This window comes from Tachypleus tridentatus, chromosome 13 (assembly GCF_004210375.1).
Source record: "Tachypleus tridentatus isolate NWPU-2018 chromosome 13, ASM421037v1, whole genome shotgun sequence".
Classification (NCBI taxonomy): domain Eukaryota; kingdom Metazoa; phylum Arthropoda; class Merostomata; order Xiphosura; family Limulidae; genus Tachypleus; species Tachypleus tridentatus.
This window is the reverse complement of record NC_134837.1, coordinates 138350384-138638741: the sequence shown is the minus strand read 5'-3', so window position 1 is coordinate 138638741 and position 288358 is coordinate 138350384. Positions and strand designations below refer to the sequence as shown.

General features: G+C 34.1%; 5 protein-coding genes and 2 long non-coding RNA genes across 10 annotated transcripts; 5 read left to right on the top strand and 2 right to left on the bottom strand.

Moving 5' to 3' along the window:
• Window positions 1–27266: 27266 nt before the first annotated feature.
• LOC143238635 (uncharacterized) lies at window positions 27267–45848 on the top strand. Its single transcript, XM_076479039.1, has 3 exons — window positions 27267–27364; window positions 38417–39282; window positions 41621–45848. Exons 2-3 carry the CDS (start codon window positions 38440–38442, stop codon window positions 41717–41719), a joined length of 942 nt encoding a protein of 313 aa, XP_076335154.1. The 5' UTR covers window positions 27267–27364; window positions 38417–38439; the 3' UTR covers window positions 41720–45848.
• Window positions 45849–53402: 7554 nt separating this feature from the next.
• On the top strand, window positions 53403–85219 carry 7B2 (Secretogranin_V domain-containing protein 7B2). Of its 4 annotated transcripts, none has more exons than XM_076476459.1 (7): window positions 53403–53553; window positions 64825–65177; window positions 66479–66607; window positions 67872–68077; window positions 71046–71096; window positions 80968–81018; window positions 84183–85219. In XM_076476459.1, exons 2-7 carry the CDS (start codon window positions 64829–64831, stop codon window positions 84237–84239), a joined length of 843 nt encoding a protein of 280 aa, XP_076332574.1. In that variant the 5' UTR covers window positions 53403–53553; window positions 64825–64828; the 3' UTR covers window positions 84240–85219. The 4 variants fall into 4 exon arrangements, with proteins under 4 accessions (XP_076332574.1, XP_076332573.1, XP_076332572.1 ...); XM_076476458.1 differs by lacking the exon at window positions 53403–53553 and adding an exon at window positions 56556–56593 and having other exon boundaries at window positions 80971–81018; XM_076476457.1 differs by lacking the exon at window positions 53403–53553 and adding an exon at window positions 56556–56593.
• Window positions 85220–110463: 25244 nt separating this feature from the next.
• On the bottom strand, window positions 110464–148702 carry LOC143238336 (uncharacterized). The gene is made up of 9 exons (XM_076478484.1): window positions 148571–148702; window positions 147975–148142; window positions 147087–147119; window positions 139831–139986; window positions 138870–139109; window positions 128412–128502; window positions 118544–118772; window positions 118383–118436; window positions 110464–110854 (listed from the first exon to the last, which is right to left on the bottom strand). The coding sequence occupies exons 2-7, from the start codon at window positions 148030–148032 to the stop codon at window positions 118769–118771; spliced, it is 582 nt and encodes a 193-aa protein (XP_076334599.1). The 5' UTR covers window positions 148033–148142; window positions 148571–148702; the 3' UTR covers window positions 110464–110854; window positions 118383–118436; window positions 118544–118768.
• Window positions 111895–142787, top strand: LOC143238338 (uncharacterized). Its single transcript, XR_013020538.1, has 3 exons — window positions 111895–112439; window positions 119807–119902; window positions 142163–142787. It is a non-coding gene; the product is annotated as an uncharacterized LOC143238338 (long non-coding RNA).
• A 352-nt stretch (window positions 148703–149054) lies between the features above and the next one.
• LOC143238337 (uncharacterized) lies at window positions 149055–155674 on the bottom strand. Its single transcript, XR_013020537.1, has 2 exons — window positions 155436–155674; window positions 149055–149564 (listed from the first exon to the last, which is right to left on the bottom strand). It is a non-coding gene; the product is annotated as an uncharacterized LOC143238337 (long non-coding RNA).
• An 18083-nt stretch (window positions 155675–173757) lies between these two features.
• Window positions 173758–249580, top strand: LOC143240472 (molybdenum cofactor biosynthesis protein 1-like). The gene is made up of 11 exons (XM_076482940.1): window positions 173758–174210; window positions 200268–200373; window positions 209814–209981; window positions 214248–214340; window positions 226219–226352; window positions 229821–229892; window positions 234121–234273; window positions 234553–234663; window positions 239131–239251; window positions 242980–243049; window positions 247726–249580. The coding sequence occupies exons 1-10, from the start codon at window positions 174040–174042 to the stop codon at window positions 243033–243035; spliced, it is 1185 nt and encodes a 394-aa protein (XP_076339055.1). The 5' UTR covers window positions 173758–174039; the 3' UTR covers window positions 243036–243049; window positions 247726–249580.
• On the top strand, window positions 247734–249580 carry LOC143240473 (cyclic pyranopterin monophosphate synthase-like). The gene has a single exon (XM_076482941.1). The coding sequence runs from the start codon at window positions 247734–247736 to the stop codon at window positions 248523–248525; it is 792 nt and encodes a 263-aa protein (XP_076339056.1). The 3' UTR covers window positions 248526–249580.
• Window positions 249581–288358: the final 38778 nt, after the last annotated feature.

Sequence of the window (288358 nt, the reverse complement as noted above, 5' to 3'; positions counted from 1 at the left end):
AATGAGGTGTTGTCGTTTCAAAGTCATTTTGATATGACATGCTCAACATCCGTATTCTTCAGCAATTTTTAATGAAATCTGATTTTATTTATTCTTATTTATTCGTGCGATGTATAACCGTTCCACTTGTGATGTAGTTTTGATAAATTACTTCAAAATTAAGTTTCGAACTGTATTTAAACAATGTAAATGTTTAATGATAGCACCAATATTTAGTTATACGTTTAATATGTTTTCAGGAATTAAAGAAATGAAACACCTTCATTATTATTATAAGTGAAAAGAAGCTTTGGTAATGAAGTTTATGTGTTGTGTGTTGTTTACTATTTAGTTTATGTGTTGTGTGTTGTTTACTATTTAGTTTATGTGTTGTGTGTTGTTTACTATTTAGTTTATGTGTTGTGTGTTGTTTACTATTTAGTTTATGTGTTGTGTGTTGTTTACTATTTAGTTTATGTGTTGTGTGTTGTTTACTATTTAGTTTATGTGTTGTGTGTTGTTTACTATTTAGTTTATGTGTTGTGTGTTGTTTACTATTTAGTTTATGTGTTGTGTGTTGTTTACTATTTAGTTTATGTGTTGTGTGTTGTTTACTATTTAGTTTATGTGTTGTGTGTTGTTTACTATTTAGTTTATGTGTTGTGTGTTGTTTACTATTTAGTTTATGTGTTGTGTGTTGTTTACTATTTAGTTTATGTGTTGTGTGTTGTTTACTATTTAGTTTATGTGTTGTGTGTTGTTTACTATTTCTAACCAGCTTTTAGCGAGTATTAAACTTGTATTCCTGGCATGATACAGTAGGGTATTAGCAAATGTGAAATTATATGAAACTTGCTCCAGAAGAACTCGGTAGTGGAAATAACATTTGACTTTATACTTAGTGATATGTTTTTATTAATGAACAGAATGTTAGATATATCACTTAGTATTTTGGTTTGTTTACCTGCTGAATTTCGTGCAAAGCTATACTCAAGGCTTAAATGTGCTAATCGTCCGTAATTTGGAAGTGATATTCAAGATTAGAGGGAAGGCAGTTTGTCAACATTACTCGCTACGAGCGCTTGGACTACTTTTTAGTAAAGAATAGTGGATTTGACCATTGCCACATTATGACGCCTCCACATATGAAAAAACGAATGCAATCCGCAACAAGTTTTGATTCAGTGCCGGGTTATGTCATGTCTAGTCTTTGTGTATCTCGTGATGGATTAAACTGTGATATGGAAAAATAAGTTAATTTTAAATAATCAAAACTTTTCCGTTACTAACATGTCCAAGCTGGTTATAGTTCAGGTTAAGTCAGCTTCTTTAATATCTCCTAAATACCGTTCCTTCCAATTGATGAAACTGTAATTCTACTCGTTAAAGTTTTATCTTTTAAATTTTAGTTGTAATTAGAAATTTATAAAATAAAACGTTTAACTGATGCCTCTCGTTCCCGCCGTCACTGTTGCTTCCATTTGAAGACGTAAAATTTAAAATCTAACTTGGGTGAGAAAATGAACAGATACTGACAAATAACAGTAAGGCAACAATTCCTGGATTATGATATAATATATCGGTGGGCGAACTTCTCTTTGAGGTTCTAATGCTTAGAATGTCTCATTTAGTAAGCCATATAAATAGACCCTGCTTTCCATAGTTTAGATAACAGAATTGTGTCATTTACACCCGAGATTAGATTATCAAATGAATCCGTAGCATGTAGTAAAGTTAAAAGAATTTGAACAATGAAGCGAGTTACGATTTACTTAAAACATGGTCCTCTATTGATAAGTTGGTGTTGTGACGAAGAAGGGTTAATTTATATTTCTCAATGAATTTATCTAAAACTTAATTTCATAAAGTAGCTGCATGGGACTTTTCAGTGATTAAAATTACATACATCACACTTCTTATATAATATGTTTAATTAATAGAAACTTGGTCACACTGTAACTGTCGTGTAACAAGATTATTTTGATTTTTCAGTAAAAAAAAATCTTTATATTTACTCTAAATTTTCTATGAATCAAGTTAATTGAACTAAAACTGGAAGAATATAACCGAACTTTGTCTATGCCTGTGTAACTCATCAAATTGTTCGAGAAGTTGTAATAGATACTGTTTAGCTGGATGAACCCTTAATAACAAGACATAATCCAAACTGTTGTAATTTCAGTAGATTAAATAAATTGGAAGATGGCAACACCTGGATTATGTTCTTTCAGCAGATATTTTTACATGTAAACGTAAATACAGCACTAATTTTACTTACGACGCGACATTTTACCAAGTTTACGTAGTTATCGTTCAATTATATGCCACAAGATTCAGTAGAAACGTGCTTAAGTTTGTTCATTTATTATCTAGTATTCTGTTTAAAAATCTGAATACCTCACGGCTTTGAATAACTGAGAAACATCACAATCAAGGTTCGGCTAGGGTTCAGTCCTTTTCGTAAAACTAAAACATAAGATTCAAATATGTTTTTCTTGAGAAAGCTTTTTTTTCCCTGTTCAGTCACTTGTACAATCAGAGAAAATACAGGTTGACTGAATGTGTCATAAGATAGGTGGATTTACAAAAGAAAAAGCAAATAAAAAGACGTCCTTTGCATCCACTCAATTGGATAATCATACTGGAAACATTCAAATAAGTTAGTTCACTGAATTCTTTGTGGGGATTCCTCCAGGTTTATTTTCTTATAGCAAAGCCACATTGGGCTATTTACTGAGTCCACCGAGGGGGATCGAACTCCTGATTTTATAGTTTTAAATCGATAGACTTACCGCTGTACCAGCGGGGTACTCCTCTAGGGAAATCGTAATAATTTCGGTCTTTCTATCAAGTAAGCACAGGTTTCATTCTCGGCCATTAACACCAGTACCTGTAGACAGCAGTAGATTAACACTCGAAATGTAGGATAAACATTAGTTAGTAAATAATAGAAAATAGCAACTAATTAGCAATTAATCTCAGGTGATCGTATAGGTCATTAATCACGACAAAGATTAACTTCCTATCGCCTTATCGATAATCTTACAGTAAATAATTTAATAGTATTTTAGTTACTTAAAAATATCGAAAACATGTTTTATAACTGAATGAACTTAATATAAACTACCAAACTTTCTAATGGAATGTAGTTACAGAATCAAGACTAGAGTTAAAAGTTATTCGTACTAGAAAATCGTTCACTATTGGAAAAATATCGCTTTATTAATTATCTCTGCTCTTGGGTTATCCTAAGATCAGATTGATTGTGCTTTTATACATGAAACACTTTAAAAGTTTATACTGGTAACTGTGTTTTTCCCTAAAAGACAAACACTTATGCTATCCTGATTTAATTCTTGTGTGGTTAAATTTTTAAAACCAAAACTAAAATATTTTGGTTCTGTTTAGCCCTATATATTCGATATCGAGGTTTTTATTATTCATTTCACTTCCATTTCGACAATACCCCATCACATGATTAAAAGGTATAATTTTACCTCTCATAATTTTTGTCGTCATCTAGTGAGTTAGTTTAACACTTAATAATTATGTAATTGTTTGTAATTTACGGTTTTATAATAAATTTTGCACAACTTATGATGTATGTAGGTGGCTTGTTTTCATCAAGAGTTAATACTAAATACATTTTGAATTCACATAGGTAATTAAACACAATACGTTTTAAGTTATAGATTTCTGTTTTAATAAATTATAAGACATGTTAAAAAACACAATGAAGATGACACTTTTTAAATACACAATACAACTGCTAAATCATTATTTCAGGTTTGTTTATCTACCAACAGGTGGTGCACAGAATCTGCCTACTACCAAATCTTTACGAATAATCGTCACATTTTACTGGTTTTTTGCTATAATCACAATGGCCGGATTTAGTGGAAGTCTGACGTCTTACATGAACTTTCCTGAGAAAGAGTCACCAATAGATACCATATCAGAATTGGTTAAACGAATGAACAGTGGCCAAATCAAAGTTGGTACACTCCACGGGGCCTTGCCTTACTCAAACTTTATGGTAAGATTTTAATCAGATATACTAAGAAGCCGAAACAACTAAGTTTAAGAAGATGAAACTATAAAAGATAGGAAACTTGGATGAAAGTATTGAATAGTACTTTCAAAGGTGGGAACCCTTGACGACTTAAATAGTAATCACTAGCAGAAGTGACCATTCCTTGATGATATATAGTACTGTGCATAAGTGTTACGACAAGAGAACATTTTCTCAATCTTTCCATTTTATAAAGCTAATTCTTCCATGCCACTAGAGAATGTTTATGTCAACACTATGGTAATGGTTCACTGATTAATGTTGACAACTAGATGAGCCAGGGTGAGAATACTTATCATTTTTTAGAATTTCCATACGTTTGGACCAAGGGTGTGTCATCAGGATTTGGCTTGAATGAATATACTAAACTAATTTATGGTCTGAAATAACTATCATGGTACCCCATGCAGTGTCTTAACTATATAGAAAGGAGTTAGCATCAGTATATGCTAGAAGAAATCAACTTAATAGCACTTCAGAAATAAATCTTTATAAAAACAGTGTTTAACACTATATATTAACTTTTGTTGCCATGCCTCGGCATAAAAAGCGTAGAGAACTGTCAGTAGGGCAGAGTGTTCGCATAAAATCTTTACATGATGCTGGTTGGACTCTCTGACAAATTGCTGCAGACTTTAAATGTTCCTTAAACACTTAACTGCACACTAGATTGTGAGACCAAGACAGATAAATTTGAATATGAGAAAGAAAGTGACAGAACACTTAAACTCAATGACACTGATGTTAAGTGTCTTCGTTTATGCGGCCTTCGGGACAGAAGGAAGACTGTCACTGATCTTAGGCATGAGATAAACAATCATGAACCAAACAACAGAAAAAATGTCCAGACCTACAGTATCAAGAAGATTCAACGAGAATCTTTAGTTATGTAGCAGTTAAAAAGCTTTTACTTTGATTAATCTCCAGATATTGTCAAGAATACTGAAATTTGCTTTGAAAACTACAAAAACTGGACTATTGATGATACGAAACGTGTTATGGACGAACGAGTCCAAGTTTGAAATAATTGGTTTAAAGCGTAGATTGTACGTCTGACGGAAGAAAGGTGAAATATAATTACCTCAAGGGGGAGGCACTGTGATAGTTTGGAGATATTTTTATATTGATACAGCAGAAGATATTTACATAATAAATTAAATAATGGACCAGTGCAAGCACCATGAGATACTCGTCCCTAATGGAATGTCCAGTGGTTTGTGTGTTATTGGTAAAGGATTCTACTACCAAGAAGATAATGATCCCAAACACTCATCCAACTTATGCAGAAATTACTTAGCTGAGAAAGAAGCTACTGAAGTAATTCAAATAATGGAATGGTTCCTAGAGAACTCTGATTTCAAATCAATTGAGTAGATTTGGGAATTCACATATCAAAATTCGACAAATCAAAAGTTACTTACAAAGAAACTTTATCGGAGTATGTTAGAAACATTTATAGTAAGATTTAAAAGGATGCTTTGATTAAATATGTCGCAACTATGCCTGAGTTTCTGTTGTACTAAATATAACGATTAATAATATTTTGATGTTTCACATGTGCTTTACCTCCCATTGTTTATTACAGTAACTTGAAATCTAATTTTTAACACTGTTTTAACACTTTTGCACAGTACTATACATAGTAATCACTATGTGGGAGTAATCAAGGTGCTGTTCACGAAAAAAAGATGGTCGTAGTGAAAAGTTTGTAATATTCTCTGAGAAAGCAAAAGGATCGGTGAAGCGATGTGGAATTCTTAGAAAATGTGAAAATTTTCACGCGAAGGGACGAGGGGACATTGAAAAAGAGAAAAATATTAACATAATCTTAAGAAAGGTTACTGTAACAAACATATTTTACCACACCCGCGGATGGCCAGGTGGTTAAAGCACTCGACTCGTAATCAGAACGTCGCGGGTTCGATTCGCCGTCGCACCAATCATACTTGCCTTTTCAGCCCTTTTATAATGTGACGGTTAATCCCACTCTTCATTGGTAAAAGAGTAGCCCAAGAGTTGGCGGTGGGTGGTGATGACTAGTTGCCTTCCCTCTAGTCTTACACTGCTAAATTAGGGACGGCTAGCACAGATAGCCCTCGTGTAGCTTTGTGCGAAATTCAAAACAAACCATATACTAACAACACTTTAACAGATAGACCACTGTAACAAAAAGGCCTCTGTAACACACAAATCTCTATGACGTACAGGCCACTGTAAATGACATATCGCTATAACATAGAAATCATTATAACCGACAGTTCGCTGTAATGTGCATATTGCTGTAAGAGACAGAGCTTTAAACCATAAATTTTAATTGTTATCTCCCTTTTTAGAATGAATGAATTATAAATACATTAGTCTTAACTGTCCTTTTATAACAGTTTAGTTATAAATGATTAAATTAACAAATTATAATCTATTAATTTCATTAGTGTTAAGCGTCATTCTTAGGACGATTTGATTAATTAATTAGTGATTAATTATAGACATCAAGAAACATGCACTGCTTTTGCCATTACTGCCTTGAAACAACTTCTCTAATTTATGGTACTATCACACAATCATCCATCGTGACCGCGTTCCTGGTGGGAGAACTTGGAACTATGAACTAGTCATCTTTGAAGACATCACACCTTTCTACCTTCCTCACTCACACATGTGGCACTATCTTGCAGTGCAGCTGAAGTTGGGTCTTACTATTAAAATTTCTAAGAACTGTTTTTTTTTAAGTTATTTAAAATTCTTTCTAGGGTCTTTCGTATAGTACGTCTTTTCCGTTAGATTTTCAGAAAGTGTCTCCTTCCTTATATTAATATTCACGTATTAAAATATCTTACATAAACAAATGGAGCCAATTTTACGTGGCCGGTCTAATAATTTACACTGCTGTGCTATATTAAAGCGATTATTTATGCTTATTTTTAAAACTCAATTCAACTTTATATCAACTCGCATAAGGTGAAATATTTTATTAGAATCATCATACTTACACATAACGCCAGAAGAAAAGACGTAACAACTTTGAATAATGCTTTAGTTGTGTTGACCATAAATTGATTTCTGAGACAGGTTAATAACGGGTAATAGAGTTATACAAATATATATAGAAAAACAAAATGAATGAATAGATATAGAAGTAACTAAACAAAAATATCAGGTTTTGCACACGTCACTTTTTGTTACTTATATTTGTCGTAATGATACGATATTCATTTGTCTGTTAACTAAGGAAGAGAAAGACTATTAATATTGGCATACGTTTTGCTCTCACAAACGTAATATTAAAATATCTGTTATCAACTTATTGGTTTCTTTACTTTAAGACCTCATATTTAAATTGCTCGTATCTTAACACTACTCTTAGGGAACTATGTTTTACCAAAGGCACATTAAGAATGAAAAGTTTTATTCAGAAACACGTGGACGTGGTACAGGTTATGTTACAGAATTGTCATAGTAAGTGTTAAATATGCTTTCTATCGTTTTCAGTCAGCATATCAGGCGTATCGTTAAAATAAGCTAATGCAAGCACCATCTGTTGTGAACAGTGTTTATTTATAATTAATATATCATGAGTAATGGCACACATTTGAATCAAATCTCTATTTCTACATTGTATTATAAACTTTTCATACATTATTAGTTTATTTGTTTTTTAATTTCGCGCAAAGTTGCATTCAAGCTCTTTCCGCTAACTGTCCCTAATTGCATTGATGAAAGAAAGACAGGAGGAAAAATAAATGCCAGTTGACTGTGCAATATAATATGGTTTTGAAACCTCTGTATTATGCATAAATATTTCTGAATAACGCTTATGATTATCAATGTGCCTTTGGTAAGGTTTTGTTCTCCTAGGGCAATAAATATTTAAGATAATAACCATTTTGAATATTATTTTACTATCTTTATAAATCCTATAAATTCAGAGATATAATTAAGTCTATTATAGTAGCATGTTACTTATTTGTGTTGCAACACGATGTGTACGTTTACTTAAATTATTAGATGAAAAAACAAAACAAATAAATATTTCAAATCCTGCCTCAAAACTTCTTTCTCACCGAGAGTACGTGCGTTTATGTTAATCTATATTCTACATTATATCTCTTGTTTATAATTGAAAGTCCATTTTGTGGTTTACTAAATGCTCGTAAAACCATTCTAATTCAGAAAGCCATGTAAGTGTTTTTAAATTGTACCACGTAAAAAAATGTAAAAAACTGATGTTTCAGAGCGCCACAGAAGGAGACATGTACAGAATTGGAAAAGAGATTAAAAGAGACGAAGAAAGGACCTTAGTCAAGGATATCGAAACTGGGGCTTTTCGTACAATGCAAGAGTCGTATGCTTTTGTCTTTCCTCGATCCTTTGTAGAAGGCACACTGGCGAGCGTGGGAATCAAAGACTACCATTTTGGAAAGGAACAGTTTTACATTAATTTCTTCGCTATTGCTGTTCCTAAGGGTTCTCCAATGAAAGACGCTTTTAGTGAAGTGTAAGTGGCAATTGACAACAAAGAACAAAAACGAGTCTTTAAGAACCTAAAGTCTCGCTCTAGAGTAAACTTAGATTAATGTTTAGTGAGGAGCCTATTGAACTGAATACATTAGCGTTTACAGTTCATAAATTCTCATTTTCAAAATTACAACGTTTCGATCCATAATATCGAGTAATGATCAGGCAGGAGCTACTTTCAAGAAGGTACTTGAATACCAGAGGACGTTACAGACTTGTGATGGTGAGAAGTTTGTAGATTACATTAAATCAACTCATTTAGCTTTGGATTTGATGACCTCAGCCGTTTTTTTTAAGTTAGTGTCTGATTCTCTTTATATGATTTCATCATTATTTTCGCTCACGATATGGCTTGTTTCTCACGTGTTTTTGACTCTAATATATGTTTGAACATTTCAAAGATATAAAACGTATTATTAGTAAAAATATCGTCGAAATCAACCAAGGAGAGTCAGATATAAACATAAGAACGCCATGTGAAGCACTGCTAATAAAGTTAATACAACCAAAATTAAAGAAGCTAATTTAACAACATCTACAAACTTTGTTTCACTAACATAAAACTGTAACGATCTCTGGAATTCACCTGTATTTTTTAACATAACTCTTACTGATGATGACTGGATATAACATCAAAATGTTTTGTAAGAGTTGCTGTTATGGTATATTTGTACTAACTTAACCAAAGTTAGCTTATCAAACTAATTTGTAGCCAGTATATATATATATATATTTATTTATTTATTTTCAACAAGCCATAAAATTGTTAAGTGTTTAAAACTGATCATACATGTAATTTTTTTAGGTTAAAGCGACTAAACGAAATGGGACTAATCAGCAAATGGTACAAGGACGTTTTAAGTCGGAGAGAAAGACAAAATATATTTTCGAAAGTAGCTAGTCATGGTAACACTACCACTCCTGTACGTCCCCTAAACAAAGAGGAACAAAATGCATCACATACTTTACAACTTGAAGATCTTCAGGGTGCTTATATTTTTTTCTTTGTTGGACTAGCTTTTGCTCTGTTGGTATTTTTATTAGAGTTAAGATTGGTTCTGTATAATTGTTGCAAATCGATTTTCTGTTGATTCTCCTGTTGGAACATATTTATTTATGTTTATTTTCAAATGTTTTCGTTCATTTTCTTTTACGAGTTGGAATTTTCTCAGAGCATGGTAAACAACTTTCTTCTTATGTAATTGAAATATCCCAGTGATAAACATAATTTAGTTATTTTGGGCTCCTTCTGGCTCAACAGTAAGTCCGAGGAGTTATAACACTAAAAAGAGGGTTTAGATACCTGTGATAGGCAGAGCAAGGACAGCCCAGTGTTATAACTCTATACTTAACAGCAAACAAGCAAACCATTGCATTAAACTACTATTTCTATTTGTTTTATGGGAAGAGCTCTTGTGCCATTTTAGGAGAGTATGAACGTGTTCTAATATCATTCACTGCTTAGTTTATAATTCTAATCATTTGCAGTGAAATAGGTACGTTTTAGCTCTTAATTTGTCATTTAGAGTTTTTGATGTTTCACATCACAAGTAAAATATATGCATCATTTGACATTTTATTTCAAGATGGATCCATTTCTGGCCAAGTCGAGTGTTCTCTAATTTTCTTGGTTATATAATTTAAGATGAAAGCTTCTCTACATGACATTTATGTAATCTCTCTCAGTTTTGCTTTCAGTAGAAAATCATCATTTACTTCTCTTGGTTTAACTGTTGAATATAGAATCACTTGTGAGCAACATGAAGGTGCTGAACTTTCTCTAGTTTTATTCTTGAAGATGGAATTATACCACGACCGTGTGGCCGATTTTATATCTGGGTTTTATTGCTGAACATGGAATAATACCTGGACAAAATGAATATTTTTAACTTTATTTGGATGTACTGTTGAAAATGGAATTATTTCTGAAGTGTATGGACTTTCGTCTGTTCTTTAAAATATATTCAACTAAAATTAGGTATTTAAGAATGGAATTTATTATTTCACTTTATTGGTAGATAATACTGAAAAGAAGTTAGATATTTTTATAACTTGCAATGTTTTCATTGGGTTATCTTGATATCGCCTACACATATTAGTTACAAAAATAACTTCTGCTCTGTACTTTTCCATCAATAAAATAAATGTACTTGTTTCACTGTTCTCTTGGCTTTCATGCCTGAGCTGTAGTAATTTTAGGAGAGTTTGTTTATGTCCTAGCGTTGTTAGTTTTTCTTAATGAAACTTGAATTAAAGACAACAGACGAACACTTATCTTAGTGTTATTTATTTTATTGTGTGATATGAATATTTTATCAGTGGGACATGGGGTTGTTTTATTATTTGATATGGATATGCTATAGGAGGTACACGAAGTTATTTTATTGTTTGGTATGAAGAGTATCGGTAAAACATGAGGGTGTTATATTGTTTTATCGATAGAACCTGGAGTTGTTTTATTGCTTGGCATGTATATCTTATAAATATAACATGGGATTATGTTATTGTTTGGTACGGATATTTTATCAGTGAAACATGGGATGGTTTTATTACTTTTATTTATATTCTATAAATGTAATGTGTAGCTATTTTAGTGTTTGGTACGGATATCGTATCGGTGAAACATAGGGTGATTTAATTGTTTGATATGAAAATAGGCTTATTTAATATTCAGTGAAATATAGGATTGTTTTAGATTTGGTATGGCTATCTTATCAATGGAACACGTCGTTTTGGAGTTGTTTTGTTAAAAGTTTCTTCAGATTATATTTATATTTCGATACACTTTCCATACGCATGCAAATGATACAACCCAAAACTTGAAATGTTGTTTTGAAAAAATGTCATACTTGAACTTATTAGTGTTAGCTTCACAGTGTAAGATTAGATAAACAGTTTAGAAAGTTAATGTGGTCTTTAAAGTTTTAAATTTGCAGTCAAACCTGTTGTGTGTTTATAGCGTGTAATAATAATAGCAACACTTATTAATTAATTTATAAGAATGTCAACTTAACGAAAAGCACTTACCTCCTGAACTGCTTACCGGCAGTGTTCGTGATCACTTGGGTAAAGGATTAGCAGTAGTTGTTTTCTCGAATAATAAATCTACCGTCAGGAACATATGGCAACCTGCTTTCGTTTTTTTTCTACTTGTTATCAAAACAACAGTTGAATTAACACAGCCACTTAAGACCATATGGTTGACAGACACCTCTCTCTAAGTTCCTCCTAATGACGAAAAACAAATCCACTGTCTACAGCAGATTCCTCCTAAGAGCATACATATGACTCGATTCCATATGAACATCAACAAATGCGTATTTCTCTTCTTTACTTTGTACCTGACATGGCCTGATGTTTAGGCAACTCGATTTCAATTTTTGGTCCGCAGATTCGACTCTTCACTGAAGATGCAAGCCCTTTCAGTCGTGGGAGAGTTACAATGTTACGGTTAATCTCATTATTCACTGGTAAATAATAGCTCGGTGAATGGCTTTGACTGTCTGTCTTTCCTCTAGTGTATTACTTCAAAATTATGGATGACTAGCACAAATAGCCCTCTAGAAGCTTTGCACGAAATTCAACAAACAGATGCACTTTTTTACTTCAGTTTAGAAAAGATTGCCTTGTATTGAAATAGTGTTTCTAATTCATGATAACGAGAAAGCCACTTGAAGTAAAAATGTATTAAAAGGCGGCTGGTATGGGTATTAAAATTGTAATTAAAATAAAGTACAGAACAACGTTTCGACCTTCTCAGGCGGACGCACCCTTTTCGCATATTAAGACTTGCTTAGTGTATGAAAATTAATAGTTACAGTGAACGTAATGGATGGTGGTTGGGAGTTATACCAATTAGTTTAAATAACTGGTTGGGTCCTTTCATGCTAGTATAATTCGTTTACTGGGCTACCAATTAGTGTCTTTTTACCATAATGGGGGCTGGAATGCTAACTTCAAGAGGTTAGTTTATTTAACTTACCCTCCAAATGGTAGTCCCTTATTCTTAATTTTCATGAAATTTTTCTTCTCTTTCTTCTTTACTTTCGAGAGCAGTCACCTTCCCACAACTGTTGCAAGTAGTGAAGGATAATATAGGTGTGGGGCGTTGTGGGTTTAAGCACCCACATCTCGCTCTCCTATTTCTAATTTCTATTATTTTTATTTTGCTTCATTCCTTTAATTTGTTTCTTTAAGTGAGACTGGCAAATTGAGGTTAAGACTGAAAGACGGTGTATTCCAACCGCAATGTGGGTCCTACCTTTTGCAGTCACCTCTAAAATCTAGGGTACAATCTATATCCGACATTATAACCTGTACCCTGAGATACTTTCAATTGGTGCAGCATTTTTATTTTGTTTCGGCTTGTTTTTGGTTATAACAAACTAACGTTAGTCAGAGGTTTGGATTTAATGTTTTTAATGCAGTCCTTCTTTTTGATTTTGTTTTATTTTACTTAACTCTCAGTATGCTCCCAGTAGCACAGCGTTATGTCTATGGACTTACAATACTAAAAACCTGATTTCGGTACCCATCGTGTAACTTTGTGCTTAGTGTAAATCAACAGCAACTCTTAGTATTAATATTCTGTTTAAATAAATATATATATGTATATACATATACATTCATACATACCTATATACGCATGCATATATGTATATACATACACAAACGCATATATGCACATACATACTTATTAAATATCATACATTTTGTTATAATTTCGAGGAAAATTACAAAAAAGTACACTTTATAATACAAGAAAGATCACAGCCCTACTGGCGCCTATTTATGCTAGAAATTAGTAATCTTAGTATCCATACATCACGATAGAAGTGGAGTAATGCACGGATAAAGTGTTCAGGTTGGTTGTTTGTTTTTGAATTTCGCGCAAAGCTACACGAAGGCTATCTGCGCTAGCTGTCCCATATTTAGCAGTAGAAGACTATTAGGAAAGCAAATAGTTATCACCATCCACCACCAACTCCTGAACTCCTCTTTTACCAACAAATAGTAGGATTTATCGTCACAAAATAATGCCCCCACGGCTGAAAGGGCGAGCATGTTTGGTATAAGGGGTAAAGATGGTACTCTTTAATCATACGTACTCAACTCAGTGCATCAAAATGATTCAATACACAGATTCAAAATCCTCATAAACTACAATGTTTTTATACAGTAAAAGCGTGCTACTCTTTAATAAAAAAATAATAATTTTTAATAACTCCAGTTTTTCATTACTACATTTAAAAATTACTTCAATGAAGATGTAATCAAATCTTCACGTACCGTCGTAGTAAAAGTCGTGTTCTTTTCGTAAAGAGGGTTTTTTTATTTGAATTTGTGTTCTGTTATAAAGAAAGAATTGTTGCACATACCATAGTTATTTTTCTAATTGTCTGAATTTTGAATAATAGAGTGTGAAAATGTTTTATGGATTTTTCTTTGTGGTGCCATTTACTAGATGACGCCAAATTCCATAAGTCTCTAACACCACATTGGGTATTAAGATCTTGTTGTACTTCAGCACAACAGATGCCACAATTATTATTTATTATTTCGGTCATATACACACATACATAGATAGATGGGCACGTCATTGTTTCATTGTAATAAGAATTTTAACTGACCAGAACAACACTCCAAACGTATTAGCTTCAGGGTGGCACTGTCCATGAACTTAAAAAATAAAGCTAGTTTTGCACTGTCAAATATTTATGCAACGATATTCGCAGGAACTAAAAAATGTTGCTTAGCAACTTTATACCCTAGTGCAAAGCAAGAAGGTGAGAACAGTTAGTTGTATCTCTGTAACTAAATAACATAATCTATAAAGATAGATTGTTGGAGAAGGAGAAGCTAAATATTGATCAACACTGAATGCTACAGTTTATAGTGACATTTCATAAGACAAGAATATTTAGTTGTTGCTCACAATTGGATTTATCCGTCTACAGCAACAAGCCGACAACATGAGCGCTGTTCGATGCGATCAACAGATCGATGTGATATTATATACTGAAGGTTGTTTCATGCTATTCATGAACTCGATGTGACGCTAAATATCGAAAGCTGCGAAGTTAAAAACTGTTAAATGTTGCTAAGCAACTCGATATTACGCTACATATCGAAAACTGCGTAATTGAGAACTGTTAGATGTTTCTCTACAATTCAATATGATTCTGCCGAAGTAAACATGATAAAAACCAATTTGAATTGAGGGGAGGGATAAAGGTTTCGATCTGTCAGGTTTTGTACGGCCGGAATGTTTACAGTAGGTGTCTGTAACATATTGGCGATGATATATATATGCAAAAACGGCTCGTTTCGGTTGAGAAAATATTTTACATAGAAGAGCGAACAACGACCGAAGAAGGTCGAAACGTTGTTCGCTCTTCTATGTAAAATATTTTCTCAACCCAAACGAGCCGTTTTTGCATATATATTTCTCTACAAGTGGTTTTTCTCGACATCACTGATATTGACGATGAATTTTCATTATAAACAAAGAGCAATACAGTTCAATTGTTTTCAAAGACAATATATTCAAAACAAACGTTTATACAAATGTTCTTTAGATTATTGATTACCACAGTTTTATCCAATTGTATTAAATAATTGTCTCCTTTCCGTCAAAGTCAAATTACTTTAGAACACAGTTGACAAGAGGAATTGTTCTTCTCCACTTTTTTATTACCATCACTCCATAATAATTTCACTTTAAAAATCGCTACTATACACTCTTATCGTTCAACTTATGCTCATTCATTCTACAACTAGAATTCAATAATCATTTTTCGACACGTATTTATACTTCAACAGAAGTGTAGAACATTACACACCATACTGGATATTCGGATACAAAATATTCAGTTAAATCAACAAGAAGCTCGAAAAGTTCTAGCAGCATGATGTAATAATCTCACTCTTGTAAACAATCACTAATCATAACAAATGAAATATACAACGTATGGTTCATAAACAATAAACAAGCTTACGATACAATATCGCTTCTAAAATAACTCTGTAATACTCACATTAAACTTAAACAGCCGTACATATTCTAACAACAAGTCGCCCTTTACAATATTTTTGTCATATACAAATACTATTCTGAGTTCATTCTTACAGCCTACTCATAAAACCTCCACCAACATTTGCAGACCTTTGATGGCTTCAGTGCAGAACCAGTAGTTCTCGTTTTTCAACTTCTGGAATACTATCTGTTGTAATTGTTTCCATTTGACCTTGTTGGGTTGGTCTTTCTTGGTTTAGGTACCTCAGTGATGCGAGGTTCATCATTGTTTGGGATGAACTTCCTGTGGAACCCTATTAACTGTATGAAGGATCTGACTTGCTGCTTTGTTTTTAGAGCTGGTGCATCTTTTATGGCTTTTCCATGGCTATTTGTTGGTCACCTGACTTGTGTCCAACAAAGTCCAGCACAGAGTAGCCAATATAGGAAGTAGATAGTCTGATGGTCAAACTCGCTACCCTCACTCACTCAAATAGCTCTCTTGATCTCCCAATTTAGCTCTGTGAGTCAGAATACTGCTGGTGGTTTTATGCAACATCTTTCTCATTATGCAACTGAAGGTTAGGGCTGAGTTGACAAATTCAAATGACATCCTCTTGAATTGATAGCATCTATCTGGTGTTACAAAATTTACCTTCTTTCTCAGATTCTGTCTCCATCAAGATATGATATAGGTCAGTCTTGGTGAATAGCTTAGCCATCTTTAGCTTTGCTCTGGCTTGCTCATAGGTTCTGAGTCGAACTTCATCAAAAGGTTCAACTCAAGAAAATCTATGCATAAGCAATTTGAGCTGTCCCTTGTCTTCATAATTACCACTGGTAAATAGTATGCTGAATTTGAAGACAAAGTTATTCTAGATTTTAACATTGCCTCGACTTCTGCCTTGTTACGATCTTTCATCACATAGGGCATCTTGTAAAGCTTCACTTTGATTGTATCTCTGGTTATGTCTCAATTGCGCAAGGTATGTCTTGCCTAATCAATTTATAAAATCATCTGCATACTGACACAGCAGTTCTTGTGGCTCTTTTTCTACTTTCTAGTCGGTTCTTCAGTGATACTGACACCTTTGTATGTCCCATCTCCCCATTGTGGTCTTAGATCTAGTACGTCTTCATTTTCTTTGACAAAGTCAGTGTCTTCTGGTCCTGGTGTCTATTGCAGCCACTCCTGTATTCTTCCATTTTTCCTCAATCACTGGACCAATTAAGTCTTCTTCCCTCTTTAAAGTGACTCCAACCAGTGGAAGCTGGTGGTGATTCTGTTGTCATCCTCTTTTCATCTAATTGTTCTCCCACAAACAACTCGTGAGCCAACTTCATCAAAGTTCATAATTCGTATTTATTGGTACTAAGATCTGTTTAACTACCCTATTAGAACCACTTTGATAGATCTGATAACAGTCCCTCGTCCTCTATTGTGTAGATTTCTTCTCCTTGTTCTTGTGCTCGATGTTATCTTGGGCAATGTTCCAGAGTTTCTGCAATGAGGGTCTTTTTTCTGTGTGTTTTTAACTTCCTGTAGACCTACATTTGGGATGTCACCCTTTGCGATTTGTAGGGTCTTGATGTCTTCCTTGCTTTTTTAGCTCTAGTGGTGACTTATGATGCCCATCTATTCTATCTGTCTTGTTATTTCATCTACTGCCTGGTGTATTGCTAACCACTAAATCATAGACGACTGTATTCATACACGTGGCCACAAGGTCTCCCACATAGTAGTAAGCATTTAACCTCATTACTGCTGTGAGAAACTGTTTCCCTGTCCCATCAATCAACACATGCGGATTTGGTCATCAGATATTAGACTGGTTACTACTGCTGTACCCAATATCTCGTAAGATTTTCACTTTCTTATCCCCAACACAGCCTTCACATGATATGATTTGTTGGCACCTCCTGAGTGTTTGTAACATGTTCCAGTTACTACCGGCACTGTTGACCCATTCAAGCTGATTATCAATCACGCACTGTTTAATTATGGTGATGGCACATGGTGGTGAATCTGAAAAGTTATCTTCATTCTGTTTCTTCTGGTAGCAGCATCCATAGTAACATTCAATTTTTTCTTGTTTTTTGTCAGCACCATCTTTGTGGGTAGCTCAAGCTGCTATATGTTGAAATTTCTGCTGCTTTTTTATTTATATCAGACTTGCACTCACTTGCAATGTGCTCCATTTTATAACACACATAGCATTATTCTCCTTTTTTTGTCTGTTGACTTTTTGTAACTTTTGGTGGTATTCTGTTTCAGGTTAGCCTCTTCTTGTTTCAACATTGACTGATTATTCTTGGACTTGCCAGTTACAATCCCTCCATGGGCTTCCTTATACAGTTATTACAGTTTGGTCATCTCATTCAAGTCGTTTGATTCTCTCTACTTGTCAGTGGAGCACGTGATCGTTAGCTGTTCACGAATTAGTAGATCTGCCAGTTCTTCCACATTATCTCCACACCTAGCCAAGTCAGTCCATCTTGCGAATTATCGCCACAGAAGTGCCACAAACTGAAATACGGTTTCTCCAGTGTCAGATTTGACTTATCTAGCCGTCTGGTGTAAACTTCATTGGTAAATTTGCAGCACTTCAAAAAGGCCACGTTCAACTTTTCTTAGTCCACGACATTTTCTGACGTTATGCCGTATACATTCGTAGGCATTTTCTTGTGACAAGGGAGCTGAGACAGATTTCCGTGTTGCCTTTGTCTCAGTTTTGACTTTGGACAAAGGTTTCATACCTCTCCAAGAAGGCATCTATGTCGTTTTTCTGTTCAAATTTGGGTAGTTTAGGTCGGATGATCCTGACCACATTGTCATCCTTCTTTCTGATTAATTTAATGAGCTTGTCAACCTCAATTTGCGCTCTTATTCTCTCCATTTCCAGACCCTTCGCTCTCTTTCCCCTTGTGTCTCACACTTATGTTTTTTTATTTCAGTCTTCCTTTCTATTCTGTTGATTTTTTCCCTCTTTCTAGGTTTTGTTGTTGTTTAACAAACTCTCATAGATTGCTATACTTCAGCCAAAGTTGCTTGACCCTCTCCATCAACGTATCAAGGTCAGTCATCACGGTTGTATAGTGTGGTTGTGACCTCTACAGTACTTTTGCCACCACTACAGCTGATAATACATAGGCCTCTTTGCTTCTGTTGTTTGCATCTTCTTCTATTGCCATTTACCAGTGTCGATCCTGGCTGGCTCACTATTACCAGGTTTTGCAAGGCCGAATTATTTACAGTAATTGTCTGCAAAGTTCAATTATAAAGAAACAGAAACACGGTGCTGCTTGTTCCAATATAATATATGAAAACAAATGAAGCAGTTATGTCTAGAGCTTTAAATAATTCGTTCTTTTCTTCAAAGTCTACACAGGATGGTTCAGTTACTTTAGAACACAATTGACAAGACTATTTTTATCTACTCTGTTCTTACAATACAGTCTGTAGAATTTTTATTCACTTGTTAGACCACGAGATTACAAATTATGTGATCATAATTTACATACTCTTGTACATGATATCTATACATAATTTACATATTCTTGTATAACATTAATGACATTTGTGCGCCACCGCTAGGAGAACTGACGTCTTTGTTTATTTTTGAATATCACGCAAAGCTACATGAGAGCTATCTGAGCTAAGCGACTACTATTTACCAGTGAAAAACTAGAGGAAAGGCAGCTAGTCATCACCATCTACCTCAAATTCTTGGGCTACTCTTTTACCAATGAATAATAGAATTTACTGTCATGTTATAACATCCCCGTAGCCGCAGGAGCGAGAATGTTTGGTACGACGGGGATTTAAGTCCGCGACCCTCGGATTACGAGTCGACGCCCTAATCACCTAGCCATGCCGTGCCAAACTGACGTCAGTCTTATAACACACACATATTTACTCATAAAAAAACGGGATTATTTAGAAATTGAGTTAACATTTTAAATATAACTAAATATTTATAGGTAAATTAAACGATAGATGGAAAAATACGTGAAGGATAAATAAAACTATAATAAATTAAAAACAGAATTCCATAACTTACAATATAATATGACTGTATATCACTGTTATAAAACCTTAATGTTACTGTTACACCATCTGGAGGACTTTTAATTTCGAATAAATTCGAGATAATATATATATATGTAATACACCGAATTACAGCAAATCAACTTAACATTATTTTAAATGTAAAATTTATAGTTAAATACATTTTAAACATTTTTTGTAACTCGAATATGATAAACGTTAATTTTATTCGAGAAATAAAGACTAAAGTTTATTTATTTATTTGTTATGGTTGTACGATTATAATTTTTTTTTTTGGAATTGACTTTGAATTCAAGGATTCGTGGCTTTTGAATCGTGTTTACAAAATTGGGCTGTTTTACTAGAAATGGCGGTGAAATCTTATTATTTGACCAGACAAGGGTAATCCAAGATTCTGCGGTTGGTACTTTGAGCGAAATTCCGAAAACAAAACTAGCAAATTTAAATAAAAGCATTTTATTTCTCTCTCTGACGTCTGTTTAATTTCAACAAAATTTGTTTTCGTTGAATTCGTTCACACCGAGCTAAAACAATTAAGAGTTACTTTATATTTGATATCTTAAAGGAGTGTGTTTTCGTTTTCAAAAAGTAAATAACCATAAATAATAAGTATTTAGACTGGACGAAAAACGTACAACATCAGTCACTTCCAACAGGAGATGTAGGTAGTTCAAATATCGCAGAGATCTGCAGACAAATCAGTTAATCAAGCTAATAGTTCTGAACAACATTTTGTGACTTGATGGGGTAAGAGGACATGTTGCGTGGTAATGGACTTAACATGTTTACAGAATTTCCGGTCTGCACTTATTAAATCAGATGATATATAACAACTTCCTACGTTCCACGTGTATTTACTTTCACATGGATGTCTGGTGAAAGTTCCTAGCTAAGAAGACTTCCTGTCAGAAACCTTTAATATATTCAGTTGACACGGATAACATATTCGATTGTTTGCGTAAGATAACCTACAACATGCAAGTCCGTACGCACAATATTTAAATCGGAGGTTTTAATTTTGCGATTTCAAAAGCTAACATAAATTGTGCAAAACATAATTAGTATGGATAGCATGCTAATATTACGGGGGTCTGGAGACACGCCCCTTGAAAATTTGTAAAAAAAATAGGTACTCAAAGCAATTTTACATGAAATATAGCTTAATAATTGTATACCTGTTTACATAAAATCCACAAACATTCAATGAAAAGTAAACAAATTATTATTCTATTGTAACACCGCATAGGGAGCTAGACCTAAGTTACCATGAATATGTATCTTATACAAAAGTAAAGTGCTGTAGTATCTACATATTGAGTAGTTGTTAACTGTCAAACTGTATTACTACTCTAACTGTACAAGAATAGTATATTAGTTATTTCAGTCATTGGCTATAGTATACGTGCATGTATGCGTTACTGAAATAACATGTTATAATGCCCCATTCTTCAAGGGTTTTTTTTTTGCCATAAATAACTTAAAAATAGTTTCAATAATGATTATGTATTAAAGCTAGAGCACTTGGCCTTTCTTCGGTTTGTGTAAACTCAAGTAATTATTCAACGAGCAGTGAACAGATGCTATTCATTCCTACAAACATGAACTAAGCGGAAGCATTTTTTTACATAATAAAAATAAGGAATATGAACGAATCCATTTGGACCCCTCTTGAGTACGTGCGTAATGTAGATTAGTGTTTTTTATTATTGCACTACAGAAATATAGTGTTAATTCTGAGAAAAGCAGAAGAGGATAGTAATAAAGATATATTTGTTCTAAGTACCTCTCATCGAACGTTCAGAGGACTGATTTTTGCTGCTAAAAATAAATATGTTTATTTGAACTCGTTACCTTACCCAGTTGCGATAAAAATTCATGATATCGTTATGACGTTTGTAATTTGGATTCATTATAAGATAAGATTTACACAAGCTTCGCTCTCGCCTTTAAATGATTCGTAATGACAAGCTAAACTTGATAAGCGTGCAACGTGGATGTTCACCTGAATCAAAACAGCTTCTGGTTCACCAGTTCTTCAGTGCTTAATTAATGCAAAATAATTAAATAAAATATAAATAATAAACGAATTTTATACTTAAAAAGATAAGTAAACTTTATAAACCTACTTCTGATCTGTGATGACTTAAGTAAAAGCGATAAAAATAACAATTATCTAACTGAATATAGTTAACACGGAAACGGTTGTTCAAGTAATTGATAGTATAAGTACAGTCTCCATCAATGGTGTTCATATTGTATTCTAGGCGGCTTGCTCATGTCTGTTATTGAGGGGATGACCCTGTCGGCACTGGATATAGCGGGTATAGTGTGATTGACGTATTCTTACACTCTTCTTTAATTTCACTCATGAGCTCTTTAAGTCTGATAAGAAAGGCTTGGTTAAACATCTTCTATGATGTTTTGGGTTATTATGAAGCTGTGATGAACAGTCTGACCTTTTTTTCAGTAACTATTGGCGATTTAGGAGGCAGTGTTTCTTGGCAAATAACGTGCTACTCTCCCTTTCTTTTAATCTGCAGGTGGTGCTCCTATTGTATTAACGATGTTTCTCATTTTTCAACTTCCTTATTAACATTCACAGTTAGTATCGAATCTCATAGTCGTGCCCAAGTGCTTTGGCCGTAAAATCCATTCAAGATGTATCTAAATGTGAGCGATAACTTTAGATTTATATAACAATAAGATGTAAGTATGACTATATATACAACAACGAGTCTTACACATAATGTTTAGGTTAAACATAAGATATAGGATCTCCGTATTCGTATGCAGTGACTAAATTTATTTATAATGTGGGCTTTATTATCCACTTTGCGGTAAATAATAATTTCTCACAATAAGGGCTAGCTCTTAATTAATAATATTTAGTAAAAGAAACAGATATTGAATTTTCAATCCGAATCGCATTTTACGCGCAAGTGAGATAAGCAACCAGTTCCTAGTTGCCAAGGTCCTTTTGACCTACTGATCGGAGAGAAGGCACACAACCAAAAACACTATTTGCGATAAGGGTTTTCTGACTCTCTCTGAGATATGGAATTGATTGTCACTTTTATAACGTACCATACTGCCCACTTTGTAGCTTTATGTTAAAAACTCCTTTTGTATGCTGGACTTTTTGATTGGCAGCTCGATACAGTGTCTCTTTTGTCACACCGATCCTTAGAAGCGACAGTTTTTCGCCAGTTGCCATCTGACATTACGCACCACCGAAAGAGCTTTTGCAGAAAATCTCAAAATAAAGAAATGTTACTTAATATATTTGATATATGAAAGTAAGCTCGTGGAAATTTTATAAAGTGTATATATTTGATTGTACCAGGGCATTCTTTCCTTTAGTAAATTTGAATATTTTGTAGTAAAAACGTATTTTCTTTACTTTTTGTGAGATCTAAATGTTAAACAAGAGATTAGGTTTTTCAACGAACTGGCACAACTGAGAAAAATGTTATTCACCTTAAACTTGCAGGTATTGTTTTGAGATGCTTCCTTGTGCTTTTTGAGCACTTTTCTGGTCACTGACTGTTACACAGCAAAGTATCAACTGCTGGATAATGAAATATGTTAAAAATACACTGATGGCCAAAATCTTAAGGCCAATGAACATAAAAAAAATATGCATTTGCGTGTTAGACTCAACCACTTATTTGAGTAGAGCTTCGAAAGACGAAAATAAGAAAAGGGAAGATAAAATTTAAAAAAAAACTTTTTTTAGCATTTAATAGGGAAAATGTGAACACTATGAAATTAGCCTAAATACTAGCTGGTCAAAGTTTAAGACCACACTGAAACGAAGCGTTAATCGGTAAACACGTAACGAAATTTAGTCATTTGTGTTCATGCATTAGTGTTGTCAACATCTCCCACTGACATCTCCTGTGTTACATTGGGTAAATCATGACAAAGGCTAAAAAGTTGACAGAGTTTGAACATGGCAGAATTGTTGAGCTGCAAAAGGAAGGTCTCTCTCAACGTGCCATCGCTGGTGAGATTAGGCATAGTAAAACTGCTGTTGCAAATTTCTTAAAAGACCTTGAGGGATACGAAACGAGAATTTCAAGTGGTTGGCCCAAGAAAATGTCGCCGGCGTTAAGCAGGATGATTCGACGGGTTGTCTGGCAAGACACCAGCCGATCGTCGAACCAGATTAAGGTCCTTACGGACGCAGAATGCAGTTCAAGAACAATAAGACGGCATCTACGAGAGAAATACTTTAAAAACCGTAAACGCCTTCAAAGGCCACGCCTGCTTCCACACCACGAAACAGCTCGGTTAAACTTTTCTGAGAAGCACCAAACATGGGACGTAGAAAAGTGGACAAAGGTTTTGTTCTCTGATGAGAAAAAATTTAACCTGGATGGTCCAGTTAGCTTTCAACGTTACTGGCACGATAAGGATATCCCACCAGAGACATTTTCTACACGACACAGTGGAGGAGGTTCCATCATGATCTAGGGTGCTTTCTCCTTCCATGGAACAATGGAGCTTCAGGTTATATAGGGGCGCCAAACAGCGGCTGGCTACATTGGCATGTTGGAGAGAGCATCCTTATTGACTGAAGGCCCTCGCTTGTGTGGAAATGACTGGAGCTTTTGGCAGGACAACGCTGCAATCCACAATGCCCGCATGACAAATGACTTTTTCATGGCGGATAACGTGATTCTTTTGGACTATCCAGCGTGTTCGCCCGAACTGAACCCCATTAAAAATGTTTGGGGGTGAATGGCAAGGGAAGTCTATAGAAATGGACTTCAATTCCAAGCAGTACGTGATCTTCGTGAATCCATCTTCACCACTTGGAATAACATTCCAGCCAGCCTTCTGCTAACGCTTATATCGACCATGCTGAAGCAAATGTTTGCAGTTATTCGCAATGACGGCCGTGCAACTCACTACTGAGAACTCTTGTTGGGTATTAGGACTTCTTTTTGGTATGGTCTTAAACTTTTGACCAGCTAGTATTTAGGCTAATTTCATAGTGTTCACATTTTGCCTATTAAATGCTAAAAAAAAGATTTTTATTTTTATTTTCCCTTTTATTTTTTTCATCTTTTGAAGCTCTACTCAAATTAGTGATTGAGTCTAACAACGCAAAATGCATATTTTTTTCTTTATGTTCATTGGCCTTAAGATTTTGGCCAGCAGTGCATGTTCATTGTTCAATCACTTTGTAAAGCTAACTACTACAGCTTTAAATTATAAATTATACCTCTTTTCATTCTGTTTTGTTAACATTTAAAAATTTTCTAGCAACGTATTTCGACATGTATGTTATTCACTTGATAATTAAATATCACACTTCAAATTTTTGCCTGTCTTACAAGACAGTTTCTTACAAATTTTAGTCAAACCAGGTATGAAAAACAAAACATTATGAAGTTCCTAATGAAAAAATAATTAAACAAACCTTTTTTTTTTACTAAATAACTAATTAACTAATTCACCAACTGTGTATAAACAAATTTTACAAGAGTAAGTTTAGCCAAAGCAACAATGAAAAAAATAAACTTTTAAAATTTTAATAACTTATGTGCCACATCGGTTTCTACACTGAGGCAGTAGTATTGGTTTTAAAGGCTGAGGCTGGTAAGAGTTCAATTGAATTGTCATAATAGTTGTTTATCTCTCATAATTAGTTTTATGTTGTACTACTTACAACTCTTTTTACACTTATATGAACCGTGACTTTTCACTTGGATAACACGCCACCATTCACGACTGTCTTGGTAATCGACTGTGGTACTAATCTCCAATAATTTGTTGTCAATCTAAATTATTTTGTCACAGTTGCTAACGTTTTGTCATTCATATGAGTCAAGTGTAAAACAAATAGATATAGCAATCCATAATAATGCTCCCCGCTAGTACAGCGATATGTCTACAGATTTACAACACTAAAATCAGGCTTTCGATTCCCCTCGGTGAACTCAGCAGATAACCCGATGTGGCTTTGCTATAAGAAAAACACACACCCATAATAATGAATTTGGAAAGATAATTATTTAGACTTTTGAAACAAAACGATTTAAATATTTCTTTATGTGATGAGGGCCGGGCTCACTTGGTGGTTAGCGTGACTGAGCTTTGAATCAGAAGATTCGTGACCAGTTACTCCAAAAATAAGCTCCGTAATTTGGAATTGTAAGATCAAAGCTATTATTCGGTCAACTAGGAGTAGCCTAAGAGTTGGCGGCAGGCATTGTTATTCTTTGTTTTTTCTCTAGTCTGTCACTTCAAAATTAGAGACTTATCGCAGACAGTCCTCGAGTAGACTTGCACTAACATACTAACTTTCTATAATTTTTTAATGTGTTGATGCTTATAATTTATTCTTTCCATTGCTTCCAAAGGCCCAGTTTACTGTTTTAACAACAATGTCGTTTTAAAGAAAACTTTATATTTCTCTTAATAGAGCAAAGAATGTAAAATTATTCCATAAAAATTGTACAGACCTCTCGATGTTTATTTTTTTCAAGAAACGTAGTAAAAATACTAATAAACGTTAAAGTAAAAAATTTTGAAAATAATTTGTCGGTCAAGTACTACTCCATGTGCATAGGTAGTATTGAAGCTATGTTTGCTACTTCATTTTCTACTTACTTTACCTTCATTTTTATCATATTATATGCGTTAGTTGACATAAGATTATAATACATATTTATGACCATTTTTCATTTTATTTTATCATACAATGACTTAAACTTCTGTAACTTTTATTAATTTTATACTTATTAATTCTATCAATTTTCCAATCAACAGCAGTTATAAAGTTTTGTTTTATAAAAAAGTAAAACGCATTTTTGATTTAGAAAATCTCACTTTAATATATAATGGGTAATATTTTTGCTCATTCTACTAGTTTTCAGTTTTAAAACGTTTTGTTTTAAGCAAATAATCATCCATAAAACATTTTACGGGGAATAAGTAACACTTGCTACAGCTTTTAAGGATCATTTGGCGAGGAAAAAGTAACATGGGTATTCTTTAACTTCTAACAATAACTCTTGCTACAATATTTATGAACGGGTTGTCAAGTAAAAAGTAACATGGGTATTTTTTACCTTCTAACAATAACTCTTGCTACAGTCTTTATGAACGAGTCGTCAAGTGAAAAGTATCATTCATGTTGTTTAACATAATCTGGTTGTCAAGTAAAAAGTAAGAAGCTTTGTTTTACTCCTTATAATGTAGAAACTGGGAGCTGAAATAGCTGACTATTGGTAGTAATGTGAATTAAGAAAAAGAAAACATTTTAACAAATAAAAGGCATACCCAAAAATATCATACAATACATAATAAACAAGGTGTAAAAGAAAGTTATAAATAATCAATCAATTAATTTACTGAAAAAGGTCTGTTGTTTTAATTGCGATTTATTATTATGAAAAATTTAGAAATATTTCAAAAAGAAAAGGGAACCATGTAACATATGGTGGAATCCACGAAGTATATTGTATAGTCATGAAGAGGAAGGATCCTGATTCGCTTGCCTATGCAGCAGTTTGCGTACGTGCGTACGCACGAGTGGACAGGATAGAACGTCAGCTGAAATACAGTCAATAGCTGGTAAACGCGTGGGTGGTAAATCGAAGCACGAGCCTTGAATATAAAAACTGGTGCTCTTCTTCAGACATAGCGGACTGGGAAGGATTTTCTTTCAGAAGTCAGATCTCTTATTCAACACTAACCAAGCGTAAGTGTTGCTTTCTGATAGTTTTAATTATGTATTAAATCCAATTGTATGTAATAAGAATAAATATAAAGCACTGAATCATAAAACAACAAAAACGAAATATTATATTATCAGAAGATATAATGTGTATTTTAAACAGCACCATAGAACCAGCTTCTTCGTTTGTGTTGCAGCGCTTATAGTGATTGATATTCGAGTTTGGAAGTCTTAAGATCTTAGTGAATTCTTGATTAGGAAAACCTATGTGGTATATGTAATTGTGCTAAAATCTGAGTTGTAAAGTAAGAAACACAACATTAACATCACTTCTTTATTGTTCAGTGGAGAGGTAGATGAGTCAGTCACTTTTAAAGCTATAAGTCTGTCGTATATGAAGAAGACTTTCTTTAGTAGCTCTTATGTTAATACGAAATATTATCTATTTGATATTATGTAACTGAAACTGAAGAAAAGTAACGAACCTCTTTATTGAAGGGCAAAACAGAAAGTCTGTGCTCTGAAATAGTTTTAAATTATAAGTAAATAAATTAAGTTGAATCACTCAAATCTGATAAACACGTTGCATGATAACGTATGTTCTTCATCTGCTTAAATGATTTAAAATAAACACAACTCAAACTAAAAATATCTCATCATTAGGATAAAACTTATTAAAAAGCTAACCAGAACAAAAATGGTTAAAACCGAATTTTTAACAGTTTGTTTTGAGTAATGAACTATTCTCACCGATATAGTTTAGAGACCACATTTCTACTAGTTAACATAAGTCAATGTGGTTGGTCATAGTGGAACGGAAGGCAGCTTATCTATGAGAGAGTGATTTTACTGAAGGATGTTCTCAGCCCTACCTAAACACTGAACTATGGTTATCTCAACACTGAACTGTGGCTATCTACTATTGTTGTTTCTAAACAAAACAACATAAAACTATGAAAAACTAAAAACATTTTGTTTTACAAACAATTAATAACGAAAATAAATCATATACAAATAAATTAATTAAATTCTTCTCTATATCATTTTAAGTTATTTGGTTACCTTATCTGCTTTAATTTATGAACTAATTTGTATCTTCAAATCTTTAGGATTTTATTTAAATAATATATTATACTTGAAATCTTTTCTTAATCAGTTTTAAATTTTGTGATGTTTTTTTAACCTTTTTATGTTTTCATAATAGTCGTTTGCTCTCAAATCAGTTATTTTAGTTTCTCTTTTTCATGCATTTTACGTTTGGAAAACATCGTTGCTCTAATCTTCCAAATTCAGCTTATTTTAATTAAATAACATATACCACTTTAGCCTGCTTTTGTTAAATCTTTAAAAGAGAACGTTTCATAATTTAATTATACTCTGTAATATATTGGTGATAGAAGTTATTTTCGGTGTTTTCTAAAAGTGATATAATGGTTTACCTTACTGGTTGGCATACAGGGCTGCAATTCAAAAATTCAATTTTCGAATCGTAGTGCCACCTCACATTATCAGTTTTGGACGCATTATAAACGTGACTATCAAGCCCGTTATTCAGTTCAGCAATCTGGCAGAATTCTTATAGCGGTTGAAACTGCTTTTTGACTACTCTTTATCCGATTAGTAATTCAAATTAGGGATGGCTATATCAGAACTCTAGAAATTACCGCTTAGCCTAAGTACGCAAAGATATCATTCAGGTTCAAAATACTAACACCAGTAACTATTTAGCTTCAAACAAGTGATAAAAATTAAGGTTGAAAAGGATATTAAAACACTTTTTATATTAAATAGCGTGACAAAAACCATAAGTATTCACAGATCTGATCAGCATCTTTTCCAGATAATGAGAGGAAAACAAATGTTAATGGAAAGATCGTGAAAATCAAGCTATTATAGAACATTCTAAAATTGATTAACTGTTACAACTGAATTTGATGGGGGAAACAATTATTGAAAAGATCGGTAAAATTAAGCTATTAAACAATATGAATACTCAGAAGTATTTCTTTGATATTAACGTAGTGGTAAAATGAAACCAATAAGAACTGTAGTTGTATTTATGTGGTACTAGTGGTGTGAAGAAGAAAAATAAAATAAATCCAGTAAAATGCCTAATTAGACCTCATATCTGAAATACTACGAACTTCGTTATTGTTACTACCAGAGATACTGAAGCTCCGATACTCAAGTTAGCAATCTGTCAGCCATAATGTAACGATTGAAGTGTCAGAACGTTTGATTGTTTCATCTCTTCTTTGTGATCATCTAAGAAGAGCTGTAGAATATCCTAAACATTTTGTCTTCAAAATTAAGTTCTTGAGAAAAAATAAAAGAGTCTTTATTTTGTGTAAATTACCAATTAAAGAACTACTAGACTAGAAGAAGCCAAAGAACAGTCACAAATTAGAGATTGTTTGATAATGTAACGTTTTGTTTAATAATGACAAACTCTCACCCAGCATAGTTTTCTCATTCATAGGTAACGTTAAGTTCAATAATGACAAATTCTCACTTAGAACAGTTTTCTTACTCATGGGTAACGTCATATTCAATAATGAAAAACTCACACTTAGAACAGTTTTCTTGCTCATGGGTTTAATAACAAAAACTCTCACTCAGAACAGTTTTCTTACTCATGGTAACGTTAGGTTTAATAATAAAAACGTATTGAAATAAAATTTCTTGCACATGGGCAACATTATGTTTAATAATGATAAACTCTCACTCAGAACAGTTTTCTTACTTATGGTAACGTTAGGTTTAATAATAAAAACGTATTGAAATAAGATTTCTTGCACATGGGCAACATTATGTTTAATAATGATAAACTCTCACTCAGAACAGTTTTCTTACTCATGGGTAACGTTAGGTTTAATATTGACAAACTTTCATTCAAAACAGTTTTATTACTGGTAGATAATGTTACGATCAACATTGACAAGTTCTCACTTAGAACAGTTTTCTTACTTATGGTTAACGTTAGGTTCAATAATGACAAACTCTCACTCAGAACAGGTTTCTTACCCATGGATAACGTCAGGTTTAATAATAAAACGATCACCCTGAACTGTTTTCTTACTCATGGGTATCGTTATGTTTAATAATGACAAACTCTTACTCAGAACAGTTTTCTTACTCATTGGTAACATTAGGTATAATAATAAAAACTCTCACTCAGAACAGTTTTCTTACTCATGGATGACGCTATGCTTGATAATGACAAACTCTCACTCAGAACAGTTTTATTATTTATGGGTAATATTATGTTTAATCATGACAAAATCTCACTGAAAACAGTTTTCCTACTCATGGGTAACGTTAGGTTCAGTAATGACAAATTCTCACTTGGAACAGTTTTCTTACTGATGGATAACCTTAAGTTTAATAATGACAAATTGTCACTAAGAACAGTTTTCTTACTCATGGGTAACATTAGATTTAATAATGACAAACTCTCATTCGCAACAGAATTCTTAATTATGGGCAAGGTTACCTTTAATAATGACAAACACTCACCCAAAACAGTTTTTTAACCATAGGTAACGTTAAGTTTATTAATGACAAACTCTCACTCACAACGGTTTTCTTAATCATGTGTAACGTTATGTTTAATAATAAAAAACTCTCACTCAGAACAGTTTTCATACTTATGGGTAACGTTAGGTTTAATAGTGAGAAACTCTCACTCGCAACAGATTTCTTAATCATGGGCAAGGTTACCTTTAATAATGACAAACACTCACCCAAAACAGTTTTTTACTGATGGGTAACGTTATCTTTAATAATGACAAACACTCACTCAGATCAGTTTTCTTAATTATGCGTAACTTTAAGTTTAATAACAAAAACTCTCACTCAGGAAAATTTTCTTACTCATGGGTTACATTAGGTATAATAATAAAAACTCTCACGCAGAACAGTTTTCTTGCTGATGGGTAACTTTAGGTATAATAATAAAAACTCTCACTCAGAACAGTTTTCTTGCTGATGGGTAACGTTAGGTTTAATAATGACAAATTCTCACATAGAACAGTTTACTTACTCATGGGTAACGTTATATTCGATAATGACAAACTCTCACTCAGAACAGTTTTCCTACTCATGGGTAACTTTAGGTATAATAATAAAAACTCTCACTCAGAACAGTTTTCTTGTTCATGTGTAGCGTTAGGTTCAGTAATGACAAATTCTCACTTAGAACAGTTTTCTTACTGATGGGTAACCTCAAGTTTAATAATGACAAACTGTCACTCAGAACAGTTATCTTACTTATGGATAACATTAGGTTTAATAAGGACAAACATATTTTTAATCATGGGCAAGGTTACCTTTAATAATGACAAACACTCACCCAAAACAGTTTTCTTATTCATTGGTAACGTTATGTTTAATACTGACAAACTCTCACTCAGAACAGGTTTTTTATTCATGGTTAACATTAGGTTAAATAATAAAACTCTCACACAGAACAGTTTTCTTACTTATGGGTAATGTTAGGTTTAATAATGACAAACTCTCACTCGAAACAGTTTTTTTTAATCATGGGTAACGTTAGGTTCAGTAATGACAAATTCTCACTTAGAACAGTTTTCTTACTGATGGGTAATCTTACGTTTAATAATGGCAAACTGTCACTCAGAACAGTTTTCTTACTCATCGGTAACGTTACGTTTAATGATGACAAACTGTCACCTAGAACAGTTTTATTACTCATGGGTAACGTTAGGTTTAATAATACAAAACTCTCACTTAGAACAGTTTTCTTACTCTTCTCTGTTTCTCTACCTCTTTCTTTCTTATCTTGCTACCCTTATCACTAGTTTTTGTTCTTTAACAAGCTGTTATAGTTCGTTATTTTTTAACTAAAGTCGTTTTATTTTTCTATCTATTGATCAAACTCTGTTGACATAGTTAAATAGCGTAATTGTAAACTTCAATATCTTCGCAACTGCTTCAACTGTGCGTATATAAGCATACTTATTTCCGCTGTTGTTCACATCTTCTTCTGCCGCCGTTTACCACTGTATAATCCTGACTGGGTCGCTAAATGCTAGTGTTTAAGAGGCTAGATTCTTTAAGGAGTAAAACTAGCATATGTTTATGAACTCAGTCGAAGACTTCTATTGTGTTAGATACACTTTGTTTATAATTATGTACACATACTGGAACATAAGGGTTTTTATCGCTGAAAATTAATTTGGCACGATCTTTTCAACAACATTCACACTTAGCTTGACTGATTTAACGAAATAAACCGCGTTGAAGTAAATACATAATAAGGTATGACTAACTGAAACCTTCAAATTTGGTTTGAGATTACTGTGTTGTTTCAGTGTTCCTTTGATAGTTTTAGTGAATTAGTGGAGAAATGGCGTTCCTTCTGAGACAAATGTTCAACTTTTATATTTTTTTCCTTAATTTTGTATCAATCGTGACATTTTTATAAAAAAACAAATACAAAAATCCATATTGAGCTATTTTTGTAGTAGACAACGTATCTGGACTGTTTTATTTAAGAAAAACGGGTGAAGAAAATCATCATTTAATAATGTGACTTCCTCTTATTAGTGTTTGTTTGTTTGTTTTGGAATTTCGCACAAAGCTACTCGAGGGCTATCAGTGCTAGCCGTCCCTAATTTAGTAGTGTAAGACTAGAGGGAAGGCAGCTAGTCATCACCAACCACCGCCAACTCTTGGGCTACTCTTTTACCAACGAATAGTGGGATTGACCGTCACATTATACACCCCCACAGCTGGGAGGGCGAGCATGTTTAGCGCGACGCGGGCCCGAACCCGCGACCCTCGGATTACGAGTCGCACGCCTTACGCGCTTGGCCATGCCAGGCCTCTTATTAGTGTTCTTTCCTCTATCCAGTAGAGTAAGATTTGTGACTGTAAACTAAAATTATTGTCAAGAAACAACACATGCGCATCTACATATATGTGTGTGTGTGTGTGTAACAATGTTCAAACCCATATAAGATTAAAATAAATATTTCCATATTTGTATATATATGTAAAAGAAATGCTATTTTAAAATACAATATTTTTTACTGTAGATGTACGTGCCAACAAATATTTGATCATCAGCAAATTGTAACAAAATGTAAATTTATATCATTTATACAAAAGTGTAAATGGTGTTAATTTATAATAAAAATGTTTGCAGCTAAAGCACCCAAAAGTACTAGTGATATTCCATATAGCAGATGTAAGTAAAACAACAGTTGCAAAACTAGAAAGCAAGTTACATATTCACTTAAGAGTTATGATTTGGGTGCTGGGGTCCACAGTGTCCCAGATCCCATTGCCACTTATAGTGTATGGGTGACTGTAGGCATGATGTTATCTCTAAATACATAAAAATAAAAACTAAAATCATTAACTACCTTAATTTCTTTATAAAAATACAATCGGCCAATGTTCATCCTTCAATACTGTAAAAATAGAAAACTGATATCATATACCGCCCTTAATTTCTATCATAGAACATCACTCAGTCTCCACCATAGTCTGATTACTATAGGAGTAATAAAATTATATAGATCAGTATATAGTTTATACCATCACTTATTGTTATATTACTAAAACTGTAGTTTATCATTGTATTATTAGGAATATGCCTGCTACAACTGTATTGGTTAGTTATTTGTACCATGCAGTTTTAAAATAATTAAGGAAGGAAGAAGAACGTATAAATATTACTATTTGAACTAAACTATATACAGGAAGATTATTTATCTATTAATTAAATACCGTGTATTAATATCGTACAAGTGAGTAGACAAGGTAAAAAGTTTGTATTTTTACGTACTTATCTCTTCAGGGCTTTGTAGAGCTGAGCAATTGTCCGTACGTCTTTGATGTAATAAATATAACTGTGAAACAAATGTGTCCTAATAATTATATTTCCAAACTCAATTGTATCAAAACAAAATAACAGAATGGCTAAGAATTTGTTCTTTTTGTTCTAAATTGTTCTAAAAATACTTCTTTAGCCACCTGTGACTTTCATTTTACTGTTCCGGCGCTTTGCTTTTTACTAATTGATTTATTTATAAAATCTCATATTTGAGTAATCTTATGACAATTAGAGACCCATAGTTATTATTAATACGGAATATATTTAACACCTCAGTTACAGTTTTTATTGAAGATAATTAGGGGTGTGATGAATATTCACCAAACGTTGAATTACATGTAGTTTTCAACTTACCTAACAGCCCTTGACCTATGTTTTCACCATTTGTAAGGACACTTATCTACCGATCATTTAACTTATGCCCCTCAGTGGCACAGCGGAATGTCTGTAGACTCACAACGCTAGAAATAGGGTTTCGATATCCGTTATGGGCAGAGCACAGATAGTCCATTGGGTAGTTTTGTGCTTAACTACATACAATTAACCTATGTTTTTACCGTTTATCAAAATACTAACATAACAAATCACAAACAATATCTTCAACACCAATTAATTTAATATACTCTTCAAAACAAGAAACACAAAAGGGATATTTTTGTTATTTTAAAGAGAAATATATGTAATAACGTTACAAGCTCAGAGTATGTGATGTTACATGTGTTAAGGCACTGATTGTCAGACCAAAATGACAATAAAAGTTGTGCACTTTGAAAACGGAGGAAAACATCGGATTTTTCACCAAAACACATGCGTGTCCAATAAATTTGTTTGAGAGATCTGCATGTTCTGCAAGTGCAACATGTGCAAAATCCCTATAAAAGTGACGGGTTCTAGGTTTCCATAGCTCAGTGTTAAGCCACCGACACGCAATACAGTTACGCCAAGACTGACTGAAGCACAACGCAACAACGCCATTGGTCGCTTGGAAGCAGGCGAATCTCGATCAGATGTTGCCAGAGCTGTGAATGTCCACCCAAGCACCATCACAAGGCTATGGAATCGTCACCAACAACATGGATCAACTCGTGACCGTCCACGATCTGGCAGACCTCTTGTGACCACGCCCGCACAAGATCGCAACATCCGGTTACGTCACCTTCGGGATAGGACCACCACTGCGACGTCTACTGCCTCAACCATACCAGGGCTGCGTAGGATTTCCGATCAGACCATACGCAACTGTCTACGAAATTCTTAGGCCCCATGTGGAACCCATCATGGTGAACGTCAACGACGTTTTTCAACATGACAACGCCCGTCCTCACACAGCCCGACTCATCACTGTCTTCTTGAGAAACCACAACATCAACGTTCTTCTCTGACTCTCCAGATCACCAGATTTATACCCCATCGAACATCTTTGGGACGAGTTGGACCCACGTCTGCGACGGCGACAACCTCAACCGCAGACTCTACCTCAGCTTGCAGCAGCTTTGCAGGCTGAATGGACAGCCATTCCACAGGATGTGATTCGTCATCTCATCGCTTCCATGGGCAGGAGATGCCAAGCAGTTATTGATGCTCACGGGGGGCATACTCGTTATTGACGTTGAGTGAGGTTAAACTTCACCTAGTGAGCATGGACTTCGCCTTTGCAGACTTTGGATGTTCAGCAGTGAATGTGCAAAGTTTCACACATGTCATACAGAACTACCCGGAATAAACTTGTTAACAATGTGTCCCATATTTTGTCTTTTGCGTTTCTTTTTTTTGAAGAGTATATTTTGTAAGTTTATTATACATATTCTTTTATCACTTTAAAGCTCCCCTTGCTTCTCACATGGCATTACTGTCAGGGAGCGTTCAGATGTTTTGACTGTTAAAAGACTCAACACCATCTACAGGCGTTATTGTGACCCAATACTTCCTAGCAGTTATTTTATTCTAAAGACATTGTGGATTTTACAATAAGAATGATAACTAGATCACACAACACGTTACTGTAAGTCTGTATTCGAGCAGAGAAAGTAAAGCATAAAGAGAATTGTCGTGAAATGTGTTTTGACAAACCCCACCTATTTGACAACATAAGAAGCATGAACCAGGCAGGTTGTTATAAGGTAAACTAAAAACGATATAATAAGCATGTGTGCATGCTTAAGTTTAAAATCTTCAGTAGTGTTTTATAAGTTGTAGATGAATTGGCAGCCAATAATGTAAAAGATTGCTATAAAAGGGAAGAAATCGAGCTCACATTCTTGCAACCTCCTACATGCATTATAAAGACGGCTGGTAGGGGAATTAAAACTTTAATTAAAATAAGATACAGAGCAACGTTTCCACCTTCTTATATCATCTTCAGGTTAATAAAGATGACCTAAGAAGGTCGAAACGTTGTTCAGTACTTTATTTTAATTAAAGTTTTAATACCAGCCTTCTTTAGAATACATTATTATTTCAGATGGGCTTCTGGTCATCGTAACCTGCGACTCGATTCTTGAATATCAGGATCTTTTATAAACATACCACATAATCTTATATTTAGAAAACGCTCACACATTAGTGTTTGTCTCTTTGCCAGGCCCGGCATGGCCAAGTGGTTAAGGCACTCGACTCGTAATCAGAGGGTGGCGGGTTCAAATCCCCGTCACACCAAACATGTTCGCCCTTTCAGCGGTCAATCCCACCATTCGTTGGTAAAAGAATAGCTCAAGAGTTAGCGGTGGGTGTTGATGACTAGCTGCCTTCCCTCTAGTCTTACACTGCTAAATTAGGGACGGCTAGCTTTGTGTAGCTTTGTACGAAATTCAAAACAAACAAACTTTCTGTCAGAAAGATGATATGAATGAATTACAGAAATGCAATATTAAATAAACTAAAGTAGCAATAAATCATACTAGGTCTGCTTGCACTCGATAATGCAGCTTTACATTACAACGCAGCAGTAGTTAATTAGTACGCGCTTGTGATTTTTGGTTATCGCTTTCATGGTGTGACTGTTGTGACTTGATGATCTGTCGAGTTATTTTATATCAAACTATATCGTTAGCCTATAAAAATATCTTCCATCCAGTCTTAATGCCTCATGAAATAACTGATAATAATTTCGAAATATTTTATTATGTTAATAAACAAAACGACATTTTACAGGTAAAGCAAATATTTCCTGAAACCTATTCAAATAACCTAGCATCTGAAGTTTACAAGTAATAGTCAAAACTACGATAAATATTACTAGATCATTAGGCCGATATAACCTACGAGTAGGCATCAATATATATAAAATACTTCTTTAATTTGCACCCCCATATTAGTATCTTGTGACCTAGCATAACTTAATGGTTTGGGTTCCGGGCTGTGAGTTGAATGTTGTAAGGCTATTAATATCGATGCTACTAAACTAGCTTTGCACTTTCAGCTGAGAACGCATTATAAGAGTAACAATCACACCTATCATTCACTTCAGAGCCAGGTAAATCTGGTGGATCTCTTGATGTTGCTAGTCCTTTTGAACAGTAGTTCAAAATTAGTTATACGTGAACCCAAGCGTGACTGACCCAGCTGTTTAGCTATAGAGCTCAAAATTAGTTATAAGTGAACCCTAGCGGGACTATGGTCCAGCTTTTAGTTATAAAAGTTCAAAATTAACTATACGTGAACCCTAGTGGGTCTCTAACCCAGCTGTTTAGTTATAAAGTACATAAGATATAAGATACGGTTCAAGTTGTAAGTAGTAATACTACCACTTCCAAGATTTTGCTTTGTTTCGTGTTTAATCAGTTGCTGTAGCCTGCTTTAATATTTGTGAAATAAGTCATTTTGTTAATTCTGAAATTTTTTTTTTTCAATTTTAATGATAAGTTTTCTCAAGAAACAATCAAAACAATTGATTCCATTTGAGAAGAGATTACCATTCTACCAATTCGTCTTTAGTTCCATTGTTTTATTTTCAAAAACACTGGAAAAATTATTCGAACACTGGTAAAAAGCGATTTAAAAAAAAACTTTTAATTTGCTTTAGCACTTACATCTGGATGTAGTGATAAAGTTTCAGATATGTTTGTCAAACCTTTTGCAGAATAATCCTTTTAGTTAGAAAAATAAAAGATTTTGCTTTTAGCTAGGGCCATCAGAAGTATTATATCGCATCTAGATAACCAACCATTCATTCCACGAAAACTGAATTATGAAGAGTTATTGTTTCTTTCTTTCAGATTTATCGACATAACGTGAAAGAATGATGGTAAAGATTATAAGAATGCTTTATTTCTCAATCAATGCTCTGTTGTTTATGGACGTGGGATTAAGGCTTACAGTCTCTTATCCTTTATATGACGACTACGTGTTCCCCGAAATCCCAAAAGAAAGCTCAAGTCGTGATGTGTACAGCCTCTTGAAGGACTATGAAGATACTCTTCCAGCTATAAATTATCCAGAGATGTACCCTCTCTACGATGTCTCACCCAGAGATCTCTATTTATTGCTCCCACACCCTGCTTTCCACGACTCGATTCAACATCTATCTGCTTCAGAGTGGGCAGCTCTCTTGCGAGAATTCAATCAGGAAGACTATTTAGACGATTATGAATATCCCTATGAGTATTCTTTTACTTGGGACCAAACACTCAATCCCATCAATAATAATATACCAGAAAATACAGATTATGAGTACAAAAATAATGTAAAGAAACCAAAATCGTTTACTGACCTGTTAAGGAATTATGTATCTTCCTCAAAAAACTTCAAAAGGCCTGTAAAGCATGAGCTTGATATAATACATAAAAAAAACTACCAGAATAACATCGCACAAAAAGCCCTGATATCAAGTACTGAAGATAATCCAGAAACACCTACAGAATCTTATCTCCCCGACACAGAGTTAATAACAGAAGTTTCTGATGATACTACGATGATGTCTCATGTTACAGCAGTTAAAACTCAACTACAGACCTTCCCGGGAAAGGGCCAGAAAGAATACCCAATGCTGCGACCTGCTTCAGAGAGCAGAAAAACTAGTAATGGTTGGTCAACATCCTTAGAAGAGCAATTATCTCAATACAAAATGAATAACGATATTCAAGTAAGAATAAACTAAACTCTTTTTTAAGTTAACTAGTTTATAAATGTTAAAGTTTAGTTTCATTTGTATTTTAATAATATTTTGTTTGCACAATTTTCTTAGTTTGAAAGTTAATTCTGGGCCCAGAATGGCCAGGGAGTTAGGGCGCTTGACTCGCAATCTGAGGTTCGTGGGTTCGAATCCCCGTTATACCAAACATGCTTGCTCTTTCAGCCTTGGTAATGTTATAATATTCGATCAATCCCATTATTCGTTGGTAAAAGAGTAGTAGGGTGGTGATGGTTAGTTGCTTTCCCTCTAATCTTACACTGCTCAATTAGGAACAAACGGCGCAGTTTGCTCTCGTGTCGCTTTACGCGAAGTTCAGCAAAACAAACAGGTTAGTTTTGCGCGAACAAAATGCGGAATACGTTAAAATTAGTAAACAGGTAAAACAGGCAGAAATGGAGAATCTTCTCCTTTTATTGTTTGTTCTATTCTTTTTGTCGTCCTATTTTAGCATTAGTATGTTTCTTACCAAATTATATCTGTAATACAGAAAGTCGCTTTTTTCACAGAAAACAGTACAATAATATGAGAATTAGGAAATAGTTTTTTGAATCTTACAAAACGTTTCACTCTCATTCAATTCAAAGTAAGCACATAATAAATTAGATGCAATGTGGACAATACATTGTATAAAATAACAAACTTCTTTTTAAAACTTATTATGTTTCTCATATTTTCCTTCTGATTTGGATTCACTGTCTTTTCCTAGTTAATAAATTACTAGAATGCTATTTGAGAATGCTGATTTTAGAGGTCTTATGTTTATACCTTTATAGATCTATTTACTTATCCTGTAAAACCACACTTCTTTCCTATTTAGAAAATCAATAAAGATCAGTGTCTACATTCTCTGTTGTCCTTTTAAATGCTCTTCAGATATACTCTTTAAACGTTAGGAACTACCGCTGATCCATTGAGAAAACAAGCTTCGGTACGTCAATGATGTGCCCATTGTGTTTACATATTGATTATCTGAACAGTTAATCTCCTTGACGTCATGCGGCGCTGCGATCAATATTCATTGACGTCAGAACGAATATATTGAATTCTATTTCTACCCACGTGATGACGCACGAGTGGTACACTTCTCATTGATTTTCCAACTTTTTCTTGGAAAAGGTGACAGATATTGTTGGTTTTCTGTGTTAGGCACTAAAAGAAGTTCGTACGAGCTATTTTTAGAAATTGCCTTAACCCGCTGCTGATAAAAATAGAAAGTCGCAGAACAAAAATCGATGACTGAGTCCACCTTCCCAGAGTTAGATTATTCATACAGAAAGTGCGCTGACAACTTACTTTGCGATATCATTTTCCAGAAACAGAAAATCAAAACCTAGTGCAGTAGATACCCACCTCATTTTAGTAACAATATGTCCAATGAAAAACTGTTTCAGTCGTTTCTATGACAACAACATAATAAGATTTTAAAACTCCACATCCACCAACGTACACAGTGTCACCGTCCTTCTACATACACCATTCACCAACTATGTAACATTATTGACAAACCAAGTACATAATATCTTATTCACTTGAATAGATAATGTTACCATCCATCAATGTAACATTATTAACTAATCAAGCACATGATATTACCATCTAATTAAGTACATAACACTCTTATTCTCCTTAAAATATAAACGAAGCACATAAAAAATAATATCCTTCCAATTATTATATCAGCGGTATTATCATTTATACAATACTATTCAACTAGATTAGTAAACTTGTAGGATATCTGTCGCTCCCGACGAAGAGGTAGTAGTGTAATACTGAGATAATAAAGTTAAATTCTGGAGATATAAGTCGTTATTATTTTGTTTCGTTTTTTCATGTTTACATAAATGCCTCGTAATAAACTCCAGTAGGCGTTAAATAAAGCTAAAAGTAATAATATCATTTATTCTAAAAATTTAAAAAATATTTTTATGTGTTGAAAAGGTTAAGGAGATCTTGGTCTAATTCACTGATTTCTTAACTTTTTTCTTTTTGAAAATGATGGCAGGTATTGGATTGATAAGTTTTCTATGTTAACTGAGAAAGAAATAGGAAGAATCACAACAATTACAAAACTGAAAAAACAAACTTAATGAATACTTTCTTTTATTTAAACGAATTTTGTTTTACTCTCTGGTAATATCGTATATATTTAATATTATATGTGATTATACATACGACAGAAGTATCTTTTTTCATTATTTGTTTTGAAGTAAAGATAATTTGTAATAAATACAATAACGAGTCTATGAATAAATATAATTCTACAAGAATATTCAACTTGTGTTTTCAGAAACAAGAAAAGGAAAGAAGTCAAGAGAATATGAACAATGATGACTTTCTCACACGACAGTTGGATAGCCTCAGAAGCCATGATAACTTATCTGTTTAAGCATCTCCCTAAATGGGCCAAAGAAATCCAGGCTCATAAAAAACGATAAGTTTCATTCATTGAATCCCTATCCGAAAGAAGCGTAACTTTCATGTGAAGAAGCTGAGAATTTGTTTATCTCCTCTGAAAGTTTGTGAATAGCCGCAAAAAATCCAGTTATGAATGTTGCTGCCTTCAGCGTTTGCAATTTATTGTTTATTGTAAAAAAAACAAAAAAAAACTTTAAACAATCAGAAACAGAAACATGCATGCAATGCTGCTCGAGAATACGTCACAAAAACCCATTCTTTTAAATGCATTTGGAGCAGCTTTGTATCCAAATTATTTTCCTTTCATCATAGTAGCTTGTTAAAAGTTAGTGATATAGATAAAGTTACGCACGTGAAATTTCATGGTAGCTTATACAGCTAGTAATATAGACAAAATATGTTGTGGAACATGTTCAAAGTAGATGTCTCTAAAGTAAAATATGGATTCTTTTTTGTCAATTACCGTTTGTATATAAATTTCAGCAAGTACACGCTATTTGTTGTTTCAAAAAACACCATATTTAACACCATAATTCAGATGTAAAGCTTTGAACTTCTCTAAGTATCTCAAAACGAAAACACAATAAGTATAAAACATCATTACTTATAGTCTTTGAGAATATGTCGTGCTTTAAAAAGGTAAAATAAAAAAGGATTATGAATTAAGCTAAATTAAAAGTTTTTATACCTTGAATTTTTCCTAACATTAGTTTGTTAAAGAAGTTGTGTTATGAAACATGTTTCTAAATGGCATCTGGCCTTTACTAGTTCCGATATAGTTCAATTCCTCTGACATCTATTACAAATAACGTAATTCCGAGCCCTTTCATTTTTTTATTTTTAAGATTGCATAATCTCTATCTCCACCGATTTTCATTATAAAAGTTATATGATGTGTGATCCATACGGATGCCCAATTCCATTAACTTCCATGTTTTATTATAAATAGCCAATATCTAACCATTTGTCCCGAAGTACAGGTTAGATAAGATTCGATCTTTACTAACTTTTAATGTAAGTCAGACAATGCTTTTGACTTTTGTTATAGACACGATACCCCAGTTTACTTCCATTATAAAAGCAGAACATAGAAACTGCCTAGAGAATTTGTTTGTTTGTTTTTGAATTTCGCGCAAAGCTACACGAAGGCTATCTGTGCTAGCCGTCCCTAATTTTGCAGTGTAAGACTATACGGAAGGCAGCTAGTCATCACCATCCACCACCAACTCTTGGGCTATTTTTTTACCAACACATAGTGGGATTGACAGTAACATTATAACGTCCCCACGGCTGAAAGGGCGAGCATGTTTGGTGCGACGGAGATTCGAACTCCTTACCCCACCTGGCTATGCCGGGCCTAGAGAGAGCTACTAGATTTCCAGAGTCAACAATATTAACCCAAACGTGCACCAATCTTAATTTCTTTCTATTGAAATATTTATGTATATATATTTTGAGTCACGTAAAACTATTAAATGTTAATTTTAGTCTTTCATTCAACAGTTTTTCTGAAAATAACTTCAGATATACCGCAAAAAATCATGTGATGTTTAAGCATATCAAATAGATTTTAATCAATAATACATAAGCAGGATCACGGTGTGTTTTATTTAATTTGAATATTTCAATTGAAATGAAATAACATTATCCAAAATAAACCTTCTATATACATGTAAGATTTGACAGTTTTTATGCTTTCTTCTTCATCCTTTTAATTTCAAGAAGGATTATTTTAAAAATTAGTTTAAGACTAGAAATAAGTATAATTTAGATATAGTTTACAATAAAAAAATAACATGCTGAAATAAAAAAATGTAAATCCTAAACTTTTACGCTTTTCACTTATAAGTTCGCGCTTGCAGATCTATTTCACAAACACATATAGGCGAAATAAGGTTGTGTACACGCTATATAACGTTAGACGCGAATAGGAGCACACACCTTGTTCCTAGCTATCAGTCATATCAAGCGTACTTTGAACTTCATCATAAGGAGCTCCTATAGACGTTACACCTTCAACTAAGTTCTTTTTTCGTGATTTTCTATGGGTATTATTCTGATCTCCTTACGAATTTGATATTAGAAAAGAGATTTCATTCTCCAACCTGGCTACAGATAGACCTGATAACAGAGATCAGCAAACATACAAGCATAAAAACCTGTGTTTAATGTTGTCAGGAGCACATCATGTCTACTAAATAGTACATTTCTCAAAGAGATCAGTCACAGGATCTGGCCTAAGAGTTTTAGGCAGATGTAATCATATTTACAAGCCTCTTCGGTTTAAGGTTTTCAGATATGATTTATTAAAGTGATCAATCGTAGGGTTTGACCTAAGAGTCTTAGTTTGGTGTCATCATGGTTACAAGCCACGTTAGTAGGTTTAAGGCTTTTAGATAAGATTTATCAAAGTAATCATTCATATTGCTAATTAAGAGTTATCAAGGTAAACAATCATAGATTAGGTCGGAGTTATCCATTTGATCAGTCATGGAGTTAGGTGTAAAATCTGTATTTGAATGTTTTCAAAGTATATAATTATAATATTAGGTAAGAGTTATCGTGGTGATCAGTTATTTTGTGAGCTGCAGAATTGTTTCTTAGATGAGAGATATCAATGTGTAAAATTACTGTATAGGATCTAAATTATTAAAATGCACAGCCTTAGGACTAAGTTTTAAACATTAAATGTTTGGGTTACTAAGGTGATCTCTCGTAACATAAAGCTTTACTTTTTTTTAAGTAAGCGTTAGGCTTAAATCTTTGAGTATTAAGACGAAAAGTCACAGCGCCACGTCTAAAATCTATAGGTAAATAAAATGTGTAGAATGTTGAAAAACATAGTATTAAGCTTACGGTCTGCGAAAGAGCCCAGTGATGTTTCTGAGTCAGAATCCTCATGTATAGAAAAGATAAAATTAACTAAATATTATAAACAAATAAATAAGAAGAAACCTATGCTGGTTCTGCAGAAACAGGATTGGTGCATTATTCATCCAGAGCGTATTCTAAAACAAACTTCAGCGTTAGCTTGTTGTAATGCAAACTACGTTCTGTCAAAAAAAGTAACAAGCAATTTATATCTTTCACATTTCATTGAAATATCTTGGAACAACCAAAAGGAATAATTTTTTTATCTTTAACGTTCTGTACCATATATTAAAACGTTAGGAAAATGGTGAAAACTGTTTCAAGATCTATAGCTATGAATGTGTAATACTAAGTATATTATAGAATATTCACATTGGATACACATTTTGTGTTCTGCCCAGTTCTGGTATACACGTATGTTATTATTTGTATTTTCACTGTGAAGTGACAATGCACTCTGTACTAAAGCATTCTTTCGTACTTAGTCATTTCTTTGTAAATATGTCTACGTAAGACGGAGTAGTTATACATTGTTAAATAGCCGCAAGGTATCTCATAAACGTTTGCCAACCGAAGAATGCAATATGAAGCCAAAATCTATTAGCAACTCCCTTTTCTTTTTTTACGTATTTATATAGTAAAGTGTTATCGCTTAAGCGAATTCAGAAATAATAAATTTATGATCATTTCGCTAACGATTCTTATAAGAAACCTAATCCAATTGCTTAATTAAAGTTTCTATATACAGACTAAGAATCTTTCAAGATCACTTACGCCGTCTACAGGTATTTCAGAACTAGTAGCAAACTTAAATTTGTTTTGAAAGCGTTACCATGATATTAGATTATGACAAGCTCGAACCTAAATATGTAGTTAAAGAAATGCACATACAATTTGCTTGTTGATATCTCTAATTCTGAGACAAATATATTCGCCTTAAAGTAAAAACAAGAGAAAGCGTGATATAAAGACAAACATTTGTGGGATACCGTGCAGTATATGCTGAGCCATTCACCAAAAAAGTGTTCAGTGATAATATATTCCAGTGTTATGGTTTCTAGTACTTTAAAGCTAGAAAGAGCAAAGGTCATAGCTAATTCCCTTTTTTAACCTTTGTTTCATGCTCATGTTTAGCTTTCAAATACATGTATGTTGAAAAATCTTCATTTTCTGATGTCGATGTTCTGTTTATATGTAAATAAAATTATTTTATATAATAAATTAATTGTGTGCACATGTCCAATGTTTTGGTGTTTCTCAATTAATTTTTATATACAAACAAAATATTTGTAAGAGAACAAGATTCAGAAGGGAAAATCTTCTCAGTAAGTAAATTTTGGTAAAATCGTTTATCACACAAGATTAGATTAAGTATTTGGACAATGTTAACAACTGAAGACGTGATGCCTAATTTGAGACTACTTTATTAATTAAAACCCTCAAGCTTTCAACTTCGAGTAGAAATTGAAAATTCAAGAGTATATATATAGTTAACAACTGACAAATGTCAATAAAACTTTTGTAACTATCTGTTTTTTATTCTTATTTTGACCAATCAGAAACTATTTCATTTGATGATATAAATACGTTTTCATTTCTATTTTGGTTAATTTGGAGCAACCATATTGACATTATCACTCAAAAGAAAAAGACCCCTTTAACTTGAAGTAAATGTGTAGAATTTATAAATTATAAGACGAAAAACAAATTCTGCAAAATTAGAGCATCCATTTTCACACTATGACTTAAATGAAAAAACCAAAAAAAAAAATGTGATCTTGAAGCAGCCATGAAAATTTGTTTTTACTTAAATGATAAAACAAATGACAGATCATATTTACCTAGAATAACTATGTAGATGCTATCACTTTATTGAAAAAAAACCCGACTAAATTTGTTAGTTTAAATAAACCAAGTGAGCTTTATTACTTGAATGAATGAAAAATACAAAACTGTTAAGTTGAAGCAACCGTTATTAGTTAACACTTAAATTAAAAAAGACAAAACATGTTACATGAAAGCTACTATATACATTTCATCACTTCAATAAAAAATAATAGAATCTATTAACTTAAAACAACTGTACAGATTTTATCGTTTAATTGAAGGTATTGCAGAGCTTCTTGAATTAAAAATACTTTGAATCATCTCAAGCTCAATAGTTTTGTGAAACTACAACACACTTATTATTAATTTGGGTATGTCTGATTGCTCTATTTTCAGTTATATAATCTGCATTTATTATGATATCATTACATAATGAAGTTGGCCAAGAATATGATAATTTTTTCAATGGTTTTGTTTGTTTGTTTTGGAATTTCGCACAAAGCTACTCGAGGGCTATCTGTGCTAGCCGTCCCTAATCTAGGAGTGTAAGACAAGAGGGAAGGCAGCTAGTCATCACCACCCATTGCCAACTCTTGGGATACTCTTTTATCAACGAATAGTGGGATTGACCGTCACATTATAACGTCCCAACGGCTGAAAGGGCGAGCATGTTTGGCGCGACAGGGATGCGAACCCGCGACCATCAAATTACGAGTCGCACGCCTTAACATGATTGGCCATGCCGGGCCTTTTTCAGTTGTATGGAACTGAAATATAATGCAACGACATTTGTACGCGTTTTTAAGAGTTTTAAGTTAGTGCATCATGAAACATGTTCAATTTAAAAATACTTCAAAAATACTTCAATGTTCAAAAAAAATTTTTAAAATTTAAAAAAGGTTTTGTGGGTTTCAATTTATATAAACCAAAGTGTTTGGATACAGAATATACTGTTACCATTGAAAACAAGAAATAAATAATTAATTAAAATGGATTTTGATCATCAGATAGAACTAGAAATAAAAATATTTAAAATAAGTAACTTCGCCCAAATATTTAAAAATTAGGAGCGGTTGAGTTTACTTGTATAATATCAGAAAAACAGTAAGCATGGTTTTGACTAGCAGGGAGAATATGTATGAAAAAATAAAATCTACTATCTAAAAATTAAAATTGGTTTCGTGTACATACGGTCAAAATTGGTGTTCTTATTTCTTTTAAAAATAATGTAAAAATAGATACATATAGTACGTGCATATTACTTGGACTACTTGAATTAATAACAGCTAATAAATAGATGAAGGATATGCATTCTAGTTAGAGTATATAAAGTGATTTTTATACATTTATATAAACGATGATAAAAACTTGTGTTATACTACTTCAGGTTAAAACATAGCTAACTTGGAATTATGAATGTTTCCAAGCCAAATCAGCTTTTTAAACTAATTTTCTAAATTATTTATCGGCAATATTGCTTATACAGAAAAATCTGTCTAAGGCGGAATCGCACGAGACAGAGTAAAATTCCCAGCTCAAGCAGGTTTTCTGGCTTAGACATGGAGAACATGCATTTTCTTAATCATATACAATTTTTGAGCGGAACGTTCTACTTGCATGACTCAAGGGAAGTAAAACGTTTGTGAATAAAGTTATTATGCTGTTTATGCTATATTTATTAGAATAACAACAAAAATAGACATTCAAAATATATATAAGTACACAAAATCTTTATCAAATTTATTTGAAGAAAGTGTCCAAATACAACAGTTTCGTTTTTTAATGCGGTTATAAGAAAACGCCGCTTCTACTGCTTTTTCATGAAGTTCATTTCCCCCCTTCATTTTTGGATACAATATGATAGCGTTAAAATAACTTAACACTTGCGATGAAGTAGGAATTTCCATATCCTCATCGTCTTTTCCATTTTGTTTATCTTCTGAATCCCTCACACTGTAACCATCTTGCGATTCTATTGTAGATGTTAACTCAATTTCATAAGTTTCTGTTAAAACATTCTTTTCAACGTTCACAAAACTTTCCGCGTTCACAGTATCCTCTCCACCAGTCTTCTTAATCAGAGTTTGGATTTCACTAGAATCGTAATAATAAACAACTCCACAATCTCTGCTAATATCAAGAATAAATCCATAGTTTTGAAAGCACTTTATTAAGCGTTCATCTTTTACGCATTTGATTAAATGACTTAAAAATGAAACTGCATCTAACACGTCAATTTTCATGGTCATTTCAGATGCTCTCTTACAATCGTTTATGTTTGCAATAATATGCTGAAGCATCAATTTTCTGTATTTCAATTTTATAGACTGTATAATTCCATTATCTAGTGGCTGTACAACTGATGTTGTACATGGAGGTAAAAAGACTAAACGAACATTTGAGAGTTGAACTTTAGGGTGACAAGTCGCATTATCTAGGAAAAGTAGAATATTCCTATTTTCTTGTTTCATTCTTTTGTTTAATTTGTTCAAAAACTCCTCGAATATAACACTTGTCATCCATGCTTTATTATTCGCTTTCCATTCCACAGGAAATTTATTCTTCCTTAAATTTTTTAAACAGCGCGGATTTTCACTTTTACCTATTACCCATAATAAATGTTCCCTAGATTTTAAAATTAGGGAAGATAGGAATTTATTTTTTCGTGAGAATTATTTAAAGAATAGAATTTTGCACTTAAAAGACAAATATATTTCTGCAAATAGTGAATCTAATTTAACTGCAAAAATAATGACGGCAGAAAAAAGAACAAAATGTCTGAAAATTTATTAATATTTAAACAAATTATTAATTAAACAAGAATTTATTATTATTTAAAGAAATTAATATTTAATCAAAAACATTTTTTCCGCCTTACGTGGCCTGGCATGGCCGAGCGCGTTAAGGCATGCGCTCGTAATCTGCGGGTCGCGGGTTCGCATCCGAGTCGCGCTAAACATGCTCGCCCTCTCAGGCGTGGGGGCGTTATAATGTGACGGTCAATCCCACTTTTCGTTGGTAAAAGAGTATCCCAAAAGTTGGCGTTGGGTGGTGATGACTAGCTGCCTTCCCTCTAGTCTTACACTGCAAACAGTGTTTGTTTGTTCAAAACAAACAAACTGCCTTACATAGGTTATAATTCTACCTTTTGATAGATGAGGTAGGTGAAAGTTTTTCGTCCGTGTTATGCAGGTTCCGCCATGTAGATGACCTTTAATAAGAAAAATCTTAAGATAATGCTGCAAAATTTTCATATTTCCGGCTTGTACAGGTTTCCACCCTACGCAGTTTCCGGCTCAGACAGGTTTTATTGAATAATACTGAAATATATTTTATTTAATGAAATTAGAAAATATTTTGCTAAATACCAAAAAAACAAGATGATGATGAAAATTATATACATCCACAAATGAAAGTTATCAAAAATTCTGGAGCTGGAGCACAACAAATGCCATTTTTTGAATATAAATCATTTTCTTTTACCCAAATAAAGCGAAATAAACTTATATATTTTGAAGATGAAATTGTTTAACACTAATAAACAAAAAATTCTGTTATATTTAACTGAAAAGGTTAAAACATATATATTTGTAGTGTTTACAATTTCCTAGGTATAATTTGTAAATATATTAAAATATGGCTACCATACTTCATAAATATTTTAGTAATAGTTAGAAATAAATAAAATAAAGTAAAAAACCTTTGTACTTTCTCCATTCATTATTTGTAAATAAAACAAAATGATGGTACCTGTTTATTTTAAAAGTTGAAGATCGGTTGATATGTTTTCGTAAGTAGACGCATAAAATATTTTTTAGAATTTTATATATGTATATTTAACTAAAATTATTTAGAACATTATATAATTCAAATTTCATACAGGTTTATGACATTAAAAATCGCTGTTATTTTAATCTGTAATATCTTCCGGAGATCTAGTAATAAGGTTAGGAACTTACAGCGGTAAAATCTGGGGTTCAATTAATCGTGGCGAATAGTGCGCAAATATAGACTGTTTAGTTTTGCACTAAAGCAAACAACAGAAAAAAAAAAAAAAATGTGTAATGCTTACACATATAGTATCTGCAAGTAACGCCATCTTTTGAAATATCTTGAATCGTAACTGCAAACTAATTTCAAAATATATATATCTGATTATTTTGATTTTGTCTAAGAGAGTAAAAATACTATGTTTGTGTATCGGACGTACAGATTTTTACATTAGACCAGTTCGCGTCAAATATACTTTTTTGTTTGTCAGTTTTTGTGAAAACTAAATGTATTTGTTATAACTATAAATTAATACAATCAGTCAAGGAATACGTATGAAGCACAGTTTAGATTTTTAAATTCTAAAAAAATTATTTCTTATTTCTTGTGTTATTACATATCGTTTTTTGAAAAATCATCTTTAACTAATCGATTATTCTATTTTTAAGAAAGTTAAATATTTCGTGTGTTTAAAAAAACAAATATGCTGGTGCTTAGCTCCAGTTTTCTGTTAATTGTTGAAACTGGTGAATGTTAATATTTGTTTCCTGTATTTAATCCTTCTGTTCATTTCTTTTCACTCATGTTTATTGCTGTTTGAAAATATAAAAAAACTAAAAATGAAGAAGATAAATGTTCATATTTCGTAAAATGTAAGGAACACACACACATCTTCATAAATAACGAACTGCTCTAGTGGATCAAAACTTTATCTCCCAACAAGCTTAATTATATTGAAATCTATAAAATAGTTGTATTAATTTATGGAATAAATAGCAATTTAATGAAAAATAATAACTTTGAAGTTCTATGGAACCATGATTATTTTATTAGCACTACTTCGAGTAACGAGGGTTCCTCGCTAGTACAGCGATATGTCTTCGGATTTACAACGCTAAAATCAGGCGTTCGATTCCCCTATTTCACCTAAACTGAATAGGTTGGTTTGAATTTTGCCTAAAGCTACACGAGAGTTATCTGCGGTAGCCGTCCCTAATTTTGCAGTGTAAGACTCGAAGGAAGGTAATCAGTCATCTCCACCCACTGCCAACTCTTGGGCTACTGTTTTACCAACAAATAGTGGGATTGACTGTCATATTACAACACCCTCATGGCTGAAAGGGCGAACATGTTTCAATAGTGGGATGGAATGACACATTGCAACGCCCCCACGGTTAAAAGGGCGAGCATGTCTAGTGTAATAGGTATTCGAACCTGCGACTCTCAGATAACGACTCTAGTGCCTAACCACTTGGCTATACCGGGGCGTATGGTGAATGTAAGTTGAAAAATATAAGTTTCAAGAGTAAAATACTGAATATTTATATGGAAACCTGCAACTCAGCTGCAACAAAGCATCAAAACCTAAAATGAGAAAACAGATTCTTAATTCTAACATTTAAAACTTTAGTTATATATTTGTTCATTTGGTGAAATATTACAGAAAGTAAATGGTATTAAATTATTTGTAAAAACTTATAGGAGAAGAATCGTAAAAAACATTTGTTCATCTGTCACTAAATCATATTGCATTCTCTCTGTAAACTTATAGGAGACAATAACCTTGTTGATGACAATTACCTTATTTTTCGTTTGGAGTTAAGTCGTATCACATTTTTCTTTGCAAACCTCATAGAAAAAATGTTGCATTTATTTATCTGAATCCAACTCGTATCATATTTTTTACGAAAAAATTTTAAGAGAGAGAATCTCCTTATTTATTTGTTTTTTGAAATACAATAACTGAATGGGAAAATGATAAGTTGCTTTCTTTAATAGTTTAATGGATTCAAGTACATATACCTGAAATTTCGAAGAATTATTATTTTTTGTTTTGTAAACTTGTACTGTTAATAAAGAATCGACATTTATGTTAATACAACACCTGCTGTGATATATACAAAGTTAGAATAATGACTTAATTAACTGTATTGATATTAATAACTGAAGAATAATTATCATCTATTGTTTGTTAACCAAAAGTGTGCAGAATAATTGAAAACCAATACTATGGGTAACAGATTGTTCAGGTTTTAGTAAAAATATGCAAAAAAGTTTTAATTTTTACGGAGATCATACATAAAATTCTAGAGTTATAAGTCCTAATATCATACCGCTAAACCACTAGGAGGCTTTTTAAAATCTTAAGAGGTACTAATTGAATAAGTGAAATTATACTTTATTTTATTTCAAAATCTTATACGAAATAAGCATTTTCGCTGTCTATCTTTCAATCTTTATGTTAGAATTACAAACTTATAAGAAAGAAAATATATTTATACATAATTAATAAATTAAATTGTTATACACAAATTTATTTACTGACTTATAAGCAAAGTAATGTTATTAATAACCAGAGACTACCGCCAATGTCCACATTTGAAATTCGAAAGATATTTACAGATTGAAAATATTAGAAAATAGTTTAGCAAATCATTACGTAACGTTTCAGAGTGGTTTTGTGAAAACTCTGAACATTCATCAAATGAGCATTTACACATGTTTCTAAATATTTTGCTTTGTTTTACAGTATTCAGAATGAGTTCTTGTGTTTTCACATACAGGTTTCTTAACGATTTAATGTGTTTTTACTTACAGATTTCTGATTAATTTCTTACGTTTTCATTTATATATTCTATTGAGTTTTCACTGTCAGTTTTCAGAATTTTTTGTTTCACGAACAGATGCCTAACAATTCTTATGTTTAAATGATTTTGATACTTGGAAATTAATTTGAAAGTACCTATATATGTTTAAAACAACTATTCTTTGGACTAAACTAGAGAGATAATACGATAGAAGCTAATAATTTCATGGACGAATAAAATTGAATCTACCAAATGTTAAATTCCTTTCAAGTTACGGTTGTAGTTGTTTCAGTATCAGAAGTGTTCCTTTAATTAACCCAGTACATCAGGAGAACTACGCACATTCAGAAAGCTTGTTGCTATGGGAAACTAACAGAAGCTTTGAAACGTTTATCCGCATACGTCTGACGTGTCTAGCGTCTACCATACTGCTGTTGAAATATCGATCCAAATCCCATCATTCCCTCTTGTTCTAATTGTACAAGGTCGTATTACTTACAGGTAGATACAGCAGTGCGGAAAAAGAGAGGTAAGAGTTTTTGTTTAGTAACAATTAATACTTTAGATACTAAAATACAGTAGATTATGAAATGTGTATTAGAACAGAACGCTTTATAATTTACAAGTATAGTGTCATGTGAAAAAGTTAGGACACCCTATGAAAGCCTGTGTATTTTTGTAACATTTTTAGATATATAGACATTTAATTTCAATTTCAACAATACTGAGAGATTATAGGAATATAACTAAACAATTAAAACTAACTGAAGAAAAGGCTTTTCAAGATCTTTTGTAAATGTAATTCTACAAAAATGCATATTCTAACTGAGGAAGAAGTTAGGACACCCTACTCCTTAATACCCTCTGATACACAGTAGAATGCATGGTGGATTCTATGATTGTGAGCTGTCCAGGTCCTGCTGCAGCAAAGCAGCCCCAAACCATGACACTTCCACCTCCATGCTTCACAGTTGGTATGAGGGAGGTTCTTTTCTGGAATGGTGTATTTGGTTTACGCCAAACATGTCCTCTGTTCTGGTGTCCAAATAATTCAATTGTGGACTAATCTGTCCAAAGAACATTATTCCAGAAATCCTGGTCTTTGTCTACATTCTCTCTGGCAAACTTCAGTCTGGCCTTGATGTTTCTCTTAGAGAGCAAAGGTTTCCTCCTTGCACACCTCCCATGCAAGTTACACTTGTTCAGCCTCTTTCTCACTTTCACATCAACAGTAGCCAGAGCCTGCTGTAGGTCCCATGATGACAAGTTAGGGTGTTTGGAGACCTCTTTTAGCATCTTACGGTCTGGTCTCGGGGTGAACTTGCTTGGACGATAAGACTTGGGCATATTGGCAGTTGTTTTGAAAGCCCTCCACTTGTTGACTATTTTCTGGACAGTGGAATGGCTGATTTCAAAATATTTTGGGATCTTTTTAAATCCCTTATCAGACTCATAAGCTGCTACAATTTTCTTTCTGAAGGCCTCAGACAGCTCTTTTGCTCTCACCATGGTGCTCACTCTCACTTCAACAGTCAGGAGCACACCAAACTAGATGTCTGAGGTTTAAATAGGGCAAGCCTTATTCAAAATGCTGAGTAACGATCTTCTAATCATGTGCACCTGGTGTGATACACCTTTGTGTGAGTTGAGCCATTTTAAGTTGGAATAAATGTGGGGGTGTCCTAACTTTTTCCTCAGTTAGAATATGCATTTTTGTAAAATTACATTTACAGAAGATCTTGAAAAGTGTTTTCTTCAGTTTTAATTGTTTAGTTATATTCCTATAATCTCTCAGTATTGTTAAAATTGAGATTAAATATCTAAATATACCAAAAATGTTACAAAAATACACAGGCTTTCATAGGGTGTCCTAACCTTTTTCACATGATTGTACATTTAGTAATTGTCTATTCTGAAAATATTAATACAATGCATAAAGTATGAAGTTATTTATATATTATTTTCCTTTCTCTGGTTTTAATTCAGTGGCAAATGTAAATAAATTTAATGATGACATTTATTGCGTATTTCGATTAAACGTCACGACATCTTATCTGATAAAATATCTTCACCTATAATAGGCAAAAATAGATAACTTACATCAAAAATGCATTTACATAATTTACTGCCTAAACATTTTGGTTAAATTTAATACTATTCTTACGAACAACTGATTGTTATAATGTAGCATTAGAACAGCTTATCATGGCGTTATAGAAATCTTTACCATGGACTAGAAATCCACCGATACAACTAACCGACCAATCTTCTTTTTGCATAGTATATCTGACGACTTCAGAATTGAAACGGAGCTTTGTTTCAAATGGTACTGATGAGATCTTAAAGCTTGTAGATGCAAAATATAAATATCCGTTTTTGTTAAAAGGCGCTAGTTATAAGCAAAGCTTGACTTTAATGTATAGACAACCAGTGCTAATTCTACTCTCAACATTCCCTTGTCAGAGAAAATATTCATAAGTCGTTAGCTGTTTATTTTTGTTTTCATGTCTGAAAATGTTATAGAAAGTATATAAGACAATAAAATCCATATAAAGTATTAGATCATATGCATTGTGCTGTTACATCCTCTCTTCTTCTACACAGGTTCTTATGTTTAACATTGTCTTCCTTTAAAATAATAATAATGTTAATAACAACTAAAAAGCTAGCACAACCTGGTGGTTAGAACAGTCTATATGTTTAGAATATCGAAACCCGGCGCCGAACAAGCCTGCCATTTCAGTTGTGGTGGCATTATGATGTGAAGTTCATTCCCAATATTTGTTGTTAAAAGTTGGTGATAGGAGCTGCTAGCATTGAAACTTAGGAATGACAGAATATAACGTTAGTAAATTTGACATAAACAAACAATTCCTCGGGCTTACAATACTAAAGTCAGAGGTTCGATTTCCTGTGATGGACAGAGTGAAGATAACCCATTGTGTAGCATTACACTACAAAAATATAAAATCACTATTATATTTAGTTATTAACATTGTAATTTAAGTTACGACTATTAGCATCATTTAAATGGTTGCAATGATTATTATTTTTTTAGTTATTACTTTACTTGACATTAGTTAGTACGATTAATGTTATAGTTATTATTATTATTATTATTACAATATTAGATGTTGTTAACATTATTGTTATTAATAGCTATTGATATTATGGTTATCATTAACTGTTATTATCATTATTATAATTTTTAGTAGCTACTGTCATGCACATTTAACAAAGCTAGTAGTGAAGTTGTACGATTTGTATGTAGAGTTTGTAGGAAAAAGTGAAGGCTGTTCTAAATAAAGTAGAGGCTATCGATAAAGGTAAGGCTAACTGCAGGAAATGGCAGCAAGATTTAAAGAGGAAATTAAGCTTTTGCATGCGCAGAATATTGTGGTAAATGAGTTAAAACAACACTAACAGTGCTATTAGTTGTGAATTTAATTATAATGAGTAGATTCTATTAAGTAACACATTTCAATTTTTAGTTTGTTCAGATGATGAACTTATGGAACAAAAGCGTAACAAAAAGAACAGATAGGAATGAGAACGGAAAGTGTAAGAAGGTAATTACTATAGGAGATACTTTAGTACGACATACATATAGGATAGTCTGAGGGGTAGATAGAGAGAAAAGAATTAGACTATGCTACTCGAGGGCACAGATGGATATAATGGAGCAAGTAACATAGTAAAGGGTTTGAGCACTGATAGTCTTTGTAATACACATAAGGGCTAATGATTCAGGAAAAGGTAAGTTAGAGGAACTAATTGTTAAATACAGTCTTGTACAAAATGTTTGCACACTCTTCTGTATTGATGTTATTCTCTACATGCATGGAGTAGTTATGAACAACAATGCAAGTAGTAATAGAAAAGGTAGCATATGATTGAATAAACAGGTAAGAGTTCTTATTCTGGTCTGTATAACTTCTTTTGAGCATTTATTTACTAAAACACACATACACAGTTGTTTTGTATAAAAAGTGTGCTTTTGGTACAATGTCTTTTGAAACATATCAACGCTTTATTAAGACAATTTCTCTATACTTGGCATACAGTCATGCCTGGCCACATGCAAAAATTATAGGACATCAAATTATTCTACAGTCCAAAAATTTTATGAAGCAAACGGACATTGCCAGAACAATCAGGTACCCACAGTGTAATGTATCAAGAAGACTGAAACGTCATCGGGCTAGAGAAAACGTTGTTACAGGAAAGTCTACTAGTAGATTCCGATAAACTACTGCCCGAAAAGACTATGTCTTGTTCAGGTTAACGCGTAATGGTCGAAAGAAATCTTAAGAAACATCTTACTATAGGAATGGCATAAACACATTTATTCCAGGGTATCCAGAATAACATTGAATAGGTGATTGACCAAACAAAATTAATTATCAAGAACAACTAACTGCAAGTTGATACTAACTAGAATTCACTGTGTAACTTGGGTAAGGATGCATACAAACGTACAGTTAAAACACTTGCAGTATGTCATCTTTCTAGATGAGTTCTGTTTCCGGTTTGTTAAAGTTGATGGTAGGACTTGTGTTCGTTGTTTGCTTGGAAAACAGATGAAGGAAGACTGTATCTCCCATAGGGAACACATAGGAGGTGATGCAGCACATGTTTAGCCACCATGGTGGAAAACCGCTCTTCATATCTTCTAGGGAAACGTCAATGGTGCCTCGTTTTAGCATCATATGGAGATGGTATTTCTGCAATATGCTAAGGCAATGTTTGGCAATAACTTTGTGTTCTAGGATAACAATGCCACAGCTCACAGTGCTTATACTGTACAAAATTATCTCAACCAGGAGGACATTACAAGACTGCATTGGCTAACAGAGTGTCCAGATTGTAGTCTCATTAAAAACTGTTGGGCAAACATGAGCCAGAAAACTGCTAGCCACGGCATTAAACCAGCTACTGTAGTTGAGTTGCGGCACTTGCTAGTGACAAACTGAATGATATCGTTGTGGATTACATCAACAACTTCATCGACAGCATGCCACGTCGCTTTGCAGAAGTTATTAGAACATGAGGAACAACCAAGTGCTAAATGTTTAATGTGAACTGATGTAAGGCTACAAATTCTATTTATAACACTTTGATGTTATATTTTGTCATCATTTATTTTGGTAAGGTTTTGTTGTTTGGTAAGGATAGTTGAAATGCTGAGTTGCACATCTTTCTACAGGTGTCTTAAAATTGTTTGTTATTCTAATAAACTATTCATGATGTCCATAGAACCTGTCTCATTATACAAATGTAGACGCTTAATGTAACATGCATTTCTCATTTTGACAGTCCTAAATGTATTTGTATTCCATCTTAAGAATAATCTCATTTGTTTCAAAATGTGCAAACATTTTGGCCAAGAGTGTACAAGACACTATTAAAAGAAAGGGGCCATAATGCTTAATTTATTTTCGGGGATACTACTAAGAACTGTAGGAATGAAATTATGAGTAGGTAACTTCGGCTGAATTGTAGATTTAGGTTAATAAGTAAGGAAGGTCAGATTAACTGGCTAGATTTGTGGGATATGTTCATCAGGAATGGAGTACACTTGTTTACGTGGACTATTAAACTAATTCTAAAGGCAATTTTAAACTTTAGAGAGTGAAGAAGGCTAGAATAGAGGATTTTGATATAATGGAAATAACTTAAAATGTGGAAACAGACATTTTTTATGATAGATATTTCTTTTAAATACATATAATAGGTTGTTTAATTGTTAACAGCAATGAAGTTGAATATATTTGGTTTTCTGTTAGTTGTTATAAATAAAGGAAGAATATTTTAAGTTGGAATTTATACAGATCATCAGATGAAACTGATAAAATCAATGAGCAGCTACAAAATATTCATATGTTAATTGTAATAATGTAGAGATTGGGGAATATATGGGTGCAAGTGATCATTGCTAAATTATATTTGATATTTTCCTGCCTGGGGAGATAAAGGATAATGAGATTTTCATTCTAAATTCCAAGAAAAAAAGGACAAATGAAGAGATGAGACGAGAATTCTCTGCTTTGAGCTGGACAAGCGAATTAGTTGGATATACTGATCAAACGTGGAAAATAATTCCTAAATATTCAAGATAGACATACTTCTTATAAAAGCAAGTGGCTACAAGCAAAACACTACGCTGGCTCACAAATGGCATAAAAGATAAAATTAAAGAAGAATAAATTAACTGAAGTGTTGGGAGATTTCGAAGATTAAAGAAAAGCCGTATAGTTGGTCGAATGGTAAATTAGGAAGTAAAAAGAATAAAACTGATTGGCAGAAAATGTAAAAATTAACAGTAACATTTCCTTTAAGCGCTATAAGGATTGGAGGTGGACATTTGAAGAATGATACAATACTATTGACATGGGATGCTTGAATTATCAAATTCTGCTTTTTATTCAGTTTTTATCTGTGATGATTTAGTCATTACTCCACATTTTGAAAAGATGTTAGACGGAAACAAGATTAAACAAAACGATCACATTAATTTCAACCTTGTTAGGAAAAAATTGGGAAATTTGAAAAATGATTACTCTCCTGGGCCAGAAAATATAAAAACCAAGGGGTTTTTAAAGTTAATTACTGGAGCTATGAATCATATGCTACTTGCCACTTGCCAGAAGATAAGTTGACTAATAATCATCATTTCAAGAGATGTTATAAAAATGTCCCAGTAATTATAGGCCTATTAGCCTTACACTAGTGTTGGAAAAATGTTTAGAAAGTCGGGTAAATGATGATTTGTAAAGCCATTTAATTAAAAAATAAATAAATTTTGTTGGAAAGTTAGCATGATTTTTACTAAGATAAAATCTTGTCTTACTAATCTTTTAATTTTCTTTGAAGAGATTACATTTTGTGAAGATGAAAATATGGTGAATATGTGGTGTATCTGAGTTTTCTGAAAGCATTTGACAAGGTGCACTTAAAAGGTTTGTTACAAATTTATTTCTGTAAGCGTGAAAGATAGGTTGTTTCATTGATTAGAAAACTGATTGGAGGGAAGAAAGAATATAGTTGTTATAAATGGTATTCAGTGAAATTGGATTATGTCACAAGTGGAGTACCTCTGAACTCAGTGTTAGAGCCTTTGCTTTTTTTATTTATATCTTTGATATGAATGAAAAACGTTTCAATACATTATTTAAAGTTGCTGATGACAGAAACGTTTTTAGTTGTTGGTTATGACAAAGATGCTGCTACTTTATAAAATATTTGAATAATTTGGTTAGATGGACAAATAAATGGCAGATAGTTTTTAATTGTAATGAATGCAAGGTACTTAGAATATCATAATTTGAATTAGTAGTATAATTTTTATGAGGACAGCCTCAACATTCATATGCAAAAAAAAACACACAACAATTGATGTTTGTGTACTGGTTGATCAGTCGTCGAAGTAAAGTACTATTACTAGTGGAAGAGCAAATCGAATTTCATATTGCATCTACAGAAATAGTGAATATAAGTCTATATACGCTATAATATCATTGTATAGGTCATGGTTAGTTCATATTTCGAGTACTGTGTTTAGTCATTGGCTTCTAATCTTAAAAAAATACTAAATTTTAGAAAATGGTTCACAAGAAGGCTACTGGAATAACACCTGGGATGGAAAAATTGTATTAGGAAGATAGGATAAGATCTTTTAACTTGTGTTCCTTTGAAAAAATGAAGTAACCTCAGATAAGATCTACTGGGTGTTTACAATTTTTGAGGTAACTAGTATATCATCTATTTTTTATAATTAATGGTGAAAATGAAAAGACTAGGAGTCGCTAATATAAATTTCGACAGGGTAGTAGTCATCTTCAGGAACAACAGGCTTATTTTAATAACAGAGTGGTTAGCCTTTATACAAGTCACCATCAGATTTGGTAGATGCAGTGAATTTAAGGTACCTCAAATGACAGCTTGATAAATATTTAAATTACAAAAACTGGCTTTGAATTTTTTGTGTTTCGTTTAAAATATTTGTAGGACGACCAGGCTGTACCAAAAAATGTTCCATGTTTTTTAATGTTATGATATATTAATTTTAGTTGCTGACATAACTATTAGTTTTGCCCTTCCCAGTGTCACAGCGGAATGTCTGCGGACTCACAATGCTAGAAACCGGGTTTCGATACCCGTCTTAGGCAAAGCACAGATAGCTCATTGTGTAGCTTTGTGCTTAATTGGAATCAATCATTATTATCTTATAAACTACTATCATTAGCTTTCTTTTTTAGTTTTAACTGAAATTATTATTATTTTAGTTGCTATTATCATATTATTAATTTCATTAATTACTATTATTATTATTTTCAGTTGTTGCAATGATTATTATCACTTTAATTTTGACTATCATCACTTTTAGTTTAATTGATACCATCATTTAGACAGGCCTGCGATGGTTTTATTGTTTTGAAATCTTTACATGTTTTATAGTAATTCCTATACTCTGATTCTGAAAATTATGTTCATGTATAGATTTTTACGTATAGATTTTTCACGGAACATTAAATGTAATTTCACATAAGTGAATCATTACCATTGAAATCGGGTCACATTTTTTATGCTTAAAATATTGACAACCACTGGCTATAGGTTTCTCTAGACCAATCGTGACATGACAGTCTTATCAAACATAAGCAAAATAATTCTTGATGACGAGAAACCCAATCAAAATAAAATTTTATCTCAGAACGGCTGTTATGGGTATTAACACTTTTACTGATAAGGAGAGAACAATGTTTCGACCTTCCTAGGTCATCTTCAGGTTGAGAAAGAAAGAGTTTGAATGTGACCGTTGACGGACACATATCTTAGTAACGAGAGTATAAACGGATACGGGATTGTACGGGGCGTTTCAGGAGTATGTTAGTTTATTAATTAGTATATGTATAAAGGTGTCTCTTTATATTGGTTTAATTTTGGTTTTAGTTGCTGTATAAGTAGGGCTTCTTTGATTTTACGTTTGTTTACATTTGTTTCTCTACTTAAAACTATGTGTTTATTTAATTTGCAGTGTTCAAAAAGGTGTGAAGGTGTTTGTTTTTGTTATTTGAATCTAGTTTCCATTTTTCTGCTTGTTTCTCCAATATAGAAGTCGTTGCAGTTGTTGCATTGTATTTTATAAATTATATTAGTGTTGTGTTTGTCAGTGTATTTTTTACATAGTATGGACTTTAGTTTTGTACCTGTTTTTTCAATAAATTTGATAAACATCCCCAGCAACTAATTAGCAATCCTTATAGAATTCACTATCACCAAAACTAACTTTATGTTCAATAACCAAACCTACCTACAAATAAATGGCCTAAGTATGTGGAATCCCGTATCACCAGTTTTAGCCAACATTTTTATGACACAGATTGAATCTCAAGTGATCAATTCAGCCTTACACCCACCACTATACTGGTACAGGTATGTTGATGATACAATTGCCAGATTCACATCTACACAACACACACTTTCAATCACTTTAACTCGATACACCCCAACATTAAGTTCACCTGTGAACAGGAAAAAAACTAACCAAACAGCATTTTTTATCCTCATAATCACTAGAACTGATACACAATTCAAAACAGAAATCCATAGAGAAATCACAGATACTGGGTTATACATTCATTTGGACTCAGCACATGAAACAAAAAAACTCAACATATAAAGAAACCAAATAAACAGCTACAAAACTATGTTCACCCGATAAAATTAACGATGTAATCAACAAAATAAAACAACACTTCATCGACATCAACAAATTTCCTCAAAAAACCGAAAAAAAATGATACGTACACACCTAGACCAACAACAAACAAACAACAATAAACCTCAAGATACAACAAACTGCAAAACCGTATACTACTACATACCATATGTTCCCGACATCAGCAAAAAAAAAAACACATCATTTGGAAAAAACCTTATAACAAAACACAACATTCCAGTAAACACCAAATTTATAAGCAAAATAATTTTTAAAACGTTCATTATGTAGACGAAATAATAATTTGATCTAAGTACTAGTTGTTTTTCCTTCGAGGTTTCTAAAAAATCTTTATACAATAGAAAAAAAGAACATTATTTTAGAAATATGTGTAGCTGAATTATGGAAAATCAATTATTAAATCCCCCAAAAAAACTTTTGTAATGCTTAATTCTGTGGATCTATGTAACTGTTAGTCGTTAGAACAATCAATATTATTATTTTAGTTGCTGCTACCATTATTAATATTTACTTGTTAATATTATTATTTAGTTTCTACTCTCATTATTATTACTTAATTTTAACTATAATTATGATTATTATTTAATTGTTAGTATCATTGTTATAATTTTGGTTTCTATTATTATTATTATATTAGTTGCAATTATTATTAGTTGTTAGTATCAATTCTAATTCTCGGTGATTCAGCAGTTTGTTTTGTTTTGAATTTCGCTCAAAGCTACACGAGGGCATTATTTTAATTGTTACTGGCATTGTTGTTGCTTTTAGATGTTGCTACTATTATTACTATTTTAAGCTGTAAATACAATTGTAATTATTTTTAATTGTTATCATCCTTATCTCTCGATAGTAGATTAATGTACTTTCAATGCTAAATTCCAGGGTTAGGTTATCTAAGTATGACCGAATGTAATTCTGTAGCTTTGCGCGGAAAAAGAGCAACAAGTATTTCCTTAATTATTTATCTACTCGCGACCTGGCATGGCCAGGTGGGTAAGGCACTCGACTCGTGATCTGACAGTCGCGGGTTCAAATCCATGTCACACCAAGCACGCTCACCCTTTCAGGCATCGGGGCGTTATAATGTAACGGTCAATCCCCCTATATGATGGTAAAAGAGTAACCCAAACGGGGGTGATGATTGGTTGTCTTTCTTTCAGCCTTACATTGATAACTTAGGGGCGGAGAACGATCATGTAGCTTTTGCGCGAAATTCAACACGAAAAAACTGTCATTATCTTTTTAGTTGTCACTATGATAATTAGTATTTTAGTTGCTGCCGTTATTATAATTATTTAGCGTAGTTATTACTATTATTCCAATTTTTACTATCATTATTATTATGTTAATTGCTTCCATTTTTGTTATTTTAGTTCTTGCTAATATTGTTATGTTTTTTGTTTGTTATTATCATTAATATTATTATTATTTGCTACTATCAACTATCGAAGTAGCTGCTAAATATATATATATACCCGTCAAGTGTGCTACATAATATGAATCTTGTTAGGTTTCACTGTTGTAAAATACACATCCATTGAAAATCCAGCGGCTGTTAAAATAAATTCACCAAAGAGCACAAAATATAAATTAATCAAGGATGTATCAAGCTGAGAGAACTTGACGTGAAACTTTTAAATGTTTCATGAGACATAGCAAAAACCTTGAATTTTCTTCTTAATAATCTTTATTAAATAAACATTTAAAATATCTTGGTATTAAAGTTTAGTGAGACAGATATATTCAGTGTATTGAACTAATTAAGACAAGAAAATAGCTTCTCTAACTGTGAATTAGTGTAAGCTGGTTGTCTATCTTTACAAGACTTTTATTTTAATATTTTCTCCGAACTTGTATTCCTTCTTATTAAAGCGAGGTTTTAATTCTTCATTTCAAGGACTTCAGATATTTCTCTTACACCAACCATCATAATCATTCACGTTTTGCTTAAATATATTAATTTATTCATATAGGAATCGAGTCGATACAGCTTAATCTTTGCATTAGTTTAAATCTTTTCGTCACCATCTTGAATCATATTTAATTTATTAATTTCAGAAATATGGAAATATCAACCTTTTCGCTGCTTCTTGTAATATGCGCATGCGCACCAAGTGGCTCTGATTCTCACGGAGCTTCTTTCGACGGCCTGAACACTTTAACAGACTCACTACTCCAGGAAGTAATGGCTCGTATGCAAGGATTTGACAACCCACCGCCAGAGGTGTTCATACCTGTGGACGATTCGGACACCTACATGACACCTAGCCGAGTAGCTAAACAGTACGAAGGGCACAAAAATGGTTTCCACACCCGTCAAGAGTTGCAGGGAATTCTAGGAAGAGAGCCATCCCTCCGTGATCAAGAAAAGCTGCAACACAGTTCTCTTTGGGGTCATCAGTACATGCAGGGTGGGAATATACACATGAAATGTTTGTTTTAACATTATTTCTTACCTGCTTATTCATGACATAAACCACATATTGTAAGTAAAATATACTGATGATACAGACAGTCATCGTGCATCATACCTTTTCAGTAAGATATCTTTATAAAGACAATATGAGTTCTTGGACATCACACCTTGTTACCGAAAGATAGTGTAATAACATTATTGGCGTAATACTAATTATACATGAAACTTTAGTTTTAATAGATTTTTGGTAGACGTTGGAATGATTTTAAGATACTGTTAGGAAACTATCAGTTATAGCGAATATGTGAGGAATTAGGTAAAAATCGCGTGAAATGTTATTAGCTAAATTATCGTATTAAAACCAATTGAGGAATACAGCCTTGGTCTGCAGGTCTGTAAAAGCAACAGTTGAACTAAGTATGACTAGCTAATGGCTCTCAATTTAGGATTATACAAGTAGTCATCAGGCAATAATTATATCATGACCAATTGAAGAACGACAGTTTCGCCTGTGGGTAATTAATCAGTGTATTTTGTTTTCCTTTTTTAAAAATTTTGGCCTGCATAGTGTTTCATCAGAAACTTATTGAAATTGTGATGATTTTGTACAATATAAAACTCACTAAGAAAACGATGTATGATTGATAGTTTCGGTTTGCTTAAGGACTAATCTGGTAGTTATTGGAAGACATACAGTACTGGAGTACGAGGACTCGTCATACTATCATTCATGGACACACAATTTCATCCAATATAAGAACATTTCAGTAGAACTGGTGATGGCTCAAATTTAAAAAATATATATAAATAAATGTATTTGCAGATTTTAAAATGTTTCATCTGGATTTAAATATGTTTGTCAGAACATTATCACTTTTATACATATATAAAGATTTAAGTAAAGGTTATTTAGAGATGCCAGATATTGTTCATGTTGTAACAAATGTTTCTACCTATTTTAAAATAATTGTTATGTTCAAAAAAAGGAATAGTTTTGAATCCTGTCAGGAAAAAATCGAATATTACATGATCATTGTGTGAAGTTGTTAAATGAAGCTTTTGTAAATTTAATGTATTTATTATGCCTCAGTATAGTGGTCTTCACTGAATATTAATGAAATCGAAATATTTTTACTAAAATAAAAAATATCTTCTTAAATCTATTCAACATACTATTATTTTTTCAAAAGAGTACTACTTTGTTTATTTTTATACATGAACCAATATGCTACAAATAATAAAAACGCAATTCTATTGCTCAACAACTTTAAAATAAATTCGTACATACACCTATAGGAGGCGCTGGAGAAGGTGCTCAACACCTGAAACCGGATGGTAGTGTCCAGAACAACCAAGAAGTGAAAACTGACGCAGTTCTTCCAGCATATTGTACTCCTCCTAACCCTTGCCCTATTGGTTACACGGGTAAGAATTTTGATCTGAAAAATTATCTAACTGGATGTGCAAGTAAGAATTTTTTTTTTTTTTTTGGTTGCCGTTTTCTACATTTTGTTCTGGCTGTATGAATAAGGTTTTTCATGGGCGATTTTTGAAACTTAACCTATTGGTCATATATAAAAGGATTTGTAATCCCTGAGAAACTTGTTCTCTGTGATTAAGAAATTTAAGTTTTGAGACTATATTTTTGGCTATATTAACAAAGAATTGTAAAATATCTTCACTTTTAAGCAAAGTAAAAATAACTTTTATTCGTTTATCTAAATACTTGATAGTACTCACTTGATCAAAAATTTTCAAGCTAACCTAATTATTACACCACTTTTGTGTCGCGTCCTCAAACATTTTCAACAGAAGGTATCAAGCATGTACATATCCTTTGGTACTTCTATACATTTCGTGATTGCTACATGCCAAATTTATTGTCACGGGAGGTGACAGATGACTCCTTCCTTTAACACTACAATTTTTAGTGAACAAGTTCATATTAAGAAAAGTGAGAAGATGATTTCACGTAACAACATGGTTATTACTGACCAGATTAGTAAGTAAAAAGAGAGGTATTAAGTGGCTCCTTTAACCCGCATGATTTTTAATGGTCAGACGTTGAGTCAGAGGTAGAAGATTATAACTCCTTCATCTAACCAGCATCACTGTTAATAATCAGAATTGTGATTACAGGATGAGGAACATGTTCCCTTCATTTAACCAGCATCACTGTTAATAATCAGAATTGTGATTAGAGGATGAGGAACATGTTCCCTTCATTTAACCAGCTTAATTATTAATGACAAGCTTTGTAGTGACAAAAAGGGGAATACGACCTCTTCATCTAACTCGTGAGGGTTAATGGTCAGATGTTTAGTCATAAGAAGGGAAACATCCATTACGCAAGCTAGAGTAATATTCATAAATGCCTTTACTTTTAGTTTAAATAAGGAGTTTCTGTGGGCCAATCCCACCTAATAATTACTGTATTATTGCAGAAGACCATTCAACTCCTGTATGCTCTCAACCATTACTGAATGCCTAACTACGATCTCTTGTTTAAAACATTGATCACGAACAATAAAAGAGAGAAATATGAACTATTTGAAGATTCTACTATTATAATTACTTTTCATTGAATGTTATACTTTTCTTATTGAATTTTAAGAAGGAATTTCTGTTATCGTAGAGATATCTCTAAATATGTTAGGCAACATAATTAATTACATTATTTGTTTTCTAGCGGAAGATGGCTGTTTGGAAAACTTTGTTAATACAGCTGCCTTCAGTCGCGAGTATCAGAGTTCTCAAGACTGCATGTGTGATGCTGAGCACATGTTTGGCTGTCCTACTTCCACACAAGATAACGAGCTAGACGCTCTAGCCCAGTCCATACAAAACCAAGGGTTAATGGACTCTACACTAAACAGGATCGTTCAAAACATGCAGGTAAACCACTATTGCTATGATGCAGTACCTGTATCAGACATGTTTAATGGAGGTAAACATTGTTGCTGTGATGCAGTGTCTGTATTAGACACGTTTTATACAAGTAAATACTGTAGTATTGTGATGCATTACTGTATTATTATGGTGCAGTATCTGTACAAGGCATGTTTTATGGAAATAAATACTGTATTACTGTGATGTTTTACATGTATAACACATGTTGCATGAAGGTAAACTGTATTGCTGTGATGTAATCCCTATATTAAACATGTTTTTTGGAGGTAAACACTGTATTGCTGTGATATAGTACCTATATTAAGCATGTTTTTTGGAAGTAAACACTGTATTACTGTAATGCAGTATATGTATCATATTTGTTGCATGAAGATAAATATTGTAATGCTGTGATGTAGTACCTACATTAAGCATGTTTTTTTTTTTTTGTTTTTTTTACCTTTATCAAGCATGTTTCCAGTAGAACTACTTGACGGTAGCTTCTAAGCTTCAAATTTTGTTGCATTACAAAAGTTACTGTATTGTAGAGAATGAGCTGAATACTTTATTACTATCAAAAGAACGTAACAGTATTTGGTTAAATGTATAGTTCAGTATTAATACATCTAAACCAAACAAATTCATTACGTTACACCACTGTGTGAGGCTTACTTTACTTGCAGCGCCGATGAATAGTGAAAACTAATTCGTTGCAGTAGAAGCAGTGAATCAAGGAATATGTTAGGTCTGTACATTACATTTTATTCACTGATTAAATTAAATTAAAACTTAATAATATTGTTGTCACCCCAGTTTTAAAAATAATGTAAAAAGTACCTGTGGGAAAGTAAAAAATTATATCCAGTTAAATGTATACGGAAACAATAATTTGATAAATGATATCTTTATTTCCTGTATACACCAGCTTAACTATGTTTTAAAGTAATACACGTGCAGTGTATTCAGTTGCCAATAATTTGTTTGTTTGTTTTGAATTTCGCACAAAGCTATACGAGGGCTATCTGCGCTAGACGTTCCTAATTTAGCAATGTAAGACTAGAAGGAGGGCAACTAGTCATCATCACCCACTGCCAACTCTTGGGGTTACTTTTTTACCAACTGTTTTGACCGTAACATTATGAAGCTCACACCGAGGAATCGAACCAGCGACCCTCAGATAACGAGCCAAGGACCCTAACCACCAGGCCATGCCGGGTCTGCTAAATAATTTATAGTTTATATCAACTCATTAAATATTTTGTTTCTAAACTGTATTTATCTGTTTGTTGTTAAGCGCAAAACAACACAACTGGCCATCTGTGTTCTGCCCACCAAAGGCACCGAAACGTATTTTCTAGCGTTGTAAGTCTATAGGCATTATCCTTGACCGCTAAGAAATTACTTGAATACTAATAAAAAGCTATTTGCAAACGATTATTTGTTTTTAATTTCTTACAATGTTAGTTTTCTAAAAAAACTCCGAATAAAAGAGTATTCATGTAATAAGAAGAACAACAGGTGACATATTTTATAATGAAAATTCTGATTGAGAGATATGTAAAAGTGGTTCATCGATGTTTAAATCTAATGCAATGTAAATGTATGAATTTCATGTTGCTTTGAAGAATTCTTATGTAACTAGCAGTTTAGAGATGTGTTTTGCATACTTAAAAATAAATTTTACATAAATTCTGTGAACCTATTATTGAAGTGTTTGTTTGTTTGTTTGTTTTTGAATTTCGCACAAAGCTACTCGAAAGCTATCTGTGCTAGCCGTCCCTAATTTAGCAGTGTAAGACTAGAAGGAAGGCAGCTAGTCATCACCACCCACTGCCAACTCTTGGGCTACTCTTTTACCAACGAATAGTGGGATTGACCGTCACATTATAACGTCTCCACAGCTGAAAGGGCGAGCATGTTTGGCGCGACGGGGATGCGAACTCGCGACCCTCATATTACGAGTCGCACGCCTTAACACGCTTGGCCATGCTGGGCTATTATTGAAGTGAAAATAAACCTAAGTTTTTAGCATATTCTCAACTGAAATTAGAAAGAGTTAATTGCACTTTATAAAAACGATTTTCTAGTACAGTGGCGTGTAACTACACATGCTATCTTATATCATGCTTAACAGTTATATATTCGATTCATGACGAATTCACGACAATTCGCTAGGATTGACTTGTGGCTGGAGATTTATATGTTCTTTCTTTTTAAAATAAAAACGTTCACACAGTGAATTGTTTGAAGGCTCTGTGCTAAAAAACACAAAATGTTAAAGAAACTGGACTTAATGTTCTTCATAGGAACAGAGCATTTAGGATAGAAATGAGATCCAGAACCATTCTTTAAGAACATCTGAAGTAATGTACAGATCCGCAATGGTTATGAAAGAGAATCCTCTGATCAAAAATGCCATAAAGTTGAATGTATTTTCCTCGTACCATTAATAAAATAATAAAGAAGGATTTGAAGTTTACGAATACCAATAAACTTTCAACCACAACTAAAAAGAACGTCCGTTTTAAGTTGGCGAAACAAGCTGAATCACAGTATTAAGCCATATGCGTGTTAAGTCTTTTATATGTAGTTGCAATGGATTTTTACGCTTTAAGCCTGTCTAGATTTTTGGTCTGAGATTGACTTTGCCATCCATGAATAAATATTGTGGTCTTTGGTAATATTTAATGGTTGTAGCCAACAGACTGGGCACAGCAGATGATGTAGAAGGTAATTTCAAAGGGACCATCATTGTTACATAGTGATATTAATCCTTGGCAGTACTGAACTTATTTTATTACTTGAATTGTTTATGTATAATCGAAACCATATATTATACAAAACGTTTTTTTTCAAAATAATTGCGATATTTTTATTGTACATTCGTGTAACATAATAGTTTGAAATAACTCACAAGTTTGCAATTAAATTATTCAGAACTATAATGGTAATGTTCTGTTTTATTCATATGCAGATTGAAGGAGAGCACAAAACCTTGGTTGCTAAAAAGTTTTTCAACACCAACGTAAGTATTTACATTACACAGTACAGAAAAGCTTGATTTTTTTACAGATATATTTATTACCATTTTATGTATCTGTACATAAAATACATAGATATTACAATTTTTTATGTATAAAATAAACATTTCACTTGGTGGTTCTATCTTAGGTCCAAAAGTTTATTAAAATATAATTTTCCGTGATGACAAGAAAACCCACTTGTAGAGAAAAATATATTTACAAACGGCTGGTATGGATAGAGAAAGCACTAGTAGAGGAGCGAACAACGTTTCGACCTTCTTCGGTCATCGTCAGGTTCACAAAGACGAAGGTCGAAACGTTGTTCGCTTCTCTGCTAGTGTTTTCTCTATCCATATCAGCCGTTTGTAAATAAATAAAATAAAACTTTATGTTTCATTTTATAAACATTATATACATTTATAAAAAATTGGTTTTTGTTCACGTATTTGATTTCCATGACATATGTAGTGTTTGTAATTTATAACAAACTTATCAACAATATGAATCTACTCCACTTTTTCAACTGTTCAATATTTACTAACTCCTACACCACTATTATGTCTGCTGTATTTCAGTTGACATGAAAAGCTCTGGTATTGGGTGAAAGGACTCTTTGGCAATGAATATGGCAAATGTAGTGTGTATGACATATGAAAAAACTACGGTAGTGGTTAATAATAGAGATCGCCCATTTGTTCTTTGTTTTATTGCTATTATTGTTCTGTCTGTCTTCAGCAAAAATAGGCGTGAGTATTACAGTCAAACCTGGACAATATTATCAAACCAATCATTGCGCATTGCATAGGGTACATTTTAAGTTAATCTTGTTTTCATAAACTAAAAAAAACATAATTATAGTGTAAACGATATTATTATAACACTTTAAAGTTGATTTTCCTAAGTACAGAGTGAAACAAAAATTACTAGCCAATAATAGATTTAAATTATATAACTGTAACATGTAGATTCTCAATGCTTTGTACACTATACAATCGTTATCTTTAGGAAGCCAACCTCTATATTATGTACGAAGTAATGGAGTGAAGAAATAAACAATATACATAATACTAAATAATATTCCGCACTTTTATAGAATAATATTTTAAAAAGAAAGAAGGCTTATTTGAAGTGCTGTTGTAGATGTGTATGTTTTACTTGGAAAAAAAACTGCTTCTCTACTGGTAAAATTGTATACGTGCCTCGGAGAATCGCGTTTTAACCTATATGCCCTTTGCTATGTATTATATATAAAGAATTTAATTCCACATAAACTATAAATGTCATTATATTTTCAAACAAATCTCCATGACATTCTCCAGTTGCAGCTTAAATTTTTACATTCTGAGCTATTTACTGTTTGATCGTATTAGTTCAGAATGTAAAAATTTAAGCTGCAACTGGAGATTGTCATCGTGAACTATATCATGTAACCACCCATAACAAATATCTTCTAGCCATAATTCAAGAGATAGAATAAATATAATGGTGGCTGGAATGTCAACTTCAGGAGGTAAGTTTATCTTACTTATCACCAAGTGGTGGTACCTTATTACAATTACTTCCTTTTTTTTCTTTACTTTGGAGAACAGTCACCTTCCTACAATTATCTGCAGGCAGTAAAGGGTGATACACATGTGGGACACTGTGGGCTTGAGCACCAACATCTCGTTCTCCTAATTTCTATTTATTTTATTATCATTATTTATGAACTTGTTCATGTGAGACTGGCGAATAGAGGTTAAGACTGATAGACGGTGTATCCCCACTGCAGTGAGGGTCCTACTTCCACAATCACGTCCAAGACCAAGGGTACATTGTTTATCCCCCATTATAGCTTGTATTCTGGTGGTCCTTGTGATTTTTGCAGCGTTTTTTATTTTTGTCTAGGCTTGTTCTTGTTTATTAGAACTAATCATTAGTCAGAGGTTTAGATTTGCAGTTTTTAATGGAGTTCCTCCCTTTGATTTTGTTTTGTTTTATTTGACTATTGAATACACTAGTCATTATGCATTGCATGTGAATGCATGTATAAATTTGTGTGGTTACAAAATCCAGTCCATGTACCATTCAAGTAGCTCATTAGTCCTTCCAATCCAGTGTTTACAGACTTCCAATATAGCTACAAAGTATAAATATACTATCAATATATATTTTACAAGATATAAATAATGACGTCATGATTCCACAAAGTGGCACCAGGAGGTGCATTGCTAAGTGTAATGATATAGTTCCGAAAAGTGAAACAATAGGCTGTGGCTCCCTTATGGAGGTGTGATATGATAGTTTGCTACCAGAGGGCCTGTTAGTATAGCGGGATTGTGTTTCTATGGTTTATAGATGGATAGTTTTATTTAGGTTCTGTAGGTGGACAGCATTACTAAGACTTAACATAGAGGACCTGATACAATAGACATGTGTTGTTACTAAGGTTTCTATACACAGATAATGTTACTAGGTGGATAATCGCATAGGGTTTCATACACATTTCAACTTTGCATTACTAGGCTGCTAAAATAATCTCATCAATGTCTAGATTAAATTTCATGTTACTTTATAAGTAAAAGATTAAATACAATTTAAAAAAACTGACAGTTTTGCAGGGCTGCATACATGTCTTAAGTTATGTTTATGTTTTATTTGTATTTATTTTAATACACCTGTTCTTTTGGCTTCACAAGTCAATGAAACAACATGTCAGCTCATACATATCTTTCATTATTTATGAGGCAACTGTTGTTACTAATAATTTACTTTACATACTTTTATCTTTAAATTTTAATTAAGACTTTTTAATTCTCTATATAAATTAATATACACTTTAATTTTATAAGTACATATTCACATGTAACGCATGTTAAAATGTTCGGCACAAAATATATTATTATGTTAATCCTATATGTATGCTTTCATTCACACCATTTATACAACTAAATATCATAATTGTATGACTTACAGTTTGACTTTATTATTATAGAACTTATTTGAAATAGCAACACTTGCTATTCACTTGGCGTTCTATACAGTTAAAATTCAGAAAATTTTGTGCGTTAACTTTCTTCTTCAACAGACATTGAGGTAAACCTCTGTCATATGTCAAGACCATTCTTTGTTATGAACTACAAACTTCTTCATGTGATTACACATACAAAATGTGTGAGCTATTTCAAAATACCAGTTGATGATAAGTTTCAACCTTATGTTTGCCTGAGTATACAAACAGAAATACTGTTTCTATATCTTTCTAAATTTTATTTAAACTTACTAGCTTTCCAAGTACACAAATGAACATAATTGTAAAAGAACCTTTAGTTATATATTCAGTGATTATTTCAATGAAGTTTTCCTCAAAAAGATTTTAAAATAATGTTTCAATAACATGAATTATATAACTCACTGTTCTTATATAAAAACATTTCATCATAACTCTGTATATTTTCTAAAGATATAGTTTATGAAACTGTTTAATGGTCTTGAATATTGAACATATTGACTCATGTCAGGAATAGACTGAAAGAGAGTCAGCAAATAAATAGACTACATGTAGTTAGCAACAAGCAATCTCTAAACAAAGAAGTGACAGTACTAATTGTTATTTACGTAGACCTTTAAACTCCAGTGACGTATAAAACTAAACATGAAAATAAGTGTTCTTTTCAGGACAAATGTATGTTAGTTATAGAAATGTAAAACTTCAGAAAATGCACAGTCTGGACTGTTACCACTCATTATATAGTGAAATATCATTCATTTCACATATCTAAGTAAATATTAAAAGTACAATTTAATGACTCTTTCATTCTGAAAAATAAATTCTAATTCGACCGACACAGCTTAATCTCACTAACTAGTGTATATAACATGTTCATTCATTTTCAAATAAAAGAGTTGTTCATTATTATCTATAAACAACATAAAGTCTTACATGCTGGATTGGAATGAACAAATATTGATATGGAAATAGCTTCTTTGAAATATAATTCAGTAAAATTATAAACTATGATGTTATAGGTTATTAGTGTACCTAAAGTTTTTTAACTGTGTATGATAGTTGTTAATTTTATTTACATGATAGCATGTTAAGCTATGATGAAACATGAATTTTATATAAGAACAATGAGTTCTATAGTTCATGTTAACGAAACATTATTTCAAATTCTTTGAGAGGAAAAATTTCACTGAAATAATAATTTAATTTATAACTAAAGGTCCTTTTACGATTATGTTCATTTGTGTATTTTGGAAACAAATAACTTTAAATGAAGTTTTGAAAGATATGAAAATAAAATTCATGGTTTAAACAAACAAAAGCTTCACTTGTTATTACTTGGTATGTTGAAATAGCTCATACAGTTTGTACGAGTAACTATGTAGCGACTTTTGTATTCTCTAACAAACGGTGACCTTGACATCTGACAGAGATGTATCTCAATGTCTATTAAAGAAGAAAGTAAAAACACAAAGTTTTATTAATTTTAATTGTCCAGAACATAAAATGAATGGTAACTGCTGCTATTTTAAATAGATTCTACAATAGGAAAATCTAACAGTAAGTCATTCATTATATTTAGTTGTAAGCAAAACGGAATGAATGAAATCATACAGAGGGTTAACATAAGAATATGTCTCGACATAACAACGTGTTATTTGTAAACATATTCTTATAAAGAGAAACATTATGTTAAATTATATAGAGTGTTAAAAGCGTCCTTTTCTGGATGCTAAAAGTATATAAAGTAAATTATTGGTTATAATAATTCCTTTATACGAATAATGGATAACACTGTGCAACAAATTTCAGGTTCAAAAAAAGTACAAGTTAAGTAAGACTTGTTTCTGGGTCAAAAAATTGTCCTGATTCTGAATTTGACCTTTATTCCTCCAGATTAGGCACCGTTTTCCTGTACCATGAACCATATGTTTTATAATATACTGCAAAATATCGCGTATTGAACACAACATTGCAAATACTGAAAGTTACAAAAAACAAAACAAAAATTTAGTTGGTATAACAAAACATTTATTGGTTATGAATTAAAACACACACCTGTCAGTTTAAACAATTTTTGTTCTTCTAATCCTCTTGTGTGGAGTGTGATCTTCTTTTTTTATACCCCAGCAGTAGTCTGCCAACATGCCAGGGTTCCATTTTCCTTTAAATCGTCGCTCCATCACTGAAATATCCTGATGGAATCTCTCGCCATGTTCATCACTCACATCACCAAGATTTTCCGCAAAAAAAATCCAAATGAGAGTGGAGCACATGAACTTTTAGAGACATGTTACATCCAATATCATGATAATGAGTCAGCAGATCATTCACAACTTGCACATAGTCTTCTGAACGATGGTTCCCCAGGAAGTTATCACAAACTTTCTTGAATGACTCAAAGGCAAGCTTCTCTTTTCTCTTGAGATGTGTGATGAAGGTTTCATCAAGTAAAATTTTTCGAATTTGGGGACCTATGAAGATACCTTCTTTAATTTTAGCTTGACTCAGGAAAGGGAACTTTTCTGCAAGATATGCAAATGTAGAGGATTCCTTGTCCAAGGCTTTCAAAAATTGCTTAAACAAACCAAGTTTAATATGCAAAGGTGGTAAAAGAATTCTATCACTTTTCACAAGTGGTTTGTGCATGATGTTGTGTTTTCCTTGCTCAGTTTCATCTCGGATCGGCCAATCCTTGCGTACATAATGTTCAGTTCTTGCTCTGGAGTTCAATAAGCACAGGAAGCAGCAAAATTTAGTATAGCCAAGCTGAAGGCCAGTAAGCATGGCCACAACCTTGAAATCTGCACAAACATGCCAGTTATGATCATCATACTGTATGCTTGTTAGAATTGCTTTCAGATTTTCATATGATTCTTTCATGGTTGTGTTATAAGCTATGGGAACAGAAGGCAGAGTGTTACCATTGTGTAGCAGAACAGCTTTGATGCTGTCCTCGGATGCATCTATGCAAAGTCGCCAGTTGGTGTTATCGTATGGTATTTCCAGTTGCTCAAAAAGTTCAGTGATGTCATTACAAAAGCATAAGTCATCCTTCATGGTGAATAATGCAAGCAGATCCTCTGTACGTTTCCTGTACAGTGTTATCTTCACTCCTTTCTTAAGAAGATTACGTTCTTGAAGCCTTGATGCCAGAAACTCACTTTTTTCTTTGGTTAAATAGAGATCCCTGCACAAGTCATTTAGAGCCTCTTGAGAAAATGGTATTGGTTTATTCTCGCTTTCTGGATGATTGGGCTCCACATATTCACCACTGGAATGTTCATCTGCACTGCTGGAACTCTGCATTTCTTGATCTGGAGGTTTGGGCACAGGTAAATTTTCTGAATGCTCTACTGGGCGCATTGCTGATTGCAAATTTGGGTAAACAATGTGTTTCTTTTTCTTTGCTGTAGTACAGCCTGTAAAGTCTTGCTGACAGAAATAGCAATCATTAGAGTAATCTTTCTGCTCACGCCAAATCATTGGCACACCAAACTTCATGTGAACATTTTTTCCTGCATACCAGGCAGTCAATGTCTTCACACATGTAAGGTAACACACATGAGGAGCCCATGACTTGTACATTTTCTTGATATGGCGTGTAATACTGCGCGTTTCTTTAGCAAAAGGTAATTCCCCACATATGTAACAGAATATGTTTGGATCATTTTTGCACTGTCTTGCACTCATTGTTGAAAACAAATAAGATCTGAAAGAAAAAAAAAAACATTAAATACAAGCTTTGAAGTATAAAGTATTAAGTGATAAACTCAATTAAATATAAGCACACAATAATAAACCAGAAAATATGATTTTAAACTGTATTCTGCTATTTATCATATCACATTGTAGGTGTTACTAAGATTGGTTTCTAGCCCTGGGTTGAAAACCATTTTACAATGCGGTAGAGAATTTTATTTAATAATAATGACAAAAAGGGTATACAGTGACAATTCTTCAAAAACCATGCCTAATTCAACAAAAAGAAGGCCAGAAATGGATTTCCCATGTCATTTTGCATATAAAAATGGCCACAGATATCTTGTACGTTTTTGAGTGTTGCACAGTGTATAATATGTATAAATTGATATACTATAATAATTGTCTCATTGAGTTATGAAAGCGAAACAGCAGGTGTGTTAAAATCCTACAGAACATTGTCTATCTAAAGTAACAGCATCCTTATGAAGACTTCATTCTGATAAATCTCAAACCCATACAAACACTGTAAAAAGTACGTAAGTGAGATGATATATTTTGCCAAAAACAATAAAAATCGTAGTTATATGGATAGAATAAATCCAAATAAGTGCAAGCTTGTATGTTATATTATTGTATGCTACTTAAATAAGCATCCCTTTTAGAACTGTAATTGTAAAAAGTATGCTTAAATATAGAAACTAAGATTACAATGAGTGCTTGTAAATCATATGTACTATATAAATGAAAAATATAAATATAATTTTGAATGCGCATACAGTCTTGTAGAATCAGTGATGTCGAAAAAACCCACTTGTAAAGAAAAATATATATGTAAAAACGGCTCGTTTGGGTTGAGAAATATTTTTACGTAGAGGAGCCAAACAACGCACTTCTAAGTAAAAAATGTTCTCGACCCAAACGAGCCGTTTTTACATATATAGTCTTGTAGAATGTTATCTGCCTTTGTACAATACATGAAAAGTGTATTATACAAAGAAATATATAAATGTGAAAAAATGTTAAGACCTGCATGATGTTCCATGGGACTGTTAGCCAAGTAACATAATCTGCCTATATTAACAGGCCCTCTGTATAAAACCTTAGTAACACCATCCGCCTATGAAATATTAATAACACCATCTGGCTATAAACCTTAATAACACAATCTGCCTATAATAATAGGCCCTTTAATATTGAACTATGATTCACTTCTCCCTTAGGTAAATGCATCCCCTGTTTCCATTCGTGGAACTATGACGAAACTTTTAGCAATTATCTCTCTGTTTGTTTGTTTTTTTGCCCGTCCTAGCACTGCGCCTTCGAGAAAGTATGACATCATCGTATACCCCATTGCACAGATTTTTTTCAGATTTTTAAATTTCTTATGTATTTTGTGTTTCAAACCTTAACCTTGTTTGTTTATGTTTTTGTGAATGCTTTTCAAATTAAGCTTGCTTTCTTGTTTCTGTTTTCCCCATTCCTTTTTTTAATTAACAGTTTTTACTGATCTCTTCATAACATGTTCTCTATTACTTTCTTTTATGAGTTCTTTGATATACAGTACTTACTCGAAATTCTAAACCGACTGCACTCAACTAACAGTTTGTAACTACTCTACTCACGCGGCATTTTTAATCTACCTCCCTCAACGGACATTTCTGAACTACTATGCAGCTCCTGCATGTATTGTAAGTAAAAAACAACTGCAAACCAAACTACAATCATTACAAAATACATTAATTACAACAGCATATAGAGTACCCAAAACCACTTCCTCAAAGTTCATGTACAAATACTCTAATACACAAACAATACCAGATAGAGTTCTAATACTAAAATAAAATATTTCGAAAAAAATTGGAGAAAAAATGAGCTGTTATGCGAACTAGATAGGTATTGCATATATTATGAAGAGAGACCTAAACACCTCTCCCCGATTAATTTATACATTAGATCATTAAGTTAAAATTAAGCATAAAAAATCAATAAAATAAATTATATATATATACATATATACTAGTGCTAAAATAAAACATGTCACTTGTGTTCTAGACTTAGATAATCTGAAAGTACAATATACATGAACATTACCCTGAAAAGGGCCTGAGTTATGTTCATCACTCTGGCCCTCATGTATTAACTTTAAATATACTAACAAGTCCACTCTAACAATGAAAATGAAGGTAAATTTAAATATACTAACAAGTTCACTCTAACAATGAAAAGGAAGAAGGAAGAGGTCTAGTGTATCTGACCCTCCCGAGTATACAAATTTATATACCCAAACAACTAGAGAGAGAGAGAGAGATTTATGAACTTAAAAGTTTGAGCCCACTGCATTCTTCCAATATTTTGATCGTTGGGCATTCACCAATATTCTGAATCTACTGCATTTTCCCAACATTCTAAAACTACTGCACTCACCAGTACTCTGAAGCTACTAAATTTACCCAAGATTTTGAGCCTACTTTACTCATCCAACAGTTTGACATTTTGAGCCTAATGCACTTGCTTGATAAATATAACCTACTGCAATTATTAAACAGTTAGAATCTACTGCACTCACCGACATTTTGAGCAACCTGCACCAGTCCGACAGTTTGAATCTACAACATTTAACCAACAATTTGAACCTACTGCACTCAACAATAGCTTGATTCTACTGAATTCTCCTTAACAGCTCGAACCTACTGTACTCATCCAAATATTTGAACATGATAGATTCACATGAGAATTTGATACTACTGAATTTGCCTCACATTCTGAATCTACTGTACTTACTGGCATTCTGAACAAACCTGCACTCGCCCAATATTTCACCTACTAAAATCATCTAACAGTTTGAACATATTCTGTAGAAAAATGAGTCAGCAAGTCAAATATTTCACTCAATTCTTTTTAAAGAAGTTCTTACAGTCTTGGTTATTGTGTAATATTCTACAGTGTTCCAGTTTTTAAATTTATTTTGTTATATTAATGTTATCATCATTATTGGCATTTTTATGCTTAACATTTTTGTTGAAGATGACAGGTGCATTATAAATTATTAATATGCAGAAACTGTTTAACTCATATAAATGTTCATTATAAACATGGATGTGTCAACGTTTCATTAGTCAACAGGTTAGCGTAAGAAACGAGTATGAGTGTTTTGTTCTAATATCAGAAAAAAAATTCTTCAGCAGTTGAAACAAAAAGACAAAAAGTTTAACCAAAATGGAACTACTCTCAATGTAAGTAAAAGTAATTCTTCTCTATTATTAGCTCAATCCAGGTTTTATTTAGCTATTGGTATAACTATGAATAGAATATTACCAATTTTTTAATTGCACCTCTTGATACTTTACTGTTATGAAACATTGTATCTAAATATCTACAGTCTCTATGATGCAACTACAATAGTTGTTGCATTGAATAAATCACTATGTAACACAAACTTTGTTCCTGGATAGTATGTGTTATTTCTTAATTGCTTATGTTGTAAAAGCACAGAAAATGACCATTATTTCCTTCAAACTTTGCTTTTGTGACCTGGATAATGAAATTTAGAAATTAACCTATTTTCTATGTAAAAACGGGCAAATTTTCACGTTTTCATTTACATAAGGTCTGATAAAACAACATAAGAATCAAGATTTACATGTATTTATACTAAAGTTATACAAAAATGTTTAAAAGTAGTAGTTTTTCGAGATTTGCAACTGTAATGTAAATCACTTTCACGTATCAGCCCCCAAATATAATTTCCCATCATGTTTTCGTTATACGCTCCTTGGTAGCGGCGTTCAAAGAACATTATATTTTGGTGGAAGCGCTCGCCTTACTCCTCTGAGTATGCTCCCATGTACTCCTTGAATTTATCAAGATGAGCATCAAGGATATGGACTTTCCGGGACATCCTGGAGCTCATTTTACCGTAGTTGTTACCAGAACCTCAACCAGTTCCACATGAAGTTCGACCTTGTAATTGCTCAAGAATACCTGAACCACTGCGACAAAGCTGCCCCAAGCTTTTTTCTTTCCTACTGAGCTTCTTGGGGAATTCTGTGCACTCCAGGATCTTCTTTATTTGTGGTCCATCGAAGACACCAGCTTTGACCTTTGCCTCAGACAGCTTAGAGAAGAAGTTTCGAAGGTAGTTGAAGGCTGCAGACTCCTTATCAAGAGCTGTGACAAATTGTTTTATAAGACCCAATTTTATGTGCAATGGTCAGAAGAACACCTTCTGGAGGCTCACTAGTGGCTCACACTTGACATTGTGCCTCCCCACAGAAAATTCGGTCCGTTGTGGCCAGTGCTTCCTGTTGTATTGCGCTGTGGTGTTCCTGCTGTACCAAAGACAAAGATAACAGGGAAACTTGGTAAAGCATCCTTGAAGACTCATCAGGAATGCCAACATTTTGAAGTCTTCGATAACCTCCCAGCCACACTCATCGTACTTCAAGGCTTGTAACAAGGTCTTGACGCTGTTTTATTCCTCTTTGAGGTGCACCGAATGAACCAGAGGAAGAGACGGATTCTTATTCCCGTTATGGAGCAGCACAGCTTTGAGGCTTCTGGATGAGCTATCAATGAAGAGGCGCCACTCGTTCGGGTTACAGGCAATTCGAATTGCCTCGCACAGACCGGATACATAGTGGCAGAAGCAGAGCCAATCTTGACGAGTGAATAAGCTTGGAAAATGTCAGTGACGTTTCTTCTGACATGCGACTTGCACACTTTCATCTAACAAATCCCACTCCTTGATCCTAGATGTCAAAAGCTCGGTATTCGACTTTGTTAGACCAAGATCTCTGATCAAGTCATTGAGGTCTCTTTGGTTGGGGTAGTATGGGTTTCTCTCACCAGCTGCGCCTCTGAATACATGATAGCAGATGCATTCTTGCCAGTCCGACCCTTGAAAGGGTCCACTATGCAGAAGTAGCAAGTGCTTAAATGGTCAGTAGGTTCATGCCAAATTCTTAGAATAGTGAACTTCATGGCTCTCTTTTCCCTTCTGTGCCATCCTGCAAAAGAAAAAAACAAAATTGTTATTATGAAGAATAAATTTATTTCATCCACAACTAATGTGTAAGAGGTTCATGCAAAATATTTTATGTGTGATATTTTTTCTATACTATTGGAATTTTTTTTAAAAATAAATTAATTAAAAGATATTTAAACTGTAAAAGATCTAAAATTTGTATAATATAAAATCTTACTATTCAAACATACAACAATTCTCCGTCTTACCTTCTAGAGTTTTTTGGCAGTGCTCGCAGGTAAAATAAGGTGCTCAGGGTTTGTCTTGTTTCCCCACAGGCATGCCAAAATATGCCTTGTAGGCTTCACACATTTTAGCAGATGCTGTCACAGAGTACTTTTTCACTCTTGTCTTGATAAATTGGCCATATACACAGCAGAATGCATCTGGAGAATGCTTGCAGCTTCTTGATGCTATCTCTGATAAAATCAGATAGGTCTATGTGTTCACTTAGGCAGCTAGAACTAAACTGAAGTGGTGAGTCTCTGTATATATATTACTATGGAAATTTCTAGAAAATTCTAAAAGGTTCTTGAAAATTCTCGTAAGTTCTACAACATTCTAGAAAGTTCTTGAAAATTCTTGTAAGTTCGAGAAAATTCTCTATCAGCTACTCAGCACTGAATATACCTGGAATGTTCTGTAAAATGGGTAAATTTGAAAATTTCATCACCCACGTCACAAAAGCAAAGTTTGAAGAGAAAAATAGGTATTTTCCATTTACTTTCGGCATAAGCAATTGGGAAATAACACTTTCTGCCCAGGAACAAGTTAAGTAAAAATTTTGTTACATAGTGTAAAGTATCATTTGAGAATTATTTTCCCTATATTTGTTATTGGTAACAATTTACACTTTTTGTTTTTGCTAAAAGTGAATAATCTGTAGGATGTCCATTAGTTTGTAGTTTCTAGAATTTTGATCTATTACTTGAACACAAGTAAAAGAGTTTTTAGACAAGGATGAACGTGATATCAAACATTTTTTAATTTAATTTATATTTATTAATAAAAGTATTTTGTTTTATTAAATGCGTCTATGTGACTTAATTTTCGTTTGATACATTAAATGTATTTTAGATATAACGTAAATCCATTACATATTAAGTGGGAGTTTCTTTCCTGATTACCAAGTAGTTTTATTCGCCACATGAAAAATAAATAAATATTTTGTACGCATACAAATTTTAATGATAAAGTTATTTGAATCTTAAGGAAAGCTTTCAATATGTTGTGGTTAGTGCATTATTAATAACAGCTGATAAAAAACAAATAATTACACAGATAAGAACTAAAAATAATAACATAGTTAATACTATGGGTAATTCTGTATATCATTTTCACTATGATTAATAGCATCACTGAATTTTCTTACAGTCCCGAAACCCCTATATGAAAGGAGAAAAACTGCCAGTTGTAGCAAAGAAAGGATAAGGATTTTATGGAAACATCTGTAGGAAGTGACACCTGGTATATATCGTTATCAGCAGCGATATGACAAAATATTATGTTTTATGGATATTTTATGAGCTTCTGGTATTAAGTTCATCAACCAATCAAAACGTTGGAATATGACAGGCTTAAGTAAATGAAAAACATTATATTAAATAATTATTGTTACTCTCATAAGCTATGTTGTGTCGCAAATAGTAATAATTGAATTAATTTTTGAAAGGTTTTTAATTCAAGTTATTTCTGTTTATTAAAGAAATTTTAATACTTTGAATCATCATTTTAAAGTGTATTAATTAGAATTCTCTTTATATATTTCAGAAGATCTTTAATTTTTAATGTTTGTATATTTTAATAGTTTAAATACTTTGAAAAAAAGTGTAAAATCCCATTCTTCTTGTTTACCTAAGATGATGTTTAGCTAATAGAAGAAATAGAAACGTATTTTTGGTGTTCTTATTATTAGCATGTTTTGTTTAAATGTGTTCCTATGTAACCGGCATAGTAAAAAAAAACGATAATATGTAATTGCCTAAGTAAAATTCATTTAAAACTGGAAAAACGTGAAAAACAACGCTTCTGTCTTCTTCTTCTCAAAACTTAGAACTTCATATAAGAATAATTTATTTATTGCCTAAATACCAAACGAAACGTTAGTCAATAACTATAAATACAATGTGGCGAGATAACAAAAATCAGGTTTTTAAACTTAAGAGTGAGTTTGTTAGTTCAAAAACAATGTGGAATCACAAAAAACCTTATATTTTCAAACCTGAAGGTGGTTTATTTTTTAGTTCTACAAAAATGTAGCGTAGCAACATGCATCAGTTTTTCAAACCTAAAAGTGAATCTGTTGTTATAAAACAATTTAGCACAACAAACAGAAGGTTTTCAACTCTGAATGAATGTCTGTTATATCTACAACAATGTGTCATGACAATAAATATCGAATTTTGAAAGTTTTCGATATTGAAAGAAAGTTTGTTGTACAACAATTACGTGACAACAAACATCAGGTCTAAAAACCCAAATGAATGTCTGTTAGTTTTATAACAATGCGCTTGACAACAGTATTAGGTTTTCAACCCTGATATAAAGTTAAAATTTTGGTTGTTCGTTTTTAACTACAAAGCTGCCCATCACAGGCATCGAATCCCAGTTTTTACCTTTATATGTTTTCAGGCTTACTGCTTGCCGGGTAACTTAGGGAGGTTAAAAAAAACAGAGAATGGAAAGTACGCTTCTTGAACTTAGTAAAAAATTGTATATAACAACATAAAATACAAAATCGGGAATTTAAAAACCTACTAATACGGATCATAACAAAATAAGCAAACAAGGTTGGAGATACAATAGACATTATATACTTAAACTACAAACCTCTATTTTAGCTCCGTGATGTTACTTAGGATTACATTTGGTGGAGGCAGAAGGCAGATTTATAGTTTAAGTAAACGATTTCTACGTGTTAATACCCCTACCAGCCGTTCTGAGATACATATTTACTTCAAGTGGTTTTTATCGTCATAACGAATCTCTATAGTATCTCCAGCCTTTTCACAATCCATATTTGCAGATTTTTAATATTCCCAATTTTTTATTCCTCTTGTTTGCTAGCTTTTTTTATGCTCAATTTTGGACAAAGAAATACTTTATATAGAAACTAACTTTGTATCTCAGAACGGCTGGTTAACTTGAAGATGACCCAGGAAGGTCGAAACGTTGTTCTCTGCTTTATTTGTAAAAGTGTTAATACCCATACCAGTCGTTCTGAGATACATTTTTATTTCAAATGGGTTTTTCGTCATCAAGAAAAACTACTTTATATATTGTTATGATAATAAACACAGCTAGTAGTTAGCTGATTAAATAGGGATTGGCTCCCTAAAGACACTGACTGTATAGCGTACAAAGCATTAAGTATTTACATATTATAGTTATCTAATGTTTACTTATTATTAGGTGGTAATTTCAATTTCTCCCTGGACTTAAGTTTTCTAAAGGAACAACAAATATTTATGAGAAAGCTAATTTCAAGGCGGGGTGACATCATCGTTTACACTAAAATTAGGGTATGTTTATTTTTAGGGTATGTAAAATATATAAAAAACAAATCGACTTTTCAATATCCCTACAACCTTCGCAGTAACTTATTTAGAATTCTACAAAAGATCTGGAGGCAATACACCAAGATGTTTGTTGAATAATATGAAGAAGAAGAGTTAAAAACGGGCCGCTTTGAGCAGATTTTCTTTTCTTCGTAAGCCTAACATACATACTATTTTGTGCATTTTTATATATGTATAACCATAGCAGTCAATGGTACAGATTTTAAAATTGTTTTAACTTAATCTTTACTGTTTAAGGTGCTTTTTTGCACAAACGTTCTGTTAGGAATTTTGAGAAATTCTTTGCTATCTCTATTATAAACCACTATCGTGATTCAAGACACGTTATTACTTTGATACACATGTTGTATTTTGATTTGTCGAAAAAGCGGTTTACTACGAAACACTTGTGGATTAATTCTTTATCTCAGTTGGAAGGGAACTTCGGTGAAGTGCACGAGGGATAACCACATAAACTCAAGTCTTTTCCTATCTCTGTGTCTTCGAAATGTCAATTTTTTTTCAGTCACAATAATTGTCAACATTACTTAAATGTATTCCTGACTTCATATTTTCCTTGCTGCGAGTTAGTTAAGTAGAAAGGAAGATTTCATCTTTAAAATGAAAGCACAAGAGTACTTTTTGGTTTACACAATAAAATTTAATTGTGAAGAATTCATTGTGTATATTTAGATTTTGAAAGTGTTTTGTAAAGTGCCCCTTTCTTTTGCAGCGAATTTACAACAACCAATAGCGTTTCTGATTGTGTTCTTCTTCAGATGGTATCGTTAAAAATGTATTGATGATTATAACGTTTCAGAAAGATTTATTAGTTCTAAAAAATGCGGCGAGATGACACCAATATGCAACCCTAAAGGAAAACTTAAAAAGGGAAATTGAAAGTACGAGAGGTAAAATGAAAGAAATAAATAATATGTGTTTGATATAAACCTCGCTAAAATTATAAAGAAATATTTTAATATTATAATATTACTTGGATATATTGAATGTTTTAAGTAGTGCCTCTAAACTTATGAAATCAGTTCTTTAAGAATACGGTCGGAAAAAATAAATTTGCAACCATAAAGAAAAGTTCAACAAAAGTGTGGTGTTATAACACTAAATTCCAAACTTTGAAAGAAAATTAATTTTACAATAATGTCATGAGACAAAAAGCACCGAGTTTCAATTTATTTTATATACATTTTGTTTTGAAGTATTGTTTCCAAAAAGCATTCTTAACATTATATTTTTAAAGCATTAAAGCATTGTTTTGAACAACCATGATAAATGTATATATTTTCCAATATTGAATCATGATAAGACTGACAACAAATTTTTACGAATCTTTCCTTACTGGACGTAAACCAGTGAGGTTGTTGTCGGTGTCATTGTAGGGCCTCATTCTGTCCAAACTTGTTCTACATATCGTTTATTTTTTATTTAAATATCGCGTTTGCTCACGTAAGTCGTTATTAATCCATCAAAATGCTGTTATGTTCTTACTAGTAGGCCATTAAAGAAAGATTTGTTAAAAGTTATAGTTATTTTTATAGTGATGTAATGTCACTCGCACAACACTGACTTAGGGAACACGCTTGCTGGCAGAAAGCGTTATATACCATAAATATTTTTGATTAATCCTAAAACTACTTCAATGTAAACCCTCCTACAACGCGAGTTCCTCCATCATGGTTTCGATTATACACGCAATTAATTATCTGTCGAACACGGAAAATTCGATTATACACGGTTCGTCCAACATGTAAACATATCGAGGCTGTATTTCGTTTTAACCATAAACTTAGAATGTATAATAATGTTTCACATTACTTTTTAAGTCAGTTTCATACTGGTCATGTAGACCACATTAGTTTTTAAACATATTTATTTAAACTATATCATCGTTAACTTGCTAATAGCTCAGTGAACTTCTTAATTGCAAAGCATTTAGTAACAAATCTGTCACATGCACAAAACAGTTGTAGATAAAAATATTAATAATATTGCAGTTATTCTCACCAATAAATGCTGGTGTCCATACGGATTCCATAATTTTGATGTTATTGTGTCATATTCTACTAACCGCCCTATTGTTCTAACTGTATAATAATCTAATCACAAATGAAGAACAATGTCTCAATGATTATAACAATGGTAAAAAAGATCTTCGTGTAATCATAGTTGCATGTACAAGTTCCACAGAGTTCTTGCAACCATACTATACCTCACCCTATGGCATTTGTGCTTCTCCTTACTGCAAACAACTCCTGAAGTATATTGCATGGAGCACATTCACTAATAGAATCATCACATGATTAGCCATCACAGCTGTTGTGAAAGCTTTCATTTTCACTTTGTTACAGGATCAGGACATTGAATAAGTGCAGATGCACCATATGACAAAATAATTCATTGACATTTCCATACTGCAGCCCCAGTCGATGTTGTAAACAAGGTTGTACTTTTATAATATAGTAATCCAATATGCAAGCATCCATTTTAGATCTTTAAAGTTCAGAAATCATTTCATAATCCAAATGTATGTCAGTTTTGAACAACCAGATAAATACTCTATACAAGTAGCGCAAATATTGTTTGAAATATGTTTAACTGCATAAAGTTCTCTCTCTCTTTACTGTGTAGTACATACATTCAGAATGACTTAGTATAGAAGTGTTGTACATGAATACTAGTTTAGTCCATCTTCCACCTGCAACAATACACACCAGTTTTACTTCAGCACTGAGTAGGAATGAATGCTCTTGTCTAGATATCTTAACACTATAGATTTTATGTAGCAAAATTTAGAGGATGGAGTGCGTGGTTACACTCTTTAACCGGTTTAAAATTTATTTTACCTTTAGTGAGGATAGATAAATGTATAATAATTATAGGAAACTCTACACAAATTATCACCCGTACGATTCAAATGTAGGAAACTGTATATCTCCTATTTGGTCACAGATGAGTCCAGTTGCTGATCACTGCAATTTTTTAAGGGTCTGTAGATACTCTGTCTCTTTCCATTATAGGACTGAGAAAATCTACTTGTGTACACATGAGAAAAATGCTTCTCTGGTTTAAATTTCAACCATGCTTTTCTTATCCACTGAGGTATCATCACATCTTGGTTTTGATCAGTAAATAACAAAACATCGTCAACATAGATCTGGTCCAACTGATCCAAAGTGACATGCATATTAAGCATGACGCAAAAATTGTAAAGACCACCTCGAATACTAAAAGTAGTTTTGTGTCATATTTAATCACACAGATCAACTTGCGAGTATCCAAAAGCCAAGTTTGATATTTTGAACAACGAATTACATTCTACTTTAGACATTCATCTGATCAGAGAAGACGAAAGACACTAACTTATTTACTTATTCAGAGTAACTATAAAACCTTTGCATATCCTCTTCCTTTCTATCAATAATTACTGGAGATGATTAACCTCTCTCTCTCTCAAAGCTGTCTTTTAACATCTACTATATATCAGTGCTGAATGCATCCCTATTGCTCCAGGAAAACATTTTTGACAGATATTTTATTGCACAAATATCACACGTATTAATGTTGTGGCGACTTTCTGTTGTCTGACCCAAACAGACATATGGTCCAATAAATACATCTTCATATTTAACTATCAGTTCACTATCTTTCTGTTACTGTGTTGAATTCGTTTTGTTTGAAAAATCATCAAACGAAGTATCTAAGAGATTTTGGTAGTCATTATCTTCAGCGTGTAGTGCGACAGAAACAACATTGACTGTATATCTAGGCCTATCCATGTCCATTTTAATGCCAATAACCATTTCAGAAGGAAGCTGTGCAGGTATATGTCTATAATTGTAGATCAACACCAGAACTGTACCATAACGTAGACAAAAAATATGTGAGTACAACTTTCTTTCTGGAAATGGAACATTATATTTCATGTATTAGTTCCATCATTCCAAAATATTGTAATAATATCCACACATACTAGAATTTGTCTGGTATAAACCATTCGTATATTCAGAAGTATTGGGACTCATCTTTTAAGTTACATTATTTAGTCAGATAAAGATGTGTCTCTTCATTCTCATCTAATCAATAATCAGTTGTCATAATGAATGGTCAGAATGATACCTTCATTTGGAGTGGCTGATACACAGCAAAGTTAACCAATCTCCTAATAAACCAGAAACTCTACTTCGTATGTCCATATCTTTATTGATACATACTACAAAGAGCTAGGTTCATCATGAAACTTTGACATAAGCTGATTACTATTTCTCCTAGAATGACTGCCAAATCCATCATGGGTTACATTAGTTTTATGTAGCCATAGCAGCAAGCAGTAATAGCATTACTACAACTCTGTTAAAACAGCTAAGCAGTCTAGAAAAGCTGAAAAGGATTATGATAACACTATGTAACAAAATTTTACTTTTTCTTGTTCCTGGGCAGAAAGTGTTACTTCCCAATTGCTTATGCCTTAAAATAAATGGAAAAGACCTATTTTTCTCTTCAAACTTTGCTTTTGTGACGTGGATAATGAAATTTTCAAATTTACCCATTTTACAGAACATTCCAGGTATATTCAGTGCTGAGTAGCTGATAGAGAATTTTCTCGAACTTACAAGAATTTTCGAGAACTTTCTAGAATGTTGTAGAACTTACGAGAATTTTCAAGAACCTTTTAGAATTTTCTGGAAATTTCCATAGTAATATATATACAGAGACTCACCACTTCAGTTTAGTTCTAGCTGCCTAAGTGAACACATAGACCTATCTGATTTTATCAGAGATAGCATCAAGAAGCTGCAAGCATTCTCCAGATGCATTCTGCTGTGTATATGGCCAATTTATCAAGACAAGAGTGAAAAAGTACTCTGTGACAGCATCTGCTAAAATGTGTGAAGCCTACAAGGCATATTTTGGCATGCCTGTGGGGAAACAAGACAAACCCTGAGCACCTTATTTTACCTGCGAGCACTGCGAAAAACTCTAGAAGGTAAGACGGAGAATTGTTGTATGTTTGAATAGTAAGATTTTATATTATACAAATTTTAGATCTTTTACAGTTTAAATATCTTTTAATTAATTTATTTTTTAAAAAATTCCAATAGTATAGAAAAAATATCACACATAAAATATTTTGCATGAACCTCTTACACATTAGTTGTGGATAAAATACATTTATTCTTCATAATAACAATTTTGTTTTTTTCTTTTGCAGGATGGTACAGAAGGGAAAAGAGAGCCATGAAGTTCACTATTCCAAGAATTTGGCATGAACCTACTGACCATTCAAGCAATTGCTACTTCTGCATGGCGGACCCTTCCAAGCGTCGGGCTGGTAAAAATGCATCTGTTATCATGTATCCGGACCTTCCATCATCCATCGTCCCAGTGCCACACTGCCCTGAGGTTCCTGTAGACACTCCGTCAGAGAAAAGCAGTCATCCTCAGAAGAGAGCAGCAAATCAGAAGACGAGGTAGACGTTGTTGATCCGGGTTACAATTTCAGAGGTGCAGCTGGTGAGAGAAACCCATACTACCCCAACCAAAGAGACCTCAATGACTTGATCAGAGATCTTGGTCTAACATAGTCGAATACCGAGCTTTTGACATCTAGGATCAAGGAGTGGGATTTGTTAGATGAAAGTGTGCAAGTCGCATGTCAGAAGAAACGTCACTGACATTTTCCAAGCTTATTCACTCGTCAAGATTGGCTCTGCTTCTGCCACTATGTATCCGGTCTGTGCGAGGCAATTCGAATTGCCTGTAACCCGAACGAGTGGCGCCTCTTCATTGATAGCTCATCCAGAAGCCTCAAAGCTGTGCTGCTCCATAACGGGAATAAGAATCCGTCTCTTCCTCTGGTTCATTCGGTGCACCTCAAAGAGGAATAAAACAGCGTCAAGACCTTGTTACAAGCCTTGAAGTACGATGGGTATGGCTGGGAGGTTATCGAAGACTTCAAAATGATGGCATTTCTGATGAGTCTTCAAGGATGCTTTACCAAGTTTCCCTGTTATCTTTCTCTTTGGTACAGCAGGGACACCACAGCGCAATACAACAGGAAGCACTGGCCACAACGGACCGAATTTTCTGTGGGGAGGCACAATGTCAAGTGTGAGCCACTAGTGAGCCTCCAGAAGGTGTTCTTCTGACCATTGCACATAAAATTGGGTCTTATAAAACAATTTGTCACAGCTCTTGATAAGGAGTCTGCAGCCTTCAACTACCTTCGAAACTTCTTCTCTAAGCTGTCTGAGGCAAAGGTCAAAGCTGGTGTCTTCGATGGACCACAAATAAAGAAGATCCTGGAGTGCACAGAATTCCCCAAGAAGCTCAGTAGGAAAGAAAAAAGCTTGGGGCAGCTTTGTCGCAGTGGTTCAGGTCTTCTTGAGCAATTACAAGGTCGAACTTCATGTGGAACTGGTTGAGGTTCTGGTAACAACTACGGTAAAATGAGCTCCAGGATGTCCCGGAAAGTCCATATCCTTGATGCTCATCTTGATAAATTCAAGGAGTACATGGGAGCATACTCAGAGGAGCAAGGCGAGCGCTTCCATCAAGATATACTGTTCTTTGAACGCCGCTACCAAGGAGCGTATAACGAAAACATGATGGAAAATTATATTTGGGGACTGATACGTGAAAGTGATTTACATTACAGTCGCAAATCTCGAAAAACCACTCACTTTTAAACATTTTTGTTCATTTTTGTATAACTTTAGTATAAATACATGTAAATATTGATTCATATGTTGTTTTATCATACCTTATGTAAATGAAAACGTGAAAATTTGCCCGTTTTTACATAGAAAATAGGTTAATTTCTAATTTTCATTATCCAAGTCACAAAAGCAAAGTTTGAAGGGAATATTGGCCATTTTCTGTACTTTTACAACATAGGCAATTAAGAAATAACACATACTATCCAGGAACAAAATTTGTGTTACATATTGTAATCAGTGACAATCTTGGTGTTCTATAAAGACCATTACACTCAAGTTCTAGCAACCACCAGCTTTTCGTAATAAGCTGAGAAAGTAATGCAACTGTTAAAACTGTTGTTAGCCATTCCACAAATATAAATAAGACGTGTCTCTCCTTTCTCCTTGTTTCTTCTTTCAATTTAGTTCTTACTCAACTGTGAATGTTATAACAACTGTTAACTTGTATTTACTAAATAACTGAACAGGGAGCTTAGCTGGATCTTATAAATTGTTGAATTATTTTTCTTTCTCAATGTTTTCGAGAACTGTATTTAGTTTAGTTTTGTTTTGTTTTTAGTGTGATAACTTATCTACTTTCAGTTTAGTTCTTACTTAACTGTAATAACTTACTTTGTTCGAGTTTTTGTTTCTGTATTGTAATAACTTATCAGTTTCCCGATCAGTTTTGATAGCTTTACTGTGACAACTTACCAGCATTAGTAGCTACCCCACTATTTCACCGCCCAAATGATGCTGTCTCAGTGAGGAGTCACCATGTGGGTGGAGTTCAAAAGATTCAGCATGTGTCTTGCATACTTGTTGTGTAATATACTGACACCTGAGGGTTATATAACTGTTGAGTAATATGGAAAAGATCTGCAGTTTGACTCCTACTAACAAAAGGGTGCATTGGTATGATGAGTGAACCGCTAACGGGTATGTCAATCAATAGATATCAACTTTATAGTAATAATCAGTCTTAAAATTAATGATATAACCAAATTTACATAACATTTTTTGTAATCATCACAATAATAGTTTTGCTTTTTCAAAAAAGCATTAAATCTGCTATTTTAATCTTATCAGCTTTATAGTTTTTTCTTATCTATTGCGTACATCCTACAAGGGCAGATGGTATTACTAAGGGTAATGTTTGAATAGATGGATGATGTTGTTATTACAATGTCTTACTAAGGTTAATGTTACCTTAGGCCAGGGGTCACCAAACTACGGCCCTCGAGGTCATTTTGTCCGGCCCGCCAGCAGCTAGCCGCTTGGAAATAAAAAGTGACATTTCATCAAATGTCCGACTGTCATAACAAATAAATCACACCGATGGTCGCTTTAAGCTGGCAATCACAAGACGTTATTATAAAAACAAACAAGGCTGTCACGCGCATTTTTAACCAATAGGAAAATTCTTCTTTCATCCTTGCTGCCTGTTTATTCATATCGAGGCACGTATCTATGAAAGCATTAGGATTTCGAAAACAAGTACAGACTTAACCCTCGTCCTATCGACTCGCCTTTTAAATTCAGCGGCCTAGGGTTACCGCTTCAGCAAGCTCATTTCTCTTATTAGTCGGGTTATGCGCTTTTCGTAACTCGTCTTAGGTAAGTGTCGTGGCAAACGTACGTTTCAATATATTTTGTTTGTGCGTTCTTGGACCAGTACAATACTTTTTTCATAGAGTTCTATGTTTTTCATTTTCAGATCCTGTTTTTTTTTTCATCCATCGTTATGGCTGCTTTTAAAAGAAGAAAAGTGGACTCTGAGTGTCGTGCTTTCAATGAAGAATGGGGAGAAAAGTACTTCTTTGTGGAAATAAAAACCAGAAAGCTGCTTGTGTGATATGCACCGAAAGTGTTGCCGTTTTGAAAGAGTACAATCTTCGGCGTCACTATGAAACAAAACATCTATCAACATATTTGAAATTTTCAGGAAAGTTCCGTTCTGAGAAATTTGAATCCATGAAACGTGTTTTTGAATCTCAAAAGAATCTCTTCACGAGTAAGTTTGCTGAAAATGAATCTGTCACTCGAACAAGTTACAAAATAGTGCATAGGAAGGCAGAGCGAGGAAAACCTTTTACTGACGGCAACTTCATCAAAGAGTGTATGATGGAAGCAACAAATGAGCTGTGTCCTGAAAAAGCCAATTTCTTTGAAAGTATCAGTTTTTCAGCAACTTCAGTTGTACGGAGAGCAGAAGAACTTGGAGAGAACATCGCATTACAGATACGCCAAAAAGCTAGAAACTTCCTAAAGTATTCTCTGGCACTAATGAGTGTACTGATCTCTCGAGTACGTCACAACTACTCGTGTTCATTCGTGGAGTTAATTTGGACTTTCAGATCACGGAAGAGTTGGCATCAGTTTGCAGCATGCACGGAAGAACAACTGGAAAAGACATTTTCGTGGAAGTGCATAAAACTTTGCAAGACCTTCAGTGGAATCAGCTTAGAGGTGAAACAGTTGATGGAGGAAAAAACATGGCTGGAGTAAAGAAGGGTCTGGTGGAGCTGATCAGGAAACAGTTGGAAGATCTTCAACTCCCATACATTGCATCATACATCAGCAAGCACTCTGTGGAAAAGACTTAGATGTTTCTTGCGTATTGAAAATAGTCATTTCTGCAGTGAACTTCATTCGGGGTCATGCAATTAATCATCGCCAGTTCAATGCGTTTCTTGAAAAAATTGATTCGGATTTCTGTGACTTGACTTATCACATGGCGGTGAGATGGCTCAGCTGCGGTAAAGTCTTATCGAGAAATATAGAGCCGATCCACTTCTGTCGGATCCAACCTGGTTGTTGTCATTTTTGGTTGACATCACATCCCACATGAATGAATTGAACTTGCAACTTCAGGGGAAAAATAACTTTGTCTGTGATCTCTATAGAATCATGAAAGGATTTCGGAGAAAGCTGTCATTGTTTGAAGCACATTTGGAAGGAGGAAACCTCTCTCATTTTCAGTGTTTAAATGAGTTTCATGCTGGTATCACAGAAGATGTCAACCTGGAGTTTCAAAAAAATATTATTGGTGATTTAAATAAGCATTTTTAGAGAGGTTTTCGGATCTCAACAGAATCGAAAGTGACATTCTCCTTTTTCAGAATCCTTTTGATTGTGTCATTGATGACGTGCCAGTGTAACTTCAGATAGAGGTCATCGATTTGCAAGGAAATGACTTGTTGAAAGCAAAACACAGAGAGGGGCAACTTATTGAATTTTTACAGCTGCATAACTGAAGATGATTTTCCAAAGCTGAAGCAGTACGCATCTGGTACGGCATCAGTGTTCGGAACAATTTATGTTTGTGAACAAGCATTTTCAAAAATGAAGTATGTGAAGTCGGTATATCGATCAAGGTTGACTGATGAACATTTGAAAGCAATTCTAATGATTGGATGCAGCAATTCAAAACCGAACATTGAAGATATTTTGAAAGCCAAACGCCAATTTCATAAATCTCACTAACGTTTTTGCGGCTTAGTGAAATTCAGATATGTACTATGTGCGATGTGCCAATTGTTTTTGCTAATGTCACCTTCTTTGATAACCTTTTGGTAAATAAAAATGTTGGTTGTATTTCTGTTTGTTTTTTATTTTATGTGTGTATTGCATGCTACTCCCACATGGCTAATGTGACATCCTAAACTTAGTGTTAAGTCTTTTACAGAGAGCTTTCGTTCTAGCTTATGAATATTGAACATAATGATCATGCAGCCCGCGCTTCTCATTCCCCAAGTAATCTGGCCCCCTGTGAAAAAAATTTGGTGACCTCTGCTTTAGGCGGATAGTGTAAATAAGACAGTGTTTGTGTAGTTCCATAGAATTTTAACACATCTGATATTTCGCTTTTAGAAGTTTGTTTGTTTGTTTGTTTTTTAATTGCGCGCAAAGCTACACAAGGGATATCTGTGCTAGCCGTCCCTAATTTAGCAGTGTAAGACTAGAGGGAAGGCAGCTAGTAATCACCACCCACCGCCAACTCTCGGGCTACTCTTTTACCAACGAATAGTGGGATTGGCCCTCACATTATAACGCCCCCACGGGTGAAAGGGCGAGCATGTTTGGTATGATGAGGATTCAAACCCAAGACCATCGGATTACGAGTCGAGTGCCTTAACCACTTGGCCATACTGAGCCCCTTTTAGAAGTAAAACCATTATTTTAATGAAACAACTATCATAACATTGTTCATTATTTGAGCGAGGTAAATACTGTATCCAATTATTTACCTTACATAGTTATAAAATTAACCATCGCTTTATGTATAAAACACATCATTAATTAATTAGTCCTGTAGTTCTACACCTATATCTAACTTGAAAAACATATCTGTTGCATTCACAGACGTTCTATACGTAAAACAGTTATCGCTAATTAAATCATATAACCAATATGTAACATATATCCATCCACAAAAGGACGGTTAATTACATTTAATTTAGCTTTATAAGTTGATTTGTCTCACTAAAGTTTAAGGGATCTTTGCAAAAAACTATGTTTAACCTTTGCTAGAAAATTATAATCTTATATTTCTGTTGAAGATTTTCACAAATCATGTTTCTTGACGTATTAGGCATAAGTCTGAATGATTTCTGCTACAATATATCAGTATAAGTACAAACGATCTTTCTTCTGCAATAGACGTTAAAGACAAGATATAAGATCAAAGTAATCGTCATATACTCGCCTAAATTCAAGACCACTAACATTCTAAAGGTTTATTACAAAAGCTTTGAAAGTAAAGATTTGGAATTATAAAGTTTGTAACACACATACACATATATTACTAGTGTGTAACGATTGGTACTAGAGTAAAATCATGACACTTTCAAATGTATATTTTTGACAGATCAAACATTCTATTTCCATATATTTTAAAACCAGTTTTTATAAGCAGTGACAATTAAACATGGGTAAAATAAAAATTAAATAACCAATAACAGAAATGAACTTAATTTTTCAACGTGTAACGGATTTACTGTTATACATTTATTTTAATATCTACGTTTGTTTCACTTTGATACATGTAACGTATATTGTTAAATGCATATTGCGCAAGTCCCCCTTATTCTCTAAATTTGTAGAAAATTCTCGAGTGTAAGAATGAACAATATTTGTTTTATAAAAACACTAGCGTATCTTCGAATATTTTTGAACATTTGAAAATCTCGTCTTCAGAAAATCAGAGAGACAGATACAGAACATTGTTCAGTCTAGTGTATTATAAGCCTCGGAAACTATAACTCATTCATCTTCAGTACTTCTATGAAATTATTAGATATTATCGTCGAGTAAAATTCACTTGTGAAGAATAGAGCTAGTTAGCATTCTTGTCAAGTGAAGTGTATTTGTGTATCAACATAAAAGAAATTTGCGCCACGTAGATCTAGACCATTGATAAGATATTCAGTTTCAGATGAGATAGATTTTTTTTGTTTGTTTGGAAATTTCGCACAAAGCTACTCGAGGGCTATCTGTGCTAGCCGTCCCTAATTTAGCAGTGTAAAACTAGAGGGAAGGCAGCTAGTCATCACCACCCACCGCCAACTCTTGGGCTACTCTTTTACCAACGAATAGTGGGATTGACCGTCACATTATACACCCCCACGGCTGGGAGGGTGAGCATGTTTAGCGCTACGCGGGCGCGAACCCGCGACCCTCGGATTACGAGTCGCACGCCTTACACGCTAGGCCATGCCGGGCCCAGATGAGATAGAAGATTGAATATTGTTTGTGAGTTTCTAAAATATTTGTAATAACCATTATTATGTAATGTATGTTTTGTATATTAAAATATATTTGTGTTAAGAAAGATAATTATGTGTATCCATCTTATTGGCAAATATCATAAATTTAATACACATCAAAATTCAATTAACTTTTAAATTAAAGTTAATATTTTCTGCTATTTGAAATCGTAATATGTAAAGTACGTAATATAATAAATCGAAGGCTCATCCGGGTTCAATAGTAATAAGTAACATAACAAATGTCTCGTATCCGAGAACTGAATCAAAGACCAAATTCGTTCTAAATTAAAATCCAAATCTTAATTAAATTTATATTTATCATTGCCAACAAGATTTGATCATATCTCATTATCAAGTGAATCGTAATATCTAACGTACGTAATACGAATTGGAGACTCGTCCGAGACTAATTATAATACGTAACAAACGGTATGGTGCAATCGTTGAATTTCAACTGCACTTTACAACAAAAACATTTAATGTTCTGTATTCAGCAAGGTTAAATTCTGCATGACGTGCAGAAATTAGTCAGAAGTTCAGACAGGGTCAGTCTACTACTATTCGGAAAATTTATCTTAGAATATGAGAGACAATTTAACTATGAACGATTTACTTCTATTTAATACTTTTAAAATTTATGATATCTACTTATACATAAAACTGCATGAAAGTTACAGACATGTGAAATGTATTAGATTTACGATTTCATTATACAATACAGCAAGTTATATTTGTATGTACTCGAATGGTAACAAAGTTAGTTCATTTTACGTAGAGTCGATAATTTCGGTTACAAGTTCTAACATAGTCTAATTTAAATATCAGTCTATAGCTTTTGTTTGTTTGTTTGTTTGGAAATTTCGCACAAAGCTACTCGAGGGCTATCTGTGCTAGCCGTCCCTAATTTAGCAGTGTAAGACTAGAGGGAAGGCAGCTAGTCATCACCACCCACCGCCAACTCTTGGGCTACTCTTTACCAACGAATAGTGGGATTGACCGTCACATTATACACCCCCACGGCTGGGAGGGCGAGCATGTTTAGCGCGACACGGGCGCGAACTCGCGACCCTCGGATTACGAGTCGCACGCCTTACGCGCTAGGCCATGCCGGGCCCAGTCTATAGCAAACATTCTAAAGTTCAATCAAATGTGGGTTACCTTTCAAAATTTAATATCCTTATTCTTTAAACAACAGAAAAAAAGACAGAGTTTATGTTTATTCTAATTACTTGGATAAATCAACAAGCACTTGTTTACAAAATAAAGAACTGTTTCTGCCCGATATTATCTTAATCGAGGATAAAAGAAAAAAGACATTCCATTGGATAATCTTTCAAAATCGATTTTTACCGTTAAGTGCAAAATGATAGCTGAAGATTTTCCCCCAACTGGAATAAAAACACGTTTCAAATGTTATAAGTCTGGGCACATACCATTGTGCCACTGGGTGTCTTTCATATCACCCTCACTTTATTAGAACCTGTAGGCCGATCCAATTATTACAAAATATCGAATGTTAGTCTTGATCGACTTAAAACAATCAGCTATTTCTATGTATAATAACAGTAACATTATCTGTGCCAAGGCTATAATAACAGTTTAAGCATCGCTCAGAAAATACCTGAATATAATATATTAGTGATCAGGGAAAGCTGCTACTTACATGCATGACTCAGAACTTATAAGTTTCAAAAGGACCAAGTGGAATAGAATAAACTTTCAAAATTGGAGCGTTGTTTATACCAGGAGTTCCCAAACTTTTCAGATCTGCGGAGCTTCACATCAGAAAGAAAAAAAGCAGGAGCCTTAATAAAAAAAATATACATTAAAAATAGAAACAACCGGTCACTAGCACCAGAAAAAAGCTTACTTCAAGCTTTTAGAATATAAATTTATTAAAAGTATCAATATTTAAAGAAATAAATTACTTTTACTGTTCAAAAATTTCTGCTTGCAAAATCCATATCAATTAAAGTACAGAGTACTTATTTGTTTATTAGTGGCTCGGATGGGCTTGCTTTTGTTCACAAAGTAATTCAAAAGTTGGAGTTATGGGTGTTACCTGTAAGCGCAAACCATCTTCAATATTTAGCCTGTTTCTAAATTTGGTCTTTGTAGCTATATATAGTAAAAATGTTTGCCCAAAAAGATATGCTGTTGGAAAACACATCAAAATTCTCAAAGCTCTGTTATTTATTTCATGGTATTCCATGGCCATTTGAATCCAAAATTGTGTAATTTCTTCCTGCTGAAATTTTGTTTTTAGAATGTAATCAGTTGAAATTTCTATAAGCTGTTCTTTCTCTTTCAAAGGCAAATCATTGGTGTTTGCAGAATTGACAAAGGAATTTTGAATCCACAGTAATTTTTCTGAGGAGGAAAGTATTCCCCAATAGTTATACACAAATCAGATATGTACTGAAATACTGAAACTTTTGCATTTTCACTAAAGGAAATTTAATTCATAAGTAAAAAACCATTGAGATTATCGAAGCAACCAAGTTCTTCCATAAGTACACAATCACCACAAAGTTTTAGCTTACGTTGATGCGATTCCATTTTACTTTGAGCTTACCCTGGTACCCTGCATTGTAGCATTCACTTCATTTAGATAGGCAAATACGTACAAAAGGTAAGCCACTTTCTGTATCCAGCATTTGTCCCTTAACTTGCATGCAAGTTCAAAATAGCATTCAGATAAAAAACATATCTCCTCATGCAGTTCGTAAAACCGAGCAAGCACTTTTCCCCTAGAAAGCCATCATACTTTAGTATGAAGAAGAAAATTTTTATGCAAATTTCCCATTTCCTCACAGAGTAAACTGAAGATCCTTGCATTGAGTGGTCTTGATTTTATAAAAGAAACTATTTTTATGACATCACCCAATACCTCTTTCAAGTCTTCTGGCATTCGTTTCACTGCAAGTGCATGACAATGAAGATAGCAGTGGATTCTCTCGATGTCCGGGTTTGTTTGTTTTTTATGTGTGCCACTGCGCCTGAAAATTTTCCAATCATAGCTGCAGCCCCATCAGTGCAAATACTTGAGCAAAGCTGCTATTGGATCTCACGTTCTTCTATAAATCAATCAGTTAGTTTAAATATTTCTACTGCTGTTTGAGTAGGCAAAGGTTTGCAAATTAGCATGTCTTCTTCAAAACTAGCTTCGTGAATATAGCGAACAAACACAAGTAATATCCCATAACCTGCGACATCTGTTGATTCATCCATCTGAAGCGAAAAAGTTGAACTCGCTTTTACTCGCCTCATTAACTCTGTTAAGCAATTTGCTGACCTATCTTTGATTCTTCGAGAAACCGAGTTGTCAGAAAGGGACACAGAGATAATGTTTTTATAAGAAATTTCTCATCAATCGTGCAATTTACCAAATCTTTTGCACATGGTTTTATCAAATCTTCTGCAATTGTATAAGTTTCACCTATTAGATGGCATTTTAACTTTACTGAATGCAAACTACCGTTATTTAACAATGTCAACATTCAACACTCAACCCACTAGGTCCATCTTCATTACCTGTCCATGTAAAACCATATTCAATAAAACGTTTTTTTCCTTCTTGTTTTGGTACTTCTTGAGTCCTCCTGCGTTGAAGTACTTCCACACGACAATAACACCGATGAATTCGTATTAGGCCTAGGCCTAGGAATATTTTTACTCATACCAGATTTATTACTGATATTCAGCCACTTATCCATTATAAGGGTGACAAATAATTACTAATTTGTCTAAAAAACGCATTCTTGTATCTTTGGCACATCAAAAGTATTTTCACAGACACAAAAATAGCTTCTTAATGAAAACTCGTTCAAGCCGCTAGAATAATATATTTTTGTGAAAGAAAAGGGCATCCTATTATTTTTACAATTTTCCTTTGTTTTTAAAAGAAATTGTTAAGTCAAATAACAAAATATTAAGCCAGATCTAACGTGCGTCTAAATCTTGAACAAAATGAAACATAACATCATAGAGCTCATTGGTACCAAGTTTGTCTAATTAAACTACAACGAATCGAGCCTAATCAAATGATTACCAATTATAATTGTTATAAATATAATTATTCTTAATATAAATATACTCTGAAATTAAAACAATTGATACTGCATCTAATTGCATCATAATGTTTCAAATTTGGATAAGATTCAGCTATGACGTCATGTTTCATTTCGTTCAAGATTTAGCCGCTAATTCACATCTGGCTTTTAAATGACAGTTGGCATCAGGGTTGACCGATGTTTCATACGAAAATTACTAGGCTATCTTGCATCTCCAATGACGCATGCAATCTTGAGATGGTACCATATCTACTAGCAACCAGTGGGGCCACTGTCAAAGTTAACCGAGATTGTATTAACACTTTCACCGCGAAAACTTCCTCTAAGCTAAATAAAATCGTTTGGCGTTAGGCAGAATAAAATATTAAAAGGCCCAACACGCGATAAAGGTGTTATATTAAAGATATATTTTACTTTATTTGTACAGCGTATTCTGATTCAATTTTATAGTTTTAGGAAAAAATATTAACATTCTAAAATTTCCTCAAGGAGCCCAATCGCTACGCGGCACATAGTTTTAAAACCCATGGTCTTATACATTCTAATATATACAGTGTCTTTAGGCAACTTCAACCGTTTATTACCATAACAAAAGGCCAACCCCTCTCTTGTCCTAATTGCAATAAATCTAGCAAATCGGCGAAATGTTACAACATGCACAAAATAAAAAAGGGAAAACAAATAATATCTGAATGTGAAAAGTTTTATCAATATAAAAATGTTTTGTTACTATTGACAGGAAAACCAAAAACCACATTTTCATCGAATTGGTGAAATAAAATTCGTAGGATGTAAATCATATGTTTTAAACAACCATTTATATTTTTTCTAGAATAAATACATCAAAGAATTAAGTGATAGTTTGTTTTTATTTTTATTTTGAGACTGACCAGGAAACCAGAATAACCAGATTTAAACGGTAATTAAACCATTTTCAAAGGTTACAAACCGTGTGCCGAATTTTTAAATTCTTGTTTTCGAAAGAGTATAAGAATTATACTGTGAGTATATGTTTCGATATTCTACCATCATAACAACATATTTCACTAATTTAAAAATTATTTTACTTTTATAAAATGTAAAATTTTAGCTCAGAGGAAACTCTACCATCCATCCCACTTTACCTGTTAAAAGTAATGGTAAATTAAATTTCCCTTTATGTGAACCATGTGTGAAATCAAGATCATCACCATCATTTAACCACTGTTACAATGAGAGAGGCTTTTATTAGTACCTGGGGCACTAAAACAGTGAAGAAAGGCATTCGAATGTGGTAATGAAAATGTACTAGATTTACCATTTTCCAGTTAAATCGATAAATCCTCTTGCTGTGTAACATCAAAGGCAAAATAGAGTTACGTTGCTCAGTATGCTGAAAAGAAAGGAATGCAGCTGACCCGAGAAAATATAACCTTTGATACCAATGAAAAAGGCCAATTGCAAAAAATATGTTTAAAATCTTTTTAGGGACGTTGAAAGTATGTGTGAAAACAAACAATGAGGTAAAACCAACATTTTTCTGGCGGCTTTTACCACTGATCACGCGCGTCTAAAATTTAACATATGCTAGACAATTTAGGTTCGTCTGTATTATAATACAATACAGATACTACTATTTACATTTCAGACAGATCTAACGATCCATTTCTGTGGAATTATCTTGGCAAGTTTACAGAGGAACGTTATCGTCATTATATAGCATCATTAATCAGTGGTGTTTCCTCCCCAAAAAATATATGTTATATCTAAATTGATGTACAAGTATACAATGTTTACATGTTGTACTTGAAATCTCTTTTCGTTTATTCATCATGACATTCAGAGTTAAACAACATCAACAGTTTCTGGTTATATTATCTAAAACAGTATATAAACAGATTAAAGGAATAATTACCAGAACTGAATTTATTGGGTGTCTTTGAAATGTGCTTTAAATGCTTTAAAGGTTAATATTCAAATGACGAACATACCGAAGTAGAAACTTATAGGATACAAGTTGTTAACTGAGAGTTAGCTGTCATAAAAACATCAGTTAAACAGGAAAGAAGCTTACTAATACAGAAAAGAGAGTTTCCATCACTACTCGTAGCAACAATACTTTTATTATTTGATGGTTTGACAAGACATGCAATTGATAAAACTATTGAAATTTCAAAAAAATGGAAAATATTAAACAAATGCTTCTCGTTCCTAAAGAACTAGTACACTCACTTTATTAACGTAACTTTTATAAAAGACTGGTGCATAGTGTATTAAACTACATAAATAACGAAATAAACTGTGTTATATAAAATGATACGTTACCCATAAACCTGTCTCCCCGCTGAGACAGCAGTAAGTCTACGGATGTATAACGCTAAAATCATAGGTTCGATTTCCCTCGGTCGATACAACAGATAGCCTGATATAGCTTTACTGTAAGGACAAATCAAAACATAAACAATAAAGCAAATAAAATCAATCAACTGCAACAACATCATCAGACATTTCATTTAAAAGCAATGGAACCCGTTAAAATTCGAATGGAATCACTGACTCATGAACATCTAAAGATCGTCGACTCGTTCCTATTAAATATAAAAACAAAATTGATGTTCTATTAAACTTGTTAGTGTGGAATAATGAAGGAAAATAAAGTATTATTGTATTATTCATTCGTCTCCTGGCTGTCGTCATGTGCTGTTGTAAGCCTTTTATGCTTAGCAGTATTTTCAGCAGTCTAATAATTAACAGTTTATTCTAAAGGTCAAATTATTACTACTTTTGTTGATAATGTTGATACTAAACTAAGTAAAACGAGATAGTGTAGTTGTAGAAAATGATGTCTAATAGAACTCTACAGCGTGTCTAATCTAGCCTTATACATTTTATTAGTTTCAGTGGAGAACAGCCTTCATTTAGATCAGTGAAAACACTAGGAAAAGTCAGAGAGTGCTTGGGTCGTCAGGATACATGCACTTTAAATAAACTAGTAATTTTATAAGTTTTTAGGAAACAAAGTGATCATTTCAAGAATCAATGGACAATGGAAGGCTGATTTAGTGGATATTTCTAACCTAAGTTAATATAATAATCAGTTTAAATATTTCCTCACTTTTATCGACGTGTTTCATAAACATGTATGGGCTGTTCCACTTAAGAATAAGAAAACTGAGACATTCATGAAAGCTTTCAAACAGATTTTTAAAACAGGGTAAAAAACGTTAGAACAGTATTTACTAATCGCCTATTTCAACACTATTTCAAGAAATGAAACACTTGATTCTTTACTACACATAATGAAACAAAAACGTGTATGGTATAAAACTTTAAGAACAATCTTAAAACTAGAATTTGGTACAATTTTCAATTTTACACATTATAGAACTTACAAATATATAGCTACCTTCAACAATCTGGTCAAATTCTATATGGATAGCATAAAGACAAATCAGTGAAACAGTGAGTTCTTGTATTAAATTATTTATGGTTTAAATGATCGTCCATTTCAGTACAATAAATGACTTACATGTAAAATGTCAAAGGCTTTTTTAAATTATGACTAATAAAGAACTAATAATTTAATGGTTTATGCATTAACCGACTATTTTAATTTAACCATTGATGACATACTGAGGTATGTATGATGATCTTATCATGTTCGTGGTTCATGTCAACGTTTCTGATGTCATATCCGTCTGTCATGGCAACAAGCAACGCACACTCTGGTGACACTTCGTGGGACTATTACGTCATTAACTCTTCCATTTCTTCCTCCCTGTTGCCTGGCGACATCTCACTAAGGCAGCATTCTTTGGGCGCAGGGGATATCCCCATAACTACTAGTCTTTGGTTTGGTTTGAATTTCGCTCAAAACTACACGAAGACGTCCTTAATTTATCAGTGTAAGACTAGAGGGAAAGCAGCTAGTCATCACCACCCACCGCCAACTTTTGGGTTAACTCTTTTATCAACGAACAGTGGGATTGACCGTCACATTATAATGCTTCCACGGCTGAAAAGGCGAACATATTTGGTGTGACGGAGATTCGAACCCGCGACCCTCAGATTACGAGTCGAGTGCCTTAACCACCTGGCCATGCCGGGCGCTACTAGAGTTTAATAATAATTTTGTTTCTTTGTAATTAAACACAAAGTTACTCTGTGTGCCGTGTTCTGCCCAACACGAGTATCGAAAACCGGATTCCAGCATTCTTAGCCCTCAGACATACCACTGTGCTACTAATTGACTCATGTAATATTAATAATAATAAACACATGGTTCGCAGAATTTTCCGATTTTATTTTTCCCTCAAAACGTCATTATGTTTCAACTAAAACAAAAAAATTAAGTTCATAAAATGGCAGGCGAAAATACATTAAAAAACTCATGTCTTCATAAAATTAAACTTATGATAATAAGTACAAGGTACTCCAGCGCGACTAAAGACAAAAAGAAAGAACTATTGTTTTTTTAAACAGATAAACAAAATAAAAATTACTAAATGGCTAAGATCTTATCTTATCCTTCAACAAATATCATCTGTGAGTAATTAAAACACCAATGTGTTTAATTGATGCCAACAAAGCATTCAGTAGAGACGGTACATGCTCTATGCGATTTTCAACTCTCTAATACTTCACTACGAGTATCTGATTGAAAAGAAGGCCTGCCATAAAGTTATCTTATTTTTTTATGTAGCTTTCAAGTACAGTCGATACCCTACCTGTAGTGCAGTCATCGAGCTTCGGAGAAATAAAAATAAGGGAGTCAACAATCTAGCTAAAACGATATCTTATTTCTTACAATCGTAAATACCCTATTTGTACGGATATTAAAGCATCGAAAAAGGTAAATACTCTTAGCTGAACGTACATTTAAGCTTCGAGGAGATTCGACATTGTATTTGTACTGACTTCTTAACTTGGACAATCAATACCCTAGTATTACAGGCATAAACTTCGTGAACAGTCAACACCCTTACTACACAGAACTTGAATTCGGAGAACACTGACTATACACGCATTTAAATTCGGTGAACAGTTAACACTCTAACTGTAGAAACATTTAAAATCCAAAAGTTGTGTATGTCCTATAGTTAATGGGCATATACAAACTGTGAACAGTTGATGCCTAGTTATACAGCCATTTATACTCCGATAGCAATCACTGCTCATATTATACAGAAGCTAAATTCTGAGAACAATCAACACAGCTGTACGTACAGTTAACTCCAAGGAAAGTAAATTCTCTAGCTGCATAAACACCTAAACTACAAGAACAGTCGTTACATATGTTAAATTTCAAGTACAATCAATACGCCAGTTGTCTGGACAGTTAAACTCGAGAAAAATTGATATCCTAGCTAGATGGACAGCTAAACTCGAGAACAGTTGATATCCTAGCTGAATGAACAGCTAAACTCGAGAACAATTGATATCTTAGCTGAATGGACAGCTAAACTCAGAGAACAGTTGATATCCTAGGTGAATTGACAGCTAAACTCGGCAGCATTTGATATCCTAGCTGAATGGACAGCTAAACTCAGAGAACAGTTGATATCCTTGCTGAATGGACAGCTAAACTCAGAGAACAGTTGATATCCAAGACGAGTGGACAACTAAACTCGAGAACAGTTGATATCCTAGCTGAATGGACAGCTAAGCTAAAACAAAACAGTCGATATCCGAGCTGAATTGACAGCTAAGCTCAGAGAACAGTTGATATCCTAGATGAATGAACAGTTTAATTCAGAGAACAGTTGATATCCTAGATGAATGGACAACTAAACTCGAGAACAGTTGATATCCTAACTGAATGGACAGCTAAACTCAGAAAATAGTTGATATCCTAGCTGAATGGACAGCTAAGCTCAGAGAACAGTTGATATCCCAGCTGAATGGACAACTGAACTCGAGAACAGTTGATATCCTAGCTGAATGGACAATTGAACTCGAGAACAGTTAATGCAGTAATTGTACAGTCTTCTACATTCGAGAATAATCTACGTCTTATAGTTGTACAGAAAAGATATTTTGGTAGAAAAAACAACTGTGCTTTATCCATACATAATGGAGCCTAAAGTGTCATGCTGATGGTAATAAGACTGACTTTCTCTCTGGCGAGTTTCAAGTTATGAATTTTAATTGATGATATTTTAATTTTAAAGACTAAAATTTATTAATATTTGGAAAATAAAATTTAACGAAAATGTTTAATAAGTAATCATTAAAATAATGTTTTTTTAAAATCTGTTTTGCTTTATATCATCTTTTAAAATATAAAGTTATGTTAAAAATTTCTTTTATACACAAGCTGCAATATGAGATATTTTAAAACTTCATGTTTTTGGTTGTTTTTCTTTAATTCCTAGAGGTGAATTATTGACGAATAGCAAACCCGTAGCAGTCTTTTTTTTTTTTTTTCAATCGTTGAATTTAATAGCTTCGTGGCGACCTCTTGTGAGAAAGCTATGCCATTTTCTATACCTCACAAAACTAACTTCCTCTTAGTTTGACCCGGTATGGCTAGTTAGTTAAGGCACGCGATTCGTAATCCGAGAATCGCGGGTTCGAATCTCCGTCACACCAAACATGCTTACCCTTTCACTCGTGGGGACGTTATAATGTGACGATCAATTCTACTATTCTAGTAACCCAAGAGTTGGCGGCGGCTGATGATGACTAGCTGCCTTCCCTCTAGTCTTACACTCCTAAATTAGGGACGACTAGCGCAGATAACCCTCGTATAGCTTTGCGCAAATTTCAAAAAACAAACATCTTAGTTTATCAATGTGAGAATATGGTGGCGCGGAATATCAGGCAAGCGTTAGCACTGCCAATGCGTTATCTTAACAGGTCATAGAACTTTACGACACTATTATTTACGTAATGGCTGAGCCACGTTCTACTTATGTCTGTAAATACCATAGCAACATGTTTGAGCTTCTTGTTTTTATTACATGATAACCCACAAACCAAAACAATGATGTCAACTAATTTCGCTGGGCTGAAATAGTTTCAAACAAAGTATCAACTTTTTTAAGAATTATAAACTAGTAGTAATAAAAAAAATCATAATTCTAGTGTAAACGATGTTTTCGTTACCTCTCGAAGTTAGCTATTTTTACAGAAAGCCGGTATTCCTTTGAAAAGGACCTGGCATGGCCAGGTGATTAGGGCACTCGACTCGTAATCTAAGGGTTGTGGGTTCAAATACCTATCACACCAAACATGCTCGCCCTTTCAGCCGTACGGGCGTTATAATGGGACGGTCAATACTACACGCATACATACTACACGCCCTGACATTTATAATTTTAAAATGATTTCTAATGATAGCTATATCAACTAGAAAAATGTGTTAAGCAAACTGTGAGATCAGCAACAGATAGAAAGATTTTTACTAACTTTTTCTTTTTTTTTTAACTGTAAGGGGGTACCAATTCATACGTCACATGTATTCCCTCGCCCAATAAAAAACAAGACAAAATGCTATAATTACATATAAGCTGCTCTTTTCAAAACTTTCGTATAACATGGACTAAAGAAAACTACATGTAAACTTCTTAAATACTTTATTTATAAGAAATGTTTGAAATACAGTGGGTAATTTATCACATACATCACAGAAATGTGCAAAACAAACATTAATGAAATACATTTCAAACTATTTAAATGATGACAAAGTTGTCTCAACCAGAAACAAGTTAACAAGAATAATTCATCACACACGTAATCTGGTAATTATACTTCCTTCACTCATTTGTCTGTGATGATATCTTTCGAAGGACAGTTGTAAGGCGGAGGTGCTTCGTACTTCTGGAAACTGCTCTTAACACTGCCATCTACTGTCGGGATTATAATTTCTTTACTGAACGGCAAATAATTGGAAACTGGTATCTTTTTCTGGGGATTTGTTTCAAGTATTCCATAAACGGGGCTTGAGAACGCCTAAAACAATGTGATAGAGATGATCACCAGAAATACGATTACCTTAGAGACAAATACACGTTAAGCTAGTAATAATCCTCCGCATCGTTAATTTCAATTCAATGCAGATATAAATTACGAACCGCCATTAAACGAATTAATACATAGAAAACAATTCACAAAAGTCAAGTTTAAAAACAGAGCAGTACTTCAGGACTTCGATATCGTGTTTAGGGAGGCGTTTGATAATTGTTAGCTGGTTTTCAAAGTGCCTGCTTTAAACAAGTTCAAAAGGATAAGATCATTAAAACACTTAATACTAAACATCTCGGTCATGCAAGAATATTCATACTAAATCAGTTTCATCTTCCATACAAGACAATGAAGTAGTTCGAGTTATTAACATACACTTTACCTGGAAGTGCTAAGACGTTAGCTAAATATGATGTTTTCCTTCTTTGTGTAATTTTCCTATATACATTGATTGCTCTATGTTGAACGTGAGTCCTCCTGTGGAGGACCCCTTAATTGACAAAGGAGAAAAGAAACACTCCCTTACAATGCGAGATCTTAGGTTAAAATCCAAAACAAGGAAATATATGCGAGGAAAAAAACAACAACTATAAAGAGTATTGGTGTATGTAACTTTTGAATTTTTGGGTTTGTTTTAGCGTAAAGGTACAAAAAATTGTATCTGCTATACGGCCACCGCATGGAATCAAATCCCAAATTCTGGCATTGTAAGTCAATAAATTTACTGTTAACACCAGAGCACACATTTATTGTACATCATAAAGCTGATGTTCCGCTTACTGTACTATACCGAGTGCTAAAAGTCACTTTGTTTTTCATTGATTCAAAGTTGAAAAACAAAATCTGTTTAAATTACTTCTAACTTTCAGCTTCATATTAATTATCCTGTTTCACGAATATTTAAAATAAGTTTTAAAAGTGATAATTACACTTACTTGAAGCTTTTCATTATTATAATTATTTGCTGTTGAATTTTGTAACATTTACTGTTCTTCATTTATTTTAATGCCTATGCTCGTTTCTGTATAATTTTTTTTTTTTTTTTTGCATGGGACGTATATTCTTGACTATATATTACGCAAGTCCCACCTGTTCTCAGAATTTGTAGAAGATACTTGAAAGTGAGAATGAACAACATTTGTTTCACGAAAACGCAATAGATCATTGTTGAAACGTTGATAAATTCGCGTATTTCTTATTGAAAAAGAACTGACGCCCCAAAACACTGATTGGTATTATTATTCGTCAGCTACAGTCAGTGTTCTATTAGCCTCGGAAGCCATAATTGTGATTAACGCCTATTAATCGGAAAATTAGAGAATCCGAGCAGGAACATTACACACCGTTCGACTTCAGTGAATTACTTCGAACGTTGGTGTTTCCAGGAGAACATTAAATATATTTGCCGAGAAAACTCGGTTTGTTAGAATGTGAGGTCAAACAAGAACAAATGTAGCAAAGCTTAAGTGAGATGTGGCAATTCCAACTCAGAATTAATTTGCTCGTCGTGGACGCGGATCGTTGATAAAATATTCAGATCTATACTGGATGTGAGACTCAGTATTGTCTCCAAGTTTGTAAAACTATTGTATATAAATCATTATTTGTAATAACTATTAGTAATAACCGTTATTATAAATTGTATTTTTTGTTATTATATTAAAATATAGTTGTGTTAAAAAAGAAAACTGTGTATCAATTTTGTTGGCAAATATATTTGATACATATTAATATTTAACTAACTTCTAAATTGAAATTCAGATTGAAATTTCCGGTTATTTGAAATAGTAATATCTAAGAATGGAACAAAATAAATTATAATACGTAATAATTTCTACTGTATAAAAAAGTCAATATGCTAATTGTAGCTTTTAAAGTTTTTGAAAAATATTATATATTTCACTTTATTTTGTATACATTTAGGAATTTTATGATCAATTATGATTTTCTCAAAGCATTTTCCATACAACTGTGTCAGAACTTTTTTTTTAAACAACTTACAATAAATAAACTCAAAGCATCACTAATTTGCTTTTTAACTATTTCTCCCTGAGAATACTAACTTTCGCACATTGTTTACCTTTGAATATTTCATACTTGAAAGCAAAAATAAAAAGAAATAATTTGTTAGGATCAGCTACAGCAGTTTCTGAAAGAGCCATCTACCTAGCTTTGGTATGTAGCATGTGAATACAATTTTTGTAAACTAAAATTTGCTCTTAAATTAAACAGTTTCTATATGCACTCTTGATAAGCCACTTCCAAAAAATACCAATAGAGGCATAAATTCAGCTGAAGTCCCTTCAAAGATTGTAGCTTAAATAAAGCATAAAACAAATCATTAATTAAGATGACAATGACAACAGCTATGAAAAGAGGCTAGTCTTGAAGTGTTGGCCTTTTAAACAATCAGAAGTAGTATTTGATACAAATTTGTTTGTTTTTTCTTTAGTCTTTCAACAGTGAATACTACAATTTTTTCTTTTGGCATCAAAGTTCAGTGTTTTATTTCCTGTTGTTTATTATTTGCCACCTCATTGCCTTCATTCTTACTTTTGCTACCTAAAGGAAATGCCTGCTTCATTCAGTTGTTTTTCAAAGCTCTTTTAGCTTCTTTAAAACAACTTTTCTAGTGATTTTAGTTTATTTTAAAATAGTTTGTCCTCTTCTGCCATACATTTTTCTTAGTAAGTTATTTCTTTTTCTTTTTACCAACTTTCTGCTAGTTTCTTTAAATTTGAATTGTTCATTACGTTTATTTTGTTATTGTATCTTTTTGGTCTTCCTCACTTCTTAAGTGTTTCTGAAAATTTACCCCAACCAATGTTCACTGCATCTTTTACTATTTTAATACATTGACAGCATTATAAGCCACAAGTCTCCTTTACTTTGTTAGCACTTTCAACTTCAGCATTGCTATATAAAAGACACAAAAACGTTTTCACAGGTTTTACCAGGTTTTACATTTACTCTGCCTTTTTCATCAGATTTTCAATTTTCAGGGATACTTTCAAAATCACTGATGCACAAAATTGTTTTATGACATCACCCCTTTCAAGAACATGTCTGTTCTTGTTCCTAATTCCTGCACCCCCTAAACCTATTTGTGTATATACTGTATCTGTCATTTTTCCATACTAATCATTTTTCCTATATTACTTAATGCTTGTAATATTTTATGACAGTTTTCTTGGGAGAGATGCCCCACATTTCCAACAAATAGAAATTTCCCACTCATTTGTAAGTAATGCTGTATCATGTTCATGAACCCCCTACGGCATTTTCAATGAAGTATTCCTGCATTTTTTGCACCATTTCTTCTTTCTACCTTAAAGGCAGAAAGCATGACATACTCCTCAGCAGATCATTGTCAAGACACAGGTTCTTCTGAAGATATTTAAGTCACAGTCTGTAAACATTTTCTTGTATTCACTAGGGCAAGGTTTTTTTAGTTAGTTTCTTTTGCAACAATAATAGAGAAAGGTTCTAAATTTCTGTGACAGAAATGACTGTCCAGTTTTTCAACATCAATCAACTGAAGTTTCTTTCAATGCTGTACTCAGACAACACTGGTATTCAAAAATTCTGACCATAAACAACTTGAGAACAGCCAACACTGTTGAATATATAACACGTGACCCTCTTATTGAAACATTTTCAGAAATCTATCAGAGATTGTAATTATAAAATAAAATGAATATGTGTTACTCCTGAGAGTCTTCAGTAGTTGAAAGGTGCAAAAAATACCGTTCAGTCTAGTCAATAAGTTTGGTTGTTATGCTGTTCTAAGCTGTCACTAGCAGAACTGTTAAGAAATATTAAAGTACAGATTTACACTTTTTAAAATCCCTTGAAATGCTGGTAGTAACATCAACCATCTACAATGTACTTGTATAATAAATAAATATTTATCAATTCTCAAGAGATGGAAGGGGAATTTAAAATCCTTTCTCTCACAAGGTGCTGATTTAGAGAAGTAGAACAAATTAGTTCCTAATTCCCCTGTATTTCAAGAATAAACTTTCATACCTTCATGAAAGAAACTGTGCTAGCATGAATGTTACAGAGAATAAATGGCATTAAACTTGGTAGGCATAATAATTTCCTCATTAATCTTGTTTCAGGCTGTTTTCTTTCATTAGGGACATGTGATCATATATTAAGCAGTTTACTAAGTGTTATCTGTAACTCACTCTCCTTTAATGTATACATGATTCCTTCTGAAACATCTGCACCCTTTAGAGTCCAAACGTCATTGCCATCAAGAATTAAACACCTCATCAAATCAGATACAAGGAGTAGTATCTAACAAAAAGATCACACTGTTCATGGACTTCTCTCTCTAATCTGATGAGTGTCTAATGCAGTGATTCTCAACCTGTGTGCCATGGTGTTTTTGAAACACATTCAACTTTCTTGGGATTTTACAAGCAAGTAAAACACATCAGTTAATAAAAGCTACTATAAAGACACTCTGAAATCTTCCAAAACAATCAATAGTTTTCATTGAACTCGAGCACTGAGAAGATCATACTTAAATTTCATTCTTGACTGCAATGGTTCGACTGTTAGTTTAATTGTAGCACAACAAGCGCTTCGTACATCATAAATGATACATCTAACAATCAAACTGTTTTCTGGAACACGTTCTCATTCTGAGGTAAGCTACAGCTACTATGCTGTAGGTAGGAATTTTATATCAACTGCAGAACTTCGTGCTTATCGTGTATGAATCAGCTTTATCATTTATCCATGGAAAAATACTTAAGTAAGTCTGGTGCTGCAAAGGAGAATGTGTTGAATCAAAAGCAAGGAACCAAACAAAAGTACAAAAACAAATACATCAAATACGGTTTTATTGCTTTGGAATTGAAATATTCTCAATTATCATTCTGCCTACTCTGCAATGCAGCTTTATCAAATGAGCCGCTTGTTTCTAGCAAACTGAAGAGACACTTGGAAACAAAACATTCAGCTAAGAAGGATAAACCAAAAGACTACTTTGAGTATCTCGTGGCTCAACAACATGAACAATCAAGGTAGCTTGTAAACTGCATGAAGCTGCCTGAAAAAGGATTCATTGCAAGTTATAAGGTTGCTCAATTGTTGGCAAAACGTAAGAAAGCGCATACAGAGGCCGAATCAGTCATTGTGCCAGTGTTAGCAATTATCGTTGAAACTATGCCGCCAAAAAGGTTAAGCAAGTTCCAGTGTCCAATGACACAATTTTGCGCAGTATTGTAGACTTGTCGTCAGATTTGAAAGATCAAGTTTGCAAACACTTCAAAACGCCTGAAGATGAATTGTCTCTGCTATGGTCTCATCAAGTTGATGAATCTACTGATGTTAGTGGAAAAGCTCAAATTCTGGCTTTTGTTTGATTCATAAAAGATGGAAAAATCGTAAATGAATACTTATTTTGCAAAGATTTAAAAAGTACAGCGAAAGGCCAAGACATTTTTGAGTTGGTGAATGAAAACATTTTGCTCTTCAAATTACATTGGAATAACTGTGTCAGCGTTTGCACTGATGGTTGTCCTTCAATGCAAGGAAAAAAGAAGGGATTCGTCACTCTGGTGCACCAACAAAATCCAAACATTAGGATTGTTCACTGCATGATTCACAGAGGCGCTTGCCTCCAAATCTTTGCCGAAAGATTTGCAGTCTGTTATGAATCAAGTTATTCAAGTGGTGAATTTCATCAAGTCTCGACTACTTCAATCTCGACTTTTCTCTCTTCTCTGTGAGGTGCTGGATTCAGACTACAAAAGGCTACTGTATCACACTGAAGTTCAATGGTTTTCAAAAGGAAAGGTGTTAAAAGTATCTTGTCCAACTAAAAACTGAAGTAATTTCTTTTTTGGAGGCTGAGGAAGCAGGTTTTGAATTTTCTTTTCATGATGAGATCTGGTGGCTGAAGGTTCAATTTCTCTCCGACTTGTTTGACAAATTAAATTCTCTGAACTTTAGTCTCCAAGGACCATCTGAAAACATTATTACTGCAACTTCCAAGCTGAAGGCCTTTGATGAAAAGGTGACACTGTGGATGAATAAGATCTCGAAAGGAGTCCTTGATTGTTTTCCTTCTGTTAACAAATGTCTGTCAAAGAAGAAAATTGTCCCTCAAATTTTGAACACATTAAGCAACCTACAATCGCACTAAAACATTACTTCCTGTCACTTGCTGTCAACAAATATAACTGGGTGACCTATCCATTCGAAATCAACGAGACAACAAATCTTACAACTGAGGAGGAAGAACAGCTCATTGATTTACGAAACGACAAATTTTATCAGTCATTGTTTCCCAAAAAGAGCTTGGATGAGTTTTGGATCTCCATTAAAAATTCACATCCTGCAATTAGTTCAAAAGCAGCAAGGTATCTAAGACAGCCCTCAGAAACTAGCCATTCTCTACAAATTGGACACTTTATCCCATGCTTTAGATGTATATTAACAACATTGGACACCTCTGTAATCCAATCAAAAATAAGCTTGTCCCTCAACAAGAGCAGTTTTGAAACATATACCATTAAACAGATAGCATACAATGCTACAGCATTCCTATTCATATCCAGGTATGAATGAAAGAAACACCACCATATACCCCAAGTTGTCTTTTCATTTGGAACATTACAAGAACATTTCTATTTGATCACAACTTATCACATTAAAAGTATGATAAGGAACTATCAATATTCATTTTTGAAGAAGCCCCTCAGTGGTACAGTGGTATGTCCGTGGACTTATTAATCTAAACACTGGATTTCAATTATTGAGGGGGCAGAGCACAGATGGCCCATTGTGTAGCTTTCTGCTTAATTCCAAACAAACACAAATTTTTGAAGTAAAGGGATGATGAAGCCAAAAATGAGAATTCACTGGAAAAAAATCTGCTTAAAACAGAACTTGTTTAATATATATATCTCAAAGACATCAATTAACTAAATATTTAAACAGCAACAAATGTTATGTAACTAAGTTTCTCAATAAGCATTATGCAAAATTTAAGAGTTTCGAGAAGTATTACTGCTTTTTAGACCAACCTTTTTTCTTTTTCTTTTTTTTGAGAATGTTTTAGTAATTTCAGCAAAATCATAAACATCAAGGAGTTTTAGGAATGTTTGAAAACCTAAGGATTTTAGCTAGCCACAAGATTATACATTACAAGATTTAACTAAACCACCTTGGCATTTTTTGGCACAAAAGATAACATGTTCAATCAAAAGGAAAGAGAAAACTTAAACTAAAATTCTCAATAATATCTGTTTTATAAAAAATATAAATTTGAGGCATCTAATCATAAACAGCAAAATACTCAACTTTTTGACCTAATTATTATATTTTACATTCTAGTTTTAAAGAAGGCATTTTAGTAGTTAACATATTTTAAAATCACTAATAACAATCAGTAAAGTTCCAATTGTTTAAGTTGTATTTTCTTTTCTCCAATGCTTTAAAATTAAGTATTAGCAATATCACATCCTAGGTAATAGTGAGAATTAAAATGTCTTACCAAATTTTCTTTACTTAACTTTGGAAAATGTCTTCTTTTAGAGCTCCCATATATCTTTAAAAAAATAAAATAAAAGGTCATTCCAAGTTGAATGTAGCTTTATAGAACTTTCTTAACAGCTAGTCTATTGTATGAATAGGGATGTTCAAGAACAAACATACCATAACAGCAACTAACAGCAAGAGAATAAGAACTCCAACCCCACCAGCTACAACTGTTAGAATAACCACAGATCTCAAGCGTTGAACACCATTATCTGGCTGAACATTAGGCAGCAAATGCTCCAGCATTCTGTTTTTGTGAGTTTTAGAGTTTCAAAGATGGTAAAAAGCAGGTGTACAAATCAGCTGACATCTTTACACCATTAATCTCTAATGACAGATTCTTCATCTGTAAAATAAAAAATAAGAAGTCAAATTAAAGAGTTTATAAGGTTGCATTCCTTGTATATTTACTTTCTTTATAGTTTTCTAGTGATGACATTAGTTTCATGTTGCTTTTGTCTTTTCTAGAGAGTAAAGGCACACGTATCAGTAAGATTTTCTTAAAATCATGTTGCACACATTTTACTTTAAAGAATCTAAGAACTAGAAGAACAGAGTAATTACAGACCCACCAGTGTTAAACTTTATTAAAATATTCAAGAATGCATTTGAATTTTGCAAGAAACAAAATGAAGTATTTGAATATAGTGGTTTTATTTATGATGAAGACAGTACTCTCTGTCCTTTTATTACATGTGTTGAAGGATTTGTAGAAAGTACATAATCAAAAGAAAGCACCTTCTCAATCAATACAAAATGGACATTGCAACTAGCAAAGTGTTGAGTAGAAAAAAGCAATTACATGAAGGGAAACAGCACAAAATCTTCAAATACAATAAAGTTTCCTCAACTTCTAACATTCAAGTTAAAATGCTTCACTTAGGACAGCTAACATTACAAAACAAACATTTTGCACTTAGTCAATTTTATCACATTTCATCCCCTTTTCAAAGTCTTTCATTCTTTACTTTTATGGCCCTATAATATTCACATTTGTATGAAGGTTCTACAACTTTCAAGATATGAAACAAACTTGTTCATACTAGAATTGCAGTTTGAAGCTATGCAAATTTTCACAAGCTCAGGCAAGTCAATAAATATTATATACAAGTTCTAAGTACTCCTCTGTACTAATTTCATTGGTTAAAACATTAAATCATGTATGGCTTTATTACTTTTTTAAATTACATGATCCTCAGATAGTTTATTTTTTGCAACCTGTGTAAAGTAGTGGCTGTCGCTAAATATTACTTTATTATCAAAAATGATGTTTGTTAAAAATCAGCAATTCTAATTTGTATTTGAAATTACCTATCAATTGGATTTATAACTGTTCATTGTTTTGGTTTTTTTTCACTAGACTTTGTCTTATTTTCTCAGGTGACAATTACTGAATCATACCAGTGAAGAACAACCACCATATACTGCTTTCCTTTAAAAAGGATCCATTAGAGGAGTCCCAAGCTAATAATACAGGTAAAATTTAATGATGAACATCAGAAAGACAGCAACAAAAACATTTGACATGTGTATGTAGGTAAAAACATTTAATTCTTGAATGGTTCAGAATGAACACATTCCATTTTGAGCAAGCTATACTGAACGTCATAACATATTAGGTACAAGAATTTCTAAGTTTATGAAGTTTCAACATTTTGCTCAGAGTAATTAAAATACAGAGTAAAAAAGATGAAGTTAATTAAAAAAGAAAGACAAGAGAGTGCAACAACTGTAACTTGTATAATACTGCCCCAATTATTGCACTATCCTTTCTTTCTTGTTTTTGCTATTTTACTTTGTTCAACACAGCTTGATGAAGATAGAATATGTACATTTTAAAACAATCAAGAACAAAATGTTTGCTACAGTGTCAAATGTTTGTCGTCATTCTAGTCATTTTACTGTTCCTCATTAAACTTCAATTCCCATTGAATGAATCTGTTATATGTAAAAATTATAATTTACCTGAGACTACATTTTACATTTACATACCTTACCTGGGAAATATTTAGTGTAGGTTTTCCTATGAAAATTAACATGGTTCATATCTGAAGCATTTTGATGTGTCATACTGTAACTTGGCTAATAAAGCACCCTTAAAAGTACTGTGTTGTTCCTCTTTAAATTAGAAGTTGAAATGGTCTTGTTACAACTTTGATGATGTTAAATAAACTTCATAAAAGTGCTCTCTGCAGTAGTATTTCAATAAAATATAAAATTTCATTACAAAAAAAAACAAACCACCACAAAAGTCAGTTGGTAATTTAAAGCTTAATCGTAAATGATACTACTGGCAGAAGACTTAAAAGTAAAAAAAAAAATGTTATCCTACTCACCTTATGTAGGAGACTTAAATGTCTATCCCCCCTCAATGTTTGAGAAGTTAAAATGTGGTATGTTACAAAACAAAACATAATAATTCAAATTTAATTGTGTTCCAGTTTCTATTCATATGATACAGTGAAGTGCAAGACAACACACAGCTTGGTGTTGTTAAGAAAGATATCAAACAATAAGTAATCTCAGAATGAAGAAGATTGTCAGTTAAATATTAACTGATATTTTATTAAGTATTAAATAATACTTATTTACAAAGTGGATTGTGCAAGGCTGAACAGTGAATACAACATTCCTTAGTTTACACCCTGCAACCTCCAAAATAAAATTAAATTCCAGACTTTGGGGTCAAAGGTTCATTATAAAAGTGACTATAAACTCCCACTATTCAATTAAATTAGCACACCAGTTAATACTGGGTGGTGGTGTTCAACTGCCTTCCCTCTAAACTACCATTTAAACATTAGGGACAGCTAACTCTAGTAGCTTTATGTGAAAATGAATATGTAACAACATAATTTACCCTTTATTTTCCATGTTTTGCAGTTTATTAGACTGCAAGTTTTTCTTTATTCAATAAGGATTCCTCCCGTGTACAATATCAATACAACTTTGCTGATGTGCACCAAATGTTATGTATAACAAAACAGACATCAAATTTTGTGCTTAACAAAATAAACAGATATCAAAATAATTTATGTTGAAGCTCAGTATTTTCTATGTATAAATTTTATACCTAGTAAATATTATTTGAAACATAATAAACATTGTTACAAGATTGCAACAGTTCTTCCTCTGTGAAATTATTATAATTTGTAGAAAAAAAACCATAAAACTTTTCTGCAATTTTAAAAAGTTCTGTATAATTTCTCAAAATCCTCTGAATATCATACATTGTCAGTGGTTATTGAACCTTAAGATTGATTGATTGATTTAGTGTTTTATGGCACAAAGCAGCGAGGCTATCTGCGCCAGACATTCGGTAAAAATGTAAAAAATAAATAAATAAATGTAGTAATAGACATAAATGGAAATGAAGGTAAAACAAAAAGTATAAAACCAATGTTGACACCTAGTCTACAATGCTAAGATAGAATGCAAAGTATAAGAAGTTGTAAGGTATTTACTCTAGCAAAAAGGTAATGATCATAACCCGCCAGGAAGACTAACAGGTAAGTTCAAGAACCACCGTCAGTCACCTGAAGTTGGTCTTTCCAGTCCTGGTTCCGGATTATGTGTCATAGCAACCAGTATCAAAATGTAAAAGAATAGAAGTTTTAAAAAATACATAGCAAACTTCTAACAACGAGCAGCCAAATGTCCAGTAAAAAGATAAAAGTCAAGTAAATGGAGTAAAATTTGTAAAAGTAATTGAAGATAAAAGCAAAACGGCAATCAAAACAGAAAATGGTGCAAAAACCAATGTTGACATCCAGTCAACAAAGTTGTAAAGGACTACCTGTAGCAGAATGGTAATGATCATAACCCGCCAGGAAGACTAACAGGTAAGTATAAAAACCACCGTCAGTCACCTGAAGTTGGTCTTTCCAGTCCTGGTTCCGGGTTATGAGTCAATATGGCCAGTACTAAAAAGTTAAGTAGTAAAAGTGTGAAATGATATGCAGCAAAAGTATAATAACAACTCGCCAGGATGACTAACGAGTAGTTCAAACGGATAGTTCAAACAGTAGCGTTAGTCACCTGAAGTTGGCCTTTCCAGTCCTGGTGTCGAGTTATTTAATGTTCTGGCCATTGTCCAATGTCAAATTGAATGGGAGAGATTAAAACTGTAAAAAAGAAACCACAATTAAAAAGGTGTAATGAATAAATATGCAACACTTAAATGAGATTAAAAAGATTAATGGCCATTAAAAAATTAAAAACATTATCAAGGTGGACAGAGTCACCATCACCAATAACTCTGTCCAATGTTACAGACTGACCCTGGGAAAAAATATGTTTAAAATATTGCAGTCATTGAGAATTGTAACGATGGCAAGAAAGTAAAACGTGGCTGATAGTGATTTGAGTGTTACACAAACTACACATTGGTGCATCAGTTCCAGATAAAAGAAAATGATGAGTTAAAATACTGTGACCAATGCGTAGCCTAGTGAGAACAACTTCCTCCTTCCAAACTTTACGGAAGCTAGATGGCCAAAGTCCAATTTTGGGTTTGATTTGAAAAAGTTTGTTGTCGCGTTGCTCAGTCCAAGTGGACTGCCAGCTGGCACGGAGCCAAGCCTTGAAGACAACACCATAGTCCATGTACGGAATAGGCATAGGAGTGATGGTGCTGAAGCAGACATATTTGGCTGCCATGTCTGCAAGCTCGTTCCCGCGAATACCAACATGGCCTGGTATCCAGAAAAACTGGATTGAAGTAGCTGCTAATGAGAAATGGGCCAGTCGGTTTCGAATATCAGCGAGTATAGGATGTGAGCTAACATGTAGCGATTCCAAGGCAAGTATAGAACTAAGCGAATCAGTATAAATAGTGCAGTTGGAGTACTGCTCAGCTGCAATATGATCCAGGGCAAGAGATATGGCATACAGTTCAGCAGTGAACACAGAAGCTGTAGAAGGGATTCCGCGCGCAACTACTGACCCATAGCAAACCACAGCAGAGCCCACTGAATTACCTGATTTGGAACCATCTGTATAAATGGGAACTGAATGATTGTTTGAAAGATATTCATTGAATAAAAGACGGAACATCCAATCTGGAGTATCTGCCTTTTTTAGGTGACTGAAAGAAAGGTCACATTTGGGGGCTGTAATAAGCCATGGTGGGATGAGCAGACCTGTGGAATCTGCAATGTTATCCAAGGACAGACCCAATTCATCCAATTGCGCCCGGATGCGAAGGCCAAACGGAGCAATGACAGATCGTCTGTTCTGAAAAAGTACTGCCCACCGAGGAAGGAAAACACAAGTATATACATTGAATCTCATGAACCTTCTCTACACCTTCGCCGTTTGCAACTATCTTTACAATATACTTCGAAACTTCATTCCTTACCAAAGCATCCCACCTGGAAATGTGTTTGGCTTTCCCTGGCTTAGAGAAAGGTAAAATAATAGCCTGGCGCCAGGCATCAGGAAAAACATTCTCCTGCCAGATCCGGTTGAAAACAATCAGAAGGACATCAAGAGAAGCAGGAGATAGATGGTGCAGCATGTCATAATGAATATTATCAGGTCCAACAGACGTACTGGCAGACCGATGAAGGGCCATTTTTAGTTCCACCAGGGTAAAGGGACAATGACAGTCAAAGAAACAGTCAGTTCGAAAGGAAAGAGGTGATCGCTCTGCCCGAGTCTTGATGGCCAGGAAGGTGGAGGAACAAGCAGAAGTGCTAGATACCCGGCAAAAGCTTTCACCTAGAGTTTTGTGATGTTCCGAACATCAGTCACCTCCTGACCATCAGAGAGTAAGATCGAGAGGGGGACAGAATTGTAGTGCCCATTAACCTTTCGAATCCTGTCCCATATGATCTTGGAACTGGTGGTAGAAGATATGCTGGTTGTGAACTTAATCCAAGATTCCTTCTGGCTTTGATGTCTTATCCACCTAGCATGTGCACGGGCCCGTTGGAAAGCAACCCGGTTTGAAAGTGTGGGATATCTACGAAAAGTATCCCAGGCCCGCTTTTGAGCCTTCCGTGCTAATTGGCAAGCAGGATTCCACCACGGACGAGGATATCGTGGAAAACGTGTCGAGGTTTTAGGAATACACTGAGCAGCTGCATGTGTAATACAGTCAGTTACCGCTGCTACACAGTCGTCTATTGATGGCTGATTTACGATGGCAGGATCAAGTTCTGCGAGAGCAGTGAAAGTGGACCAGTCTGCCTGATCCAGCTTCCACCGGGGCACGCGGGTAGGGTGGCATTGACCACGGCCAGTCTCTCTCAAAAGGATCGGAAAATGATCACTGCCTAGTGGATTACTGTCAACCCTCCATGAAAAATGGGAGAATAATGAAGGTGAGCAAACTGAGAGATCAATAGCGGTAAAGGACTGACTAGGTGCATGAAAGTAAGTGGAAGAACCAGTATTGAAAAGAGAAAGGTTGTGTTCAGAGAGCATCCGCTCTACAGATCGGCCCCTCCCATCAATAATAGCACTTCCCCAGAGGGGATGATGTCCATTAAAATCCCCTAGGATTAGAAATGGAGATGGCAACTGTTCAACAAGAGCATCAAGATCTGATTGATCGTATGTCTCTCCAGGGGACAGGTACAGAGAACAAACAGTGATGGTATGACCCAAGGAAACACGGATGGCTACAGCCTCCAAGGGTGTGTTGAGTGACAAAGACAGGGTGGGCACGTGTTGATCAACCAACAGTGCCACCCCTCCATGTACTCGACCATCACACAACCTGCCATTTCTGTACAGAGAAAACTGCCGAATGGAGACAGTATCAGCAGTTTTGTGAAATGTTTCTTGTAAAGAAAGACAAACAGGATGGTAGGAAGCAATCAGCGTTTTGATATCATCCAGATTAGAACATAAACCTCGACAGTTCCATTGTATCATGTTGGCCATTTTTAAGAACGGGTAGGTGAAATGGCTGGAGAACCCTTCGGTTTACGACCACGTCTTTTTTTCTTTACTGTCTTTAGTCGGAGGAGGTCTATCAACCTCCATGGATCCTGCTCTGGGTCGGGTGGGCAGGTTTTTGTTATTGGAAGGGGAATCCAGTGACTGAGGACGCGAACGAATAATTGTTTTGTCTCTTGTGGTGGGAGAAAAAGATGTATCGGAAGAAATGCCTGTATTTGAAACTGAAGGACGTGGATCTTGAGGTTTGTTGGAAGGTATGGGAGGAACAGAGATGGGTGTGGAAGTCGATTCATCAACCTTTTTAACCATGGAGGTCAAAAGGCTTTTCATTTGTTTTGAAAACGATTCTCTTGGAAGCACAGAGAGATCTGTCTGCACTCCCACTGTAGTTGTGGAATGAAGTGCAGCAGCATATGTCCGAAATAGAGTTGTGGATAGCAATTTCTGAGCCTCAGGATAACTAATGTTATGTGTTGTTTTCAAACGCTGCACCTCTTTTTCCTCCAACCATTTTGGGCAAGAATGAAAGTAAGAGGGGTGAGAACCATTGCAGTTTACGCAATGTGGGTTCATGTCACAGTCATAGGCATCGTGGTCCTTGCCTCCACAACGAGCACATGTCAGGGAACCACAACAAGATGTCTTTGAGTGGCCGAATCTCTGACATTGGAAACATCGAAGAGGGTTTGGTATGTATGGCCAAACCCTGCAAATGAGATAACCTGCCTTGATGGTGGCAGGTGCACGTGGTGAAGTAAATATTAAAACGAGGGTATTGGTTAGCAGTGTAACTCCATCTTTGCGAGTGGAGATGCGCCTCACTGCAGAAACTCCTTGAGTGGAGAGACCAGCGAGAATCTCTGACTCGGGAACATTCTTCAAATCCCTTTCAACAATAACTCCTCGTGAAGAATTCAAGGTAGCATGGGGTGTAACCTCAATAGGTATATCCCCAATTGCCTTTGAATTCAAGAGGAGTTCATTGTGTTGGGATGTGGATGTTTCAACCAATGTGTCACCAGATCGAAGTTTCTTTACTGACTTTGGAGAGCCAGCAAGTCCCTCTAGTCCCTTTTGAATAAAAAAAGGGGACATTTGCCCTAAAGGTTTTTCCAAAAGAGAATGTAATATAAGAAATTCAACTGATGTTGAAGATTGCTGTTCTGAGTATTCAAGACGTGGTCGCTTACCCATTGACTGTTTTTTTAAAATTTTATTTAAATTTTTTGGAGGATCCATAGGAAAAGGAAAAAATTTCGCTACCCACTGACCCCACCCACCATGGAGCCCTACAAGGGGACGCACTACAAAGTCATGCAAGGACAATGCAGCAACGCCAAGGTTTCATGAGCACTATACCCAAACACCAGCATCAGGCACAATGTCCACAACACCCGTTGAGAACTTCCAACACTGTTACTTGGTTGACTCTAGCCCAAGTGGACCAGCCGATTGACCCAAGGGGGGCCACCCAAAGGCCGCCCGTCTACAGGAATTCGAGGCCAAAGTGGTGTGTTAGGGTTGGACCCCTCAACCACCAGGATCCTCTCCTCCCCTTCACGGGTCGCCACGCACGGCAAACACGTGGGTGGATGTTTAGATCCCAGAGAAGGTAACCAGATAGAACAGAACCTTCCCTGGGAGGTCCCCTCACCACGTAGAGGAATCCACACCGAGGGGGTGGACCTTAAGATTATACTATTCATGAATGCCTTGCATTAATATTAATTAACATGACAAACTATGATGTATAGACTTTGAATGGGTTTGTTATTTTTCTCAGGAATCAACCTTCATATAACTGTTTTTTTATAAGAGGAGAAATAAATCAGCATTACACTCTAGTTTTGCTGCCATCTTTGTTTGAAAAATACAAATATCAACTTACAATTCAATCTATCATAAGTATGACTGGTATTTGGTATTTTAGACCTGAACAGCATAACTATCCCAAATCTAGATCTCAAATCCAGAGCAACCAGTCAGAAGCACCTCCTGAAATAGCAGGATTGATTGTCATAGGGGACAAGTGTTCAATTTAATCACAGATCAAGCTTTAATCCATGTGGTACAAAGCACTGCAAGTTAGCAACTAAAGTATATGAACAGTAAACATACAATTTCCTGGAGATGAAATTCTGCATCCACTTTGTTCTCACCAGTCAAGTTAAACTTCACATTTACACCTGATGATGAAATCTTCACTTGAACTGTATCTTCCTCAATCTCTGCATTTAGATCACTCAGAAGCCTTATCATCAACCTGATGATTAGCACAAACCATGTTACATATACAGTTTCTGCTAAATTACTGCAGTGATTTTAGAGACATCTTGTATGTAGAAATTAAAATGAAAAATGTAATGTCAGTGCTTGTAAACAGAACAACATTTCACCAAACACTTATCAAATTAACTTAAATATGCAACAACGCAACAACAATCAAGTAAACTAAGACTGGTAACAGAATATCCTGCTAAGCATTCATTATCATGAATAACTGAGGAGACTCATTAAAGAAACAAAATTTGTATGAAGGAAAATGTTAGATAATGTTTCCCTTTTTTCTTTTGTTATTAAATCCCTAATGACCTCATTAAATGCTAATTGCATATCCTTGTATTATGAAAGGTATTAATTGAATCATTTAACTAATTAACTATTTATGTCTTTAAAATTCAAAGCTATAAGTATACAAAAATGTAACATGTCTTATGTTAATATTTTGTCACGCCCCCTCATTCTTTAACATAAATCCTGAAACAAACTAGCTAATGTACACCTTTGAACAGTTTCCAGTTGCCTAACAAAACCTCAGTTATCTAACCAGCCAACCATTTGTAACAGATGCTAACACATATTTGATAATCCTTAGATATTTCACTAGTAATATATCTTCAAGCCTGTCCATTACAACTTATTTCTGTAATATCACACTGTACTTAATTATACGTTCTTCACCTTGAAATTTATAGTTTTATTGACCTATTTCAACTAAACTGAATAATAAAAACATTACTAAGAAATTTCTCATACATACATACGATCCTTTAATGTTGTATAAATTAATATATACCTCTCGATATCTTCTGATGCTAAGCTATTAAGAGCTGATGAATTGTATGAAAAGCCTAGTGCAACTTTTATCTTCTTCAACACAACAGTTTCTGCAAGAAAGAAATATTTACTATAAATTTATCAGAAAATCTTCACAAACACAGAGAATTAAGGAAAATAGATAAGTTCCTGGTGAACACATCTCTAAAAAAAAAATGCATAATTAACATGAAGAGTAATTTAAGAGATGAATGAGATAACATGAAATTAAAAAATCCATGAGAATACTGAGAAGCAAATTATGCTAAAATAATACAAAATTATCTATTCTAAGAAGTCATGACTACAGAGTATTTTTGCCATGTAAAGGGTTAAACAGACTATTCTACTAATAATTTAAAAACATAAAGTAAAAAAAGTTTGTTACTACACGTTTATGCTTCAATGTTAGTAGATTACCCAAAGTTTGTAGAAAAAGGGCACTCAAAGGCTAATTGATTTGTACTGTAATGTTCTATTGTTGGAAAATCCTTTTGAATTATATGGTGAAACTAATGCTTAGTTCAATCTAAATAACAATAATAAATTGTTTCTTCAATAACCTTTGTTTCAGGCTATATTCATCTTGAATCAAATTGTAGGCTTAAGTTCACCAACAAATCTTTCAACATAAACTCTGAAAATACTGTAATCCTAATTATATTAAGAATGTTTAACAGAAATTCACTCAATAGATAATAAATCGAGCTGACTTATTAATCTTATTCAATCAAACAACTTCTCATTCATTGATTACTTATATTTAAATACAACTACTTTAAGTTTCTCAATTTTAATGTCATGCACCTTCTAGCTAACATCCCAGATTGCAAAAGCACCTGAATAATCCTAATCCAAAAATAAAATATTAAACTGTCCATGCACTACATCTTTTTGGTGGTTTTCTTTATCTGAGTTTATTGTAAACCTATGATATTGCCTCTTGTCACTTGCTGTCTCACCACTGAGAAAGTTCTTACATACATGGCTGAGTAAGTCCATTGGTAATTCTAACCTTAGAAAGTGCTCTCAACAGAAAACTTGAAATCCTCAAGTTGACTCCCTTCCCTCGTCAAAGCAATTGGTCAGTAGTTTAAAGGAATCTTAGGATCCTTCCTGGGATTAGAAAAAGGGAGGAAAATAGTCCAGCACCATACATCAGAAAAAGAATTATCCTACCAGATCTAGTTAAACACAACCATACGAATAGCAAGAGAGGCAGGAGAAAGATAGCACAGCATCTAGTAGTAATATCATCAGGTCTGACTGATGTATTGCCAAACCAAAAAAGAACAAGCTTGAGTTCCGCCAATATAAAGAAGCAGTTATGGTTATGGAGATGATTGGCCTGAAAGGAAAGAGGCAATTATTCTGCTCAAGTTTTAATGGCTGAAGTGGGGGATAAAGCAGAAGCACTATATACATGAGAAAATATTTTACCAAGAGTATTGGCAATGCTCTGGACATCAGCAACTTCCTTGGCATCAGAGAACAAGAGCATATTGCCCATTAACCTTCTGAATCTTGTCCCAATTTACTTTGAAACTGGTGGTAAAAGGAGATGCTAGTTGTGTACTTAATCCAAGATTACTTCTGACTGACATCTTACCTACCAAGCACATGTATTGGCCTGCTGTGAAGCAATGCAGTTTGAAAGTACAGGATACTTACTAGAGGTGCCTCAGGCCCATTTTTGAGCCTTCTGTGCCATGTGGCCAGCAGAATTCCACCATGGATGAGGATACTGTGAAAAACACAAAGATTGTAGAAATACTTTAAACAGCTGTCTGGACAATTCAGTCAGTCATTGCTGTCACACAGTTGTCTGCTGACAGTTGATGGCAGGATCAAGTTCGAGAGAGCAGTAAAAGAGGGCCAATTGGCCTGGTCCAGCTTTCATCGATGCACACAGGTCAGATGGCATCAAACACAACCAGTCTCTCTCAAAATGATAGGAAAATGATCAATACCCTGTAGGTCACTATCAACCCTCAAAAAAATGTAAGAGGAAAGTGAAGGGGAGCAGATAGAGAGATCAATAGCAGTAACAGACTGAGTAGATGCATGAAAATAAGTATTTGAACCAGTATTAAAGAGAGAAAAGTTGTGATATAAGAGCATACACTCCATGTTACAATCCCTCCAATCAATATCAGCACTACCCCAGAGGATATTATCTCTATTAAAATCACCCAGGACTAAAAAAGGAGACAGCAACTCTTCAATGAGAGCATCAAGGTCTGACTGATCATAGATCTCTCCAGAAGAGAGGTAGTGACAGTCTAACCCCAGGAAACACGGATGGCTATGACCTCCAAAAGTGTATCGAGTGGCAAAGACAGGGTTGGAACACGTTGATCAACCAGCAGTGCCATCTCTTCATGCATTCATACATCACACAACCTGTTACTTCTTATACAAAGAAAACTATTGAAAGCTGAGTGCATCGGCAGGTTTCAGAAACGTTTCCTGTAATGAGAGACACAGAACAATAAGAATCAATCATATTCTAGATGTCATGTATATTCAAACGAAAACCCGACACTTCCAATGTATCATAGTGAGCCCTTCTGTTTTTGACCAAGTTTTTTTCTTTATAGAAAGGAGGTCTATCAACCTCCTTGCATCCTGTCATTGGTTGAGTAGGCAGGACTCTGTCTGTGGACAAAGATTCTGGCAACTGAGGACGTGAATGAATAATCATTCTATATCTCGGAGCCAGAGAAGATAAAAGATCCAAGGAATTGCTTGAACCCAGAGTTAAGGGAAGTGGATCCAGTGAGACACGGAAGGAGTGGTGGGGAAAGAGATGGAAGTAGACATAGACTCGTCAACTTTTCTAACCATAGAGAGAGAACCCAAAGCCAAGGGAAGTGGATCCAGTGAGACACGGAAGGAGTGGTGGGGAAAGAGATAGGAGTAGACATAGACTCGTCAACTTTTCTAACCATAGAGAGAGAACCCAGAGCCAAGGGAAGTGGATCCAGTGAGATATGGAAGGAGTGGTGGGGAAAGAGATGGGAGTAGACATAGACTCGTCAACTTTTCTAACCATAGAGAGCAAAAGACTCTTCAGATGTTTTGCAAATTACTCTATTGGAGGCACAGAGATATCTGCCTGCACTCTCACTGTATCGGTGGAATGAAATGCATCAGCATATGTCCAAGAAGAAGTAGGTGACAATAACTTCCATGCCTCTGGGTAGGAGATATTGTTCACAGTCTTCAAAATTTCCACCTCTTTCTCCTCCAACCACATGAAAGAGATTAAGAGAGGTGTGAACCACTACAGTTAACACAATGGGGTTCCAGCTCACACTCGTAAGCATCATGGTCTTCACTCCCATAACAAGCACATGTTAAAGAACCATGACACAATGTCTTTGAGAGATCGAACCACTTACAGTGGAAACATCTGAGAGGGTTGGGAATGTATGGTTGTACCTTACAGTACAGATAACTTTCCTTGGCTGTGGCAGGTGGACATAGTGATGTAAACATCAAAATCAGAACGTTTGTAGGTAGAATAATTCCATATTTGCAAGTGGAAATTTGGCACACTGCACAGTGCCTTGGCTGGAAAAACCAGCTAGGATCTCCGACTCAGGAATCGTCTTCAAGTCCCTCTCAACAATAACTCCTTTTGAGGAATTTAGGGTAGCATGGGGAAAACCTAGATGGGCATATCCTCAATTCTCTTCAAATTCAGAAGTTTAGTGTGTTGGGGTGAGGATACTTCCATCAACTTGTCTCCAGAGCAAAACTTTCTTACTTACTTGGAGGAGGGGGGACAAGCACCTCTGATCCCTTTAGAATAAAGGTAGATATCTGCCATAACAATTTCTCAGATAATAAATGTAAAATGAGAAAACTAGGTACAGAAACTGTGATGGTTGTTGTTGAACAGAGTCATCCTTTTGTGGCCATTTACCAATTATCATTTTTCCTTCAATTTTATATATTTATTTTTCTTCATAAATGGGAATCTGGGCTTCCACTAGAAAAATAACTCTCTTAGCCACTGTGGCTAAACAAAGTAATTTTCTTTTAGCCATAGTGACAGTTGTTTAGCTACAATTTTAGGTCGCCAAAAACTGTGTGGCGTGTGACTTTTAATATGCATCAATTCCATCCAGTAAAAAATAGTTGTAATTATGTGAAAATCTACAAGACATTAAGTTTTGTACTATTTTTTTATTCCCCAGCAATCTTCCCTGCCAAAAAACAAAACAAACAAAATAACAAAATAAACATGATAAAGAGGAAAATAAAGAGACATTTCTCAAAATAACACAGAAACAAAAAAAAATGACTTAAAACTAGAATACGGTAGCATGACTAGTAAGTAGATAAATCCAATGGCAGATCTTCAGCCAAATCATTCTCAACAGAAGATGTGGTAGAAGTTGACACCTGAGGTTCCGAAACACATTTCTTCAACAGAGATGGTATCCACATCTGTCTTTGTGAGTTACCCAGTATCTGAATGCAGAGTCGAAGTTAAAATGATCTAAAGGTTTGGACTCCATGGATAAGTTCAGTGACATTTCTGTCTTGGCCACAGACAGACTGCTCCTGGCATTTGTTTTGATGCTGTTGTACCTGCTAATCCCCCACTCACAGTCAACAGATGTAACTGAAATTATTAATACAATTGCTGCAAGCTGAGACATATTTGGAATAGTCTGATGGGTCTGGTGGATGTATTCCTTGTAGAAGCTCTTCATGTTTCTGTTTTTGTGAGCATCCTGTTCCATTATGTTCCTTTGTAGCAGCCATTCAGTCAGTGCCTCATCCTCATTGACAAAAGGGGAGAAGTGCTGGATGAGTTTCTTCAGATCATCCTCATCAAATACTGCTCTGCTGTGACATGGGCTAAATAGTGAAAAAAATGACATGATGTTAGTGTCTGGGAATGCTACTTGTAGTCTTGTGACCACCTCTTCAACAAATGACTCAGCAGCTGATCTGTACTTTTCACATTGTTTATCAATATCTTTGATGTCATGGCCTTTGTAAGAAGTGTAACCACCAGTATCAGGAGCTTGTGGGAGTTCCTTCAGTGCAGTCTGTGTGTAAGAACCAGGGATGTGTACCAGCGACTGAATTGACAGAATTGACCCATCAATAATTGCTTTAGCCTGATCATAAGATAAATCAGCTGTCTGTAGAGATCTTGACAAAAGTCCAAGAATGTCAACAGCATCAGCCAAAAAATGTGTCATCATGATAAAGCTGTAACATGACATTTGCTGGACTAGGCCATGTAGCAAGGCTTAGCCTGGAGTACCACATTTCATTGCTACAACATGCAGGCAGCTTATCACAGATGCAATACAGTTGACTGGTGCTTGGACGGAATCATTAATAGAGAGCCATCGTGTGAAGAACACTTGCTTGATTTTGTTGCTTTTCTCTCCATGCAATGCTTTGCTCTCTTCCAGAACCCAACACAACTTGGGAGAATATTTCAGGCTTTTTGCAAACTGGTTCAAAACTGAAATGTACTTCACAAGGTATGGCACCTAGTTTGCTGCCTTTTCAGCTACCAACTGTAATCTGTGTGCCAAACAAAGACTTGTTATTATCCAGGGGCATTCCTCCTTAAATTTTGTAGCAACACCTATTTTTATTCCCACTATGACATTTGCACCATCAGTTGCAAGTCCAACTAAGTCAACATCAAACAATCCTCAATCTGCCATGACTGAGCGCATTGTGTTGTAGATAAAATCAGCCCCAGTGTTGGTCAGCTCACGCACAGCAAGGAATCGACTTGTAACCTCACCTAATGATGAAAGATACCTGATATAAATTATCAGTATAGAGGTGTTTCCTGCATCAGTTGCTTCATCTGCTTCAAGAGCAAAAAATGGGAAAGGTGATGCCCGAAAGTCTGTCTGCATTTCATCCTGAACTACATGATTTAGGGCACTGTACATATCATCCAGAGACTGACTATGGGTGTATATGAAGCTCTCTGTTCCACTTTGTGACTGAGTCTGTAGTTTCTTTAGAGAGGTCACTCCCTCTTAAACAATATATAAGAACTTGTGTTTTGAAATAAGACCACCAATTAAAGTAATAAACAAAGATATTTGGAAGAGTTGGCTCGCTCCTTAATTTTTGATAAATATTTTCAAAATGTTTCATTTTTAGAAAATTGTCAAATTGCCTTTTGTTTTAAGAAAATACTGTAGAAAACAGAAAGTATCTTATTAATACTAGAATGAAGAATATTCTTACATTGAATACTTGTAGTAAAAGGAGGGAATGAAACTTCACAGTTGGGATGGCTTCCTTTGCTTGTACAAGTAATGTGGCCAACTGTGCCAGAATGCCACCCTTACACCCCACATACACATTCACAGCAGCAGTTGACATATCCTTCAAAACTTGTGATGCTACTGCACTGTGATGATCTTCTGACCGTGCATGCTTCACCAAGTCATCTTTTTCAGGCTTAGTAGCAGTTTTCCCACTAGTAGCATAAATATTTGTCTTCTTGTTGTCCCTGCATAATTTGCAATGAAATGTATTTTGCTGGGAAACATGTTCCAGCCAAGGAAACTGTGAAAACCAAGTTTCTTTAACAACTCTGTGAAAATTGTGGGTATGTTTTTTTCACACCGACAGTCTGACCACTGCTGCAAGCTTCAGTTTCTTCAGAGCTGTCTTTTCTTTTGGAAGTGGATTTCCCACCATCAGTTGATGTTGTTGCTTCAAACTTCTTTTGAAAAAAACTTGATATATCTAACTGTTTAGACGTCTTTTTATCTGATCTAGGAGTTGTCATGATCTCAATTCAAACACATGTCAAACGAAACTTGGGATGTCCACTTTGATACAGACCATATGTTGGTTTGACGAAAGTCAGGATTTCTCTGATTACTGTTTGTGTACCACGGGCAGAATCAAACATGTAACATAAGAAATGAAAATAAAAGAAATCATTAACACAGCTGAGTAATATTTTTTTTTAATTTAATTTGTTAGTTGTCGTATCCCTGAAATAATAAAAATACATACATAAAGAAAATATAGATTACAGTCAGTGGTAGTTTTTAAAGACGTTTCTTGTTTCTTCAACTTCCTGGGGGGCGCCTCTGGTCATTTGTCATCATTAATGGTGTGGATGGCGATAAAAACCACGAAATCTGTTGAGACCGAAACCTGAGCAGAATAAATAAAGGAAAACCATCCAAGACCGAAAAATTATTATCTTTCGCTACTGCAGCAAAACCAACGCTAGATTTTTTAGACACAGACTGTTTCTTTTCTCCAATGGCGATGTGGCTTATGGCTAGCAGAAGCCTAGGGAATGCCCATAATAATAGTAAGAATATTTCAGTGCCCACTGTCCCAACCTACCATTACTGCAGTGTCCTTGTTTAGCATTGCCAGGATTTCGTGAGCACTATACCCAAACACCAACATCAAACACAATGTCCACTAACCTGCTGAAAATGTCCAACATTAGTATTTGGTCAATCCTAGCCCAAATGGGTCAGCTAATTGACCCTAGGGGAGCCACCACAAAGGTGCCCATCTACAGAAACTCAAGACCAAAGTGTGGTGTTAGAGTTGGACCCCTAAACCACCAGGATCCTCTTCTTCCCTTCATAGGTTGCCACACACGGCAAACATGTGGGTGGACGTTCAGATCCCAGAAGAGGTAAACTGAAAGTACAGAACTTTCTCTAAGATGTCCCTTCATCACATATAGAAATCCAATTTGAGGGGACTTGGTTATGTACAAACAAATCCATCACTTCAGGAGGAAATAAGAGAACTGAAAAAGCATTTCTAATCTTTCTGTAAGTTTGGCTAAATCCTCTTCTTTCTTCTGTACTCTGTTCCAGAACTTTTCTCTGGATATCCTCTTATAATGTATTGGATGAAGCAGCTACTTATGCTTTATATTTCTGCAGCTCTCAGATGTATGGTTATTTAACATTGTAAAAGCTGGTCCTTTTAAAAAGGCAGCAAGATAAGTGGCGGGTTTTTTCCCATTTCACACTTTCACTCTGGAAACAATTCTGAAATAGTACCTTTTCATTATAGTCAACTTAAGCAACATTGTTGAATATGATAGCTAAATTCTGGAACTGGATTTGGCAGTACAATAGTAGTTCAGTTCAGGAAGATCCTGCAATCGCCCAGTAGTATTGGTAACAGGTGCAGACGAAACATGTTCTTTTACTCCACATTTTGTAGTAGATGGTGTTTAAAGCTGGGATTCATGAGCTGGTGTAAAAAACATGTGGATAATTTAATCTTTGCATTTATCAATTTATTTTCCAGATATTTTAGTCTATCACCAATGTTCTACCTCACTAATCAATTTTTTGTATTTTTTTACTTTGTCATCAAAGCTTTTCTGTACCTTGCTGTTTTTATACACTTTTTCAACATTGTTGTTGTAATCCCTCTATACATCCCAAAAAACTTCGTGGATCTAAAATTCAAATTTTTACTTACTGAAAATTCTTCATAGTTCCTATCTCTTGATCTTACTTTAACTGTTTAGCTATCTCTATGACAATTTTTACTTTTTGTCCATATTATCTGAAAGAGTTGAAGTTCCAGTTTAGACGAAGTTCTGTTTTATTTTCACCAAACACACCCCACTTCTTATACAAGTTATTGTAATGTTTTCTATCACTGAGTGGGTTCTTTTCAATTATCAAGCTAAAATGATGTCAAGTGCAGTACACTTAACAACTTACTTCTTCAATGACATTTGCAACAATATTCACCTTGACATACATCATAGGTTCAAGATTACAAATATATTAGTCAACATAAACTTTAAATTATTATAGGCCTAATACACTAATAAAATTGAGCAGAAATTTACTAGATTAGCAAAAAACCTAACTAACGATTAACTTTACAGAATTAATATTTTCGTGATAATCCTGTCGCATATCAAAAACTTCATTTATTCTCTATCATTACTTTATAAATTCTTCACTTTTTTTCTCATTCTGATTAGACATCTATAAATAAATACTTATCTAACTGTCAGTCAAAGTTCTTTGATCTTAACGTCATGTACTCTTGTGCTAACATCTAAATTAACACACTGACAATACATATATGTGAAAATGGCTCGTTTGGGTTGAGAAAATTTTTTACGTAGAGGAGTGAACAACATTTCAACCTTCTCCAGTCATCGTCAGGTTAACAAAAAATTTTCTCAACCCAAACGAACTGTTTTCACATATATTTTTTCTACAAGTGGGTTTTCTCAACATCACTGACATTGACAATACAGCTTACGACAACACAATGTACCTTAATTCAAACCTTTGCTCTCAAATTTTGTAGGAACAGAACATCTTAAATCATTACTCACTCATTCAATGTGCCTCATGGTTAACAGTTCAAAAAGTAGTTTCCAAAATTCATAGGTATACATAAACATGACAAAAACTATTAATTTGAAAAACTTGTTTTCAATAATGCATGTTATTCTTAACAATACTAGATCATTCACTACAAGATTAAAGTTCGTGATCAAACATTTTATTAATAAATTGATCACTCTCAACCAATTTTTAATCATTAATGTTAGATCAAATGTTATTCTTAAGAACGTATATTCACACTGAATGACAGCAGCACTGATTAGTGTCTATCTGGATACACAAGACACGAAATGAAAACAAAAACATTATACACTGGAAATATTCTACTCAAATTTATTACTGAATTAACTTATTATAATTTCAACTGTGTTAAAAATGTTATTCTTCACAAATTCATTCTTTGATCCTTTTTGTTTCTTCGCTTTTAATTATATATTAAAAAATATATTATTATTGTTGTTGTTGTTTGCAGTAATCAAGCAACAATGTTCAATTCAGTGAAGTTATAATACTCAATTTACATAGTAATGTGTATCAATTTATGTGCAACTTTAAAACCCCATTCAAAAAGTATTTTAGTAAACATGGGACCACATGATCACACTTATTTATTAAGAAAAACCTCATATTCACCAAAGGCTCTAAGAGCACTGATGATAATCAGCCAGGCATTGCGCTTTTAGTAAATGTCTTCACATGTACTTAATTTTAAGTTGCACAATGCTTCATAACTCAATTTCTTCAGCATCCGTGCTTCGTGTGCTTCCATGTTTTGAGCCATGTCAAGGGTCTTAACCTTGCTTTTCATTGGTCAGTGTCATTCCAATTGTTAAGCAAAAAAATGAGAGAGAGAGATAAAATGCTGTTTCAGGATGAGTAAAGCAACATACTAAGAAATATTACCAAGAAATAAGATTCAATTCAAATAAAATAACATCAACTTCTATCAATAATAGGGAAGAAAAAGACATCAGTACACATATCTTCTATATAAGTATTATGCAATTCTGAAAAAAACACAATATGGGGTTAATATATTAAAACAAAGGTGTTTGTTCACTTACCACAAGTCAGTGTCCCTTTAAGAAATATTTCAGCCCCTAATTGTACCCCTGCTTCATTTACACACCAGCACTTTTCCACACCATCTTCTGAGGTGAAACATTGTTGGGGCAAGAACTGACCATTAAGATCACAATGAGGTATGTACAAGTTTGCTGGATAATCTAGTGCTAGGTGGTGCTCTCTCACCACTTCACACTTCGTTGAAACAGTTATTGGAGGTGTAACCATTCGAAAAGATTCTGTAAAAATCCAAAGGAGAAATAAGTATTCTATGTCATTGAAAAACAATATTTAATATCAATCATTTAGAAGAAGTGTTCAGAGGGTTGCAATTAAGATTTGGCACCTGTCCTGTGAAAGTAGGCATTCTTGAGGATCTTCCACTTCCCTCTCAAATTCCCCAGCATTTTTGGATTTTCTGATCACAACCACTACGTGACCCTGTTATAGGACACTTATTGAGATACACTTTTTCAAGGGTTGTCACTTGTTTCTTCTCATAAACGTCATCATCAGCTTTGGTCTCCTCTCTGCCTCCCAAACATCTGCCAAAACTCCATACCAGCCAACTAGCAAATACAAATTAACTCTTAAACTACTTTTAACTCCACAATCTTAGTAAAATTTTCTTTTTTTCAAGTAGGACGAAGGCAAATATTAATATTTCTGAACACCCCAGTTTATCTTTCCTTTAAAAACTTAATAACTGCCACTGTTATTATTAAGCTCAGAAATCACCTGAAGTTTGTTTGTAGATGACATTTCAACTTCCAAGTCAAGAAAATTGAAATGTCACCTTACTCAAGTCTCAAAAGTTGAGTTACGTTTTAAGACTATTCACATTTTGTAAATCCTTATTAGAAACGTTATCAAAAAGTTTCTCTCTACAATAAGTTAGTACAGAAGTTACTTAAAAAGTACATATACTTTCAAATACATACATACAAGTACAGTTCTCACCTTCACAATTTACTTCTTTGTTATCAAAGTTAACAAAACTAATGGAACAGTTATTGCATGGATCAGCAACACAAACAGAGTTAGGATGTAGTGGACAATGGCGTGAGAGACATTCGTCAGTACAAACTTTTGGTGAATGGTTGGAACCTGGACAGACTGGACATATAAAAATATAATTAAATCTATTTCAGTTATTAGTTGATTCTCATTCCCATAAATCTTTTAAAATGGTATTATATGAGAACCTGCTTAATCATTAAGTTTTTCAAACATCTTATGAACTATCTTTACTATTTTATAATAGATGTTTCTTCAAAATCTTGTGCTCTCTCTTCCTGATACAGGAAATTCCTAGGAGACAAGACAATGCCACAACTTAAAATGTACAACTGTTTCAAATAACTTGTAGTTTTCTAATGCATATGTAAATATTTTGCACATGGATGCTGGTGAATGATACAAGTTTCTTGTGATCCAATTAGTAGTTTTTATAGCATCATCATACAAGTCTTTTCCAGGAACTAATAATTATCATAACCAGGGCTGGATTAAGGATCTATGAGGCCTGGATCTGAAGATTTCCATTGGGAATAATCACACTAATTCATAATACAAACAATATAGCCATACAAGCTTTAGATCTACCATGCTATCATCAGATTAATATTAATGCAGGAAATGGCAATAGCTACTAACGACAACTAATGTAGTAAGTTTTTACATAAAACAAATTTGAAATAAATTTCAATTTTTAACACAGTCACACACAGATATAGAATATTTTGAAAGAGGTGGTTCAACCTGTATAAAAAATGAACACATATAAGAACAAAAAGATATTTGTGATTTTAAAACTTATATTTGTATTTAACAATATGAAACTGGTGCAGAAGTGTTTCAGAGGAAATTCCTGATTCAATCAGTAGTTCACGTTGAAAATTTAGATTTTCATACATATTTATTTTAAATTTCTGCTTATTATCACACTAAATGCTTTAATTTTTAGGGTTGTGCTTCGTGATTTTTAGGAATAAGATGCTGATAAATCTTTGAAGTAACATATCTTATGTATTGATGTGTATATAAGGACGATTTAGAAACAATACTCAATCCTCTTAAAACTAAACGATATATTAAATCTTCAATTTTGATCAAAATCCTCTTTTTTCTTTGCACCAAAAATATTATTTGATAGGAAGACATATTTAACTTTAAGGGATTTTTTTTAATTTAGTACACTCATAGATCTTTATAACTTATAATTAGGTATCAGATTTGGTCTGATTTGGTCTATAATTTTTACTAAAGCTTCACCTACAAGTAAAAGTGGACAGTTTTTTTGGTTTTTTTGGCATTAAGATCAAAGACAGCAAATTTAGAGTATCAAAACTATAAGGTGAAAGAACGTGCAGATACACAAGTGTTAGTTAAGCCAAACAAACTAGATTAACAGATTCTAGCTCAAGTTTTCAAAATAATAATAAGGGTAGATGGTTATTATTCATTGCCAATTTTCAGGCAAACTCTTGATAAATTCTATGAAATTCTCCTAATTAAAGAGTGTTTAGCATCACATGATATTAGTTCAAGGTTAAGCAATTAATGTAAATAATCATTCTTGGAAAGGCTATCAAGTGTTTAGAGATGATAACAAAAAACTATTAATATAGATTCCTAAAGGAAAGTATTAACACTATTTTAGAAACGAAAAACTACCATCACATATTTTAAAGAATCTGGTTGGGTCTGTAAAGTATACATCTTATCTGAACAACATGGTTACAATCCTAAAGTTAATGTTAGTTACTTTAGTGTGTCACTTTCTTATTTGCTATGGTTTGTTGGTGAGTTGACAAAAAAAAGCATGATATCTAACCAAAAACACCTTAGGTGTAAAAAAAAGTGCGAATAAAAAGGCACTGAGCATGAGACTTAAAGAAATGAAATCAAAATTGGCAGCCAAAATGATAGGTACAATTATAGCATTTATAAGAATTTTACAGCCAATATTCAGTCATTAGTTAGCAACCATATTTTGTTTTAACCATCATCATGCTCCAAGTTGAATTTTCTTTTGAAAAGTTGAACACCTTTTCTTTCAAGTGCAAGGTGTTCTTTTTAATTAGATTTACCATATACAAGTTACACATAAAAACAAGTTTAGGAAATACTTATTTTTTGAACTAAAATAGTTTCAATACTTTTGGAAAAATTATTTTAAAGACAAACTATTTTATGCATGTTTTATTAACTCTATGTAAACAAATTCAGTTATTTTTACTGATATTGTAACCACCATAAAAAAAATTAAATTACCCTTTTTTCTTTCTAGGATGGCTGCAGATTAAAACAGAAAATTACAATCACTTATAATAATGTGATGCCAGAATTTTTCTATTCAATTTAGAATGCAAAATATTTCAACAGACACAAAACAGAACACCCTAAAACTTACATAGTTTACCAAGCTTTCTAATTTATATACACCCCCTTTCCTCAATGGCTTGTCTGTACAACCATACACCAGGTTTCAATACCCATGATGGGCAGAATACAGATAACCCATTGTTTATTGTTTAGCTTTGTGCTTAACTACAAAGGAGCAAAATAAATGATAAAAAATGGCTTAAAGTTATTCTTATACCTGATCAAGCAGAGCCTCAATAACGAGATTGAAGGAAATGGTGCACTGATGTCCATATTATTATTCCACTGTCACAGACCCTATAGTTATCAATTTAGTGAAATATCTGCCTTTTATTTGTTATGAATAAAAGAATAACAAATGTCAGAGATAATTTATTACACATTTTGAAAGTGAAATGCTCAGTGGAAGGCATAGCATTTGATCAGGTCTATATTGCTGATATATCCATAACGTAAAAGTTATATCAGTGGCAAATTCTGTCTAGAAATTGAGAGTTTAATTCGAGGATATATATAATGTAAGTGCAAAATTTCACAGATTACAATTTCTTAGAGAACAGAAAATGTTGAAATAAATAGTTTGGGCTAAAGTGTCATGCAATATAGAGTATGAAGTTTAACATATATATATTAAATACTAAATTGAATACCAAATATATATATATATATAAATTCAAACTTGTTATTAAAATTTCATCTATAAATTATGTTTAATATCAACTTTATCTATATACATTGATAATAAAATATTTAATTAAATTTTTACTCCAACTGTAAAAGGTTGTGATACACACTTTTACCTATTTGTAGTAAAAGGGTTAACTTTCTCAGTACAGATTCATTACTGGGAACTGGCTACGTGAACATTTTTCACTTATATATAGTTTTAGTACTATAACTTTTGGTGCACTGCATCTTCATAAAGTTTACAGACTTTTAATAAATGTATAAATCATTTGTGCACAAAAAATTCAAGTACAAAGTGATTTTTATGTTAAGATTAAAAATACTTTTCTTCATCTCAAAAAGCTCAAACATTCTTTGCATAATCTCTAAAAACTAAAAACATTTCAAACTTTTTTCAGTGAAATTTCATGTTATCTCTATCCTAACTCTATAGATTGGTCAAATTAATCAACCCAGTAATCACCAGATTAAAAAAGAAAGAAGATCAAAATAAATCTAAAATAGTTTCAAATTGTAACATGAAACTAGTTTGTTTATCCTTTCATCTAAAATTTGTCTATTCTGAAAGTGCTTGTCCATTAACCTAATATTAATCTTTTTCACTCTTTGTCCATTGTTAATTTTATAATCTAGTTTGAATTCTTTATTAGTATTTAGGTCTATTCTTGCATGTACTAGGAACAATTAGGTACATTTAGGACTACCTCCTCCTTCCTTTATGGCTGTTAATACTGTAGAATGTAAAATGACAAATTTACCTACTAAGAGTAAATGACTTGTTCTTATAATAGTAGTAACCAAATGAAAAAAAATCATGGACTGGCATTATTCAAAACAAACAGTTTTGAGGATTCTGTCCATTCAAATGAATAGTGGACAACTCAAGTCTGTTCAAAAGTGCATTCAACATTGTAGCAGTTTCTGGTTTCCCATCAATTTAAAAATGTGATCATATGAAAAAAAGACTGCATAACAAACAGGAATGATTTTTTTTTACATCTTTGGGAAATGAGGATTACAGCTGTCAATACCACTACAGAGTCAATTTAAGTCTTTCAAGTGCAGGATTTCCTCATAAAATGAAAATGACGCAACGAAATTTGTATTCGTTGGTTGGTTGGTTGATTTAGTGTTTTATGGCACAAAGCAGCTAGGCTATCTGCGCCAAACATCTGGTAAAAATTTAAAAGTAAATTTAGTAAAATTCATAAAAGGAAATTAAGGTAAAACAAAACAAAGTTTAAAAAAAATAACAAAAGACACAGAAGTAGCATAAAACCAATGTTTACATTTAGTCTACAATGTTAAGAGAAAACCTAGAGTAATTCAAGTTATAAAGGACTTTCTGCAGCTTAACTGTAATTATCATAACTCACCAGGAAGACTAACAGGTAAGTACAAAAACCACCATCAGTCACTTGAAGTTGGCATTTCCAGTCCTGGTTCCAAATTATTTGACATAATGGCCATTTTCAAAAAGGAAAGTAATAAAAAGGTTTCAAAAGACATGTAGCAAAATTATAATAACTTGCCAGGATGACTAATCGGTAGTTCAAACAGCAGCATTAGTCACCTGAAGTTGGCCTTTCCAATCCTGGTTTCGAGTTATTTAATGTTATAGCCAGTTTCTAATTTCAAATCAAACTAGATGAGCTATGATTTTTAAAAGGGAGCCACATTAAAAAAGTTGTAATATAGAAATTTAAAAACTTAAATGGCATTAAAAACATGAATTGTCTTTAAAAAACTAAAAACATTACCAAGGTGGACAGTGTCAAATCACCAATAACACTAACGTTATGGACAAACCTTAGGACAGAACATGTTTAAAATGGTGCCGTCGTTGAGAGTTGTAACAACGACAAGAATGTGAAATGTGGTTTATTGTGATCTGAGTGTTACACAAACTACACAATGGTGCATCAGTTCCAGATAAAAGAAAATGATTAGTTGAAAAACTGTGACCAATGCGCAGTCTAGTTAGAACAACTCTGACTCGGGGATGTTCTCCAAATCCCTTTCAACAATAACTCATGATGAATTCAAAGTAACATAAGATGTAATCTCAATAGGTATATCCCCAACTGCCTTTAAATGCAAGAGGAGTTCACTGTGTTGAGATATGGATGTTTCCACCAATGTCACCAGATCGAAGCTTCTTTACTGACTCTGGAGAGCCAACAAGTCCCTCTAGTCCTTTCTGAATGAAAAAGGGAGACATTTGCCCTAAAGGTTTGTCTGAAAGTGAATGCAATATAAGAAAATGAAGTACAACAGGTGGTACAGATGGTGAAGATTGCTGCTCAGATGTGGTCGTTTACCTATAGATTGTTTTTTCACTATTTTATTATGATTTTTAATTGGAGTATCCATAATAAAGAAAGGGAAATTTCAGTGCCCACTGACCCCACCCAACACAAAGCCCTACGAGTGGACACACTACAATGTCACACAAAGACACTGCAGCAACGTCACTGTTTCATGAGCACTATACCCAAACACCAGAATCAGATACAATGTTCACACCACCTATTGAGAACATCCAACACTGGTACTTGGTTGATCCTAGCCAAAGTGGATCAGCCAACTGACCCAAGGTGGGCCCACCCTAAGGCCACCTGTCTACAGGAATTCAAGGCCAAAGTGGTGTGTTAGGGTTGGGCCCCTCAACCACCAGGATCCTCTTCTCCCCCTCACGGGTTGCCATGCATGGCAAAGACATGAGTGGATGTTTAGATCCCAAAGGAGGTAAACCAAAAGAACAGAACCTTCCCTGGGAGGTCCTCTCACCACATACAGGAATCCATACCAAAGGGATTTGTATTTGTTTTTCAATTTTAATAATCATTATTTCCTCAGATTGTAGAAAATGAAAAATAATAAAAAATATGTTGTATATAGAAAGTACTTTGTATCAAAAAAGGCAAGGTTCAAACCTACAGAATCCTACTCTTGTATCTTTCTACTGACAGGCACGTACTCAAAGTTACAATATGGCTTTCCCATACAAGACAGATTTCGTCATTTTTGTTTCACACGCAGTACTAGTTGCTCAATAACATTTTAGTTAAAGGATCATCTGAAATGGTGTACATGTCTCAGTAACTTGTTTTACTGTAATGAATCTAGGCCAATCACAGATGACTAAGGTCATTTTCAGAAATGCATACATTTTCTAATGCACGTCATTTTTTGCTTATTTGTTTGAGCATAGAAAGCCAATTTCTTTTTCAGTGGGCCTAGACTTGCAGCTCCACCAGCCCACACATTAATCTGGCTCTTTCATAACAGTAGCAACAGTATACATCACTATCACTAGCCAGATTACATATATATACATTAAAACAGTCTATATCAATATCACTAGCCAGATTACATATATATACACTGAAACAGTATACATCACTATCACTAGCCAGATTACATATATATACATTAAAACAGTCTATATCAATATCACTAGCCAGATTACATATAGCAAGAGTTGACCTTTGTTATTACAGGGTTTGAAACTTATTACAGTGAAGATCCTACCAAATCACACAGAAATAGCTTTTCAAATCAAATTTGTTTTATTTAGCACTTAAACAGGCATTTTCTCTCAAGCATGCAATATCAAAAGTTTACACATACAATGCAAGTAAGTGAGAGTGAACATATTTGTTGATTTTCTTTCTATTTATAATGGATAGCAAAATTAAACATTTTCAAAAACTTTGTGCTATGAGTAAAATATTTTCTTTCAAAAGTTAATTATCTTTCATAATGGTAAATAGCATGGTTTGTAGAAACAATTTCAATAACTGTGTTAAGTACTCGCATTTCTTCTTTCTTTTTTTTCCAAATATTTTAGAATAATACAGTAGTACGTGTAACTACTCCAAAAATGGGTGCTGGGCAGTGTATTAATATGCTCCTATATGTATAGTTTATTACTCTTAGCCAATCAAACTGGCCCTACTGTACAATAGGAAAAACAAATCCAAATATTACTAGACTTACTGTTGCAAGGTCACATGTACAGCCAAATTTATTTTAAAAATTTCTAACCACCCTCAACAACACTTTGTATACTTTTAAATGTAGTAAACAGTATTAATGACACAAAACAAAATACGTTTGGAAAAACAAACAGACCTTACCTGGTTGTTTTTCTTCCTGTTTTAGTATATTACCTGAAAAAGATTTTAGTGAGTTATCAGAAACATAAGTAATGGGTTTCATACACAGTTAACCAATGTAGCACTAAGTAAATCCAGATTTTATAAAGAATACAAATTCTACAGAAATGTTTTATAACAAATCAAAATACAATTTCATAAAAACTTCAACTTTATATATTTGTGTGTGGTATGTATTAATATAAATAATTTGCCATAAAAATAACAAATTAACCACACATTTCTCAAGAAAAAAGAAAAATTTAAGGCTTAAATGGGACAGTTTCTTCTCTTCTCCCCCCTCCACCCAAAAATAAAAATATTGGTGTCACATGTTACTCTAAAGATAGGCTTTAGGAACGAGAATTTTCTACTTGTATCACAAAATGTATTAAAAGGTTCTTTCCTATAAACAATGTTTAAAATTCTTCAAAAGTTACTAAAATTTAAGTCTCTTTTTCCCTTAAAATTTCACTGAAGAAAACAATGTGGTTGTACTTACACAAACAGTGTACAAACTACTGTTTGTTCTTCAGGCATTAGAAGTAAAAATCACTCATTCTAAAAAAACATTCTTACCCCGTAGCTTAGAGTATTAAGATTGAATGACACAACCTACAATAATTAAACTTGGAATTAGAAAACAGTTTCCTCAAATGAAGTGCATATAATTTTGTATATATACACCTTGTACATAAATACTTAAGCAGGTTTGGCTTTGAGTCAAAGTTAAATTTGAGCTATAAGTAATATGCATCCAATATTTGTCTTCAACACTTTGACTCAATATTTATGAAATTTTACTTTTTGAGCACTGCAAAATAAGTTTGCAAAAAGCTAAATAGCAAAAGAATAACAAGAAATTCTTACCATCTCTATCACACAAGACAATACCAATAGTAAGTGTGTTATGTAGAGGTTTGCCCATTTTGTCCACGCACCAGGATAAAGTTCCTTAATGCTAAACCACAGCATAACCGCCTTCTGGTGAGCACTTTGGTAGCTTCAAAACCATTTTGGCATGGTTTGATGATGTAGCTATGGACAATGAGAATGAAAGACTTAGAACAAAAAAGGAAAGATTTAAGTTCTTTAAAAAACATTAAATACACCAATAAAACTACTTTTAAAATAAAATATTATCACTGCACAGATTGATGTCCACTTTTCAAAATTGTTTGTTAAGAGTTATACAGTGAAAACTACAAATATTATACAATATGTAAAATAATAGAAGAATTAACTATTCAATTTGTTTCTCGGTTACAGTAACCTTGATAGGTCAAGTAGTTTTTCATCCTTTTATTACACTGTATTAATTTGTGTGTATTTGTGGAAGATGCTAGTATTGACCAAAAATTAAAACAAATCCATAAATACAAGAAACAATAAAAATTTCCAGTTAATATGTTACTGTCCTCATTATAGCAATGTTTAAAATAATGATGAAACTTTAACAGATTTACCTGAAGGTATCGTTGATTTTGGAGAATCAACACATGAGGATCTGCAAGCTGAAAAGCAACATTTTGATGCTCCTGGACATTCTTTGTCAGTGTAACACTGATAACGAGGAACTAAGCAAGGCCAAATATTTTCATCATCTTGGGGCCGAGTGGAATCTGGACAGGTTCCAGGTTTAGTAACAAAGCTATCAAGTACAGAGATTGGACGCACACATTTGAAGCTACAGTCACTAATACAGCACTTTTGTTTACCAGGGCAATCTGCATCCAAAAAACATTGGTTTTTGCAGTCCTGAAGAATGCTCAGAAAAATGGTTGAAACTGAAGGCATTGGACAAATGCCTGATTTCATTACTGGATTATTCATCATATCAAAAGAGTAAAAGTTCTTTAGAATATCAAAAAATTTATATACTCTAAGTCTTTGACAACATCATTCCCAGGTAGACCAGTAACAAGGGTAGAGTGTGATGGCACTGTTGAAACAATTTTGAAAAGTTTGATTAACAATAATACTGAAATATACATAGTTTATAACAAAAATTATGGTGTTCTTAACGTTTTTCACTATTCCAGAATTACATACATCGAGACAAAACTGACTATTCTGAATACAATTAAAATAAAAACATATTACTATAATAAATGTTGTGGTTAAGTATTATGATTTTCTAGAACAAAATAAACTCAGTTTATGTTTACTACACTTAAATTAGCTTCAAGAGGAAGAAACTTTTGTGCTGTATATTTCAAAAAAAAATCATATTTTTTTCATAATTAGCTTCAAAGTTGAAAACACAACTATTACAATATGTATTTTAAATACCATCCTCCAAGCCGTCATTGAAGGTACTTGGCCTAACTTGGTTTATGCTGTCAGACCCTTTATCAGTTGAGTCTGGAAGAAACAACCTCTTTTTCAACAAAATATTCTGATAGATCCCAGGGTAGTTGTTAAGTATTCTTTGCACTTCTTGAAAGCAGACTGTTTTAGCTGTGAAAGAGAAGACTGTTATAAAAATAAAGATTAGAGTATTACAACAAATTTATGAACTTAAAAAAGGCTAACAGACAATAATAATACTACCTTCAACTGAGCAAAAAATAAAAATCATGCTTTCAACAGTTTTGGAAAAAGTAATAAAAAAGCATCATCCAGCTAACACTCATGATGTTTAATTATTATTGTATAATGCTTAGCCACATATAGCATTATTAGACAAACCCAAAATCAAACAGCAAGGTAGTAAATCTGACAAAATTATTCCTGCAAATCTGATTCAAGCCTATCTGCTCTTGTGAAATTCCAAATAACTAGGGTTAAGTTACATTTGTAGTTCATCTTTAAAATTTAAGTAGATCAACAGTCTTTACTAAGAACTAGTCAAATTCCATGAGCTATAACATAAAAATCCTAAGTCAAGACAGATCAAGATAGCTTATTAGTAAAAAGTTCTCAAGCTCAAGAACTTTTCCATGGAAGCACCACTGGCAGGACAGGAACTCCAGAACTTCTCATGAAAACAATACTGTACATAAACGCAACAATTTTACATTATTTAACATAATCAACGTTTGAAAATGATGGAACATTTTGCAACATGCAGTCTTTCATATTATTGCTTCCATATTCATTCAGTTATGAGATTTTCTTCAAAAGTTCTTGGTGTAATTCTGTATGCAATTACATTTTCAGTTAAAACTGTTTTTGTGTCATGCAGATTCTAAGTTGGTCCACCTTCAGAATAAAACTTAAGAGTAACTTTTACAAAGCTGTAGAACTACAGACTCTGTTTCATACAAACACCTTAAAAAGTATATGGTGAATATATATATATAGAAATTGAAATATAAACATGTGTACTATAATAGATGTTGTGGTTAAGTATTATAATTTTCTAGACAATATAATAAGAACCAATTAACTAGAATTAAAAATAATTTCAAGTAACAAGAAATATGTCCTGCTTTCCTATTGCAACTTTTTTGACAACATTAATATTTTTCTTAGTTTAACCCAAAAATGTTTAAACAAACTTCTAATTTTATACCTGCTTATTAAACACCTATATTTCTGCTTTTATGTTCACATTTTGGTTAGAGAGATATTTTGATATCCAGCTCCATCTAGAGCAGAAAATCATGATGTTCATTCTTTATCTATTATTATGTTTACTTGTATATTATTATTTTTTTTAGTTCAGCTCTTGGTTTTCTTTATAAAATACAAGCTGAGGCACCCATCCTTTGTCAGGGTTATGAACTTTAAAAAAATGAGGACCTCTAATAAAACAAATATCATAAGTTTCACACAATTTATTTATAAGATTATTGCAGTATCTATTATTATCCCATTTAAAGTTTTGTACAAACTTTAATAACTCAATATTTATATACTCAAAACATGGTATACACTGTACCAGGATCAAAGCAACTTTGTACAAAGTGGTAGTAGCTAAACTAGTGGCAGTAGATGTGCTTTTAATTCATGCGTCACACCAGACCTGACTACCAAACAGAAGAACTAAATACTACTATGGTTTTAGATTAGCCTTATGCCTGTATTATATAAAAAAAAAAAAAAAGTGATGGACTTTTGAAATTCACAGCTAAAAGATTTTTTGGGCAGCCATATGCAAATATGGTCACCTATTCATTATTAGTCAACACAAATACATGTTGGTTTTGATGTGGGCATTTAAATAAAAAGTAGCCTTGACAAAATATATTTCAAATTAGTTGCAGCCTGCAGCTACATTTACTTTGTGGATATTGTGCCATTATTTGCAACTATATTTTATGAATTAGCTTTTAAATCCTGTACAATTTTCAACATAAACTGCTGTATTATGAATGGGATGTTTAATGTTCTTTCTGAATGCTACGTTATGTTTACCTAAATATAGGTGCAAACATAAAATAAACAGCTGTATTATGAATGGGATGTTTGATGTTCTTTCTGAACTCTACATTACGTTTACCTGGATATAGGTACAAATATTAAACCAATAAATATGATAAATGCTACACTGTGTGATTCTAAGGATCTTTTCATTTTGCAGTAAACCTAATGTGCTTTGCTGCTGATCTGTGTATGTATGTATATATATATATTACCATGTTCCCAGTCTTGTCCTTCCAGTCACTTTACATATGTATTCAAATCATTCTCCATATTGCCAATTTTCACTTGAAGTACATATATCGTATATATGTTTTTAAATCAGGCAACATAATTCACAAACACTGACACCTACCAAAGCAAATCATACTGACTCACGTAGAATATCAACTAATATGCAAGTCCATTCATAATATGCACAAGTAGGTTCCATGAATTATCCTGAAATTTTGAGGAGGATGCTAAGAAAAATACCCCAATAACAAAAATGCACAACTGTTACATTCGTTTCTAGAACATCATTGCCCATGGCTTTTGCTGTATTCAGAGTAATACTTCTGCAACATAACACATCATTAAATGTTGCACAAGTTCAGTCTCATTTTTCATTTTGCATGAGACTTTAAATAAGTGGTATGCTTCTTTTACAAAGATTCAATGGAAAGGAATTGAAGTACTGATATATAGACCTAAAATAGTGAACATGTGTCTTCTGTTGTATGCAGACATGCTGAAGAGAACATAAAATCTAATTACTGTGGCAGATGACAATGATGTCTCCATTTATTGTCTAAGGAAGAGCCAGAGTATCAACAGCAGGATCTTCTTCAGAAGAGTTTAAAATCACCTCTGGGGTTTATGGACATGAAAAAACTAACACATTGGGAAACAACGCTTACTAAGCAATGATAGCTCTTCATTCATGCACTGGGTGTGACACAGTCAGCTTATTCACCAGAAAAGGACAACTGAAAGCACTGAAACTAATGATATGGGATCCAAAGTTCTTGGAAGCATTTGCAGCACTCAGCAAAATTTGAACCCTTCTCGATGAAATATTCAGTGTTGTTCTTGTTCAAGAGTTTACTTGTGAACTATACGTCATAACAGCAAAGTACTTGAAGTCAATTAGTTGCAATAACAAATGTTCTATAGCAAAAGGAGTGAAAGAGAATCTGAACAACTCTCACCACATAAATACTGTTTGATGTAGTACCAATGACAAAGTATAACAAATTCCCCATAAATTCCTATTCTTACTGTAGGAAATGTTTGGTAACCAATCTCAGTAAAAATACAGTTGTGTAGAAAATGAAAGGTTCCCCAGCTCCAGATATCCAATATTGTGCAAGTGTGTTTAATCTTGTCACAAACTACTAACCTATACCAACATGGTCCACAATCTACAAAAAATGTAAGGTGGCCATCCTGGATTTTCTTGTCACCATACAACATCCAGCATGCCTCAATCAATCATCAAACATTTAGTATAGACAATGAATTTGTCTGTGGAAAGGTGTTTATTTGTCTTCAGACCAGTCAATATAGGCTATGTAGATATCTCAGAAAAACTGGATGCCCCATTGACAGGAATACTGGACATCTAATTCTGGCCTTTTGTTAATCAATTATCACAATGGAACTTTTTTTTTTTAATACAATTTGTCAAAGTTACTTTGTTTCATATGGCCAGATGCAAAATAACTTGCATTTCTGGTGATTTTTAATAAGTTGATAGACACCTTGAAATATAGCTGTTAAAATTCACTTAGCTGTAGATATCAAATATGAATCTCTTATTTTCAGACACTTCAGACATATGATTAACTAAAAAACATAGTACCATTTATTCCCTTTATTTATGAGTCATCTTGCAATTTTGGTTTGTTTTTTTTCATGGACTATTTCTGTTATCCGCTTTCAACACCCAGCTCTTAACACCATACCACAACGTCCGACGTGATTAATTAACTGACGATCATTGACTGCAGAAGTGTCTTAGAGGTTGAAATTGAAAACTAATGTATCAAAGTAAGAAGTCAGTACAACTACAACTCATGAAACAGCTCTTCATATCACCCTTATTGTGTCTGTTGGAAAAAGACACTTTTATTGCATTTATGTATTACTGCAATAATGATGGCTAATTTTTATTGCATTCCTCCATGGAGAGTGCTAGCACACTGTACGAGGTATACGAGACGTTTGTGTGCCGATCGCACACATACATTATGTGTATGCTGTCACAGAAAACGTGTGTGTGTGCACAGACGTGGTACCTATGAATATAGTTAACATTAACTTGCATCAACACAATAGTGGATGTACAGAAGTTGTGAACCTCCATTAACATGTCCCTTGTCTCAAATTATCACCCCCCAAAGTTTGGTTGAGATTGGTCTAATGACCTACTATTAGTTAAACAACAGGCAGACAGAAAAATTTTGTACTTTATATACAAGTATACACTAGTTTGTCTATATTACACTGGTCAGCTGTGGATCTGAGGTTCCATACTGTGTGTTTCTTTACTGTAGAGAAAAGCTATCAGCTCTTTGGAGATATTACTGATGTATTTTACAAGAGTGAAGACCAAATCCCACTTTTCCAAAATACGTATATTAGTCCAAGAGTTCACAGTGAGTTAGGTCGAGTAGCTGTCTTTGCCCATCACTTCAATTCAAAATCAGTAAATTAGGATTAGCTAGCTCATGTACTCCTTGGGTACCTTTAGAAGAAAGTCAACATATAATCCATTAGTTAGCAGTCAACTTTAGCAATATATTTTGCAGTAACACAAAATGACTGGCACTGGGTGACCTCAAGACTTTTTAGTAAGTCTGTTTGTCACAATACATAACAAACACATTGATCAAATATTCTGCTAGAAAATAACAGGGGAGTCAATAAAGCTTAAGAGAATTAATACCAAACTTTCAAACAATATTTCTGCTAAAGGTTCGATTGTTCAGTACAGTTTTGGTTAATGAATACAAAATTAAGCTTCACTGACTTAGTAAAAAAAAATTAACACATAAAATTCGAAACACTTAACAGAATCCAAAGCTGTATTGTTTATTATTATTGTTGTTGTTATGTGTTCATTGTATTTTGTAATTCTATTAGTTAGGCTTTTGAAAATAATTTCTCTACTCTGAATTATTTATGCTTTGAGAAATCTGGTTTTTGTGGCACTTCTTGTTTAGAGAAGAAACATGTTTAGTCAAGTTTATAAAATGTTTCTCATTCATGCCTACTTAACTTTAAAACAAATATTTTTTTCTTCTTTTCAATTCTGTGCTTCATTGACTGGGTTTTGCAATTCTTTTTACAGTTTGGATGCTGTTAATGTTACGGTGCTGCTTAACCGTAACCAGAAGTGGAAATAATTTTGGTAGTAAACAACACATTCAGAACAAATGTTTGCAAAATTTTCACTAAGACTTTAACCCTTCGGTGCGGTTGGCGACCGCAGTCGACTTGAAGGCTCAGCGCGGCAGGCAAACTTCCTTTATTCCTGTTATTCTCATGTATCGAATTTAACATATATAGTATTGAGTACAATCACTCAATATTTCAGGGCCTTTTGTTGAGTTATTGCCGAGATATCATGCTTTTAGTACTGATACCGTTATTAGTTGAAGTATCAGACATATATATTCAGCGCCATGCCAAACATTAAAAGTTGTTATTAAGCACCGAAAGGGTTAAATTATTACTGACAACTGGTTTTGAACATTCTAGAAATTAAGAAACTAAATATGTGAATTACTTTCTGCAGCTGTTGTGAATAATAAGAAATGTAATTATTGTTAAGAATACTTTTCAAATTTTTCGAATGACAAGTTACTTTTTTCTAGTTCTTTTTTCCTAGCTTTACTAATGTCAGTTATTTTTTGTTTAAAATTCTTGAATTTGTAATAATTTCCTCCTCAAAAGCAAAGAAAACTCTGCTTAGCTTACCAGCGGAAATTCGCTGTTCTGCGTGGTGGTGTTTAAAATTGCTAACCAGACAGAGAAACAGCAAGACAACTTGTCGCTTCATCTCTGTTATATTAAATATTATTATTTCTATACTACAGAAACACAGGTATCAAGTTTCAAAATAATAATAAATCAAAGAAACATAGACATTCCTTTTCTAACTTTCTTATCCACGCACAAATAAACAATCGAATAACAACGCACAGAACTCTCAATAACTCCACTACATTAACCCCGCCTACTTGGTTACATGGTACAGGTACGTGTCGATTGTTTTGTTTGTTTGTTTGTTTTGGAATTTCGCACAAAGCTACTCGAGGGCTATCTGTGCTAGCCGTCCCTAATTTAGCAGTGTAAGACTAGAGGGAAGGCAGCTAGTCATCACCACCCACCGCCAACTCTTGGGCTACTCTTTTACCAACGAAAAGTGGGATTGACGGTCACATTATAACGCCCCCACGGCTGGGAGGGCGAGCATGTTTAGCGCGACTCGGGCGCGAACCCGCGACCCTCGGATTACGAGTCGCGCGCCTTACGCGCTTGGCCATGCCGGGCCTGGTACGTGTCGAAGCCGGCAGAAACTGGTTAAGATTTAAATATATCCCAACAAAGAATAAATCGTTGTTTTGTTAGAAGCACGTGCTTAATTCACATATAAAATTCGAATGGCGCATATTTGTTAACGAAAACGAGCTTTCCAAACAATGATTTATAACAGTTATCTCCCATTAATGAACTATCTCTTTTGCGAGGACTGTAAACTTCTGTATATTTTTTTCTATGTAACCACCTACCCCAAATATAGGCCTTTACTTTACGAACATGTTCTTCAGGGCATTCGTCAAGTAATGATTTTTGAAGTAAAGTAAAATTATAGCAAACTTCTGAGAAAGCATGTTGTTTTCTTTGCCTAGGTTAGTCGTTTAATTTGTTACACGGGAAATAGCTTTTTCCTATGTCCGTCAGGGCATGGTAGTGTTGAAGCGCCCTAGTTCATTTTTCTAGCTCCTGAAAACTTATAATGTGTATATAAAAAAGCAGTTCAATTTACAACTGAAATTAATGATAACCAAGCATACAGCCCGTCAGAGAACAGTCTATTGGTGTGTGATTCTGTTACTCTCCCTGAGGAGCTTGACATCAGACACAAGTCGACATTTCGGCTCAAAATGTGCGTCAGAGCATTAAAATGTGAAAATGTTTTTGTCATACGTCAGGAGGCCTGGCATGGCCGAGCGCGTAAGGCGTGCGACTCGTAATCCGAGGGTCGCGGGTTCGCGCCCGCGTCGTGCTAAACATGCTCGCCCTCCCAGCCGTGGGGGTGTATAATGTGACGGTCAATCCCACTTTTCGTTGGTAAAAGAGTAGCCCAAGAGTTGGCGGTGGGTGGTGATGACTAGTTGCCTTCCCTCTAGTCTTACACTACTAAATTAGGGACGGCTAGCACAGATAGCCCTCGAGTAGCTTTGTGCGAAATTCCAAAAAACAAACAAACATACGTCAGGTGTTTACTAAGACACACTTTATTAAAGCACTTAATGAAAGTACATTTTACAATCATACTTTAAAAGGCCTATTATTTACATAACACACAATGAAAATTGTTTCTTTCTAGCTATTCCTGTTGGTAGGATAAAAAAATATATATAATGCATTATAAGAGCCAAGGTTATTAATACTATAGTACAGATACAAATATAGTAAATTAATAAAATATGCGATTTCAAAACTCGTTTCTAATTAATAATTTTAATTTGCTATCCGGTTGTTGCTCCTCCCATAACTGCTTATTTTAAAGAAGTTTAGTAACGCATTTTCTCTCGCTAATATATGCGTAATGAAATAATTGAGTAGTTTTTAATAATTAGTGTTGCACATACATTAATTGCTTTCTCCGGAAATGGACTGACAAAAATGGAAATTAGCTGTTGAATATAAGATTTTTATCCTGATGGTGGTGTCTCATGTCTAGCAAATGTTATCAGGCCACTGACACTATAAAATGTAGTTATTACGAACCTGATGTTCGTACTATTACCACACTAACTTCACATTTTATAACTAACTGGTTTGGTTTGTTTGGAATTTTGCGCAAAGCTACACGAGGGCTATCTGCGCTAGGCATACATAATTTAGCAGTGTAAGAATAGGGGGAAGGCAGCTACTCATAACCAGCCACCACCAGTTTTTGGGCTACTCTTTTACCAACGAACAGTGAGATTGACCGCCACACTATAACGCCCCCCACGGCTGAAAGGTCGAGCATGTTTGGTGTGACAGGGATTCAACGGTTAGCGTGGATAGCCCTCGAGTAGCTTTGCGTGAAATTCAAAAACAAACAAACCAAACCGTTACATTATAACGCCCCCACGGCTGAAAAGATGAACATTTGGGTGTGACAGAGATTCGAACCCCCAGATGATGAGTCCAGTGCCCTAACTACCTGGCCATGCCGGCCCTTCTAAAACATAAAAAAACAAGTGCGTTTTGGTAATATTAAGTTCCAACAATAGCTCTTTTAACCTGTTGCTCGCCAACAAAAGGACAGCCTTATATTGTTGGTAGTCCATGTACTGAAAGTGTAAAATGAAATGTATAAACAACAAAACAGAAATAACATTTCTTGATTTCTTAATGTATAATATTCATTGATTAAAGGGGTTTGTTTTTATTTAAAATGTTGGTGATATTACAGAAAATTGTTTAATTAAAATTATTTAAATTTGAAACTGAATCGGTATTTTTACTTTCATGATAAATTTCATGTATTTGCCTCTAGACCAGGTGATACAACACTCTGTATTTACTTTAGGCTTATTATTCCAGCATTTGCTACACTAATAAGGTTTCACAGAACCCCCTCACGGCCCCCTTACATCTACGTTACTAAAAATCGTAACAGGCAAACAGTGATCGAGCTATTGTATTTCAGTATATGGATAAATGCATTTTGACTTTTATGACTTCATATTTCGAGAAATCAAACACGACGTAACACACAGTAGCTTTCATATAAGTCAGATAATAAAAGTACCAACTGTAGCTCATAACCAAAAACATTTTATATAAATTTGTCCTTGTTTGGTATGTGATCACTATATGTGTACGAATATAATTTAACAACTGAATTAATTCTAAGTGTGTGTGTGTGTGTCTGTGCATGAAATATGAAGCCAAGTCATAATACGTTGGCGTTTAGCAACTTTCCTTGATAAAACCCCTCGATGTGGATTCCTGTACGTGGTAAAGGGACCTCCCAGAGAAGATTCTGTTCTTACAGTTTACCTCCTGTGGGATCAAAACATCCACCTGCGTATTTGCTGTGCGTGGTAACCCGTGAAAGGGAGGAGAAAATCCTGATGGTCGAGGGGTCCAACTCCAACACACCACTTTGGCCTTGAATTCCTGTAAACGGACGGTCTTGGGGTGGTCCCCCCAGAATCATTCGGTCAGTCCATTTGGGCCAGGGTCAACTGAGTACCAGCATAGGACGTCCACAACGGGTGTTGTGGACATTGTATCTGACACTGGTGTTCGGGTATAGTGCTCACGAAACCCTGGCGTCGCTGCAATACCCTTAAGGCACTCTAGTGCGTCCCCTTGTAGGGCTCCATGATGAGTGGGGTTAGTGCGCACTGAAAAGTTTTCTATTTATTATGGATACTCCTAAAACAAAAGAAGTAACACAACTTGAAACCATCGAGAAAAATCCGACTACTGGAAAACGACCATGCATTGATGAATCTGTACAGCCTAACTCACCACTTTAATCTGTCCCGTAATTCCTAATTTTGCATTCCTTAACTGACAAACATCTGGGGCAGATGTCCCCATTTTTTATTCAAAATGGCTTGCTGGCTCCCGTAAATCAGTAAAAAAGCTACGTTCGGGTAACATCTTAGTGGAAACATCTTCATCACAGCATTTCAAACTCCTCCTGACATCAAAGGCGTTGGGGGACATACCCATTAAGGTTACTCCTCATTCAACTTTGAATACTTCCAGAGTCATAGTTGAAAGAGATTTAAGGACTGCCCCCGAATCGAAGATCCTCGCAGGTCTCACCAGCCAAGGTGTCACAGCAGTACGCCGAATCTTCAATCGAAAATATGGAATTTTGGAACCAAAAATGTTCCAATACTAATATTTACAATACCACATGCTCCCACCACAATAAAAGCAGGATATCTGAATTGTAAGGAGCGACCTTATATTCCAAATCCTGTACGATGTTTCCATTGTCAACGATTTGGTCATTCAAAACAATCTTGCCGTGGTTCCTTGACCTGTGCCCGTTGTGGTGGTAAAGACCATAATGCCTCCGAATGCCAACTCGAACCACATTGTGTAAACTGTTATGTACGCATCCTTTTTATTTTACCTCCTGCCCTAAATGGGTAAAAGAAAAAGAAGTACAACGTCTCAAGACAGTTAACAATCTCACTTACACAGAGGCTCGAAAATTATTATTACCTCTTCCGTCCAAAACTTATGCTGCTGTAACCCGTTCTACTACTACAGTAGGAGTCCAAACAGACCTTACCCTATCCCCTACACAATCTACACTAGCAAATCTTAATAAAACACTTCCCAAAATCAACACAGTTCACGAATCAGTGTCTCCTTCCATCTCTATTCTCACCACACCTTCCAGTTATCGCCGAACTTCACCTTCTTCAAGTCAAGATGTTTCTATGGAATCTCCCTCTCTTGATACCTCAAAAATTAAACAAACCATTCGTTCGCGCCCTTAATCACTAGTACGTGTACCGATAAATTCAGACCCGACCATTCGAGCTAGAGCAGGATCTATAGAAGGCGATAGACCCACATCCAATAAAGAAAAAAAACGCGGGCATAAGCAGAAGGACTCTTTGCCCTCTTCTCCTCTGAAATAACTACACATGGCCACACTAATCCAATGGAACTGTCTAGGTTTCCAGTCAAATGTGACTGACATCAAAGATCTGATTGACTTTTATCATCCCATGTGTCTTTCTTTGCAGGAAACATTTCTACAGCCTACAAATACAGTTAGTATCCGACACTATTCATTATACCGGAATGACAAGCTATGTGTAGGACGGGGACGTGGGGGAGTTGCATTGCTGGTTGATCGACATGTACCCACCCCATCCCTGTCATTGACCACACCCTTAGAGGCTGTAGCCATCCGTGTCTCCTTGGGTTGTACCATCACTATTTGCTCTCTATTCCTTACACCTGAAACGCATCTTGGTATCAATCAGGCCTCGATACCCTCATTGAGCAACTACCAACCCCCTTTATAATCTTGGGAGATTTCAATGGGTATAACCCCCTCTGGGGTGGCTCCCGTATTGATATAAGAGGGCGCACCATAGAGCATATGCTCCTGAACCACAAACTGGCTCTATTCAATACTGGCTCTTACACATATTTACATGCACCTAGTCAGTCATTTACAGCTATAGATCCTTCTGTCTGTTCCCCTTCGCTATTCACTCACTTTTCCTAGGAGGTTGACATCAATCAACGAGGTAGTGATCATTTTCCCATCATATTACGAGAGATTGGCCGTGACCAGTACCATCCAACCCATGTACTTCTATGGAAACTGGTCCAGGCCAACTGGCCTTCTTTCACTACTGTCTCGGAACTTGATCCTGCCATCTTATGTAAATCATCCATATATGATTGTGTAGCAGCAGTAACCAACAGTATTATACAAGCTGCTACTCGATGCATCCTTAAAACCTCGACATGTACCAACGGCATCCCCGTCCTTGGTGGAATTCTGCTTGTTCTATAACACGAAAAACTCAGAAACGTGCTTGGAATAAATTTCGAAGACACCCCACGCTCTCAAATCGCATTGCATTTCAGCAAGCCCGTGCATACGCTTGGCAAGTTATACGTTAAAGCCAAAAGAATCTTGGATTAAATACACCTCCAGCATTTCTTCAACCACCAGCACACAATTTATATGGGATAAAATCCGGAGGGTTAGCTAAAAATATATTTCTGCCCCCTCTCTATCTTAATATGTGATGGCCACGAAGTTGCAGATGCACAGTGCATTGCCAATACTCTTGGGGACTTCTTCTCTCATGTATCAAGCTCTTCGAATTTATCCCCTTCCTTTTTAACCATTGACACACAGGCAGAGCTTTTGCCTCTTTCCTTTTCAACTGATCATTCCTATGACTACAATCGCCCTTTTACACTGATGGAACTCAAACTTGCAGTTCATGTAAAGTCGGACCTGATAATGTACATTATAAGATGTTACGCCACCTTTTCCAGATCTCTCTTACTGTTCTGTTAGCTGTCTTTAATCAGATATGGCAGGAAAATGTCTATCCTGATGCTTGGCGACAAGCTATCATACTCCCTATTCCGATACCTGGGAAGGATCCAACGGTCTCAGTAAGATCTTAAATAGGGGAATCAACGCTCGCCTTGTTTGGTTTTTTGAATTAAACAATCTCCTCTCACCTACTCAGTGTGAGTTATGAAGACAACGCTCTCCGATAAACCACTTAATTCGCCTTGAAACATCAACCAGAGAAGCCTTTTTAAGGCGACAACATCTTGTTACTGTTTTTTTCGATTTAGAAAAAGCTTACGTTACAACATGGAGATGTGGCATCTTACGAGACCTTCATTCATATGGATTGTGTGGCAACTTGCCACTTTTCATCCAGCAATTCCTAATAAAGCGCCAATTCCAAGTCCGTGTGGATTCAACACTTTCTCTTTTTTCCCATTGGAACTTGGAGTCCCTCACGGCTGTATTCTGAGTGTCACACTTTTCATAATAAAGATTAATGCCATCAATGAACAGCTACCCCCTTCAGTTGCAAACGGTCTTTTTGTTGATGACTTTCACATCTCATGTCAGTCATCAAACATGAGGTTTATTGAACGGCAGCTACAAACTGCAATCAATCAGATACTGAAGTGGACCACGGCAAATGATTTTAAAAACTTTCACTCTCTAAAACCGTTTGTATACATTTCTGCAAACGGGAAATCCACCCAGATCCAGAACTCCGTCTTGATGATATTGTATTTCCTGTCGTCCCTGAGGCAAAGTTCTTAGGTCTTATATTTGATTGTAAATTTAATTTTATATCGCAGATCAAGCAACTTCGTATCAAATGTCTAAAAGCACTGAACATTTTCCGTGTGTCCTCTCTTCTACTTCTTGGGGAGCAGGTGGATACTCCAGGCTCAAAATGTATCGTGCCCTCGTCCGATCCAAACTTGACTATGGGTCTGTGATTTGTGTTTTTTCCAGAACCACAGCACTGAAAATGTTGGATCCTGTCCATCACCAGGGATTTCGGCTTTGCATTGGAGCTTTTCGTACTTCTCCTGTGCAAAGTCTGTATGTGGAATCTTATGAACTCTCTCTATATATTCGCCGTTTGCAACTGTCTCTAATGTATGCTTCCAAACTTCTATCCTTACCACAGCATCCTACCTGGAGTTGTGTTTTCCAACCACAATGGACCACACTTTTTAATAACAGAAAATCTGCCATTGTTCCTTTTAGTCTCCTTATCCAGGCAGAATTAGAAGAATTGGATTTATTCTTGAATAACATTGCAGTTTCTTCAAATCAGCCTATTCCACCATGGCAAATTACTGTCCCCAATTGTAACCTATCTTTGAGTCATCTGAGGAAAGCAGACACACCCGATTGGAAATATTGCTCTTTCTTTGCTGAACATCTTTCATATGATACATCCATTCCTACATATACAGATGGTTCCAAATCGGGTGACTCAGTAAGCTCTGCCATGGTTTGTGACAGTTCGATTGTGGCACACAGACTCCCCCTATAGTTTCTGTTTTCACTTCGAATTGTATGCCATCTCTCTTTCCCTAAATCATATTGAAATAATGCAATATACACATTGTACAATATATACGGACTCACTCAGCTGTCTATTGGCTCTGGAATCATTCCATGATAGTCACCATCCTCTTCTCATCAATATCGAAAACAAACTGGCCCATTTTCTCTCTCATCTGTCTCTGTCCAATTCTTTTGGATACCAGGTCATGTTGGTATTTGTGGGAATGAGATGGCCAACAGAGCAGCAAAGTCTGTCTGTTCTGGATCTGTCATCCCAGCACCCATTCCATACTTGGACTATGGTCCAGTTATCAAATCCAGACAAGAATGAGCAACACAATAACAAGCTTTTTCAAATCAAACCTTTTCTGGGTCTTTGGCCATAAGGATCGAAGAAAGCAGGTTGTTTTGGCAAGGCTACGCATTGGGCATGGTTTTTTAACCCACCACTTCCTTTTATATGGTACTGCTGCACCAATGTTTGGTCTATGTGACACTCAGATCACAATCATCCACATTTTATTACCATGTCATCGTTACAACCCAGAACGATGACACCATTTTAAAGATATATGTAAGGCAGGTTTGCTCTTGACTTTGGCCCATGCTATAGGTGATACTGCCCATCTCACTCATCTTTTTACATTTTTAAGAGCCGTTGGTCTTTTACACTTAATTTAAGGTTTTTTATCGGACTATATAGTGTTTTAGCATGATTTCTTTTACACATTTTAATGTTTTAACACTATTTATTTTACACATCTCAATTTTTAATTTGTCTTGAACCAAGGACTGGAATGGCCAGCTTCAGTCTTCCTGGCATGTTTTAATTTTACACATTTTAGTTTTTATTTTTCTTTTAAACTGTACCCAGGACTGGAAAGGTCAACTTCAGGTGACTGAGAGCAAGGGTGTACTTTTTGCTTCAGTCTTCCTGGCAGTTCCAAATTTTACATATTTTACTTTTTACCTTAATTGCCATATACCTTTACTGTACCACATCTTGTCTGGCACAGATAGCCTTGTAGCTTTGTGCAAATAAACATTGAATGCCTACCTACCTTGGTAAAACTAGTTTATCATCCTATTGCAGATATAGATTACATTTATTAAATTCAAAATAAAATACGATATGAATATTCACAGTAAACGTTTTTTATATGTACATACATAAACTAATAGTAGTTATTACTTGTGAGACAAAAGTTAAAACTAAGCAATACTAACCTAAGTAACCTTGAAGAAAGTAAGCATTACTTCAATAACGTTACCTGAAGTTATTACCTTGATGAGTGAAAGGTTAAGCTGTACAATCCTATAATCATTAACTAATGAATAAAACTTAGCTTCGTCAACATCGTCGGGTAGTCATTGGTTGATGAGTGAAAGCTTTACTTCGAAAATCCTAACGTACAACTATCAATTGATGAAAAAACTTAATTTTTGATGACATATTGACACTTCAGATCATTCTTGATGTGTGATAACTTCGATAATATATTAACACTACTATACAGCCATTAATTGAGGAGTGAAAGCTTAACTTAGATGTCACCATTATAAAGTAATTATTTATGAGTAAATAAATCTAAAGGGAAACAGATTTTAACAACAACAACAAAATGTTTCAAATGAATAATGCACTGGAAAAAATTTAAAAGAACCTACGAACGACGAGTATGTGTGTGTTTTACTTGTAGCAAAGCCACATTGGGCTATCTGCTGAGTCCACCGAGTTGAATCGAACCCTTGATTTTAGCATTGTAAATCCATAGACTTCAGTGGCGGCGCCAGGATATTTTCGTTGGGAGAGCTGAGGTAAACTGTGGAAGGGCTTTCCAAAATGCTATCAATATGAAGTAGACGGTAAATTATAATAATGTAAAGACCAAGGTACATTTCAGAAAGGTGTGCTATTTTGAACTGTATTTTCAATGCAGTTTTCATTGGAAACTCATACTCTGATTAATAATTCATTATTACAAATTATAAATAATCTGTTTATGAAAATATGTGTATATGTAAAAGAGGAAGCTCACCTAAATTCCACCCAGTTGACCTTCACAGAAAGACTGGTTTCTTCATGAGTTCACATTATCCATACAGGCCAAACTGTGATTGTGATATTGTTCTTATTATCATAAATGTGACAAGCACCTGTTACAATAACGTAACTACTACATTACATTAAATTAGGCACTTCTAAATAGCCCAATGACAATTTCAAAATTCATTCTAGAATTGTTTAGAAATATTATTTGGCCAGTTAACATGCAAGGCTATTATCTAATCATAAGTATAACATTAATTGAATTGTAAGTCACAATTTTAAGTGTATGCCACAATCATCAGTACAATTTTGGATGGCTGATACACAATGCAAAATGATCTCACAGAGGACACAACACCAGCGAAATGCTTCATAGTTTTGACCTATACACAATATACTTATACATGCATGCTATGTTTTACTTTTCAATAAAAGATAAATAAAATGAATGGGTAAATACCTGTGAAACCTTTGGTTCATTAAGTAAAATCCGTGATGATCTGTTGTAACATGAAATTAATGTGGTTGTCTAATCTTCGTCAAAGCTCAAGAGAAAATGACATTACACAGGGAGCAGCAATACAGCGCATGAGTTTCATTGCATTCAGTACGTTGCTATGGGACGCATGACACATTGTTCCGTCTTAATGAAGACGTTGAGTTCTACAGATCTATGACTCTTTGATGTTAATTGTTAAGCAACAACGACGATTGTGTTTTCCATATTTTATGAATATATGTAGGTAACAATATTGGGGGTTGAGGGGGACTCAAGTTCCCCAACCTCCCACCCCACATCCCTTGGCGCTGCCACTGATAGATTTACCGCTGTACTAGTGGGGGACACAAACGAAGAAACAACAGTACAGCGGTGTCAGAAGACGAATATTATTTTGAATATATGCGTGATAGTTAATAAGTGTTGAAAGATAGTCAGGAGATGTTTTAAGATTATAGCGTTAATTAGTCAGTATGTTCGGTATTGGAGTTACTTTTATAAGTATTAAAAGTGGTTTGATTTTGCGCTAATCAATATCACTTTATAAATGTGAAAAGAAAATGTTGATTTTAACAAAAAAGTCACAGGTAAACAAAAATAATCATATTTAATTCTAAGTAGAATTATTAACATTATTACTTAGTTTATTAACAAGAACAAATTAAAGAAAATTTTATTTTCCTCTCCTATCAACATTTTTGTTTCTATTTCAGTTGTGAATTATGGAAATATAACCAGATTAACAAGTTCTAAATTTGGAATTTCCGGGAATGTACTTGTTGTGAAATGTGCTACGCGTGTGTTGAAGGGACCTCCAGCGTCAAGCAGATGTTGTAACAGGTAAATAATAATAAATGTAGGCGTGTCGCAAGTACCACAACAGTGTTAGGCAATAAGTTATCACCGTCTTGTGGAACGATGCAAATATATGCAAGCAGATTGTATACTTTGGATTCACTCTTATATGTTAATAAATCAATATACATGTATAAAAAAGAAAATATCTAAAGTTTCTATAGTTTACACACAAACGATGACAAATCAATACCGTTATACGTGTACTTATACGTTTTACTGTAACCGAGAGTATTAGACAATCAATTGATGAGAAGGACAAAAAAAAATCATATATTGTATTGTTTGAGTTTGTAAATAATTTTTATTTAAAATTAAATCATAACTGTAAAAGACTGAAAATAGTAAGAGAAAAAAATTGCTATCCTGCAGGTGATTTTGTAAAATTGTTATACATATTTCTCTTGTTATTCAGGCAGTAAATTCAACCTTTCTTTAATCTTTGCCCCCCAGTGGCTCAGCGGTATGTCTGCGGATTTACACGCTAAAATCCGGGTTTCGATACCCGTGGTGGGCAGAGCACAGATAGCCCATTGTGTAGCTTTGTGCTTAATTCAAAACAACAACAACAACTTTAATCTTTATGTTGTTGATCAATACTCTGTATGATATATAACAGCAGCATGATTTCAGAAAAAAAATATCGAAAGGGTACAAAGTTATGTCAGTATATCGACATATTCTGAAGAAAACGTTGGCAATCTTAAGCGTGGTTGTACCTCATCCTTTTAAGTCTTGAGGGAACAAACCAAGTTACTTAGGAGTATTGAAGAAACAACTTCCTCCATAGCACTTGATATACAAACTACAATCATAAATACACAAACATCATAATATGGTTGCATTAAAATTTGTATACAACGGTTATGTTACAAAGTTTATAATTCGTACTGTTTGTGGAATTATCGTTTAAAGCATTAGAAGACTACAATAAACAATGTTATGAACAGGCCTATATGGAGAATATTTGAAATGGGGCTCTAATTTATATTAAAATTAAGCACATATTGTACGAAGTACAATTAGCATGCAAAGTATGCTAATGTATTCTCAAGACAGCTGGTGTGAGCATTAGCACTTTAATTAAAATAAAACATCCTAAAAGATACCAGAAAAGGGGGACCGTTATAGATGTAGTAAGCTTAGCCATTACAGCCGTTACTGCAAAGAATAAACAGTTATTATGACATCAGTAATAAAACCGAAAGATCAGTTCTTGAACTCAACAAGATTAAAAAACAATCAAGGTTAACCAGACATTAAGAAAGAGGAATTAGCTGGACTTATGAGGAACATATGATTATGATATTTACTGAAAGTGACAGCTGATTAATGCTGTCACGGAATAAAGACTGAGACAGCTATATACAAGAAAAATGTCAGTTTAAATTCTAGATTTGAGCACACTTTCCTCATTCACTTCACCACTAATTTATTTGCTTAATACATTTCCAGCTTCATTGTTTTCACATTAGAGAAAAATCGGTCAAATGAACTTTCACAAAATTATCATAAACTTCTGAGCAGGAGCTCAAAGACTGCAGGGAGATATGCTATTCAGATGCTAAGTTACATCAATTTCTGGAATCCGAGTCCTTATAATATGCAAATTAAGCAAAATCCAGGGTACTTGACAGATCAGTGTCTTTTCCAATACTAAACTTTATTTTCATGTCATTTTCTGGTGATTAATTTAAAAACCAAGAGAAAAATATTCAAATAAATTTTTATTCTGTTGTTAATGGAAACAATGTCATATTATTAATCAAACATTTATTAGTAATTAATGTGATAGAGAGAAGTTAAGATGTAAAATAATTTTAAATGAGGGTTGTTGTTGTTTGTAATAAAGCCCAAAACAACACAAAGGACTATCTGTGCTCTACCCGCCACAGATATAGAAACCTGGTTTTTTGAGGTATAAGTCTGCCAACATATCACTGTGCAATTGGAAGCCATAAAATAAGGACAAAAGGACTAATCTGGTATTATCATAATAAACTGCATGAAATCTGAAACTTTAAATTGTATTGTTTTGTTTCTTGTAGTGTGATGATAAAAAATGCAAACTTGCTTAGCAATAAGTCCTCCAGATGTTGTTGCTACATGACCAACTACTAATATCTGTATTATCCATTCAGTGACAAAGGGTATCATCAGAGCCATCTGACTCGTTACTGTGTACTTGTAAAGCAAGTTTTTATTTTGCTTTAATTGATAACTCTATCAGTATTATAGAATCCAACTTAATACATAAAATCTAGGATTCATTTGTGGTCAATCTTCTGTAACAGCTCTTTCAATGAGTTAACAATGTGAGAGTTTTGTTGAAGTTTGGCAAAGCCTGAGCATTCAACAAGTACGTTGTGTAAGGAGAAGGGAGACACATGAAGTACTTGTTTAAGCAAGTAACTGTAGGTCAGATGTTGTGTGACCAGTTCTGAATCTGGCCAGAACAACTTCATTTTTACAGATTTTTCTAAAGATATATGGACATTTTCAAAGTTATAGTTTAATTGCAAGTAATTTTTGATAAGTTATAACATCTAAGTCAAGCTTAGACAAAGCTGCCAAATTTGAAAACTTATTTTTGTAAGTACTCATATTGTTCAGTCTCTAAACCTGTTGGTTGTAACAGTGTCAAGACAATGGCTTAATTATCTGTGTTTCATTGTTGTTTTAAGTTTACTGCAAACTGGAATCTGTGTCAATTTAATCCTCTTCCTCAGAATCTTCATTGTCATTAGTATCTTCTTCACCATTTGTATTTACACATCTTTTACACTAGTTCAGGTCTGTACATAATATAACTAAAGAAACATCTGCATTTGGAGTTTGACACATACTTTTCTTGCATGTACAGTAAGTCAGTTCAATAATAATTTCATGGGAAGGAGGTAAATATATCCAGTCAATTTGCAGATTTCCATTTGTGATTCTCTGGCAATAGCAACTTTTGCATCTGAATGAAAATTAAGTTATAGATAATTACCCGAAAGTTTGCATGGAAAATGTGGTTGGGAAAGAAGTTGCTATTTGGAGGTATTATGTTTTTAACTTTATTTGCTTATTTGAACATCTTGAACTGGACATTTTTGACTGATATATTATCTCCGTGCCTATACCATTTGAAAATAAAACTTTCAAGCATTCTAACAACTTCTTCAACTGTGTAATATTCTTCCAAAGCATTGAAAACACTGAGTAGTTTCTGGATTGTTTTGGATCGATTTCAAAATTTGAATCTTCCTTTTAAAAGGAAGGCACTTACTGTGTCCAGTTTAGTCCAATCAAAGCTTTTGTCACATCATTTCCCAGACCCTCTTTTACTGTTTGTAGATTAACCATTCATTTTATTTCATCTTTGCCTGTGTGGAAGTACTAGTGATATTGGTTTGCATTGTTGATGCAGTCGTAATGACTAGTAAGTCAGTATCAGGGCTATAAGTGACTACAGGTGTCTGTCCTGAAAATTGCTGTGATACGTAATTGGTATGTAACATCATTTATGTCAGAAGAAAAGTGCGTGAAACATTGTATCACGTTGTCTACATAACTGCTGAATTATTCAGTGTTATGAAATGGAAATAAAGTTTACTTACTTGTTTTACTTTTCTGTTTATCCTAACGTCTGAATGTAAAATATTTACTTAATTCAGTTAAATAAAAAAAAACAACATGTTTCAACATACTTTATGTTATCCCAATATTAAATTGCGATAGAAATATTAACATGAGCTGACAAATTAAAATGAAAGTCAGTGCATATCCATGACCTTTTAACAGAACATAATATAGTGAATATTATTGATTAAAAATATATCTCAGAACGGCTGGTAAGGGTATTAACACTTTTTTTTTTATCAGTAAAAGTGTTAATATTCACACCAGCCGTTCTGAGATATATTTTTATTTCAAGTGGGTTTCTCATTATCAAGAATTACTAATTAACTTCATGGAGCTAATTTCCATTTCTTAATATGTTCATTTGTTTCTGTTCCATGTTCTGTAACTATATGTCATTTCTTACACAAATAACATTGTTATTGCCGTTACCAATTGCTGTACTAAGCCCAAAATAATAATGTGTAACAAATATTCCGACATTCCTAGAATTGTATAAACTATTATATCATACAAATGTATCATTTGCTGATTCTTCATACATAACAAATACAAAATATATCGTATTCTTTGAAAGCTATTCACATATCTTAATATAAAATTATTGCAGATCTAGTAATATAGTCTAATAATTAACTTAGAAACTCAATTAAATATTTCTGGTTATTTAAAAGCATAATACTTAATATAATAAACGAAGACTCGTCCGAGATAAATTATCATATATAATAATGGATGTATCTTTCTTATGATTTAACAAGAATGGACATAGGCCTAGGCCTGCCTTAAGAAAAATGTAATGCTTAAATCATGTTATTCACAATCTTATCATTGCAAAGCTTGATCAAGAATGAAATTATCAACAGCACAATGTATGATAGAGTCATCAAGAACATTTTTTTTTTATTTTTCGTACAAAGCTACACAAAGGCTATCTGCGCTAGCCGTCTCTAATTTAGCAGTGTAAGACTAGAGAGAAGGCAGCTAGTCATCACCACCCACCGCCAACTCTTGGACTACTCTTTTACCAACGAATAGTGGGATTAATCGCCACTATAAAACGCTCTCGCATCTGAAAGGGCGAGCATGTTTGGTGTGACAGGAATTCGAACCCGCGGCCCTCAGATTATGAGTCGCGTATCTTAACTACCTGGCCATGCCGGGTCCATTATATCTAACTACCAGTTTGCCCAATATTAGGTAGCCATATATTTACTTTTGTTGGTTGATTTTGTTTTCTGTCTAGGTGTGTGCGTATAATATTTTCTACGGTTTGTGAAGGAAACTTATTGACGTTGATGAAGTATTGTTTTATTTTGTCTAATTTGTTGTTAATTTTATCTGGTGAGCATAGTTTTGTGGCTGTGTTTATTTAGTTTCTTAGTATGTTGAGTTTTTGTTTTGTTTCATGTGCTGAGTCCCAAGAAATGTATAGTCCAGTATGGGCGATTTCTCGATGGATGTCTGTTTTAAATTGTGTATTGGTTCTTGTAATTTTGAGGTTAAGAAATGATATTTGATTGCTTTCTTCCTGTTCACATGGGACGTTCATGTTGGAATGTATAGAGTTTATGTGATTGAAAAAATTAAGTCTGTCTTCTGTAGATGTGAATCCCACAATCGTGTCGTCTACATATCTGTACCGGTATAGTGGTGGATGTAATGCTGTGTATCAACTTGTGTCATAAAAATATTGGCTAGAACTGGTGATACTGGGTTGCCCATACTTAGGCCATTTGGTTGTATATAGTTGTGGTTGTTAAACATGAAGTTTGTCTTCATCGTGGTGAATTCTATGAGGGTTGCTAGTTGGTTGCTGGGAATGTCTATAGATTGGTTAGGGTCTCGGATATAGAGTTCTAAGGTGATCTTGCATGCTTCAGTGGTTGGGTTTTCTGTAAAGAGGGATGTGACATCGAAAGTGGCCATTAAGGTTTTGTGATTAAGTTGATTAAGATTGGATTTGAAATTAAAAGGGTGTTTGATGAAAGAACTGGCTGATGTTATATATTTGGAGAATACTTATGCTATGTATTTACCAAGATTGTAATTAAACGATTCATATGTGGACATTATTGGTCGTAGTGGACAATCTGGTTTATGAGGTTTGGGGATGCCGTATATTTGTGGTGTGTGTGAGTTAGTTTTACGTAGGTAGGAATAAAGTGTCTGTGAAATTGTGTTGTTTTTTTCATTTTTAGTAGTATTTTGTTTAGTTGTGTTTCGTGTGTCTTTGTTGGATTTGTGTGTATTGGTTTAAATTTGTTTGTGTCTGATAGGATGTTCGTCATTTTTTGGATGTATTCATTTGTGTTCATCATAACTATAGCGTTTCCTTTATCTGCTTTTAGAGCTTTAATGTTTTTGTCTTGTTTTAAGTTTTTAATGGAATTAATGTCTCTTATTGAAAGTTTGTTTTTTAGTTTACTGTTTTGTAAAATTATGTTGATGGTTTTGTGAGAAAATTCTCTGAAAAAATCGTTTAAGATGTTGTTTTTATGTGTTCTGGAAAATATAAATTTTTAATTTTTGCCGGTACGTTTGGCTGTCAATAGAATTGTCGAAGTTGTTTTCTTTCTGTTGTTTGTTTTCTGTGGAAAGTGTCACAAGTCTCTTGGTTAGGTCTTCTAAACATGTTTTAATTTCTAAGGTTGGAATGTACCTAGGTGCCATTGCGAAGTTGAGTTCTTTGTTGAGTAGATGTATCTATGTCTGTGTTTAATTGTCGGTCGGATCTGTTAATTATGAGGTTAGTCAACGGTTTGTCGTGTTGGTGTCTTTTCTGTTGTTTGCATCTTAGTTTCTCTAGTTTTTGGTGTGGCAGACCTTTTTGTCCCTGTCATTCCTAGTTTTGATTTGGTTGATGTTTCGTTGTTTCGTAAATCTCTGGTTTAATGCAGCGTGCCAGTTGATGGTCTAGGTTCATTTTTTGTATTTCGTGTTCAACATGGCTTTAAATAGTTTTTCTGTAAATTTTATATAACGCTGCGATGGGTGATGATGACAAGTTGCCTTTCCTCTAGTCTTAGTTAGTTAGTTAGTTATCACCATTAGATTCCATCAAGGAACATAGGGCCGCAATCGCTTGCGGATTCATCAACAGGTATTTAAGTGAGTAGGTTGTTAAGCCGCTGCACCGAGCCGTCCCTGATTTAGTAGTGTAAGACTAGAGGGAAGGCAGCTAATCATCACCACCCACCGCCAACTCTTGGGCTTCTCTTTTACCAACGAATAGTGGGATTGACCGTCACATTATAACGCCCCCACGGCTGGGAGGGCAAGCATGTTTAGCGCGACGCGGGCGCGATCCTGCGACCCTCGGATTAGTAGTCGCACGCCTTACACTGCTAAATTAGGAACGGCTAGCGAAAATAGCCCTCGAGTAGCTTTGCGCGAAACTCAAAACTAACCGAACCAATCATGAGAATGATTATTAAACGTCACGTGAGCAAGTACGGTATGATAATTAGCTGAATTAATCGAAACATTTTTATGCTGTTTAGTTTATTTTCTTAAATTTGTGCAAGAAAAAAAGAGAAAATAATCGAATTATGTTACTTTCAGAATTAATTAGTTCTAAATTCATAGATATAGTTTTCATTCGTCCCGCTGAGCCTGTACGACAAGACTGCAAGAGTATAGATACAAAATACATGGTAGTGTAACGTACCTGTTCATCGTTATCGTGGCAAAAATTAAAAGAACAAAAATGATAAATGTAAACTATTTACGCTATTTAAATCTTCCATGGAAAAACAGCTGTTTATATCTCATTCATTCGAAAAACGCATATTTTTATAAAAGACTGTGCAGCATTAGTACAGAATCCAGTTTACATAATTATTGTACAGGCGGTACTGAGTTTCTCAGAAAAAAACAAGTAAGTAATAATGTGAAATTTCTAATTGAAGTTTGTTCTATTTGTTAATGTTAGGTATTTTCTATTTCACAATATATTAGTTTTGTAGTAAATTATATTATGATTACTACCATTTAGTTATAATGTAGTAATAACTATTGCAGTACATATATAATGTGTATCTGTAATACCAGCGACAGGGAATGAATAAAACTTGAAAATGTAAAATACAGGATAACGTACCGTGGATTTTTGGAAATATTTTTAAGATATATATATATACATACATACATACAGAAGTCTTTTGTTTAATTGTCAGGTAGTCAGACTCTACAGATTTATCGACAGCATTAAGTTTTTATTATGATAAATTTTATTTGTTTTGAAAGAATATTAAGTAATGAAAGTGGATCTATATAGAATAAGGATAACATTTGATGTTAATCTTTATAATTAAGTAATTAAACATTATCCAGATTTTTGAAAATGGAGTTTGCAGATTTGATAATTAATTTTTAATTTTAGAAGTATTTCTTATCATTAAAGAACTATTCAATTTTCAGAAAGAGACTGTTTTTGGTTTTTTTTCTAATGTCTATAGTTAGTGGTGTTTATTTTTAATGCATAGTGTTTTGGAACAGTGTGTATAGTTAAAGAGTTAAAAGTAATTTTTCTGTTCCAAAGAAATTTCTTTCTTGGTGTTAAAGAGTACTGTTGCATAACATTTGGTCCTTCAAGATTGTTTTTACACCCTTACCCTTTAGAAAAAGTAAAAACATAAACTTAAGAAATCATTGATTCCCCTTTTAAACTTTTTAAAAATCCAGCCTTTACTCCTGATGATGGTACATTGTTAAAACATAAACCTAAGAAATTAGTTATTCCTTCCTAAACTCTTTTAAAGAACCATCCTATAACTTTTCTGATGGTACTAAAGCCAGTAACATTGTTAAAAAATAAACTGCTGTTAACTGAAGCACAGAATGTTTAGTTTGTATCTTCGTGTCCATCCTCAGAATAATTCTAGTTGCCTTCTTCTGAACTCTTTCAAATTTTTAATATTTTGTACAAAGTATTTCAAATGAGTTCTTATTAGTTATTTGTCTAGAAAGCTAATTGCCTTAAGATGCTTATGAAATAAATCCTAAAAATCTTTTAGATTTATCATTTGAAATATAATTTCTGTCATATAGCATTCATTAATACTATATGACCCTTAATTATCTTAAACACCTTCAATGTTTTATTTTTTTTAAGAGAAAACAATTTTAGAGATATTAACATTTCTTCATATAGTAATTTTTCTATCTCAGATATCATCCTAGTAAGATTTCCTCTGAACCCTTCAAATAATTCAATTTCCTTTCTCAGGTAATGAAACTGAGACTGAACATAGTATTTCGAATGTGGCCTAACCAATGACCTATACAAAGACCTATCATTAATAAATTTATCAATCTTTCTTTATCTTTGTCACTGATATAAATAAATAGAGCAAATGTTTCTTAAAAATCTAGATGTACCAAATTCACATCTATACCATCATCAACATAAGCATTAACCTTTTCAAGACGTGAAGATTAATATCTTGACATGTCTTAAAGGTTAATGTGCAAGAAACATGTTATCAAAATAAATGGAGGGTTAGCAAACAAAGTATCTCTTGGTAGAGATCATTCTGGCTTTCATTTATGATATTATAATCAACAAATGAATCTTAAAGATTTTTTTTTTTAATCAGATTGTTTAGAATTCTCCTTTTGCATAAGTAGAAATCACTGGCAAACAAGTTCCAGGGAAACTTACCTCACCAGCACCACCCCACTTTACAAGTGGGAGTAACATAAGTATATCTCACATCTTCAGGAACTTGATTAAAATATTGAATGAGATGCTTGTATATCCTACAAAAATATTATTTTGCTTTGGTGCTTTAACTACTTTTAATTTCTGAACTTCTAACCATTAAGGGATTAATACCTCATGATTCAGATCAGTTTTAGTATTTTTCTTAGAATACTCAGGGTCAGAAATATCATTTTTTATAAAAGTAGAACAGAAGATAACACATGAAAGCTCAATCATCTCAGTCTTGAACACAACCTTGCCATCAGGAGTGTTAAAGTTCCATTTTCTATTCTGATATTCTGCCTTATTTCTAAAGAATATATATGAAAAATATCCTTGCTATTAACTTTGATGTTATTAACCAGCTAATTTTTAAACTGTTTTAAATTTCCTAATTTCTCTTTTTTAACTAAATCCTTAGCCACAGTTGTGTAACTTCCAATATATTTGCCACGTTAAACTTCTAAAACTGTCAGGTTTTCTGGGGTTACAATTCTTTACAGTAGATGTCTATGTCTCGGTGAAGAATTTCAACAGTAAATTGGCAGCACACAATTCTCTTGTTTTAAAATAATGTATTCAAAACAGGTCAAATGTATGTACAAAAATTGTTACAAATTCAAACAAATTCAATACTTTAAAAAACCCTTTGGAAAGACATTATTTTCCTTTACTCTGTTATTACAACCCAAGGATATGATATTCACTTTAAAATCACCATAACTGTTGGCTACCACTTTGTATCCAGAGCTTTAAATAAATGTCTTCTTTTCATCAAAGTCCAAAAAGATAGGTTCATTTGCACATTTGACAAGACAAGTTATTTTTCTGCATACAATACTGGAAACTCACCTTAGAAATTGCCCCTTATGACTAAACTTACATGCAGTATAACTTCAGTTTTCTCACTTTTACTTTCATTAACTTACTTGCAGGACACAATGAGAAAAAAATTCAGAAGATTTAAGTACCATGAAGTCAATTCATAAAAATTTAAATACATAACAAATGATTTGTAAAAAATTACATAAATTTGCCATAATTATCACTTCTAAAATAACTTACTTTAATATATGCACTGTATAAATTACATAATACTATCATATTAAACTTAAAATGAACAGTCACGTATATCTAACAATAAGACTTTTTTTCAAGATAATATTTACAATACTTGTTTATATTATATCCAAAAACTATTTTCAGCTCATGCACAAAATTTATTCATACAGTCTGCACCAACATTTATAGTTCCTGGCTTAAATCCCTCGGTGTGGATTCCTGTATGTGGTGTGAGGGCCTCCCACAGAAGGTTCTGTTCTTTCACTTTACCTCCTCTGAGATCTAAACATCCACCCATGTGTTTGCTGTGCATGGTGACCCATGAAGGGGAGAAGAGGATACTGGTAGTGGAAGGGTCTAACCCTAACACTCCACTTTGGCCTTGAATTCCTGTAGACAAGCAGCCTTGAGGTGGCCCCCTGGTGTTAGTTGGCTGGTCCACTTGGGTTAGGGTCAACCAAGTACCAGTGTTGGATGTTTTCAGTGGGTGTTGTGGACATTGTATCTGATTCTGGCATTTGGGTATAGTGCTTACAAAACCCTGGCTTGCTGCAGTGTCCTTGTTTGCCACTGTACTGCATCCTCTCATAGGGCTCTGTGGTGGGTGGGGTCAGTTGGCACTGAAATTTAGCTTCTTTATTATAGATATCTTTTTTTGTAACAAAAAAATATAAATGAAAAAATTGAAAGAAACAGATCATTGGAAAATGACCATGCATGGACGACTCTGTTGTACAGTCAATATGAAAGCTAGATTCTGCACCTTGATTTCTGATTATCCATTCCTTATCTGGAAAATCTTTAGGGCAGATGTCTCCAATTTTTATTCAAAAGGAATCAGAGGGACTTGCTGGCTCTCCAAAGTCAGTATAAAAGTTGTACTCTGGAGATATTTTGGTGGAAACATCTCACTACAACATACCAAACTCCTCTTGAAACCAAAGACCATTGGAAATATACCCATTGAAGTTACTCCCCATGTAACTTTGAATTCTTCCAGAGGAGTTGTAGTTGAGAGGGATTTAAAGAACATTCCTGAGTTGGAGATCCTTGCTGGTTTCTCCAGCCAAGAAGTTACTGCAGTGTGCTGAATCTTCACTTGTAAAAACATAATTATGAACCCTACCAGTGTTCTAATATTAACATTTACATCACCATGTTTCCTGCCACAGTCAAAGCAGGTTATCTGAACTGCAAGGCTTGGACTTACCTTCCTAACCCTCTCAGATGTTTTCAGTGTCAGCAATTTGGTCACTCAAAAGCATCATGTCATGATTGTTTGGTATATGCTCGTTGTGGTGGTAAAGACCATGATGCTTATGAGTGCAACCTGGAACCATGCCCATCTTTCTCTATTTCTTGCCCTAAATGGGTAGAAGAGAAAGAAGTGCAATGCTTGAAGACTGTTAATAATATCACCTACCCAGAGGCCCAGAAATTATTGTCCTTAACTCCATCTTGAACATATTCTGCTGCACTCCATTCCACTGCCACAGTGGGAGTGCAGACAGATCTTTTTGTTCTTTCAACAGAATTGTTTGCAAAACATCTTAATATTGTGCCCTTCATAATTTGAGAAGTTGTTACTACTATGTGTACTTTCATCTCTGCACCTATCACTCCTTCCTGTGACTGCCCAGTTCAGCTTTCTTCAGGTTTCAGGTGTTTCCTTGGGTCCATCCTTTTCTGCAGCTCCAAGAAGTAAATTGACCATTCGTTCATGTCCTTAGTAATTAGAATCTTTGTTTACAGACAGAGACCTGCCTACTTGACTCAGAGCAGGATATAGAGAGGTTGATAGATCTTCATCCAATAAAGAAAAAAAACATGGTTGCAAAAAGAAGGTATCCCCACCACACTCTTCTTAAAAATAAAAATGGCCACTCTGATCTCATGAAACTGTTAAAGTTTTTGTTCAGATATAGATTACATTAAGGATTTGATTGATTCTTACCATCCCGTGTGTCTCTTCTTACAGGAAATGTTTCTGAAACCTGTTGATGCAGTCAACCTTTGGCAATTTTTCTTGTACAGAAATGACAGGTTGTGTGATGGATGAGTGCACGGTGGGGTGGCATTTGCTGGTTGATTAGCATGTGCCCACCCTGTTTTTGTCACTTGATACACTCTTGGAGGATAAATATAGATGTAAAAACGGCTCGTTTGGGTTGAGAAAATTTTCTCAACCCAAACGAGCCATTTTTAGATCTATATTTTTCTCTAGAAGTGGGTTTTCTCTACATCACTGACCCTTGGAGGATGTAGTCATCCATGTTTCTGTGGGTCATACCATCACTGTTCTCTCTACATGACTCCTGATGAGATCTATAAACAATCAGGCCTTGATGCTCTTACTGAGCAGTTACCATCCCTTTTTTTTACTATTGGGGAACTTTAATGGACATAATCCCCTCTGGGGTGGTGCTAGTATTGATGGGAGGAGTCTTGTTATAGAGCACATACTATTGGACAACAACATATCTCTCTTAAGTACTGATTCTTATACTCTTATTTTCATGTGCCAAGTCAGTCTTTTACTGCTATAGATCTTTCTGTCTGCTACCCTTTACTTTTCACTTACTTTTCTTGGAGGGTCGACAGTAATCCACAGGGCAGTGATCATTTTTCTGTCGTTTTGAGAGAGACTGGCCATGGTTGATGCCATCTAATCAACACATTTCGATGGAAGTTGGAACAGGCCAACTGGCCTTCTTTCAGTGCTCTCTCAGATCTTGATCCTGCCATTGTGTGTGATGCCATGAATAGATGACTGTGTAGCAGCAGTAACTGACTTTATTGTCCAGGCAGCTGTTCAATGTATTCCTAAAACCTTGGCACGTTTTCCACAGTATCCTTGTTCTTGATCAAATTCTGCCTGGCACATGACAAAAAAAGCTCCAAAAATGGGCTTGGGATACCTTTCATAGGTATCCCACATTTTAAACCATGTTGCATTTCAGCAGAACCATGCATGTGTTTGGCAGGTGATACGTCAAAGCCAGAAGGAATCTTTGATTAAATACACCTCTAGTATCTCTTCTACCACCAGTTCCAGTCATATGGGACAAGATTTGATAGGTTAGTCGCCAGTATGCTTCTGCCCCCTTTTTCGATCTTGTTCTCTGATGGCCAGAAAGTTGCTGATGCACAGAACATAGCCAATACTCTTGGCAAAATCTTAACTCATGCATTTAGCACTTCTGCTTCATACCCCATCCTCTTAGCCACCAAAATAGGGCAGAACAATCGTTTCTTTCCTTTTGGGCTGATCATCTCTATGACTGTAATCATCCTCTTACACTGGTGTAACTAAAACTTGCTTTCATTGGTCTGGCAGTACATCAGTTAAACCTGATGATATTCTTTATGGGATGTTGAACCATCTCTCTCCTGCCTCTCTTGCTATTTTTCTGGTTGTTTTTAACCAGATTTGGCAGGAGAATGTTTTCCTGATGCTTGGTGCCATGTTGTTGCACTCCCTATCCTAAACCTGGGAAAGATCCCAAGATTCCTTTGAACTACCATTCCAACTGCTTTGACGAACTGTCTCTGTAAGACAGAGAGAATGGTGAATGCTCATCTTGTTTGGTTCCTCAAATAAAACAACCTTCTCTCACCCACTCAGTGTGGATTCTAAAGAAAGTGCTCTTCCATGGACCACCTGATTTGACTAGAAACATAAATTGGGAAACCTTTCTCAAGTAACACCATCTTGTTTCTGTATTTATTTACCTTGAGAAAATGTATGATACAACACAGAGGTATGGCATCTTGTGAGATTTCCATTCATATGGGTTGTGTGGCAATTTACTGATTTTTATTAAACATTTTTTAATGAAATTCAAATTTCAGGTTCATGTGGGTTCAACACTTTCCCATTCTTTTTCACAAGAACTTGGAGTTTCTAAGGGCTGTGTCTTGAGTGTCACACTTTTCATTATAAAGATTATTGCCATCAGTAAACAACTCCCTCTTACTGTTGCAAATGGTCTTTTTGTCAATCTTGTGTCAGTTGTCAAACATGAGGTTTATTGAGCAGCAGCTACATACTGGACTTAATCATTTACTGAAGTGGACCACAGTAAATGGTTTTAATCTTTCTCTCTCCAAAACTGTTTGCATGCACTTTTGCCATCAATGGGGTATTCAACCTGATTCTGAACACTGTATTGGTGAAGTCGTGCTTCCTGTGGTCCCTGAGGCAAAGGTCTTGGGGGTTATCTTTGACCTAAGTTGACCTTTATTCCACACATCATGTAGCTGCATATCAAGTGTACAAGGGCATTGAACATCCTTTGTGTCCTCTCTTCCATCTCTTGGGGAGCAGATCGATGTTCCATGCTAAACATCTATTGTGTCCTTGTTCAATTAAAACTGAATTATGAGTCTCTAGTCTATGGCTCTGCCAGGACCTTGGCCTTGAAAATGTTGGACTTTTGCTCTGCATAGAGGCATTCCACACTTCTTCAGTTCTGAGTTTGTGCATGGAGTCCCATGAATCCCCTTTATACCTTCATTGTTTGCAACTGTTTTTAATGTATGCTTCATGATTTCAATCTTTACCACAGCATCTGCCTTCGAGTTGTGTTTTCCTTCCTCAGTGAGCCACACTTTTTCATAGTAGACAGTCTACCATTGTTTCTTTTAGCCTTCTTATCCAGGTGCAGTTGGATACGAAGTAGGTCTATCTTTGTATAGTATAATGGTATCCACATATCAGCTCGTCCCACCATGGCTAATTACTGTCCCCAAATGTGACCTTTCTTTGAGTCATCTGAAGAATGCAGTTACTCCTGATTGGAAGTATTGCCTTCTATTTGCCGAACATCTTTCAAACCATCCTTCCATTCCTATTTATACACATGGTTCAAAATCAGGTGACTCTGTGGGCTTTGCCATGGCTTGCTGGGATTTGGTTGTTGCACATAGAATCTCCTCTATAGTTTCTGTGTTTACTGCTGAACTTTATGCCATTTCTGCTACCCTTGATCACATAAAAGCTATGCAGTACACAAACTTTCTAAGATTTTTTCTGGTCGTCTTCCCTTCTGGTTGTGTGACTCAGAATTTCATCCACATAATATCTGGTGTTAGTGGTTTTTGTGCAGTATTTTCCTCATCATACAGTTGAATGTTGCTGTTGAGTTGACAAACCCTAATTCCATCCTGTTAAACTAATAATATCTTTTTAGTATTGTAAAGGCTGTTCTTTCATTAGATCCTGTTTCCATCATGATCTACCAATAACTTTTACTGAGTTTGATTTTGAGAAAGAACTTGATCCTATCATTGCAAAACTCCATGATGAAGTTCAACTTTGAAAGTCTACACAGAAGTACCTGGTACCATTCTTCTGTACAGCAATTCTTAGGGTAAAAGTCCTGTATTTACTTAAGTGACTTCTCGGTAGGCAAATAAAATTGCCTACAAGTATGTGCCTTAGTCATGGGGCATGTTTTCTTTAGCATGTTCTTTAAAACTCTACTGATTTCCTCACAAAGTCCATTACAACTGAGGTTGTATGGGATGGTAAAGAGCTCCCTAGTACTGATGAATCTGCACAACTTTTGCATCAGTTCCGAGATAAACTGGATCCTTCTTTTACTCAAGACTTCCTTTAGAAAGTTTACTCTACAGAACTCTTCCAGAAGGATTTCTGCTACTTTCTCCATTACTATGTTTGGCAGTGCTATTGCTTCTGGGTAATTTGTTGCATAGTTGATTACTGTCAGCACACACTGACTGATCTTATCAGATACAGGTGAGAGTGGTTTGATCAATCCCACAGCTGTTCTACTGAATAGCTTTTCTGTTAGGGGCATCTCACCAGTGGTATCTTGGCTACATTTCCTTTAGGTATTATCCTTTGGCAGAAATCATAACCTGCAAAAGCTGTCACATCTCTGACACCCAACCAATGGTTGTTACTGGTAATTCTGCCATCTTCTTTTTGCCTAAATGTCCTCCCACAATTGACCCATGAGCCAACTTCATCATTTGAGTTCAGTATTCTATTGGAACTATGAGTTGTTTAACTTCTCCAGTAGAACTGTCTTGATGGATCCAGTACAGCACTCCCTTACTGTCCTATATTCTTTAAGTCCTTTTCTCCTTTCTTCTCTGCATTCTTCAATTCCTATAAATGTACATTGGGATATTGCTGTTCAAGACTTGAAGGGTCAAAATGTCTTTTTGGTTTTTCTTTTCTTGAGTTCTTGTGGTGACAACAGATGTTTCATCAGTTTTCTTTGTCTGTAGTTTTTCCACATGTCTACTGTCTGGCATACTGCCAATCACCAACTCTTAGATGGGTGCTTTCATACAAGTAGCTTCAAGTTCTTCCAGATAGTATCAAGTGTTCACCTATATTCTTTCCATGGGAAACCTTCTCATTGCCCCATCAATCAGCATACTCAGATGTACCTTGCCTACCATCTGATCATCAGATATTAGACTGGTTCTCACTGCTGCACCCAATGTCTTGTAGGACTTTCACTTTCTTGTCTCTTATTTAGCCTTTACCTACTAAGTTGTGGTTTGTTGGCACCTCTCAGTGTTTGTTGCATGCCCCAGTCACTGCTGGCATTGCTGATCTATTTGCTGACTTGAACTGATCATCAATCACACACTCATTAATCAAGAAGACAGCACTTACATCTTGTGGTGAAACAGACATTTTGTTTCTGTTGTGTTTTTTCAGGCAACAGCATCCATGATGATAGTCACTCTTACCAGCACCATCTTATTAGATTACTCTATTTGCCTTATGTTGAAATTTCTGCAGCTGTTTGTTTGGGGACACAACTGTACTCATTTGTAGTGTGCCTCATTTTATAGCAAGCATAGCATTCCTTCTCATTTTTATCTGTTAAGTTCTTGTCACCTTTGCTGCTATTCTGTATTGGGTCAAATACCACTGGTTTTGATTTTAATTGATTAGTCTTGGATTTGCCAGTTATGTCCTCCATGGTTTCACACATACTGTTTTGCCACCTTGATATTCTTATTTGCATCTTTTGGCACTCATTTCATTAGAAACAGTGACAATTCAGTTGAGCACATGATCATGAACTGTTCACATATTATTGTAGATATTTCAGCTCTTCAAAACTATTTTCACAGTTTGTCATGTCAGTCCATGTTGTGAAGTATTGTCATAAATATTCTATAAACTGAAATACAGTTTCTCCAGTGTCAGATTTGACTTCACTGAACTTCTGGTGAAAATTTCCTTGGTAAGTTCACAGCAGCCTAGTTACGTTTGTTCTGACTTTGGACATATTTTTTAAACCTCTTCAGAAAAGCATCCATGCCATTCCTTTGTTTATCAGTTTTGGGTAACTTAGATCAGCTGGCCCTTATCCCATTTTCATTCTTGGGTTCTTTATATTTCTGTTGTGTAAGTTTGGCCATTTCAATTTGTGCTCTTTTTGTTTCTCTTATTTCATGTTCTTCTTCACTAGTTTGTGCTCTCATTCCTTCTCTCTCTCTCTCTCTCTATTTCCTTTTCTTCTTTCTCAAATTGTGCTCTTATTCTCTGTTTCTCTCTATTTCCTTTCATTCTTTCAGTCTTTATCTTTATATTTCCTTTTCTCCTTTATTCTATGCTTCTTTTCCTCTCTCCCATGTTAATGCCCTTCTGTCTTTAGTTCTTGTTTAACAAACTCTGGTAGACTATTTTTGAGCCCAGTTCACTCACCTCTCCATATCCTCCACTTATCAAAGTCAGTAGATATGATTATTATCTATGGTTGTAACATATAGAATATTTTTGCCACCATTACTGCCATTTACCACTTTCATGTATTATAGGGCCATGGTTCTTTACAGTAGATGTCTGCAGCTTGTTAATAAATTTAAGTAGTGAATGGACAATACACCACTTGTTTTAAAATAATATATCCAAAACATATCTACAAAAAATTGTTAAACTATTGGTTACCACAGTTGTATCCAAAACTTTAAATAAGTGTTTACTTTATGTCAAAGTCCTCACAGGTAAGTTCAAGTACTTTAGAGCACCTTTAACAAGACAAATTATTATCTTCTATTCCTATACAAGCTTTAGATCTTGCTCTAGAAATTCTCCCTTAAAACTAAACATGCATGCAGTCTAATTTCATTTTCAATAACTTGCTTGTACAAACCTAATCATCAATATATAAGCTTACATGTGTGCATGCATTTATATATTATCCAACTTCAAACTACAAGATGTTTATATGCAATAGTCCTCAATGAAACAATGAAAAAATTCAGAAAGTTTGAGTAACATGACATCATTGGTGGACTCAGGAGAGAGTCCAATGTGACTTTGCTATAAGAAAAATACACAAATATGACATTAATTCATAGTAGTTGAACTATGCATTAAATTATTTGTAAATAGTTACATAAGCAAACTCACCATAATTATCCCTTTTATAACTAATACTCTTGTATTAACTTTAAAATGAACATTCATGTATATTTAAGGCTGTTAGGCTTCATCTTTGTTGTCTTTTCCTCATTTTTTAGGAACATCCCTTTCAGAAATGTTATTTGCCTTTCTATAGAACAAATGGTTAATACTTTGCCCCATTGCTCAAAAGATTTGAGCTTGAAATAAGCTTTGGAATTTCCACTCTCTCACATCCAGATTTCTGAAATTTCATGGAGGTTACTTCGTTTTTTAAACAATTGTTGATCAGTTTTTCGTACAATTTGCACTTTTATTTTTTCATCAGAATCAGGTTACACTCACCTTTGTTTGTTCTTCTGTTCTGATAACTTTGGTTGTTACATTTTTTTTCTTTTACTCCAGTTTTTGTCTTTGGGAAACATCCTGTATGCACCTCATCTTATAAGTTTTTTCCCCCTTTGCTTCTCCTTTGTTTTCAGCTTCTCTCTCTTTCTTTACTTTACTGTTGATTTTTGTTTGCCATATTGTTTCTCAAGGCTTCTTTTCATTCTGTAGATGCCTTATTTTCTAGATTTAAACTTCCTCAGTTTTATCTTAGAAAACTTCATTCACATAGTTGCATCTCTCTGACCACCATTCTCCAGTCTAGCCAGCAGCTTTAAAAACAGGAGTTGTTGATTTTTTTTTTACTTGCAGCTTTCACACACACACACACACACACACACACACACACATGCATGCATGCACACAAAAGCAACCACCTTAAACTGCAAAACCAACAATATACATACATACATACATACATACATATTGTAGACAAAGGAATGTGGCCACTGTTACCTTTAAAAATATTACATAATTCTTCTAAACCTGCTTCAAGTAGAAGATGATAGTGCTAAACTCATCTGTTTCTTCTTAGTGCCTATTGTTAAAATGGGGTTTTCTGCAAGTAAAGGAAAAGAGCATCAGATGTAGTTTCCTGCCCTCATGCCTGGCTAACCCAAGCTCATGCTGTCTCTCTTCATGGGAACTTATTGCATAGCTCTTCAGTGTAGGACTTTATTTAATTTACATGAAATTTTTGTTTGGTCCATGCACCTCTCTGGTATTCTTTCTGCTCCAAATTCATCCCTTCTGTTCTATTCTCATGAAGTGGAAATCTTACTTTCCTAGTACTAAATTGTTGGGAATGCTAATAATGAAAGTTCTTTAGATTGTTATAATCACACTGTTTAAGACCAAGTGGATGCATCCTTCAATTTGAAGTAGGCAGGTGTGTTTACCTGGAAGTGTAGTATAGGCCACCTTTGATCATTCCAAGTGCCTGTGGTGACCTACCCAACAAGTCTCACATTCTTTTCAGCATGCAGTTCTGGGATGACTCATTTGTGAACCTATTTGTTCTGGTAAATGTTTTTCAAGCACCATACAGTTTTACTTTTTGACTTAACTACATGATGCATACATAGACTACTAATTTTTTGGTATGTACAAGGTGTTTCAGTAGCCTTCACATTTCATCCATCATTCAGACAATTTAATACTACCCAGGTGGTTTTACAGCAATTATTTTTCTATATTAGATGTAGAGTATTTCCTGTCTAAACCAGATATGGTTTTTGATAGATTAAGTTCTCTACCAGCATTCCCACACAAGTAAGTGACATACTCCATGAGTTTTCCATTTGCTATTAACATGTTCTCAGGAAGAAGCTCGTCTTTTTTTCTTTTTTTTTTATCTATACTGGTTCATCTACCATCTCAACGTGGGATTCTATCTGTTCTGTAGAGAAGTGAGTGATATTTCTGAAGTTAACAATTTTTGTAACTGAAAATATATTTTAGGTAGATACTTATCTCTGTAATGAACCACTGACCTTTTTTTCTCATTTTTAATGTATGTTTTTTGATTTGTCAAGAATGACCTTTTGGTATACAAAAAGTACTGAACATGGAGAATGTCACTCTCATATTGATAAATAATTATAGTTTAACAGTGATTGCATTATAGTATCTTGGTGCAATATGTTATTATGTGTAAAGGTAAGAGTTTCATTAAAAGACATGGCCCATGTACAAACACTTCTGACACTGTCATGAAGTATTAGCTATATCTTCTGTGGAAGTGTATCTACCTAAAATACATGTTCAGATAGGGAAAATGTTATTTTGAAGTAAAAGCAGTTTGTTTTATTTGTATGATTAACACTTGCCTGTTACAGATGTATTATCAGTAATAACCAGATTTTGATTAATTGATTTTTTGAGTTTTGAAGCTACTTAAACTGAACAATATTGGGTAGTTGGAACAATTTAAAACAATAACAGTTGATAATACTAATTTTGATTAGTTAGTTATTTTCATGACATTATTTGGTTTAAAATTTCCATTATAAGTGATTATTTTACATGACACTAATTGATTTAATCAGTGCTCATAGGCGATTAATTTGGTTTTTACATTTAGTGACTGATAGAAGTAATTCACAAGGTAGAAATTTTGTAATTAGCAATTGTTATAAGTTACTTTGAAACTTGGAGAAGTCTGATCAATGCAAAAATTATGTTCAGTGTGTAGTTTTTTTGAGATAAAAATAAATTAAATTTTGGTTTTTAATCTTCAGGAAGCTAATTTTAGGGTTATTATAAGACAAGATATATTAGTTAACTGGAGTGATGAGTTACATGATGATTTGACATGTGTTTAAGAAAAGAGGAAACAAATAATAGGAAAGCTCAGATCTAATTAGCTTGCAAGTAATATAAAGGATAAAATCAGGGATGAATTCCTCTAATTTAAAATGCTTATTACTGATGGGTAATTCAAAGATTTATATAACTACAGAAGGGATAGGACTTTGGTTAAAAATATAGGTCAGGAAATTCCAAAGAGCTTTTGAGCAACGTATAGCTTATAGTTTTCAAACTTAGAACAAGGCTTTTATAATTATGTTAAAGCAAACATGGGGATAAAATGGTTTTGGCCGTTTTAGGGATACTAATAGAAAATTATTATTGAAGTCTATTTGATGATATGGTATATTACCTTTTAAAGATATGTAGCTACTCTCATTTAGTATTGCCCTACGTATACAGGTTTCTGTTTGTTTTTCACATGCCACAAACCTTGTACTCTCACTTATCCATAACTGTCATTGTTCCACCACATCTAGCATGCAAATCATGGGACAACCCTACACCAGTAGGTGTGTGGCATAGCATTTTGACACACATGGCACTCTGTTTGATTTTACTAAATTGTCACTTCTCATTTGGCAGTGCTACGGTGAAGATGTCTCTTTTGATTGAGCTCTACTCACACATTTTTTCTTTTTTTAATATCATACAAAATGGAAAAAACATTTCTAAATTTTACTATTGTTTTCAATTTTATAATTTTCTATGCAGGTTTAATTTAGTTATTTTTATTTGAATAACTTTCCAAATTTCATCATTTTATGATAAATACCAAAGTTGAGGTTATACCACCAGCTGTTACCACATTTACTAAGATTTCAAGGAGGGGGAACTTGAATGAGAAATTTTCTGCCTCTATTCATTGGGAGATTGAGAATCGTATGAGTCAACCTTTTCCCCATAGTACTTGAGTTACTTGTGAACAAGCTGAATCTCTTTATGATGATTAGGAGGATTTTGACAGCCTTTTTCCTTCCATCTAATTAAGTCTTGTCTTTCCATACCTCTGATGTGGTTTCTGCTAGGCCTAAGTTAACCTCTTTAGGCATGATTTCTTAAGTATGTTCCATTTTATCCATTTCCTCAGTTTCTTATAATACAGTTTGTTCCTTACTACGTGACAACCCCTCCTCTTAGTAGTTTAATTTCCCTCCTTTTCTTGGTGTTAGGGCTCATGCTGAGTAATCAAGAACTTATGCAGCACCTATTCATATCCCCATTTTCTCCCATACCCATATCTTTTCCATTACCTTGGGATCCTATTACCAGTCAATGTCTGTCAGAGGCAGTACATACCATTCTATCACAGAGAACTATTAAGCTTGTCAGCTGTCCTTCCCCAGCTTTTATTCCGGGCTATTTATGGTAATCAAGAAAACCAGAGGCTGGTGTTCTGCAATTGATCTGTCCTGCTTCAATCAATTTTTGAATCTTTCCCATCTTCTGATGGAGCTCTTTCTGACATTAAAGTGGGCTTTCTCTCTAGGTTTGTGTATGATCAAGGTAGACATCTTGAATGCCTATTTTACATTCCTATTTCTTATTGGCACAGATGCTATATTTGGTTTGTACATCACAAGGCTATGCACAAGTTTTCACCTTGCTCTTTGGGCTTGCTTCAGCTCCATATATCGTTTGTTTGGTAGTCTTAAGCTTTTCCCCAACTTATGCATGCTTGGGGGGTTGCACTTACACCATTACTTGGATGACTGGCTTCTGTTAGCATATTTTGAAATGGAATTTTCACATCAAACTCATCTCCATTTGTCAGAAGCTGCTAAATGAGTTGAATTATCAAAATGGAGAAATTGTTTCTGTCTTCTGACCAATATCTTGTCCACTTGGGTTCTTTTTAACTCCCACTTCAGTTAAGCCCAACCTTTTCCTCTTTGTTTGATGAAGTTTTCAGTGCTCAATACCCTTGCTGCTCCCTCTTTTACTCCTCAAGAAGTTCTGTCAGTTTTGGATAGAGGGACTTTTATGGAGGCAGTTATTCTCTTGGGTCAGGCACACATGCAGTCTCTTCCAATAGAATTTTACTTGGTATTCCTTGCATTTTCCTATTTCTCTCTTTCTTTTCTTCATGGATGATCTGCACTGATAGTTAAACAAAGTACCTATTAGAAATATATTTTCAATATAGGAAAATCATAACTTTACAAGAGAATATGTTAACAGTATTCCAGAATTTGAGCATTTGATAAAGGTTTTGGAATTGACTTAAACCCAGAAGATATTAATCTCTTGGTGGTAAATAAAACTGAAAGATTAAAAATTAAGCACTAGGGCCAGATGAGGCTCTTTTCCAGTGTTTTATAAAACATCAAAAATTGGATGTTTATCTAGCTTTTATTCTTTATATGTCAATAAAGTGTGGGCCAGTATCAGAAGATTGCATAATTTATAATACTTCTCCTACTTTTTAATGGGCTAAGAGTTGCTATGTAAAATATATGCTGAATACTCTTATCTCTTTAGCAGAAAAATTGTGTAACTTCTGATAAAAGAAGCTTTACAGATCAATTTTGTAAACTATGATTGGATTGGATTCCATACTTCTGTTTCACTTTCACAACAAAAACATTGAAGAGACAAAAAAATCTGTATGATTGCCATTTAGCTGTAAATGGTTTTTTTAATATGTGTGTTTACTTTTTTGTTTATGATATCATGTACTTTGGTTATGTGTATCCTGAAAGCTTTAACATATAATATTAAAATAGGTAGTCAAAGAATATGAAGACTACTTTGCTCAGATTGAGACAATAATAGTTGCTGTTAGAACCAGGTAGACATTAGGCCTACAGAAGAAAGATAAGTCTGGAGGTTTTATCTTTAGGATGCTCTGGACTGATGAAAAACATAATGTGTAACAGAGATAGAGAAATTATGATAGCTATCTCTTCATATTAGCTTCTAATGACTTATAAAGAAGAAAATCCAAATGACTTGTGTATTTACTTTAGTTAGAGCATCTGTGCCATCCCTACATATAGAATGATAGCAGTCTCTGATAGATCACTGGTTAAGTTAACTTTGAAATATTGTGTTCAGTATTAGACTCCTTCTCTTATGAGGGACATTGAATTGTTGGAGAAAATTTGGAGGGGGCTACTAAGATGATTCTGGGAAGGAAAGATTATGATACAAGCAAGATCTCTGGAGTTCTCTTCTCTTGGAATAAGAAGATATAGAGATGGCCTTACTGAGATATTTAAGATTTTTAAGGAAATTGATAGTGTTTGTATATCATCCATATTTCATACTTAATTCTTTTGAGACAGTTTATTGGTCAAAGGCCGTGTCATCACATTTGTTGACTTGTATTCAAAATTTTATTGAACTACTATTTTATGAATTTATGCCGATACATTTGGAATCAAATTGTGGATTATAATTCAAATTTTAATATTATATATGAGTTAATTTCTTAATTTTAAAGTAAATATTAAAAGAACACAAATATAGATTTTAGTGAGTCATATGGTATGTTGAATTAGAAGTTTGTGATGTTAAAATACAAAGTCTATAGTTTTGTACAAATTAGGAACTAAAATTAATAATATTAACAAGTTAGAATATAAACTAAGAACCTTGTATCTTTTCTTCTGAGATATGGCTTATGTACTGAATCAAACATGGTGGTCCTGTTAAACTTTTGCAATTTTTTTGGAATGGTCACTCATATACTCTTACTACAGTATATAATGTATGAATAACCAGTTGACAGCTTAGAATGTTCCCTTTGTGGTTTTCTCAGTCATTTTAATTTGTCAAAAAGATTCCAAGGTTTCTTGAAGGTACGTTGTGTTTTTAGTCTGCTCAAAGTTTCATATTTTTTAAACTAAATACATCTTAGTTATTGAATGTAATAAATTATAGTGATATTCTATGCAATCAGTGTAGTTATTTATGATTTTTTGGTTAGTCAACTGTATTTATAAAAACCTAAAAAAAAAAATCTTTTAACATCCTCCATGTGCAAAATTTTAAAAGACAGCCAAAGTATGTATGTCCAGCAGTAACCAAATTCACAGGTTGTAGCAAGAAGAGATAATTGTTTGTTTTACTTTTTGATTTATTGTTCTACATTTTAAGACAAACAGGTTTACTAATTTATTCCTAAATATTAATAATCTATATACATATATAATGTATAATTGAAATGTGATTAAATATTACAAAATACCAGTCCATTAAAAAAACAAGGGAACACTAAAGGCCAGTTTAATATTATTGGATACATAACGTTAGTGCACATGTGCTACATCAGTGCAAGTTATGTAATGTTAGGTAGGAATGATTGGAAAGTCAATATAATAAGTATATAGCATTATGAGACTTAAAGTATTTAGACTAAATGTATGTATTTTCATGTTGCAATATGTAGTCATTCTAGCACTTGTCAGAGTATAGAAAATAACATAAAATATAGTCTTAATGTAAACAAATGTTTGAAATGCATTTAGGAGGTTTAAGAATTATGCAAATAATATTTGAGATTTTTGGGATGAAGTATAGTTTTTTTAAATTATAACATGAAATCAAGTTTTATTGAAACAGACTATTTTCACAAACAAATCTTTATTTAAAATATTTTGTTAACAAATCTGATTTTTTGTGTGCAAATAACTTGTAATCTTTACTGTATACCAAATTTTGTAAAGATACACATGCTGTCTCAAAATGTATAGTGCAAGTACTTAACATGTGCAAATGTGAAGATTAACTTGTATATTATACTAAGCTTTCAGTGAAAGGGTTAATAGTGATAATAGTGGGAGTAGGGGACATGCACACATTTTGGAAAGATGGAAACCATCTTCAGTTAAAACAGATTTATTTCTCTAACAAGGTTTATTTATTTATGCTACTTATATTGATAGTTACATTATTAGTAAATTCTGAGATGTTACCTCCAACACACAAAATATTTTGATTTCTTCTACATTTGCCTATGAGGTGTGTAAACAACTAGCTTTGGACTAATTCCATTCCAAAAATTGCTTGTTTAATATGGATTATGCAAGTACATGGTAACATCATCAAGTGACAGCAGCTTTTAGGTGACCCAGCCTCTTTTTGCAGGAGCTCCCCTAAGCACTTGTCTTCAAACAAACTTCATTGTTTTCCTTAATATCATTTTGAATAGAAGTGTTTTTTAAATTTAGTATTTAATTACATGAGGTTTGCAATAGTTAACAAAATCATTTTTTTATTTACTAAAGAAAAGGAAGAAAAAAAATTCCTGCATACCCATTATGAATTCTCATGTGATGGGAACTTTTATTCATCATGTGATTGTAATGACATGAGAACTGGGAGAGAATCATCAACCTTCTTATTTTATTTTTTTAACAGATTTCACGTGTTTTTTTTTCTTTTACTTTTTCTAGTGTCTTTTAATTCCTTCCATTCTTTACTATACAAAACCTATTCTCAAGATTATCTTGTCTTTCTTCCTTTGGCTGACATTAGGGTTCATGCAGACTTGTTTTTGAAGAACTGTGCATCTACACTTGTGTATCTCATTTTTCTTGTCTATTTAACTCTTTAACTTGACTAACAACCATTTTTCATTTCATTTCCTTGATTCCCAATCATTGGATTGTATTTTACCTACTTAACTTTTATTTCATTTTCTAATGCCCAGTTTCCATGCCTTTGTCTCTTTCTTACAATCTTCTGATATAACCTCTTATGCCTTTACCTTATTTCTGAGGTATTTCATTATGTTCTGGATTAGTTTTATGGAAATGTTTATTCTCTCCTTTTTACCATTTTAATCTTTACTACTATTGCTTTATCTTTTCTTACATGGTTCTTCTACTGTTGAGATTTGTTGGGTAGAGATGTTCACCTGCCTGACTCTTACCTCTGTGACATTTATTGAGCTTCTTTTCTTACCTCAGAGGTATTCAGAGCTTTCCCTTACTTTCTGAAGACCTGAAAGAAGGTGGCTCAGTATCAGCCCATGTAGTCTTTCTTGGCTTCTCATCTTTCCTAATCCTGCCTTTCTGTTCTTGTTTCTAGGTCTTTTCCAGTCCAAGTCTCCCATTTCCATTACAGCTTCCTGATCTTCTTTTTCCTCCTATGTTCCAACTAACTGAAATTAAGGCCATTACTTATCAATGACTATCCTGTTAGGTCTTGCCCAATAAGTACCCACCGGTCTTGCTTTGCAAGCCTTTGGTTCCTGGTTTTGACTGACAGATGGAGTTTTCATGTTCTCACTCATGTCTTATTTCTCCACTTCTGGCTTCTTCCACCCTTGTCCTATTTCCCTTCTCCTTTTCACCCTGTTTATCATCTTTTTTCCTCTGCTTCATAGGGTGTTCGTTATTTACTCTCTCTTTTGCTCCAACCTTATCTCTTTTTCAACCTTTATATTCTCATGTAGGATTTATCTGTTCTATCACATACAGGACCAGACTCTCTGATCATGTAGCCTTTTTCTTATCCCACTCTTGTCTTTAATCAACAAAATTGGAACATTTTTTGACATTAGTCCATCTACTAGTTCCTTCTGTATTATCCTACTGTGACTCACTTACTGGCCTTTTTCAAATTGCTGTTCAACAGTAGATTGTTATTTTCCTCCATAGCTGGTTATCAGGTAGTTTTTGCCAACTACATTTTAATATTCCTTTTACTGCTAGGTATTTTCTTCCCTTGTTTTCTCCACTTTGTTTTAATCCTCCCTTTTTACTTGACCCTTGTCTGACTTCCATGCCCAATTAATGTCGTAATATGGTTTTATACACCTTCTTAAACATCCCATTTGGACTGTTGGCTTCTTGTTTTTTATACCGTCTTTTTCTAAAAACACTTTTCTCCTCATCCTCATGTATGGTGCTGTTAAATGTATATATTGTATTTTCTGCACTTCTTCATCATTCTTATTTACTTCTCTATTCAGATTGGGCTTTTCTTCCAGAAACTTTGGCTGATCTAGAAGATGATTGTTTTTCTTGCCTGCCTTTCTACCTTCTGTCTCTCACATCTATATTCATTTCGACCTAGATCATCTTCTGTGTCCCGTTTTGAACTTTGAAGTGCTACTTGGTACGAACATTTCTTCAGAGTTCCCATAACTGTTTGTTTCTACCTTAGGGTCTCTCTTTGTTCAAAAATCTGTTGTCTCCAATCCTTACTGGATGTTGTTTGCCAGGTCTTGTGGTTGGTACATTCTTCTCTGAATATTGATGCTTTCAAGCTTTTTCATATTTCAGCACAACTAATTTGTTGCATGTCTCACTGTCTTGCATCTCATTTTTGCTGATCCATGGACAGGATCCTTCAAATGACTGTGTGAACAAATCCATACAAGCTTGCCTCCTATTATCTTTATCATCAGGCTGTTTCATTTCCTGTGAAATTAAACTCCCTCAGGTTACCATTCTTGATTCTACACACTGTCTTTGAGAAGAGTAAGTATATTTTCTTTTAATATCTTCTATCTTATAGGATTCTGTCAGGTTGCTGGTGTTGCAAGCAGTCAACCCATCTGTCCTTGCTCTACCAGTGTCAACTGTTGAGATGGGACATTCCACAAGATTACTAGAGGTAATATCATAGAGAAAGCTTGACACCAAAGAAATTATTACTCACATTTTTGGCTTGCATTTGTAGTCTTTTCATAATTTGGCTTTGTGGTCACCTATTGCAATTCCAGTGAAAGACTTTTCTAGTAGATACCTAGGCACATCTCTGGGTCTCTCCAATTTTAATCTTTTCCCTTCTTCAAGTGGAGCAGGAGAGACCCTTGCCACTTACCAATTCCTAGCAGCTGGAATAGTGGATCTTGGAGTTTCTCACTATTTGTGTAGTTTAGATCACCCTTAAAACATCTAGTATGCCTTCCTCCTGCAGCAGGATGGGTTTGTCACCCCCATCTGTTTGTCCACTTGTGTTGAGATGGTCTGAGTGCACCATAACTATCTAATGCATCTTGGATTACCAACTTGTCTGTGGGTGCTCTTTTGCCTTTATCTTAGTTTCTTTCAAGGTGAAAAGTATACCCTGGTCAGGACTAGATGCAGTCTCCCAGAGATGTATCCCTATGAAGCTCCTGCCATCAGTGTCACATTCTAGGTGCTATCCCTTTGGGTACTTTCTGAAGGAAGTTCATTTAACATTAATGTTGACATTGGGTCCTTCACCATTTCAGTGTAGGATTCTAGGTATTTTGTATGTGGAGTTAATGTATCACTTCAGAAGTTAACATTTTCCTTACCTGAGAATTTAATTCTGATACATACTTCATACCTCTCCACCTGTCTTCCCTACTTAAAAGTGCACTTTCTTTTTGTCTTATTAAGAATGAAGTGCCAATGCAAGGAAGTTATTGCTATTCAGTTGGTGATTTTTAGGTGTCCATTAGTTCAGAGTCAGTGGAACATAAATATCATAGGCAAATGTGTGAGGGATCAAGCTGTTTTTTGTGTGAAAATAAGTATCTGTTGGAAATGCATTTTTTGTTAAGGAAAAAGCTGATGTTCACTAATGATATTATACTCCTTAATTCCAAAGTTATTCACTTACCTTTTCACACAGTAACCATTTCTTGTGTGTCTACTATTAAGAATTTGTACACACTTCTATCTCTTCTTTCTTAATCACATTTTTATGTGAAGTATGCTGATACATAATGTAATCTTATGCTGCAATAGCTTTCCACCACTAATTGAGCATCGCAACCTCTATTTGCAGTAGATTTTGATAAACATTGCTGTTAATAGATGTTTGATTTTGCTTATCAACTTGCAATATTTTGTGTGAACTTTGTTATTAATATGATTTATTAAATTTTCATATTATAGTTACTGACTTTCATATTTTTTCCTTTTTCAAGTGCATACTTTTTTTCATTTTGGACTTTCATGAGATTTATAATTTCACTTTTCAATTTTGTTCATTTCTGAATTGTAGTAAACTGCAAGCTGTATTGGACTAGCTTTCATGTTGTTTTCCAAGCCTGCTGACCAAAATGATTTTATACCTTTTCCCATGCTTCAAACAGTTGCAACTTGTTTCTGTACCCAGATTTCTATGTGTATGATCTGTTACTTTGCCAATTCTCAGACATTTATTCTAAGGTTCTCCTGAGCCCTTTAAATAAGTTGTTGAATATAATAATGATCCAAAAATGTTTGAAGTAATTCTACTCCATCAACTGTCATGTTTCTGCAGCCTTCTGTTTCTAAAGTTTTAACTCTGTTTACAAAGCTGAAATTTCATCTAAAATTGGACTAGTTTATCTTTTACTGTGTTTTAGAACTTGAAATACCTTACAATGTAATATTTCAAAATTCCTTGTGGCTTTTAGTGTGAAAATGGTTGCTGAAGGTTCTTTCTGTGTTATCAGTTGTCTATATTCTCCATTTCTTCCTAATTCCTCTATTTTGTATATATTTTCCTTTACCTAGTTACAGCACCATCTTATTTTTGACTTTCTCTCTCCCCACATGGTTTTGTTCTCTTGAAACATGACACCCTTTTCTCTGCCTTTCACCTTCTCAGTCCTCTCTATGTGGCTTCCGCCTTGTTTCATTGATTTGTCATGAGGTCTTAAGGATATTCTTCTTTTCTTGCAGTCTTGAGTGAAAGCTGCTTGCCATAAATTTTCTTGCACTTTACTCTCCCATCTTGCCCATTCCTGTGGATCTTGTTGTGTTGCTTGGCCCATGTATTATTGTCCTATTTCACATTTTCTCCTTCCACCTTCCTACTTTCTTTTACCATTCCTCTCCTAGAGAGGCTATCATTTTCCATATTATCAGTGACTATCTTTCCTTGTGCTTGGTGAGCTTGGATCAGATAAACAGACTCCATTTATGATTGATAATTGAGACACTCAGGTTCTTGTTTACTCTCTCTCTTCACTTCAATTTCTCTTCTCCACTATTTGTCCTTCACCTTCTAATCCTTAGTACATCTACTGTCTTGAAGATGCAGTGTCAGAGCTCTTGGTGTTTGATGTCACAAAGTGTCATTTGCCTCTCTCTAGATTTCTATTACTATGTCGTCAGTGTTCTATTGAACCATAGGACAGACATCCCCCTCATTGTTTTTCTTCTCTGAACTACTGATGATTTCAAAGTTATAGGTAAATGGATTTCTTCTGAATAAAATGGTATTCCTGGGCTTTGGATGATGTTCATCATGATACAGTATACCAGTTTTGGGCTCTACCCTTTGGCATAGCTTTTGCTCATCATAACCACAGTCTTGGATTAAGTTGCCATTCCTTTCTGAACCTCTGGGTAGTTTTTACTTCTACTCAGTTAACCTTCTCCCATTACAGGCTGTTCATCTGGGATGATTGATTTTTGTTGTTGTTGTTATTCCTGACTGCAACTGTAAACTTTATCCACCTCAGAATCTTCTTCTCTTTGCTTCTCATTCAGGATCATCCTTTTCCAAGGTTTATGTGTATCATGGAGTGTTTAGTCACCTCAACTCTTTTGGTTCCAGACCTCACAGCTATCTGCTATAGTTGTATATTGATATCTTCTTTTCTGTATGTATTACTTGCTATCGTCTTTCTCCATGGTCTTTCATATGGTCTTAAGTGTTCCATGATGCTCCTTTTGTCCTTTTGATAGCACCTTATTAACAAACTCTGTCTTCTTTTCTTTTCTCCATTGAATAACATCTTAAACACTTCTTTCTTCATCATTTCATTGATGGGCAGTTTTTCATATTTTGTAACATTTCTTTTGCATCACTCAATTTTTACTTTCACATACACAATTCCCTGATGCAAATTGCATTTTTTTTTGCATTGGTCCATCATTCACTCTTTGTCTTTCAAATTCTTTAACCAAACTTTTACCAGAGGTAGTTGGTCTACATCATGGCCTTGTTAGCTATCTTTCACTTTGTTTACCATAGTTCTGTTTTTTTCTTCACTGTCCTACCTTTTTTTGGTCTGTTTTCCTTCCTTTTTATTTATCTAGCTCATTTATGCAATTGGAGCTTTTTTGTGTATATTTACACTCTCAGTCAGTCACTATTTGAATCCCGAGTTGCTTGTTTCTTATTTTACTATTCCTTGAAGGAATAGCATGAGTAGTCATTTATTTTTTCTATCCATACTTGTGACATACTAGTTCATTTATATATTTATTCTTTCATACTTCAAGCAGGGCAAAAAGTATACTATACATGAGAATAATGCAGTTTTTCATGAGAGTTATCACTGTAGTACCTGACATCTTCTTTGAAGAGAGTTCATCTAAATTTTCTCTTTTGCACTGGTCACTTCACTACATCATTGTGAGATTCTAGCTACTGTGTGAAAAGAAGTAATTGGATCATTTTGGAAGCTAACATTTTCCTTATGTTAAACTGTATTTCTGATAAATACTTGCCTATCTGTGCAGCTTCTGAACCTTCCTCCCCACTGCATGTTATTCTTGCTTCATATAAGAATAAAACTAATTTCAAATACAATTACTTATGGAGATCTATTACACATGAAGGACATGCCATCTTCGGAAGGCTATTACCACTAGTGCAGTTCATGTCAAAATATAATTTAGATAAGAGATAGTTCAAAGCTAGTGGCTTGTGCAGAACCTCAGTGGCAGGCTTGCAAGATATAGCTACTGTGTGCAGAGAGGTGTTTATTGGAAATACATTTTCAGGTAAAGAAAATGTTCACATTTGTAGTTTTGGTAAGAACTTTGAGGTATTACAGAAGGATTAGGTAATTGATAAGTTGGACAAATATTTTGATAAAAAAAAGTGTGAAGTAATACATTTAGACTTTCCTTTTTTAGGAAGACTTGTTAAGAATATAAAATAAATTCAACTTTTTAATTGTTAATAAACTAAATGTTTCTGAATGGTAGATTCGTAACTTTGACTTTGAATTGTTAGTTTCTTATTTATTCAAAGATTTATGCTAAGTTAAATTTTATTTCTAACTTCTTATAACAAATTTAAAGAAAAGGTAAAATTAATAAATATACGAATAGATTAAGACAGAACAGAATCAGTAAAATTGTTATATAAATTTTGCTTTACTGTATTTGTATGCATTAAGTATAAATTTACTTTATAGGCCATTAAAGATTATGTAGAAAAGGTATCTCCAACTTTGATGGACAGATTTGGACGAAAGCATTCCTACTTGCGTATCTCCTTGACAGAGAGGTGTAACTTGAGATGTATGTAATTTCAGTATTCATTATGTCACTTTCCATTATTGCATTTAAAGAACAGAATATTCACATAATGTTGTTAATTCTGTGAATTTTTTCCACAGTACTTAATTTCTTGTATTTGCCAATGTTTGTTAACTTTTAAAAACTGCCATGTTATTTAGGATTCGTTGAACAGAAGCTTTGCTTTTTTGTACTTCTAATTTTGCTATATAATATAAAATAAAATAAAGGCATATGACAAAACATTTTTTGCCTTGTCTTTGTAGTGCATTAGACAAACATAGAAATTCACTGTAATCTTTTATGCAAGCTAATTTAACAGAGTTTTCAAAAACTAAATCATATTTTCTGATGTTGCATTTCACAACTCTTCAAGATACAAACGTATGTGCAGGCATGTTTCATCTGTATCATTCAAATAACTGTTCCATTGCATTTATTTCCAAGGCATTTTTTAATGGTTAGTCTATTTTCATATGACTCTTCCATGTTTCAAACACAAATTATTCAGTGTTGATCTTAAATAATATCTTCTGAAGCAGAAATCACCTAGTTAGTAGATGAATTAAGTTAGCTATGACCTGTGAGTAAAAGTTGAGAAAGGGCCATCATTTGCATGTGTGTATGTGTATGATAATTCATTATTTGATAAATAAAACTGTAGGTACAAATATATTTTGTGAATCTGTGATTTAGATAAAAACTACAAAGATTCACCACGTACATTGAAAAAATTTCAAATGGAATAAAATCACTGTAGGTTGTAGCCACTGCATCATGTCATGCATGATATAAAATTGGTACATTTTATTTATTTGCTAAACATTTAGACCTCATTCTGATTTAATTAAGTGCAAATACATATTGGTTTAGTAAATATTATTTATTTAAACAATATAACAGTGAAATTGTACTATAATTTGATAAACATTTGTTTGTTTGTCCTCTAATTCTTCCTAGGCTTTTCACTTGGACCTGTCAGAGATGGTGTAATAAGCTAGGAATGTTTCAGTATGTTTTAAGAAGATTTATTATTATGAAATTCATAGGTTTCATAGCTTCAGCACTGGCTTAAGTATAGATGAGTCAGAGAGGCTGGTCACAAGGAATACTGGTTGGGATTTTAATTATTCATTATACATATACAGTCTATGTGCTTTTAGTCATTATTAGCATACTTAAGACAAAAACAATGCATATGTTCATAACTGATAAAGCATAAATTCTAAAATTGCATTTATTTTCAACTCTCATCAATCATTTGAGTAATTTCATTTTCATACATTCGTTTATAAATTACTTTCAACACATCCACACTAATGTTAAGTGAGATTTTTTAAAGTTGCATGTTACTTATTGCTTTTTAATTAAAAAAAAAATCTGAACCAGTGGACACCCCTTAGTGTGGATTCCTGTACACGATGAGTTCTGTTCTTTCAGTTTACCTCCTCTGGGATCTAAACATCCACCCACATGTTTGCTGTGTGTGGTGACCCATGAAGGAGAAGAGAGGATCCTGGTAGTTAAGGGGTCCAAACCTAACACACCACTTTGGCCTTGAATTCCTATAGATGGGCAGCATTGGGGTGGCCCCTCTAGGGTCCACTTGAGCTAGGGTCAACCAAGTGCTAGTTCTGGATGTTCTCAACACTTTCAAATAAACCTTTAGGGCAAATGTCTCCCATTTTTATTCAGAAGGGATTAGAGGGACTTTCTGGCTGTTTCTGTTTGTTTTGGTGACATATTGGTGGAAACGTCCACTGTTAAGCACAGTGAACTTCTCTTGCAGTCGAAGGTGATTGGGGATATACGCATTGAGGTTACTCCCCATGCTACTTTGAATTCATCACTGGGAGTTATTGTTGAGAGGGATTTGGAGAACATCCCCGAGTCAGAGATCCTTGCTGGTTTCTCGACCCAAGGAGTTTCTGCAGTGACAGGAATCTCCACTTGCAAAGATGAAATTATGATGCTGACCAATATCCTCATTGTGACATTTACATGGCTGCTTCCATCTGCCACTATCTAGGCAGGTTATCTTAATTGCAATGTACAGCCATATATTCTAAACCCTCTCAGATGTTTCCAGTGTCAGCAGTTTGGTCACTTAAAGACATCATATTGTGGTTTCTTGATGTGTGATCATTGTAGTCGCAAGGACCATGTTGCCTATGAGTGTAAAACCGACCTTCATTTCATTAATTGTAATGGCTCTCACCCGTCCTACTTTTATTCTTACCCTAAGTGGTTGGAAGAAAAAGAGGAACAGTATTTGAAAATTATTCAAAACACTACATACTTAGAGACTGAAGTTACTGTCCACCACTTCACCTTGGTCATATGCTGCTGCACTTCATTCCACTACTGCAGTGAGGGTGCAGATGGATCTCTCCATGCCTCTGAAAGAATCATTCTCAAACCATTTGAAAAGTCTTTTCACCTCCATGATTAAGAAAGTTGATAAATGAATGTCAACACCCATCTCTGTTCCAAACATTAATTCCAGCAAACCCTGAGATCCACTTCCTTTGGTTCTGGGTACAGGCATTTACTCGGGTACATCTTCTTCTCCCACCCCAATATGCAAAATGATCATCCATTCACATCCTCAGTTGCTGGAATCTTTTTCCAATGACAGAGACATAACCAATTGACCCAGGATAGGATCCATGGAGGTCAAGAGACCTCCCTCGAATTATGAAAATAAAGAAAAAGATGTGGTTGAAAACAGAAGGGCTCTCCACCCAATTTGCCAACACATAAAAAAATGGCCACTTTGATACAAAGGAATTGTCGAGGTTTACGTTCTAATCTGAATTATGTCAAAGCAGTGATTGCTTCTTACCATCCTGTATGTCTTTCCTTACAAAAACATTTCTGGAACCTGCCAATACAATCACCTTTTGACAGTTCTCTTTGTACAGAAATGAGAGATTGTGTGATGCATGAGTCCATGGAGGGGTGATACTGTTAGTTGATCAGCATGTGACCACCCTGTTCTTGCCACTTAACACATCCTTGGAAGTTGTAGCCATCCATGTTTCCATGGGTCATACCATCATTGTTCGTTCTCTCTACCTGTCTTCTGGGAGAGATTCTATGATTAATCAGATCTTGATCCTCTTATTGAACAGTTACCAGTTCCCTTTTTATTTCTGGGGGGACTTTAATGGACATAATCCCCTCTGAGGAGGAGCTGATATTGATGGCAGGGGCTGTTCCTTAGAGCCTATGTTTGCACATCACAACCTTTCTCTATTCAATACTGGTTCTTATACTTATTTTCATACACCTAGTCAGTCTTTTACTGCTACTGATCTCTCAGTTTGCTCCCCTTCACTATTTTCCCACTTTTCATGGAGGGTTGACAGTAACCCCCGAGAAAGTGATCATTATCTTATTGTTTTTGAGAGAGACTGGCCATGGTCAATGCCACCTGACCCATGTGCCTCAGTGGAAGCTGGATCAAGTCAACTGGCCCTCTTTCACTGCTCTCGCAGATCTTTATCCTGCCATGGTCTGTAAGCCATCAGTAGATGACTGCATGGCAGCAGTGACTGATTGTATTATACATGCAGCTGCTCAATGTATTCCTAAAACCTCAACATGTTTTCCACAATATTCTAGTCCATGGTGGAATCCTGCCTGCCACATGGCATGGAAGACGCGGAAAACGGGTCTGGGATACCTCTCATCGGTATCCCACACTCTCGAACCTCATTGCTTTCTAGCAGGCCTTTGCACATGCTTGATAGATAGGACGTTAAAGCCAGAAGGTATATTGGATTAAATTCACAACCAGCATCTCTTCAACAACCAGTTCCAAAGTCACATGGGACAAGATTTGAAAGGTCAGTGGGCAGAATAATTCTGTCCCTCTTCTGATCTTTATTGTCTTATGGCCAGGAATTAGGTGATGTCCAGAGCATCACTGATACTCTCAAGGAAAGCTTTTGCTGGGTATCCAGTACTCTTGTTTCATCCTCCACCTTCTTAGCTATCAAAACTCAGGCAGAGTGATCACTTCTTTCTTTTCAGGCTGATGTCTCTATGACTATAATTGCCCCTTTACAGTGAATCTAGCAGGAGAATGTTTTTCCTGATGTCTGGCTACTGTCCTACCTTTCTTTGAGCCTGGGAAATATCCCAAGATTCCTTCAAACTAACATCAAGTTGCTTTGAGGAGCTGTTTCTATAAGACCTATAAATTTTTTTTTAATGGGCAGCAATTTCAAGATCATGTGGGTTCAACACTTTTCTATTCTTTTCCACAGGAATTTGGAGTCCTTCAAGACTGTGTTTTGTGTGTCACACTTTTCTGTATAAAGATTAATGCCATCACTGAACAACTCCCTCTTGCTGTTGCAAACAGGCTCTATGTTGATGACTTATACATTTCATGTCAGTTGTTGAACATGAGATACATTGAGCAGCAGCTACAGACTGCCCTTAATCATTTACTGAAGTTGACCACAGCAAACAGTTTTAACTTCTCTTTCTGTAAAAGCATTTATGTGCACTTTTGCTGCCAACAGGGTATTCACCCCAATCCTGAACTCCATGTATTTAAATTTGTGCTTCCTGTGGTCCCTGAAACAAAGGTTTTGGGGCTTATATTTGACTGTAAGCTGACCTTTATACCAAACATCAAACAACTATGAGTCAAATGTGCAAGAGCACTGAATATTCTGTGTCTTCTCTTCCACCACTTGGGGAGTGTATCGATGTTCTATGCTGAAGATATATTGTGCTCTTATTCAATAGAAAATAAACTATGGGTCTCTGGTGTATGGCTTTGCCAGGACATCAGCCTTGAAGATGCTGAACCCCATTCATCGTCAGGGACTTTGGCTCTGCATCAGTGCTTTCTGTACTTCCCCAGTCCAGAGCTTATACACAGAGTCTCATGAACCTCCTCTACACCTCTGCCATTTTCAACTGTCTTTACTGTATGCTTTGAAACTTTGATCCTTACCACAGCATTGTACCTGGAGATGTGTTTTCCTTCCTCGGTAAGCCATGTTTTTTCTGAACAGACTGTCTACCATTGTTCTTTTTGGCCTTTGTATCCAGGCACAGTTGGATGAATTGGGTCTGTTCTTGGATAACATTGCTGTATCCACTGGCCGGCCTATTCCACCAATGCTTATTATAATCCCCAAATGTGGCCTTTCTTTAAGCCATCTGAGAAAACAGGATATTTCTGATTGGAAGTACTGTCTTTTGTTTACTGAACATCTCTTGAACCATCCCTCCATTCCCATTTATTTGGATGGTTCAAAATCAGGTTACTCTGTGCTCTGCCATGGTTTATTGCAGAATTTAGTACGATTCCTTTTTATGAATTAAAGTACAATTAGTTCAATATGAAATTGGAAAATGGCCATAGCATCATATAACTCAAAACCAGGACTGGAAAGGCTAACTTCAGGTGACTAATGCTGATGTTTGAACTTACCTGTTAGTCATCCTGGGAATTTATAATGATTAGAATTATGCCACAGAAAGTCTTTTAAAACGTGTATTACTGTAGTTTCTCTTGTACTACTGTAAACTAGATATAAAAATTGGGTTTAATGCTATTTAAGTTTTTAATTCAAAAAATAAACTTTGTTTTGTTTTACCTTGATTTCTTTTTATGAATTTTAATAATTTTACTCTACTTTTAATATTTTTATTGGATGTTCGGTGCAGATAGCCTTGTTTTTTTGTGCCATAAAATGCCAAACTGACAAATTCAGTGGACTTGAATAGTTTTATTTGTATATACTTTCAATCTTATGAAGAAATATTTCATAAACCTTTCACCATGAATTACATTAATAAATATGCTTGTAAGGGTAAATAAGTTCCATGACCTTATTTAACTTCAGGTGTGGGCCCGTGTGTAACCTTGGGCAATAGTCCAACTTTCTCATGCAATCATCCACTACAGAAACAGCCTCATCTATACTCTTTCTAATACATCATAGTTCTATCTATTCAATCACTGAATACAGTATTCTAAAATTAAGAATGTTCCATCAAGAAAGCAACTTATATAATGTTAAGAACATCATCTTTACCTTTAAAGTTATTTAAAAAAACACACACTTCCAAACACTGTTGTTGTTGTTTTATACCCGAGTTAAATCCTTGGAAGATGCTGATGAAGTTTTCTAAATCATTACATCCAAGTAAGAATAGACCTAGTTTTCTTAGCTAAACACTTTGCAAATTACTACAAGAAGTATAAAATGAACACACGCAAAAGACAGACTAGTTCTGTCGATTTTTCACATCCTAAAAATTATATCCATCAAATTTTAATTTTCTTCTTAAAATGAATTCTGTAAAAGGTGGTGTGCAAGGAGTATTTGTTTTCCTTTTCAAGTCTAAATCTCTTGTGAGGGACCCAAAAGATGAGACAGGTAACAAGCTACATAGGATTCACCCCACCCCCCCACCCCCCAATCTAAGGTAAAAGCAGCAGAATCCCATAAAAATATTTTTTGTTTTTAAGAAATGCCATTCCTGGCCAGGCAAACTTACAAATAATTTGCCCTATCAATGAAATAATTCTACTTTTTTTTCACCCGGCATGGCCAGGTGGTTAAAGCACTTGATTTGTAACCTGAGGGTCGAGGGTTCAAATTCCTGTCATACCAAATATGTTCATTCTTTCAGCCGTGGGGGAATTATAATGTGACAGCCAATCCTGCTATTCATTGGTAAAAGAGTAGCCCAAGAGTTGGCAGTGGGTAATGATGACTACCTGCCTTCCCTCTAGTCTTACACTGTTAAATTAGGGATGGCTAGTGTAGATAGCCCTCATGTGGGTTTGTGCAAAGTTCCAAACAAACCAAAACCAAATGCCATTCCTGAAACAATTTTTTAAGATGTATTTATCACGTAGCCCTTGGCAATAAATTTTCTAACCTGTTTAATAACAGAAGTTAAAATAATATATCTTAAATTTCCAGAATTGTATATAAACTTTAAAAAATATAAAGAATAGCAAAAATAACAGGTTGGTTATTTAGTGTATGAGAATATGTTCTATGCAAGATCTTTTCTAACTCACAATCCTCTTTTTCTGTTTTCATTTTAGGATGATCCTTACTAATTATAGGAACTTTTTACAGTTGTGTATTAATTTTCACTCGCATCAGAATCCTTTTCATAGTTGTAAGTAATCCTCACCAAGATCTGAAAATTGTAGTTGGAGATAATCCTTACTAAGACCTGGAACTTTTACAACTGTATATAATTCTCACCAAGAGTAGGAGATGGTCTTAGTGAGAACCACCCTACAACTAATAGTTTAATTCTTTTGAAACCTTTTTTTTTTTAGCTTTCTATGAAACAATATTTAGATCAATATAAATGTCCACAGTGGTATGGCTGTGGACTTGTACTGCTAGAATCTGGATTTCAATAGCTATTGTGAGCAGAGCATAGATAACCCTTTGTGTGGCTTTGTGCTTAATAACAATCAGCAACAACGAACAACCAATATAAATATCACTCTACTAAAAACTGTCTGTACAACAAAGCTGCTGTTTCTTATAATGTATTTAATTCTCATAAAATAATTTTTTAAACAAAACAATAAACATAAAAGTGGAAGACATCAGCCTAGTTTTGTTTACTGAAAACTAAAACCAGTTTTTCTATTTATAAATGTACAGTTTTCAATTCATAAAATCATAATATCTATAATAAATGTTTCTTTTTTCCTTAAATAGCAAGACCTATTTTTCAAGATCAAATAAGCATTGTTATTGTATATCTATAAGTAGATAAAATTAGACAGAAAATTCTTTGTTGTATATTTCAAGGACATGCTTTGCATTTTCTAGCTGTGTTTGAATATTTAAAATATGGATCTATCCTGAAATTTATACAGTGCACTTCTGAATTCCAAATAAATTGTTTCTTTGAAAAAAACCAAATGAAGGGATTCAGCAAACTGACCATTTTTATAAATTGAAGCAAATTATTATCATTGAATATAACCATGTGTGCCAAAGGTATATGAATGCTTGCAAACAAATATTCACTCATTACCTCTGAAAGAGTTTACCTTCCAGTAGCACAGCAGTATGTCTGTGGGCTTACAATGCTAGATTCTGGGCTTTGATACTGGTGTTGGGCAGGGCACAGATATTCCATTATGTTGCTTTGTGTTTAACTTCAAACAAACAAACAAACCAAAAGAGATTTTAGTCCATCATCATAAATTCACAAGCATGGAGAAGTGACAAAAATACTTAACTACACTGTAAAGTGAGTAAGGGGGAAATAGACAACAAGTCAAAAGATTTTAATCAATATTTTAATTAAATACCTGGGTGAAAACGCATCACAAGAAACTGACGAACAGGTTTTTTTAGCATTGATTTCCAAAAGAAAGCAGATATGTATCTTCATCCAACACATTATATGTTTAATCTTTCAATTATCTTTCATACCATAGCTAGTATTTGCTGGTTATGATGTTAGATATACAATAATTCATTCCTTTTATTATGCTGTAATGGTTTGAAAATTTAAAGATTTATGTATTTCTTTTCATTTTTTTGTAATTGGTAGGTAAACAGTAAAAGAAGCAGTGAAATACTAGTTTTTAAAATCTTCTCTGTCTTTTTTAAGATTACTGATTATTTACTATTATTTTGATTACATTCTACTGGTATTACACTTTCTATGGTAAATAACAACATTTAACAGTTCACTATGTCTTCAAGTTTGTTGATAATCTTATTTTTGCACTTAATCACAGGTTTTACTTTTACTGTATTTAACGACATATATACAGACATTTTTATACCTTCAAGGTGAAAGTACTTGAGTGATTTTTTTTTAACATTCATGTGCTTACAATGCTATTATGTGCATTTAAGTGTAGCTGAATGTTTATGTAGAATTGTAGTGCTACAATAGATTTTTGTGTGGTTTGAACTTGTGTATTATTATGTTACTGACTGTAAGACTTTAGATTTTAATTTTTTTACATGTTAATTAAATAATGGCATTCTACCAGTTAATTTACAGTATCACTCAATGTATAGTCCAGGGTGAGAAATAAGGAAATAAAATTTAAGTCACTTGTGGAAGAACCATCAGGAGTATTATATTCAATATACCTCATGTAAAGTTGCATTCCCTAATTAATGTGTATTTAACCTATACAATATGTTTACTTTTGCTAGTCATAACTAAAGGAATATGGATAAACCATGCATTCCTGATCAGGAAAGCCAACTGAAAAAGGTGAAATTCTTAAAGGAATGTTGAGTTCTTCAGGAATGTGAAAATGTAATATTTCAACCCCTGTAGTGTAGAGTATTTTTTGGCTCTTCTTGTCATATCTACAGTCGATTATAGTTTCTAAACAACAGATAAAAAACATTTCACTCTTTGTTTTTGATTGTTCCTTTGTGTGACATGTTTCATAACAGGTCAATATTGTATGCCAGAAGATGGCATCAAGCTTACTCCAAACAGCAGACTTTTAACAACTGATGAAATAGTTACTTTAGCAAAACTTTTTGTACAAGAAGGTGTTCAAAAGATAAGGCTTACAGGAGGAGAACCTCTCATCAGAAAAGATGTTGTTGATATAGTAGGTAAGGCATAGTCAAATACTTTTACAGCAATGTGTATAAAATTCAGACTATCTGAATATTGTTATAAAATTTCTTATTCTTCAGATGTGGAATCATTAACCCTTTTGCAACAGATCATAGGTCAAAGGCCATGTCATCATGTTTGTTGACTTGCATTCAAAATTTTATTGAACTACTATTTAGGAACTTATGCCAATGAATTTGGAACCAAATTATGGATTATAATTCAAACTGTAATGTTATGTATGAGTTAATTTCTTACTTTAAATTGAATATCAAAAGAACACACTGAAATATATATCTTAGTGAGTCACGTAGTTTATTGAATGCATCACTGTTTAAAATTAGATGTTTGGGATGTCAACATACAAAGTGTATAATTTTGTACAAATTATGAGCTCAAATTTAATAATATTAACAAGCTAGAATATAAATTAAAAACCTTGTATCTTTTTTACTGAGATATGGCTTATGTTCTGAATCAAACATGGTACCTCTGTTAAATTCCTTCCCTTTTTTTTAAATGGTCCCTTATATACTCTCACTACAACATGTGACATACGAATAACCAATCAACAGCTTAGAATGTCCCCTTTATGGTTTTATCAGTCATTTTAACATGTGAAAAGGATACCAAGGTTTCATGAAGATAGGTTGCATCTTTAGTCTGCTCGAAATTTTGTATTTTTTAAAATCTAAATACATCTTAGTTACTAAGCTTAATACATTATAGTGGACTTCTATGATATCAGTGTAGTTATTCATGGTTTTGTTTGGTTAACCAACTGTATATATAAAAACCTAAAAAACTTTTTGTTTGATATCCTCCACATGTGAAATTTTAAAAGGTATATCAACCAACTTCAAAGGTTGTGGCAAGAAAAGATGATTGTTTACTTTTTGATTTATTGTTCTATATGTGAAGAAAATAAGTTCAATAATTTATTTCTAAATATTAATAATCTATATACATATATAATGTATAATAATTGAAATGCGACTTTATATTACAAAATACTAGTCCAGTAAAACAAAGCTAAGACAGGGAAGGCTAAAGGTCAGTTTTACATTATTGGGTATGTAATATGAGTACACATGTACTTTATGAGACTTAAGATACCTAGACTAAACATTTATGTTTTCATGTTATAATATGTAGTTACTCCAACACAAAAAAAGCATAATATATATTTATTTCCTAATTTTTTTATGATGGTTGCAAAGTTGGTCAAGTGATAGACCCCCACATTATTAGAATATAGAAAATAACATAAAATATAGTCTTGCTGAAAACAAATGTTGAAATATATTTAGGAGGTTCTAGAGATCATACAAATATTTGAGATTTTTGGAATGAAAATAATTTTCATAACCATAACATTAAAACACTTAGCACTCACACTAGTAACGAAACAGACTATTTTCACAAACAAATTTTTAATAAAAATATTTCATTAAAAATATGATTTTATGCATACAAAAACTTGTAATCTTTACTAAAAGTCCAACAGATTTTGTGAAGATTCACTTGCTGTATCAAACGTTATGGTGCAAATACGTAATGCACAAATGTGTAGAAGAACTTGTATATATTATACCAAGCCTGTTGCGAAAGGGTTAAGAGCTAGAGGAATTATTAATTTGACTGAAAGCATTTATGAATAAAAATAAAAATGTTGTGTTATTAATTGAAAATAAAATATGATTTTGGTTAAAAACCAACCAAGTAAAATAATTTCCTTATTGATTGGATATGAGCTGGTAAACGAGGAGGTGAAAATGGTAATCTTCAGTTTTTATAATCCACTGATATGCTGTGATAAGGAGCGTATTTAGACTGAACAAAAATGGAACAGATATTCAGATGAGCGATTTTATTTTTTACATTAAAAAACTATAGTTTGAAATAGTTTGGACTGAGTTTGGGTCTGCAGGGAATTATATCAAAGTTTAATGTTAAGAGGAAAATGCAATTTTACTAAAACAAGCTTGCATATTAACTTCTGTGGTTACAGAATCTGATAAGTGATTTTCAAACACTATTTCTTAATATGTGACAGGTTATAGGTAAAGATAATAGATATATAGAGTATTGATATAAGGTCTGGAACTGTATTAATATATTATTCTGTAGGATAATTTATAAGTATGATAATACAGTGGAATGGGCCAGATGTGCAGAATCTGCAAAAAAAAAAAAAAATCTCAAACACACTGCAAATAGCATGTAAACAAAACCTTACAGGCACTTCACACAATATGTTGAGTAGTAAACAAACCAATTACAGGGTAACAAGCCATCATAGCACTTGAGAAAGTCAGTAGAGTAAAAAACAGAATTTCACAAAATCACAAATTTGTCAGTCTGACAACCTGACTAATGTAAGAATGGCATAGCTCTCTCCTATCTTCATCTTATGCAAATTTAAATGCAGTTGATTGAATTAAGTTAACTTGGCTAAAACGATTTTTCTTAGTTTTACTTATGACCTTGGTAATAACAAGTAATAGAAATTACCATTTTCCAACACTAGTAATGAGCTAACACTAGTAACCATATTTTATTGTGATAAGCATGCTTTGTAAATTGTCATATGTGTAGATACATGATCAAGCATATGGACTACATAGACTCTGTATCTAGGTTTTAACTATAATCTAATCCATGAAAGCAAAATTTTCTGTTTTATACACCTGACTTGAGTCATGTGTTAGACAAAGCTGTCCTATCATGGTAGTTGGTGAAGTCTTCTATGTGAGGATGAATGTTACCATTGCCAAAGTCTAGTATAGCTTTGCTTAAGCTCTCTGAACTGAAAACAATCACAATGAGTTGTACACTTTACCTTTGCAATGTTTTCAAAGTAAATGTGACCTATTATATGTAAAAACGACTGGTTGAAGAAGGTTGAAATGTTGTTCGCTCCTCTACATAATCTTTTCAACCCAAACCAGCTGTTTTTACATATATATTTTTCTCTACAAGTGGATTTTCTTGTCATCACTAATTAAATGTGACCTATTGATATCTACATTTGTATTTGAAACAGTGTGATTTTTAAAACGTACCTCTCAAGGAAACAAAAGGAGAGAAAGTATTATGTCAAAGGAAAAGGATACCACCTTGGCTAGATGGAAGAAAAACTATAGCAAAGATGTCAAGAAAAGGCAGAAAATGTCAAAAGATAGCTTTAAAAGAACTACAAGAAGCATAGTCCTAGAGCCCAGTCACTCTTGAGACTTGGTACAAAACAAAAATGATACAAGCATATAAAATTAGGGTGGTACTGATGGGAGCACCAAAAAAGTAAGGCAATAATGTCGGAATGGACAAGATGACATTACAACACTTAATGTTTTTTGACACAGAGCAACCTCAAAGTGGGTGTGGCCATCATTTCACCCATTCCAGCTTATTATACTTTGAACATTGATCCAATTATAGACTAAAATGAAGTTTTATTGGTAGATAATCCCTTCTTAACATTCAACAAATAAAAAATGATAAAAATCAGCAGATTTGATACTATTCTTTTGGCCTATCTCTTACCATTCAGATAGATATAATGGTTATTATCAGCAAAGTGTGATTATTGAAGTTTTCTTCTCATTCAACATAAAACATCCATTTTATGATGTAATGCATTTTGTTAGGAACACATAATTTGATTATATACATGTATCTGTACTAAGTTGCTGAAACAAAGTTTACAACAAAGAAATTTAACTATATGCATCTTTAATTTAGTTTGCACAATTAATTTATAAAAATCACATGAAGTCAGAATGGGCAGAATGATGGTCATACCCATTTTGAAGTGGCACTGTGTCAAAAAAAAACAACTACCAAGTGTTGTAATGTTAGCTCACACATTCATACCTTGTTTCCTTATGTTTTGATGTTCCCATTTCTACTTGCTAATTTTGCTATTCAAACATTTTTTTGGACTTGTAAAGGTAAAAATGATTGAACAAGTTAGATATGTAGATAGTATTGTTTGTAAAACTTAGAATTGTGTAGCATAATATGAAGCTTGTTGAACAATTTCCTGTGTTACATATTTTTCATGTTTTTGTTTTAAAATATTGAATAATTGTTTGCTATGAACTTTTTAACTGATGGCTTTTATTAAATATCTTTTAAAGATTGTTGATTATTATTTTCTTTTGTGTTGCATCAAATGAATTTAAACATTACGTGAAGTGGTAAGTAACTACATTATTATCCTGAATATTCTGAAATCTGTATTCTTCTCTGTGTTCCAGGACATCTAGCACAAATAAATGGTTTAGAAACAATCTCAATGACAACAAATGGGATTTTGCTTAACAAGAAGTTACCAGAACTGAAAAGAGCAGGTAAATATTTGTAATAAAAATATATGCTAGTATTATGTATATAAAAGTTTTTTGTACAATTCTAAACATGTGTGCACACTTAATATTTATTACCATATAATAGCATAGGTAAAATACTGTGACTTCTTGGATAACTGACATTTCCAATATGATACCCTATCTTTTCTTGAGTTCTGCTATCTTCTATGTGTACAATTTTTGCTTACAAAAACTTGCCTTAGTGCTTCCACCTACCTTCACATAATTTATTCTGGTATAACTGTGCTGTATCATGAAGTTAAGCATACAGCAACCTTCCACCAACAAAAATGTGACACACCCTTCTAGTGTAGCTAACTCTCTCTCTGCTGTAGACTGGTATCATTGCTTCATGATTTGGCATTTCAGTGTGCAGTTCTTTTCAGTTTTTGCTCCGTACTTACAATTCTCAAGTGCACTTTCAGTTAATGCTAATGTGTTTTAACAACTCTTAGTTTGTTGTCATTTATTTGATGCTTATTTAATGTTTGTGAAATATATTTCTTTTCATTTTCAGTTAATGTTACTACAATTCCCCCTGTTATGGATCCAGCAACTACGAATCCACCATCATTTGTTATTAGTGTGGCTTTGGGCTCTACGTTTTTTGCAAAGGAGGCTTTTGTCATGGAGCATTGCAAAGTGTAATTTAAAACTTGCTACATTTCTTTGAAAATTTTGGGAAAATCTGGTTCTGACAAAGAGGATTTGGACAGTATTTTCTCCACCTCCAGCCTCTGCTACTCTGTCACCATTCTATGTCTTTGGATTTTCGTCTTTTTTCAGTTTTTATGAACATGATATTCCAGATGTATTATCTTCTAGCCACCTCGTTTCTGGGGCTTCTCCTCCTCCAGCCTTCTCCACTTCATTGAGGTCAATGGAGCTCTCTGTTTCTAAAGTCAAGACCTTTCCTTCTTTACTTGCACATGAAGTTCTATCTCTTTTGGGGACCTGGACTTCCACAAATGCTCTCACACCTGGAATTATTCACATCTGCATTGTCTTCAATGAATAGTGAAGAATCAGTGGAATCTCATTCTGGATCCTTTGGACTTTGCTCTCTTCCTATATCCTTCTTTAAAAGTCAACTTTGCCTGATAGCTCAACAGCAATAATACTTCAGCTGCCCATCCTAATTTGTATCTTCTTACAGATGCTTCTCTTCTAGGATGGAGAATGCATCTCAATCCTCAGGGGATTTCCAATTCAGATAATTGTTTAAATCTTCCCTCTACATCAGTGTTTTGAAATTTTTTGAATTTGTTAGGCTTTGATTATTTTCTACTTAGTGAAGGGTTATTTGGTCATTATCCATTGTGACAATTTGACCATTGTTTCTCACATCAGTCAACAAGGGGCACCAACGTTGCTTAAGATTTCTTTTATTGGGTTCAGTCTTAGAAAGTTTGTCATGTGTGGGATACTCTGAATATTGCAGTAGATTGATTATCTTGGCCTGACAAGATACTGCCTATAGTCTGTTTCCATTCAAGTGCTGCAATCTCAAAATCAAAATGCTCCTTTTCTGATCTCTAGTTATGCATCCTTTGACTTTGATGATGAATGCTTATCTTTCTATTTGTGATCTTCCTTTTCTTTTTCTCTTATTAAAGCAGGTCTTGACAAATTGCCAGTGCCAGGAAACCATGGTGACTAAAAATTTCATCATGGCACCTAGTATTTTGTCCCATTTTATTTTTGCATTGAGATGTGTTAAATAGAATTCAAATCTAGAAAGCTTCTGGACTCTTGTACTGGAATTTCAGAATTGTCTCTGGGACTTGCATATGGCCCACTTTCTCCAGTGGTCTGTTTTTGGAAATATTTCTGAGACATTGGAATCCCATGTTGTTTAGTTAGATAGCAATTGACCCTTTGCTATTTGGTTGATTGTTTTATCTCATTCAGAGCCCAGACAAGCCCCTATTACTGTTTACTGTTCTGCTTCTTTCCAGCTTTTACAAGTTCTTACATTCAGGGGTTCCTTCTCTTGTTCTATTATTCTTTGCAACAGGTACTGGTGACTGACTATCCATTGGGTTCTAGTCCAGTGTGGGCTTGCTTGACCAGTTTGGTTCCCTTGTGGGGAGCTTTCACCACAGATCTGTGTGTTATTCAGATATTATTCAAATAATTTGTCTTCCACTTCTTTTCCACTCCTCTGTTGCTTTGAGTACCTGTATTATTTCCAATGCCTCAGGAACACACCACCAGTCAATATTTGTCTGAGGTGGTACAAATATCTACTCTCTCAACAAGCCATAAAACATATAACTCAACCTTCTTTAGGTGTTTATTTCAGGCTTTTTATGGTATCCAAGAAAAATGGGGATTGGTGATCTGTGATTGATTGTTTCATTTCAATCAATTTTTGGTTCTACTCCAATTTACTAATGAGTCTTTTTTTCTTCCTCAGGTGAGTTTTTTCTTTAGGTTTATAAATCAACAAGTTAGATGTCACAAATGCTTATTTCTATATTGTAATTCCTCATCTGTTGAGGTGATATCTTTGTTTTGTTCATCGTTGGGTAGTTTATCCACTTTGCATCCTGTCTTTTGTGTTTACTTTGGCCCTGTATGTTTTTTGTCAAGTCATCAAGGCCTTTGCCCAACATGTACATGCTCATGGGTTGCACTTACACCATACCTGGACAAATGGCTTTTGTTAACTTGCTCTGAATGGGAGTTTGCCCACCACACTCATCTGCTCCTCCTGGAGGCAGCTTGTTTATATTGGTTAATCAAATTAGAGACGTCATTCCCTTTGCTTACATTATATTGTAAGTGTCTTTTTCAACACTAATATAAATTGCGCTTAACCTTCTACCTTTTCCTTTTTGACTCCATTCAATGAAGTTTTTAATTCTCCACACTATCACTCCTCCCTCTATTACTGCTTGTGAAGTCTTTTTGGTTTGGGGGGTGTGATCTTTTATAGAAGCCCTTTTCCACTTATGAAGTCTCTTTAGGAGGCTGTACACAACCAGTAGAACTTTGTGTACGATCCATTAGAAACTTTTATTTTCCTTCCTCCTTCCATTGTTGATGTTCTGCATTGGTGAGTATTTTGCTTCCTCCCCTCATCCAGATTTGTATATCTTCATGGGCTGGGAGGCATAAGTCAATCAGCAGGAAACTTCAGGTTTGTGATTTTTGGCAAAGTGATCTTACCATATCAATGTACTGAAGCTTCTGGCAATACCTCATGCCTTGAATATTTTTTTTTTATCTTGTCAAGAATCATCTGGTCATGATAGATTCTGACAGTTCTATGGTGGTGGTTTATATCAATCACCAAAATGGCATCTTTTCTCATTCTCCTAATTATCAAATGTTAGATCTTTTTTGGGGTGCACACACTCAGTATTCATCTCACTGTTCTATGTGAATTTAATCTGGTTGCAGATAAACAAAGTTTATCTGGTGTCTCATATCCATATTCCCTTGGAGGAGATTCTTCATTTGGTCATGTGGACCATACCACATGTTAATCTCTTACTATCTGTATTGGATCTTTTTTCATCATCAGTTTATCATCTTCCATCTGTGGCCATTCTTCAGAACATGCTCTGTGGGAAGTTATGCCTGACCAGGTACCTTTCAACCAGTGAAATACACATTATAATATTTATAAATTTTATGGGCACTAAATGTTTGCTATTGAAATGGAGTGTTCCACAGAATTGCTTGTTAATATGCCCTTTCTGAACTGTATTCACCCATAGTTTTAATGGATAAAGCAGAAAGGGAGAGCTTGCTACCCATCCTTTCCATACCCTAGAATGAATAAATCAGTTGTGGTCTGTTTTTCAAAATAGGGTTTTTGTGGTTACTCATTGCACTGTGTTCAGTGTTGGCATTTTTCCAGACTTTCAGCTGTGTTTTCTCTCCCTTTTTCCTCCATTTGAGGAAGGAAGTCCTCACCACCTTCAATTCCAAGCTGCTGGAATGGTTGATCATGGAAGCATCCTCATGAGTGTGATAGTGATATACAATACAAAATGAATTCATTCAGTTGAGAGTAGGGCAGTGGTGCTCTGTAATGTTGGTGTAAGTGACAAGATGCTCTCCAGTCTGACACACTATATCTAAACAAACTTGTACAAGGAAATGTAGCTTTGGAGTGAGCCATAAAAATTGCATTTCACCCCTTTGATTGGAATTCCTGATCCTATCCCCTCATGGATGTTTGGCAGTGGCTAGGTTTTGGATGTGTTCTTCCCATTTTCTGTCCATATATGCATTACTTCTTTCCACACTGCGTGTGTGTGTGTGAGTTTTAAAACAAATTATTTTTTATGCTCTTATATTATGAATTAATCTTTATGTTAGATTTTTTTTTACTAACTGGAAGTATTTTCTAGCATAAATAAATGTTTAATACATATTTTGTTTTTCTTTAATTTTATCAGAGTTTACATGATACATTCATGTTGTTTTTTCAAAGCTCAACCCCATAAAATTTGAAATAATGGTAGTTTGCATTAGTAGAACTAGGAAGGCGAATCGTTCAGTGCACAAGTCAGTCAGTTGGCGTAACCTCTGCTGGTATAAACAATGAAATAGTTCTAGTACTTGATGTATATAGTTTCCCCCTCGGTGTGGATTCCTGTACGTGGTGAGGGGACCTCCCAGGGAAGGTTCTGTTCTATCTGGTTACCTTCTCTGGGATCTAAACATCCACCCACGTGTTTGCCGTGCGTGGCGACCCATGAAGGGGAGGAGAGGATCCTGGTGGTTGAGGGGTCCAACCCTAACACACCACTTTGGCCTCGAATTCCTTTAGACGGGTGGCCTTTGGGTGGCCCCCCTTGGGTCAATCGGCTGGTCCACTTGGGCTAGAGTCAACCAAGTACCAGTGTTGGAAGTTCTCAACGGGTGTTGTGGACATTGTGCCTGATGCTGGTGTTTGGGTATAGTGCTCACGAAACCCTGGCATTGCTGCATTGTCCTTGCGTGACTTTGTAGTGCGTCCCCTTGTAGGGCTCCATGGTGGGTGGGGTCAGTGGGTACCAAAATTTTTCCTTTTTCCTATGGATCCTCTAAAAATTTAAATAAAATTGTAAAAAACAGTCAATGGGTAGCGACCACGCCTTGAATACTCAGAACAGCAATCTTCAACATCAGTAACACACGCATTACCTCATTTTCTTATATTACATTCTCTTTCGAAAACCTTTAGGGCAAATGTCCCCTTTTTTTACTCAAAAGGGACTAGAGGGACTTGCTGGCTCTCCAAAGTCAGTAAAGAAACTTCGATCTGGTGACATATTGGTTGAAACATCCACATCCCAACACAGTGAACTCCTCTTGAATTTAAAGGCAATTGGGGATATACCTATTGAGGTTACACCCCATGCTACCTTGAATTCTTCACGAGGAGTTATTGTTCAAAGGGATTTGAAGAACGTTCCCGAGTCAGAGATTCTCGCTGGTCTCTCCACTCAAGGAGTTTCTGCAGTGAGGTGCATCTCCACTCGCAAAGATGGAGTTACACTGCCAACAAATACCCTCGTTTTAACATTTACTTCACCAGGTGCACCTGCCACCATCAAGCAGGTTATCTCATTTGCAAGGTTCGGCCATACATACCAAACCCTCTTCGATGTTTTCAATGTCAGAGATTCGGCCACTCAAAGACATCTTGTCGTGGTTCCCTGACATGTGCTCATTGTGGAGGCAAGGACCACGATGCCTATGACTGTGACATGAACCCACATTGCGTAAACTGCAATGGTTCTCACCCCTCTTACTTTCATTCTTCCCCAAAATGGTTGGAGGAAAAAGAGGTGCAGCGTTTGAAAACAACACATAACATTAGTTATCCTGAGGCTCAGAAATTGCTATCCACAACTCTATTTCGGACATATGCTGCTGCACTTCATTCCACAACTACAGTGGGAGTGCAGACAGATCTCTCTGTGCTTCCAAGAGAATCGTTTTCAAAACAAATGAAAAGCCTTTTGACCTCCATGGTTAAAAAGGTTGATGAATCGACTTCCACACCCATCTCTGTTCCTCCCATACCTTCCAACAAACCTCAAGATCCACGTCCTTCAGTTTCAAATACAGGCATTTCTTCCGATACATCTTTTTCTCCCACCACAAGAGACAAAACAATTATTCGTTCAAGGCCCCTCAGTCACTGGATTCCCCTTCCAATAACAAAAACCTGCCCACCCGACCAAGAGCAGGATCCATGGAGGTTGATAGACCTCCTCCGACTAAAGACAGTAAAGAAAAAAGACGTGGTCGTAAACCGAAGGGTTCTCCAGCCACTTCACCTACCCGTTCTTAAAAATGGCCACCTTGATACAATGGAACTGTCGAGGTTTATGTTCTAATCTGGATGATATCAAAACGCTGATTGCTTCCTACCATCCTGTTTGTCTTTCTTTACAAGAAACATTTCTCAAAACTGCTGATACTGTCTCCATTCAGCAGTTTTCTCTGTACAGAAATGACAGGTTGTGTGATGGTCGAGTACATAGACGGGTGGCACTGTTGGTTGATCAACACGTGCCCACCCTGTCTTTGTCACTCAACACACCCTTGGAGGCTGTAGCCATCCGTGTTTCCTTGGGTCATACCATCACTGTTTGTTCTCTGTACCTGTCTCCTGGAGAGACGTACGATCAATCAGATCTTGATGCTGTCATTGAACAATTGCCATCTCCACTTCTAATCCTAGGGGATTTTAATGGACATCATCCCCTCTGGGGAAGTGCTATTATTGATGAGAGGGGCCGATCTGTAGAGCGGATGCTCTCTGATCACAATCTTTCTCTTTTCAATACTGGTTCTTCCACTTACTTTCATGCACCTAGTCAGTCCTTTACCGCTATTGATCTCTCAGTTTGCTCCCCTTCATTATTCTCCCATTTTTCATGGAAGGTTGACAGTAATCCAATAGGCAGTGATCATTTTCCGATCCTTTTGAGAGAGACTGGCCGTGGTCGATGTCACCCTACCCGCGTGCCCCGGTGGAAGCTGGATCATGCAGACTGGTCCACTTTCACTGCTCTCGCAGAACTGCAATCGTAAATCAGCCATCAATAGACGACTGTGTAGCAGCGGTAACTGACTGTATTACACATGCAGCTGCTCAGTGTATTCCTAAAACCTCGACACGTTTTCCACGATATCCTCGCCCGTGGTGGAATCCTGCTTGCCACTTAGCATGGAAGGCTCAAAAGCGGGCCTGGGATACTTTTCGTAGATATCCCACACTTTCAAACCGGGTTGCTTTCCAACGGGCCCGTGCACATGTTAGGTGGGTAAGACGTCAAAGCCAGAAGGAATCTTGGATTAAGTTCACAACCAGCATATCTTCTACCACCAGTTACAAGATCATATGGGACAGGATTCGAAAGGTTAATGGGCACTACAATTCTGTCCCCCTATCGATCTTACTCTCTGATGGTCAGGAGGTGACTGATGTTCGGAACATCGCTAACACTCTAGGTGAAAGCTTTTGCCGGGTATCTAGCACTTCTGCTTGTTCCTCCACCTTCCTGGCCATCAAGACTCGGGCAGAGCGATCACCTCTTTCCTTTCGAACTGACTGTTTCTTTGACTATAATTGTCCCTTTACCCTGGTGGAACTAAAAATGGCCCTTCATCGGTCTGCCAGTACGTCTGTTGGACCTGATAATATTCATTATGACATGCTGCACCATCTACCTCCTACTTCTCTTGATGTCCTTCTGATTGTTTTCAACCGGATCTGGCAGGAGAATGTTTTTCCTGATGCCTGGTGCCAGGCTATTATTTTACCTTTCTCTCAGCCAGGGAAAGATCCCAAGATTCCTTCAAACTACCGTCCAATTGCTTTGACGAGCTGTCTCTGTAAGACATTAGAAAGGATGGTTAATGCTCGTCTTGTTTGGTTCCTTGAATCAAACAACCTCCTCTCGCCCACCCAGTGTGGGTTCCGTCGACAGCACTCCACCACAGACAACCTAATTCGTCTTGAAACATCTATCAGAGAAGCCTTTCTCAACCGCTAACATCTTGTATCAATATTCTTTGACATAGAGAAGGCTTACGACACAAAATGGAGGTATGGCGTTTTGCGAGACCTCCATACATATGGGTTACGTGGCCATCTACCCATGTTTATTAAAAATTTTTTGATGGACAGGAGATTCCAAGTTTGTGTGGGTTCGACACTTTCCCGTTCTTTTGTACAGGAACTTGGAGTCCCTCAAGGCTGTGTATTGAGTGTTACACTCTTCAGTATAAAGATAAATGCCATTGCTGAACAACTCCCTCTCACTGTTGCGAATGGGCTGTATGTCGACGACTTTCACATCTCATGTCAGTCGTCAAACATGAGATATATTGAGCGGCAACTACAAACCGCCCTCAATTGTGTACGGAAGTTGTCTCTGGCTAACGGCTTTAATTTCTCTCTCTCCAAAACTGTATGCATGCACTTTTGCCATCGACAGGGTATCCACCCTGATCCTGAACTTCATATCGGTGAAGTTTTGCTGCCAGTGGTCCCGGAGACCAAGTTCTTGGTCAAAGCTTATCTTTGATCGTAAACTGACCTTCATACCACACTTAAAGCAGCTTCGGGTCAAATGCACAATAGCACTGAACATCCCCCATGTTCTCTCTTCTACCAGTTGGGGGGCAGATCGCTGTTCAATGTTAAAGGTATATCGTGCTCTTATTAGATCGAAACTCGATTATGGATCAATGGTCTATTGCTCTGCCAGACCCTCGGCCTTAAAGATGCTGGACCCCATTCATCACCAAGGACTTCGACTCTGCACTGGGGCTTTCCGTACCTTTCCAGTTCAAAGTATATACATTGAATCTCATGAACCTTCTCTACACCTTCGCCGTTTGCAACTATCTTTACAATATACTTCGAAACTTCATTTCTTACCAAAGCATCCCACATGGAAATGTGTTTTCCTTCCTCGGTGGGCAGTACTTTTTCAGAACAGACGATCTGTCATTGCTCCGTTTGGCCTTCGCATCCGGGCGCAATTGGATGAATTGGGTCTGTCCTTGGATAACGTTGCAGATTCCACAGGTCGGCCCATCCCACCATGGCTTATTACAGCCCCCAAATGTGACCTTTCTTTCAGTCACCTAAAAAAGGCAGATACTCCAGACTGGAAGTACCGTCTTTTATTCAATGAATATCTTTCAAACAATCATTCAGTTCCCATTTATACAGATGGTTCCAAATCATGTAATTCAGTGGGCTCTGCTATGGTTTGCTATGGGTCAGTAGTTGTGCACAGAATCCCTTCTACAGCTTCTGTGTTCACTGCTGAACTATATGCCATATCTCTTGCCCTGGATCATATTGCAGCTGAGCAGTACTCCAACTGCACTATTTATACTGATTCGCTTAGTTCTATACTTGCCTTGGAATCGCTACACGTTAGCTCACATCCTATTCTCGCTGATATTCGGAAACCGACTGGCCCGTTTCTCATTAGCAGCTACTTCAATCCAGTTTTTCTGGATACCAGGCCATGTTGGTATTCGCGGGAACGAGCTTGCAGACATGGCAGCTAAATATGTCTGCTTCAGCACCATCACTCCTATGCCTATTCCGTACATGGACTATGGTGTTGTCTTCAAGGCTCGGCTCCATGCCAGCTGGCAGTCCACTTGGAGTGAGCAACGTGACAACAAACTTTTTCAAATCAAACCCAAAATTGGACTTTGGCCATCTAGCTTCCGTAAAGTTCGGAAGGAGGAAGTTGTTCTCACTAGGCTACGCATTGGTCACAGTTTTTTAACTCATCATTTTCTTTTATCTGGAACTGATGCACCAATGTGTAGTTTGTGTAACACTCAAATCACTATCAGCCACGTTTTACTTTCTTGCCATCGTTACAATTCTCAACGACGGTAATATTTTAAACATATTTTTTCCCAGGGTCAGTCTGTAACATTGGACAGAGTTATTGGTGATGGTGACTCTGTCCACCTTGATAATGTTTTTAATTTTTTAATGGCCATTAATCTTTTTAATCTCATTTAAGTGTTGCATATTTATTCATTACACCTTTTTAATTGTGGTTTCTTTTTTACAGTTTTAATCTCTCCCATTCAATTTGCTTCAGAGAGAAGCATGAGACCCCCCATTATTACAGCAGTTATATGTCAAGTTTTAAGTTTTATTTGTTGTGTTAAAGGTTAAATATTGATTTGAGATCAGGCCAAAATCCTTTGTTATGAGACTACTTATTTTTCAACTCACAGTCAAAAATGGAAAGAAAAAAAACTTGTGAAATGTATCGTAAAAATATTTATAGTTCATTATACATCAATCAAATCTGTGCTAATTAAAAATCTAATATTCAATTCAGTTAATTTCTCATGTAACATCACTGTAAGCTTTTACATTCACCAAGATTAATTGGAAAGCTTCAATCAATTCAATAACTTCATGTGATCATAACCTAAGCATCAGAATTACTAGTTGATCCTGGTGGCTTTCAAAATATATTTTTGTAAACTATTTTTATGGTAAATTACTTTATTGTCCACAACTTTTAGTTAAAGACCAACTTCATTAGTTAATTGCAATTAGTGCAAATAAAATCATCTAGTACAGGCCCAAACATTTGAAAAATGCACAAGATTTGTAAATAGCTCCCACCAAACAGTATACAGGAACTGTTAGTGGACTGGTTTCTTATCTCTATTCTTTATTTACACTGGACAATAAAGTTTAATTTGTACTGATCTCAATTGTACTGATTTTCTATGAAGTGAACCTGTGACTGCATTTGAAGGTCAAAGTAAGTGTAAGAGACATATGTAAGGCCTAGTACATTAATTTGATGAATAAACAAAGTAACCATCAATAAAATTTTTGTATCTAGTACAATTATGAAATGTATAATTTATAAGCTCCTTAAAGTCTGGCATATAACATCTTGACTAGAATTATATCATAATTACTCTTTTGTAACTTACAGACAAGTGTAAAATGGTATTTATATTTCTTACTGAGAAGTAAAACATTAGTTTCACAATTTATTCATAAAATTAAGTCACAAACTTCCATAAGTGCTCGTTTCATGGAAAAAAGTGAGTTAATTTGAAAAAATCTTTTGCATATTCATTTGTATATACCAAAATCCTTTGTTCTGTTTGTGTCTACCTGTTAGCAAGTGAAGCATATTCAGTCATTATTCTTGCACACATTGTGTATTGGATAATAATTTCTATCAGTTATGTCACATAAAATGATTTATGCAAAGTCAGTTCTTGAAGAAGAATCTCATCTCTTTCAGTCTCATCATTCGATCTTCGAAACACAAGAATCAGAATCATCATCATCATGATTTCAGCAACCACTTAAATTTGCACCACCAACAGAATCAGTTTCATTGTGTATGTCTGACTTCCATTTGGCTGCATATTCTATAGAAATACTAAAATTATTCTGGGAATGACTGTTTTTCTTCCAGTTTTTTCTAGATTCTTTAAATTTGCATACAAACATAGGCCTAAACAGGAAACATCTGGTTTTACCATTTAAGTCAAATATTATTGTATACTGAATGTAAAATATAGATAGTTTATAACTCACACTGTATGTAGACAACATGGGTGTCCTGAACTGATTGGTAGTTAACAACTAATTTTGAAATATAAACTTAAGAACACATTTCATGGTTGTTTACAAACATCAGTACAATGGTAACTGTCGAATGTGAAGGCCTGCTAATAGAAAATAATATGGACATCACAGGTTTTGAGTGATTTACAAACAAATTGGTATGTTGATGATAAAGGAATTAGTAACTAGTACAACTTTTGGAATTATTTGAGCAGTTCAGTAATACAATTATCATTGTTTATTTTTGCCCAGGTTTACATCAGCTAAATATCAGCCTTGACACAGTTTTTCCTACCAAGTTTGAGTTTCTTACAAGACAACGGGGATGGGAACAGGTTATAAAGGGTATTGAACATGCTCTCCAGTTGGGTTACAGTCCTGTTAAGGTAAGCAAAATTTACTGTTGTGATAAGAATAAAAAAGCATGCTTTTGAAGTCATACCAGTGATTGACTCTTAAGAAATTTATTTTGGATTAAGTAAGCCTTCAGTGTGTAGCAGCCAATATTTAACACTTTTTACTAAACTTTCATAATTTATGTAATGTTTTAACATTTTTAATATTAATGTTATGAGCATTGTATAGAAAATATCAGTGTTAATATTACTAACATTACTATATAAATAGCATCATTGAAATGCTATGGACACTACTATATAGAGAATAGCATTTTCTAAACTCTTTTGCTACTACTATGAGTACTAGTGTATGGGTGGTATTGTCTTTAAAATTTTAACACTACCATACAGTGAATAGTGTTATGTCTCTGAACACTGTTATGTAGAGGATATTGTTGCTTACCTTTAAAAGCTACTGTATAGAGAGTAGCATTATTTATTTTATGAATGTTGTTGTATAAAGGATATTATTGATAACATTTTTTAAAGTATTGTGCAAGGAATTGTGTTATTGATAGTGCAAACACTGCCTGTGCAGATGGTATTGTTTATGATGCTTTAATATAACACTTCAGTGAGCAGTGTTACTGACACAATGAACATTGCTATGTAAAGGATTTTGTTTGTTGTTTATAACATATTTAACACTAATAGCCAGTGTTTCCTCACAAGAAATATTTACCCAAAATATTCATCAGAGGAGGGAGTACAGAAATTATTAACCCTATCTGCCTCTGCTTTTGAGATGGGATTTCCCACAATACTGTCTAAGCATTTCTACATATATTTACTGTATCTTCCACAGCATTATGCACTTGAAATAAACAATAACAATACCAAGTGTGCATGCATGTGTATGTTTCTTTAGTACCACATGCAGTATCTCTCAGTGTGGCATATAATTCCAGACAATTGTTCCCCATTACAATGGTCCATGCACTTCCACATTCTTCCTCCACATCAATTCCTACTTCTCATTTCTTCTTATCAAATACAGAACTCCCTTTACTTGCTAAATCCAAGTCGCTGTGGGTGTTAATAGAGATAGTTCTTCATTTGGCTATGTAATCCCACTGCAGTAGCATTTCTGAACTTAATATTTTCCTTACCTGAAAGTATATTTCAGATAGATAGCTACTACCACCTCTATTTTGCCTTTCCACTTATGATTCATTCAGTTTGCTTTGTCAAAAATAAGCTTGGGCTCATGTGCTAGTGCTCATGAAGATAAGGATGCGTGGAAGATGTGTCACTTTTCTATTGGTGGAGGGCTGTTATCTAATCAGATTGCATAATAAGCTGGCAAAATACAAATTTAGAGGGGAAAGATTTGTCTGATGTTCGTGACATGCACAAGAAACTACACAGCAGATAGCATAAATTAAAAACCTTTTGTAATCAGAGAGTAAGTATCTATCTGAAAAACATTTTCATTCAAGGATAAGTTTAATACTGTGAACACTTGTATAGAATATATTTTTCATAATGTTATAACAATACTGTTTCGAGAATATTATTGCTGATACTACATACACTGTACAGACAGTATTATTTATAATTTTTTAACTATTATATAGAGAATACTAATGCTACTGCTATAAACACTGCTATATAGTGAATAATGCTATTAATACAATGAACATTATGGGTAAGCAATTAGTAGAGCTTGCTAATTGATTGTCAGGTTCATTAAACTATTGAATTTAATTAACTGAGTATTCTTACACGAGATAGCTATATATATAAAAGATATTTAAACACTTTGATTTTATTAACGTAATTTGATTTGGTTAAAAACAAAATGTGCTCTCACTGATAATGGTAATAATATTTTTATTTGAAAAATATAAGGATTGTAGTTAGAAATTATTAATTAGCTAGTTAGCAAATTTGTTTTTATGTATATTGCTTGAATACCATAGATAAGGACTTCCAGTGGTTCAGTACCTATGGTAGACACAACAAAGACAATCCTTTACGTAGCTTTGTGCTCAACAACATGCAAATAAATAAATGAATACATAAGGAATTTAATCATCAAAATATTTTGCAGTCACTTGTATATTCACTAAACTTAAATAAGCATACCTGGTATTTTCTCATCTAAGAATTTATGGGGTGTGCTTCTCACAATTTTCTGCATGGACCTGCTTCACCTTTTCGAAATCTGGGCAAAGAGTGTATCATATGGAAGTGGTGCAGTTCCACACACACATAATCCCTCTTATTAGAAAATCTTCTCATTAGGGTATCCTTTGGACACTTTCAAAGGATGCTTCCTCTTTCTCCACTGGTCTCTCCACCTATTCAGTGTGGAATTCTAGCTACATATGTAAGAAGAATTGAGGTACTTTGTTCGAAGTTATAATTTTCTTACATTAAAAATGTGTTTCTGGCAGGTACTTCTCTCACTTTCCACCCATTCTTCTTACTCTCAATCAGTGCTTATGTTTCAGTCTAAACTCAAAGTGGTAATTAGGTAGAATAGCATAGAGAAAGTTACAGGAGTCATGCCAGTGGTGGCACTATTATTGGTGGAGGTTTATTGCATTATAATTTGCATGTAAGAATCAGTTAAACCATATGAATCGAGTGGTGTGTGGAAAAGAGATTCCTGAGATATGAGAATAAATTTTGAAAATAGAAAGCAGCACTGAACAAGAATAGCTATTTATATGAGCAAAAGTAAGCACTTATTAGAAATACGTTTTCAGTATAGGAAAATAATAATATTAGCAATTTATTAGGTTAGATTATTAAGCTAATGAAAAAATAAAATAAATTCTTCGTGAGGTATACTTGCAAGCAGCTCATGCAATACATAATTCAGTAACGTAATATGAGCTGTACATTTGTCAAGTGACTTGCAACTTGTGTGATAGGATGATTAGTTTGACATATTTCAAAGATTTATGAAACAATAACATTAAGTATAAATAGATGTATGCTGTTATTAGCTTTAAGCTGTTAAGCAAAAACAATTGTGATTTCCTGTCACAACTTGCAGTAATTTTAATAAGCAAAAGACCAACTTATTTATTTCCCAATTCTTTATGCTTGTTATGAGGTTCCTCAAATTCATTGACCCCACATAGTTATGTAGAAAAAATGAAAGGTAATTTTATTTTTTTTGAAAATATGTTTGATATTAATTTAGGAAGTTTTTGAGATTATGCAAATTTAATATTTTCAGATATTGAAAAGTATTTTGAATCTTAACAAGAAAATCACTTTGCATACAAAGCAATCAACACTTTTATTCAATATATTTAAGGATAAATTTTTAGTAAAAATACCCTATTAAACATTGTTTTTTTTATTTACAAAAGAGTTGTAATTTCCTGAAGATGCATTAAGTACTTTAAGAATTATATCTACCTTCATGGTTACAAGATCAGGTAAAATACACGAGTCCATTGCAAAATGGTTAACTCGGTTCAAACTTCTTTTTGTCAGGTAAACTGTGTGGTGATGAAAGGATTTAATGAAGATGAGATTTGTGATTTTGTGAGATGGACTGAAAAGAAAGTGAGTGGTTAATTTGTTTTTGCAGTTTATCTGTTGCATTTATTTCACTTTTACATGTTATATGAAAAATAATTGTGAATAAACTAATTAAGAATTACTAAAAAAAGAAGTGTATTAATACTTATTGAACTTTTGACGTTAGGCTGTTGCAAGTATGTGTAATTGGTATTGGTGATATGTAGCTGTGAGTTTGTAGTGAACTATTCAAAAAGAGTTGAGGCTATAAGAAGTGTAGGTACAGGAAATTGTTGGGTTTTTTTGTGGGGTTGGGAAGGAGGGTTGATTGTGAAACAAATGAGTTTACTCCACTTTACTGATTTTTGAGTTTTAGAATAAACTTGTTCTAACTATTTAATTTTTATGATGATTTGAAGTTCTAGTAAATCACAAAATGTTGAGATTTATTTTTGTCATTGGTATATCCAATTTATTGATCCTCTGTCAAAATGTCTCTATTTTGTGAGAACAGTTTGTTTAAGATCTGATTTAGGCAGAATTGTAAACTTGAAGCCTTTTTCACTTGCTTAAATTCTAGTCCAAAAATGGCATATCTAACAGTTATAGTTCATTCAGCATAAGTGTTTGTTCATCAATACTTCTGAAACTTTGGAGAAAATGAGACTATGGTGTGAAGTACTGGGCTGATTTTAAAGAAAAACATGAAAACCCTTGATCTCCACTTAGACTGCATTATAAAAGTACTTTGGATTATAAAGTTTCTTATTTTGTAATGATCTCTATCTTATTGGTATTTTTTTTACATAGAATTATTGTAAGATATTTAATGCATTGGAAAAGCTATAAGGTGTGGTTTTCTAATACTTTTATATGCAAAAACGGCTTGTTTGGGTTGAGAAAATATTTTACATAGAAGAGCGAACAACGTTTTGACCTTCTCAGGTCATCGTCAGGTTCACAAAGAAAAAATCTGACGATGACCGAAGAAGGTCGAAACGTTGTTCGCTCTTCTATGTAAAATATTTTCTCAACCCAAACGAGCCATTTTTGCATATAAATTTCTCAACAAGTGGGTTTCTCGACATCACTGATTTCTAATACTTTGTTTATTTCATATGTGTATACTTCAAACACCAGAAACTTTTATGTTATACCATATATTGAAGTTGCCCAGAAAATCATTTGTAGAATTTAAACATTAGAACCTTTAATATTATGACTGTAAACTTCCTTTTGAAATCTAACATAATAAAAGTCAAAAGTGAATAACTTTCCAGGTTTTTTTCCAATAACATATCTTCAGTTGATATAAACCATGTCTTAAAGTGTTTTGTAGTTACAATGAATGTTTGATTTCCAGTAGATGCAACAATACATAATATATGTTACCTTTGATTCTGGAAAGAAAATTAGAATAAAGTACTGTGTAAAAGCATTAGGACAAAGTCAGAAATTAGATTTCAGACTTCTTTCAAAGAATAATAAAAGATTAATCACAAGTGAACCATCAGGATTTTCTAAATTTTCATTTTGTACAGCAGAAACTTAGTTAAAGTGCTTGAATTCAGCAAACAGTTGATATTTCATGTGTCCTCTTTTTTGCTTCAGTTAACACAAACAGTCTTTCAGACATTGTTGAAACATATTTAATCAAAGTGTCTTTTTGGATTTTGCTCTAAATGTCTCTAATACACTCCCATAAAGTTTCTTTGAAAGTATCTTTTGATTTGTCAAGTGTTTGAGCAAACAAATCCCAGACCTGCTCAAACAGGTTGAGATTGGGGACCTGTGGGGGTCTTTGCATCATTTAAATGTTTACAACAGTTTTTTTCATAGCTAATTAATTTCTGCATAGATTGGATGAGTGTTTGGGATCATTATCTTCTCGGTTGTAGAATCCTTTATCAATAATACATAAACAAAACATTTGGTATACAATGACAGATCAGTATTAGATGGTTTTTAAACTGGTCCTGTATTCCATCTGTTTTCTTCAGAGAAAAACACCATCAAACCATCACACTGCCTTTCCTATGCTTCATAGTATGTGCTATGCATTGAAGTAAGTATATATGCATACAACCTATGCTTTGAACCAAATATTTCAAAATTGGAGTCATCCTTTCATATGATGCTTCTCCAGTCATCAGCAGTCCAGTTTTTGTACATTTTAGCAAATTCGATCTCTTGACAATATTTCTAGATTGAAGTAAAGTCTTTTTAACTGCTACACAACCAGATTTTCCATTCTTGTTGAATTTTCTTGATACTGTAAGTTTGAATATTTTTTGTCATTTGGTACACAGTCAATTATCTTGTGCTTGAGATCAATGGCAGTTTTCCTTCTGTACTGAAAGCTAAATAAATGAAGATACTTAACATCAGTATCATGAAATTTAGGTGTTCTGTCTCTTACCTTCCCATTTTCAAATTTACCTGTCTCTGTCTTACAATCTAGGGTGTACTTGACAGTGGTTGGGCAGTATTTCAGAGTCTGGAGCAATTTGTTGTAGAATCCAACAACCATAATATAAAGCTTTTATGAGAATTCTCTACGTTTTTGTAGCTGTGGCATGACAACAAAACTTTATATATAGTGTTAAACACTGTTTATATCAAGGTTTGTTTGTGGAATGCTTTTAAATTGATTTATTCTAGTGTATGCCAGTAACATGTGCTAGCTCCTCTGTATAATTAAGGCATTGCATGGGGTATTATAAAGTTTATTTCAGAACCTAAATTTGATTGTATGCTCATTCAAGCAGAACTCTGATGACATACCCTTGTTAAAAGTATACAAGAATTCTAAAGAATAAGTATTGTAACAACTGACTCATTCATTTGTCAACAAGGATCAATGAAGCATTACCATAGTGTTGAAACTTGCATTCTTTAGTGACATGGAAAAATTAGTCCCCACAAAAAGGAAAGAATAACAAAATATACTATTGTCTTAAAACTTTTACACAGTAAAAGTCACAGTTGCTCAATTTTATATTTCTGTGGCAAAAATTTGTTGTAACTACCAGTAGGGACATATTAGATTTTTCAGACGTTAAAGTGTTTGGAATGGAATGTTTGTTTATCTTTGGAAAAGAAATGAAACCATTACACAATTGTTTACAAGAATGTGTAAAATATAACTTGTAAATCTAGTAGTTTAGAGAAACGTATTTAGGTTGACTGGTAAATTGATATACAGGGTGTTCGGAAAGTCACTGTGCAGTTTTGTAATAATATTTTATTCAATCTATTTCAAGCCAGCAACTGATAGCGGTGTTTAGAAACAAAATAAGAAGGATCCAGGCCTGTATTGATGCCAACAGGGGTCATGTTCAACATTTTTTATAATTGTCATTCATATTTACCTCCTGTATTCTATATTGAAACATGTCTGTTAATAAATATATTAGTGCATAGTGACTTTCCTAACACTCTGTAGTTAATAGGAATAAATACCATTAAATATTAATAGTTTACAAGATTTTTTAAGGCTAACATGAAAATCTAATTGTTTATAAGAATAACTTAATCCTGATAAACTTAGTTCAAGAATTTTACTTTCACTATCCATGAAGTTTGAATAATTGAATCAGAATAAGTCTCATATCCAAGTTCTAATTTAGTTTCTTTTCATAATTTTTCATTTCCAAAAAATATGAAATTGAAGTGCAAAATATATCTTAGAAGTATATGCTTTTTTTTCTTACAGATAAGTATAATTGCTTGATTCATCAGTACATCATTTCATATCCTGCCACTCACAGTAATCAAGGAACTTTATCTGCTTGAGTGCACTTAAGTTCTATGTAGATTGATAAAGCTTATATGAATAAACTTATATAGAAAGGAATCTTGAAAGATTCAACCATCATGGCATTTTCAGAAATAAGTATTGTGCACAATCACAATCAATAATCATTCTACTAAAAATATGATGATAATATCATTATGTAAGTTTTGTAGAAACTTTGCAAAGTTTGAAGAGCTATTACAGTAATTTAGTTTTGCTGCCATTGATACTTGATGCTACCTTGGCACTAAACAGTAACTATAAAGATTGAAAACTATTTTCTGCATAGCTAAGCAATATTAATGTATTGCTTCATTTTTGGGAATAGTCCTTAAAAAAACTAACATACACAAAAGTGCTATAATGACACATTTGAAGTTAAGAGAATTAGTACACTTTATTTTGTTTACTGAAATTAAAGTTTAGTGTTACTGTACAGTTGTTGTTTTATCAAATATGCTTGTGTTATCATTAAAGGACCTTGACATTAGATTTATTGAGTACATGCCTTTTCGTGGAAATGAATGGAATAGCAAGAAGATGGTGACCTATATGGAAATGCTAGAGATAGTGAAGAGAGAATGGGCAAACTTATCAAGATTAAAAGATGGACCAAATGATACTTCTAAAGTAAGAGCTGTTGTTATTTAACTGTGTATGATACATAGAGGTCTGATGTTTACTGCATACCACATCATAATGTTATATTGACATCTGATTATATCAATTGCCACATTATAATATTACATTGGAGTCTAGCTGATACTTTTATTAAATGTGAAATTCTAGTGTTACATAGAAGTCTAAAAGCCATATTGTTCACTGAGCCAATTCTTTTATTTTATGAAATTAAAAATTTTTAGTTATTGTTTCTTAAAACTAAAAAAATAATAATTGCTTTATTTGCAGGCCTATAAAATCCCCGGTTGGAAAGGACAAATAGGATTTATCACATCAATGAGTGAACATTTCTGTGGATCATGTAATCGTCTTAGAATTACTGCTGATGGAAATTTAAAGGTAATCTTAAATTCTTCAGATAGAAGATTTTGGATTCTGAACACTTATTGCATTTTGTATTTTATTTCTAAAGCCACATAATCAAGTGTTCTTTTTTTCTCTCTGACTCTGTCTTGCCTGGATGGATGCATTCTTCCACAAGAGCATAATTGAACTATTAAATTTAAAAATGCTTTTTATTGTAGACAGATGTGGCAGATTTAGCTATTTTGGAGGCCTAGGATCAACTTCAGGTTTGTGCCCCTCATTACTCAACATAATTTTCCCCCTTATTTTCAGTGGAGTACAGAAGTCCTTACCACTTACCAGTTTCAAATCACTGGGATGGTTGACCAGTGTTCCACATAGATGGCCATAACTATTCAGTTCAGAGTAGGGTGGTGGTATTTTTCCAGTGTAGAGGAAGCTACAAGGTCTTCTGGATGGGTGGTTTTCCTAGAATTGAGACACCCAAATGTTGTTCACCCCTCCAATTGGGTGTCCTCCTCCTACCCGTGCATAAGTGTTGGTACAAACCAATTGGGATTTTAGAAATAAAGTGAGCCAAATGCAAAAGTCCTCACACAAATTTTTGGTTGTCCATCTCTGCCTCTCAATTTATTTTTTGTGTAGTGGGTTGCAGAAGGTTTTCATGGCATGTTTCTGCTTCTGTCTTGGGTTTATCCTCATTATGAGGTTGTTGACAACTTGGGTCATTTTGGGCTTGTTTGTGGTCACAGAGTTGAGTACATGTGATGGACTTCCTTTGGATTTCCAGGTTCCTGGCAATAGGCCATCCTTAGTGTTGTTGGAATCCTCTGATAGATTTCTTCTGGACTCTAGGACTTGAGGTGAACATGATATATGCCGTAATCATATCCATATGAGAATGTTGGTTGGTACCCAGTAAGTGTGGTTCTGGATGTAGTCAACTAGCAAAGTGCAGTTTGTTATGTTCTAGTCACTCTACACCTTTGGGTGCATCATCTCCTACATCTCCTCTTTCATTGTGGGATTAAGTGATTATGCTTTTTCTTTGTCTCTTTGTTGCACAAACCTGTCCCATCTGAATGTGCTCACTTTTTATTCTGTCATGTTTGGTCCTCCTTACCTCATCACTTTTCATGGCAAAGAAGTACCTGGTTTAGATATAGTGCAGTGTCTCTCCTCTGATTTTCTGATCTTTTCCTCTCAATTAAGGGTTGTCCTATGAATGCTTGTGGGAGATACATCTGTGCTTCCCACACACAAGTTCCTTGTCCAATACAGTATGGAATTCAAGCTAATATTTTGAGCAGAGGGAGAGTACCATATTATAAATTAAAATTTTATTAAATGAAAAATTATTTCCAGTAGGTACTTCCTTTCACTCACACTTCCCACCCTTCCTCCCCACTATCTTCCAGTGCTAGTGTCTTCTGACAAATTTCAAAATGATAGTACCATAGTCGCAAATAGAGGGAGTCATGTGTCACATGATAGTAGTGCTATCCAATTGGTGGAGAGGTGTGACAAATAGTGATTTACATGCGAGATGTGTTGGAACTTTGGGTTTCAACAAAGGGAATGTTGAAGGTTTGTGACATGCATTCAAAAGAGGTTCCAAAGTAGAGGGCAGCATAAAATGACAAAAGCTCATATTGTGAGAAGAGGGAATTATCTATTGGAAATAAATGTCCATATGGAAAGTTATAATTTTTCATCCATGTTTAAAGCATCAATACAGGTTTGTCCTCCACAGTTTTTGATGTTTGGACTTAACACTTGCATGTATTTATTAACACAACTTTTTCTAATTTTTGGCAATATGAAATTTTATAAGAATAAATTCAAAAAATATTTTGTATTTGTCTTGTCTTCCTCAATATATCTTATTGCACAATTAAGTTAATCAATATGACTCACATCCACTATTGAATCAGCAATTATGGAAAAATAAATTGCATTTTTAACTTCATTTTTGAATTTATGGAGAAACTGATTTGCCATTTGTTTTATGAACTCATCACAAGTTTGATATGACAAATTACTTACAATTTCTTAACCCAAATTATTATAACATTCCAAGTTATTTTTCCAAAAAACCATAAAATTTGCAAAGTACTCGAGACAAATAATTATCTTTCTTGCTTAAATATGAACTTTTGCCATAATCTTTAAATCATAATCCTGACAGATATGTGGTATTTAGATATTTCATACCCTGTCAATTTGCTGTATACTTTTTCCATTCTCAAAAATATGTAATTGATATGCTTGTAAGACTAACTTTCTTAGTTGGGAATAACTTGAAAACATATGCTTATAGTGCTATAGACAAAGCTATTTACATTTCTCTTCTTGGTTATTCAATATTAGGTGATAAACATGCAATTTTTGTAACCTTGTAAAATAATGTCTGTTGTGATTGTGATGCTCAAATTTTAATTTGCTAATGTCTCTAATATTTTGAGTTTCTCTATTATGTAATTGTTTTTGGCAGTAAAGCAGTATCCTGTGAGAAGTTAACAGCTGGACTTAAATATTTTACCAATATCAGCTTGATTTTAGATAGAATCGTTACTGTTAGCCAAGGTCATACTTATTTGGTCATCACGTGATTCACGGAGATATTCTTTGTTTTCTCAGATGAGTTAGTTTCTTCACATTTGATGCATGGTGTTCTAGGAAATGTGAAATTTTACCTGTCAGTTTCTCTAGGCTTTTTTCTTTTAGTTTTCATTCTTTTCTTTTTTCTGCACCAGACTGATATACTCCTTTCATTTTTCTTACTGCACAAAGTGTTTTAAAAAAAAAAAAAAAAAAACTTTCACTTTTTAAAAAATCACTAAATATCTACATTTATTAAATTTTCTTCTGTATGTGCTTGCAACAGTTATTTTCATTCATGGTTACTAGTTACCTAATTGTCCCTTGCTAGAGAAAACATGCCAGTGTAAAAAAAAAAAAAAATGCATTTTGCAACTTATAATTGCAAGGTTAACTCTGGTGCCCTTTGTCCACATAATGGTGCTGCTTATGTGTGCTATTAGGCTTGCCAACTTTTTGAATTGGAATTACAGGAGATACAGTTGTGTGTGTAAATATATACAGTGTATCTGGACAGTCAGGAGAGATGAGGAAATGACCTAAATTTGGAGGAGAACACATTGAGTAATTGTAGTTCCAATATACAACTTCTTTTTTAATTATTCTACATCTCCAGACTTTGTGTGCACTCTGTTTATTTGAATTTCCATATTTCTTATACAGTATTTAAAATTGGAGACATATAAAAGTTAATAAAATGCAAGTGATGGTTCTCTTTAAATACATGAATTTTTATCACCCTATTTCCAAAACAATGGAAGAATTTTATTTTAGATAGTGTGTATAGAAACACCAAATTAAACATTCTGATGGGTTTGCATGAAACATCTGTTTATATTTAATCTCACTATGTGTACTAGAAATAAGAAAAAAAAACTTAAATCTTATATGTGTAATACATTCATTTTATTTATTATTTCATGAGACATAAAAGTGTTTTGATTTGCAAGCAAAATTTTGCTTAGAAAATCTGGAATATTTGGCAACCTTTCTGAGAGCTGGGAAGGTATATACGATTCTGGAATACTCCCAGCAAATGTTGGAGGGATGGTAAGCCTAGTGTTGTATAGGAAATATTTAAATGCAAAAATAAGATCTATATTAATCAAATAATGGAAATACAATTTTTTTCAGAGATATTTAATTTTTACGTTCCCCAGATAGTGCTTTTAAATTTAGTATAGAAAATAAGCAGTACTAAAATGTTTCAGTGAATGACAAGTCATTTATCAGAAGTGAAAGGTTATGAGATAGTGATATAATATGTGTTTGGATGAAATGAAAAATAAATAAATCATGATAAAATAATACATCATATAAATGCTTCATAAAATGTGTATGAACGTCTTTAATTTAGAGTTTGGTGGTCCCCCCCTTCTTAATCAGATGGCTTTGGTCACAAATTTTGTACTTAGTGATAAATCTGCTATTGATAGCATTCATAAACAATGAAACTGTCTGTAGTTTTTTATCAAAACAAATTTGTAGCTTTAAAAATAATATATTTATCAAATATTTTAAAAATAATACAAGAAGAATCCCCAACATAAGTATTTTTGATTGCTTTATTAGAAAGGAGATGTATCATTATCAAATTGTTTCAGATTTTTCAAAGCTCTAAGTGAATAGAAATGTAACAAATTGTCATTTGGACAATTAATCACAATTGAAATTACTAAGGAAATGTACAAGCTGTGAAACCACATAGGTCATCAACTGAAGGATGTTTATGCTAGAATTAAAATATTTATTAATAACTACCAATTTTCCTACAATGAAGCTAAGTACTTAAGTGTGTAATATTACCTTCTATAAACAATATCAGTCAATTAAAAGAAGTTGTACAGATATCTGTTGTGTTAGTTGATCAGTTATGTATAAGAATCATTAATTTTGAAGGTTTGTTTGTTTGGATCATCAGAGGTATCACTGAGAGATATCCTTCGATCAGGGATATCTAAAGAAAATCTTTTAGAAATCATTAGTACTGCTGTTAACCAGAAGAAACCTCAACATGCAGGTGTGTATTTAGAATATGTCATTTTAGATCTCTTGGTTTTTACTGTACTTAATACATATAATCTATCAATTTTCTCAGCAGTATGTGTCAAACAAACTTGTCATCATTGATGCTTATGTTCAAAACAGTAATAAGTATTGTATATTTTTTTCTTATCTATTAATTAAAGTAATATATGTTTGAAGACGTTTTAAACTTCTTTTAAACTATGCAGAAATGAAATTATGAATAGGAAAATTTGGAGGACATCATCTTATGCATAAGTAAGGGGTGTAGATAGTACTATACAGTTCAGATGGAAAGATGTTTGAGGAATTGATCTGTTATCTGTCAAAGCCCAATCTTTGGCAACAGTATTTATGTGTTAAGGTTTTAGGTTAAATTTCTTCATTTCAAGAAATTTAGAGAACTGGTAATGTCACTTTTGAGTTTTAATGCTTGTCTCTCATACACAGTTTTTGAAAGCATTGCTAGATCTGATGTGTATTATGTGAATCAGTCAGTTTTTCATTTTTAGCTCAAAGTGTGGTATGTACTAGAGGTGTTTGGTGAGTATTCAATGTTATGAAATAGATATGACCTTACAATAATTGAGGTGGTCCATGCAGGTATCACATTCATGTAGAACCCATATACATAACCTCTTACATGAGTAGTCTAGACAGGTTACTTAACTATGTACTAGCTTAAAATACACAGTATTGCTATTACATTTTGTAAGCTTTGTATATTCAAAAACATGTTTCACATGCAAAACATCAATTTTCCGATAAGAAATAATCAGGTCAAAATATGATGGTATGACACTATAAGTTAACATTAGAAAGTTGCATATACAATTTACTGAGGCTAAGGTCAGATGTATAATACTTATTACATTAACATCAGAAACTCAGTCACATGTACAACTCCTTGAGGTTAAAGTTAGATGCACAACCTTGTAATTAAGGTAACATTAAAAAGTTATCTGTACAACTTCTTGAGGTCAATGTGATTGGATTAACATTAGAAAGTACATGTACAATGTCTTCAGGTCAAGGACAGATTTGTAATGCTGTAATTAAGTTGAAATTAGAAAGTTAAGCCAACAGTTTATTAAGGTCAAAGTTAGAATACAATACTATTTACATCAACACCAGAAACTGATTCACGTGTATAGGCTAATGTGAAATTATAACATTGTAACTAGGTTTACATGAGAAAGTAATGTATAATGTCTTCAAGGCCAAGGTCATATGTATATATATATAACATTTTAATTAAGTTAGCATTCATTAAGAAGATACATATACAATTTCTTCAGTTCAAGGTCAGGTGTATAATAATAACAACATTAACATCAAAAATTCAGTCACATACTGCTTCTTGAGGTCAAGCTGGGATATATGACATTGTAATTAGGTTAACATTAGAAAGTTACATAGAAGTAGATGTTAGATACTAAGTTTAGATTAATATATAAGGATGAGCAAATTGGCTACCTGGATTTGTGGGATCAGCTGGATGGAAGAAGGGAACTTCTCAGAATAGATGGTTTATATTTAAATGAGGAAGAGGCTGGCTTGTTTGCTAAGGCTTATTAACTCAGCTGTAAGGGAAGTTTTAAACTCGGGTTATACAATGGTGAAGGCCAGGAAAAACTAAATGCAAAAACAATAAGAGGCAGTAAACATGAAATAAACATAACATAAATAATAAACATGAAATGATAGATGAAATTAGTGAGAAACTTTACAAGAGATTAATATTTTAGCTGTTAATGAAGTAGAGGCAGTGAATTTGAAAAAAAACTTAAGTATGTGAATGATAAGCTAATATTTTAGCTGTTAAAGAAGTCATAATTATGAGTTATTTTAATGTCCAGCATATAGGTTGGGAAATGTTTGAGTCAAACCATGAGGGAGAAAGTTTTTTGGAAACTGTTCAGGATGGCTTTCTTCAACTAATCAAGGAATCTTCTAGAAACATTGCTGATTTAAATTTATTGTTAACTTCAAATATAAAAATGATCAAGGGGGTGTAAATTGGGGAACATCTGGGTGCAGATGGTATTAAGGTTGTCCTTTTGAATTAATTGCTGTTGGACATTGTAGAGGCAGTAAATTTAAGTGAATTTGAAAAAAATCTTTAAGTATGTGAATGATAAGGGCTGACTTTAAGTTTGTATTTTTAATTATTTTAATTTAGTTTGGAGGATGGAACAGCCAAGATTGATCAATAAATCCTATGTTCCAAAACATCATGTTATGTATTGCATTTTAATTAGGTTAAAATTAAGAAGTTGCATGTACAATATCTTGAGGTTAAAGTCAGAATATAAAGTTGTAATTATTTTAACATTATAAAGATACATGTACAGCTTCTTGAGATTAAGATGAAATATATAATATAGTAATTAAGTTAATATTATAAAGTTACATGTACGACTTTGTTAAGTTAAAGTAAGATATTTAACATCATATTTAGGTAGAAATTAGAATGTGGCATGTGGAGATACTTAAGGTCAAGGTTGGGTGTATAATAATAATTACATTAACACCATAAACCTGATCAAATGTAAATTGCTTTAGATCAAAGCCAGATGTATACATAATACTAATTACATTAACACCAAAAACTCAGTCACAAATACAACTACTTTAGGTCAAAGTCAGGTTTGTAACACTGGAATTATGTTAACACTAGAACTTACATGTAGATCTACTTGAGATCAAGATCAGATTTTAACAATGTAAATATGTTAGCACTAGAAAGTTGTTTACAACTTCATGAGGTCAGGGTGAGATATATAACATTACAATTAAGTTAACATTAGGAAGTTTTGTGTACAGCTTCCTGAGGTCAAGGCCATATTTTATCCTTTTAATTAGGTTAACAGTAGAAATCTACACATACAACTTCTGTAGGTCAAAGTTGGATACGTACCATTGTAATTTGCTTAAGAATAGTCTCCCACTGGTACAGCAGTAAGTCTATGGATTTACAATGCTAAAATAAGGGGTTTGATTCCACTCGGTAGACTCAGTAAATAGCCCGATGTGGCTTTGCTATAAGAAAATAACATACATGTTTAAGAGTAAAAAGTAACACATATTACTTCTTGAGGTCAAGGTGAGATTTTAACCTTGAATTTGAGTAACAGTAGAAAGTTACTTGGCAAATGCTTGACATCCAGGTCAGATTATAACTTTGTAATTAGGTTAACATTATAAATTTAGATGTACATCTTCTTGAGATCAGTGTAAGGTGTGTCATGATATTTATATTAACTCCAAAAAGTCAGTTGTATATATAGCTTTTTGAAATCTGGGTGAAATATATAACTTTGTAATTAGGTTAACATTAGAATGTTGTATGTATAACTTCTTTAGGTCAAATGTATAACATAATTATTATTTGAATATTAAAAAGTTGTGAGTACAGCTTTCTTAAGTCAAAGTTAGGTGTATAATAATGATTACATTAACACCAAAATGTATTTGTAACACTGTTATTAGATTAACATTAAAAAGTTATGTTTAACTTCTTTTAATAATGTTTTGTTGGTTTAAATATTTGTTTGTGACTTACACAGTAAGACCAGTATCATTTGGAAAATTTTTAATTTCTCTGATGTGTATTATCAGATTAAAAATTCCATTTTAAGTAATCGATCAACTAGGAAAATGAGTAATTTCAGTTATAAGACGAAGAATGTTTTTCAATCAACATCTATCTTTAATCAACAGGCATGTTCAGCATTAACAAAATGAAGAACCGTCCAATGATTCTGATTGGTGGGTGAGATTAAAAGTTCAGGCAAGTTAGATAATTGTAGGCAAAGGTGTTTTAGTTCCTTAGTTCAGTAGTAACTGGTGTGTATATATATGTATTAATTTATGGAAACATTTTTTGTTGTCTTTCTAGTTCTGGCAAAAACACTTGTGTACTGAACTTTTGAATAACAGTGACTGGTGAAATGAGATTTCCTAAGCATGTCTTCCAGAAAATTTTAGGTTTTTTTCCTCTTGAGGTAGATTCTTGTATGTGGTGAGGGGACTGTCCAGAGAAGATTCTGTACTTTCAGTTTACTTCCTCTGGGATCTGATCATCTGCCCACGTGTTTGCTGTGTGTGTGGTGACCCATGAATGGTCGAGAAGATCATGGTGGTTAAGGGGTCCAAACCTAACAAACTACTTTAGCCTTGAATTCTTGTAATCAGGCGGTCTTGGACTGACCCCCTCAAAGGTCAGTCATCTGGTCCACTTGGGCTAGAGTCAACTAAGTACCAGTGTTGGGCATTCTTAACAGGTGTTGTGGGCATTGTTTCTGATGATGGTGTTTGGATATAATGCTCATGAAACTCTGGCATTGCTGTAGTGTTCTTGTTTGGCATTGCAGTGCATCACCTTTTAGGGCTCTGTGGTGGGTGAGGACAGTGGGCACTGAAATTTTTTTATTTCATTATGAATACCTCCATTTATGAACAAAAAATAAAAATGAAAAACTGTAAAAAAAACATCATTGAAAAACAACCATGAATGGACAACTCTGTTATACAGTCATCATCAGATTCAAAACCTTGATTTCTCTATCTCCATCGTTGTCTGAGAAAACTTTAGGACAGATGTTTTTCTTTTTTATTCAAAGGGATTAAACCCAGTGTGGGTTTTAACAACAGCACTTCACTGTAGACCACCTGATTCGACTTGAAATGTCAATGAAGCCTTTCTCAAGCAACAGCATCTTCTTTTTGATGGTTTTTTTCTTCTGCTTTCTTACTTCGAGAAGACTTGTGATGCTTTGTGGAGGTGTGACATTTTGCGAGACCTCTACTCATATGGGTTGCATGGCCATTTGCACATTATTATTAAAATTATTTTAATGGACTGATAATTTCATGTTCATGTGAAACTTGAGGTCCCTTGGGTCTGTATCTTGATTATCACACTTTTCATTATAAAGATTAATGTCATCACTGGACAACTCCACCCTACAGTTGCAAATGGACTTTGTTGATGACTTCCAAATTTCATGTCAGTCATCGAGCATGAGGTTTATTGAGCAGCAGGTACAGACTGGCCTCAGTTGTTTAATGAAATGGACCACAGCAAACAGTTTTACCTTTTTTCTCTCTAAAACCATTTGCATGCACTTTTACCACCAACAGGATATTCACCCCAATCCCAAGCTATGTCTTGGTGAAGTTGTGCTTCAAGGCAAAGTTCTTGGGGCTTATATTAGACTGTAAGCTGGCTTTCATACTACACATTAAGCAGCTACTTGCCAAGTGTAAAAGGGCACTGAACATCCTCCATGTCCTCTCTTCCACCTCTTGGAAAACAGATTAATATTTTATGCTAATGATCTATTGTCCCCTCATTTGACCCAAACTGAACTATGGGCTTGTGGTCTGAGGTTCTGCTAGGACCTTGGTCTTGAAGATGTTGGACACTGTTCACCATCTGGGGCTTTGGCTCTGCATGGAGCTTTACAAACTTCTCCAGTCTAGAGTTTGTGTACATCAAGTCTCATGAACCTCCTCTACACCTCTGCTGCTTATAACTGTCTTTGCTGTGTGTCCCAAAACTTCAATCCTTACCACAGCATCCCACCTGGGGTTGTGTATTCCTTCCTCAGTGGACTATGTTTTTTCAGAATAGATGGCCTGCCATTGTTCCTTTGGCCTTTATATCCAAGTATAGCTGGCTGAATTGGGTCTGTCCTTTGATGACATTGCTATCTCCAATGGTCATCTCATCCCATTATGGTTTATTATCACCTCCAAACGTAACCTTTCTTTGAGTCATCTGAAGAAGGTGGATATTCCTAATTGGAAGTACCATCTTCTATTTCCTGAACATCTTTTGAACCATTCTCCAATTCCCATTTATATAGATGGTTCAAAATCAGATGACTCTGTGGGCTCTGCCATGGTTTGTTGTGGTTCAATGGTTGCACACAGGAAGATTCCATTTACAGTTTTTGTGTTCACTGTCAAATTGTAAACCATTTTTCTTGCTCTGGATCACGTAGAAGCAATTCAGTACATGAGCTGTATTATTTATATCATGTCTCTTAGCTCTCTACTGGCTGTGGAATAACTTCACATTAGTTATTGTCGATATCAAAACCAATTGGCCCATTTCTCTTTATCATTTACTTCTATTCCGTTTTTCTGAATGCCAGACCACATTGTTATTTATGGGAACAAGCTTACTGACATTGCAGCTAAGTCTGTCTATTTTGGTGCTATCACTGCCATGCCCATTCCATACGTGAACTATGATCATTTATTCAAGGTTCAACTCTGCTCCAGATGAAACCTTCTATTGGACTTTGGCCATCTTGCTTCCATAAAGATCAGAAGGAAGAAGTTGTCCTTACTACTTTATGCATTGGTCACAGTTTTTAACTCATTTTCTATTATCTGGGATTGATGTACTAATGTGTAATCTGTGTGACACTCAAATCACAATAGCCCACATTTTACTGTGTCACTGTTACAGCCATGAGCAAGGGCACTATTTTAGACATGTTTTTACCAAAGGCAATGGTGACACTGTCCACTTTATAAATATTTTAATTTCTTAAGGGCCATTGGCTTTTTTAATTCAATTTATGTTTTTATCCATCATTGAGCCACTATTTTAACTTAATTTCCTTTTACACTTTATAATACTTTTACTGTTATTTTATTTTTTTACTGGTTGTTTGATGCAGATAACCTAGTTGCTTTGCATCATAAAATGCCAAACAACAACTTTTAGATTTTTACACCATATAATCCCACTTTCTATTTGACATTTATAGTCATGGCCAAGTTGATGATGTTGCCATGAGAACTAGATTAGCTTTCTTTCCTAGTAATTTGTTCCTCTTTCATTATAAATATGTTGGCTTGAAGAATGTATTTTTCAATTTAAACTGTTATGTTTTTGAATAATTGTAGGTTACACCTTAATTATTCTGACAAGGTTAATATAAAGTTTTGTTTAAACTGTGTTAAAAATATACCTCCTAATATTAAGTTGAAAATCAACAAAATTACCAACATTTGTTTTAAGAACTGTACATTCCTGATAAAGAAGGTAAGTTTGAATAATACTTCAATAAGAAGACTTTAGTTTGTAGTTAAACTGTGACAGTCTTATATTGTTGTTATTTAAGAAAAGTCTGGTTAAAATATTCGTAAATTAACCATTCTGTATAAATTTTTTTCTAAACGTCTTCTCAATAGTAATATGAGTGATGACATTCAAGAATATTTAAATGATAAAAATGTTTCTAAACAACCTAATTGTAATGTTGCTAGATAAATAAATAAAAATTTAGCCCTGATATTTTCATTAGAAACCAGTTACACAAGTTATGTCATTGCACAATACTCTCAAGTTGAATTAAGATGCATTTTCAAACCTGTACACAGGTTAGTGTTTCTTCAGTATGAGTGAGTCCATATTTTAAAAATTCTTACCTAATATTAAAATATAAATTTTCATTTCGGTGGTTAACAGTTTGATTACAAGAACATGCTAATTAAGATACTCATAATTTTCAAACACTAAAAAAATGTGTTGAATGAATGTTGAAAATAATTTAAAATAATTAAACATCAAGGAAAATCTATTTATTACTAGACTTAAACTGAGATTGCATTTTGTTTACTATTAAATCTATGAATGTTTAAAGCATTATAAATATAACTTCAGTATCTCACCTCGTTACAAATTTTGAGGAATAAGAGACTAAGACAAATGAATTTACTCAAACATTATATTTTTGTTATATGTTTATCTATATATTATGTTTTAATCATTTATAATGTTTAATTCTCTCCCTGTCTTGTGAATCACCTATGCTGAAGTACCTGAGTGTCACCTGTCATACACAACTACATTTATTTAACATGCTGTCAATGCTCATGAGTTTGGAAATAGTTACTTTCCTTTAAGAGAAAATGTGTACCAAAGATAAGTGCAAAGAAATTCTTGTAGTAATTCATTATATTTTTATTTAATAATATTAGAGGGATATACTTCACTTATACCTACTTGTGTAAATAGTCAAGTAAGGATATCCATGAAAATCATTAAATGAGCTAAAACAAAGAAGATGCATAGCTTAGGATGCATTGTTTTATAAACAGTAATTATATGTGGACACTTATTATTCCAGAGCATTTAGCTTTGTCGTGATTATAAATTATAATGCTTTTCCATTGCAGTGTTGCTGAAGTGTAGATGATTTTTTTATATTCACTTGCTTTTTCAAAGATCACACTAAATTAAGATGATTTGTTAACATTTGTTTTTAAGATATCATACTTGTATAAAATCAGGTTGGTTTGTAACCTTGTATATTTTAGAGACAACAGTGTGAAAGTAAGATGCTTTTTGTTGCCTTGAAGTTACTTTGATTTTTTTTTTATTATTAAATACCACAATGTAAAGATAAAATGATTTTTGTTGCCTTTTCTTGTTTTTCCTCCTAGATTACACTATGAAACATAGACAATGTGAAATCAACAATAATAATACAATTTCATCAGAGAAATTCTTCTGTTCTCTGCCACAACCAGTGTTGCAAGTGAATGATGTTGAGAAATTTGTTAAAATTAATTACAAAAAACAGCTTTCTATATTACCCATACACAAGATGTTCATGCATTGGATATCTGATTGTTTATGGTGTATGCACATCCTAAAAATCTCAACTAACTCACAGAAGCTGTGTTATAACATACAGACATTTAATACAATGGTTAAAGACCAAACACATCACAAAACTGATGGAACAACAAAAACAAGTAGTGAACTAACACACACTGATTCAGGTGGTCAAGTACAGATGGTGGATGTAGGAGGCAAACCTGAAACAGTACGAACTGCCAAGGCAAATTGTACTGTTTGCTTGGGGCCTGTAGCTTTTCCTCTTGTAGAAAAAAATCTAATAAAGAAAGGAGATGTTTTGACAACAGCCCAACTTGCAGGAATCATGGCAGCAAAGCAAACTTTTCAAATAATCCCCCTTTGCCACATCATACCTCTTCACAGTGTAAATGTGAAACTTACTTTGGATCCCAGTACATTTCAAGTGAATGTTAGATCTGCAGTAAAGACTACAGCCAAGACAGGTGCAGAAATGGAGGCTCTAACAGCAGTGAGTGTGGCAGCCCTAACAATTTATGACATGTGCAAGGCTGTCACGCACAGCATAACTATAACAAATATCCAACTGATAAGCAAAACTGGAGGAATGCGAGGGGATTACTATTCTCCTCCTTCTTGTTAATTTCATACTTTCGTCAAAGTAGCAAATTTACAGAACTGGAGAAAAAAAAAAGACAATTAAAATAACTTGTTCTTGATGATACCTTTAGTGGCAAAACCATAGTCATAATAAATGAAACACTTGGTAAATGTACAGTTGTCTATGTCTTCCAAAGTTATTTAATTATGGAGTTTCACAAATACAAATGGTTTCAAGTATTAATTATTTTAATCCAACATACATGCTGTCATATGTATCAAAAAATGGTATTTAATTTCATTGCATGGTATAATTTATTATCTATTAATTACCTAGCTGAATTCCAATTATGACTGTAAACTGTGATTTTTGTCCTCTAAGAATTAAATCTAAATAAATATTTCATGAACATATTTTCTAAACATTGTTGTAATAATATATAAAAAGAAAGTTTTTACTTCTCTGTTCTAGTATTACATGAAAATTTTTACATTTTTTGTATATATTTGGTCATCTCCTATAAGTGTTCCTTGGTTAGAATTTTGTCTTGTGTATATTTTTATGTTATGTTCAAATCTGCTTCTTTTCTCAAAGAAATATTCTTACATTTTTAAATGTCTGGCCCTGATATTTATTAATTACAATGACAAAGGCAATTAATTTTATGGTATATGCACAAAGGTATAACTTTTCCAAAAAAAATGCTTAAATGTTTTGAATAAATTTTAATCTTCTATCAAAGGTGAAAAACAGTAATAATCTATTGGGTTGTAAAAATATTAAAGTTGAATTTGACACATACAATCCCTTGTGTTTATTCTGTAATATGATGTTATCCATGATTTAATCTGTAACTGTATGTTTTTTTTTGGAATATTGAAAGAAATTGTATATATGATGATGTTTGTTTGTGTGTGTGTGTATCCATTCAGAAAAAGCTACATATTGAAGCTGTAATTAAAAATCAACTTTGTAATGAATAAAGTTAATTAAATATGTATGTTGTACTTTTAGAGATTAAAAATGCACTAATTCATCAGTGTAGTACTCTTCCTGTTAATAACATTTTTGGCTGTAAATATAATAAAATTTCACAAGATTGAGCCAGCTTAAAATTTTTTGGTTCTAAATACATACATGTACATTAAGCCAACAATACAAAGTTCTCAATAAAACAGAAATAGAGTATATCTTGCAGAATCCACAAACATTATGTGTTAGCTTCAAGTACTTTTATAGATTGTGTTTGTTGAAGAATGCAGTATTGGTATAATTGCATAATCAAAATTTTCCACAGTCATTCTTATAAACATGTGACTAATTAACACCCACTTAATAGCACTGACAGTGTAACATTTAGATGAGCATGGCACCTGTGATAACTTGTTATGCTACAACAGTTACTATTTAAGTGTAGAATCAAGTAACAGAACATTATCTAGAGTCCATCCAAAAACTCGTATTTATGAAGATAAAAAAATAATGAATACCTAAATCATACAATAATTAGTTAACATGTTGGTTGCATAACTGAAATATAACAAAGTTAATTCCAATACAAAGAGAAACATTAAAAATATATATATTTAAAAACGGCTGGTATGAGTAGAGAAAGCACTAGTAGAGGAGCAAACAATGTTTTGACTTTCTTAGGTGAACCTGACGATGACTGAAGAAGGTCAAAATGTTGTTCACTCCCCTACTAGTGCTTTCTCTACCCATACCAGCCGTTTCTAAATATATAATTTTCTCTACAAGTGGGTTTTCTCATCACAGATTATCATGTTAAACATACTATGAGGTGTATCTAACACAACTATTCCCAGTTGAACTAACCCCTGTCACATGAAAAAAATAAATTTCTTTAACAAGTAAGAAGTAAATGCAATTAACTTTATAAACGTTAAATAATAATAGTATGACTTAGAAAGGAAAAGTTAAAAGCTTTTGTAGTTCACTATTACCTTAATTTCTAAAAGAATCAAAATATAGACATGAAACCTTTCAAATGGTTATAATATTCTGTAAAACTTCCAAACCCACAACTAATAGCAAGAATTTTGTTGAATTTCCCAAAAAATTGAATGATTTTTGCATTTAAAGTACAATAGGAGAAACTTCATTTGTTAAAAAAAATGCAACTATACAAGCTCTATTCAAGGAATTTTAATATTAAGTAAATTCTGTTGTGTTTAATATTCTGTGAGTAGTAAACATTATAACATTACCTGTTTAGAATATTTGTATTTAAAAATATAAATTTTATAATTTTGAACTTGAATAATCAATAAATAATAATCCTAGGTCCTTTCACTGTGTTTGGTCTACTACCCTTTCCTTAACCTCTATTCTGTCCAGGTCATCTCTCATATACCACTATATTGTTCTATGTAAGGTATCTTTAATTCTTTTGACTTCCAACCATTGCTTGTCTTGGTAGTCTGTTCTTTTTCATTCAGAGAAACAACTTGAGTTTAAATGTCTGTGTATCTATTTCCTAAATCACTCTCAACTAAATTGAATTAATGTTACTATATCAAACAAAATTCTAACATTCTGAGAATGGTCACTTAAATAATGTATTACTCAATATTGACAGCTTCAACCTATCAAAACATTTCTGCTTTACACTTTTCTGTGTGTGTGTGATAAAATAAATTTAGTAGAGTTTGCAGCTATTTGATAGTACTAGTAACAAGTAAAGACAGATTATTGAATACATTGTATTTGAAGCATGATAACACAACTAAAATAAAGTGCTATTGAAAATGACATATATCAGAAATACATTTTTGCATTATTTGTTGTTGTATGTTATCACCGAAAATTGAAGATTTTTGGAATGGTATGTAACAGCCCTTTCTTATGCAAAGCATTCATACAATCAGATATAAAGGCATATTTAAATTAGGGATCTAGAAGTTAAAAGACAAGGATATTGCTCATACAAAAACTTTGAAAATAGATGAAATTGATAAACTAGGGATGCCAGGATTATCCAAAAGAGGCTTTAGTAAGCACACAGTAGAATTAATATAGGTTTTTGGAAAGTCTGAAAATTGCCAAAGCAATTTCCACGACTTTAGAAGTTTTGGAGAAATGAGATTTTACTTCAGGGTTTTGGAAAAGTCATGAAAAATGAAAAATTTCTCTTATCAATGTTATAAACCAATATTTTCCATAATTTATTTGATGATTACATTTATATAATGTCTGATGGTGATGATCTTCCAAGCAAGCAATTTAGTAACAAGCATGTGCTGCACATACATGAATAGCAATTTGAATTACTTATGCAGTGCAAGATTGAAGGAGGCCATCAACTTCTGAGTCTCACCATTCAAGCAATTAGTTGATGAAGATTTGTCCTTTTTTTTTTAATAATTTTATTATCTATAGTGTTGATTTCAAGGTGTACTTGCATCAAACATAGCAGGCAAATACAAATTTAGCAGTGCATGGCTTCAGATGGATGACTACAAGGAGTGGCTCATTATGGGTGCACATCTTCAAGAAGCTTGTTGCAATATGTGCTATAAAAGTCTGATGTTAGGACTATTGGCAAGTTCATGATTGTAAGACGTATAAAGTGGAAAAAGCGCGAGGCTAACATGTGTAAATTGTACTCATCAACAACACGCACAAAGAAAATTAGCTGAATTTCAATTTTTCAAATGCATAATACAAATTAACGAAAAGAGACATTAATTCAATTAAAAACCTAAAACAAGACAAAATCATTATAATTCAAAAAGCAGATAAAGGAAATGCTAAAGTCATAATGAGCACGAATGAATACATCCAAAAAATGAAAAGCATCCTATCAGACACAAACAAATTTAAACCAATACACACAAAGACGCACGAAACACAACTAAAGAAAATACTACTAAATATGAAAAAAACCAGCACAATTTCGAAAACATTTTATTTCTAATTACGCAAGACCGACTCACTCACTCCACAAATATACGGCATTCCCAAACCTCATAAACCAGATTGTCCACTACGACCAATAATGTCCACATATGAATGGTTTAATTACAATTTTGGTAAATAAATAGCATGGGCATTCTCCAAATATATAGCATCAGCCAGCTCATTTATCAAAGACTTTTAAATTCAAATCCAACCTTAATCAACTTAATCATAAAGCCTTAATGGCCACTTTCGATGTCACATCCCTCTTTACAGAAAACCCAACCACTGAAGCATGCAAGATCACCTTAGAACTCTATATCCGAGACTCTAACCCATCTATAGACATTCTAAGCAACCAATTAGCAACCCTCATAGAATTCACCACGATGAAGACAAACTTCATGTTCCACAACCACAACTATATACAAACGAATGGCCTAAGCAGTATCACTAGTTCTAGCCAATATTTTTATGACACAAGTTGAAACACAGCATTACATCCACCACTATACCGGTACAGATATGTAGACGACACGATTGTGGGATTCACATCTACAGAAGACAGACTTAATTTTTTCAATCACATAAACTCCATACATCCCAACATGAACATCCCATGTGAACAGGAAGAAAGCAATCAAATATCATTTCTTAACCTCAAAATTACAAGAACCAATACACAATTTAAAACAGACATCCACCAAAAAATCACCCATACTGGACTATACATTCCTTGGGACTCAGCATATGAAACAAAACAAAAACTCAACATACTAAGAAACCAAATAAACACAGCCACAAAACTATGTTCACCAGATAAAATTAACGACGAATTAGACAAAATAAAACAATACTTCATCAACGTCAATAAGTTTCCTCCACAAACCGTAGAAAATATTATACGCACACACCTAGACAGAAAACAAAATCAACCAACAAAAGTAAATATATCTCACGAATCAAAAAATCATGAAACCATATACTGCTGCATACTATATATTCCCGACATCAGCAGAAAAATAACCAAATTTATTCAAAAACCAGGCATAAAACTGAGGTCTACACTATGTAAAAACTACACTGACCAACACAACACCAACATTATTTATAAAATACAATGTGATAACTGCCATAACTTCTATATTAGAGAAACAAGTAGAAAAATGGAAACAGATTCAAAGAAAATAAAAAGTCATCTTCACACGTTTTCAAACACTGGAAGTCAAATAAACGTAACATAACCATAGAAAACACCCAAATACTAAATAAAGAAACAAACATAAACAAACACAAAATTAAAGAAGCCCTACTTATACAACAACCAAAGCCCAAAATAAACCAATACAAAGGAACACCTTTAAACCTATATTAATAAATATAATTAAACATCTAAGCATGCCCTCCACATTGGTACACTCAGTTGCACAACTGCCTTCAAACAAGTGGTCAGCTATCGATCAGCAATCCTTTGTGAATCTGACGATGACAGAAGGAGGTTGAAACGTTGTTCACTCCTCTGCCTTCTCTATCTATACCAGCCGTTTTTAAATATATAAATATTTAAAATTAAAGTTGCATTATTTTGTACTTAAACTTTGAATAATTCACCTCTTTTCGTCTAGGGGTCAGCAGCTCATTTATGTAATCTATTCATTACAGCGCAAACAGGATTCAAAAGAAGATGAGGGGGAATCTGAAGTTTTGTGGGCTTTGAAGACCATTGTTAGCTGGCACAGTTACAAAAGATGTGAAAACATAAATGAACTGTTTAAAAAGGACATACCCATAGAGTGAAATTTTATTCAATGTTTCTTGTGGTGAAAATAAAATGTGTATATGTGGCTTGTTTTGGATTAGCTCTGTATGTCAAGTTAAAAGTTATATCAAAAGCTTGGAATAGATACAGGCTTTGAGCTCTTGTATGAAAGATCCTTAAATGGTAAAAATCAGAAGTTCATATTTGTTGTGTATCTTTAGTACTCTGATTTAAATAAGAATCTTGTCATGACTAGATTTCTTGGCCACATATGGACTAATGATCACTTAAGCAGTTTTCTTTATCACCTTTGGAAAATATGGATGGACAGTCCAAATGTTAACTGGTCATTTGATGAGATATTAAAATCAGAGTTAAAAGCTACAAATTTGGACCCATCTTTAATCAACATTAGGTTTTGTGGTCTTCACATAGTCCATGGGGCTCTTTATACCACTTTTAATTCTTTTTATTTCGATTTAGAAACTACTTAAATCAGTGTACTACTTTTTCAAAGACTCTCCAGCCAGATCGAAAGACTGAAAAAAATTGCTTGGTCTCATACACATGTATTGAAACTTTGTTGAATTCTGCAACAAATTATATTCTTTCCATTGCAAAGTTATAATTTTATGTTGTGATATCTGAAAATCTCTTTCCATGTCTAATGAAATATCAAACAGATCACCCTGTACTGCTTTCTTATCAGTTGCTATTCTAATCAAACTTTCTATTTAAATTGTTGAAAACTGACTTGTGCAATATTGAAAATATCAATTTCCACAAAGAAGGTGACTCTGACTAGAAGAGACAAGCTCCCATTTCATGAGTAGTGTTTGTTTTTGATTTGTTTGAGAAATTACAAGTGAATTGTCAGTGAAAATACTCATTTCTTTGTAGTATCACTTGTTTTTCTCCTCAAAAAATGGCCTCAGGTGCTAAGAATAGTAAAGCTCATTTCCACTAGTCAGTTTGTAACAACTAAAAGCAGAATAATGTGATTGTTTAATCAGACTGTATGACTTGTTTTTTTCTCATATTGTGTAACCAAATACCTACATCTTCAAGAATTTTGACTGCTTTCTCCTCAAACGCTTGGGCTAAGCTATAAATTAGAAGTCTTTATGGTAAGCTGTCAAACTCATTTTGATATTTTCTCCTGGCTCTTCTTAACATGAAAGATATTTATCCTGTTGGGAAGTGGTAAATCTATGATTATGTGCAGTCACTTGGAGGTAGTCTGGAAGTTCCTTTGTTGGTTGACCTGCTTGCAGTGGTAAACGTATATGTATAAATATATAAAAAATATAACCAATACCTCAGTCAACAGAAAGAGATGGCTGAATTGAATGAAAAGATGAGGAAAAGGAAATTTATTCTTGAAAACATTGCAAAGTTTAAGACTAAATACAAAATATTTGAAAAAGATATAGCATCTTTATTTCAGGCTGCTGCTGATCTTGCCAACAAGGTCAAGAAACAAGTAAATATGATTTATTTGGCGAAAATTAAAGATTTTCAAAAATATGGTGGAAAAGTAAACAAATTATTAATCTATGTCTGCACTGTTTCATTTATATATGTACATATTTTCACATAAAGTATACAGAATAAACAGTTAATGTGGGTCATATATGTTAGTTAGTGCTGTATTTGATATGGTAACTCAGTTTTGATGTCTATGGAAAGTTTTGGAAACCTGAAATATTGAAGGTCTGTAAATCTTTATGAAGTATGGTATCTTGTAACAGGTGAGAATTTACAAACATGAAAGTCAGTGGCAAAAGCTATCATTGTTAACCAAGGTAACACTATGCAACATAATAAATGAAGTATCTCCAATTTGAAATAAGGGTAGCACATTAACTGTTATATATCTCAAGCAGCTAGAAAATGAAACTGACATTTTTGGTATTCTGTATGAATACATGCCATTGTACTTCTTTGCAACTGAACCCTGGAAGTGTATGCTATGAAACTGCCATCTTTGTACACTAGGTAGAGATACTATGGAAAGCATGCAGGCTTTTTTTGCAATGGAAACTATGCTTCAGGACTTATATCAAGATGCACAGTCATCAGATACAGCACGAATAGACAAGATAATGCAAAATCATTTTAACATAATAATGTACCCAATTTCTATATAGAATGCTGAGACTTATTACACTTTACTTAATCCCCTGATTTTGTGGCCATATTTTCATATGTAGTTTATAATATGATGCACTCTTCTGTGAAGGTTGAAATTCATCTGTGTAGTCAGTACATTAGCATACACATTATGGTATTCCTCTGATAACCAGCAAGTCAGAGAAGTGAGGTTTGTTAACAACAGTAGGTTCTCAAGCATCAGTATATATTTTCACAGAAGTTCTAGTGAATGTGTTACAAAGACTGAGACAAAACACAGACAAAATATTCTAACTGAAATCATGCCCCAAATTAAATATATTTGATCCTACATTAGATTAAGTAAATACTCTGTAAAACCTGAAATGTGAAATTCAAGATCATACTCGAATTTTACCAATGAAGCCTCAAAAACACTTTAAACCTTAAATAATTGAGATAATCTGATACTATAAATTTGTTCACTCTTAACATGAACAAACACTACAGAAAATACTAAAGGTTTTCACACTTATTGTAAACAGGTGTTATAACAATACTTTAAAACTTGCTAGGTTAGATAAACTCAAGAACAATATAAAAATGTAAACAAGAGTTGTATACTCACAGATCACTCATACTCTTCACATGGCAGAAAATGTGTAAAGAAAATAAAGCAGAAACATTCAGTTTCTGCCAGATACATATTGAAATACAACATGAATTCTAAGAGGAGGTATAAACTATGTTTTTTGCTCTGAAACTTGTATTAGATATGAAAATTCTACTCTCCTAAGCCCCAACATTTAGATAGGTCAAAACTTTTTAAAACAAGAAAACAACTATCGGTTCTTGTTATATATCTGTTGGCCAAATGGCAGAGAAGATAGAAAATTATACTACCCATTTCAGTTGTTTGGGTCACTAACTTAAAATATTGTGTAAGCTTCAATACTCACTTGCATCTACTTTGCTACATAAAGTAAAAGCTTACAATGTTATCATCATATTCATTCTGTAATTAAGGCACATAGTTGTTAAGATTTCTAAATTTTTTTTCTAAGTGATTTTACAAACCTCTAACACCCTTTTATGTGAGTGTCACGTATAAAACAGGGAAAGATGACACAGAGGTATGAAAATGCAATGCTTCTACTAGTATGTGGTAGGTCTATGCTTCAATCTCTATTAATAGTGCTGCAATCCACAATGCATTTGTGACTGCTTTCATGGAGTTTGTTTGAAATTTTATCATTTTAATACATGTCATTTAAGCTGTGCTTTCTTGCAGGCATTATGTGTTAAATCAATGAACCTTGGTCTGAAAATTGTATGTGGTCAAACAAACTCATAGGACATAATTTTACTAAATAAAACTACGTATAAAGTCAACAAAGTAAAGTTAATGCTCTTTAGCCATAGTTTGACTTTATACATCATTCATTTTAATTGTGTATGAACTTATGTACTTCAATTTAGGTAAAATGCAGCCATTGTACTTATTCGTGTGGATATTATGGGACCTCTACACAGAATGGAAGGCAATATGAGGTCCACGAGGAACTATACTTTTCGTTCATATAATAGAAGTCTTGGAAAACAATCAGTCAACTGTTACTAATTTGTATAGTACATCCTCATGACATATGATAGGTATTCATCTGGCTCAATGCTAATAAATTTTGCAAGCGTATACTTGACAGCCTGTACCACCTACTACACAAAACCATCAGGCTGTTGATGACATATGGAACTGTGCGTTTTCACTATATCAAATATTTGTTACAACCGTTAACAAGTTAGCTCCTTAATTTTGAGCAAAGCAAATTAAGTTTAACTTGTTTCAGAGGGTAGTGGAACATGGTTTATATTTAAATAATGACTTATTACTGCAATGGTGAACCCCGAGTGGGAATTTCGATTTCATAGGTTATCATAGTTTGCATTTTAATATGGGGGACACTGTCTTTTAATGGTTCTTCTTTAGTATCACTATTCCTATTTTCTGAGATATATGAAGGAAAACATGGACTAACAAGAGCATATATATTTATTATTCAATAAGTCTACATTGTCCTCGTTAGTTCGACGACTGTCTTTTGTCACGTGTATAAAGTCACAATTATGCACTTGCCTTTCACAAATTGTAGAACTGTCATGTATTGTATGTATTCTTGTTTACACTGCGTAGATTTCCATGAAATATTTGTTCCTGGTATATAAATCTGTACCTTTTCACTACCTTCGTGGCCCAGTTATTGCACACATAAGCAAATAACACATACGAGTTATAGCGCCTAGTAACTCTACTTCGCGGGTAATCTTTCCGATATACCAACAAAACACTACAATCCTGTTTACGATAAAAGTGGAAGTATTTTAAAAGACTCCTACTAGTAGGGAAAAAAAATTAAACCACTGTAATTGTTGTATTTTAGAGAAGTTAGGTTTTAGCTAATTAATATGAAAATGTTGTGTAAGTAATTTTTATTCGATGTGAAAAACTGTCCCTTTTTCATAAAACATTTTTGTGTAAGAATTAACATAACAGTTTATTCATCAGTCTTCAAAAAATCGATACAGGTCCACAATCCCTTTTCCGAAACCCATAGGGCCAGTTGTGTTTCAGAATTTGGAATTTTTCGGATTTTAGAACAAATGTATCACCCCAGTACGGTCCAGGGCAGCACCTCATAATTAAACATTAATACTGCAGCAAAAACGTATGAATACTCACACTAAATGGATTAAATAAAGACTACAAATACTACTACAGTTTATTTATAGAGTAACATACTGATAAATGAAATAGTGGGATAATTATAGACCATAAATTCTCTAACATATTTTATTTCCAACAAAAACATTCGGTAAAACTTAAACATACATAACTTCAAACGAACAGTAATTAAATACATTAATATTTCTGCAGATAAATATATGAATATTCACACTAAACTGTTATACTGACGTTCCACGATTCACGAAAAACTTCAGTTTTCGGATCTTTTCGAATTTCGGAACCTCGGATACGGGATTGTGGACCTGTGGATAAAAGCTTTTCTGGTTCCTTAATATTTAATTTCTTAAATAGTTTTCATTTTCACCAGATAACACATTATTATAAGCCAGAGCCTCAGATTTTTATTTGTGAATTGATTATTATTTTTTATTTCTTAGAATTTGAAAATAATAGTTATATTTTCGTATGAAAGCTGTATTGTAGTAAGAAAAACGAATGTAACACTGCTTCCAAGGGCTAGGCACCCAGGATTTTGGCTGTATGGCAGACCTAAATATATAACATCTTCTCGAAATTAGCTAAAACCCTATTTTTAGCGTTTTCAGGTCGAACTAAAATTCCACACAATGTTTTTTAAAGAAATTGCAGATTTAGTGACGCTATCGCAAGTTTTTGACTCAGTAGTAAAGTTTGTCCTTTTGGTGAGTCACCCGCTAGTACAGCGGTATGTCTCCGGATTTACAACGCTAAAATCAGGGGTTCGATTCCCCTCGGTGGGCTCAGCAGATAGCCCGATGTGACTTTGCTATAAGAAACCCACACACACACCTTTTGGTGAACGTCCACTTTAGAAGATGGGAGTGTAGTGATGACTAATCCTCTTGGTTAAGATCAGACATAGTTTACTGTGTTTTTAGCTATTTGTTCGCGTTTTCCTTCTTTGTTTTCAGAGTAGATATGAAAAACGTGGGTGGGAGAATTCTCATCATCTTGATCAATGGTACTTTCAGTGCAGCTCGCTTACAGTAATGATGGACTGATCGTTTTGTAGGTTCTAACTAAAACCAAGACTAAAGTGCCATTTAGCAGTTTCCAAACTTTTCTCCAGTCTTCAATCTCTTTTTCACTTCTTTGAATGTCATTGACTAATATAGCAGTTAAAATATAACTTTTCTAAATATATTTCTCTCACAGAGCTTGTTGCACCTCGTTGGCAGATGAGAATAGTTTTGTCTCATCAGATATCTTATAAATGTCGTTGTCAATCACGTTCATAAGATCATATGGGCCTCCTTGCAGTAACATGATGTATAGAATTATTAATACATGCAGAACGCATGTAGTCGATTGTCTTTGTCAAGAGCACTGAAACGTGATGCCTTCCGTCGAGCTTCTTCGTTTGAAAAGTTTGATGTCCTGTTGAGTCGATACTAACGAACTGCTGAATTGAATAGACATGGTTTCCACGTCCTGTTGGAATACTACGGCAGTGCCTTGAACATTTTGCTTTCACACTTGAGTTCTTGGATGATCTGCATCGTTTTTTCAGTGTCATAAATCCAAGGGACCCTCAAAAGTATCACTGAACATTTTATCTTCATTACTTTCCAGTAGAATACACTAATCAGTCCTTCCTTTTTCACTGTCTTTAATTTGCTTTGTGTCTGTTTCCTACTTGCATTTGGTTCTGTTTTGGCCCCTGGATCTAAACTGTTGCAGCCATACTGACATCGAGGACTTTTCCTACAAGTACGTCATATATGCACTTCGCACTTACGAGCTACTTTATTCTTTTAGTGCTGAAAGTTATTATTTGGCTTTAGTATGTAGAAATCCCAGTGGCAATGCAAACATATCTGATGCCATTTTCCAGCAGCGGTAATACATATTCCATTATGTACTTAAAGAGATGTTTACTTATCGTTAATAAAAACTGTATATATCTTGGTTTTGTGGCCACTGTTTGATCCCCCTTTCTTCGATATAGAGGCTTCCTTGTTGATGGCTAAAGCTGGTTGGCTGCTGTCAGTTTTCTGAGAATGTTCTTGTCAGATTACTTTGAAATTTGTATTTTGCTAAATTTTGTAAGCTGTTATTACATCTTTATGAATGCTTCTGGTGGATGGATCACCTTTTGGTTAGTGCTGTTATTCAGAACACAATACAGTTTAGTACTATAGAAACTAGTAATAATTTGTTTTGCAAAGTAATATACCCAACTTATAGCTTCTGAGTCAAAAACCGTAGAAACTATGGTATTTTACAACGTATCTTTAATGACGAAACAACTCTTTCTATCTTTAACCACATTAACAAAGTTACGAATGAAGTGTTATTATTGTGGCTCAATGGACAGGAGCCTGATTTGATAGGACACGTGAGCCAGCTGTCAAATCAAAATCAAAGGCTTCACTGTATGGTTATCAGATCAAAAATGTCTAATAATAAAAACTGTGGTCAGAGAGAGCTGTCAAATAGGAATGGGAGGGAAATGTCAAGGACTATTCAAGCTATAAAGGTATCCAACTGTGTGTGAATTGACAGATAATTTTGGTAAGCATGATTTTTACGTAAGCTACTTCTTTTTCCAACAACTGAAAGACTACTCTGGTGCATAGATCATTGGAAACGTGGTCAAATGGATTACACTTTTTTGTTCTGGAATGAGAGATGGCCAGATTGTGACAATAGCCCTATGAAGCCATAAGCCTATTTTTTACAACTTGTGCTTGGTTCCTTCCTTCTTCTAAAAAGCCATATCTCTGCTTGTGAATATTATTTCCCTAACTGATCATGTACATTCTAATGTTTGACTTTTACTCAGATCGAGGTAGGTGGTATGAAAATGATAATCACTCTAACCATTGATCTACAGTTCTTTCAAACAGGATGTAGATTTCCACATTCATACTGGCTTGCATCTTCCCATAATATCAATCCCATTAAGAACTTAGAAGGTATTGTAGTATGAACTATGAGAAGAAACAGTACAATATTATGAACTCTATGTGTCGTTGATATTATCTACTTAAATAATATCTTTACATTTGTTTCTCTGGAGCGTTTTTTACAAGTTTCCCAATCAAATACAGCCTTATATTGCTAGAAAAGCCATTATTCGAGGAGTTCAAATCTCATATTGACTTTCCATAGAAAATCACTTTACCTGTTTTATGTCTTTTATGATTTTAAAGTCAAACTTTAAAATATAATAAGTGGTACTTGATGGCTCAATGTCGTTAACATCACATGATGACTGGCTTGGATGTAAACTTTATGTTTCTTATTTAAAAAAGTATTTCACACAAACAACACTTAACTTACATGCAATTTTCTAAAGAAAAACACATTACACACAATACAACTTCTCGACGCAGTGAAGTCTAGAAAACACATGCACAATTCGTTCAAAACCACATGCTTATTATTCTGTTTACACACATTCAGATAACTTTGCTTTCATTACAACTTTACATTTACTTTGCTGTTTTATAACTTAGCTTCAGCTCATTTTATGGACTGCTATGAATATCTTTTAGCTATTTTTTCCTTTACTACGAGTGTTTGTGTTTGTGAGTTTCTTTGATTTAATTCTTAGAATCATTCAAACACTGAATGATTATAAGTGTTTCGTACTATGAAAACTGTTAGAAATACTATGAACTTACTTTATGTGTAGTTTTATTAAACAGTTATATCTACTTGAGTTTGACCACATAAAATTTTAACAGACCACGATTTATTGATTTAACACCTAATGCTTGCAAGAAAGCATAGCTTAAATGGCATGCATGGTAATGATAAGAAAATGTCAAGGTCATGAAAACTTCCACAAATGCTATTAATGGTTACAGACTGAAGTATACAGCTACCAGATAATGGTAGAGGCATTTTACTGTCATGTTTCTCTATGTCATCCCTCCCCTGATTTATGGATATAATATATACCCAAACAAGCATATGTATAAATATTCGACACACTATTCGTTATCACAGTTGTTTCCACAATTTTGAATATTTTTTTTGTTAAAGTCCATATTTTTAATTAAAATATTCTTTGACAAGAGAAATTATTCTCTTCTAATCTGCTCTCACAATATAATTAGTAATATATTCACTCACTTTACTCCTGAGTTGCCACATTTGTATCCAGAGCTTTAAATTATTCTCTTTTATATCAACCATCTACACAGGTTGATTCAATTATTTTGGAGCCCAATTGACAAGACAAATGTCTCATATTCTTAATTTGCCAGTTCTTCATGTGTTTTGTCTGCGATCTAAATTTAATTATAAAAATTATAAATTATTTACTAACTTTTAAATGAAAAAAATTATTACACAACAACAACTTTTAATAACATTTCAAATAATAAATACACTTAACAAATGATGCACTTAAAATACATTAAATAGTTAATCTTGAGACTTGTGTACTCATTGGGTATCTTCAGCAGTAAGGAGGGATCAAGTGAAGCATTTCAAATGCTTTGAATACTGAATATTTGTGTATAGTAAGGAGAAGTGTGATACAGTAATCCATAGGTACAGAAGTATGAAATAAATGGTCATATAGCGACGATCACTAAAAGGAGAAATATGTTGAGGCACTTTCCGCTGATATGTTTATACTACTACAAACAGACGCTATCAAAGTCAGGAAAGGGTTATGAAAGCCATTGAAGCTTCATTAGCAAAACGGAACTGAGAAGATTCCCCGACAGTTTGGGGGCGCCACAGTTCGGGCTATAGCTGTGGATGATTGATGATTATCATTAATCAAACTACCAAAAAAGGAAGCGAGCTTTCTCAAGAAATATCGGTAACAAGAATGTGTGTATAGATCCAAGAGAAGAGACTGCCGATTTACCGACTGTATCTTCAACCAGATAAGCAGTTTTGTCTTTGTTCCTACACGATCGCAGGATAAATGCTCAATTAGGTGTCGAAACTACTTGCGGGTAGTTGTGTCTACTAAGGAAAAATTAAATAAAAAAACTCATGTAACGAGCTGAAAAGCATTTCTCCTGCACCCAGAAGGCAGTTCTAAAGACTTTACGTCAGTTTTTTCAGCTGGTTCTCAAGCAAATCATGATTACTGAAGTGACGAATATCCTAACTGTTTCTCGCGTAAACCCTTTGTAATTTATTGCCATTATAATTAACATTGGTTAGCGTAGTAAGTTACAGTAGAACTGATGTATGCAAGTAACTGCTTGAAGATAGTTTTTGTTATTTGAATTAGAAGAATTTTATTGCTCTAAAAATTATACAGTGTTAAATGTAAGCCTTAATATATGGAAAACGTATTTGAAGCATTTATTCTTGGAATCTTGGTCTCAAAGTTTGTTTCTTTGCTTTAACTGAAATTCCACTTGCCCACTGCATCCTCAATTCATATAAAAATAACAGTGTAACAGATAGTATTAGTCAAAGCTCCAACAGCTAAGCCGAATCCATTCGGCCTGCCTCTTTTACACAAGAGATCGTCATAATTTCACGAAGTGGTTCAACAGGGCGTGATGAATAAGCAGAGGGTGTTGTATATCAACATGCTTGAATATTTTTATATTTTACATTTTAATTATTTGTATGTCATATTTCAGGCATTTTAGAATAACATATTTTGCATGAAAAAATAAACGCAAACTAAAAGTCTACATTGTTCTAGAAAGAATTGGTTCATCTTCTGTATATGTGAAATATTCAAACTTACATAGTATATCTCACTGTAATGTAATATACAGTCTGATTCTAATTGTTTAATTTCTTGTATTTTAACATCCAAAATCTAAATATTCCTATTGGAGAGGGTACTAGTGCTTTCTATGTAGGGATGCCATAGATGCAATAAATATGTCTCAATTTTATTCTCTATACTTTATCAGAGGCTACATATGAATACCTAACAGGCACAATTGCTATATTTTTAGTGTATATGCTGCTTTTCAGCTATCCAGGTTTCTTATTTTTGTCATCATCATCTTTCTTCAAAATGCTAATGTTTACCTTAGTACTAACAGCAACTATAATTTTATCATCATCGGATTAGAGCAAAACAGTCTTGATGATCTTTAAAACCTGTGTAAAACTTAAAAAAAGATAGAAAAAATCATAATTCTACTTTCAACTATATTATGTGAACAGAAATTACGTGGAAATAACGGCTGAGCATTAAAATGATTGTAACTTTTAGAATGTTGTTAACTTTTTAAATGTTGTGTATGCTATACAATCAGTGTCTTTAGGGATCCAACCTATATATTACGTACAAAATGATGGAGTAAAAAATACACATATAGGTCATTAGACGTTTGATATGAAGAGATACCTAGCATAGTCATTTTGTTTCTGGTGTGTATGCCACTTTTCAGCCATCCAGAGTGACCAAAAGTCATAATCTGGCAAATAGTTTGAGGGAATAATACCTTCAGTATCTGCAGCCTATATTTTTTACAATCACTTTTCACAAGCTTTTAAATTCCCAATTATTTATTTATCCTGCTTGCTGGAGTTTTATGCTCAACTTTAGGCGAATGATTGTTTGATATGCAGCAAAGTTGACACATTGTAATGATAATAATCATATCTAGTGGCGAGTTGATATTGTTCATAATGATTTACTATAGTTATTGACCACTTGACTGCTCTAGTTCCAGATATAAAATGGTAATCTGCAGCTGGAGATTGTCATAGACATTTGTTTGAAAACATTGTAATAATTTATAGTTTTCGTGTAACTGAATTATCGACACATAATGCATATCAAGGGGCAAATATACATACTTAGACTAAGATCAACTTCCACTAAGTGTGTATAAAATTTTATCAGTTCAAAAACAGCCTTTCTGATAAAGTAGATTACGTTCTCTCCCACAAATAGTTATTCTCGTTTATATCTGAAAAATAAAATTATTTCACATGCTACAAGTCTTGAGCTCCCATGTACCTCTATATTAACGTTGTTAAACTATGTCTCAGGTGCAAATCATCATGCCACAACCTTCCACCAATAAGAGTGTGAGTCCGTCTTTGATTCTACCGAATTATCACTTCTCCTTTGGCAGTGCTGTCTTAAGGTTTTTTTGGCATATGCTCTCTTACTATATTTTTTGTTTGTTTGTTGTTTTTGTATGAAGAGGAGATACCCTCTATGTTTTCTTGTTCACTTTACTTGTTTTAATTTGTAACTTGCCTTTTTTTTTCTGACGCTCATGTTTCCACTTTGAAAATGTTGTCATTTATTTCCAGCACAATTACCTGGGCTTCACGTGACAGTACTTAACTGAGAAATTATCGGCTTTAATATACTAGAAAATGGACCGTTATATGAATTGACCTTCATTAGGCCTCGAGTTTGGTGACCAACACAGTTTGGTTTGTCAACTTGGGACAAATAAAATATTATACTGTTATAACTTTTAGAATATTTTGATATTAATATTGTTCTTTGCAATTAATTCGTTCAATAATATACATTTAGGTACATTGGCATATACTTCTTGTAAGGTTAAGTTTTTTATCAATGTTTAATGATATCCCTTTGTACGACAACACTATCCTTGGTTTAACATGTATCTTTGTAATGTTGAGTTTACCTTTCATTCATCTTACTATTAAATCGTAAATTCGGGTAATTATATTTTCCTTCAGTAAATACCACTTACTCAGTCTTTATTATCAATATATGCTAATATACTTAACACTATAACTTTTTCATTTTCGTAATGAATTATATTTTTACTTCTTACTATTAATTTCGTTTTTGAAGAACCTTATTATACAGTTTTCTGAGCCATTTTTATACACGTTTCACGATTGTTTTTTCCCTCTTTTTTCAGCCATTTTGGTTCATGCTGAGTCTTTTTGTCACTCTTTTGAGAGATGATACTGGTATGCCTTGCCTTCAACAGACTTTGGTACATTCTTAGCTTACCACCAAGCAAATTGTATTTTATATTTTGCTTCCCTGCACTTCAAATATGTGTAACCCATACGAGGAGCAAAATCTGTTAACTATATTACTTTCTCCCTAGACTAACTTTCCAGATAGTCTTCCCCTATCTCCTTTCCTATTGGTATTGGTTCCCATACATCTCCTCTCTGAGGCATTCCTACTATTTCTTGTTCTTTTTCATAAGATACCTTTCTCCCTCTTACTTCCATGTTTGGACAATCGCAATAATTTTTGGTTCTTTCCTTCCAAACGTCACTTTTTGCTTTTGGAATCTTTGGGGGTGGGGCAATGTATTTTACCAAGTTTGTTTCCCTTACACATCTATTTAGCACTTACAGGTGGAATTTATTACAGTGGACTGTTTTAGGGTGTGTTATTCCTCTGATATCCACATCACGTGAGGTATCTGTACTGCTACATTTGATTTGTTTGTGATTGATCATTAGTTTCTTTATATATTGCATTCTTTATAAGTATTTCATGTTCGACACCTTCCCGTCATTCACCTGCTCTATATCTAAATATTCTTCACTTAATCGTACATTTTCGATGCAGATTGGAGTTCTGTGATTGATCTGTACCACCTCAATCATCTTTTGGTTTCTTTCCTGTTCCTCTATTAACTTTTATCAGACTATGGCCGTTTTTCTTCAGGATTAAGAATGGCCCTTCAACTCTTTTTCAGATCTGTATGTCTTTGTTTCATGTTCCCCATTCACTTGCCTTGGTTGTCAATATGTTCATATTTATAGATTTCTTTTCTCGTCCTATTCGTCATCTGCACGAGGTGATTTCGTTCATCCTTGCCACTCTGTGTATGGTTTTCAAATTGCTCCTTTTTTGGCTGACACAGATCTAGTTTTATCACCTGCTTCAGCTCGACATTTCCTTTTTATTTGAGAACGAGTTTTTCTACTTTCTACTTTGGTAGTTCGTGGGGCATGTTTTTCATTTTAGTTTCCTTCTGTCTCCCACCTGTAAACCCAGTTAAAACCAGTTGGTCTTCTATGTCTCTTAAATGCTTTGTGTTGCTTCATTATTTTCAAGGCTTTATTCCATTGGTTCATTTGAATGCTGTTTCATTTTCCGACACCATTTCTCTGTTTGTGCCTTTTTCCATTGTTTTTAGCTTTTACGATTTGGCTTTTGACTCGATTCGGCTGTTTTCTCTGTCTCTTTCTTTCATGTAATAACTTGCTAGTGTCTTTGTTCTGATTAGGCACTTTTCTTTTTACATGCTTCTCACCTTCGTAATACTTCTTCCATCGAGCACTGAGATTGCATCTCATATATTTATCAACTGTTATCTGCTTCAAGTAACTATTTCTTCGTCGTAGGGGCACTGTATTCCATCTGTCATAATCAATCACTTTTTGCTTACATAATGACTGGGTAGGATATCTGTTCCTATATACCCCTATAGGTTTTTAGGGGCATACCCAATTTTTTCTTTATGAATTTCACTCTGGAGCAAATGGTGCCTGCTTAGATATACGTAAACTAGTCAATTCTGCACTGTAAGGCCATGATGACTTCATACTTCCGTGACCAATAAACGCACATTGTTGAAATGGGATGTTCCACATGATCGCTTGTAGGTTTTTCTAGTGGCATATTTACTTATTTCATATGCCTGTGCCCATCGTACTAACTCATGGGCATCACTGCTGTCTATCCCTGCCATTCCTTAAATTGAATAAAAGTTGTGTGTTTTTCAAACTATGACTTTCGTGGCCTTCCATTGCATTGTTTCTGGTTTTCTTTGTTAACCTAAAGATGACCTAGGAAAGTCGAAACATTGTTTTCTGTTTATCAATAACAGTGTTAATACCCATACCAACCGTTCTGAGACATATGCTTCTGGTTTTAATGTCCCTCCGGACTCTCCACGTAGTACTGGAGTCCATTCCACTTTCCAGTTCATGCTTTGTCTGTTCATTGTAGTTGTCTTGCCACTGGTATGATTCTCTTTCTTGTTCTTCCATGGATGTCTGTTCCCAAGTACTGGGTTTTGGTCTGTAGTTATCTTGCCTATAGTATGATCAAATTTCTTACCCCCACCTATCCTATTCTGGAATTTAAAGTTTTAAATCATTATGAATGTGATAATGATATACAATACAAATAATGAAAAAAACCATTTATTTGAGAGTTGGACAGTGGTATTCTTTAGACGTAGTTGACGAGATGCTCTCCATCTTGAACTCTATATCTGCATTCAAAGGGATGTTGTAGCTTTGAAATAAACAGTCAGAATTTCAATTCACCCCTTTAATTTATATTATAGGTGTCTATGTTTCCTCACTTAATTATACTTTTGTTCCCTCCACCCATGTTGTGGGTCATGGTACTGACACTTGCAGAGTAATGTGGCTCTTCCTCTTATGCTATCTCTTAATGATTTTTATATATGTTGCACCGGAGGTGTTTTCTGTCAGACTGGTTTTGAGTGAGACAGTTTAGATTACAAATGTCTTTATTATACCAGTCATCTGTATGTCAGTTTCCTGGATTGGTTCAATAATTTATCACATTGTCATCGTGTGTCCTGTTCATATATATAGGAGTTTGAGATTCCCTTAAGTCTGCTGAGCCTGTTGTGAAGATGGTATGATCCTTTTTCCTAGCCCATCAGATGGCTAGGTTTTGGATTGCAGTTGTCTTGCCACTGATATGATTCTCTTTCTTGTCCTTCCATGGATGTCTGTTCCCAAGTACTGGGTTTTGGTCTGCAGTTATCTTGCTTGTAGTATGATCATTTATCTTACTCCCACCTATCCTGTTCTGGAATTTACAGTTTTAAATCATTATGAAATTCTTGATGAGGAGAAACCCACTTGAAATAAAAATGTATCTCAGAACAGCTAGTACGGGTATTAACACTTTTATTGATAAGCAAAGAACAACGTTTTGACCTTCCTAGGTCATCTTTAGGTTAACAAAAAATACCCACACCAGCCGTTCTGAGATACAAATCATTATGTAATTGTCCTAAGATACATTATACTATGTAACACAAATTTTGTTCCTGGATAGTATGTGCTAGTTCTTAATTTCTTATGTTGTAAAAGTACAGAAAATGGTCATTATTGCTTTCAAACTTTGCTTTTGCGACCTGGATAATGAAATTTAGAAATTAACCTATGTAAAAACGGGCAAATGTGCACATTTACATACAGTCTAAATAAAACAACATATGAATCAAGATTTACATGTATTTATACTAAAGTTATACAAAATGAACAAAATTGTTTAGAAGTGAGTAGATTTTCGAGATTTGCGACTGTAATGCAAATCACATTCACGTATCAGCCCCAAATATAGTCTTCCATCATGTTTCGTTATGCGCTCCCAGGTCACAAAAACAAAGTTTGAAGAGAAAAACAGGACTTTTCCATTTACTTTAAGCAGCAATTGGGAAATAACACTTTCTGCCCAGGAACGAGAAAAAGCAATTTATTTGTTTTGAATTTCGCACAAAGCTACTCGAAAGCTATCTGTGCTAGCCGTCCCTAATTTAGCAGTGTAAGACTAGAGGGAAGACAGCTAGTCATCACTACCCACTGCCAATTCTTGGGCTACTCTTTTACCAACGAATAGTGGGATTGACCGAAACATTATAACGCCCCCACAGCTGAAAAGGCGAGCATGTTTGGTGCGACCGGGATTCGCACCCGCGACCCTCGGATTACGAGTCGAACGCCTTAACACGCTTGGCCATGCCGGGCCTACAAGAAAAAGTAAAAATTTGTCTACATAATGTTATTCTGAAGTTTGTAGTTTTAAGTCAGTGTAATTAACTATGGAGTTTCTGTGATGCATTTTGGTGAACTTCTTTGATATATATTACATGAATCAGAAACCTTAGTTTCATTAGTACATTCATCAGAGTTTTTCTAACATTCTTCAACACAATAATATAATGAAATATTTATTTGTTTGTTTTGAATTAAACGCAATGCTACACGACTACATGAGGGCTATCTGAACTATCTTTCCCCAATTTAGCAGTGTAAGAACCCCCATAATGGCCACATGACTGAAAGGGCGAGCATATTTGATGTGACGGGGATTCAAACCCGCGACCCTCAGATTACGAATCGAGCACCCTAACCACCTAGCCGTGCCGGGCCCTTAAAAAGTAGGAACTAAATAGGTAGAATTTTACTCTAGTGCTAAAAGTAGACATACACTGCCTACAATTAACTAATTAACATTTAATTAATAAAGTTTTAATTATATATGAATTATTAATTTGTACAGTATGTAATGACAGATAATTACAGGAAGTGATGGAACTTACTGACAATAATTGGACGTGATTATAGTTTAAAGAGCTGAAATAAAAACCATATAGCCCGAGCGCTTTCGAAAGATGAGCCTTTCTTCTTCAGGAGCAAACTAGGAATGGTATTGTAATTTAAGTTGCATATTTTAAAAGGAAGTATCAAATAGTGTTATGGACTAGTTATTATGCACACAAAATGTATATTGTTTACTTTTTAACGTAGCTATATGTTTCTTTTCAACAGGCATCAATTAAGGTTTACCAAAATAATTAAATATAAATGATCAAATCAATTTATAACTAATTTAGCTCTCTATTCAAGTGATTAGTTCAGCCTTATTCTCACCCAGATTTCCAGTAAAGTTTCAAATAGGTACTGGCGTGCTAAGTCTACATCTATCCCTGTTCTCCGACCGCCCACTGAAGTAACAACCACGTGGAGAGTCAACATCATATGTATCAACATTACCACATGCGGCAACACTTTGTCCATATGTGCCTGTTATACATTATCTGAAATGAAACAGCGTGTTTTCTTAGAGCAAAGCCACATCAGGCTATCTGCTGAGCCCACCGAGAGGAATCAAACCCCTGATTTTAGCGTTGTAAATCCGGAGACATACAGCTGTACTAGCGGGGGGGGGGACACAAATGAAACAGCAAAGACAGACTTCAAGAAGTCTTCTTCCTTGTTTTCTTCGCAGATGTTCACATTCACAGATTTTCCAATGTCTTGAGGTTGGCACTTTAGTTGCATTAAGAGCTAAAATAAACTATAAATCTCTCTCTATGTTATATCCGAATTACATAAAGTCAAGTGCTGAATAGACTTAAATACCACTTAAGCCCATTTGGCTTTAAATTTCTTAAGTTAACGCTAAATTTTCATTCTCGTCATTCGAATAACCTTAATTTCACGAGTATAGTGAAGAAAAAAAACAGGTTCTGATTGTCTCCCAAGCCCTATTGGGTCTTGTTAGATTATAAAACCTACAAAGGTAGTAGTGTTAGTCCTTGGGGTGATGCTATTTTGGCACCTAAACAACTTAATTTTCAATAAAACAAGGCTTCGAAAAACAAATGGTAGAATACAGGAGGTTATTTAGGATAACACTGTAAGAAATCTCAGTTGATAGTAAGTAAAGGTTATTTGTGATAACAAGAAATCCACTTGAAGTCAAAATGTATCTTTAAGATGGGTGGTATGAGTATTAAAACTTTAAAATAAAGTACAGAACAACGTTTCGACCTTCTTAGGTCATCTTCAGGTTAACAAAGAGAGTTTGAAAAAAGACCGAAATGTTGTTCTGTACATTATTTAAATTAAAGTTTTAATACCCATACCAACCATCTTGAGAATACATTAAGTAAAATCTAGGATATTTTTAAAATTGTCATTTCTCTATAATATTACTTAAACTCATTCTAACGTGATGTTAATAATTTGTTTAGTAATTGATGAAATATTTAAAGGAAAGTAAGTTGAGTGTATTTCTGTTTTTATTTTAGCAGTTGTTAGTATTATCAGTATTAAACTATTTCGTTATATCTTTTGTTTGTTTCCCATGTCTTTACCTTATTTAATGGTAACTCCTATTCTTGTAGCTATTAGAACAGTGCCTTTATACCTGACGGCAGTTTGTTAAATTTTTATTAATTAGGGTTTATGCAGTAGAAAGTTATTGATAGGGATCCGTCCAATGCATCAATTTTTTGTAAAGAATTCTCTTCTGGTTTTGGTCAGAGTTCCGACTTTAGTGCATCCTATCAATTGATTTCCCAAACATCTCTACTTTTGAACTGATAGATTGATGAGGGTAAAGCAGCTAGTTTTATTTTTAGTTTTGAGGTTATTCTTGTCTTACAGTACATTCATATAGCCCAAAGTCTGGAACTCAGGTTCACAACAACGAGCCACGAACTTTCGGATTCACAACCTGGCCATCAAACGAAAAAGAAATATAATGTTCTTAGTTGAGCCCTACGAAGAAAAACAACAAATATCGAATCTTTTTATATCTTTTTCTTATACATATTAATTCAAGTATTATCAATGGAAGGCACATTTAAAAGCATGCCAAACTTGACAGGTAAGTTTAATCAAAGTACGACTTACTGAAACCGTGTCTTGTAAAAGTAAATGTCGAACTTAATGATATTGTATTCCAAAGGTGGCTGGAATGGGTGCTAAAACTATAATTAAAATAAAGTACAGGAACAACGTTTCGACCTTCTCAGGTCATATTCAGGTTAACAAAAAGAGTTTGCAACTCATTAATTCATGATATTGTATATGGTATAGGCATCACTACAATAAACTTACAACATTGTTTTTAAAATATAGTAAAATGTACTGCCGATAAGATGCTTGAGAGTCCAAACTCGGCAAAACTTTTATGTAATAAGATTTATTCAAACGTGACATGTGAGTCTCTGTGCAGAGTGCTTCAATATATTAGGCAAAACATTAATCATATTTTTATTTGAAAAAGAAAAATAGCTCTTGGATTGTGTTGAAACATACGTAAGGTGGACACTGTCCAGCATTAGGGGTAAACCCGTGGTAAAAACATGTCTAAAATGTTGTCTCCACTGACGGTCGTAACGAAGGCACGACAGTAAAACGTAAGCTTTTGTGACTTTAGCGTCACAAAGGCCACATTAGTGCATCAGTCCCAGAAAAAAGAAAACGATGAGTTAAAATCTGTGACCACTGTGTATTCCAGCCAGGACAACTTTCTCCTTCTGATCCTTACGGAAACAAGACAGCTAAAGAGCAACAGAAGGTTTAATCTGGAAAAGTTTGTTATCACGTTGTTCTCTTTAAGTCAACTGTCAACTAGCGTGGAGCCGAGATTTGTGTACAGCATCATACTACATGTATGGGAGAGAAACGGTAGTAATAGCACAAGAGTAGATGGACTTGGCTGTAGTGTCAGTGAATTCATTCTAGAGAATACCGACTTGACCTGGCATCCAGAAAACTAAATATAAATGGAAAATACAGATAAATGTGCCAGTCGATTTTGAATATCGACGAGAACAGAGTAATAATTAATGTTAAACGATTCCAGGGCTGTTGGAGAGCGTATAAATAGTAAAATTGATGTACTGCATAACTTCTATATAATCTAGGAGCAAGAGACGTGGCATACAATTCGGCATTGAGCACAGAAAATGTAGAAGGTATCCTGTATATAACCACAAAAACACAACAAACCATGATGGAGACCAAAGTCACCCGATATTGAACCATTTGTATAAATAGGAATGGAAGGATGGTTCAAAAGATGCTCAGTAAATATAAGATTGTATTTTCAATCGGGAGTACCTGCCCTCCTCAGATGACTTAAAGAAAGGTCACATTCGGGGATGGTAGTAAGCCATAGTGGGATTGGCTGACCATTAGAGACAGCAATGTCAATTCAGCCAGCTACACCTAGATAAAAAGGCCAAAAGGAACAATGGCAGACCATCTATTCTGAAAAAGCATAGTCCACTAAGGAAGGAATACACAACCCCAGGTGGGATGCTGTGGTAAGGGTTGAAGACTTGAGACATACAGTAAAGAAAGTTGCAAATGACAGAGGTGTAGAGGAGGTTCGTGAGACTTGGTGTACATAAACTTTAGACTGGAGAAGTGTGGGAAGGCCTATGCAGAGCCAAAGACCCAGATAGTAAATAGGATCCAACATTTTCAAGGCCGAGGTCCTAGCAGAACCTCAGAACACAAGCCCAGGGTTAAATGAAGGCACAATAAATCATTTGTATAGAATATTGAACTGCTTCCCAAGAGGTGGAAGAGAGGATATGGAGAATGTTCATGCCCTTTTATACTTGAAAAGTAGCTGCTTTATGTGTAGAATGAAGATCAGCTTATGATCAAAGATAATCCCAAAACTTTGACTCAGAGACCATTGGAAGAACAACATCAGCAATATAGAGCTCTAAATCAAGGTGAATGTCCCGTTGGCAGCAGAAGTGCAAGCAAACGGTTTTAAAAGAGGAAAGGTAAAAATTGTTTGCTGTGGTCAACTTTAACAAACGATTAAGGACAGACTGAATCTGCCACTCAATAAATCTCATGCTCAATGACTGACACAGATGTGGAAGTCATCGTCATAGAGTTTGTTTGCAATGGTTGAAGGTAGTTGTGCAGCAATGGCATTAATCTTCACATTGAAAAATATAACACTCAAGACATAGTCTTGAGGAACTCTAAGGTTCTGTGAAAAAGAACTGGAAAGTGTCGAACCCACACGGACTTGGAATCGCTTGTCTATTAAAAAGTTTTAATAAAACTGGATAAATGGCCATGCAACCCATATGAGTGAAGGTCTCGCAAGATGCCTTACCTCCACACAGATTAAATAATACAGAAACAATATGTTGTCACTTGAGAAAGGCTCCTATGATCAACGTTTCTATTCGAATCAGGTGGTTCTCTGTGGAGCACTGCCATCGAAATCCACGCTGGGTAAGCGAGAGAAGGTTGTTTGATTTGAGGAACCAAACAAGGCGAGCATCAATCATTTTCTCTAAAATCTTACAGAAACAACTCGTTAAAACAATTGGATGATAGTTTGAAGGAAAAGAGATGGCACAGCAACCCCTAGTGAGTATCATCAGGCCAGACTGAAGAGCAAGCATCAGTTCCACCAGTGTAAAGAGGTGATTATAGCCTTAGAGACGATCGGCCCAATAGGAAAGTGATGATCACTCTTCCCGAGATTTAATGGTCAAGAAGGTAAAAGTGGAGGACGAAGTAGAAGTGCAAGATATGCAAGAAAAGCTTTTGTCTAGAGTATCGGTAATGCTCTGGACATTAACTTCATGGCCATTGGAAAGCAAGGTTGAGAGGGGGAGGAAAGTATACTGCTTACTGACCTTCTGAATCATGTCCCATATGACTTTGGAACTGGTGATTTAAGAGATGCTGGTTGTGAACTTAATCCAAAATTCCTTCTGACTTTGATCTCTTACTTGCCAATTTTGTGCACAAGTCCACTGTAAAGTTATATGGTTTAAAAATGTGAGATACCAACAAAAGGTATCCTAGGCCTGTTTTTAGTCTTCAATGCCATGTGGCAGGCAGGATTTCATCACGGGCAAAGATACCATGGAAAACGTGTCGAGGTTTAAGGAATACGTTGAGCAGCTCTCTGGACAATACAGTCATTCAATACTGCTATACAGTCATCTATCAACTGCTTACAAACGATAGTAGGATTAAGTTCTGAAGGAGCAGTAAAAGTGGGCCAGATGGCCTAGTCTAGCTTCCACCGAGACATACGGGCGTGGTGGCATCAACCACAGCTTATCTCCCCCAAAATGGTAGGAAAAATATCACTGCTCCATAGGTCACTGTCAACCCCCCAAGAGAAGTGATAAAAGAGTAAAGAGGAGCAGATAGAGACATCAATAGTAGTAAAAACTAAGTGCATGATAATATGTATAAGAACCAGTATTGAAGAAAGTTTGTGATCCAAAAGTATTCACTCTGCAGAACGACTTTTCCCATCAATGTCAGCAATTTCTCAGAGGGGATTATGTCCATTAAAGTCCCCAGGATTAAAATGGAAGCTTGCAATTGTTCGATGAGAGCATCAAGGTCTGATTAATAGAGAAGATAGATAGAGAGAGCAAACAGTGATAGTATGACCCAAAAAAACACGAATGACGACATCCTCCAAGTGTATATTACGTGGCATAGACAGGGCAGGTATGTTCCAGTCCACTAGTAGTGGTAACCTGTCATTTCAGTACAAATAAAACTGTTGAAAGATGATTGTATCAGCATTTGCTAAAATGTTTCCTCTAAGGAAAGTCACACAGGATGATAAAAACCTATATACGTATCTTTATGTCATCCAAATTAGAATGTATACCTCAACAGTTCCACTGTATCAAAGTGGCCATTTTTACTTGGGTGAAGAGCTCTTCTGTTTACGACCATGTCGTTTTTAGTAGAGTTGAGTGGGCAGGTCTCTGTCAGTGTATGTAGATTCCAGCAACTGAGGGCATGAACGAATAATTGTTCTGCATCTCGGATCTGATGAGGGAGATGAACCCAAGGAGACACCAGAAGCCAAAGGAAATGGATTTCGGAAGCCACTGGAAAGAATGGTGGGGATAGAAATAGGCATAGATACTGACTCGTCAACTCTCTTAACTATGGAGGGCAAACCACCCTTCACGTGGTTTGAGAACATCTCTGTTAGAGGCATGGAGAGATCTGGCTTTACTACCACTTTAGCAGTTGAACAAAGTGCAGAAGCATATGTCTGAGGTGGAGTGGGGACAACAATAATTTCCAAACCTCTTGGTAGGATATATTGTTCACCGTCTTTAAACGTTTCACCTCTTTCTCCTCCACCCACTTAGGACAAGAACGAAAATAAGAGGGCTTGGAACCATTACAGTTAACACAGTGAGCTTCCAGTTCACACTCGTAGGCTTTGTGGTCTTTTCCATCACGAAAAACACACGTCAAAGAACCATGACAAGACGCCTTTTAATGACCAAATCACTGATGCTGGAACATCAGAGAGGGTTGGTTTGGAATATTTGATCTTACTTTACAGTTCAAGTAACCTCTTTTGATAGTGGCAGATGGACGTGACAATATAAACATTACAGTGTGAACGTTGGTAAGTAGCATTATTCCGTCCTCAGGAATGAAGATATAGTGCAAAGCAGAAACACCTTGGCTGGAGAAACCAATGAGGATCAATGATTCTGGAATGTTCTTTAAATCCCTCTCAACAATAACATCTCTTGAAGAATTCAAAGTAGCATGGAGAGCAACCTCGATGAGCATATCTCCAATGGCTTTCAATTTCAAGGGGTGTTTGTTGTGTTGTGGTGTAGATGTTTCCAGAGCACAACATCATTGCTGACTTGTAGGAGCCAGCAAACCCCTAATCCCTTTTGAATAAAAATGAAAGACATCTGTTTTAATGATTTATCAGATAAGGAATGCAGAATGAGAAATCAAGAGATAGAATTCGACTGTGATGGTGACTGTGCAACAGAGCCATCCATGTGTAGTTGTTTTCCAATAATCTGTTTTTCAACGTTTTTTTCTTGGATTGAGGTATCCATATTTAAGAACCTGATTCCACTCACCATGGAGCCCTACAAGGGGATACACTACAATGTTAATCAAGGACACTGCAGCAACACAGCAGCACTATACTCAAGCACCAGCAGTTGAGAACATTCAACCCTGGTGCTTTGTTGATCCTAGCCCAAGAGGTCTAGTTCACTGACCCTGAAGGGCCACCCCAAGTCTGCCCATCTACAGGAATTCAAGGCCAAAATGACTTGGTGGGGTTGGACCCCTCAACCACCAGGAATCTCTTCTCCCTTTCACGGGTTGCCAGGCCCTGCAAACACATGGGTTGGATGTTCAGATCCCGGAGGAGGTAAAATGAAAGTACAGAACCTTCTCTCGGGCGTTTTCTCTCTACATACAGGAATCTATCTTGAAGAACTTAGTAGAAAAACTTTCCTCCCGTTGTGCTGTCTATGAACTTTTATATCAGTAGTTCATAGATTTATCATTATTTATTTGGGGAATGGTTCCCAAATTATGTGTCTTTCTTAGCTTCATACGTGATTTCTTTTTGTTCAGACACTAGAGATCACTAAACTATGCTATACCCAAGATTTATCTTATGATTTTCAGTAAGACCCCTTTAAGTGTTTTTGATACAGTCCTAGAAATTATCAGGCTTCAGATGTCGTTGGCCAACCAACATTCCACTATTACAAATATAGTAGATATTTGCTCTGTTGGAGCCTCATTTTCATCCCCCTCCTCCTCCCAAAAAACACTTCTGGTTTCATATTTTCCTGTTTCCTTCCCTCCTCCTTGAGCTCCTATGATCAATTAGCATTTATCAGAAATGGTAGGGTAATTGTTCTGGCATTGGGCAATTGAACTTGTTCCCCGTCCTTCCTGGGTTTTGCTTTCATCTTTTCATTTTCCCTTTGAAAACCAGAAGTTGGCAGCTGATGATTAGTTGTTCTTTATTCATTCTTTTCATATTAGTATCCAATTTCACCTTGAAATCCTTCTTTCTCTAAAATAGGTGTTTACTCCTAGGTTCTGAATATTATCTATGGATGTATCCAATGCTTATCTCATATGACAATATGAGCTCTTTCACGTCCTTGTCATTAATTTGTTCCTCTTAGATTAGGCTTTCCCTTTGGATTTGCTTCAGCATTTTGCATGTTTGGTCGCGTTATTAGGGCTTTTTTACATCTCATTTTTCCGTGACTGCAATTTCATTATTATATGACTAACTGTCTTCTTCTGGCTCATTCCAAACTAAAATTGGTCACTCTTACTCGGCAACTACTTTCTCTGGTAGCTCAGATGGGCTGGTTTGTCAACATGCTGAAGTTCTTTCTCTAACCCACTCACTATCTTGTCCAATTGGGGCCTTTTTCTACTCGAACATCTGTCGATCTCTAACTTCTCCTTCATGACTTACTTTGATAGAATTTTAGTCCATCTCACCCTCTCGACTCAGTCATTTACTTATTGAGAGGTTTTATTGTTTTGGGGTCCTTAGTCTTCCATGACATTGTTGGTCCCCCTCAGTCATGTCCATTTATGATCCTGTCATAGGACATTTCATGAACAGATCAGATCCTCTTTCCACCCCAATTTCCCTTTCTCCTTCTCTACAAGACTATTTGCATTGATGGTTGGACAATGTTCACATATTGGCAAATGTGCCACCTCCCTAACCAAGTCCAGATCCACATCGTTTCATGGATGCTTCTTTTCAGGCATGAAGAGTATGAATCAATCACAATAATGCTTTGGGACAGTGCTCTTCAGACTATGATGCTTTACATATTACTGTTCTCGAACTTCTGTCTATATGTTAGGTCATTCATGTACTCAATTATTTTCTCATTTTTGCTTTGTTTGAACTGATTCCTAATGTTCAATGTTATATTTTCTCCCGGACTACATAATTCCTTCTCTTAGCCTGTGTAAGTTCATCGTCGGACTTGTTTGGCATTGATATTTCATATATCCTCTTCTATTACCTGTCTTTCCTCTATCTGATTCTTAGCTTGAAGATGACCTAGAAAGATCGTAACGTTTTTCTCTCCTTATCAATAAAAGTGTTGAAACCCAAACCAGCCGTTCTGAAAATACATCACCTGGTTTCCTCCTTGTTGGGATTTTGTCTACAGCTTGAGATCAATCTTCAGACTTCAGTGCAACTTTACCTCGTAAAGTTTATTCATCCTTTTTCTTTCAGGGGCCCTTATCACACTGTTTATGCAGTGTTCTTTCACTTTTGGGTGTGTTTCTCTTAATTTCTGCCCATGTCTGAATCACTTCTTTTCACACTTGGTGAGAGTATACCTAGTAAAGAAGTGGCGTGGTCTCTCGTGTATAATCCTTTACTGTGAGGGTCTACCATTCTAAATGTTCTTCAGAAGTCTTTGAAGATGCTTCTTTCTTTCTCTTGTACCAGTCCCTCCACCAATTAAATGTAAGATTCTAACTATTTACATGAACGAAGATTATGTAGAGTATCGGAAGTTATAATTTCTAATTGATACTTACCTCCCCTCATACTTCCCACCCATTCTCTTCATTGAAAACTACTGCTTCTATTTTCTGCCAAAACTCGATCTAATCGTTCGGTAGAGTTAAATAGAGATTCATATGTGTCAGGAGAATGTGTTTTACAATCTTATACACCTCAGTCAAATACCCCAACCCTTCTTTATTGCAAACAAATTAATAGATTTAGACTCTCCTTGTATGACAGTCCTTCCATCCAAGGCCCCATTCTAGTAACCCTCCTCTGAACCCCTTTTCAACAATTCAATGTCTTTCTTAAGGTTAGGAGCCCAAGACAGCAAACAATACTACGCATGTGACCTAACCAGAGACATATACAATGAAATTAATAACCTGTTTAGATTTGGATTCAATATTACTGTAGATACAACCTAAATCCCCATTTGCCTCACACCTAGCAACAACACAGCTTAGAAGGCTTAAGATTTATTAACCATTATACGAAGATTCCTTTCTTTAGTGATACTATTGTCAAAGTTATTATAATTCAAGTTATAATAATCCAAATGCATTATATTTTATCTTTCTATAATTAAAGCCCACTTGCCATTTATTTTCTCAACTCTCTAATTGATCTAAATCCTTTTGGAAAGCAGCAGCATCATTTTCACAGCTTTCAACACCCAAGACCTTAAAATTCTTTGGAAATTTACTGATCACTTCATTATCAACGTTGCTTATCTAAGTCAAAAAGAGCAAAGGTTCTAGGACTGAGCCCTGAGGTACCTGACTTGTGACATAAATCCAATTTGATTGAGCCTCACTTACAATAACTATTTGCTTTCTTCCATCTAGCTACTCTTCTATATAATTTGCTAACTTTTCTTCCACACCTCTAGAGATAATCCTTTATGTGATGCTTTGTCCAATACTTTCTTATAATCCAGATACACCAATTCTACACCCTTATCCTCATCTACATAATTAATGACCTTATCAAACAATATAAGGCAAAATTTTCTCTTATTCAAACCATGTTGGCCTCCAGATAAAATTCTAAACTTTATTAAATAGTTTAGTAAATGTGAAAACAACTTTTCTCTATCAAATGATGATAAATTTATAGTTATCACTAGCGCTAGGTAGGATTTTTTTTTTTTTTGAACAAAGATAATAATGATGAAACAAAATAAGAAATCTTGGTTTTGGCTATCCACCAATTTTTTTACTTTGAGTTACTATAGACACCATGAACCAGCGTATCCCAAACTTTCTCGGTTCACGGCGACCTTAGTGTCTCAGCAATTTTTTCATGCGCTCCAAGGCAAAAAGAAAAACCTAACGGTTCCGTTTATTAAACAGTTAGGTCCAAACAACTTAATTCTTAATTAGTATTTATGTCCTAAAAACTTAGTAGCCGTTTGAAAGAATAATACACGTAAACTGAAAGTAAAAACAATATTTTTATTTCATTTTTAAATAACCACAATTACTAATGGGATGTGTGCACCTGTTGGGCACTGCACAGCTTCTCAAACCTTGGAATCAGATTAAACACTGCCACCCCCATTTCCTGTTCCACATTGATTTTCGCATGGTACTTGCTTTTTATCACAACAACTGCCGAAAACTCAGCTTTGCAGAAATGTGACATTGCAAATGGAATTAGGATTCGCTGAGCTTTAGCACTAAGCAGCAGATATTCAACTTTTACTGATATCCAAAACTCAGTTAGTTCCATGCTACCAAATTTTGTTTTTAAAGTCTTGTCACAAGACAGCTCAATTAGATTTTCTTCTGCAGAGGTAAATTCAGATGGGACCTTAGCCTTGAATGGGTCTTGGATCCTTGCAAACTTCTCCATACCTTCTAGAAAGTAATTTTCAAACCAGTCACTGTGCTGTGTTAGATGCTTCTCAAAAACAGATTTTGGTTTGTGGGTCAAATCAACTTCATCGGATGTTACAAACTGCTGCAACAGAGGGAAAGAGTTTTGCCACCATCTTCATTCATTTTTCTTCTCCATTGTAGTAACATTTTATCTGAAGGCTGAAAACCTTCTCTGCAAGTTTCAAAATGTGCATGTTGCTTCCCTGCAGAGAGAGATTCAGCACTTTCAGTTTTTCGAAGAGATAGAACAGGTATACTAATTTTAACAAAAAATCAGTATCCAAGAAGTTTTAGCACATTTGTGTTCTTCTTCTTCGAGATAAAACTAGAGTTCCTGTCGTAATTCAAGCACAGGGAACAGTACATTTCCATGGAAGAGACATCGCGAACTATAACGTAGTACAACGAAGATGTGTGCTCAGATCCCATATCCTCCCACAGCTTAAAAACAAACAAACTCGCCTTCTGTGGCCTAGTTTTTATTAAGCTCACCACTTTCAACACTCTTTCCAGGACTAGATTCAGTGGAGGACTCAGGTGATTTGACGCAAGGGCTTCCCTATGGATTATGCAGTGGGTCCATAGTACATCAATAGCTTTACTTCGTATGAGTGCTTGCAATCCTCCTTAACAGCTGGACATAGAGCGACGACCATCGGTACAGACGCCAATGCACTTAATCCAGTCTAAGTTGTGTCAACACATAAAAGTGTCAAGGATCTCAAACAAGTCTTAAGCCTTTGTACCTGGTAGTGATACTTTTACAAAAGAACAGATCTTCCACAACTTTGTGACCATTCACGAACCGTGTGTAGCAAATCAAATAAGCATCCTTGTTACTGTCTGTTACCTCATCTCTCTGTAACTCAAATTCCTTCCCTTTCATTTTTTCAATGTGTGAAATTCTATGACTGATAGTATTGTTCGATAAAGGCACCTTTGAAAGCAGTCTTTTCGCAGATTCACTAAACATAATGTTCACAATGTCCATGGCAGCTGACAAAATCAGTTATTTTGCAATGGTGAGAGGTTTTTTACATTTTACGACTCTTTTTGACACCTTGTAGCATGCTTGGAAAGCATTACTTGATACTGATGCTTGTTTCAAAAATGTACGTTTTTGTTCTTTCAATTCTTTTAACTTTCTTGTAAAATAATCATGGGATTTAGTAGCCATGCTAGAATCATTGGTCTCAAAGAGGCGTTTTAGTTTACTTGGAAGCATGTACTCTGGAGCCAAATCTTTTAGATTTAATACATACTGCGAACACTCTTCATGATTGACATCCACTGAAGTGCAACCAAAATCTAGATAACTATCGTCATATTTCCGTTTCTTCACAACTTTGCTACTGGTTTGTGATTCGTCATCCTTTTCTTCACTCCAACACTTCTTATTAATGTTCAAAAATCTTCCCATTTTTATGCACAAGGACTAAAAATCAACAAAATAATTCAGTGACTTCGCTAGACCTCGCAGACACTTGATCACAACACTCTTCAGTTATTTCGATTACTGACGGACCCGGAGAGTCGACAGCTATTTATATACAAACTCTAAGAAACGAGAACGTTCGAGATGTTATTGGCTTAGCCAAAAGTTCAAATAAATAAAAATATATCTGAAACATTCGAGAACGTCATCGAAAGGAATGTAGCGCGATCTAATATTAAAATTGTGTACTATCTCGAGCTAGTAGTTTGCGCAGTATCCGACAGATGTCAATACCATTGTGTTTACCTCGAAAATTTGAAATATCCCACGGCTACTCAGGGCGCACAGTTTGGGAACTACTAGCATACACACTAGAAATAGAGTGATTATGCCATATAGCTCTTTATATCTAGCTTCTGATGACCTGAAGAGAAGAAATTACAAATTACTTCTTTAATGCTTTAATACAGGCATCCGTGGGTGTACTATCTCATGCAGTGTACTATCACACTCTCCAATAGGAATGTCTAGAGTTTGAATGTTAGTGTGAAAGACAATTCTTTTTTAGAACTATGTAACTGTAAGATAGTCATATAAAAATTAAACTATAAATCCCAGCTGTATATTACATTGTTGTTAGTGTAGAAGTCATATGCTTTACATATGAGGCAAGATGAGCTCTCTTTTTCAAGATTGTGTAGGTTTGGGTTTGCATAGCTAAACTTTGAATTTTTTTTATGCAAAATAGGCTTCTACACAAAACCTAAAGTGTGGTAAGCGAATAATCAAATTTTAAAATAAAAATGTCCAATATGATCCAATGAATGTTAAGACATGTTGAACTACAACACCCTCTGTTGAAGTATCATAGATGACTTCATCATCACACCTGTTGTAACTATACACTCTATCCTCTCTTTACACTGTCATGCCCTCTTCGACAACTTTGTGGAATTATAACGTTCTTTCAATACCTCTCCCTACTGACAGAGGTAGCCAATTTGTTACACAATTTTCTGAGAGCCCTGTTAACTACTGTTAATGTATTTTAAGTGCATCATATTTAAAAGTATTTATTGTATGAAACACTAACATTTGCTGTCATGCAATGAAATTTTCCATTTGGAATTTAACGTAGAATTTATAATTTAATTTTGAACAAAGACAAAAACAGATAATGATCTGACAAATTAAGAATACAAGACATTTAAAAAAATATATTTTGCTTTCAAAATATATAATTTATTTTCAACATTACACTTGTTAAGGGCGAAAATGATCGTACATGTTCTCTAATTGCAATGATTGTAGTCTAGTAGCTGAAAATTTTATCTCTAAAGAAAAAATTTACTCAATGGGCTATCTGTAGTATGGCAATTTTTAGGTGAGCCACTGGAAGCTGAAGATCAATGGAGAGGTAAATGTAAATAAATAGTTTGTTTTGTTAAATTTCACACAAAAGTGCATGAGGGCTATGTGCACCAGCCATCTATAATTTGAAGCTGATACACTAAATAAAGGAAAGGCAGTATTCAATACCATTTACTGCTCACTATTTGGGTTACTATTGTCAGATCAAATAATGAGATTTAACCAACTTCACTTAAATAATGCACTATTAGTCCCAAACTGAAGATAGCAATTTTGATATTTCTTCTGGTAATGGAATGTGAAAATAGTATCTGAGTTCTATAGTTTGGAATTCTAACCACTGAGCCATGTTTGGCCATGTAAATTAATATCTTAGGAATCACCAAAGACATCACTGAAAGTTACCATACTGAGATCATAGTAAAGGGTCTGGGTTGTGGATATGGAGATATCATATTTTCTATCAGCTTTAGTTATAGAGAAAGTTTTAATTTTTCAGTTGATTTATTTCTTCCTTTAACTAGAGCAACATATATTAATGGCTTTTTAGATCACATATTGCAGTCATTAATATTACATTGTTCTGTTTTTTCTTCTCTGTAATAGGTAAATCTATTCTGTCTCAAAGGATTTTATTTTTTACCAAATTTATCATGTTTCATCATTTTACCAACACTAGAAATTCTCAGTTACATTATCTTATTACAATCAATATTCATTTTCATGATCAGTTTTGCTGTTATTCTAAGTTAACCTGTTTATGTTTGTCAGGAAATCAGTGTTAAATGAAACCACCACAGTGGTCACTTTCATAGTCTTTAATGGAGTCAGAATGTGCAAAGAATGACTATTTTATATAAGATACACCAATACACTTTAGTTGTTTGTTGTTTGTTTTTTTTGTTATTTTGTAGTGTGCTCTCTTTTTAGTATGTTTTTCCTCCATAATGGTATGGCACTTACCAGTACGTATATATACAGTTCCTTCTGAAATGTTTAAATCAAGTTGTAGTAATTTTTAAGTTTTATAACAAGAAAATAACCAGGATAATGCAAAACATAAACCCATGTAAGACGATTATCATTGTATTGCTACAGAGCCTGTGTACTACAAACACTTTTGTTCTATATTAGGGTTTCTTGTTTTTTTTAACTTTTCCAAACACACAAACCATGTAGTACCTTTCAAGTGAAATAGTGATAATGGTGAAAAGGACTTATGTCTCTTTATCATTATTTGAATTCCATCTTTAAGCAGCATTGAGTTAGCTACTTAACATAAATAAAGCCCTACATCATAAAATGTTATTTTTCTCATCTTCTATTGAAATAAAGTTGTGGATATGAACTTTCCAATAATGATCCATCTTGGAATGTTTTTGTTTTGCACCTTTTTCCTTCTATTTTTTGTGAACTTCCTGACTCTCTTAGCATATGGTTCCAGTATATGCTAGAAGAAATCAATATAGTAGAACTCCACAAACAAATCTTGATAAAAACAGTGCTTAACATTATATATGAAGTTTTGTTATCATGCCACAGCACAAAAAGCATAGAGAATTGTCAGTAGAGAACAGAGTTTTCACAAAAACTATATGTGATGGTGGTTGAAATGCTCTCCAAACACTGTCAAGTACACCCTAGATTGTAAGATAAAGGCAGTTAAATTGAAAATGGGAAAGGAAGAGAAAGAATATCTGAATTTAATGATGCTGATGTTAAGAACGTTCATTTATACAGCCTTTGGAACAAAAAGAAGACTGCCACTGATCACAAGCATGAGATAAACAATCATGTACCAAACGACAGATAAGTGTCCGATCTACAGTATCAAGAATACTCAATGAAAATGGAATATTTGGTCATGAGGCAATTAAAAAAGCACATAATTCAATCTACAAATATTGTCATGAAACAGAAATTTGTTAAAAACTATGGACTGTTGATGACTGGAAAAGGGTGTTGTAGATGGATGAGTCCAAGTTTGAAATATTTGGTTCAACAAAGCATGATTGTACATCTGGTGGAAAGGTGAAAAATACTTACCTAAATGCATAGCACCTACCATGAAGCATGGGGGAGGCAACGAGATATTTTGGGGGTGTTTTTCTGCTGAGGAAACAGGAGATATTTGCTAAATAGACAGAATAATGGATCAGTGCAAGTTCCATCAGATACTGATCTTTCAAAGTATACATACCCAGTGGTTTTGAGTATTATTGGTATAGGATTCTGCTACCAAGAAGAAAATGACCTCAAACACTCATCCAACCTATGCAGATATTACTTAGCTAAGAAAGAAACTGCTGAAGCCATTCAATAACCCTCCACAGAGATCTGATTGCATCCCAACTGAGCAGATCTAGGATGTAATAGATTGGAAACTTGACAAATCAAAAGTTACTTTCAAATAAACTTTACTGGAGTGTATATTAGAGACCTCTCAAAGAAAATTCCAAAGAACACTTTGATGCTGCAACAATGCCTTAAAAATTGTTGCAGTTATTGATACAAAATACCAACTACTTGGTGAATTAAAAGCATTTTAAGACCATAAAAATTATTTTTTGTAATTTTGGATAGCATATATAAACGTCAGTCAACTCTACTCTACCCACAGGCCAGTTTTATTGTGTTATAAGAAAGACAACATCTCATTATATCAACATGTTTAAAATATTAATTTTGATATTTCAATCCCATGCATTAAGTGATTTCTGTTATGCTCATCTCATTACTCAACAATAGCTACTATAATCTGTTAGGTAAACCTGAGACATGACATAACTTCAGCATGGTGGTTGTTGGTTACCTTTCAGGTTGGTTCAAAGACAGAAAAT

What these genes read in the sequence shown, in the direction of transcription:
- LOC143238336 (XM_076478484.1), bottom strand. Translation starts at nt 148,032, where the DNA reads ATGGGCAAACCTCTACATAACACACTTACTATTGGTATTGTCTTGTGT. An exon ending in TGTCTTGTGTGATAGAGATG is followed by an intron (nt 147,120 to 147,974) that starts GTAAGAATTTCT and finishes AATCTTTTTCAG; the next exon opens with GTAATATACTAAAACAGGAA. An exon ending in TAAAGGGACACTGACTTGTG is followed by an intron (nt 128,503 to 138,869) that starts GTAAGTGAACAA and finishes TCTTTCTTGCAG; the next exon opens with AAACTGTTGTGTTGAAGAAG.
- LOC143240472 (XM_076482940.1), top strand. Translation starts at nt 174,040, where the DNA reads ATGATAAATGTAAACTATTTACGCTATTTAAATCTTCCATGGAAAAAC. An exon ending in AGAGAGGTGTAACTTGAGAT is followed by an intron (nt 200,374 to 209,813) that starts GTATGTAATTTC and finishes GTTTCATAACAG; the next exon opens with GTCAATATTGTATGCCAGAA. An exon ending in TGAGATGGACTGAAAAGAAA is followed by an intron (nt 229,893 to 234,120) that starts GTGAGTGGTTAA and finishes TTATCATTAAAG; the next exon opens with GACCTTGACATTAGATTTAT.
- LOC143240473 (XM_076482941.1), top strand. Translation starts at nt 247,734, where the DNA reads ATGAAACATAGACAATGTGAAATCAACAATAATAATACAATTTCATCA.
- LOC143238635 (XM_076479039.1), top strand. Translation starts at nt 38,440, where the DNA reads ATGATGGTAAAGATTATAAGAATGCTTTATTTCTCAATCAATGCTCTG. An exon ending in AAATGAATAACGATATTCAA is followed by an intron (nt 39,283 to 41,620) that starts GTAAGAATAAAC and finishes TTGTGTTTTCAG; the next exon opens with AAACAAGAAAAGGAAAGAAG.
- 7B2 (XM_076476457.1), top strand. Translation starts at nt 56,571, where the DNA reads ATGAGAACGGAAAGTGTAAGAAG. An exon ending in AAAAGTTTTTCAACACCAAC is followed by an intron (nt 71,097 to 80,967) that starts GTAAGTATTTAC and finishes AAAATTCTTCAG; the next exon opens with CAGTTGAAACAAAAAGACAA. An exon ending in AAAATGGAACTACTCTCAAT is followed by an intron (nt 81,019 to 84,182) that starts GTAAGTAAAAGT and finishes ATTTTCTTACAG; the next exon opens with TCCCGAAACCCCTATATGAA.